This window comes from Bos taurus, chromosome 18 (assembly GCF_002263795.3).
Source record: "Bos taurus isolate L1 Dominette 01449 registration number 42190680 breed Hereford chromosome 18, ARS-UCD2.0, whole genome shotgun sequence".
Classification (NCBI taxonomy): Eukaryota; Metazoa; Chordata; class Mammalia; order Artiodactyla; family Bovidae; genus Bos; species Bos taurus.
In genome coordinates this window covers 47,108,645-47,349,587 of record NC_037345.1, presented here as the reverse complement: position 1 = coordinate 47,349,587, position 240,943 = coordinate 47,108,645, and the positions used below count along the sequence as shown (strand labels likewise).

At 40.5% G+C, this 240,943-nt stretch overlaps 8 protein-coding genes, 2 long non-coding RNA genes, 4 other non-coding genes and 2 pseudogenes across 39 annotated transcripts; 7 read left to right on the top strand and 9 right to left on the bottom strand.

Annotated features, from left to right (window-relative positions):
• Nucleotides 1-5,580: 5,580 nt before the first annotated feature.
• On the bottom strand, nt 5,581-18,640 carry LOC539847 (zinc finger protein 383). 4 transcript variants are annotated; one of them, XM_024978454.2, is made up of 6 exons: nt 18,465-18,640; nt 14,996-15,234; nt 14,669-14,727; nt 10,889-11,015; nt 9,337-9,432; nt 5,581-7,395 (listed from the first exon to the last, which is right to left on the bottom strand). In XM_024978454.2, exons 2-6 carry the CDS (start codon nt 15,042-15,044, stop codon nt 6,641-6,643), a joined length of 1,086 nt encoding a protein of 361 aa, XP_024834222.1. In that variant the 5' UTR covers nt 15,045-15,234; nt 18,465-18,640; the 3' UTR covers nt 5,581-6,640. The 4 variants fall into 4 exon arrangements, with proteins under 4 accessions (XP_024834222.1, XP_024834220.1, XP_024834221.1 ...); XM_024978452.2 differs by having other exon boundaries at nt 5,581-7,611; nt 14,996-15,127; XM_024978453.2 differs by having other exon boundaries at nt 5,870-7,611; nt 9,337-9,429; nt 18,465-18,639.
• TRNAE-UUC (transfer RNA glutamic acid (anticodon UUC)) lies at nt 17,026-17,098 on the top strand. Its single transcript has one exon. It is a non-coding gene; the product is annotated as a tRNA-Glu (tRNA).
• A 3,749-nt stretch (nt 18,641-22,389) lies between the features above and the next one.
• Nucleotides 22,390-22,461, top strand: TRNAE-UUC (transfer RNA glutamic acid (anticodon UUC)). Its single transcript has one exon. It is a non-coding gene; the product is annotated as a tRNA-Glu (tRNA).
• Nucleotides 22,462-25,384: 2,923 nt separating this feature from the next.
• Nucleotides 25,385-41,658, bottom strand: ZNF383 (zinc finger protein 383). The gene is made up of 6 exons (XM_024978717.2): nt 41,600-41,658; nt 40,763-40,827; nt 37,788-37,842; nt 37,099-37,225; nt 36,696-36,791; nt 25,385-27,700 (listed from the first exon to the last, which is right to left on the bottom strand). Exons 3-6 carry the CDS (start codon nt 37,794-37,796, stop codon nt 26,508-26,510), a joined length of 1,425 nt encoding a protein of 474 aa, XP_024834485.1. The 5' UTR covers nt 37,797-37,842; nt 40,763-40,827; nt 41,600-41,658; the 3' UTR covers nt 25,385-26,507.
• Nucleotides 41,659-56,409: 14,751 nt separating this feature from the next.
• LOC112442199 (uncharacterized) lies at nt 56,410-58,111 on the bottom strand. Its single transcript, XR_003030211.2, has 2 exons — nt 57,972-58,111; nt 56,410-56,615 (listed from the first exon to the last, which is right to left on the bottom strand). It is a non-coding gene; the product is annotated as an uncharacterized lncRNA (long non-coding RNA).
• Nucleotides 58,112-58,238: 127 nt separating this feature from the next.
• ZNF585A (zinc finger protein 585A) lies at nt 58,239-76,549 on the top strand. 5 transcript variants are annotated; one of them, XM_059877062.1, is made up of 6 exons: nt 58,239-58,342; nt 59,779-59,834; nt 60,873-61,067; nt 68,767-68,893; nt 72,458-72,550; nt 74,130-76,549. In XM_059877062.1, the coding sequence occupies exons 3-6, from the start codon at nt 60,990-60,992 to the stop codon at nt 76,145-76,147; spliced, it is 2,316 nt and encodes a 771-aa protein (XP_059733045.1). In that variant the 5' UTR covers nt 58,239-58,342; nt 59,779-59,834; nt 60,873-60,989; the 3' UTR covers nt 76,148-76,549. The 5 variants fall into 5 exon arrangements, with proteins under 5 accessions (XP_059733045.1, XP_024834451.1, XP_059733046.1 ...); XM_024978683.2 differs by having other exon boundaries at nt 73,809-76,549; XM_059877063.1 differs by lacking the exon at nt 72,458-72,550.
• LOC101907195 (large ribosomal subunit protein uL24-like) lies at nt 66,101-66,533 on the top strand (annotated as a pseudogene).
• Nucleotides 69,768-87,578, bottom strand: LOC100848226 (uncharacterized). 2 transcript variants are annotated; one of them, XR_001494176.3, is made up of 3 exons: nt 87,489-87,578; nt 76,916-82,552; nt 69,768-71,694 (listed from the first exon to the last, which is right to left on the bottom strand). It is a non-coding gene; the product is annotated as an uncharacterized lncRNA (long non-coding RNA). The 2 variants fall into 2 exon arrangements; XR_009491190.1 differs by having other exon boundaries at nt 69,768-69,879.
• Nucleotides 87,579-89,394: 1,816 nt separating this feature from the next.
• On the top strand, nt 89,395-116,155 carry ZNF793 (zinc finger protein 793). 2 transcript variants are annotated; one of them, XM_010814903.3, is made up of 5 exons: nt 89,395-89,483; nt 95,107-95,152; nt 105,858-105,984; nt 107,238-107,333; nt 110,586-116,155. In XM_010814903.3, exons 2-5 carry the CDS (start codon nt 95,138-95,140, stop codon nt 111,563-111,565), a joined length of 1,218 nt encoding a protein of 405 aa, XP_010813205.1. In that variant the 5' UTR covers nt 89,395-89,483; nt 95,107-95,137; the 3' UTR covers nt 111,566-116,155. The 2 variants fall into 2 exon arrangements, with proteins under 2 accessions (XP_010813205.1, XP_010813200.1); XM_010814898.4 differs by having other exon boundaries at nt 105,855-105,984.
• Nucleotides 116,156-119,832: 3,677 nt separating this feature from the next.
• ZNF829 (zinc finger protein 829) lies at nt 119,833-131,813 on the bottom strand. 9 transcript variants are annotated; one of them, XM_005219093.5, is made up of 5 exons: nt 131,725-131,813; nt 130,641-130,714; nt 127,812-127,938; nt 127,414-127,509; nt 119,833-121,572 (listed from the first exon to the last, which is right to left on the bottom strand). In XM_005219093.5, the coding sequence occupies exons 2-5, from the start codon at nt 130,671-130,673 to the stop codon at nt 120,593-120,595; spliced, it is 1,236 nt and encodes a 411-aa protein (XP_005219150.1). In that variant the 5' UTR covers nt 130,674-130,714; nt 131,725-131,813; the 3' UTR covers nt 119,833-120,592. The 9 variants fall into 9 exon arrangements, with proteins under 9 accessions (XP_005219150.1, XP_005219148.1, XP_024834489.1 ...); XM_005219091.5 differs by lacking the exon at nt 131,725-131,813 and adding an exon at nt 131,304-131,606; XM_024978721.2 differs by lacking the exon at nt 131,725-131,813 and adding an exon at nt 131,371-131,606.
• ZNF568 (zinc finger protein 568) lies at nt 131,663-136,733 on the top strand. Of its 2 annotated transcripts, none has more exons than XM_059877073.1 (4): nt 131,663-132,042; nt 133,326-133,394; nt 135,825-135,904; nt 136,498-136,733. In XM_059877073.1, exons 1-4 carry the CDS (start codon nt 131,663-131,665, stop codon nt 136,590-136,592), a joined length of 624 nt encoding a protein of 207 aa, XP_059733056.1. In that variant the 3' UTR covers nt 136,593-136,733. The 2 variants fall into 2 exon arrangements, with proteins under 2 accessions (XP_059733056.1, XP_059733057.1); XM_059877074.1 differs by having other exon boundaries at nt 131,904-132,178.
• On the bottom strand, nt 136,668-138,466 carry LOC107131425 (large ribosomal subunit protein uL22-like; annotated as a pseudogene).
• Nucleotides 138,467-145,334: 6,868 nt separating this feature from the next.
• Nucleotides 145,335-145,461, bottom strand: LOC112442428 (small nucleolar RNA SNORA25). Its single transcript, XR_003030522.1, has one exon. It is a non-coding gene; the product is annotated as a small nucleolar RNA SNORA25 (small nucleolar RNA).
• Nucleotides 145,462-149,227: 3,766 nt separating this feature from the next.
• Nucleotides 149,228-202,572, top strand: LOC101907883 (uncharacterized). Its single transcript, XM_059877313.1, is given in 12 exon segments — nt 149,228-151,206; nt 153,067-153,193; nt 153,457-153,552; nt 156,790-158,370; nt 161,735-161,874; nt 163,361-163,584; nt 180,855-181,528; nt 182,052-182,223; nt 182,882-182,936; nt 190,787-190,910; nt 191,730-191,825; nt 195,936-202,572. Coding segments are annotated over 12 exon segments (4,836 nt in total). The 5' UTR covers nt 149,228-151,095; the 3' UTR covers nt 197,372-202,572.
• Nucleotides 202,573-207,501: 4,929 nt separating this feature from the next.
• LOC615112 (zinc finger protein 14 homolog) lies at nt 207,502-232,308 on the bottom strand. 8 transcript variants are annotated; one of them, XM_059877069.1, is made up of 7 exons: nt 231,878-232,308; nt 229,477-229,690; nt 227,830-227,914; nt 226,803-226,958; nt 223,657-223,783; nt 221,173-221,271; nt 207,502-213,067 (listed from the first exon to the last, which is right to left on the bottom strand). In XM_059877069.1, the coding sequence occupies exons 3-7, from the start codon at nt 227,836-227,838 to the stop codon at nt 211,701-211,703; spliced, it is 1,758 nt and encodes a 585-aa protein (XP_059733052.1). In that variant the 5' UTR covers nt 227,839-227,914; nt 229,477-229,690; nt 231,878-232,308; the 3' UTR covers nt 207,502-211,700. The 8 variants fall into 8 exon arrangements, with proteins under 8 accessions (XP_059733052.1, XP_059733053.1, XP_024834476.1 ...); XM_059877070.1 differs by lacking the exon at nt 229,477-229,690; XM_024978708.2 differs by lacking the exon at nt 229,477-229,690 and having other exon boundaries at nt 232,269-232,308.
• Nucleotides 220,540-220,644, bottom strand: LOC112442470 (U6 spliceosomal RNA). The gene has a single exon (XR_003030561.1). It is a non-coding gene; the product is annotated as a U6 spliceosomal RNA (small nuclear RNA).
• Nucleotides 232,309-240,943: the final 8,635 nt, after the last annotated feature.

The following is a 240,943-nucleotide window of genomic DNA, read 5'->3' as shown; positions in this document are numbered from 1 at the left end:
CATTGTTCACATAAGAAGGCTTTCTTATCTCTCCTCACTATTCTCTGGAACTCTACATTCAGTTGGATATGTCTTTCCCTTTCTCCTTTGCCTTTCACTTCTCTTCATTTCTCAGCTATTTGAAAGGCCTCCTTAGACAGCCACTCTGCCTTCTTGCATTTCTTTTTTCTTTGGGACGGTATGTGCCTATAAACGTTAACAAAATCTGTGGATCTCTGCACCAAAATTCTTGTGCTGGGCACCCAAGTCTGACTTGACAGTCAACCCTTCACGCTGTTGGTTGCTCCTTCTCTGAAATTTACATTTGACGCTGGAGAACCTCCAGCATTTTCAAGTGCTAAGACCCTGTTAACAATGAGACTCAATTTTGCATACAGCCCGGTCTCATCAATGGGCTAATAAATCAGAAGTAATAAAATGAAGGAAAGGACAGTGGAGATATTAATGCAAGAGATCAAACAGATGCTTTCAGTGAAGGGCCCCTTTGCAAAACCGAACCCAGGGGCAGGTTGCACATTTTCAACCAGCAATTACTACAGAGTGGGCTGGCAGCAGACACTGCATTTAATTCAAGTGACAGCCATTTCAGTGTTCCACAGTTCACCTCAGGTCTGAGCACAACGCTGCATTTTAGGCAACAACAACCGACAGGTTTCATTTCAGTAAACTCCTCTTTGTGTGGGTATTTAAAATTTTTCATTTCAAAGTGGACGTTGGCCTTCCTGCATTTTTTTTTTTGGCCTCCCCAGAGACCCATCGGGCCCCTTGATTTAATCCCTACCCACTGAGTCTAGAACCCCATTCTTCCACTAGGAGACTGTTCCCCAAATAATATTATTATAGTATAGTATTATGCAGAAAATAGGGGTAAAAACCTTGCCGTTCTTCAGTACAGAACCCCACACCAGAAGATGGGGAAAACAGGATTTTAACTAGAATATGCTTTTGTTCTATTTTAATCCATACATTTTTATCTCCTTTACAATTGTTGTGTAGAGTTTCAAAATCAATCAATAAACTTCCTTAGGTTTTCCTTATATACATCTTCCCTGGTGGCTCAGATGGTAAAGAATCCTCCTGCAATGCAGGAGACCCTGGTTCGATCTCTGGGTCAGGAAGATACCCTGGAAAAGGAAATGGCAACCCACTCCAGTATTCTTGCCTAGAGAATCCCATGGACAGAGGAGCCTGGCGGGCTACAGTCTACAGGGTCGAAAAGAGTCAAGACACCACCAAGTGACTAACACTTTCCCTTTGACTTCACAGTGCCCCTTCCACATATGTAAGATGAAATGCAGGCCACATCCCTCCTAGTGACAAGGACTGTGAGACCCACATTCCAGTTTATCCACCTCAGTGCCTTCCAAGGTGCTAAAACCACACTGCTCACCCCAGAAAACAGATGCCTCAAGAAGTAACAGTGACCCAGCAATTCCTCTTTTAGGTATATACTCAGGAGAAATAAAAACATATCCACAATTCATGTGCAAGATTTTGTGGGCATATGTTTTGTCTGGTCTGCAGCAGGGGCCAAGGGGAGGCCTGGTGGGAGGTACCAATGGACAGTAAATGACTGGGTAGGGCAGGGCCTCTCAACAACAAATGAGCCAATTGGAAGCCTGGAGGCTAGACCTCTGCTGTGAGTGACCCGCGCTAGTGGTAAAGAATTCACCTGCCAGTGCAGGAGAGGGGGGTTTGATTCTTGAGGGTTTGATCCTTGAGTTGGGAAGATTCCCCTGGAGAAGGAAATGGCAACCTACTCCAGTATTCTTGCATGAAGAATCCCACGGTCAGTAGAGCCTGGTGATCTACAGTCCGTAACATCACAAAGAATCGGACATGACTGAAGTGACTGAGCACAGGTAGAGGTGTAACTATTTTTTTCCCAGATGGATAAACAATTGTCCAAACACCATTTACTAGAGTCACCTTTTCCCTTTCCCATGTTTGTTAATGTTCCAATACCACTGTGAAGTTCTGCAGACAATCTGACTTCTGGTAGGGCAAGTCCTTCCATTATATAATTATCTTCCAAAATTTTTCTGGCTCTGCAAGCCCATTTTGTCTTCCAAATGAGTATCGGAATGAGCTAGTCAAATTCCACTGAAGTAATGATGCTGGGATTCTGATGGAAATGGCCTAGAATTTATAGATTATTTTAGAAAGAACAGACACTTTTAACATTAAATTCACCTATCAGGAACTATGGTATTTGTTTCCTTTCATTCAGACCTTTTATGTCTTTCAGTAAAATCTTAAACTTTTATTCAAATAGATCTTCCATAATTTTTTTTTAAGACCTATTCTGAGGCTGTATTTTAAGACCTAATCTCAGACCTATTCTAAGTTTTTACTTAGCTTTATAATGACTTATACTGTGATTATTTATTACATTTTCTAAGTAATTGTTACTTGTGTGTACATTTTTTAGTGTTGGTCTTATTTTTGTTTTTTTTTAATGAAGCATATTTGATTTTCCCATGGACAGAGGAGCCTGATGGGCTACAGTCCATGGGGTTGCAAAAGAGTCGGACAAGACTGAGCAACTGAGCCTGCACACATAGTTGATTTACAATGTCATATTTCAAGTGTACAGCACAGTGACTCAGTTATAAATATATATTTGCATTATATGTATTCTTTCTCAGATTCTTTTCCCTTATAGGTCATTACAAAAGAGTATATTCTCTGTTATACAGTAGGTCCTTCTTGGCTATCTATTTTATAAATAATAGTGTGTATATGTTAATACAACAGACTGGTTCCAAATCAGGAAAGGAGTACATCATGGCTGTATATTGTCACCCTGCTTATTTAACTTATATGCAGAGTACATCATGTGAAATGTCAGGCTGGATGAAGCACAAGCTGGAATCAAGACTGCTAGAAGAAAGATCAATAACCTCAGATATGAAGATGACACCACACAGCAGAAAGCAAAGAAGAACTAAACAGCCCCTTGATGAAAGTGAAAGACAGTGAAAAAGTAGGCTTAAAACTCAACATTCAGAAAACTAAGATCATGGCATCTGGTTCTATCACTTCATGGCAAATAGATGGGGAAACAATGGGAACAGTGACAGACTTTATTTTGGGGGGCTCCAAAATCACTGCAGATGGTGACTGCAGCCATGAAATTAAAAGACACTTGCTCCTTGGAAGAAAAGCTATAACCAATCTAGATGGCATATTAAAAAGCAGAGACATCACTTTACCAATAAAGGTCTGTCTAGTTAAAGCTATGGTTTTTCCAGTAGTCATGTACGGACGTGAGACTTGGACTATAAAGAAAGATGAGCCCCGAAGAATTGATGCTTTTGAACTGTGGTGTTGGAGAAGGCTCTTGAGAGTCCCTTGGACTGCAAGGAGATCCAACCAGCCCATCCTAAAGGAAATCAATCCTGAATATTCATTGGAAGGACAGATGCTGAAGCTGAAACTCCAATACTTTGGCCACCTGATGAGAACTGACTCATTGGAAAAGACCCTGATGCTGGGCAAGATTGAAGGCAGGAGAAGGGGATGACAGAGAATGAGATGGTTGGATGGCATTACTGATGCAATGAACATGAGTTTGAGTAGGCTCTCTCTGGGAGTTGGTGATAGACAAGGAAGCCTGGCATGCTGAAGTCCATGGGGTCACAAAGAGTTGGACATGACTGACCAACTGAACTGAAATGTTAATAATCTTACTTAATAGTATACAACATTTATAGAATAGGTAGTTTAATTTTATGTACATAAATTATACATACTGTTTTATACCTGGTTTGATTAGTTAACATTATCTCCTGGGAATTTTCCCATCTTGATACACAAAAATATTACAGATATTTCTGGTTTTGTTTTAAGCCTCATACTGTTTCATAGTAAAAATGAGCCATTATCTATCCACTCCTGTACTGGTGGATATTTAAATTATTTTCAATGCTTTGTTTTCATTGCAACGCTATACTGAGCATTTAAAAAATGTTTACCTTTGTTCATTTATGTGATGTGTGACTATAGTTCTAGGTTGGAAATACTCACCAAAGAGCCTGTGAGTTTCAACTTTTAATGGGCACTGAGACTGTCTGTAAACATCCTATCCCAGAAGCCACCCATGAAGGTGTCTACTTCTACCACAGCTGCCAACACATGACACTCAGGACTGTTTGTGGCCCCTTGGACCATTTGTCTGCAATGCAAAAAACAGACTATGTTTTCCTCCCCTTCTTGTTGGCTGTTCTTTTCTTCTAGAACTTCTGTGAGATGAGAATACAGTAGATCTTCGGATTCCTCCGTGACCTTCAGCTGTTGTTTCACACTTGCCATTTTCACTGTATCCAGCAAATTCCTCAGATCTATCTTCTTGTTCAACAAGTTCAACTTAAACTGTTCACTGTTCCATCCAGCCCACTTACTATACTGTTTTTATTTCAGTGATATCATTTTTTATTTCCAAGTTATTTTGCTGACTGCTTTTAAAGAAGTAATAACCTCTCACATCTCTGTGTAATTAGGCTCATTCTAACAGTCTGCCCTATTTGCTTTACTACCTCTACCCCTTGGTTCTATAAGTAACCAATTTAAAAAAATTTTTATAGAACCTTTATTTATTTTTTGGCTGTGCTGGGTCTTTGATGCTGCATGCAGGCTGTCTCTAATTGCAGCAACCAGGAGCTACCCCCTGGTTGTGGGGTACGGGCTTCTCATTGTGGTAGCTTCTCTTGTTGCAGAGCACAGGCTCTAGCGTGAGGGCTCTATAGCTGTGGCACAGTCTTAGTTGTCCCACAGCCTGTGGAATCTTCCCAGACCAGGAAATGAACCCATGTCCCCTGCATTGGCAGGTGGATTCTTAACCACTGGTCCATCAGGGAAGTCCAGTATTCAAGTTTTTACTACAAGGTACCCTGGATGTTGCAAAAATAGTACAGAGAGTTTCTGTGTGTTGGCATCTTTCCCTAAATGTTAGCATCAGAAATAACCATAGTACAATTATCAAAAACAAAAAATGAACATTATACAACATGAAGTGGTTTTCTCCTAAAGATACTGCATGCCACAACTAAAGATCCCACATGCTGCAAGGAAGACTGAAGATCCTGAGTGCCACAACTGAGACCCAGTGCAGTCAAGTAAAACAAAAAAAAAGAATAGATCTTAAAATATTGTATATTCATACAATGAAATATTGTTTTGCCATAAAAAGGAATGAAGGAGTAATATATGTTGCAATATAAATGAACCTTGAAAACATTATTCTAATAAAATGAAAGAAGCCAAGACATAAAAGGGCACATATTGTCTGATTCCTTTTATATGAAATGCCCAAAACAGGCAAATCTATAGAAACAGAAAGTAGATTAGTGGTTGCCAGATGCGGGGGGAAGGGGAGCATGAAGAATGACTGCTTAATAGTAACCGGGTTTCTTTTTGGCCTGATGAAAATATTCTGGAATCAGATAGTGGTGATGGTTATACAACCCTGTGAATGTATTAAAAATTATTGAATAATATACTTTGAAATGGTTAAAATGGTGACTTTTTTCTTGTTTGAATTTTACCTTAATTTAAAAAAAGTTTTACATAGAGTGAGTCTTTGGAAAAAAATTTAAACAAGTATTTATTTTTTGAAGATATAAAGATGACAAAATATCCTGGAATAGGATTTGCTTGTAAACTACTTCAGGGTGGAAGAGAGGAAACAAAATTCATCAGGACTTGATTACTGAAGCTAGATGATGGGGACATGAGTATTTGTTACTGTTCTACTTCTGTATTTGTTTGAAATTTTCTAAGCCCAGTCTTTTAAAAGTTTTAAAATACCCATCAATTCTATTCCTAAGTATATACCCAGGAGGAATTAAAGTTTATGTCCACACAATGATATGTACCCAAATGCTCACAGCAGCTTTATTCATAACAGTCAAAACCTGGAAAACCTAGAAATAGTCCAAATGTAAATGTCCATCAACAGGTGAATAGACAAACCATGGTTCATTCATATAATGGAATACTACTCGGTAATAATATAAATGAACTTCTAAATACATGCAACAACAGGGATGCAAACACTGAGTGAATCAAGTCCTATATGAAAGATTACATATTGTGTACTTCCAATTATATGATATTCTAGAACTTGCAAAATCAATCTATAGTTTTAGAAGTCAGGATAGTGATTCCCTTTGTGGGGCAGTGAGTGGAAAGGAACACACAGAGATCTTCTGGGAGGGCTGGAGGTGTTCTTTCAATATTTCTCCATCTATCTAAGTGCTGTTGATGTGTCCTCTTTTATATATGAGAGCATGCTCAGTCACTCAGTCGTGTCCAACTTTAGCGAGTCATAGCCCGCCAGGCTCCTCTGTCCATAGGATTGTCTAGGCAAGAATACTACAGTGGGTTGCCATTGCCTACTCCAGGGGATCTTCCCAACCCAGGGAACGAACCCGAGTCTTCCGTGTCTCCTGCACTGGCAGGCAGATTCTTTACCACTGAGCCACCTGGGAAGCCCCTTCTTTTCAGTATAAATACTAACAAATGCCATACATCATTAAGCCTGCTCCATGCTGTGCACCTCAGCACTTACGCTCTGGCATTGGCCCTGCCCATGGAAGACACCTGCGTGTGCAGAGCCCAATCCTGGAAGCCTCTCCCGTCAGTGCACCTTCTGATGCATCTGCAGGTGGACTCTCTGACTGAAGCCCTTCCCACATATAGCACACAGGTAGGGCTTCTCCCCTGTGTGCACCCTCTGGTGCCTCTTGAGGGCTGAGTGATGCCTGAAGTCCCTGCCACAAGCCGCACATCTGTAGGGCCGCTCACCCGTGTGGACTCTCCGGTGGATACCCAGGTCCTTGCTCCAGCTGAAGCACTTCCCACAGGCCTCGCACCGGAACGGCCTCTCTCCCGTGTGAACACGCTGGTGCAGGTAGAGGTTGGCTCTCTGGCTGAAGCCCCGGCCGCAGGTGTCGCACAGATAGGCCTTGTCTCCTGCATGGCCCTGCTGGTGTCGAGCCAGCGCAGAGCGCGAGGTGAACCGCCTGTCACATACCTCACAAGCGTGGGGCTTCCTTCCTGTGTGGACACTCTGGTGGATCTGCAGGGCTGCCCTGCGGCTGAAGTCCTTTCCACACTCGTGGCAGCTGAAGGGTTTCTCACCTGTGTGGATGCGCTGGTGGATGGAGAGGTTGGAGCTGCGGCTGAAGTCCTTTCCGCACACACTGCATCTATAGGGCTTCTCACCTGTGTGCACTCGCCGATGGATGGACAAATTGGAGCTCCGGCTGAAGTCCTTCCCACATTCCTCACACGTATGAGGTTTCTTTCCCATGTGCTCCTTCTTGTGCCTTCTCAGAGCAGATCCTGAGTGGAAGACTCCAGAATACTCCATACATCGGTAGGGCTCATCTCCTGGGAGCAGCACAGGAAGGTTAAGGTCTGCTGTCCTTTCACTGAAGGCTTTTCCACACATGGCATATGGAGAAGGCTTCTCTCCAATATGGGTTTGCTGGTGAATTAGAAGGTTTCTGAGCTGGCTGAAGTCTTGGCCATGCTGGGGACAGTTATAGAGTTTTTCTCCTGGAGATACTGGCCAAGACAGGATCCCATCATTCTCATCCCTGACTCCTGGGACAAAGGAAATTAGATGATGAAAGTGAGCATGGGGGGGCTTCCCTGGTGGTCCAGTGGTTAAGAATTCACCCTGCAGTGTAGGGAACATGGGTTTGATCCCTGGTCTGGGAAGATCCCACGTGCTGCAGAGCAACTACGCCCTTGCACCACAACTACTGAGCCCATACTCTAGAGCTGGCAAGCTGCAACTACTGACCTGCATGCCTAGAGCCTGGGCTCTGCAACAAGAGAAGCAACTGCAGTGAGAAGCTTGTACACCACTACTGCAGAGTAGCCCTCACCTGCCACAACTAGAGAAAGCCGGTGTATAGCAACAAAGATCCCACACAGCCAATAAATAGATAACAAATAAAATATATATATTAAGGAAAAAAAAAAGAAAGTGAGCGGTGGTTTTGTCTAAGGCTGCACGGTGCTCCTGAACACTCTCAGACAGTAGTGGTCAGGCAGAGAAACTTCACTGAATAAAGAAGTGCTGCTGCTGGTCTCTGTCTTTCTTACTTTACACCTTCCATTTCTGCTTCAAAGGTATGGGGAAGATCATTGAGAACCTTTTCCTTAGTAGTTGCTCTTCAGTCACTAAGTTGGGTCCAGCTCTTTGTGACCCCATGACTGGCAATATGCCAGGCTTCCCTGGCCTTCACCATCTCCCACAGTTTGCTCAAACTCATGTACATTGAGCCATCCAACCATTTCATCCTCTATCACCCCCTTCTCCTCTTGCCCTCAATCTTCTCCAGCCTCAGGGTCTTTTCTAATGAGTCAGCTCTTCACATCAGGTGGCCAAAGTATTGGAGCTTCAGCTTCACCATCAACCTTCCCATGAATATTCAGGGTTGATTTCCTTTAGAACTGATTGATCTCCTTGCTGTCCAAGGGACTTTCAAGAGTCTTCTCCAGCACAATTCGAAAGCATCAATTCTTCAGCACTCAGCCTTCTTAATGGTCCAACTCTCACATCTACATATGATTACTGGAAAAACCATAGCTTTGACTATAGGCACCTTTGTCAGCAAAGTGATATCTTTGCTTTTTAATACACTGTCTAGGTTTGTCAGAGCTTTTCCTTAGTTAAAGAAATTAAATGTTACTAGAAACACCAAGTCAAATTCCATGAGCTACAAAGGGGTTAATGCTGTCAAAGCATAGTTATCAAAAAGTTAAAAATAGAACTTTCATACAAATATGGAGTGAACATCTGTCAAAAGTATTTTTTGTTAATATATTTATTTATTTGCAACAGGCCTTAGTTATGGCATGTGAACTCCTAGTTGCGGCATGTGGGATCCAGTTCCCCAACCAGGGACTAGACCTGGCCCCCACCCCTGCACTGAGAGCACAAAGTCTTAGCCACTGGACCACCAGGGAAGTCTCTGTCAAAAGTTATAATGAGGAACCAACAAGATGGTAAGTTTGGTTCCAAAGGCATTTTGGAGTTTAGGCATTTAATGCTTAAAGTATATATATATTTTAATAAATAAATATATATATATTTATGTATTTATTTATTTTTACCTCCACTTTATTTATTATTACCACTTTAATAAATAAATAAATTTATTTATTTATTTTTACCTCCAATCAAGTAAATATTTAATATTTTCAATTAAATTATTGGCATAAAAAGTCAAATAATACATGTTTTTAAAGTTGCTACCCACCCCTTCGTGGATTCATAGGATTATTAATGGCATTTTCTCCTGGCTGACTGGTACTCACCTGAATAAGAGCTTCTTGGTATTGTTTCTTCCATCCACACATCATCTTCTTGTTCAAAATGGAAAATCATTTCTGGTTCAGACAGCAGATGCCCTGCTTGAGAGAAAAGACATGTTGATTAGGGCAATGTGGTATGGACAAGGACCCTCCCACAAGTCAAATCTTATCTTCTGGTATTCGTAAAAGGTGAATACAACATTGGGAAAGGTGAATAAAACTGTTAGGCATCAAAACTACATTTTATATTTATGTATATTATATATATATATATATACACACATGTATACATATATATATATACACACACATATACATATATATACACACACACACACACACACACACACACAGGCATGCAAACTCAGTGGCTCAGACATGGCCAACTCTTTGTGACCTCATGGACTGTATCCCACTAGGCTCCTCTCTCCACTGAATTTTCCCAGGGAGAATATTAGAGCTGGGTGCCATGCCCTTCTCCGGGGTTCTTCCTGACCCAGGGATCGAACCTGAGTCTCTTGTGGCTCCTGCACTGGCTGGCAGATTCTTTATCACTGAGCCACCTGGAAATCCCATATGTATATATACATACACACACACACATATATAAATATATATACACAAAAACCAGAGAAGGCAATGGCACCCCACTCCAGTACTCTTGCCTGGAAAATCCCATGGATGGAGGAGCCTGGAAGGCTGCAGTCCATGGGGTCGCTGAGCGTCGGACACAACTGAGCGACATCACTTTCACTTTTCACTTTCATGCATTGGAGAAGGAAATGGCAACCCACTCCAGTGTTCTTGCCTGGAGAATCCCAGGGACAGGGGAGCCTGGTGGGCTGCCGTCTATGGGGTCACACAGAGTCGGACATGACTGAAGTGACTTAGCAGCAGCATACACAGAAACACACAAATAAACAAATAAATATATATTTTGCTTCTCAAAATAAAAAAATTGTTCTAGGAGTTCCAGGGAACTTCAGCGAAAAGGCCTATTTGCAATTTGTGTGTGTGCTAACTTGCTTCAGTTGTGTCCAACTCTTTGCAACCCTATGGAACCATAGCCCGTCAAGCTCCTCTGTCCATGGGATTATGCCCTCCTCCAGGAGATCTTCCCGACCCAGCAATCGAACCTGCATCTCTTACATCTCCTGCATTGGCAGGTAGGTTCTTTACCACTAGCGCCATGTGGGAAGCCCTATTTGCAATATACAACAGTAATAATTCTCAAGGGGTTGAACAGGCAGTAATGATTCTGTGCCCAAATTCAATATCCAGGTATCAAACCCAGGTCTCCTGCACTGCAGGCAGATTCTTTACCATCTCAGCCACCAGGGAAGTGCTGTCTTATCTCTTTAGTCTCCTTTAATTTGGATAGGAACTGGCATCTCTCACCTTCATCCCAGGTATCTTTATGCTTTCTCAAATCTGATACCCACCACCATAAGGGATCAGGAATATGTGGACCACTAAATGCAAATCCCCTCAGAATTTATTCCATACAACTGAACCAGCAGGAGATCAGGTGGGTTCTAGAAGATGTGATTCTCACCCAAGGAGATGAGATTCCCAAAGTTCTCCAACATCACTTCTCGGTACAGGTGCCTCTGAGAAGGGTCCAGATGCTGCCACTCCTCCTCGGTAAAGTCGACAGCCACATCCTTGAATGTCACTAGCTCCTAAAAGAACAAACATGGTTATCCTCAGGTTTACCTATTCTCACAGAGGAATGCAGCTGATGAGCACCAATGAATTCTGACATCTATATGTGGTCCTGGCAGTCTCCAGGGTCCTGAATCAGGCTCACTTAGGTACACAACTATGCATCTGTTTGTATTATGTAGAATAGGGGGCCCCAACCTCTAGGATCTAATGCCTGATTATCTGAGGTGGAGCTGATGTAGTAATAATAGAAATAAAGTACAATAAATGTAATGTTGCTTGAACCATCTTAAAATCATCCCCCACCCCTACACCACACCGGTCCATGGAAAAACTGTCTTCCATGAAACAGGTCTCTGGTGCCAAAAAGATTGGGGACTGCTTATATAGAACACGGAAAAGATACAAGAGGCAGATTTAACAAAAAGAAAAAACAAAACTCTTCAGCCCTTAAAGTTTCTCTGGTAAGAGTCAATTTCAACCAGAGCACATGAAAGGCTATATAATTCCAGAGGTGCTATCCACACAACAAATCTCAGTTTTGAGATTTACTCAGGGAAGGGTCTGGAGAAAGAATCTAGGGTAGACTGGGGCCATGAGGGCAGGTACCCTGGAGAAAGCCAGGTACTAGCCTTGTGGGATGGTTAAAATGTGAACAGAGGAAAGTGGGGAGTTCCAGCTGGCAAGAAAAAGGAGTGGACAGTCGTGTGGGAAGGAGCAAGTCAGAGATCTAAAATAAGGACTCTGGTTAATGAGACATGTTATCTAGGAAACCTCCCTCTGATGATTATATACTAACAACGTTTATTTTGGACTCCGAATCCCCACTCACACATCCACAGTAGAAAGATATACAAACTCTTGGTACAGTCGCATGAAGGATTAATATTCAGTAGCAGTTCCCAAAGTGTGGTTCAGGGACCCATGAGGATCGCCAAGCTCTTGTCAGTGGTGTCTGTACAGTTAATATTATTTTCAATAATAATTCTAAGATATTATTAGGCTTATCCACTATCATTCTCTTACAGTTAAAGAGACGAAGTTTTCAGAGGCTACATGATGTGCAATCTTGCAACAAAGAAACTGAGGAAGCAGATATAAGATTACAGCTGTTTTCTATTAAGGCAGACATTAAAGATGTTAGCAAAAATACAAAACATTTCCATTCTTTCAATTTTTTTTGGTCTGGAAAATAAGGTTTTTTAAAAAAAATGTGATATTAACTATAATGGATTAATTTTTGAATGGATTAATAAATACTTTAAAGTTTTGTTAGTTTGAACTTCTGATCTGGTAATATTGATAACCCACATAACAAAAGCCACTTTCAAAACTGTAAAGGAGTCCTGATACCAAAAAGCTTTGGAAATTACTGCTCTACAAGAAACAAAAATAAACTATATATGCATGAAATAACACAGATCAATCTCACAACAAACATTGAGAAAAGACAGGCACAGAAGAGTACTGTATGTATCCAGCTTCTATTTTAAAAGTTCAAAATCATACTAATCTACAGTATGAAAAGTCAGAATAGTGGCTATCATTATGGGGAAACACGGGTTCTTTCCTAGGGAGGGGTTTGTTCAGAGCATAAAGAGAAGACACAGAATGGCTATGAGGGGAAATCAAGGATGGTGCAAGGATCAGACAACAGAAGAGTGTCACACCGCAGCAGCCTGGTCTCTGGTCCATTTTTGGCCTAAATGTTAAGCCTGCCAAATAAAGAATAAGGAAAAGAGGATTTGCAAAGGGCTATTAACTCATGAGGTGGGGATGATGGGAGCACACAGGGGCAAGCAGAGTGTCAAGCCAGACTACATGGTCCTTTGCGCAAAGCTGAAGCACTAAAAAACAGGTGATTCTGGGTAAAAAAACCAGAAATCCTTCTTTGAACTGCCTTCTTCTTCTCTGAAATAGTTATCACCTGTATTCCATACAGATTTTTTTTTTTTTTTTTTGAGAGGTGAGTTGTTTGTTGTTTCTGTTCACAAATTATTTCTCATTTAGGTTAAATACCCAGTGAACCAACATGAACCCTAAGTATACCAGCTGCCTGTGTAATTCACATACCAATCATGACATAGATCATTTCCATCACTCCAGAAAGTTCCCTTGTGTTGTTTCCTCCTAGTTGATTCCCTGTCCTGACTCCTTGCTCTCAACAACCAATGATCTGCTGTCACTGTAGATTAATCTAGCCTGTTCTAGAATTTCGTATAAATGGAACTGATACCGACCAGGATTCTTGGCCTTTCCCAATCAACAGAAAATGACAAGAGGTTAGATAAGAAGTTCAAGCAAGGCCTTATTGGCCTCTGCAGCAGCAGAGGAGACTAAAAGCAAGTAAAGCCTTCCCTTGCTCGCTCACTGGCTCCCTCCCCAGAGCTGGTTCCTTATACAGGATGAGAGTAGGGGTGTGTCCAGTGGTTGGGCAGGAGGAATGGCTTAGGTGTTCTGTCTACCCCTTTGTTGATGCTGTGTGCAAGGGGCATGTGTAAGACCTGCTTTTGCTCCCAACACCTTGGTTTTGCTCCGAGCTCTTCAGAGGTGGCAGTTGGGGTTTTTCGCCCTTTATGTATCTTTTGTCCAGAATTTGCCCCAACTGTGTATGCACAGTTATTGCAGTTATTTTTAGTCTCTTATATTTTTTTAGCATTTTGTTGCTCGAGGAGACATTGTCCAGGTGTAAGCCCTGCATCACTGGAGCAAAGGGCCCCAGGTCCCACCCTGAGAAGTACACAGCACATATCTGCCTTATCTTTTACCTTATATTTTATCTGGCATATCTTTCATATCTGGCTTATCTTTCTCAGCCTAATGCTTTTGATATTTATTCAAGTTGTTACATGAATCAGCAGTTTGTTCTTTTTTTTTTTTCAACTGAGTAGTTCTTAATTATATGGAGTAAGACATTTTGTTTATCTACTTATCAGTTGATGGTCATTTCTGGTTTGGGGCTATTATAAACAAAGTTGCTAATAGTCACATACAGTTTTTTTTTTTAATATAATTTTATTTATTTATTTATTTTATTTTTTTATTTTTATTTTTATTTTATTTATTTATTTATTTTATTTATTTATTTTGTGTCTTCGTTGCTGCACGTAGGCTCTTGTCTAGTTGCAGTGCACAGACTGCTCACTGTAGAGGCTTCTCTTGTTGTAGAGCACAGGCTCTAGGGCTCATGGGCTTTAGTAGGTGCAACAGTTGCAGTTCCCAGGCTCTAGAGCACGAGCTCAATAGTTGTGGTGCTCAGCCTCGGTTGCTCCGCGGCACGTAGGATCTTCCCAGACGAGGGGTCGAAGCTGTGTCTCCTGCACTGGCAGGCGGATTCTTTACCACTGTGCCACCCGGGAAGCCCCTAGTCACATACAGATTTTTGTGTGGACATATATTTTCATTTCCTCTGGGTAAATACCATGGGATTTCTGGGTCAATGGTAAGTGTGTGCTTAATTATATAAGAAACTCTAAAACTGTTTTTCAAAGTATATTATACTATTTTACACTCCTACCAGCAATGCTCAGACATTTGGAGAAACTGGAGTAACATAAGTCTAGCCCAGAGCCAGCACAATATACGTGTTGTATTGCTTTCCTCTCCCAACACCCTCAAAATGAGGTATGTGGGTGATATTTTCAGGGAGAGAAGGCAGACTCTAATTTACCTGTAATCTGGGCATTTCCTCCTCTTCCTGAAGAAGGACAGAGTCTTCAGAAGGCAGTGCTGGGTAAAAAGAAAGAAGCTGTGAAAAATGAACTTGGCTCACTGAAATAGACCAGTATCTTAGTTACCAAGAAGGGAGAAGGGGGCATGTTATATTCAGTTGGTGACATTGGTTCTCGTTTACCATTACCTGACACACCTTCCCCTAGAAAGATTTTTCCTCTTTATACTTTCACAGATAGCCTTTCGACCCCGATACTTTGTCCCCAGCCCCCCCAAACACTCACTGAATACCTACTATGTGCTTCAGCAGTGATTTAACTCTCACCTTTTTCCTTAGCCTCTGAGGTCATTCCAGCTTCAATGTGGCCCCACATCCTGCCCGCCCTGTTAGGAAGGGAATCCCCGTAGCCCAGTGGCTCTGCTGGGGGAATCTCTCTTCAGCCTCTCCAAGCTCCACCTGGAACATCCAGAGGGAGTTTCAGGAGGTGTTGTCTCCACGAAAGACGGAACTCCTGCATGTGGGGGGCCTCCTGCGGCCTTCATGCTCAGGTAGCTGTTTTGTTCCTGTAGGCAGGAGAGGAGATGTCCCAGCAGCCCAGACTTCAGGTTAGGGCCTGGACTCTCTATTTAAGTGAGGACGCTGTTAATGAACTGAAGTATAGTTAAGGTGATAAACATTTACTAAGCATCCACTGTGTACAAGGCATGCCCCTACTTCCCAGGGGTACCCGGCTCTGACTTTTTCAAGACTGTAGGTTCACAGGTTGATCCAGTCACATGGCAGCAAATGCTGCCACCTCCGTGAAGATTTCCTGAAAACTTCCCACTGTGGGATGCATGCGTGCATGCTCAGTCATTCAGTCATGTCCAACTCTTTGTGACACTATGGACTGTAGCCCACCAGACTCTTCTGTCCATGGAATTCTCCAGGCAATAATACTGGAGTGGGTGGCCATTTTCTCCCTCAGGGGATCTTTCTGACCCAAGGATCAAACCAGTATCTCCTGCATCTCTTGCATTGGCAGGCGGGTTCTTTACCGCTACACCACCTGGGAAGCCCCACTTTGGGATGTTAGTTGCTCAGTTGTGTCTGACTTCTCAAAACCCCATGGACTGTAGTCCGCCAGGCTCCTCTGTCCATGGGATTTCCCAGATAAAAGTACTGGAGTGGGTTGCCCTTTCCTTCTCAGAGGATCTTCCTGACCCAGGGTTTCCTGCATTGCAGGCAGATTCTTTACCATGTGAGCCACCCGAGAAGCCCTTTGGGATACAGATCTATAATTCTCAAAAGGCAAACTTGTGAAATTCTGGAATTTCTCTTTTTCTTTTTTTTTGCTATCAGATCAATAAATGTTTCAAAATCCGAAAAGCTTCTCGTTAGAGAGGCTGTGGGAAAATGATCAGTCTTTTATGCTTTTAGAATGTAAGTAGGTACAGTCTTCTGGAGGACAGCAATTTGATTGTGTCCATCAAATGGAAGGGGCAGGTAGGGTCAGGAAGCATGGTTATGAAAGTGAACAAGGAAACTTTAGGAGGTGATAAGATATATTGGTCATCTTGACTGAGATGATGGGTTTCATGAGTATATTGAAATGTCAAAATATATAAAATTGAACACTTTAAATACATGTAGTTTATCATGTGTCTGCACTCAGAAGGGCTTTGCAGAGATACAGCCAGGCCAGTGACTTACATGTCATGTGTGATACCCAACTCCCAACTGGGATACCTCCACCTTTTACACCTGGAACTGTAATTTCCACTGAGACAAGAAAGGACTTACAACTCCCCTTCGGTCCTCACTGGTCAAGAGTGTGGAGAATTCTCTTCTGCAGATAACTGGGGAGGTGATTGAGGGCTTCCCCAATGACTCAGTGGGTAAAGAATCTGCCTGCAATGCAGGAGATACAGGAGATGCAGGTTTGATCCTTGGGTTGAGATGATCTGCTGGAGGAGAGCATGACCAGAGCATTTCCAGTAGTTTTGCCTGAAGAATCCTCTGGACTGAGGAGCCTGGTGGGCTACAGTCCATAGGTCCACAAAGAGTCGGACACGACTGATTGACTAAGCACGCATACACATGGCAGTGACCATAGGTGTGACCTTCCTGGCTTCGCTACCCCAGAGGCAAGTACCCAGGGGAAGGTCATTCAACTCCAAAGCATCAGGGAGCTTAGCGAAGCTGCTGACCACTTTGAGCTCAGGAGTTTCTCAGATGCAAAGTGGCAGCAAGCCTTTGGCAATCCATAGAGGGCCTGGCTGGAGAAGAGCCCATCCTGGTGTCCAAGACAATCTGCCCATCCCTCTAATAACACATCCCTAGGCTCACTTATAGAAAAAGCCCACTGAGGGACTTCCCTGGTGGTCCAGTGGCTAAGACTCTGTGCTTTCAACGCAGGGGGCTCAGGTTCGATCCCTGGTCAGGGAACTAGATCCCATATGCCTCAACAAGAGCTCTGATGACGCAACTAAAGATCTCGCATGACACAAGGAAGATCTAAGATCATGTGTGTAGCAACTAAGACCCAACACAGCCAAATTAAAATAATTTTTTTTAAAGAAGTGTTAAAAAAATAAAAGCCCACTGAGTCAGAGATGAAGGTGGTTTCACAGGAGCACCTACAACAAAAGTGAGGATACAAGATTTTGGCCCCGCCTCCTCAAAGTCCAAGTTATCTCCAAAATAAGAGACACCAGAATATATTGTCACCATAAACACCAAACCTCACGACGTCCCTGTTGGCTTAGATAGTAAGAATCTGCCAGGAATGCAGGAGACCCAGGTTCGATCCCTGGGTCAGGAAGATCCCCTGGAGAATGGAATGGCTATCCAGTCCAGTATTCTTACCTGGAGAATTCCATGGACAGAGGAACCTAGTGGACTACAGTCCATGGGGTGGCACAAGTCGAACACGACGAGCGACTAACACTTTCTTGACCCCTACTACATCTCAAACCAAGGGGCACTTCCTAACTCCTCTCTACAGCTCCACACATCTAGCTGCCCTCATAAACACCTAAGAATTTACAGCCCCATAAGCTGCCCCTCTGGACTAAGAATGCTGCCTGCCATATAAGTAAACAAAGGATGTTGTGGCCAGCTAGTCAGCAGCCACTGCAGCCAGCCCCGACTGTGCACCCTGACCGGTATCAAGCCGGAGACAGGCATATTTACCCTAGATAGTTAAGGTGCGTATCAAAGGAATGACTTCAGGAAGCCCAGACTCCTGCACTTCCTCATACAAAGAAAATCGCTTAGTTCATTAACTTTAGCTGTCCGTTTTTTTCTAATTAACAGTAATCGTTTCTTGTTCTAACTACCTGGGCTTTCTCACAAAACCCCTATAATCCTGGCTCCTCCTTAGCTCTTCAGAGCAGTCCCTGAGAGCCATGTGAGAAAGGCCACCAGATAAAACATAAACTTTTAGGTTGTGCGGTTTTTTTCCCAGTCAACACTCCCAAAGCCCTGGACCCTGTTTCACTGTCCCTTCCCCATCAACCTGGGGTTGCAAAGCCCCAGCTGCCTCGCCAACCAAAATGCCCGGCATAGGCTGTCTCCCAAATACAAGGAACCCTGCCCTCCAGTCCCTCAACCCATGGATGCCTGCAGGCCACCAATCTCGGGACCATTGTCGTAGAGATTCACCCCTATTTCAATAAAACCAAGATGCTCCCTGCGTCCCCCATCAGACCCCGCGACTCCCGGACCTTCGGTTTTCGCCTTCCCCTTTCGCACGATCCGGGGACCTTCGGCTATTCTCGTTGCCTTCTGCCAGTAAAACTGGGGGACTCACCTCTCTAGGCCTGGAGATCTTGGGCATGGAGGCCGCCACAGGGCCTTCACCAGCCTTCGTTCCACGCAATGAGCCCGATACACCCGCACCGCCGACCCAGAAGGCCCAGCCGAAGGGGTCTGGGCGCAAGCGGGCGCGGAGGCCTGGCGGCTGGACCACATCTCCCAGAAGCCCCTGCGCAGGCAGGGAAGCTCTCCAAGCCCCGCCCCAAGGCGCGATCCGGTTGTGGCGAGGCCAGAGCAGGTGAGCTCCGGGTCTCACGTGGAAACAGCTAGCTTGCGAGGGCTGGGCGTACAACACAAAACCAGACAAGCGCCTCGTCCTATTGTCTACAACCAGAAATAACAAAACACCTGTAATTTCTCGATTCAGGCATAACTGTGTTTAAGCTTACATGCGTGCAGTGCTGTGTCACTTCAGTCGTGCAGGACTCTTTGCGACCCTATGGACTGTAGCTTGCCAGGTTCCTCTGTCCACGGAATTCTCCAGGCGAGAATACTGGAGTGGGTTGCCATGCCCTCCTCCAGGGGATCTTCCCGATCCAGAAATCGAACCCACCTCTCTTGCCTCTCCTGCGTTGGCAGGAGTGTTCTTTACCACTAGGACCAGCCAGGAGGCTCTTAAGCTTATATCCTTTCATATAAATATTTGTCCTCTTTGTTGTCGCTAAGTCCCAACTGACTCTCTGAGACCGCATGAACTGCAGCATGCCAGGCTTCCCTGTCCTTCACTATTTGTCTTCTTAACCTGCTTTTAAAATCATATATATTGAACATTGTGTTCTTCCACAATGTTTTGTAAATTCTACAGGCCATCTATGTAATTAATGTATTTTTGTAAATTCTACAGGCCATCTATGTAATTAATGTATTATCTCATTTTTGTTAGGTTGCTTCAAATTACTAGTATTGCAGCCACCACTGCTTATGTTTGTCATTGACTCAAAAGCAGGGAACTGGCAGGGAACAGGCAAAGCTTTATACTGAAAAAAAAAAAGGGAAGGCTTCAGGTGTATTTTGATCGGAGGTCATTGTCCAAGAGAAGCTAGAGGTGAGCCAACTACAAAAAGTGCAACTTTTGTGGTTGGTTTGGAGGTGGTGATTTGGTTTTCTCCGGTTTGTTCTGAGTTGGGAGCAGAGGCGAAAGATAGGGAAGCTAGCAGTTATTGACCAAGTCCTGAGAGTTCTGCACTGGTTGCTGCCAAGTTTGTAGTTTGGTTTTCTGGTTTCTGCAGATTTTGTGGGTCAGAGTTCTATTATAATATACAATCTGGCATTGTCTGTTTGTATATCTGTTCTTTCAACTTTAGTGGTTTCAAACAACAGCAATCATTTATTATCTTTCATGGTTTTTCTGGGTCAGGAATTCAGAAACAGCCTAGCTGGACAGTTCTGGCTCAGACTTTTCTTGATGGCTAAACCTGGAACAGTGTGAAATTCCAGGAGCAACTGGAAGCTGGCTGGACATCTATTTCGTGTAATCTCAAGGGTTTGTCCGTCTGGTTTTTCTGTGTGGGCTAGTTTGAGCTTCTTAACAGCATGGTGTTAGTGTCAGTCGGTCAGTCGTGCCCGACTCTTTGTGACCCTGTGGACTGCAGTCCACCAGGCTCCTCTGTCCATGAGATTTTCCAGGCAAGGATACTAGAGTGGGTTGCCATTTCCTTCTCCAAGGGATCTTCCCAATCCAAGGATCGAATCCGGGTCTTCTACATTGCAGGCAGATTCTTTACCGACTGAGCTACACAGACATCTTAAACTGTAGCTCAAAATCCTGAGAAAGATTCAGATGGAAGATGAATCACCTCTTATGGCTAGTCTCAGAATCACAGAGCATCATTTCCCCTGTACTTACAGTTTTAAAAGCCCATCCAGATTCAAAGGGAAAGAACATGCACTCCACTTCCTGATGGGAAAATAACAAGGTTCTGGAAGACCATGTGGAAACAAAAATATAGTTATGGCAATTTTTGGAAAATATAATTTGCCATGAACTGCAAACAGATCAAAGCAGAGAAAGCAGTTTTAATTTCACTCTGCTATGAAGACTGGATATTTATATTGTTGTTCAGTCTCTAAGGCCTGACTCTCTGCGACCCCCATGGACTACAGCACGCCAGGCTTCCGTGTCCTTCACTATCTCCCAGAATTTGCTCAGACTCATGTCCATTGTGTTGATGATGCCATCCAACCATCTCATCCTCTGTTGCCTCCTTCTCCTCCTGCCCTCAATCTTTCCCAGCATCAGCGTCTTTTCCAATGAGTTGGCTCTTCTCATCAGGTGGCCAAAGTATTGGCTCTTCAACATCAGCATCAGTCCTTCCAATGAATATTCAGAGTTGATTTCCTTTAGGATTGACTGGTTTAATCTCCTTGCTGTCCAAGGGATTCTCAAGAGTCTTCTCTAGCACCATAATTGGAAAGCATCAATTCTTCGGTGCCCAGCCTTCTTTATGTCCAACTCTCACATCTGTACATGACTACTGGAAAAACCATAGCTTTGACTATTCAGACCTTTGTCGGCAAAGTGATGTCTCACCTTTTTAATATGCTATCTAGGTTTATCAATGGAGCAGGAAATGGCAACCCACACTAGTATTCTTGCCTGGGGAATTCCATGGACAGAGGAGCCTGGCAGGCTACAGTTCATGGGGTCGCAGACTCAGACACGACTGAGCAACTAACACAAAACACAGGTTTATCATAGCTTTTCTTCCAAAGAGCAAGCTTCTTTTAATTTCATGGCTGCAGTCACTGTCCAGTGATTTTGGAGCCCAAGAAAATAAAATCTGCCACTGTTTCCATTTTGTCCTCATCCATTTGCCATGAAGTGATAGGACCAGATGCCATGATTTTAGTTTTTTGAACATTGAGTTTTAAGCCATATTTTTCACTCTCCTCTTACACCTTCATCAAGAAGATATTTATATTAGTGAGCTGAAATTATCTGTATTAAGTAGGAGTGATCAAAAAAATCATGATCTTTAATTAAAGTTTAAGAGGATCAGAGAAGACCTAGCTCCACTGAGCATGTTTAAGGTGATAATGAGAGTGAATTTCCTGATGGTCCAGTGGTTAGGATGCCACACTCACTGTCAAGAGCTCAGGTTCAGTCCTTCGTAGGGGAACTAATATCCTGCAAGCTGTGTGGTATGGCCAAAACAAACAAACAAACAAAAAATGACAATGTAAGACAAAAATGAAGCTGTCTTCCTTTACCCTCCTTGAGTATTAGGTTCAAAGTGATAATAATTGATCAAGATTATTCTGCACAATTAGAGTATTAGGGCTAACTGAGACTAACTCAGACTGAGAATTTGTCTCAGTGAAAAGAGCAGGACTAACTTAGAGACTTTCTACAGGATCCAATATTACAGACATGGAAAACTCCTAACCCCAAATACTTTAACTACCTACAATAATCTCCTAAAGTTAACTTCTTACTCATGTATTTTAGTTAAGTAAACATTTTCCAGATGTGTTCATTTCTCACAAACATTAATGACAAGTAGGAGGGAAAAGGTTTCATGGTCAAATTACTTTGTGACATGCTAGAATATACAGGATGAGCTCTGGGGTCTGTTGTGGTGAATTTCTGTACTTTTTATTCTACTCCACTGACCTATTTGTCTATCCTTAGACAAATACCACAGTCTTCATTGGTTTATCATAGCTCTATAGCAAGTCTTGAAATCAGAAGTTCTCCAATTTGTTCTTTTTCAATACTGATTTTGGTTGTTCTAGATCTTTGGATTTCTCTATAAATTTTAGAATGCTTTTATCAACTTAAAATTTAAAAAAACATTCTGGTACTTTGGCTAGGAGAGTATTGAATCTATAGGTAAATTTGGGGAAATTTTAGTAAAGACATTGAATTTTCCAATCCATAGCCATGGTATTGCCATCTGTTTAGATCTTTTCTAGGGAATTCTCTGGCGGTCCAGTGGTTAGGACTTTGCACTTTCATTGCCAGGGCCCAGGTTCAATCCCTGGTTGGGGAACTGGGATCTCACAAGTTATGCAGCAGGGCCAAAAAAAAAACCACATATCTTGACTAATTTCCCTTGGCAATGTTTTGCAGTTTTCCATATAAAGATCTTTCATATCTTTTACTAAACTTATTCCTAAGTATGATTTTATCTTGCCCTGGTTTTCTTACTATCATGGGAATGAACACCTTTCATACCATACATTCAAACTGCAGTGAGAGTTGAAATTCTGTGATTGTTTTAACAGCCTCTTTCCCACCTCCCACTACATCCTCGTACTAAATGCATGTCAATGACTGGATTCATTAGCTGTTTTAAAGACTCTTCAAACGAGAAGTAGACAGGGTATAAATGAATGAACACAGTGATATTCCAGCAGGTCAGATAACTCTTGTTTATTTATAAAGTATATCCCATTCTGTCAAGTACTGATAAGAAAGGTGCAACTAGAAGACATTGAGGATTGATAATATATTTTCACTTATAATATTTTAGTTATTTAAATTCTAGAAATTCCATGTGAATTGTCTTCTGTTGTATTCCAAGAACCCCTTGCTATCCAAGTCTATTTGGTTTCCAAGTTCAAATACTAAGGAACACTGTATTAACTAAATTGATTTGATTTCCAAATTTCAAAAAGTGAGTAACAAATTTAAATAAAGATTTTTTAGAAATGTTTTGTTCCAAAATTCAGATTGTGACAAGTATTTATTTCCTTTCAATAGATTACTAGATTTAGCTTGCTAATTTTTAACATTGCATATTTTCATAACTGATTCTGGGCATATTATTTTTTTGTGTCCTTCCAGCAAGTTTTATCATTAGGGTTATGACAGATTCATAAAATCAGATAACTTGCCACCTCAGTCTGTGTCCTGGAAGAGTTCCTAACACATTTCATAGTTTCATCTATAAATATATATATATATGTTTTTAGTGTAGCTGACATTTATTTGTTTAATTTTTTACTTCACCTCATGGTTCGCAGGATCTTAGTTCCCTCATCAGGGATCAAACCTGGACTCCCAGCAATGGGAGCATGGAGTCCTAACCACTGGATTGCCATGGAATTCCCCTGACATTTATGTTTTTGGTTTAAAAAATGTTCCTTCTGGAGAGAATCTATTAAAGATTTTATACTTCTCTAGTCAATTCTGATATCAAGTCAATCCAATTTCTTTCTAAAAATCATACACTTTGTCCAGATTTTTGGATATATTCTAAAAAACATCTATAGTACTTTTAAGTTTGAGATAAAAATCATACACTGTATGTATTTACCCTTTTAAAGTATAGAGTGGTTTTTAGTATATACACTGTCAATCCCAGAATATTTTAATCACCCAAAAAGATAATGTCCTTTTATATTTAAATAGGTAGTAAGTATGAAAATATTAGTCACTCAGTTGTGTCCAACTCTTTTGCGAACCCATGGACTGTAGCCTGCCACGCTCCTCTGTCCATGGGATTCTTCAGGCAAGAATACTGGAGTGAGTTGCCATTCCCTTCTCCAGGGGATCTTCCCAACCCAGGGATCAAACCTGGGTCTCCCGCAATGTAGACAGATTCTTTACTGAAAGTCATTTCAGTTTCTCATTCATGGTACTGTTCAGCTGTCATCTGTACTCCCCAACCTGAATCAGTGGTTTGTCTACTTTCAATCAGATATATTTTCTATTTTAAATTGTTTACTTTTGTCATTTATTTCTGCATTTGAGAACTAACAATGACTTTCTCTGTCCATATTTTAGATATATTTTTGCTTGTTTTAGCTCTTTGGGTTCTGTATTCATTTTAATGATCTTTCTAGTACTTTAATGTATGCATGCATACTGAGTATTAAAACTTCCAATACAATTTTGCCTGCCACTCACAGGTTTTTCAATTGTGTTCTCATACTCAATCACATTTAAATAATGCATTCTAAGGATTTAGTTCCTTAAGCCACGTTAATCAAGAGGAGTACTAAATTAATATTCAGATATTTGTTGGCTATTGTTTTGTTACTGTCGTTCATTCTGGTCAAATAATGTGCCCTGTATATTTTCTACTTTTGAGGAATAATTAGGAAAAATATTCTTATCTCTTCCTACTTATTTGACAGTTATGCTTTCACCAACCCATCATTATATCCATAGGATTTCAAATGGGTATTAATCTTTGTGCAGCATAAAAATGAAGTCTGAATGTAGACTACCCACAAAAACTTTTTTTCCCTTTTAAAATCTCAAGCCAAATAATGGGGATAGGAAAAACCTTCCTATGTTCATTACACTCATTTCTCTCTCTCTTTTTAAAAAATAGAAGTGAGAAAGTGAAGTCTCTCAGTCGTGTCCTACTCTTTGCAACCCCATGGACTGTAGCCTACCAGGCTCCTCCCTCCAAAAATATCTGTTTATTTATTTGGCTGCACCAGGTCTTCATTGCAGCCTGTGAAATCTTTAGTTGCAGCGTGGGAACTCTTAGATGCAGCATGTGGGATCTAGTTCCCCAACCAGGGATCAAACCCAGGCCTCCTTCATCGGGAGCACGGAGTCTTATCTACTAGACAATCAGGGAAGTCTCTCATTTGTCTTTTTTCATTATGAATTTTTTGACTTAGATAAAGGTAAGCAACATGGTTAAAATCCTTTCCACAAATAATTGTTGCTTAAGTCACTCAGTTTTGTCCAACTCTTTGTGACCCCATGGACTGTAGCCTGCCAGGCTCCTCTGAGATTCCAAAGAATCCATGGGATTCTCCAGGCAAGAATACTGGAGTAGGTTGCCATTTCCTTCTCCAGGGGATCTTCCTGACCCATGGATTGAACCCGAGTCTCCTGCATTGGCAGGGGGATTCTTTACCCTGAGCCACCAGGAAAGCCCTCCACAAATAATAATGGCAATTATGAAAATGAGCGTATCAATGATAATAATGAACAACTTTTACTAGATATTTGCCACATGATAGGAAAAGTTCTGAATATTTATTAATTCATTGAATCATACAACAAACCAACACATACACCATGATTATATTTACTAATACATAAAAAAGAAAATGTCACTAACATATATAAGTAAAAAGTTAAAAAAAATCTGGAAAGATAAATAATATTGATAATGGTGGTTAATTACCTTTCTCATATGAGATTGGGGTTAGGCTTGGTGAAAGGAATAAGACAGTTTACAAGGACAAAATATAGATAATTTCACCAACTAAAGCAGATGTTTTAAAAGGAAAAGGCCAAAACATCCAAAGATAAACTTTGGGTCATATTAATCAAGGAAGATTTTATAACCAAAAATAATTAGATGCAACCATAACATGAATAATAAGGTCATTAAAAATGTCATTAAATATATCAATAAAAATAATAAAAATCTCTATATACTGAAATACCAATCATATTTTTGACTATATTATAAAATCAGGTAAAGGTACAACATGTGTACCATGACTACATTTTCTTTAAAAACAAAGTCTGGTAGGATTTACTCTACCAATTGAAAGTCATTATCTATAGATGGCATGATTACAATTAATCCTGGCTTTTTTAGTTTCTAGTTTTCTGATATTCTGTTTTCTAGTAAGAAAATATAAATGTGTGAAATGAAACAAAAGGACTAAAACTTACTTCAAAAACAAGATCATAATTAATTCTACAAAGAATTAAAAAATACAAAGTCACACAGTTTAAACAGTGTGATACTGGTGTAAGCACAAACATATAGATCAGAGAAGAATAGCCTTGAGACTCAAGCAAATATAAACAAGAATATAATATATCACCAACAAGGTAGAACAAAACAGTAGGAAAGGATAAAACTGTTGATGTGACATTAGTACAAGATGGGGTGGGGGAGTAGAGGGGTGGAGACAAACAAATATCAATTTAGAATCCAAATTCCTTAGAGTAAAATATATTTGGATTAAATATATTTTAAGAAATATATTTTTAAAATATATATATATATATTTATAAAATAAACAAAAAATAGTGAGAGAGGCTAACTATCAAACCTGAATTTTTTGTTTGTTTAAAAGATCAGGAAGGTGAAAAGAGCTTTAACTTTTATTATTCATCAGTATGAACTCCCTGATGACGAATGAGATCTGAGCCACTACTAAATGCCTTTCCACATTCCTTACAGTTATAGGGCTTTTCACCAGTATGAATTCTGAGATGTCGAGTAAGGTTTGAGCATTTATTAAAGGCCTTTCCACATTCATTACATTCATATGGTTTTTCATCTGTATGAATTCTTTGATGTTGAAAAAGCTGTGAGTTCTGAGTAAAGGCCTTCCCACATTCAAGACATTCAAAAGGTTTCTCACCAGCATGAATTCTCTGATGTTGACGAAGTTGTGAGCTCTGAGTAAAAGCCTTCCCACATTCCTTACAATCATAGGGTTTCTCTCCCGTGTGAATTCTCTGATGATTAGTAAGTGCGGAGCCACTACTAAAGGCCTTGCCACATTCTTTGCACTCATACGGTTTCTCACCTGTATGAATTCTCTGATGCTGTACAAGCTTTGAGCTCTGAGTGAAAGCTTTGCCACATTCCTTGCATTCATAGGGTTTCTCACCTGTATGAATTCTCACATGTTGAAAAAGTTGTGAGCTCTTAGTAAAGGCTTTTCCACATACTTTACATTCGTACGGTTTTTCACCAGTGTGAATTCTCTGATGGTCAATAAGATTTGAGCAATAACTAAAGGCCTTCCCACATTCCTTACATTCATAGGGTTTCTTACCCGTATGAATTCTCTGATGCTGAGAAAGGTATGAGCTACAGCTGAAGGCCTTTCCACATTCTTTACATTCAAAGGGTTTTTCACCTGTATGAATTTTCAGATGTCGAGTAACATGTGAGCCACAGCTAAAGAATTTCCCACACTCTTTACATTCATAAGATTTTTCGCCAATATGAATTCTCTGATGTTGAAGAAATTGTGAATTCTGACTAAAGACCTTTCCACATTTCTTACATTCATACGGTTTCTCTTCATTGTTAATTTGATGTAAAGTAAAGAATGTCTGTTGAACAAATGTGGGCATGTACTCATGAGTGAGTATTTCTTGGCTGAAATGCCCATTTTGATATCCCAGTTGTTTTTCAAAGTGACTTCTATATTCCAAAACATCTCTGAAACTGGAGTATTCAAAGCCATGTTTTCTAAGTCCCATCATTTCCCTCTGGCATGATTCTATTTCGTAAACTTCCTTCTTTAGCGATAATAACTTGGTTTCACACATTGATTCCAGAGCTGAAAGAAAATAAAAGGTAAATATTCTTCTCCCACCTCATCTGTGAAAAGGTAAATTTCTATAAAAGAAATGGAAAAATTAAAGTAAAAACAATATGTGGTAGTAAATGACATAGAATTTTCAAGTGTATCTGTAGAATCTGAAAACTGGACAAGAAATACCCCAAAATTAATGAGATGTAAAGTGGGAAGCAGCAGGCAGAATCTATGGAAATAGAAAACCACAGTGATTCTCAAATATTGATGTGGACCAGAGTCATTTGGAAAAGTTGGTAAATATACAATGCTTAGGCATAAAAGATGACTAGTTGTATACACATCTATATGAGCTTATATGTATATGTAAAAAACAAAGTATATCATCGTACAATATGTATTATACAAAGTGGCTAATTTTTTTTTTTTTTACCTCCGTTAAAGGTCTCCTAAGAGGAATCAAAGCATACAGGGAAAGATTCTTGGGCTCTCTGGTATAATAAAGTATAAATTTGATTTTTGTCCCTAGTTCCTAACAAAGAGCTTCAAAAACCCTTTGAATTTACTGAGTGATAGCAGTGTTTTCACTGTGCTAATGAGGTGACTCATGGTGGGTCCCCAGATTTAGGATGGGGACTGTTCACTAGAAAGACCCAACATATGATGAGAGGGCTGGGATTTTCAGCTACTTAACCCCTGGGAAAGAGAGGGAGGCCAGAGATTGAGTGGCTGATGGCCTAATCAATTATGCCAATTAATTATGCTTAACTATAATTATGTAATTAAGCTCCAGTAAAAACTCAACACCAAAGTTCAGTGGCGTTTTTTGGTTGGTGCTTCACCAGGAGGCTGACACACTTTGACTTCACAGGGAGAGGGTGTGGAACCTCTGCATCCAAAGCCTACCAACTCATCTGATATCCTTTACAGTAAAACTCCAGTTGTAAGTATAGTGCTTCCCTGAGTCTTCTGAATTGTTTTAGCAAATTATTGAGCCTGCAAGGGGGCATGGAAATACCTGAATTTATAGTCAGTTGATCAGAAGTGTGGGTGGGACTTACAGCTGGGGTCAGGAGTGAAAGCAATCTTGGCTGTTAACCTGTGGGGTTTATGCTGACTCTGGGTTGTTGGGAGTCAGAAGTAAACTGCAGTTCACTCAGCTGGGTATAAAGAAGAATAGGGTCCATAATAAAGGACATATTGGATGTGAGGACATATTGAAAGTGATCAGAGAGTTAGCTACACGGGAGACTAGCCTGAGATAAGTCTAAAGTGAATGCATGCTCAGTCACTCAGATGTGTTCAACTCTTTTTGATCCCATGGACTGTGGCCCACCAGGCTCCTCTGTCCGTGGGATTTCCCAGGCAGGAATGCTGGAGTGGGTTGCCATTCCCTCATCCAGGGGATATTCACGACCCAGAGATCTAACCTGTGTCTCCTGCATCACTGGCATTGGCAGGTGGATTCTTTACCACTGTGGACCGGGGAAGCCCAAAGTCTAAGGTAGTGAACTAATTTGATGTGAGTAGTAGATAGGGAAGACTCAGAATATGTTGTGCTGGAGATTCAGTGAAAATACTATTTGTCTTCAAAGTTTGTGATGCTGATCCTGGGACAAGAGAGAGATTTGCTCATGTACTAATACCACCACAGAGACTGGGAAGGCCACTGAAGTTTAAGGCATACAGAGAGAAAAAAGACACAGTGCAACAGCATAAGAAACAATACACAAAATGAAGAGACAACCTACAGAATGGGAGAAAATATTTGCAAGTGATGCGACTGAAAAGGGCTTAATTTCCAAAATATACAGATAGTTCATATAGCTCAATATCAAACAAACAACCAAACAAACAAAAAAACCAATCAAACAATGGGCAGAAGATCTAAATAGATATTTCTCCAAAGAAGACATTCAGATGGCCAATAGATATATGAAAAGTGCTCAACCTAATCACCAGGGAAATGCAAATCAAAACCACAGTAAGATACCACCTCACACCTGTCAGAATGGCCATCATCCAAAATTTACAAATAATAAATGCTAGAGAGGGTGTAGGAAAAAGAAAACCCTTATACACTATTGGTGGGAACATAAATTGGTACTGTCACTATGGAGAATAGTATGGTGGTTCCTTAAAGAACTAAAAATAGAGTTATTAATACCATAGATCCAACAATCTCATTCCTAAGCATATATTCAGAAAAGATGAAAACTATAATTCAAAAAGATACATACATCTCAATGTTCACAGCAGTACTATTTACAACAGCCAAGACATGGAAGCAACCTAAACGGCCATAAACAGATGAATGGATAAAGGTGATATATACACATACACACCCACACACACTGGAATATTACTCAACCATAAAAAGAATGAAGTGATGCCATCTGCAACAACATGGACAGACTAGAGATTATCATACTAAGTAAATCACACAGAGAAAGACAAATACTGTATGATATCACTTGTATGTGGAATCTAAAAAAAAATTATACAAATGAACTTACTTACAAAACAGAAACTTACAGATCTAGAAAACAAACTTATGGTTACCAAAGGGGAAAAAGTCAGAGAGATAAATCAGGATTTTGGGAATAGCAGATTCACACTATTATATGTAAAATAAACGACAAGTTCCCACCATACAGTACAGGGAACTATATTTAATATCTTACAATAAACCATAATGAAAATGAATCTGATAAAAATATGTGTATATATACATATATATGTATAACTGAATCACTTTGCTCTACACCAGAAACTAACACAACATTGTAAATCATCTATCAGTTCAGTTCAGTTCAGTCGCTCAGTCATGTCTGACACTTTGCAACCCCGTGAATCGCAGCACACCAGGCCTCCCTGTCCACCACCAACTCCTCGAGTTTACCCAAACTCATGTCCATTGAGTTGGTGATGCCATCCAGTCATCTCATCCTATGTCATCCCCTTCTCCTCCTGCCCCCAATCCCTCCCAGTATTGGGATCTTTTCCAATGAGTCAACTCTTTGCATGAGGTGGCCAAAGCACTGGAGTTTCAGCTTCAGCATCAGTCCTTCCAATGAACACCCAGGACTGATCTCTTTTAGGATGGACTGGTTGGATCTCCTTGCAGTCCAAGGGACTCTCAAGAGTCTTCTCCAGCACCACAGTTCAAAAGCATCAATTCTTCGGCACTCAGCCTTCTTCACAGTCCAACTCTCACATCCATACATGACCACTGGAAAAACCATAGCCTTGACTAGACGGACCTTTGTTGGCAAAGTAATGTCTCTGCTTTTGTATATGCTATCTAGGTTGGTCATAACTTTCCTTCCAAGGAGTAAGCGTCTTTTAATTTCATGGCTGCAATCACCATCTGCAGTGATTTTGGAGCCCCCCAAAATAAAGTCTGACACTGTTTCCACTGTTTCCCCATCTATTTCCCATGAAGTGATGGGACCAGATGCCATGATCTCAGTTTTCTGAATGTTGAGCTTTCAGCCAATTTTTTCCACTCTACTCTTTCACTTTCATCAAGAGGCTTTTTAGTTTCTCTTCACTTTCTGCCATAAGGGTGGTGTCATCTGCATATCTGAGGTTATTGATATTTCTCCTGGCAATCTTGATTCCAGCTTCTGCTTCTTCCAGTCCAGCATTTCTCATGATGTGCTCTGCATATAAGTTAAATAAGCAGGGTGACAATATACAGCCTTGACGTACTCCATTTCCTATTTGGAACCAGTCTGTTGTTCCATGTCCAGTTCTAACTGCTGCTTCCTGACCTGCATATAGGTTTCTCAAGAGGCAGGTCAGGTGGTCTGGTATTCCCATCTCTTTCAGAATTTTCCACAGCTTATTGTGATTCACACAGTCAAAGGCTTTGGCATAGTCAGTAAAGCAGAAATAGATGTTTTTCTGGAATTCTCTTGCTTTTTTGATGATCCAGCGGATGTACTTCAATTTTTAAAAAATTCTCAGGAGTTTCACATGAGGATTGTAAATAATAATAAGACAGAGTGCAAGATACTGCCATGGAAGGATGACAGGAGTCAGAAGCAGACTAATGAGAACTGAGTCCCAAAACTGACAGTTACTCACAACAGGTTCCAAGGCAATTATTTAACCTTTTTAGTCCCCAGTTCTTCTTCTATAAAAGGGAGCTAATCCTTAATTTGTAATTACTAGGAGGATGGGGAAAAGTAGAGTAAATGTTGTTGAGTAAAGTGTTCAGTATATGACAGCTAATGGATATTTTAGGCAAATTAAACAGTTTGAAGACATCAAAATGGAGCCTATTAGAATATCTCAAGCCAGAAACAGGGAATTCATTTCAGTATATTCTTTTCCTCCTACCTTCATAGGATCTTTCAGCAATTTCATCCAGTTAACCTCCTCAGAATTTTTTTATCTCCACTGCCAATGCCCTCTTTCAAACCAGAATCATCTCTAACCCAGACCACTCAAGTAGACTCCTAACCCAGATCCCCAACAAGTTCTCATACTCTCTAACCTATTCAAGGGCCAAAATGACATTTGGCCCAGGCTTCCATTGCTCAAAGTCCATCAAAGACTGAATAATGTAGTTCCTACTTGTCTCTCCAATCTCAAGTCACACTCTGCTTTTGCTTGCTCCTGGGGTTGACAACACTGACTTCTTTTAGTTCTTCAAACACACCAACCCTTCCCCTCTTAGAAGGGCCTGCACAGGGGTTCTTCCCTTTGCCTGGAGTTTTCTTCTCTATGAACATATCTAAGACTGGACGTCCCTAGTGGTCTAGTGGTTAAGAATCTGTCTGCCAATGCAGGGAACATGGGTTCCATCCCTGGTCTGGAAAGATCCCAAAAGCCAAGGAGCAACTAAGCCTGTGTGCCAGAACTACCGAAGCTGGTGCGCCCTAAAACTTGTGCTCTATAACAAGAGAAACCACCGCAAAGAGAAACCTGCTCACCACAGAGAGCAGCCCCCACTCACCACAACTAAAGAAAGGAGCACAGCCATAAATAAGTAAGTAAAATTAAGTAGTAAGTCCTAGCAGTGAGCCTGTAATTCTGAAATAGTGATGACTACAAATGATATTTCAGCATGTCTACAATAACAGTAAAATGATATGAAAATATCTGTGATTTCTATTCATGTCAAAGTCACAGGAACTACTAATACTATCATGGTTTGCTGCATACATCATAATAGGAAGACATGCTAAATTTCAATTACAGATTACTAGATATAAAGATGCATTTTTTTGTTTTGTTTTCATCCAAGTTCATGAGTTTCCTCAATTCTATCCAAAGGAATCCAAAATTAGCAAGCTTTGAGTTAGAGGAATCCTTTAAAAACATGAAGTCACTCCCCTGTTCAAATTACCTCACTCAGAATGGAATGGCTTTACATCCCAGAGGAGCCTGGCAGGCAGTCCAGAGGATCGCAAAGAGTCAGACATGCCTGAGTGACTGAGTACAAAATAGAATTCAAAGCCCATACCAAGGCCTATAAGACCTCAAGTTATCTGCAGATACACCCTTCCTCCCACTAGCACGGAGCACACAAACACACATGCATCCTGCTACTTTGCCAATTTCCTTTCACATAATTCCCTCTTGGCTCATTCTGTTCCAATCACAAAGACAGGAGCCAAAAAGCTCCTAACTCAGGAACTTCGTTCTTCCTGATCCTTTTGCCTGAATCTCTTCTACCAGACATCTACATTATTTGTTCCCTCACTTCCTTCCTCATCAGAAGGACCTTTCAGGACTTCCCTGGTGGTCCAGTGGCTAAGACTCTATGCTCCCAATGCAGGGGGCCCAATCAGGGAACTAGATCCCACATGCTGCAACTAAGAATTTCCACACCACAACCAGAAGATGCCACAACAAAGATCGAAGAACCCATGGACTGCAACTAAGACCCAGCACAGCCAAATAAATACATGAAAGTAAGAAAGAGATTTATTAAAGAAAAATAATAATAATTCTAAAAAGGCCTTCTCTACCTTCCTTCATAGCATTTATTGTCATCTGCCATATATATACACACACACACACACACACACATATATATATATATACTTTTTATCTCTCATCCCCTAGAATATAAGCTCCAGGAGAGCAGAATTTTAAATGCTTTGTTCAATATTATAATCGCAGCATCTGAACCAAAGCTTAGTACATAGTACTGTTCCATAAGTATTCTTTTGGTTCTCCTACTTTATACCGAATCTCTTCTTCTCTGCCCCGTTCATTCCCAATTTAGGCAAAGACCTTTTTGTTTTTCCCAACATTGTCTCTTTAGACAGTGACTGCAATCACTTGTGAGGCTCTAACTGCTATTTCAGTATAGATTAAATCCATTTCTGAATATTTATCCTGTGACTTTCTGCTAAGCTCCCCACCATCTGATTCTTTTACCAGGCACTACTTCGTGAAAGTTATTTATGGATATATTTTAACACTACTTTTTAAAAAATTTTATGTTTTTTTTTTTGAAGTAGAGTTGATTTACAAAGTTGTGATGATCTCTGCTATACAGCCAAGTGACTCAATTATACACATAAATTGTTTCTTTTCCACTAGATTTCCCATAGATTTTTTTTCCCACTATGGTTTATCACAGGATAAGGACTATATTCCTTGTGCTATACAGTAGGACCTTGTTGTTTATCTATCCTATATGTAATATTAACGGTTTACAGCTGGTAATCCCAAACTCCCAGTCCTTCCCTCCCCCACCTTCCTACCTCTTAGCAACCACGAGTCTGTTTTCTATGTCTTGTGAGTCCGTTTCTGTTTTGTAGAGAGGTTCATTTGTTTAGCACTACTTTTTGACTCTAAGTTTTTAACAGTTGACACAATTAGAAAATGCATCATATGGCAGACTCCTTTGCACACATTAGGAAATAAAAAATATTAGATAAAGGAAAAATGCACAACAAACAAAAAAAATCAGTCATTGGCGGGCAGCTATAATGAAGACTAGGACTTGAAGCTGGGGCAGGTGCGTGCAGACATGCACAAACGTGCACACACACACAGGTATACTATTTGGGAGTGGTAACAGGAAACATTTAGTTGGAACCAGAGATCAAATTGCCAACATCTGCTGGATCATGGAAAAAGCAAGAGAGTTCCACAAAAACATCTATTTCTGCTTTACTGACTATGCCAAAGCCTTTGACTGTGTGGATCACAATGAACTGTGGAAAATTCTGAAAGAAACGGGAATACCAGACCACCTGACCTGCCTCTTGAGAAATCTGTATGCAGGTCAGGAAGCAACAGTTAGAACTGGACATGGAACAACAGACTGGTTCCAAATAGGAAAAGGAGTACGTCAAGGCTGTATATTATCACCCTGCTTATTTAACTTATATGCAGAGTACATCATGAGAAATGCTGGACTGGAAGAAACACAAGCTGGAATCAAGATTTCCGGGAGAAATATCAATAACCTCAGATATGCAGATGATACCACCTTTATGGCAGAAAGTGAAGAGGAACTAAAAAGCCTCTTGATGAAAGTGAAAGTGGAGAGTGAAAAAGTTGGCTTAAAGCTCAACATTCAGAAAATTAAGATCATGGCATCTGGTCCCATCACTTCATGGGAAATAGATGGGGAAACAGTGGAAACAGTGTCAGACTTTATTTTTCTGGGCTCCAAAATCACTGCAGATGGTGACTGCAGCCATGAAATTAAAAGACGCTTACTCCTTGGAAGGAAAGTTATGACCAACCTAGATAGCATATTCAAAAACAGAGACATTACTTTGCCAACAAAGGTCCGTCTAGTCAAGGCTATGGTTTTTCCAGTGGTCATGTATGGATGTGAGAGTTGGACTGTGAAGAAGGCTGAGTGCCGAAGAATTGATGCTTTTGAACTGTGGTGCTGGAGAAGACTCTTGAGAGTCCCTTGGACTGCAAGGAGATCTAACCAGTCCATTCTGAAGGAGATCAGCCCTGGGATTTCTTTGGAGGGAATGATGATGAAGCTGAAACTCCAGTACTTTGGCCACCTCATGTGAAGAGCTGACTCACTGGAAAAGACTGATGCTGGGAGGGATTGGGGGCAGGAGGAGAAGGGGATGACAGAGGATGAGATGGCTGGATGGCATCACTGACTTGATGGACGTAAGTCTGAGTGAACTCCGAGAGTTGGTGATGGACAGGGAGGCCTGGCGTGCTGCGATTCATGGGGTCTCGAAGAATGGGACACAACTGAGTGACTGAACTGAACTGAAGAAGAAGAAAACCTAGCAAGGAACTGAATCTAAAATATAGGTAGGAGGACTTCCCTGATGGTCCAGCAGTTAAGAATCCACCTGCCAAAACAGGGGACATGGGTTCAATCATGGGTCCAGGAAGATCCTACATGTTGAGGGACAACTAAGCCCGTGCCGTGCTCCATAACCATCGAGCCTGTGCTCCAGAGCCCAGGAATTGCAACTACTGAGCCCATGAGCTGCAACTACTGCGGCCCACGCACCTCGAGTCCATGCTCCCAACAAGAGAACCCACGCAATGGGAATCCTGTGCACTACAATGAAGAGAAAGCCTGCACACAGCAGTGAAGACCCAGCACAGCCAAAATAATAAGTAAATTAATTAAAATTAAAAAAATACACGTAGGGACTTCCCTGGAGGTCCAGTGGTTAAGAAAACATGCTTCCATGGCAAGGGGCATGGGATCAAACCCTGGTCAGGGATTAAGATTCCTCATGCCATGTGGCATGGCCCAAAAATAGGAAACAAAAAAAGTACAGGTAAAAGAGTTTTCTTTGCAGGGGATATGAAGGGCACTCTCTACTTGAAATTAAGAAGGGTATTGGAGAAAGAGTAGCAGAAACAGCAGTAAGTGAGGAAAGGAATGGAACAGGTCATTCGTAAACTCATGCTCAAAGGAGTTAGTTTTTCCCACAGGCCTACTGTTTTGATGGGAGCTTCCAAGACCACATCTCAAGGGTGCTGTTTCTTCATGAATCAACTGGGTTATTACCTACAGTTCCCTGCCTTGGTCCAGTCATTTCTCACTTACCTGAGCACAGGCCTCTTGTCAGCTCTCTGCCAATCATCCATGGCTCTTTCCCTTGTTCCAATAAGGAAATAACTTGAGGCTTGGGAATGTAAAGTCCTGCTCACAAGAAAAGATATGGAACATGGTTAGGCTGTGGGTAAATCAGACCCGAATGTAATACCAGTCCCTTGATGATCAAGGAAGAGATGCTACTGTGGGAACAGTCAAACAAAGAAGAGGCTCAGCCATAGCCAACTAGGAGCTGCTCATTTCCCACTCTTCCTTTCCATTTCAGTTCAAACCATTTATTTGAGAACAGGGAGCAGAAATTCAGCTGGTAACTTGAAAAGTAGCTGAGAAAGTCACTGCAGAAGAAAGAGACATTCCAGGGGAGAACTCAAAATACCAGTATAGATGTCCTTACCCATTGACACCAGATTGCTATAGTTTTCCAACATCACATCTCTGTACAAGTCCCTCTGAGCAGGGTTCAGGAATTCCCACTCCTCTTGAGAGAAGTCTATAGACACATCACTGAACACCACTGATCCCTGAAACAATAAACACATGTATTATTTGTGCAACAAAAAGAAATATTTCACAAATGTTAGTAACCAAAGAGTTGATGAGATATTTTACTTTAAACACAGTATGCTACCTAATCTATGGAAAATGAATGACAGAATTTAAATATCATTTTGCAACCTCTAATGAATTAATGAATCTAGACAATAATCCTCATTGGTAGCTAACATTACAAAAGGAAAGAGTACCAGAAATAATACACCTCCTAATGGAATCACACATCACCACCTAGGAAATATTTCTGACCAAAAAACCCCAACTGAATCTGATCAAGACCTACATACTAATTCCCTGGAAACACTTACATGATACCCCAGAGAAAAAATCAGCAAAATCCAAATAGCAGACAAATGAATCTTTTTTTTTTTTTTTCTTTTCTAACAACAACAAAAATTGCAAAGAAAGGAAAGAGATGGAAGGGCTACCTACAAAGTAAGAAATTGGGCTCAAATATCCTTAAAATTGTGTTTGTTTTTCTTAGAAAGAACTGAATGTCAGGAAGGTAAGAAGGAGCCTCAGCTAACTTACCTGGGCCATGGCTTTCAGTATTACAGGGTGATCAGTCCTCCTTGGGGCTGTTCTCCTGAAAAAGGATAGTGTTCTGAGAAGGCAGGCCTGGGAAATCAAACAAATATCTAGAGACAATTCTGGCCTTACAGCTTTTGGACCCTCCAGGCAAAATTACTTCCATTTCCCTTGGTCTCAGGAAATAACTCTAGTTAGTGAGTGGGAGTCTGGAATAAATCCCCCTCATTCCTCAACTCCAGAAATCCCAGGCTTTTGCTGTAGCAAGATGGATCCCAGCTAGTTGATCCAAAGGAATAAAAAGTCATAATTCCTCTCCTTCATATTGTTACCACTTTGTTCTGTTACAGAAATAATTAGCATATTCTTTTAGGAAACGGAGAGTCCAAGTCCAAGTCCTAAGGCTCTTTTATTCGGGGGTCTGGTTTTCCATTGGTATGCCATTTCTATAGACACCGGGCACAAAGTTCAGAGTCCATTGGGAGGGTGACCATGCGTGTAGCCTAATGTTCGCAGCCTGGCCTAAGATGGAGTCCAGCTCTGTTTCCTCCTTCAGTATAAGCAACCCAGGTTCCTGCCTCAGCCAAGTGATCCAGGTAAGACCTTGCCCCATCTCAGTCCTGCTGTTGCTCTGAACCCAAGACAGAGCTGCTATGACCTGCTCTGAGTGGACCCCTCCTCTGTAGCCCTCAGGTCCCTAAGCCAGCTTTACCTAAATGGTGCCTGTGGCCAGGCTGTGGCCAGGAACACAGTTTATTCTAATTAGGACTAAGTGTGAAGTGAAAGTGTTAGTTGCTCAGTTGCTCCGACTCTTTGTGACCCCATGGACTGTAGCCCACCAGGTTCCTCTGTCCATGAGATATTTTTCCGGCAAGAATACTGGAAGGGGTTGCCATTCCCTTCTCCAGGGGATCTTCCCAACCCAGGGATCGAACTTAGGTTTCCTGCATTGCAGGCGAATTCTTTACCATCTCAATCACTAGGGAAGCCCAATTAGGGCTAAAGACTTCCGTAAGCAATTCTCATTTGCCAAGCCTGAGAAGGTCAACTTCCCCCAACACACAACCACGCTCACATTCACAATGAGGCACTCCTTCCCTTATGCACTAGCTCTGTTTTTTTCTAAAAAACAGCCACCAGGGACTTCCCTGGTGGTCCAGGGGCTAAGACTCAGTGCTCCCAGTGCAGGAGCGTTTGATCCCACATGCTGCAACTAAAGATCAAAGATTCCAAGTGCTGCAACTAAGACCCAGTACAGCCAAATAAATATTTTAAAAAACAAAAACCCCTGCTTATGTGTATTAGCCACACAGAAGTTAAAATGTCAACTCTTCTAGTTCTCAGGTAAGAGCTTTCTTACTCACACATATTTATATCAAAAAAAATTTTCTTTTTTCTACAATTGTAATGCTTTCATTACATTTAAGCCTTTAATCAATTATTATTTTTATTTTGGTATTATTTGGTAAAAGACAATGGCATGAGATTATCAATTATAATTTTACTTCAGTAAAAGATATGAGTTAATAATCCTACTTCATTTTCCTCCAGAGAGGGCTACCCAAATGTAACAAAATCATATATGAATAATATAGTATTCCATGGGACTTAACATGCACCATTATTTTATTGCTACTAAGAAAGGAGGAACTATTTAAGACATAACCTTATTTCATGTATGTAAAATGGGGGGTGGGGTGGAAATGAGCCTTAGAACAGATGACTATGGAATATATTTTCCATACTGATTTAAATGTTACTCTTGGAACGTCCCTGGTGGTCCAGTGGCTAACTTTGAGCTCCCAATGCAAGGGGCCAGGGTTTGATCTCTGGTCAGGGAACTGGATCCCACTTGCCACAACTAAAAGATCCTGCACGTTGCAATGAAGATCTGAGATTCCAAGAGCAACAACTAAGACCCTGCACAGCCAAATAAATAAATATTAAAAAATAAATGCTACCCTTATCATAGAGGATACATTTGGATTTGTGATTCTACTTTCATTCAGTGATGTTTATTATTTTGCCAGTATCACATTCTCTATTTATTATAATTTACAAATATATTTTAATGTCTAAATAAAAGACTCCTCCACCACACACCTATGAGAATGGCCAAAATCCAGGACACTGACAACCAATTCTGGCCAGGGTGTGAAACAACAGGAACTGTCATCCATTGCTGGTGGGAATGCAAAATGGAATGGCCACTCTGGAAGACAGTTTGGCAGCTTCTTACAAAATCAAACATATTCTTACCATACGATCCAGCAAGCACCTTGCTATTTATCCCAAAGAACTGAAAAAGTATGTCACACAAAAACTTGTGCACAGATGTTTATAGCAGCTTTATTCATAATTGCAAAAACTTGAGAAAAACAAGATGTCCCTCAGTAGGTGAATGGTTAAATAAACTGTGGTACATCTAGACAATGTCGTTTTATTCAGCCAAAAAAAAAAAAAAGAAAGAAAGAAAGTGGCCTATGGAATCATGAAAAGACATATACTAAGTGAAAGAAGTCAATATGAAAAGCTCCATCTGCCAACTATATGACACTCTGGAAAAGGCAAAACTATGGAGACTGTAAAAAGATCAATGGTAGCCAGAGGTTAGGAAGAAGGAAGCAAAGAGGGATGAATAGGTAAGGCACAGAAGATATTTAGGGCAGTGAAACTACTATGTAACACACCATAATGTATGTTACACTTTTAAAACCACATGTTATATCATTATATCTGATGAGTCATCAAAAATTAAAACACCAACTGACCAAGTATTAGAATACAGGATGACTATGCTTATAAACTGCTAGTAAGAATTTAACAGATACAACCATATCGGTCCAGCATTATCTAGGAAATTTGAAAATACAGACATATCTTCTGGCCTAGCAACTCTATTGGTATGTTTATACTCTATGAAAGCATGCACATGTGCACCAGGGTACTTATAAAACAAAAAGGAAACCCCAGCGCACCTTGTATTGGGCTTGGTCAACAGCCATTCCTTTCTCCTCAGGGGACCTCTCTGAGAAAGACAGAGCTGGAGGAAGGAGAAAGGAATTATGAAATGCCAGGTCTTTCTGTGGCTCAGACTGATTAGATAAGAGGTTATTCTGGACCCACACCTACTACCCATGGGAAGGAGGGATGGAGAGAGGTCAGAGGAGTGGAGGCTGTCCTGAGCATTCCTGGTTGCAGAAGGCGAAAAGTCTGCTGCTCAAGACCAAAATCTGTCCTGATCTCACATATCAACCACTGGGACACACACACTGTCAGCTTGGCACAATTACAGACACTCTCCAACCGCACACACAGTGCCACAAAAACTTATGCGATCACACTCACATATCCTTACACAGTCATAGACATCCAGTACACTTAGTACTGCTAACGTTCATAAAACCACCATCAGAGGCAGCCCTCAGATAACACAGTCATAGCAGCACAACCACACTCTACACTCCCCACCCCAACACACACGGCACAAACTTGTATGGGTAACCACAATCACTTGTCCCACTACGGGGTCGGAGCCGCACACTGTTACAATTACACACCACAGAGAGGATATCCACAGTCACACCTGCACACAGAGTTTCGCGCGCATGGTCAGTCACAATGACATACGCACACACAACGCCGCACGATCACATAAAGTCACAATCACACACATGGATTCCCACACTTCCCCCTCCCCCGGTCCTAACAAATCATACAGGCCCAAGACTTCGGACCCGCCTGGACTGTCCCTTCAGACCATCAGAGATGCACATCCGGCACCTAGACGAGCCCCCGGGACCTAGGCTGCTCACCTGGCACTTCCCCTTCCCCGGAGGCCGAGGGTCCCGCAGGCGAGTGAAGGGTCGGCCCTATACGCGCCAGGATCTCTGGGAAATGTAGTCCGAAGCCAGATCCGCTAGGACAAGATGGCTTCTCGCTCTCGGATTTTCTGCACCGCCTGGGGCCAAGTTACACCTCTTCTCCCCTCTCGGAATTGCTGCCAAGAATCTTGAGATACAGATACAGTCCCCACATCCCAGAGACAAGCTTCCTCCAAGGGCCAGGCCAATCCCATGGAGTCATATGTCCCCTGAGAAATAGAAAAATGTCGCTAGATTCGCGCCTAAAGTAGGTTAGAGAAGCAAGAACTTCTGGGAAATGTAGTCTAGAACCAGAATGGGTGAGGCGCCCGCCTAAGTAGAAGATTGTCTTGGTTGTTGTTTTTTTTTTTTTCACAGAGTTTGCTGCGGTGGAGGACAGAGTGGCGCCCAAGACTCTTCTAGGAGTTGTAGCTTACTCTGAGAATATTCCAGATCGACTAAAGCACCATTTTTGCCTTCCTCCGTAGATTAACGTGGTGTGTGATCTGTGCTAGTCTGGGAGCTGAAACCTAGGAGTCTCAGATAAGAACACTCAGCAGGAAAGTGAAGGAGAGCAATCAGCGACTCCGGAATGCAGCGGATGGGGACGGATTATCAGGCGCTTGCAGCAGTTTGTTTGTTGTGCATGGTAATGTTGACTTTGATAATGGCCCCAGTGAGTAAAGCCGCAGGTGAAATTGGAGTTACCTCACTTTCTTCATCTGGAAAACAGTGACCATTTAGGGTGCATGGTCTCGTACTATCAGTTTTGACTTTTGGAGAAGCAAAAAGCAAACCAATGTGTCTGATACATAGTTTCAGACTTGTCTTTTATAAATCATAGCTCTGTGTCTTGTATGGCCGTGGATCCCACACCCTTCCATGCCTTAGGATTTTTCATGGGTACAGCTTGTCTCCCAAGAAAGCACAGAAGGCTGCAAAAAAAGTTTATTTGGAAGTTTTAGGAACTGCAATTTGGGAGACTAATTTGGGTAAAACCAAAAGAGTATTCCAGAAGAGAAAGAGTCAGGGACTTCCAAAGGTAAACCCCACGAAGTTAATAACATTGTTTGGAAGGAATTATGATTGACTTTTGAAGGAGGAAACAGAACAGGCTCCATCTTGAAAGCAGGACTCCATCTTGGGCCAGACTATGAACTTTGAGCTATATGCCCAGTATCTATGGAAACGACATACCAACTGGAAAACCAGGCCCCCTGGATGGAAGAGCCCCAGGGCTCGTACCTAGACTCTGTTGCCTAAAAGAATACCCTAATTATCTGTATAACTGAATAGAATCATAAATTCTATTATGCTTATTGGGGTATGACCACGGGCCTATTGATAATTGTCCACTGTTAACTACCTAGGCTTAAGGCATATGAATCATGGGTTAACTTTGATTGGATCTTTATCTTCCTTTGTTCAGACTAGTTTGAGGCAATTGGGCGGGGGGTGGGTTTGGGCAGTATGCTTAGGTATATAAGGTTTTCCGAAAAACTGATCAGGGTCCTTGGCTAAGAGGAGACTCTGCCTTGGGCCCACAGGTGTAATAAACTGTACTCCACTATCTGCATTGTCCTTCTGAGAGAGTTTGTTTCCCAGAACGCGTGGCTACAACATTTGGTGCGTGGGCCGAGAAACTCCTCACTTTGAGGAGACAAGTCCCATTTTGGGACTACTCTGAGGCCTTAAGGCTCGAATCTTCTAGAGGGGGGAAGGTGCCTCGCCCTTCTGGAAGGATTCTGCTTCTCAATGCCCGGACCTTTCACGTTAGCAGGTAGTGGACGGCAGCAGGGGAACTGAGCACTCAGGTGAGGAGGAACCCATCTGGTAAAGTGTAAGAGGGGGCCTGATCACCCCCCTGGGAGGAACTAGAAGGGGCACAGACCCACAGGAGCCTGGAATAGGCAGGTGGCAATGATTGCTTGGTACACAGGTTGACGAGTGTGTTAGGGCTTAGGAAGGAAATTTGTGAAATTCATTTAGGTGGTGGTGTCCACGCCGTCTTGGGGAAAATTATTACCAAGCAATTGCCAGGGGATTTTTAGGAGAAAAAACTTGGTTTTTGTGTGCTCGTATTCTGCCCTCCCCAAAGAGGTGTCCCATCTGCTATGAAATTCTTGACCCCCTCGGAATTGTCAGGCTAGAAGGAGGGGGATACATAAATGAGTACAAATTGGCTTTTCCGGAGACGGCCTGAGATGTGGGATATTTAACCCATCTGTATTTTCATCTGCATCTGATCAAGCCCACCAAAGCTGAATGGACTTTAAAGTTAAGGGAGAAATTGTCTTGGATTACGTGGTATTCTGGTTTGGCTGTGCTGACCAGCAGGTGAAGACACGCCGATCCCCCTTCTCCCTCTGAGATCTGGCAGGTAAGGCTCTTCTCACCCCAGTTAGGAAGGAGGCAGAATGGCAATTTAAGAGTCATTGAGTGGAAATATCAGAAGTACATAGGGTACTGAGAACTTCGTGGACAGAACGAAAAGGAAAAGTAGAAGAAGGTCTGAGAAGGTAAGCAAGATGGAGGGGAAGTGAAACTAAGGCAACTGTATTGGAGTGCGTGATTAAAAATTTAAAGAAGGGATTTGGAGGAGACTATGGGGTGAAGATGAAGCCTAACCGCCTCCACATACTCTGTGAGGTTGAATGGCCCCCTATGGGAATAGGATGGCCGCCAGAGAACACCATGAACTTACAAATAGTGGAAGCAGTCTATATAGTAGTCACAGGAGAGCCAGGACACCTGGATCAACATCCATATATTGACTCATGGCTAGGGTTAACTCAACACCCTCCTACTTGGACAAGCTTCTGTATCCAGAAGGGAAAGGGAAAAATATTAATGGCACAAAAGTTGACTGATGATAAAAAAGGAAATTCTACAGGATTTGGACGGGGATGACCTGACCCCTCCCCCATACTGGATAATGACGCGCCTGCCTCTCAGTGCTCCACCAGGACCAGAGGCCGCCTTACTGCCCAATCTAGGGCCAGGTGAAGTTCCTGCAGCAGCCACTCCTCTTCCACCAGCTTTCCCGGAGTTCATAGAGCTGCCATTTAGGTAGGCTCCAATCCCAGCAATGGAGACCTCTGGTCAATGCCCCCAGAATTCCACCTCATCTGGACCTCCTAGATTGTATCCACCTCTCCCGGTGAGTACTGATAGGAAGGGGGAAGAAAACAGCAATTAGAGGCTGCGCTCTGCCAAGGAACAGGGGAAAGAACCCCACTACAGATGTCCCTCAGAGAGCTACAATAGCCTCCAGTTCAGGACGCATGGGGCAATACCATCAGCCCCCTGTAGCCTATTATCACCAGCCATTTTCCTCTACGGATATATTAAACTGGCAGAGACATGCTCCACTGTACTCGGGGGAGCCACAAGCCATGATTAGGCTAATGGAAACTATTTTTCGAACCCACCGCCCTACATAGGATGACATAATCCAACTACTAGTCTCCCTTTTCAGCACTGAGGAAAGACACAGGATCCTAACTGAGGCCAGGAAATGGTTAAGAGAAATGGCACCTGAGGGTACTGCAAACCCGCAGCAGTGGGCAGAACTAGCCACCCCTGATGAGAGGCTCAATTGGACTGTAACACAGAGGAAGGGAGGGGCCACCTGGAGGGATATCGGGTGACTATTTTACAAGGTCTCAATAGGGGGGCCCAAAAAGCTAACCGTCTGAAGTGATTCAAAGGGAAAGCGAATCACCATCTGAGTTCTGCGAAATACTGTGCGAGGCCTATAGACTTTATACACCAATAGACCCAGCCAGAGGCTGCTGGGTCTCAGATGGTGATAAATGCAGCCTCTGTGTCTCTAGCCTACCCTGAAAATGACAGATAGGGGGACACCAAGTGACTCATGAATTTTTATACATCCCTGAATGCCCAGTACCTTTGTTAGGAAGAGACTTGCTGTCTAAATTGGGGACACAAGTGACCTTTCCCCCAACGAAAGACCCACTGTTCGAGTGGGCTCAACCACCTATTTACTCTTCCTCTCAGTAATCCCTCAAGATGAATGGAGGTTGCACAATCTTCCAGCAAGGAAACGGGACGGGGCTAAACAGTCAAGAGAGAGAGTTAACTCAACAATTCCCTGAGGTCTGGGCGGAAGACAACCCCCCTGGGCTTGCAAAACAAGTCCCACTGGTAATAGCACTCAAACCCGGTACAATTACATCAGCACTGCCTTGGGCCTGCCAGACCTTGCTAAGCCATTTACTCTTTATGTGACTGAAAAGGACAAGGTGGCTATGGGAGTGTTGTCCCAGATTACGGGGACATGGGACAGACCAGTGACTTATCTCTAATCAGGTGGACAATGTTGCCACTGGCTGGCTGGGATGCTTATGAGCAGTTGCCGCAGTTGCCTTACTGGTCTGGGAGGCAACCAAGCTGACTTTGGGCCAAGATTTGTTCGTAAAAGTCTCGCATGAGGTCAACACTCTCTTGCGAGGGGACCCCCAATAAATGGCTGTCAACATCCCAGATTACTCAATACCAGGGACTGTTATGTGAAAACCCCCATGTTACTACTGAGCCTTGTCAGGCCCTGAATCTGGCCACTCTCTTTCTTGTGGGAGAAGGTGGGCCCTCACATGATTACAAGGAAATATACCAGCAGACCTGACTTGAGAGACCAGCCAATCCCGGACCCAGATTTGGTCCTGTACACCAATGGCCCCAGCCTGGTGAAACAAGGACAATGACTGTTGGGATATGCAGTAGTCATGGAAGAAACCATCGTTGAGGCTAACTGTCTGCCATCACACTGGTCCGCTCAACAGGCTGAACTATATGCTCTAATCCAGGCCCTCCAGCTCTCAAAAGGTAAGAAGACAAACATTTACACAGACTCCAGGTATGCTTTTGCCACACTACAGGGCTCTATATAAGGAGAGAGGCCTTTGACAGCTAGTGAAAAAGATACTAAAAATTAGGAAGAAATTAAGACCCTATTAGATGCTGCCTGGGAACCAGAAAGGGTTGCAGTCATACACTGCTGAGGACGTCAAAAAGAGGATACCCCCCGGGCTCAGGGAATAGACTGGCAGATAAGACCGCTAAACAAGCAGCCGAGGGCTTGGGGATGACAAGTGAAACCCCTATTAAAACTCTCATATTGGCGGAGCTACCTGAGCTAACGCTAGACTCTCCAAAATACAGTGAAGCCCAAAACCAACTAGCCAAAGCAGAAGGGGCCATCAAGACTGAGAAGGGATGGTGGGAATTGCCAAGTGGCAAATTATTGGTACCGAGGAGCTGGCACCCACTCTGGTAAGCCAAACACACCTAGCGACCCACCTGGGCCATAATAAACTGGAAGAGCTAATTTGAAAATATTTCTTGGCTCCCCGCCTCTCTTCCCTATGCAGGACAAAATCTCAGAACTGCATTGCCTGCTCACAGGTCAATGCTGACTCTCAGCACAGATAGAAACCTCCATGGATTCAGCTAAAAGGCACGCTGCCCTTTGAACACCTCGAAGTGGACTTCACTGAAATGAAACCTCACCAACAGTACCATTAGCTGCTGGTCATGGTATGTATGTTCTCGGAATGGATAGCAGCTTTTCCTACCTGGACTGAAAGGGCATCAAAAGTAGCCTGGTGCCTGATTAGGGAGAAGTTCCCAGATTTGGATTTCCTACCAGCATTGGATCGGACAATGGCCGGGCTTTTGTAGCTGATTTAGTATAATAAGTAAGCAAAACTTTAAACATCAAGTGGAAATTACATACAGCATATAGGCCCCAGAGTTCTGGGATGGTGGAAGGAACCAACCGGACACTTAAAGAGACACTCTCCAAGTGGATCTTAGAGACTGACTGCTCCTGGGTGGACTTGTTTCCGACGGTTCTGCTCAGACTCAGGATGACCCCACAGTCCCATGGCTCTTCTCTGTACAAAATTGTGTATGGGAGGCCCCCTCCCATAATAAAACAGGTGTCCACAAATTTGCCTCAGGTAAGGGGAGATGAGATTTCACCACAGATGGAACAACTGGGTAAGGTAATAAATCAGGTAACTAAGTTTGTACAAGAAAGGGTGCCATTCCCCCATGGGGAACAGATTCACGAATTTGTGCCTGGGGATCAGGTGTGGTCAAGGACTGGAAACACGACTCCTTGGCCCCACATTGGAAGGGTCCATATGCTGCTGCTGCTAAGTCACTTCAGTCGTGTCTGACTCTGTGTGACCCCATGGATGGCAGCCCACCAGGCTCCCCCGTCCCTGGGATTCTCCAGGCAAGAACACTGGAGTGGGTTGCCATTTCCTTCTCCAACGCATGAAAGTGAAAAGTGAAAGTGATGTCGTTCAGTCATGTCTGACTCTTAGCGACCCCATGGACTGCAGCCTACCAGGTCCCTCCATCCATGGGGTCTCGAAGAGTCAGACACGACTGGGCGACTTGACTTTCATGCATTGGAGAAGGAAATGGCAACCCACTCCAGTGTTCTTGCCTGGAGAATCCCAGGAATGGCAGAGCCTGGTGGGCTGCCATCTATGTGGTTGCATGGAGTCGGGGGACCACAGACGCACGACTGAAGTGACTTAGCAGCAGCAGGAGCAGCAGGTGTTTATCTTGAAGGATAAACTTAAGAGAGGAAACTGCCATGAAGAGAGTAGAGGTCAAGGAGAATAACATACGGAACTCATGCACCAAGATCAGGAGTCATGTTTAAAGAAAAATTTATCCATAAAATAGATATGTCTCAGTTATTGATCCTAGCTAGAAGAAGACTCCAGCATCAGAGAAAAACTTCAGTTGCTTAAGAGAGAGAAATAGGCTAGTGTCAAGTTTCTACTCAATAAAATTTAGCACCAGAAGTCAGTGGAACAAAGCCAAGAGGATAATCAAGAAAATGAATGTCAAATATTTTTGTTAACAATCAAGTTGAAATTCAGGTATAGGTATAATTTAGGATCACCCTAAAATGAAGATGTGAACTAGGGTGACTTGAGAAGCAAGGGCAGTACTATAAAGGATAGGCTTGTTTCTTCTAACAGAATAAACAGGATGGTGATTAAAATGTAAAAATAGCTGAAACTAGAGCAAATGAAAAAAGACACTAAAGTTTTAGCTGAGCCTGGAATAAGTGGAAGAAGATAGAGAAAGGAGAGTAGAATGAGTAGGACTTGATGAAGCAGAATTTGCAGGAGACATTCTTAGGACAAGAAAGCAGGGTATGGATGCACCAGTTACAGAGATGAGGGAAGAAAAGAACTGGGTAACAAAGAAACATGTGCAATAAAATGGCTTGTTAGGAAGACTGTGAACTTCCCTTGTGCCTCAGATGGTAAAGAACCTGCCTGCCAACGCAGGAGACACAAGGACACAGGGTTCAATCCCCATGTCGAGAAGAAGTAGAAAATGGCAATCTCCTGAAGTAGGAAATGGCAACCCATTTCGGTATTCTTGCCTAGAAAATCCCATCGACAGAGAAGCCTGGTAGGCTACAGTCCATGGGGTCACAAAGAGTTGAACACGACTGAGCGACTAAAACTTTCAGGAAGATTGTAGACTTCAGATTATGACAATTCTGAGATTCAAATCCCAGTTCTGAAAATTACTATTTGCAACCTTGAGTAAAGGACTTGTGCTGCATGCACAACGTCATCAAAAATCTTGATAAACGTATCTTCTTCTCAGGAATATCATATGGATCAGGGAAAATGTGTAGATTCACTTATACAAAATAAATGCTCAAAAGCTATTGAAAACATCTCGACTATATTTTTAAGACCAGTATTACCCTGATGCCAAATTTAGATAAAGATATTAGGAGAGAAAAGAACCAGAGGCAAATATTGTTTTTGAAGATAGACACAAAAATTACTAGCAAATGGAATCCAAAAACATATAAGAAAGATGATCACTCACCTAGAGCCAGACATCCTGGAATGTGAAGTCAAGTGGGCCTTAGGAAGCATCACTATGAACAAAGCTAGTGGAGGTGATGGAATTCCAGTGGAGCTATTTCAAATCCTGAAAGATGATGCTATGAAATTGCTGCTCTCAATATGCCAGCAAATATGGAAAACTCAGCAGTGGCCACAGGACTGGAAAAGGTCCGTTTTCATTCCAATCCCAAAGAAAGGCAATGCCAAAGAATGCTCAAACTATTGCACAATTGCACTCATCTCACACGCTAGTAAAGTAATGCTTAAAATTCTCCAAGCCAGGCTTCAGCAATACATGAACCGTGAACTTCCAGATGTTCAAGCTGGTTTTAGAAAAGGCAGGGGAACCAGAGATCAAATTGCCAACATCCGCTGGATCATGGAAAAAGCAAGAGAGTTCCAGAAAAACATCTATTTCTACTTTATTGACTATGCCAAAGCCTTTGACTGTGTGGATCACAATAGGCTGTAGAAAATTCTGAAAGAGATGGGAATACCAGACTACCTGACCTGCCTTTTGAGAAACCTGTATGCAGGTCAGGAAGCAACAGTTAGAACTGGACATGGAACAACAGACTGGTTCCAAATAGGAAAAGGAGTACGTCAAGGTTGTATATTGTCACCCTGCTTATTTAACTTCTATGCAGAGTACATCATGAGAAACGCTGGGCTGGAGGAAGCACAAGCTGGAATCAAGATTGCTGGGAGAAATATCAATAACCTCAGATATGCAGATGACACCACTCTTATGGCAGAAAGTGAAAAAGAAGTAAAAAGCCTGTTGATGAAAGTGAAAGAGGAGAGTGAAAAAGTTGGCTTAAAGCTCAACATTCAGAAAACTAAGATCATGGCATCTGGTCCCATCACTTTATGGCAGATAGATGGGGAAACAGTGGAAACAGTGTAAACAGTGGCTGACTTTATTTTTGGGGGCTCCAAAATCACTGTAGATGGCAATTGCAGCCATGAAATTTAAAGACGTTTACTCCTTGGAAGGAAAGTTATGATCAACTTAGATAGCGTATTAAAAAGTAGAGACATTACATTGTCAACAAAGGTCCATCTAGTCAAGGCTATGGTTTTTCCAGTAATCATGTATGGATGTGAGAGTTGGACTATAAAGAAAGCTGAGCACCAAAGAATTGATGCTTTTGAACTGTGGTGTTGGAGAACACTTGAGAGTCCCTTGGACTGCAAGGAGATCCAACCAGTCCATCCTAAAGGAGATAAGTCCTGGGTGTTCATTGGAAGGACTGATGTTGAGGCTGAAATTCCAATACTTTGGCCACCTGATGTGAAGAGCTGACTCATTGGAAAAGACCCTGATGCTGGGAAAGATTGAGGATAGGAGGAGAAGGGGATGACAGAGGATGAGATGGTTGGATGGCGTCATTGACTTGATGGACATAGGTTTGGGTGGACTCTGGGAGTTGGTGATGGACAGGGAGGCCTGGCGTGCTGCGGTTCATGGGGTCACAAACAGTCGGACATGACTAAGCAACTGAACTGAACTGAATATGATACAAATAACCAAATTTATTCTAGGAATACAAGCGTGGTCCACCATATGTAAACCAATCAAAATAATTCATTCTATTAGCAGAATGAAAACAAAAGCCACATGATCATCTCAATAGATCCAAAAAAGCATTTGATAAAACCCAGTAACAATTCATGGTTTAAAAAACAAAACAAACATTCAAACCAGCAATAGAAGAGAACTCCTTCAACCTGGTAATGACACCTGTGTACTTCAAAGGACACCAAGAAAGTGAAAAGACAACCCAATTTCAAATCATATATCTGATAAGGAATTTGTATTCATGATATATGGAGAATGGTTACAACTCTAGAAAAGGATAAATAACTCAAATTTTCAAATGGCCAAAATATTCGAATAGACATATCTTCAAAGAAAACAAATGTGCAAATAACCAATTAGCACGCTAAAAAATATTCAACACCATTAGGTGTTATTTGTATTAGGAAAATGCAAATCAAAACCAAAATGAGATAGTATTTCACCCACACTAGGATGACTAGTGGCACAGACGGTAAACAATCCACCTACAATGTAGGAGACCAGGGTTCGATCCCTGGATTGGGAAGCTCTCCTAGAGAGGGAAATGGCAACACACTCCAGTATTCTTGCCTGAAAAAATCCCATGGACAGAGGAGCCTGGCAGACAGACTAGAGTCCGAAGGGTTGCAAAGAGTTGGACATAACTGAGTGACTAAGCACGCATGCATGAGGATGTCTAAAAATAAAAAGTTTGTAAAACTTAAAGATTTATCAGCATCAAACTTAATATTTGGAAGACTTTTTTTTGCCGGTCATCATTTTTTTTTTTTTTTAACATTTCCATCATCTTGAATGTTTACACAATGTCCGAAGAGCAAATGAACTCACAATGTCATTTTTTTAGGACACATGGAAAGGACAAACTGTTTTCAACAGCTTTCCCCCACATTGTGGGCCTAACGATTAGGACAGCTCTTAGCCACCTTGAACTTCTTGAAACTCACTAGTGATGCTTGATAATTCTCGGCATTCCTTTTTTTTATTTTTGCCTCCTGTTATACCAAGGGGTGAGGGAGTGAGACTTTGGGTTATCAGGTGGTCATCTGGGAAGCAATAGAGGTAGTCTTGTGCAAAGGATGCTCTGCCAGACCTCAGAATTTATGGGTTTGGAATCTAGCCTTAGAGAAAAGAAACGTTGAAAAATAAATAAAAGCCCAGAGAACACTGGTCAACTGACAAGACTAGAAGAAAAGATAACTGAGAACGAGCAATGACTGCAGCCGTAGCTGTGTTGAAGGCAACCAGGGACCATTAGATTTTTTTTAGCTCCTTCAGAAGTGAAGAAACTGACAACAGTACATAATTTCTGAACATTTTGGAGCCTGATCTTGGTTTTTCAGTTGTTTATAGACAAGAAGAACCCCAAGACCTAAAAAGAGACCAGTAAGTAATAGAGGGCTCTGAAGAAACAGAAGTTCATACTCTGGTGAGACAGCCTTGTATTCTACCAGAGCAGAATAACAGAAAGCAAAGGACATTTACAACTCACACTGAGAGCAAATGCAAATTACAGTGTCTTTTCTCTGAGCCATCACCCCCTTCTCCTTTTACATACACTTCATTTTTATATTAATTTTTTGTATAGTTTAATATGTACATGTGTCCGTATATAATCTGGCCAAACAAAACATGTGTTATTTTAACTTTTTATCTTAAACACTTCTAGACAAACACAAAAGTAGACTGAATAGTACGAACACCCCCTTCTTACCCACCCAACCCATGTACCTTTCAGCTCTAACAGTTATCAACCATTTGCCAATCTTAGTTCATCTAGTCCTCTCTGAATTTTTTTCTGTAGTATTTTATTTAAAAAATTATTTATTTTTGGCTGCTCTGGGTTTTTGTTGCTGCACATGGGCTTTCTCTAGTTGAGGAGAGTGGGGGCTGTTCTCTTATTGTGGTGCACAGACTTCTCATTGGTGTGACTTCTCTTGTCATGGAGCATGGGCTCAGTTGCCCCGCAGCATGTGGAATCTTCCCTGACCAGGAATGGAATGCATGTTTCCTGCACTGGCAGCCAGATTCTTAACCACTGGACCACCAGGGAGATCCCTGACTTACTTTGTTTAAAATGACTTCTTCTTCATAGTCATAAAGGTATATAATTTAAAACTGTTTTTTAATCTTTTTGCTACTTTTTATCTTGAAAAATTCAAACAGAAAACTTGAAAGAAACATCTTCTGACATATATCTACTTCTTAAATGCAACAATTATTGACATTTGGTATAATTATTAGCTTGTGTGTATATTTGTGTGTGTAAATATCTGTGCACAAAATACCAAACAAGAAGTCATTTCCCATTATCTTTTTTTTTTTTTTTTTTGGCCACACTGCGGAGCATGCTGAACTTCCCCAACCAGAGATTGAACCCAAGCCCTCTATAGTAGAAGCATGGAATTTTAACCACTGGACTGCCAGGGAAGTCCTCTCATTATTTTAACTGGATAAAATTTAAATGTTAAAAATAGCCCCAAGTCCCCAAGCAATTTTCTAAAATACAAGTAAAACAGAATAAATACAATGCTTGTAAGTAACAAACTGTCACATTAGGATTTAAAGTGTTTAACATCTTACTTCATAGCAATTAATATGGCTATGCGTCTGTTTTGTTGACCCTTGGCACACTTTTTATGGGTTTTCCAGGTGCCACAGTGGTAAAGAATCCGCTTGCCAGATGGATGGAGGAGACTCAAGAGACTCGGGTTTGATCCCTATGTCCAGAAGATCCTCTGGAGAAGGAAATCACAACCTACTCCAGGATTCTTGCCTGGAAAATCCCATGGACAGAGGAGCCTGGTGGGTTACGGTCATGGGGTCGTGAAGAATCAGACACAACTTATCGACTAAGTAACAACAAAAAACACTTTTTTTAAAAATTTTTTTTAATTTTTATTTTTTTAAGAAACACTTTTTATACTATCTATACCTTATTCTGATGGAGTACCATTTGTATTTACAGTGTACATAGGGGCTTTCCCCATACATCATTTTGTTACTTTTCCCTCCTTATTATTAATTATTGGCTGGAAGATGTTGTATTGGGGATTAAATATATTCTATGAAGTTTTGGTATAAAAAAATAAAAATCAAGAGGAATTCTAATCCTAGAAAACTTTTAACTGGCAGGTTTTCTGTAAGGTGTGCTGACTGACTTGAATAGTTTTAAACATCATTCTTCACCCCTAAATATTTCATTATGTTTTTGCTAAGCATAAGAACATTCTATATAACCAAAAGAATATTACCATGCCACACCTAAGAAAAAGCAGAATAGTTTTGAAGTATCATATAATATTCAATCCATGTTAATAATTTTTTCCATTTGTGCCCCCAAATTACTTTCAGAGTTTTTCTTTATTTTTTGTATGATTATTTAAAAAATTTATTTATTTATATTTTTGGCTGCACTGAGTCTTTGTTGCTGCATGTGGGCTTTCTCTAGTTACAGTGAGCTGGGGCTTTGGGGCTGTTCTCTATTCTCTAAGCTATTCTTATTGTGTCTTATTGTGATGGCTTCTCTTGTTGCAAAACTCGGGCCCTAGTGTGCCTGGGTTTCAGGAGTTGTGGTGCAGGACTTGGCTGCCCCAAGGCATGATCCCAGACCAGGGATCAAACCCATGTCCCCTGCATTGGCAAGTGGATTCCTAACTACTGGACCACCAGGGAAGTCCTCAGTTTTTTTAAAAAAGCGTGCTTGTTTGTTTTTTTTTTTAAAGCCAGGACAGGGAACCCGAAGTCAGTCAAGATACATGCATTGCATTTAGTTGTTCTTTTACTTTATCCCTCTTGATCTAGAACCATTTTTTTTCTGATACAAAATTTTAAGAGTCTGTTCCATTGGTCTTACAGAATATTCCACATTCTGAATTTTTCTGATTCTTTAAACTTAAAGTATTTCTTAATTTGTTCCTTTGTGACCTATATTACCTGGAAGTTAGCTCTAATACCTTGTTTAGATTCAGGTTGAGCACTTTTGGTAAGAATACTTTGAAAGTTATGCTGGGTATTTTATATTGCATCACATTTTCCACCTATAGTAGAAAATACAGGTAAATATCTTTAAGACTTTGAGGTGGAAGGGATTTCTTAAATAAGATGCAAAAATAAGAGGAAAGAGGATAAACAGTTACAGAATTACTGAATTCTCAGGTACACATGATTCTGTTTCTTGTTCTTACATTCTTTTTCTATTTCAGTTGTTATATAAAATACTCTGTTTTTAAAGTTTAGTTTTACAATTTAATATCTTATAATGTGAAGTCCCTTTCTTCTCCTTTCATCAGAATATTCTTTGCTATGCTTCTTACATAAATATACTGGTATACCCATCTTTAATAATCTTGTCAAATAATAAAAAATCCTTTTGAGATTTTCATTGGAATTGCCTTGAATCTATATTAAATATGGCAAGAGTTGACATTTTTCCTATATTAAGCATCCATTCCATAAACGTGGGATATATATCCCTTTATTGAGATCTTTTAGGTCCTTCATTAGGATTTCACAGTTTTATACATGAAAATCTCTGAAATCTCCTCTTAGAGTTATTTCTTAGAACTTTTAAAATTGCTCAAATGGAATATTTTTTCTTTTCTATTTTCTGATGGATTATTGCTAACATACAATTAATTTTTGTTCACAGTTGATTTCTTTTAATCCCTCCATTGTTGGCAAATCAGTTTATTAGTTATATTTCTTTTTCATTTGTTCTTCTGGGGTTTGCAATTTTTGATACCTCCTATTTCCTTTCCTTGTCTTAAGAATGCATGCTCCTTTCTTACCACTCTATTATCTTAACATGGAGCTCTGACAAGGACTTCCTCCCTGACCAAACTCTTGAACGAGAACTCTCTGAGGCCTTGGCATTCTGTCCTTGGCCTGCTGAACCCAGTTCAGCAAGAAGACTGCCAAACAAGTTTAACAAGAATCCCCCCAATTCTTAATATCTATAACCAAGTTCTTCTTAGTAATTTTCCATCCATTGACTTCTTTGACCTGCCTGTTAGCTGTCCTGAGCTGTCCTTATTATTGTATTTAGAACTGAGTTCATTCTCTCTCTCCTATATGAATAGACTTGAGCCCTACTGCAATAGTTTCGATCAGGTCTTCCTTGCCTGTTTAACTTGTCCAATGCAATTTTTCTTTTACATTTCCATCTTCAAGGTTACTTCATGATCTGAAAAGCCTACTGCCACTACAGCAAATATGTCTGCATTCTGGGAAGAAGGAAGAAAGAAAAAGCTGATAGAAGATAAGCAGTGTGGACCTTTCATTTGGGTCATCTCGCTTCAAGCAGCCCTCTCAGGAGATATTACAGAAGGTACTATACAACACTTTTGCCTCCATCTCAGGGATGGAAACTTAATCACATGAACATATCCATGGGAGTCAGGATATACAAGGGAGGCAGGATAATCCTTCAGCTGGGCACATTGCTGCTTCAATTAAAGTCTGGATTCTGTTATCAAGGAGAAAAAAGAAAGGTGATATATTAGGTTGCATGTAGCTGTGAGTAAACCATATAGGGGTTATTATAATTAAGATGAGAGATAATTTATTTTTTTCAGCTGTTGAGATATAACTGTCACATAACATGATGATTTGATACATTGATATATTGAGAAATAACTTCCACAGTAAGGTTAGTTAACACATCCATCACCTCACATAACTACCTTGTGTGTGTGGGGGGTGTGTGTGTGTGTGGGTGTGGGTGTATATGGTAAGAACATTTAGGATCTACTCTATTAGCAATTTTCAAGTATATAATACAGTATTGTTAACTACTGTCTTTGTGGACTTTACACTCACAGCCCTCCCCCCCCACCTCACCCCCCCATAAAAAACAGGGGATGGGGATGGGGAGAGTGTTAGCTGCTCCAGAATTTCCATATAGGAGAAGTTACAGAGGAGTCAGAGATGGGACTTAAGGCTTCATTTATATAGTAAGGACACTGTTATTACTTAGATTTTAATTAAGAAGTAAATAAAAATAATAGTTTTCCTTAAGTACTTTTAGCCACACATTGACCTGGAGGAGGGCATGGCAATCCACTCCAGTGTTCTTGCCTAGAGAATCCCATGAACAGAGGAGCTTAGTGGGTTGCAGTCCATAGGGTCACAAAGAGTTGCACAGGAAAGAAGCGACTTAGCACGTGCACGACCATCTTAAAGACTATTATTATTTTATTGTTGTCGCCTACTATAGTTTTCCTTGCGGTTGTTAAGGTGAAGGCTAGTGAAGATTAATGGGGATTCAAGTCTCCATTCCCCCCACCAGCCCTTCCTGTGTTAGTCACTCAGTCGTGTGCCACTTTTTGCAATCCCAGGGACTGCAGCCCGCTAGGTTCCTCTGTCCATGGAATTCTCCAGGCAGGAACACTGGAGTGGGTTGCCATTCCCTTATCCAGGGGATCTTCCCTACCCAGGAATCGAACTCTAGTCTCCTACATTGCAGGCAGATTCTTTACCATCTGAGCCACCGTAGAGCTCAGGACTATATTCTAACTTCTAATCCTGTTTGCCCCAGTGCTTTCTTGCATTAAAGGCTGTACTACCCTTCCTCAGCGGATTGCCCATTCTAACATTTCTCTGTCAAGTCGTTTCATCCAGGGGTGGACTCCCATTCCGACCTCTCCACACTCCCTGAGTGCTTGTCCCTGCGGCAATCAATCCCTTGCTGTTGTTTAGTCGCTAAGTCGTGACCCACTCTTGCGACCGTATGGATTGTATCCCGCCAGACTCCTTTTCTATGAGATTCTCCAGGCAAGAATACTGGAGGGGTAGTAAGCCTTGCCTTACTCTAAAAACCAACCGAGGGCTTTTTCTCCGGTGTACGGAATGGACACACTTCTAAGATGGCGGCCCGCTCGCAGAAGCACCATTGGGTGCAGCCATGTTCTCTACCCAACAGCGCTCCACGCCCCGCCCCCGGGAAACCGCACAAAGTCTCTTAACGTCTCTTCGCCCTGTTGAACGCGACTGTCAAAGTAATCCGGGGCATGCGCAATGCCAACCATCCGTAAGGGGCGGTGCTAGAGGTCTGACTGGAAGCGGAAGTGCCTCGCGGAGGGTTTTTGGTTTTGTTTTTTTTTTTTTTTGCGGCTGTGTGGGGAGCATTTTCACACTTTATTTCCGAGAGGTCTCTGTGGTGATTTTGGTTGGTCTTGATTAGGAGTTCGTGAGGTCAGTGATGGAAGGCTTGTCCGTGGAGTTAGTGATGATGGTTTTTGGCTTCAGTGGTGGGGGCTCGGGTCTGTGGCGTCCCTTGATTGGTTCACTGATGGGGTTCTGGGCAACGATGAGTATCTTTAAGATGATTTTTGGGCCCAGTGATGGAAGTCTGTGGTCAGTGGTAGGGCTTGGGGCGTCAGCATGGGGTCTGTCATGAGCTTGTTTTCTAAACATTCACAAGCATTTTCCTTATTGCTCACATCTCAGTGTTTGGGTTTTTGTTTTTGTCTTTTTTTTTGAATTTCAATTTTTTCTTTGACCCGTGAATTATTCAGAAGGGCATTCTTATTTCAAATAATGCCTCTGGGTGAGGCTCGAGGGTAAAAATTGCTTATGGCCCAGTTCAGGGTCAGTTTTCATAAATGTCACACATTTTTTACGGAAAAGCAATGTGTGTTCTTTAATAATTATATTGTTTCATAGCGAATGTATTTCCATATTATTTTCTCTGCTCAATTATTTACCGAGACAGGTAAACTCACATTGGAAAAGTTATTTGTCCTCTTGCCCTTCTTTCTGCCAGTTTCTGGTTTGTGTATTTGAAACTATTATTAGGAACAGTTATTTTTATTTTTAGTAATAGTTGTACCTAAATAACTCAAAAGATACTATAGCCATTTAAGTACCCACCACTAATTTATAAAAGAGCTCATTTTCCAAAATGCTTTCCAGCACTTTAAAAAAAGCTTTTACAGTTCTGAGGGAAAAATTATATCTAATTGTTCTAATGCAGTCGGCCATCTAAATTTCCTTTTTTGTGAATTTGCATGTCCTTTGTCACTTTTTAAAAAATCTATTTGATTGCTAGTTTTTTTTTTTTTTTTAACCATTAGGGATAACCTGTCATCACATATTGAAAAATTTTATGTATATATCTTCATTTTTATTTTTAAGGTGTATCTTAATGTATACTCAGAAATATTTGTTTTTTTCTTTTATAGTTTCTGGGTTTTCTCTCATTTTTAAGTTAGATCTCATTTATAAGTTAGATATTTATAAGTAAGATCCCTCCTACTCCACCAGAATGTTACACAAATGTATTCTCCTAAAGTTTATTTTAATATTTTTTGAGGTTTTAAAAATGTATATACTTAAAGTACTTATTCCTGTTGGAAATCAATCTAAAGTATAGTGTGTGATGGGGATCTAGTTTGTTTTGTTCCAGGTAAATGGCCAGTTACATCAACACCACTTACGCAATGAATTTCTTGTGTACATTCAGTTGAATGTCACATACATAAATCATTAAGTAATACATACACACATCATTGTCTGGTCTGTTGTTTTCCTTGCTTTGATTATATTGTTTTTATATTGTTTTAATATCTAATAGTGATGTGTTTTAATATCTAATTGCTGATATTTATTGCATGCTTCTTGTGTTCCAGGGAGGTGTTGAGTACTTTACAAGCACCATCTCATTTAATTTTCGTAATTCTATGAGGTAGGCACTTTGATTCTTATTTATGAAACTAAAGCTAAAATAACTTCATTTTCTCATAGCCAAAAAATAGCTGAGCTGCAATTCACATCTTTAGTACTGTTTCTCTGTATCTCATGTTTTCCCCCATATTTTACCACGAATAACTTATCACAGGATTTGTTAAACTATCTGTCCTTCACAGAGTGCGTGTATGTTCAGTTGCATCTGACTCTGTGACCTCACAGACTGTAGCCCACCAGGCTCCTCTGTCCATGGGATTTCCCAGGCAAGAATACTGGAATGGGTTGCCATTTCCTCCTCCAGGGAATTGTCCTGATGCAAGGATTGAACCTGTGTCTCTTGCATTGGCAGGCGGATTCTTCACCACTGAGCCAACTGGGAAGCCTGTACTCCACAGCGTAGTTCTCAAAATGTGGTTCCTGAAACAGCAATATTAGCATCACCTGGGTACTAGTTAGAAATGCAGATTTTGGGGCCCTGCTATGGTCTGAATATTTGTTCCTCCCAAATTCATATGTTAAAATCCAAACACCCAAAATTATGGTGTTAGAAGATGGGACCTTTGGGGAATGATTAGGTCATAAAAGTAGAACCCTGGTGAATGGGATTAGTGCCCATGCAAAAGAGACACCGCAGAGCTCCCTAGCCCCTCCCACCATGTGAAAACACAGCTAGAAGGTGCTGACTTTAAACCAGGAAGAGTGCCTTCATCAAAACATGTTCGTGCTGGCACCTTGATCTTGGACTTCTCAGCTTCTAGAACTGCGAGCAGTAACTTTCTGTTGTTTATAAGTCACCCAGTCCGTGGTATTTTGTTAGAACAACCTATGGGCTGTATCCTAGACCTGCTGAATTGGAAACTGTTAGAGTGTGCAGATTTTTAACTGTCTTAATATTTTAACAGACCGTCCAGGTGATTCAAATGCACACTCAAGTTTGAGAACCACTGTTCTGTGGTGTCTGGCTCAGGAAACTACACCTTGGAGTTCCTTGGAAACATTGATGTGATGACTGACCATGTGGACATTATCTTTCCAGGAGCCTCTGGACTAGATCTTCCTCCAAATTTCACCTCACCACTCTTCAGAGGCTCTGCTTGAGTTTATATGTGCACCAAACTTTAGTTTGCTTAGAGAATAAAGGTTGAGACCCAACATGACCATGCCAGCTAATTGGACCTCTCCTCAGAAATCCCTGGGCCTGGCTCCAGAGGAACCTGGCGGCTCATGTGAGGTGAGGAGGAGGAATCCCAGCGGGTGGAAATTCATTCTGGGAGTAGTTTGATCTTTACAACAAGGTTTTGGATAAAGATGATACCTAAAGTTATTCCCAACCTTTTTTTTGGTATTTGTTTCATTTTGTTTACTATGTAACCTTGATGTCCCAACCAGTCAATGATAATAAAAGAATTGAAAATTATAAATATAGATTCAGAAGTCAAATGTATTAACTATTCACAGCAAAACGATGCTCAAAAATAACCTGAAAGTGAAAAGTTTAAGTGAAAGTTAGTCACACAGCCGTGTCTGACTTTTTGTGATCCCAAGGACTGTAGCCCATCCGGCTCCTCTGTCCATGGAATTCTCCAGGCAAGAGTACTGGAGTGGGATGCCATTTCCTTTTCCAGGGAAAAATAATCTAGAGAAATAATTTATCTCAAATAAAATGTAAATTGCAGATGAAATGGGTGTATTTCTAGGAATATATTAACTTTTCCCATCAAATCTTTAATTACCATTTACTATATTTTCCCTTGTAGGCATTATGACTTTTATTTAAAAAATTCTACTTTTAATAAGATTGAGATTGGCCAATGCCAATTTTTCACAGAGTGTTTTTATTGCTTTCAGAGAAAACTTAGTTTCTGTTACTTTTTCTTTCTTTACTGAGATCTGCCATTTTTTTTTTTTTAATTAAATAACAATTTCTTAACCTGTTTTTCCAGAATTTATTCCTTGGACTTTTATATCCCTATTTACTTAAGTTGTTGCTTGTTTTAGTGAATTCCTTGAATTCATGGTGAATGTGTTTAATTGTGTGGCAGCTTATTTCTATCATGTTCCTTTAAATCTCCTTTTTCTTTCATTCTTTTTGCTAATAGTGTCTTTGTACATTAGATTTTTATTGTTATCTCTAAGTAAGGAGATTTTTTCCCTGGACAGATTGTTTATAAGAAGCTCGTTTGGTGTGGAGTCAAAGCCACAGATATGACATCTTCTTGATTCCTTATTTAATTATTGATGGCATAGAGTTCAGGGGCCAGGGTTTTGGTGTGAAGTAGGTTGTGCAAATGTATGAAAGAGAAAGATTAGAGCATATATAGTCTTTTCAAGTATATAGGGGGACATTTTCAAAGAAATGATAATGTTTTAAGCCTCCTGCTGCTGCTAAGTCGCTTCAGTCACGTCCGACTCTGTGCGACCCCGTAGACGGCAGCCCACCAGGCTCCCCTGTCCCTGGGATTCTCCAGGCAAGAACACTGGAGTGGGTTGCCATTTCCTTCTCCAATGCATTAAGCCTCCTAAACAGAATAAACATATCGAAAAGAGGCAAACTAGAATCTTTGAAGACAGTTAAATGAAGAAATAAAAAAGATAGCTTTTAAACATCATAATTTTAGACATTAAAAACCAAGAGCATCTTTTAAAAAAATTTTTGTATTTATTTATTTTTGACTGTGCTAGGTCTTCATTGGTGCCAGCGGGCTTTCTCTAGTTGTTGTGATGTATGGCCGTCTCATTGTGGTGGCTTCTCTTGTTGCAGAGCACAGGCCCTAGAGCACACAGGCTTCAGCAGTTGTGGTGCACAAGCTTAGTTGCCCCATGGTATGAAAAAACCACAAGTATCTTTAATACTTTCTCTGTCCTGTCCTCCCTACGTGCTTATTCCCTCCTCTGAATTCAGTGACCTGCTTTATACATACTAGTACAACTGAATCATCATCTCTATACTAGCTCTGTATCCATCTGCCTAGTGTCCCTCCTTGTATATGTTTTATCACCTAAACCTCAATATGTACAAAATTTATTAATTCTTGTCTTCTTCCCCCAGCCTCCACCTCTAGTCCTTAAATTCAGCTGTGACCTTAGAATCTATAACAACACAAAACTGATAACTGAGAGTTACTTGAATTCCATTATCTCATCTTCACACTTGGTATCAATTTTACCTCCTTAATAATTAATATCAATCTGTTCTATAGCCTTACTACAGCCTTACTTTAGGTAAGTAAGAAATTTGTATTCTCCCACATGAATTATGCAGTGGTTTTCATGACTTATTTTTCCAGTTTTGCTCATTTCAGAATGTTCTCTTATGAAAATAATCTTTCTTCAATATAGTTTTTCAACTTTTATTTGTTTTGAAATAATTATAGATTCAAAGAGCATTGCAGAATATAATACAGAGAATTCTTCCATAAATTCCAGTTTATTGTGGTGCATGGTTATTTTTATTCATTGCTGGATCCAGTCTGCCAGTATTTTGTTTAGAATGTTGGCATCTAAATTCATAAAAGCCATACTGGTCTGTAGTTTTCTTTTTGGTACTGTCTTTGTCCTGTTTGGTATCAGGGTAATAATACTGACTTCATAAAATTAGTTGGGCTTAAGTAGAAGGGCTTCCTCCTCCTTTACTTTCTGAATGGGATTATGTAAAAATGAGACTAACGCTTCTTTAAAAACTTAGTAGAACTCTCTAGTAAAACTATCTGGGCCTGGAGATTTTTTTCCGGAGATTTTTTAATTGAATGGTTGTGGGATTATCAATTTATCTATGCCATAATGTAAGTTTTGATAGTTTGTGGTTTTTGAGGAATTGGTCCATTTCTTACAAATTGCTGACTCTTACCAGCATAGAATTTTTGTATTCCCTTATTTTTCTTTTAATGGCTGCCAGATCTGTAATCATAGACCTATTTCATTCTTGATATCAGTGATTTGTATCTTTTTAATCCTTGATTACTAGGTCAGTTAGCAAGATTTAGCAGTTTTATTTTTTCCCCCAAATAATACATTGTGTGTTATTGATTTTTCTCTAGTTTTTTAAAAAAATTGTTTTCAGTTTCATTGATATTTACTTTCTATTATTTTCTTCTTTCTGCTTGCTTTGGGTTTATTTTGCTTCTCTTTTTCTACTTTCTTGAGGTAGGAATTTAGATTATTGACTTGAGAACTTCCCCCTTTCCTTTTTTTTTTTTTAAATTGATGTAATCGACATATCACACATTAGTTTTAGGTATATAACACTATTCAATCTTTGTATATATTGTGAAATGGTCACCGCAATAAATCTAGTTTTAATCACACATAGTTAGATGTTTTTCTTGTATTGAGAACCTTTAAGATATTTATTAACTTTCACAAGACAGTTATGGTTCTAATTTTTTGAGGAACTTCCATAGTATTTTCCATAGTGGTTGTACCAGTTTACATTCTTCCAGTAATGCACAAGGATTCCCTTTTCTCCACATCTTTGCCAACACTTGTTATTTCTTGTGGTATTTTTTGTTTTTGTTTTATATGGTGGGCTTTTTCGGTAATAGCCATTCTAACATGTGTAAGGTGGTATCTTATTGTGAATTTAATTTGTATTTCCCTGATCGTTAGTGATGTTGAGCATGTTTTCATATATCTGTTGGAAATCTGTATATTTTCTTTGGAAAAATGCCTTATTCAGATCCTCTGCCCATTTTTTATTTGGATTGTGTTTCCTCTTTTCTATAAACTTCCCTTTCAGCATCTCACAGATTTTGATATGTTACATAATTTTTACCAGCCAATAAACATAAAAATTTTGATTTAGTTAGTAATCAAATAACTGTAAAGATAATAATGCATTACCATTTTTGCCCAGCATGACAAAGATTTTAAAAGGACAGCACTTAATGGTAATGAGAGATAAGATGAGTTGATACGTAGTATTTCTCATTTTCTTCCAGTTCTGTGTATTTTCTAAATTTCTTTTGAGGATTTCTCTTTGACTTGTAGTTTATTTAGAAGTGTGTTGATTGATTTCAAAATATTTTGTGACTTTTCAGTTTTTGTTATTATTTTCTAACATAATTCCTTTGGAGATTTTTCTGTTGTCTTTCTGTTACTGATTTTTACTTGGATTCCATTATTTTCAGAGAACAACTTTGCATTATTTCAGTTCTTTCCAGTTTGTTGAGATTTGTTTCACAGCCTAGGATATAGTCTGTCTTGGTCATTGTTCTGTGGGTTCTTGAAAAGAATGTGTATTTTTCTTTTGTTGAAGTATCCTATAAATGTTGATTAGATGGTGTTTGCTTTTCTGTAGCATTGATAATACCCTCTCTGTTATTTCTGCAATTTGCTGAGTGTGGGATGTTCAAGTCCCTATAAACACTTTTTTAAGTGTTTATAACTCCAGGTGGAAATAAGTCATTCCTTCAATTATGCATTTCCAGACTAGATTTTTAAAATATAAATGGTCATGTTTTTTTAAAAAAAAAAAAAACAAAACACTTTATTATGAAAAAAATGTAAACATATCCAAAAGTAAAGAGAACAGTATAAGGAACCCTTGTATCTATTATACTGATCACTCAGCTTTAGTAGTCATCAATATTCTGTCATTTTTATATTAACTAAAGTCACCGTCCTCCCCAACTGCCAGATTATTTGAAAGTAAATTCCAAAAACCATTTTATCTGTGAATACTTTGATGTATATCTCTTAAGATATGAGAATTCTTTTTTTCCTTTTTGTTTAATGTAACCATAAAGCCATTATCACACCTATAACATAGTGACAGTAATTTCTAGATATCATCTAATATACAGTTTTTATTTGAATTTCTCTTAAGATCCCCTGGATGAAGAAATGGCAACCCACTCCAGTATTCTTGCCTGGAAAATCCCATGGACAGAGGAGCATGGCGGGCTACAGACCATGGAGTTGCAAAGAGTCAGACACAATTAAGCATGCACAAAGACAAACAAACAAACATGCCATAAGTATCTTTTTAATGTTGGTTTGCTTTAATTAAGAGCCAAACAAGGTCCGTAAGTTGCACTTGGTTAGTATGACTTTGAAGTCTCTTTTTTGGGGCGGGGGGGAGTTGGGGAGCATAGCACAAGGCTTGTGGAATCCTAGATCCCAACCAGGGACTGAACCTGGGATCTCGGCAGTGAAAGCTCCAGCTTCCAACCATTGAACTGCCAGGGACTTCTCTTAGTCTCTTTTAATAAAGAAAAGATCCCCCTCTTCCCTTCTGTGGCCATCACTGAAACGCCAGCAGCCAAAATGAAGTTCAGTCCCTTTGTGACTTCTGACCTAAGCAAGAATCGAAAAAGGCATTTCAGTGTGCCTTCCCACATTTGCAGGAAAATTATGTCTTCTCTTTCTAAAAAGCTAAGACAGAAGTACAAAGTTTGATCCATGCCCATCCGAAAGGATGATGAAGTTCAGGTTGTATGAGGGCACCACAAAGGGCAGCAAATTGGCAAAGTAGTCCAGGTTTACAGGAAGAAATACATCATCTACATTGAATGAGTGCAGCAGGAGAAGGCTAATGGCACAACTGTCCATGTGGGCATTCACCCCAGCAAGGTGTATCACCAGATTAACACTGGACAGAGACCACAAAAAGATCCTCGAAGGTAAAGCCAAATCTCGCCAAGTAGTAAAGGAGAAGGACAAATATAAGGAAGAAACAAATGAGAAGATGCAGGAATAAAGTCATCTTGTCTATAGCTTTCATTAAAAACTGTTAAAAAAGATTCCCCTCCATATTTTTTTCTTTTATGATTAATTTTTTGAAGAAACAGGTCATTTGCTGCCTTCTGGATTTAGCTTATGTTTTAGCCTTGATATTGTTGAACATTTTCCTCTATACTTCACATTGTTGTTGTTTAGTCACTAAGTTGTGTCTGACTCTCTGCGACCCCATGGGTTATAGCCTGTCAGTTTCCTCTGTCTGTGGGATTTCCCTGGCAAGAATACTGGAATGGGTTGACGTTTTCTTCTCCAGGGAATCTTCCCAACCCAGGGAGTGAACCCCCATCTCCTGCACTGCAGGCGGATTCTTTGCCCCTGAGGCACAGAGGAAGCCTTACGTATGAATAATTTGTTGGATCTAGAGGCCTAATGAGTTTCAGGTTGTATTTTTCTTTATATATCATATCAGGAGGGACATAATACCTGGTTATCTCTTTTTATGATGTTAAAATTGTTAATTCATTACAGATGTTCTTAGCTCATTCATTCATTTTAAACTTCTCTTCAGCCTTTCACATGAAACAGTTGAGCAACCTTTAGTGATTATTGTCTAAATCTATTATTTCATTACGAATTATGAAATGATGTTATTCTGGTTCTATCCTAACTTCTTCATTAGCCAGAAAGCATTTTGTAAGAAACTGTTCCTCATCATTTATTTGGTTATTCTGCAATACAAAAAAATTTTAATATAAATCTGATTAGCTTAATTACCTTTACTTAAAGTGGAAAATTCATAGTTCTTCTATGAGCAAACTATTTTCCCCATAACCAGCTTCCTGGCATGTCATGCAGACTTCTCTTCATTTACATAAGCTATTTGCTGTTCTCCAAACTCATCGTGTATTTTCCTATATCCACACCTTTGGTTTTGTCTTTTCTGGGAAATGACCTCCCTCACCCCCCCATTCTGTATTATACCTCTCATCTTCTAACTTAAATTCCTCAATTAATGTAAACTTACACCCCCATGTAGAATGTATTTTTCCTTTTTGGGGACCTCAGTGTTTTCTACATGGAGATTCACTTTTTAACCCTTTAGTGAATCTGTGACTTCGTTTTTTTTTTAAACATAGGTCTTACTTATTTTCTAAGTCTTTTAAGTTGCTAGAAGATTAGAAACATAAGTAATTTATTTTTGTTTCCAGGACTAGCATAATAGGTTGGCCTAAATTGATCAGAAATTATATTTTAGGTTATTCATCCAGTTGCTAGAAAACTACGAGAGAGCCTATTTCAATCTTCAGTTTTGAAAAGTGAGTAATTGACTGATCATAGTATAGAACAATGGAGAAGGCAATGGCACCCCACTCCAGTACTCTTGCCTGGAGAATCCCATGGATGGAGGAGCCTGGAGGGCTGCAGTCCATGGGGTCGCTGAGGGTCGGACATGACTGAGCGACTTCACTTTCACTTTTCACTTTTATGCATTGGAGAAGGAAATGGCAACCCACTCCAGTGTTCTTGCCTGGAGAATCCCAGGGATAGGGGAGCCTGGTGGGCTGCCGTCTTTGGGGTCGCACAGAGTCGGACACGACTGAAGTGACTTAGCAGCAGTAGCAGCAGCAACAGTATAGAACAATAGCAAAAATTCTTTACTGGACTTCTTTCTTCCATAAAATATTATGTAGAACTAGATATTTAATATACACTCTGTATAGACTGAAATGACTTAGCACACACACATGCACACTCTATATGAAATATTATTTTTTAAATGTTCCTGGATTACACAAGTATATGCATTTGTCAAAACTTCAAATGGTACTCTGAGGGTTTGTACATTTCATTGTATGTAAGGCTTATCTTAAAAACAATGAAAACATGTTATACTCTACTTAATGATTTGCATTTTTGAAGTATTTAGAAGGAAGTATACTGGCACCTATAGTTTTTGAAATGCACAGAAAAGTCAGATGGATTGATGGATGGGTAAATATGTGGTAAAAGCAAGTAGAGTAACATGTTAGTGATAGATTATAAGTGGTAGTTTTATAGGTTTTCCCTATATAATTCTTTTACATTTTCTGTATAAAAGTTCATAATAAATTTTTAGGGAAATGAAGGGGGTGAGGTTTTTTAAAAAAAGAGGTAAACTAATAACTACAAAACCCAAGTTCTATATTCCTAAATAAAGTGTCTGCATCTTCCAAATCTAACTATTCATACTGAACAGGAATGTGCCCTTACAGGGATCAGTGTCCTTCAGGGACGTAGCTGTAGATTTCAGCAGAGAGGAGTGGCAGCAATTGGACCTTGATCAGAAAAACCTGTACCGGGATGTGATGCTGGAGACCTGTAGCCACTTGCTCTCAATAGGTAAGCACAGTCACGTGGGTGTCTGAAGGAAGGCCCCACTGAGAGTGTTCTTATTCTCAGGTGCTGAATGCTATGAGACATCTGACTTATATGATGGTTTTGCCCTTATTTGTCCAGAATTCTTTTTCCCTTTTGGGCACTGTGAATATTATAGTTGACTCTTGAACAACACAGGGGTTGGGGTGCAGACCCCCTGCACAGTTGAAAATTTACATATAACTTTTCACTTCCCAAACACTTAACTACTAATAGCCTACTTCTGACTGGAAGACTTACCAATAACATGTGAAAGTGTTAGTCCCTCAGTCATGTCCAACTCTTTGCGACCCCATGGACTATAGCCTGCCAGACTCCTCAGTCCATGGAATTCTCCAGACAAGAATAATGGGGTGGGTATCCATTCCCTTCTCCAGGGGATCTAATGGGGTTGAACCTGGGTCTCCTGCATTGCAGGCAGATTCTTTACAGTCTGAGCCACCTAAGAATCCCTACCTATTGGGCTTATGTTACTATTTTATTTATGTTATTTACCTATTTTATTTGTGTTACCAATAACATAGTCAATGTATATTTTGTATATTGTATGTATTATATATTGTATTCTTATAATAAAGTAAGCTAGAGAAAACAATTACAAAAGAGGCACACTTACAGTAATGCAGTTCTTGCAAAGCAAAGTTATAAAACAGTAAGACAGACATTAATTTTATGTTAAATATTATTCACCTTATGCCTATGTAAGAATAGTCTGTCAACCTCAGTACAGGTCTTATGTATGACGTTCTACATGATGAATACTTAGGCAATGATGATGATGAAACTAAAACTCCTCATACAGTTCTTATCAATAGATTTTCACAGGAAGACACATGCATATACAACAGATAAGTTTATTAACTGTATAGCACAATGAGTATTTACTGCTTTTTAGGTGGAAGTAGATCATCATAAAAGTCTTCATCTTCATCATCTTCACATTAAGTGAGCTGAGGAGGAGGAAGAAGAGAAATTGGTTTTGCTGTCTCAGAGGTGGCAGAGGCAACAGAAGTGGGGGAGGTAGAAGAGTTGAGGCTGGAGAAGCAGGCACACTCAGTGTAACTTTACAGAAATACATCATAATTTCTGTCTTAACTTTTTCACTTTTTTATTTCTCTAAAAATGCTTCTATACCATACCAATCCTTCATCCACCATTTGCTTTAGTTTAAGTGTCCATATCATAGAAAGGTCCATGTGGTAAAAGAAGTCAGAAACAGTCTTAAGCAAGTGGAACCCGTCTGCTAGACTGTCTCATGTCAGTTTGTTCTCTGGCACTGCTTCTTTTATGTCTGTCTCCTACCATCTGGCACTGATTTGGAAGCCCTCATATTTACCAAGCCTGTTGTGTGATGTCTATTAGCTCTTGAACTTCTCCAAGATCCATATCTTCAAATCCTTCACACTTTCACCTCCGCCTTTTTTGCCTTATTCACAATGTCTTTCATGATTTCCCTGATTGGTTCTGCTGTAAATCCTGTAAAGTCACGCACAACATCTGGACAGTTTCTCTGGCAGGAATTTATGGTTTAGGCTTGATGACTTATAGCTTTTTCTATAACAAGAATGGCATCTTCAGTAGTGTAATCTTTCCAGTCTTTCATGATGTTCTGTCAAGGTTCTCTTCCATAGCATTGACATTCCTTTCTGTGGACTATCATGTAAAATAAGCTTTAATGATCCTTGTGATCCCCTGATCTAGGGGCTACATTAAAGATGTGTGTCTGGGGACAAGTAGACCACTTTGTCACCTTTGGTGTTGAACTCATGGGGTTCTGGGTGGCCAGTGGCATTGTCCAATATGAAAAGAACTTTAAAAGGCAGTCTCTTACTGGCTAGGTACATCCTGACTTAAGGGACAAGCATCAGTGGAACCAATACAGAAAGAAGTTTCTTGCTGTTCAGGCCTTCTTGTTTTACAGCCAAAAGACTGGCGGCTGATGATGATTTTCTTAAAGGCATCCAGGAACTCATGTGTTCCCTTTTGGTCAGCAGAAGCTGCTTGTCCTGTTATCTTTTTTAAAAGCCAAACCTCTTTCTAAATTTATCAAACCATCTTTTCCTGGAATTATATCCTCTTTCTTTAGGCCATTCACCTTCCTTCTGCTTTAATTTATCATATAGTATTAGAGTTTCTAGATATACTTCTCTTATAGCAATTCTAAACCCACATAAAAACTACATTTAAAAAAAGTTTATTTTTGGCTGTGCTGGGTCTTCATTGCTGTGCAGGCTTTTCTCTAGTTGCAGTGTGCAGACTTCTCATTGTGGTGGCTTCTCTTGTTGCAGAGGGCATCAGTAGTTGCAGCACATGGGTTCAGTAGTTGTGGCTCCCAGGCTCTAGAGCACAGGCTCAATAGTTTTTGTGGCACACAGGCTTAGTTGCTCCACAGCATGTGGGATCTTCCAGGATCAGCAACTGAACCTGTGTCTCTTGCACTGGCTGGCAAATTCTTTACCATTGAGCCACTTCCTTATGCAGGGAAGCCCAAAACTCCACTTTTAATAGAAGATAAAAAAGTATTTCTTAAAAAGTGCAAGGTTTTTGTATAGTCTGCTTTAGCTACAGCAATGCTTTATGAATTTCTTTTTCTCTTTTTAGAATGGTCCTCATACTGAGTTTGTTTATCTTGAAATGGCTGGCAACCACAGCTTTCGCTTGGAAAATATTTTCAATAAAATCCATGTGAGTGGACCCATGCAGTTCAAAGCTCTTTTGTTCAAGGATTAATTGTACTTTGTTCTCAGAGATACATGGTTAGTTTCCTGAAAAACAAAGCCTCATTGAACAATAAAACTTTATTGATTGGGCTCAGAAACTCAATTCAGTTCAGTTCAGTCGCTCAGTTGTGTCCAACTCTTTGTGACCCCATGGACTGAAACACAATTAGCTGGACTTTAATCAAGCAATTCAACTTTTTCTTATAATGGCACTTAGTATGGGTTCCATGATATTTTTCAAGGTTTATGGTATTGAGTGAACATGAAAAAGTACATGAAAACCCAGGGAGACTACTTTTTAGTGCTATGTGCAATTTATTGGAGAGAGGGATTGCTCATGAAGTGATGATTAGGGTGTTTTAAGTGGATATTCACAGCACTTAAACTTACTGAAATAGCAATAGGAGGTAGCTACAAAATTATTACAGTAGTACAATATGTACTACAGTTTATGTAGTTATAATTTATTATTGCATCTTTACATTTGTCTACATTTCTCTGGACTGTGAATGGTGCCATGTACAGTTATAAGCTTTTGTATGCATAAATTTTGATAAACTTTAACTTTTTAGAATAGATTTGTGTATACTTTATGGTGAATCTGCCTGCAATCAGGAGACCCCGGTTTGATCCCTGGGTCGGGAAGATCTCCTGGAGAAGGGAATGGCAACTCACTCCAGTATTATTGCCTGGAGAATCCCATGGACAGAGGAGTCTAGTGGGCTATAGTCCATGAGGTTGCAAAGGGTCAGACATGACTGAGCGCAGGCAGAAGCAAGCAAGACCTTTTATCATTTCTCATGAACAGGATATCAAGTTCCTGAAACCAAGGTTTTCATGTTGGAACAAGGAAAGGAGCCATGGGCACTGCAAGGTGAGGGCCCATATCAGAGCTGTCCAGGTGAGTGAGAGTGACCCAGACTGATGGGACACAGGGGAGTAAATCTCAGCCATCTTGAGAAAGGCTGGCATCTTTGAATTGCTGTTAGTATGACTCTTCTGAAAGGTTCTGATTTTTTTTTTTTTTTTTCCCTTGAGAGCCCTTGACATTGCCCTTTGAAATAACTAAATGCCTTCTATGTAAATGCCTTTGTCAATTCTAACTATCTTCTTCATTGGCTTTTTGGCCTCTGGCTCACATGCCAATCTGCCTCATTAAGTATTTTCTTTTTATCTTGGTTATGCTCACTTTCTCTAACACTCTTTTCTTTCTGCCTTCCCCATTGTCTGAGATTCACTCTCTATGTATTCAGCTGTTTGTGGATTTGCTTTCTTTAAAACTTACTATGTGTCACACACTCCCATTCCTGCTAGTCCTCTCTCATTTCTTATTGTGAGATGGTTCTAAACTTTATCTCCAGTCATGCTGTCTTCCTGTTTTCTCCATAGTCACGGACTTCAGATTTCTCATTTTCCCATTCCCTATGCCTTTCTTCCAACTGATTACTTAGGGCTCACTGTCACTTAACTGTTACGAGTACCTTTCTGACTTTTCCTTCCAAAATTACTTAAGACTTCGTACTGACTGGGGACTCGCTGCCTGGCTGACAGATTTTTGAAATTGCTTTATTTCTGTACTTTGCAAGATGAGGTTTGAGTTTGATCATGTCTTCATTCAGGATGCACTAATATCATCAGTATGAGCAAGGATTCTCTAGGATTTTTTTTTCTATTTATTCCTTTTTTATTCTTTCCCCCATACTCATCTCACTTCCCATCACAGGCAATTGTTTCTTATGATAGAAAGATACTTTTCAGTTCATATGTGGTCTTTTAAAGTTTAAAATGACTTGGGGTATGTATTATTAATTTATATAAATGTTATTGTGCTGTATATCTTGTTCTTTGCCCTTTTTTCACTTCTGCACATAGTGAATTGAGTTCATAAAGTTTATTCTCTAAATAAACTGAATTCTATCCCAGGTGTTTCCTGTCACCCCTGTCACCAAGTCTACTAAGTCATTAATTCACCCTCATCACTCTTCATTGTGTTCAACTTGGATGAACCATATGAGCCTCTCATCTTGCCTTAGCTAGCTGTTCTTTGAGCTAAAATCATTCTCCTTTGAGAAGGAGACTTTGGGTTTCAACCTCAAAAATTTTCTATGTTGAGAGGGAAGGTGATGCTACAAATGACGTTTTGTTGTATTTTATTTTAGAAGAATTGTGGCAGATTGGTGACCAGATAGAGAGCTATCATCAGAGAGAAAACAGATCTTTAAGAAATGTGGCTTTCATCAAGAAAGTATTGACTATACAGAGGGATTATGCATATAAGGGCATAACAAAAATAATTCGTGTGAGCCAAAACATTCCTTCCCCAAAGAGACCTCATCATCAATGTGACTTATTTGGAAGTGCTTTAAGCTGTAATTTAGATTTATGCAATAATAATAGAAACAGTGGATCAAAGAACATTAATAAGATTACTGAATATGGTAAAATTTCCTCCTATACTAAACAAGAGTGTACTCCAACAGGAGAGAAATTACGGGACCATAATCAATGTGGAAAAATTCTCAACTATAAACAAGTACCCTCTCAACATCAGAAAATTCATACTGGGGTGAAATTTTATGAATGTCCTGAATTTGGAAATATCTTCACTCAGAATTCACAACTCAAGGTACATCTGAAAGTTCATACAGGAGAAAAACTCTATGTATGTATTGACTGTGGGAAGGCTTTTGTACAGAAGCCAGAATTCATCACACATCAGAGAACTCATACTCGAGAGAAGCCCTATAAGTGCAGTGAATGTGGGAAAGCCTTTTTCCAAGTCTCTTCTCTTTTCAGGCATCAGAGAATTCATACTGGAGAAAAACTCTATGAATGCAGTGAATGTGGGAAAGGCTTCTCTTATAACTCAGATCTTAGTATACATCAGAAAATTCATACTGGAGAGAGACACCATGAGTGCAGTGAGTGTGGGAAAGCATTCACGCAGAAGTCCACGCTCAAGATGCATCAGAAAATTCATACAGGTGAGAGATCGTATATATGTATTGAATGTGGACAAGCCTTCATCCAGAAGACCCACTTGATTGCACACCGAAGAATTCACACTGGAGAAAAACCATATAAATGCAGTAATTGTGGAAAGTCCTTCATTTCCAAGTCACAGCTGCAGGTACATCAGCGAACTCACACAAGAATGAAACCGTCTATGTGCAGCGAATATGGAAATGTTTTCAACAATAATTCCAACCTCAATACACATAAGAAGGTTCAAATTAGAGAGAAATCTTCCATATGTACTGAATGTGGTAAGGCGTTTACCTACAGGTCAGAGTTGGTTATACATCAGAGAATTCACACCGGAGAAAAGCCTTATGAATGTAGTGATTGTGGAAAAGCCTTCACTCAGAAGTCTGCACTCACAGTGCATCAGAGAATTCATACAGGAGAAAAATCGTATATATGCATGAAATGTGGTCTAGCCTTCATCCAGAAGGCACACTTGATAGCCCATCAAATAATTCATACAGGAGAGAAACCTTATAAATGTGGTCACTGTGGGAAATCCTTTACTTCCAAGTCACAACTCCATGTGCATAAACGAATTCACACAGGAGAAAAACCCTATACGTGCACTAAATGTGGGAAGGCATTCACTAACAGATCAAATCTCATTACACATCAGAAAACTCATACAGGAGAGAAATCCTATATATGTTCTAAATGTGGCAAGGCCTTCACTCAAAGATCAGATTTGATTACACATCAGAGAATTCATACTGGGGAGAAACCTTATGAATGCAGTACCTGTGGAAAATCCTTCACCCAGAAGTCACACCTCAATATACACCAGAAAATTCACACTGGAGAGAGGCAATATGAATGCCATGAATGTGGGAAAGCCTTCAACCAGAAGTCAATACTCATTGTGCATCAGAAAATTCATACAGGAGAGAAACCCTACGTGTGCACTGAGTGTGGGAGAGCCTTCATCCGGAAGTCAAACTTTATTACTCATCAGAGAATTCATACTGGGGAGAAACCTTATGAATGCAGCGATTGTGGGAAGTCCTTCACCTCCAAATCTCAGCTCCTGGTGCATCAACCAATTCACACAGGAGAAAAACCATATGTGTGTGCTTTATGTGGGAAAGCCTTTAGTGGCAGGTCAAATCTCAGTAAACACCAGAAAACTCATACTGGAGAGAAGCCCTACATCTGTTCTGAATGTGGAAAGACCTTCAGACAAAAGTCAGAACTGATTATACACCATAGGATTCATACTGGAGAGAAACCTTATGAATGCAGTGATTGTGGTAAATCCTTTACTAAGAAATCACAGCTCCAAGTGCATCAGCGCATTCATACAGGAGAGAAGCCTTATGTGTGTGCAGAGTGTGGAAAGGCCTTCACTGACAGGTCAAATTTGAATAAACACCAGACAACACACACCGGAGACAAACCCTATAAGTGTGTCGTCTGTGGGAAAGGCTTCGTTCAGAAGTCAGTGCTCAATGTGCATCAGAGTATTCACACTTAAGAGAAACAGTCTGAGAGAAACCTCAGTGAGATCAGATCTGATTTTATATTATGAAATTCGTGCAGCAGAAATTATGCATATTATTTTAAGTAGAAATGCTCCATCATAATGTCACATATTAGTATACAGAAGAGGATCTCTGAAAGGGCCCTAAGAGAGGGCTCCTTTCCACATTGTCACCAGTGTCAGTAAACCATGAGGCATTTATACTGAGAAAGAACTTTGTCAACTTGGTACATTAGTGGAATTTTTCTCATGAAAACTGTAATGGAACACTGTTACCAAATTCTGCACTGGAAACATTCTGTGAAGTCATGTTAATGATAACCCTGTTTACTGTGGAATAGGTAACATGCCAATAAGCTGAATGGTAGAACAACATAATATATATGATAATGATAAGCCCTGAGTTCTGTGAGGTGTTTGTTGCAGAACACATTGTCTAACAGAATTTTGGGTGACATTCTTCTGCTGAATCTAACATGGTCTTGTCTATACAATTCCCTATTGCATATTTTTATCAAGAAAGGGATGCCACAATAAATGAAAAATTATTTTTGTATACAGTTGACTGCACCCTTATCCTCTAGCACCCCTCGTTAGCTATCAGTGTCTTCAACTCCCACGCAGCACATTGTCTTCTGACTGCTATAATTGCATTATGATTGTCCATTCATGCTAAACACCGTGTCTGCTGACTACCCTTATTTCCCAGATTTATTGACCCTTAATTACCCCGCAGCATAATGTCCTGTGAGTTCCCATTACCTTCAGGAAAGCTTCTGAAGTAAGGATGTTCAGGTCCTCTCAGTCAACTCGTCACCTCAGTCTCCCGTTTGCTGTCATAGTTTTTCCAGCTCATTTGCCTTCCTTAATGACTTGCCCTTTATAATGACAATAACAAATCACTAACTCATAAAAACAAACCTCAACATTACCTTCACTGTCTTCTTTCTATCCATCTTCATTCCATACACTCCACAAGGACCTTCTCCCCCATGTCCCTCAAACACATCAAATTAGGTCCTGCCTCAGGGCCTAATTTGCATTTGCAGTGCCCTCTTCAAAGAGCACAGTTCCTCATATCTGTGTGCTTTACTCCTTCATGTCTTTCGTCCAGCAGCATCTCTTTGCAGAGGCCTTCCCTTCCCTTCCCTACCTATCTGACTTAAAATTCCATCCCTCTCCTCTTCCTCCTCTATCATTCTCCATAACACTTATTACCACAGTACCTTGTATATTTCACTTGTCTATGGTTCCCATTCTAGAATGTTTTTTTCCCATTTTGTTCACCATAGTGAATTTAGACCCATGCCTAACGTACAGCAGTCCTTCCATGAATGCACATTATGGAGTGTTGACCCTGCTCTTCTCACGATTTCCCTTTGATGCTTTCTATGTGTGTGCTGTGCTCACTCAGTCATGTCCAATTCTTTGTGACTCCATGGACTGTAGCCCACCAGATTCCTCTGTCCATGAGATTTTTTTCCGGCAAGAATATTGGAAGGGGTTGCCATTTCCTTCTCCAGGGGATCTTCCCAACCCAGAGATTGAACCCCCATCTCCTGTGTCTCCTGCATTAGCAGGCAGATTCTTTACCACTGAGCCACCTGGGAAGCCCCGTGCTTTCTATATTACAGCATAAGATGCTCTGATGGGGAGAACCAACTTACCTAGTACACAGCAGGCTTTTTCACCCTCAGTCCTTCCTTCCTGTCCCAAAAGTTGTAACATCATTGTAAACCTTTTGGTCTGATGCCAACCAATTGAAGGAAAAGAGAACTGAGGCATAGGAAATCAGTCCCATATAGATACTTGATGTTTCAAGATTCCCTTCAATGATTCCAAAATACCTCAGTCAGCTCCAAAGTGATCACAAAAAAGCATGCTTATTCTGCCCGAGCATTCACAACCCTGCCCTACCCCAATTGCACCTTGACAGGGCCTTGCCTACCTCCTAAGCTGATGTACAGACCTGCTTATCATGCCCTGACAGGTCTGCCCAAAGCTGCTAATTTGGAGAAACCAAGTGCAGAGAGAGGGGTTGCCTTTCCTTGGATGTCAGGTGGGCAGCCTAAGACTGAGGCAGCAGTGGCCTCACATATGCATGCAGAGGAACCAATTGAATGATCAGCTGTTGGGTGGCCAAACTGGTTCCGCCAGGTCAGTCCATTGACAACGCTGAGAGTGGGCAATAGGTGGTACAGAATTGTTCTCACCTTTGTGACTAGCAGCATGGGGATTAAGAATGGGGACAGAACCTGGTGGAGGGAGCAGGACTAAGGATTCTCATATAATCTCCAATAATCAAATTGGGCAGTGATTAGTGGCATGTCCCATTACCTTAATGATATCTAATCCATCATTAGCTCCTCTTTATCTCACTGCTTCACAGTAACTGATGAACCCACTGTCTTAGAACAATATCTGGTGACCCACTACCCCCTTTTACTGCACCCAGTATTGCTTCTGGGGCTTCACTAAATGTTTTATGACACAGCATTATCCCCCAACTGGGGACAGTGTTTGCTAACTCCTCAGGAGAGTGTCTAGAGATCTCGCCATTATCCCCTTCTTAATCCACAATGTCTGGACACCCTCCATTATCCTCCTTTTACCTTATTCCATCACTGTGTCACCTCTTACTAATTCCAGGAAATAATGTCTGGAGAACTTATTCATTACATCTTCCAGTTAACCTCCAGCATAATGTATATTACTTTGCCTCATTTGTGAAACAGTCTGGTAACCTCCATACTCCTGATTTATTCCAGTTTTCACCTAAATCATGACTGATGACCGCTTACAACAATCCTCGTAGTAGGAAACCATAGTATAACCTACCAAATCCAACTTTTAATATTATCTCCTGATTTTTTCATGACATCTCTATCTGAATGGCTTTTGTTTCCCTCCATTAATTGTCTCTTATAGTGATAGTGACAGTCTTCTATTACCCCCACACAGCAGTGTTTGTAACCATCCCCAACACAGTATGTGGTGATGCCCCCAGTACTCTCTGAACATTGGTGTGTTCTGTTCATCTGCTTCCCTATCCCCAGGTAAGGGCAATGACTGATAAGACATCATAGACTTCACATTAGCCATCCCTGTAGGACCCCCATTAACAACTCGTACAAAGTCTTTTGATGACCATTACCCACTAATACAGTATCTATGACTCTTCCATTAAATCCTGGTAATACCTATTTCCCTATTTGCCCCCAATAACATAGTGTCTGCTGGTTCCCTGTTGCTCACATTGCTTCATCAGACCACTTAGTATGGCTCCTGCAAGTCCCCCAGCATTGCTTGTCCAAGTCCCCACTGTTTGCATGGACAGGAACCCTGTGGGGATGGAGAAGGGATAAGGAGAGGGTAATAGCCTCATACACACTGTCCAGGGAATTGTTGGCCTGGAGTAGACTGGGGAGGCTCTGGGGCCCCCAGGAGATCACATCCTGAGATACCGACTTACTACATGAGTGATGCAAGCAAAATAGCTAAAGTTGTCAACATGGATTAAAATCCTGGTGCCAACCCTGATGCCCAGTAACCTCCCCTGAGCCTTGATTGCTTCACCTGTAAAATAGATTTATGGAAGATGAAGGGATTTAATATGGTTCACATGAGGGGAGCAGAGCTAGTGCAGACCAAGGAGAGTGTCCCTATTGTTAATAATATTACCAGTTATAAATTGACACAAGACCAACCTCTGAATGGCTGTACCCAAACCTCACAGAGGGAAATGTATGTTATTTTATAAATTACTTTCAACTATATCTCTCATATTTACTGTAACATAGTATCATAGTGCTGCTGTGCTGTGCATAGTTGCTCAGTCCTGTTGGGTTCTTTGTGACCCCATGGACTATAACCCAGCAGGCTCCTCTGTCCATGGGGATTCTCCAGGCAAGAATACTGGACTGGGTTGCCATGCCCTCCTCCAGGGGATCTTCCTAACCCAGGGATTGAGCCCAGGAGTCCTGCATTGCAGGCAGATTCTTTACTGTCTGAACCACCAGGGAAGCCCAAGAATACTAGAGGGGGTAGCCTATCCCTTCTCCGGGGGATTTTCCTGGCCCAGGAATCGAACTGGTGTCTCCTGCAATGCAGGTCGTTTCTGTACCAGCTGAGCTACTAGGGAAGCCCAATGTTATAGTACTGAGGTATTTTTAAAATTTAGATTTACTGAGGTATCATTTACACACAGTAATAGTTACCCTTAAAAGCGTACATTTCTGAGAGTTTTTGACAAATGCAGCATAAAATCAAGGAGTCAACACTACAATAAAAAAAACAGATTCTTCACTACCCTAAATTCCTTCCTATCTCTTTAAAAAATTATGAGTATTTCTTTCTTAAATGTTCTTTTTTTAAGTGGAGTATAATTGCTTTACAATGTTCTGTTCCTGCTGTACAACAACCTGCATCAGCTGTATGTATACATATATCCCCTCCCTCTCATCACCTCATCCCACCCCTCTAGATCATCACAGAGCACCAGGCTGAGCTCCCTGTGCTATTCAGCAGGTTCCCGCTAGCTATTTTACACATGGTAGAAAGGTCCTATCCCTTTTTGATCAATCTACTCCCAACCCCTCAATATTGCTTATCTGTTTCCTGTTTCTATAGTTTTGCCTTTTTCACATGTCATGAATGTATGTGTATCCATATAAATATGTAAGTATGTATCTCCTTTTGAGTCTGACTTCTTTCATTTAATGTATCTGAGACTCATCCATATGGTTGTATGAGATACAAATGAAAGTATGGTGATGAAAAGACACTGGACATAGTCATCAGGAAAATGCAAATAAAAACCATAATGACATACCATTACATGCTTGTTAGAATGGCAGTGAATAAATAACATAGTGGTAGAGCAATAGACACTTTCATGTATTGCTGTGGGAATGATACCGAGTAGTATATCTACTATGGACAAAAGTTTCACAAGTTCTTATAAAGGTAACTATATACCTATCCTATGACCCAGCAATCCCACTTCTAGGTTTTTACCATAGAGAAATGAGAAATTAGGTATGTACTTGAATGTTCATAGGAACTGCATTCATCATCACCAAAAGATTGGAAATAGCCTAAATGCCCATCAATGGGTGAATAACTAAATACAGTATAGTACATCTATGCAGCTGAGTTATGACACAAGCTCCAACATGGATGAATCTCAGAAGTATTATGTTTTACTGTATGATAAATTATGTTTGATAAAAGATTATTAGAAATTAGATGATAAATATATATAGATTTGTACATTAGTTATAATTTTATATTGCATATCATTATATACTGTAACATTGTATATAATATAGTACACTGCAATATCTATTATTGTATATTCCTATTACAATAAAAACATTTTATATGATATATAATATGTACTATATGATTATATATTAGAATATGTAAGTTTTTCTATTTTGCATATCAGTCTTTCACATACAATTTTGGTTATTTGTATTTTTACAAGTTTACATTTAATGTTTATAGTGTAAAGTTATAATAAAAGGGGACATGGGGTTGGAAAACCCTTTAATTGTAGCTGGTCACCATTTTTATTATCTATCAACATGCCCATTCTGGCTGCTCTTAACATCACAGAAGCTTGTTTCTCTTTGGGCCTTTGCCTGGCTGTGTTCTCTGAGACTCTGCTTCCTCATTCTCCATGAAGCTTGCTGTCCTCTCCTTGTTTGGAGAGTTTACACACACCACTGTGTATGAAGTAACACACTTCTTGGGGTCACTCCCTATTTTGTACTATATTTGTGCTGCAAGTACCACCCTCTGACCTAATATTAAGTGTTTCTTTTTCTGATTTATCATTCTTCCCTCCCCACTGGACCATAACCCTCATGATGTCAGGACTTTGTCTTCCTCCTGCTGTGTCCAAGGCACCCAGCATGGCACCAGCACAAAGTAGAGACTCAGTACAAGTTTGTTAAATGGATGGATGAATGATATCAATAGCACTGAGGTTGACTAAGTGCTCCACACAGATTGAACTAAATTTGTGGGGAGGAAGGAGAGGATAGGAGGGTTGGTTGGATCGAACCTGTGACCCCTGCATTGGCAGATGGATTCTTATCCACTGTGCCACTAGGCAAGTCCCAGAATTATTTTCTGCTTCAATGCAAAATCCTCTTTCAGGATGCCTCACATAGAGTGGGATGAATTCATTCTTGGATCTTCTTGGTCTTTTTATTCCTGTTGTCCAGTGAATATTTCATCCTTAAATATGTCCAATTTTAACTCTTCACTTTTTCTTATTAGCACTTAATCCCATCCTAGGGAGTTCCCTGGCGGTTCAGTGGTTAAGACTCAGTACTTTCACTGCCGTGGTCCCAGGCTCAATTCCCAGTCCCTGGTCAGAGAACTAAGATGCTATGCAAACATACAAAAAAAAAAAAAAGAGAGAGAGAAAAGATTAATCATCAAGTATTCATTACCCAGATCCAATGATTATCAACACTTCCCCAACTTTGTGTTAAGAAAAATTATCAAAAACCCAGAAATAAGGAAACTATACTGTGTCATCCTTTGTGCCTTTTCAAAGTCATACTAGAGCATGGTCTAACAAACCCACCCAAAGTCTAACAAATCATTCTTGAGAAAGTTTTCCTAAACTCAGCACTGTTTGCATTTGGGCCCAAATAATTCTGTTGTACCAGGTTATTCTCTGTGTGGTTGAAAGCATCCATGGCATCCACTCCTCCCCCTAAACTGTCTCCAAAGATTGCTTAATGTTCCCTGGGGATTAAAACTCTACCAGTTTGAGAACTCACTGCTCTGGTAGAATGTACCCTTGTTTGGGTCACTTTTTACTACTAAGTAGGAAGCAGACTACATAGATAAAATTTAACTTGGCAGTTGGTACATTTCATATATTTGTTCTATATAAACTGATTCTCTGAAGAAAAGATAACCTTCAAGCTTATGGTTTTACTGCCCTATAGGACATTAGTTTTATATCTATTTAACTTTGCAGTCTTATTGACACTGCAATATATATTGACACTGACTTATATACCTATTTGTGTGTGTGTGTGTTATGCTGTCATTTCCGACTCTTTGCAACCCCTTGGAGTGTAGCCTGCCAGGCTCCTCTGTCCATGGAATCTTCTAGGCAAGAATACTGGAGTGGGATGCCATTTCCTACTTGAGTGGATCTTCCCAACCTAGGGATTGAAACTACTTTGAACACCTACTTTGCACCAAATCTCCAATCCTGCTAGTTCCCTCATTAATAAGTTAAATGAATATCTGTACAAGTTCTAACTTTTTGAAAATTATACTTTGAGACTTGTATCACCAATTACTGCCACTACCAACACCCCTGACTCAAGACAGGACAGGATGGGGTGTGGTCTTCGCTCATGCCAGGCTACTCTCAAGATCTATCTTGATCCAGGAAACAGATCACATTCCACCTAGATCCAGAACAGTCTTCACTCATGCAAGGGCAAAGACCTATTTCTGCTCAGCCCAAGGCATAGTTCTTTCTGCTCCAGAGTAGGGAAGAGCTATGTCTCCTTTTATGCCAAACTTGGGGCCTGGCATCCCTTTAAATGATGACAGTGTAGAAGGTCACCATATCTGGTTCAACAGGCTGAGACCTATCAGCCTAGGGAATAAATAAGAGCTGATGGTCACTGCAAGCTAGGTTAGCCCAGAGCCTTTAATTTGCCAAACCACGAATCCTTGGAGACTCCTTTCTCTAATGGCTCTGTCTGGGCCTCCAGAGAGGGCACTATCATAAGCCGTAAGTTCTGTGATGGTCTCACCAGGGCCTCATCTTTCCACAAACTAGGGTAAAGTTCTGTCAGTTCTTTCACATCTCTCTCTTTTCCCTACTAACATGATCTCTCAAAACGCTGAACACTCTTTGGCTTCAAAAAATTAAGCTACAATTTACGTATAATAAATGCACAAATCAAAAGTGTTTACTTTGATGAGTCCTGACGATTATACAGACTCTTGAAACCGCCACCCTAAACAAGAACATTTTCATCACCCCAAGAGATTCTCTTCAGAGTCATAGTTACTAGAGTCAACTGCTTTCTGATTTATAACTCAGTAGATTTGTTTTGCCTGTTCTTGAGCTTCACATAAATTGAATCCTACAGTGTATACTCTTTTTTTAAACACTCTTTTTACCCATTTTCTTGTGTATTCCTTTCCCCCACCAGGCCACAACATCTTGAGTATTCTTTATTTTATCGGAGACCTCAGGCCTCTCTTTGTTCGCTAATTCAGTGCCTTAGATATGTTGAAGCAAAATTTAACAGTAACAAAAAAATTTTAACAATAATGGTCATGATCTTTGTTGTTGTTTAGTCACTAAGCCATTGTCTGACTCTTTTGCGACCCCATGGACGTAGCCCACCAGGCTCTTCTGTCTATGGGATTTCCCAGGTGAGAATACTGGAGTGGGTTGCCATTTCCTTCTCCAGGGGATCTTCTCGACCCAGGGATCAAACCTGCATCTCCTGCACTGGCACGTAGATTCTTTACCACTGTGTTACCTGGGAAGCCTGTGATGATCCTTTACCTTTGTATAAAATAGACATACCTGGCTCTGAGTCCTTCTTTTTCACTTATTAACTGAGAGATTATAGACTGGTCACCTCATCTCTATACTGCATTTTCTTTAGGATGGTGATGATAACACTGTTCTCATAGTGTTTGTGGATATCCTGAAGTTTGTGGTAGGTGGTTTAGTCGCTAACTAGTGTTTGACTCTCTGCAATGCCACGGACTGTAGCCTGCCAGGCTCCTCTGTCCATTGGATTTCCCAGGCAAGAATGCTGGAGTGTGTTTCCATTTCCTTCTCCAGGGGATCTTAAATATTTCTAGCTCTCCCCATTCCAAGCTTATGCTAAGATTGTATTTCTGTTTCTATGGTAAGATTGTATTTCATGTGGTTGGGTGACTACTCAATGAGTAGTGAGAGGAAATGACTTGTGTCATTTCTGAGGCAGAGCATTTAATTCCAAGCATAAGACACTCCAAGACTCTCTTTCCTTTTGCCTTTATGACTGGTGCTAGAATGAGGGTAGGCCTTTAAGTGAGAAGGCCAATGACAGGCCAGGCATGTCACAGGCACTCTCTAAATGGTCATTAATTATTTCAAAAGTGTCACATAAACCCACTTGTATTAATTGAAATGAAGCAAGACTCTTAAACTCTTTGTTAAATTTTAAATATCTAGCAGAACCTTAAATTTCTCTATTATGCAAGTGAAGAGGAAATGGCTAAAAATCCCCTCTGATTTGATAGAACAATCACAAGTTTAGGAGCTTGTTCAAGAAATCCAGAGAGATCACTTAGAGCATTTTTACCAAAAGTATCCAAATTAACTACTGCTGAATAACAAATTACTCCCAAACTCAGTGGCTAAAAACAAATATTTATGACAGTCAAGGATATGCAAGCTGCTAGCTGGGTGTTTCAGAGTCCCTCATGTAGTAGCAGTCCGTGTACTGATAGGGGCTGCAGTCATCTCAAGGCTTAATTAGGGTACAGTATTTGTTTCCAAGGTGACCCACTTGATACAAGACGACATCAGTTCCTCCCTGACTGTTAGCAGGATATCTCAGCTCCTTGCTACATGGGCCTGTTCATAGTCTGTCTCAGTGTCCTCAATGACATGGCAACTAACTTCTCTCAGAGTAAGTTATTTGAGAGAAAAAGCATGAACACTTCCAAGTCAGAAGCTGGGGTGTCATTTACAACTTACTTTCACTTCTACTGTATACTATCAACCTGACAGATCTGCCTTGGTACAACATGGAAGGGGGCTACACAGGGTGTAAATACCAGGGGATAGGAATTGTTGGGAGTCATTTTCATTTTATTTTTACTTTATTTTAAATTATTTTTTGTTTGCTGGGTCTTCGTTGCTGCATGCAGGCTTTCTCTAGTTGCAGCAAGCAAAAGCTACTCTCTAGTTGTGGTTCGTAGGCTTCTCATTTGTTCTCGTTACAGAGCATAGGTCCTAGGGTGCATGAACTTCAGTAGTTTGCGGCATGAGGGCTTAGTTGCCCCAAAGCATGTGGAATCTGCCTGGACCAGGGACTGACCGGTGTTCCCTGCTAATGCAGGCAGATTCTTAATCTCTGGGCCACCAGGGAAGTCCAGGAGTCATTTTAGAAGTCAGATGTTACACCACTTGTTTTGACCACCAAATAGAATTATGGGTTTATTTTTTTAAAAGCTATTTTCATAGGACAAACCAATCATTTCGAGAGATGTTCCAAAACAATTTCTGTGATGTGCAGAGCACCGCTTTGGCTGGTATTAGAAACAGGACTCTGGTGAATGCTGTCTGTACCATGCCCATATGCTGAGGGCTGGCTTCTTCCTGAACACACCTACAGACTCTGCCTGAGACCTGCTCCTAAGGCAGGCTGAAAGTGCTACAGCTTTAAGGCCCTTACAGTAGCCCTCAACAATGAGGAACCAGAGATGACATACAACTATCTCATCTTCATCAACCCTTGACTGAGCCCCCATTGCTCAGCGATACTCTACTCATGGATGCACTCTGTGTGGGTTTTCATCCCTCCTCGGTCTCACCCATACCCTACCTGTCAAATAAACAAACTGCTTGCACTCACACCCTTCTGTCTTCTAGAGCATGAAAATAGAGGAAAACCTCACTCAAATAGAGTAGAGAGGCCTGAAGGGGGAGATCTCAGGCAGTACCACCCCATGTCAATTACAGGAAGAAATGTCAATTACAGACCCCAACAGAGGAATCAAGAGGAAATAGTTATCATTCACAGGCCTCAACAAGAGGAGATGTACATTGTACCTCCTACAAGAAATCTACTACCCAGCAACTCAGCCAAAGAGAAACTGTCATCACTCTGAACTTTCACGTTTCTCCAAGGGACTTTCCTTCAAAACCACCGCCCCCCACCCCCGACCCCTCCAAATACCTTCCCTTTTCTTTACAAAATTAAGTTTCTTTTCCTCGTTTGTTGGACTTGCCTATGAGTTTTACTGTAGCTTGCTTGTCTGGAATTGCAGTTCCCTGCAATAAACCCATTGCAGTTTCCAGAATAAACCCATTTTCTGGTAAAATAACTGGGTATTTTATTTTTAGTGTGAATAGAGTAAAGCCACCTATGACAAAGACCCGGCTCTTCACGTATTCTTTCAATAACCGGCTAAGAACCTCGTACTTGCCCTTTCTTGCTGCGCCGCCCCCCTAGTAAAGACTCCTCTTCCTCCCGGGGCCTCAGGCTCCCCAAGAGAAACGCTTCTCTCTTCCGCTGTTCATCAACAAACAAAGCTGGCCCAGACAAAGTTGTACCTTGCTTTACGGACGTTCCTCCTGGGAGATGGCCGCACACACCGCCCTTAAGCTGTATAACACGTACGCGGCCATCTTACCTCACTGCCCTACTGGAGACAACGAAATCTTAATTTCCAAATCAGGGAGCCGCTATATTGACCTCAGGAGGTTTGAGCTTCTGAGATGCTAAAAGCAGCAGTGATATCTGTGTTTAGAGACCCAGAAACACTTGCTTCTTTCCGCCCTAAAATAGCCGAATCGCCTAACAAAGGGTCTAGTCATCCGCTGTACGGTACAGATTCAAACATGGCCGCCCCCTGCAAGCGGTTGGCTAGTGGGCGCAGCCATAATACCTGCCGTTGACATTCAGAAACCCAGAATCCTGTTCTCTGGAAAGATGCCAGGCGGCGGCAGCCAGCCTCAAAGATGCGACTGAGTCTGCGCACGGCCACTCGTTTTGGGAAGAGCTCATACCGTGGAGAGGCAGCGTGGTACGGCAGTCAATTTCAGGTTATGGGCGCGGATGCGGGGAAAATGGGAAAGATCAATGTGAGAAATAGTCGAAATTCAAGACGTGTGTAGGATGGCGATCAGACGACTACGGTGGCCCGACTGGGTCAGTCATGGATACCCGTAAGGGTCAGAGACTGAGGGGACTGAAGGGTTAAGTGATTGGGCGTCTGAGCCTCTTGGGAGAGAGTCTGTGGTGGCGGGTTTATGGGAATCAGCGTTAGTGTCTGTGAAGAAGATGAATTGGGAGTATGTAGAAATCAATAAACTAGCGTTCTTGACTGACAGAATGCGTGGAAGTCAGTTTGTAGTGATCTTCAAGTGTCTTGAGGACAAATGAGTTTCTTTGAAGACGCTGATTTGATCGGCGTTAGGACTCAGTGATCAGAAGCCTGAGGGGTCAGTGACTGGAGGTTCTAAGTTCTGTTTGGGTACCTGAAGCTGGTGATTGTGGAAACTTCGAGGTTCATCCTCACTGAGGGTGGTCAGTGAGGATCAATGTTTGGAGAAACGCTTTAGGCAATCAGTGATGGAGACTCCCTTTAGATCATCGCTGGAGAGGAATCTGAAGATATCAGTGACCCGACTTGTGTAGATCAGAGTATAGGGAATAGCGGGATCAGTGGAGGAGGGGATTAGTGATTTGGGACTGTCAGTAATTGTCGGGGGAGGTGGGACAGTGAGAGTCAGTGATTGGTTCCCAGTCATTGGGATATCACTGGAGATCAGTGTGGGTTTGCCATCAGAGATCTGCCTAATTCACTGTTCCGCAATCGGAGTGGATCAGTGAGTTTTGTAGTCACTGACTAGTGGTCTTTGACAGTCATATTTGGACATTCTGGGGTATCTGTGACCACAAAGGCCACAGAGATTGGAGACACCGGCTACGTCTGTGATTAAGAGGCTTACTGCCGGTTGATGCTGGGGCTTGCCAAATGCAGAAGTTGGGAATGGGAGAGGCAAGGAGTTGAGGCTGCACCTCGCACAGTGACATTCCCCAACTGATTACCAGCCAGTTCCATTAAGTTGTGAAGGCTAAAGCCCACCTCAAACTATTTTTGAAACCTCCCCTCTCCAAGAATTCCCTGGCCTTTCAGTGGTTTGGACTCCCCAAGTTCATTGCTGAGGTCCCAGTTTCAATCCCTGTTTGGGGAACTAAGATCCTGCAAGCCAATCAGAGCAGCCAAACAAACAAGCAAAAAAGAAAAACAAAAATAAACTTCCTCCCCCCCCTTTTTTTTTTGTTCCCTACATAAATGAAAGTACTCTAAAAGGATCTAAAGTAATGTGTTATTTAAGATGTGGCTTCTGTTGCTTTTGCCAAGGATTTAATGCATATTTCTCCTAATATTTCCTTTAAGGTTCTTTCTAGAAAATCTAATGAGATGTCCATCTGTGACAGCATCTTAAGAGTGAACCTGGTTTCTAAAAATCTATTCTGACTCCATGGCAGCTAGGATGGATGTAACTTTGCCTGTGGTTAGAAAACAAAGAATTCACTGAGTAAGTACCTAAGTCTAATGTAAAACATTTTGTGGAAGGAGCAAACCTTGAGAAAATTTGGAAATTATTTTAATCTGGGATTAATTTAAAAATAATGTTCTTACCACACCAAAAAAAAAAAAGAAAGAAAGGAAAAGAAAGGTAATTATGTGAGGTAATTATGAAGATGTTAACTAATCCTACTGTGGTAATCATTTTGCAATGTATACATGTATTAGATCAGGGCATTGTACATCTTAAACTTACACAATATTATCTGCCTATTATATTTTTATAAGGCTGGGGAAAATATGAATTATGGAGGGAAAAGAAACTGGACCTGGAAGTTACTGTGTTCTAAGAATGTTTTTGCCTTGTTCTGTGGGTTTTTTTTAGGCATGGCACATTTGACTTCCATGAATCAGTGCCTTATAAAATCCTGGTAGAACAATTCAGTAAACAGAAAACCACAATAACAACCAATCACAAAGACAAAAGTTAAAGCTACTTGTAGAAACTGTTCTTCACTGAACTTAAAATCAAGCTAATGGTGAATAAGATGGACTGAGACAAAATCACAGATGTAATGGAAATAAGATTTTAACCATTAGCTTGATAAAAGGGTAAAATGCTGAAACAGTACTTGTTTTTATAAATGTTACAATCAATCCTTCTATAGTCTTTAGACAAAACATGAGTATATCATCTTAAGCAACAAAGGAAGTTAAGAGATAAGGCAGATAACATCTTTCAAAAGCCATCAGTATCAAGCTTTCATTTTTAGAGCAGATAGCCCCTGCTTTTTACATGCACAGAATCCAAAACAGGTAGCTTCTGTGACTCAGCACGCATGTGTATGGGTAAGGAGTTGGGACATTTTCTTTTTCTTGTTGCTCTTTTCCTTCACCTATACTATGCCTAGTGCCAGGTTTGGGAGCAAATACTTTTTTTAAGATTTTAACATAATTTTTTAAATTGAAATATAAGATACATATAATAATATACATTCAGCTCAATGAATTGTCACAAAGGGAACAACCTCTGGGTAATGTGCTCAGATCAGAAAACAGAACGTTATAACACCCTGAAAACTCTATGATACCCGTTCCCCATTACTACCCTACCATGGGGAACCATTTTCCAGTTCTTACATAACAGATTAATTTGTCTGTCTTTGAACTCTAATTAAAAGGAATATTCATACCTGATGGGGTGGCAGTAAGTGACTCATGTGAAAATTTTTTTTTAAGTTTGAATCCAGATTGTTTCATTTTATTTAGGCAACAAACATTTTTTCCAGATTATTTCCAGGCATAACACACAGACAGTCAAGTATTCTTATGTTGAAGCTACAGCTCAGTGAATTTTTACATTTCAGAGAACTGTGTAAACACAACCTAGACCAAGATATGCATCACTTCAGGGACTTCCCTCGTAGTCCAGTGGTTAAGACTCCACGCTTCCACTGTAGAGGGCCTGGGTTCAAACCCTGGTTGGGGAATTAAGACACCTGCATGCCCCAAAACACAGCCAAAAAAAAAAAATCTGGAAAGATATCCATCATTTCTAGCACCCTGAAGCCTTCCTTATCAGTCAGTACCCACTGCCACCGTGGGTCTAATTCAATGGATTAGTTTTACCTGTTTTTGAACTTGAGTTAAATGGAATCATGGAAATTATTTGAAGCCAAAACATTCATACAATGTGGAAGTTTTGTCTTGAAATTCTGAAACCAGACACACCAGGACAAAATTTTATTCTCATGCCCTACTTGGCCATTTGAGATTGCTTGTTTTCTGTTATTCCCTTTGGGATCCAAACACATGAACGTTCAAGTGGATCCTCTGGTTCGGAGTAGATTTGGAGTCAGAATCCTGTTAATGAAGTTAACAGGTTAAGGCTGGTTCTTCTTTGTAGGTAATTTGGAGGGGACCTAAGAGCCCCTGGTCAAAATCTCTTAGCCTTTGGAGACTAACCATTGGCTGCAGTGACCTGAATAAGGCTAAGAACTTCCAGGGAATTCCCTGGTGGTCCAGTGGTTAGGACTTGGCACTTTCGCTGCTGTGGCCTGGGTTGGATCCCTGCTTGGGTAACTAAGGTCCCACAAGCCATGGGGCATGGTCAAAAAAAAAAGAACCTCCATGAGGTTGCCTGCCTGCCATTTGATAATAAGTTGTTGACATGATGTCCCTTTACCCCTAATGTAAATTTCCTGAGTACAAGAACATTTTATTCTATGATCACAAGATAATTATCAAGAGCAGGAAAGTTAACATTGAAGCAGCATTATTATTATTTTTATTACAGTAGTATGAAGTGAAGAAAAAAAAAAAACGCACAACATTAAAACTGTGAATTGAGTTTTATTCAGTCTTACCTATAAGCACTATAGCTAAGCACTATAGCCAAGCACTATAGCCCAGGAGACAGCCTCTCAGATAGCTCTGAGGAATTGCTCTGAAGAGGTAGAGGAGAAGCCAATATATATATATATATGATTTGGGGAGGGAGGACTGGGAAATACATGTAGTCAAGCATGAAAAGATGACTGCTAATCACAAAGAAGAGACATCTCATAATTTTAGTGCTTTTCTGTGTTTAGAAGATGGAGCAATCTGGGGTCCTTGAAATTCTTCTTAGATATGCATGTTAGCTATCTAGGTGCCCTTCATCCAAAGCACAGAGTGCCTCCTGTTTTTTCCCTCGGGCATATTGTTGGTAGGCACTGGCAGTGGCTAGTGACTTAATATTTGTAGAACTGAAATGGTGAACAACATTCTTTGTTTACAGCAGTCTCATCCATAGACATTATTTAGATTTCTTTAATTGTCCAATACTGTCCTTTATAACATTTTTTTTTCTGGTCCAGGTATATAATACAGGTATACATGTTGCATTTAATTGTCATATCTCTTTGCTGCTGCTGCTAAGTCACTTCAGTCATGTCCGACTCTGTGTGACCCCATAGACGGCAGCCTACCAGGCTCCCCCGTCCCTGGGATTCTCCAGGCAAGAACACTGGAGTGGGTTTCCATTTCCTTCTCCAATGCATGAAAGTGAAAAGTGAAAGTGAAGTCGCTCAGTCGTGTCTGACTCTTAGCGACCCCATGGATTGCAGCCTACTAGGCTCCTCCATCCATGGGATTTTCCAGGCAAGAGTACTGGAGTGGGGTGCCATTGCCTTCTCCGGTCATATCTCTTTAGACTCCTTTAATTTGGAATATTTTCTCAGTCATTTTTTGCCTCTTTTGACCTTGATGTTTTGAGGAGTACAAGCCAGTTATTTTTATAAGATGCCCATCAATTGAATTTTTCTGATTTTCCTCATGTCTAGAGTCATGTACATTCATGATTGCTACTGGAGCAGTGGTGTGTTCTCAGTGTCCCGTATCAGGAGATGCCTGATGTTGGTTTGTCATATTGGTGGTAATGTTCACCTTGATCATTTGGTTAAGGTTATATGCACCAGGGTTGTCCACTATAAAGTTATGTTAGTAAGTATCTTATGGGGGCATTTTTTGAGACCATGTAAATAACTTCAAACTTTCATTTACTAGTGCTAGTATTTTTTAAAAATATTTATTTATTTGGCTGTACCAGGTTCAGTGCAGCATGAAGGATCTTTGATCTACCTTGTGGCACACAGGATCTTTCAGTTTTTAGTTCTCTGACCAGAGATCGAACCTGGGGCCCCTGCATTGGGAACGAGGAGCCTTAGCCACTGGACCACAGGGAAAGTCCCTCATTCACTAGTGTTAGTATTATTTTAATGACTCTTGCCTGAATCAGTTACCACTGTTATGGTTGCCAAATGATGATTTTTCTAGTTGCTTCTATATTGATTAGTTCCTTCCTTCTACATTGATGAGTCAGAGCTTTCCTTTATCCCCCATGTATTTACTGGTATAAATAAAGTAGTGTGTCCTAGTTATATATAAAACAGAAGCTATGGGACTTCCCGGATGGTCCAGTGGTTAAGAATCCATCTTGCAATGCAGGGGATGCAAGTTCAATCCCTACTCGGGAAACTAAGATCCCACGTGCCTCAGGGCAACTAAGCCCAGGCGCCACAGCTAGCGAGATCCCACATGCCACAACTCAGACCTGATGCAGCCAAACAAATAAATAAATATTTAAAAACAAAAAAAGAGAAGCTACACATTGGAAACTTACAATCTGTTTTAAATGTTGAGTTAGATCATGAGCCAGAGCTCAGATCTTCTAAATCTCAAAGAAAACATCTTGAGAGATTGACCAGTTTACAGAGAAAGAGTTGTCAGATCATGTGACAAATGACCACATAGACAGGAAACCTCTAGGGTCCCACTTTGGTCAGATAGATTTCTAAAGCGCTGTCGTAGAGAGGGATTTGGGAGTAAGAGAAGGAAAAGAAATGGACTGTCAGAAATGTAGCAGAACTGTCAAAACCTGAGGAAATGGTCCATACATGTTGTGAAAGCTAAGTTGTGGTTTTGTTGATTCTGTGACAGTAAATTATATAAATCATATTGTATTTTTTTAAAAATCAAGGTGGAAAAGGTCAGATGAGATTATGTGGGATAGTTTCTTCAGTTGAGTTTTGCCAAACTGTGGGTAGTTTTCTGTGGTTTAATTTTCTGTCTTGATTAAGTATTTAGTCAAATTAGAAAATACACATGAAAAATGGAAGACATCAGTAGATACAAAAGGAGAAATTAATCAGTTAAAAAAGAAAAAAGGGATAACTGATAAATCTGATTTTTTAAAAAAAATCAGTAATGTAGATTAAACCACTAGCAGCTGGTCAAGAGGAAACTGGGACTTTCCTAGTGGTTTAGTGGTTAAGACTCCTTGCTTCCACTGCACGGGGCATAGGTTTGATCCCTGGTCTGGAAACTAAGATCTCACATGCTGGGTGAAGCACCAGAATAAATAAATAAATTTTTTTTTTTAATTTAAAAATTGTGAATTATCCTATTGATAATTTTAATATAGTTCTGACATTATTTAAGCCTTATAGTTATTTCTTTAATTAAACATCTTAATTAAAAGTAACAATTGTTTGCTCTCATCTGTTAAAAATTATTTTTTAGGGAATTTCCTTGCAGTCCAGTGGTTAGGACTTGGTACTTTCATTGTCTGGGTTCAATCCCTGGTCAGAGAACTAAGGTCTTGCAAGCCACACAGAACGGTGGGGAAAAAAAAAATTTTTTTTTTTTTAATGACAGCCCTTAATAATCTGCTGGATGAATAACAAAGTTTAACCTTTCAGTAATTGTTTGCACCACAGTTTAAGTAACCATTAGTTTTATTAATGTTGCACAGTTATTTTACTTTGCTTTAAGTTCCTTTTGTAATATTTTCATAACAGGTATAGAAGCCCCTTTTCCAGAATATACTTGGGGCCAGGTGTTTAAATTTTAAGGAGTTTCTTTTTTAATCCCTTTCAGTTCTTACTTGGTAGCAACTTTTGTTTCCTGGAAAGTCTGTTGTATGTATCCACATTCTAAGTTGAATGGCACCCTTTTTTCCCTCTACCACAATGATGTAAAGCATAGGTTTTTGTCCAAGATTTATATAGGGAATTTGCAAGTTCTGAAACAAGCCTGGTGCCTCACAGCTCTGTTCTCTTTCTCCATTCTCCTCCCCAACCCCATCTTCACAGGCTGCAGATCCTTTCCCAAGAACAACAGAAAATGATCGAGTACCAGGTAAGTGCGACATTAATGAGCCTACTTTCCCTTCCTGGGAAAACTGGAAAATACATGCATTTCAACCACGTATGCTTTGTCATAGGTTGGGTTCTCAGGAAAACACTTGGGGATGAAAATTTGCACACAGGAGGTTTACTAGGAAGGCTCTTGTAAGTCAGTGAATGAGGCCAGGTGGGCAGAGGGAGTTGTTGAACAGAGGCATCAGCCGATCTTATAAGATGCTCTAGAGCTGGTAGTTGTTGTTGTTGTTTTGTTGCTCAGTTGTGTCTGACTCTTGCCACCCCATGGACTGTAGCCCACCAAGCTCCTCTGTCCATGGGATTTCCCAAGCAAGAACACTGGAGTTAGTTGTAATTTCCTTCTCCAGGGGATCTTCCCGATCCAGGGATTGAACCCATGTCTCCTGCTTGGCAGGAGGGTTCTTTACCATTGAGCCACCAGGGATAGTCCTCAGTGTTGTCCTGAGTGGAGGCAAGGAAGCCTTTGTATTCTGAAATCAACCAGTCATTGGTTTAGGCTGCCCCAGGAGGGGACATAACATTGGTTAGAGTAGCTCCCTTTGGCCAAAGGAAATTCCCAATAGGTTTCACACCTGCAATAGCCAGCTGTTTCCTAGCAGCTGGGAGAAGTACCTCAGTACTGCAGGGAGATTTGGGTGGAACATCACAATCTCTCTCTCCACATAATGACCTAATGGCCAGATACTTACTACACATACTGCTCTCCCCTTTTTGCCCAATTCAACTATCCTAGACATTTTACCATTATACCTAGAACCATGCTTTAAAAAAAAAAAAAACAGTGTACATAATGCTCCATCATATGCATGGAATATTTAACCCATCCTCCATATTATGGACATTCGGGTAGTGTCCAGGTTTGATATTTCAAGCAATGATGCAGGAAACATCCTTTGTTGGAATACAGATTTACAAAGGAGCGAGTCCAACGAGAGTCAGTAGACTTCCTGGTAGCCAGCAAACAGGCAGACATGGCCCATGATTTCCATTGGCCAAAAGGAAGAAGCGTATTGTTATTTCCAGGAGAAAACTAGCTTTTCGGGGCACTTGTTTTTAAGAGCGACCTTCTTAGGGCAGCACTGCTGCTATTGGTGTGGTCCCAGGACATAGGCACCTGCTGGAAGCTTCTTAACATCCAGAGTGGCAAACCCCACCCAGACCTTCTGGATCAGGTTAACTGTGGGTGGGGCCTGAGAATCTTTGTTTAACAAGCTCTGGATGATCCATTTGTGCTTGAAAGTGTGAGAAGCACTGAGAGAGAGAACAGAATTTTTAACAATCACTGACAAATACAGAAGCATGTTTTCAACAGTGGTTCAACTCTTCCCTTGGAGTTGAGTGTTAGCACCACAACAAAACTCAGTTCTCCAGGTGGCCAAAACCATCATGTCTTAGCCTCCCAATGATGTAACAATGTTTTCTATCAAAGTTGCAGGAAGTTTGAACTCCTCTGTGCTTTGTGGCCCACATGTAATGACAGGAAAATGCTCAATTTCAGTTATAAGAAAGTCAAAATACAAATATTTCTTTTGGTGGGGCTGGTGAGGGGGCAGGAAGATTCCTCCAAGTTTTACAGAAGTTTTGATTTTGATCCAAGGTATCTACATTGAGGAAATGATGAACTGCTCATTATTTGAATTACTGTCATTCCTCTTTAAGTGTCTCTGCTAGTTTTGCAGCAAACAGTTGAACATCTTATCCCCGGCAAGACTCAGTGTGAGATGTCACCAGTTCCCCCGCCTTCCTCACTGACTTTTAATGGTAAAGGAGATGGTGAAGGTCTCCTTCTCAGCCCCTGAGTTCCTGCATTCCCACCTTTCGGAGTCCTTTCTCAAGCAAGAACATCTCTTTCTGGAAACCTATCCATGCCTGCCTGCTTTCCTAGGTTTTTTTCCTTGTCCCTACAACCATTGTCAGTAACTTCAACCCTAGAAACCATTACTGCTTATAACCCAAAAAGTCCTTTCCTTTCTCTCCTGATCTCCTTCATCTTCTGAATTGATTTCCCTGCTCTTAATGTGTCCACTCCTGCTTCTCATTCTTTCTTGAGTCCAAAATCCTCTCTTCCCACTTAACTGAAACTTTTCTGGCCAAGGTCCCAGGTGACCTTGCTGAGGCTAAAGTTAGAAGATGCTGTTTGATTATTCTACTGAATTAAGACTGTACCTTTTGCCCCCTCCTTGTGTCTGAAAGGCAGCACCATATACTGGGTAGGAGCACAGAACCTGGAGCTGAATTGCTGAGTTTGAATCCCCATCCTTACCATCTGTACAACTTTGGCAAGTCCCTGAACCTCTCTGCCCCAGTTTTCTTTAATATGGGAATAATGGCACTTACTTCAGAGAGTAGAATTAAATGAACTAATATGTGTAAAGTGCTTGAAATAGACATTTGTCCTTATTATGTGTTTGATTATTATTACTAAGTTTAGGCCTCCTTCCTTCATGCCAGGGATAGTGCTTCCCCACAGCTTCCCTACATCTTCTAGGGTTTCTCTTTCCATCTTCTTATGTCTTAGACACTGATGTTCCTGTGGGTTTGAACCTTCTCTGGGGTGCCAGTCTTTTTTTTTTTTTTTTTTTGCTGCTTACATAATCTTAGTTCCCTAACCGGAGATTGAAGAGATCACTGCCTTCAGCAGTGAAAGCTCAGAGTCCTAACTGCTGGACCGCCAGGAAAGTCCCAGTTTCATCCACTCCTAAGGTGGGTGCTGGTGAGTCTGCACGTGGCTCCCTCCTCCATATCTAAGCCCAGGCCTCCTCCAAGAACTTTAGACCCCTTTGTCTAACATCTGTTCCTTTGGCTGCCTTCAGTTTAATGTGTGCAAAGTTGAATTTTTTCTGTCTCTTCTTCCCTGTTTCTCATCTCAGGAGATAATACCAACCCAAACCCGCAGGCAAGCCCAGACCCTGAGACTTACCCTTGACGTCTCCCCACCTTCCATCTCTCACACTCAGTCACCAAGTCTTCCTGATTTTAGGACTTCCCAGGTGGCGTGAGTGGTAAATAACCCACCTGATTTTACAGCCTCAGTGTTTCATCCATCCTTTTCATCCCTGTTTGGTGAAAATGGCATGGCCCTTTAGGTGCAAAATTATGTCTCTTCTACTTTTTTCTCTTCTGTTCTATCCCCCCCATTCTGTTTCATCCCATCCCATCCCACTCCACTCTACTCCATCCTATCTCATCCCATTCCAGTTAGCTCTGTTTGGGGAATACTGACCCAGAGCCTGTCACCCAGAGCTACGCCCTGTGCTCTAAGATGAAGCCTGATTGCTGCTCACCTGCTACCACAGTATGCTGTTCTGGCATCAGTGAGGGGGTCTAGTTGGCACCTTCTCTGTTCCACGGCCTTTGTGTGAGTCTTAGGGTCCCAGGTGCCAGCTTCCATTGCCTCCATCCTGGTTTTGGTCCTGTCTTCACATCTACTTATGCGGGCCACTCCTCAAGTGCCACACTAGCATTCATCAAGGAGACTTGCAGTCTCCTGGGAGTGGAGAGTGGCTGCTCTCAGCCCCTCTGTCTCTGCAGGGCCCTCTCAATGCTTCTTTCCTCTGGCCACTCCCAGAGGTGGTGGGCCGGTGCCACTGCCACTGTGTAGTGTGCTAGGGCTCTCCACCCCATTAACACCCTCCCTTTTTCTGTCCTTTAGAATTGTTTTCCCTTTCTTAACAGATTTTTTAAATATTGACTTACAATCCTTTTTCTCATTAAGTAACATAGGTACATTTAAGTGGCACTGTCTTATTCCAGGCACAGTCTAAAGGCTTGACATATATTAACTCATTTAAACCTCATACTATAATAACTGAGAGACACACATTATTATTGTCTCCATTCAACAGATGAGAAAGCTGAGGCAGAGACATTAAATAGCTTTCCCAGGGTCATGCATTTAGTGGTGTAGCCTGTATTTGAACTCAATAAGTCCAGCCCCAAAGTCCATGCTTTTAGCTGATCTGCCCTATTGCCTCTCATGTCTGTCAGTGACTGTAAAGTTAGACAGCAGTCCACAAAACCACCTTTGCTTCTTTTTTAAAAAATTAATTAATTAATTTTTGGCTCTGCTGGGTCATCATTGCTGTGCACGGGCTTTCTCTAGTTATAGAGAGCAGGGGCTACTCTATTGTTGCGGAGCACAGGTTTCTCATCATAGTCACTTCTCTTGTTGCAGAGCACAGACTCTAGGGCACGCAAGCTTCAGCAGTTACGGCACACAGGTTTAGTTGCACTGCAGTATGTATGATCTTCCCAGACCAGGGCTCAAACCCTTATACCCTGCATTGGCAGGCAGTTCTTAACCACTGGATGACCAGGGAAGTCCCCACACCACCCTCATTCTGGCAGCATTTGTAAGTTTGGAGGTTTCCAACACCACCCTCAGTTTTGATAATTTGCTAGAAAGACCCACAGAATGATGTATTCACAGTTAGGATTCATTACAGCAGATGTACAAAGATTAAAATCAGCCAAGAAAAGAGGTGCTTGGGGCAGAGTCCAGGAGAGTTCCACACACTGAACTTCCATGTGTCCTCTCCCAGTGAGTATGAACAGTGAGAAATTCTCCCAACAACCATGTGTGATGGTACAGAGTATTGCCAACCAGGAAGCTCACCTAAGCCTTGGTGTCCAGAGCTGTATTCGGGGTTGGTCATGTAGACATGACCTGGTAGTGGAGGCTGAGCTAATTGATGCCTGTGAGCCAGAGCTTCTCCCAGAAATCATGTTGTTAGAATATCTGGTGTAGCCCAAGGCCCCAGGTAAACCAAGACACTCTTATCTAGGAGGGCATTCCAGGGGCTTAGAGATTAACTTCTAGGAACTGAGGTCAGACCTTTCCTTGGGCAAGGTTAAATTCTCTATGTCACTTCAAGATATATCTAAAGTACTAAAGGAAAATTTATTTACTCACAAGAGTAGAGGAGGTTTTCCCCCCAAACTAAACAATTCTCCAATTCTGTGCAGACCTTACAAGTTAGGGGCTCTGTCTCACAAGACTGCCCCCTACTACCACTTCAGATGCCAATCGCAAATCCCAGGTTATCATCTGAACTTCTGACCAACTGTAACCACACAGCTCAGACTGGGACTTCAACCCAGCCAAAATCCAGACTGGGACTTGAATCCATTGTCTTTTCATTGAAATCACGTATCCGGTCTCAGGACTTAATGAAGCTCAGGTTCTGTATGTCTCATCACAGGAAGAATTCAGTGAGAGACAAAGTGGTAGGTAAGAAGTGGATTTATTTACAAAGATACACATTCCATAGAATATGGTCCCTCTCTTAAGGTGAGAATGGCCCTGACAGAAACACACACCACAGAGAGAGTAGGGGCCATCTCAGAAGGCAAGAGACACCGAATGTGGGGTGGTTAGTATTTATGGACTAGGTAATTTCATAGGCTAATGAGGGAATGTAGAGTTCCAAAGAATAGCAAGGAAAGATAAGAAAGCCTTTTAAAGTGAATAATGCAGAGAAATAGAGGAAAACAATAGAATGGGAAAGACTAGAGATCTCTTCAAGAAAATTAGAGATACCAAGGCAACATTTCCTGCAAAGATGGGCACAATAAAGGACAGAAGTGGTATGGACCTAACAGAAGCAGAAGACATTAAGAAGAGGAGGCAAGAATACACAGAATAACTATACAAAAAGGATTTTAATGACCCAGATAACTACAAAGGTGTGATCACTCACCTAGAGCCAGACATCCTGGAGTCCGAAGTCAAGTAGGCCTTAGGAAACATCACTATAAAGAAAGCTAGTGGGGGTGATACAGTATCAGCAGAGCTATTTCAAATCCTAAAAGATGATGCTGTTAAAATGCTGCACTCAATATGCCAGCAAATTTGGAAAACTCAGCAGTGGGCACAGGACTGAAAAAGGTCAGTTTTCATTCCGATCCCAGAGAAAGGCAGTGCCAAAGAATGTTTAAACTTCCACACAATTGCACTTGTTTCATATGCCAGCAAAGTAATTCTCAATATTCTCTAAGCTAGGCTTCAGTATATGAACCGAGAACTTCCAGATGTACAAGCTGGATTTAGAAAAGGCAGAAGAATCACAGATCAAATTGCCAACTTCCGCTGGATCATCAAAAAAGCAAGAGAATTCCAGAAAAACATCTACTTCTGCTTCATTGACTATGCTAAAACCTTTGACTGTGTGGATCACAACAAACTGGAAAATTCTTCAAGAGGTAGGAATACCAGACCACCTTACCTGCCTCCTGCGAAACCTGTATGCAGGTCAAGAAGCAACAGTTAGAACCAGACATGGAACAATGCACTGGTTCCAAATTAGGAAAGAAGTGTGTCAAGGCTGTATATTGTCACCCTGCTTATATGCAGAGTATATCGTGCAAAGTGCCAGGTTGGATGAAGCACAAGCTGGAATCACAATTGCCAGGAGAATATCAATAACCTCAGATATGCATATGACACCACCCTTATGGAAGAAATAGAAGAGGAATTAAAGAGCCTCTTGATGAAGGTGAAAGAGGAGAGTGAGAAAGCTGGCTTAAAGCTCAACATTCAAAAAACCAGGATCACGGAATCTAGTCCCATCACTTCATGGCAAATAGATGGGGAAACAGTGGAAACAGTGACAGACTTTATTTTCTTGGGCTCCAAACTCACTGCAGATGGTGACTGAAGCCATGAAATTAAAAGATGCTTGCTCCTTGGAAGAAAAGTTATGACAAACCTAGATAGCATTCACAAGCAGAGACATTACTTTGCCCAAAAAGGTTCATATAGTCAAAGCTATGGTTTTTCCAGTAGTCATGTATGGATGTGAGAGCTGGACAGTAAGAAAGGCTGAGTGCTGAAGAGTTGATGCCTTCAAACTGTGGTACTGGAGAAGACTCTTCAGAGTCCCTTGGACTGCAAGATCAAACCAGTCAGTCCTGAAAGAAATCAACCCTGAACATTCATTGGAAGGACTGAAGCTGAAGCTGAACCTCCAATACTTTGGCCACCTGATGCAAAGAGTCGAATCATTGGAAAAGACCCTGCTGCTGGCAAAGACTGAAGGCAGAAGGAGAAGGTGATGACAGAGGACGAGATGGTTGGAAGGCATCACTGAACTCAATGGACATGAATTTGAGCAAACTGTGGGTGATGGTGAAGGACAGGGAAGCCTGGAGTGTTGCAGTCCATGGGGTTGCAAAGAGTCAGACATGACTGAGTGACTGAACAATGAGTGGGAGGATTATTCCATCTATTTTGGGGAAGGGTAGGGATTTTCAGAAATTGGGCTGCCACTCACCTTTCTGGCCTTTTATGGTTGGCCTTGTAACTGTCATGGCACATGTGGGTATGTCATTTAACATATACTAATGTATTACAGTGAACATATAATGAGGCTCAAGGTCCACTGGAAATTGAATCTTCCGCCATCTCAGACCTCATCAGTTCTGACCAGTTTTTGTCATAGCCTCCATAACTGTGTCATTCTTTTAAAAGTTGTGCCCTGCCCCCTTCCTTCCTGTTTCACAACCAACTATAAATTGGGGTCCCTCCCCATTGATAATTTTCTATTACTCACAGAACTCAGGGAAACACTTTACTTATTATTACAGATTTATTTTAAAGGATATTATAAAGGATATAAAGGAACAGCCATTGGGCTTCCCTGGTGGCTCAGATGGTAAGGAAACTGCCTGCAGTGCAGGAGACCTGGGTTCAGTCACTGGGTCAGGAAGATCCCCTGGAGAAGGGAATGGTAACCCACTCCAGTGTTCTTGCCTGGAGAGAATTCCACGGACAGAGGAGCCTGGCCGCCTACAGCCCGTGGGGTTGCAGAATCAGACACGACTGAATGACTAAAACACACATGAAAGAACAGCCAGATAAAGGGGTATGTATGGCAAGATACAGAAGGGTCCTGAGCACAGGAACTTCTGTCTCCAGAGAATTTGGTGTGCACACCCCAAACTGGATATGTTCATCAAACTGGAAGCTCTCCAAGGTTTTTATGGAAGTTCCATTATATAGGCATACTTAATTACATTGTTGGCCTTTGATGATTAGCTTAATCGCAAATCCCTTTCCTGTCCTCAGAGGCTGGGGGCTATATGGCTGTAGGTCCCAACCAACTAATACCTGGTTGGTTCCTCTGGTAACCAGCCCCCATCCTCAAAGAGTTACATCATTAGTATAAACTCTTTTATGATTGACATGGGCTTGTTACTAATAATAAAAGACCTTCCTATGACTCCTGTTACTCTGGAAGTTACAAGGGTTTAAGAAGCTCTGTGCCCGGAATCAGGCAAGAAGACCAAATATATATATTTCTTAATACATCACAATATTACAACAGATGCCTTCTTAGGTTAGTACCTGTGGAGCTCTCTCAGCAGCTGTCCTGTCCCAGGGCACAGGGCTCTTTGAAGAATTTGTTCTCTGTGCCCTAAATCAGAGGACTGACTGCATGAACATTATCATCTGAGGCTTGCCAGGCTGTGGAGCCTCCTTCCCAAACTATATTCCTTCTCTGGGTCTCTAGCTGAACTCTCCTGCCATTGGCCTCTTACTCATTAGTGTGCCCTGGGGCTCTGGCCTGAGCGCTCTGCTCATCCTGTCTCCTTGCAGAGAGATCCCACGCTGCAGGCTATCATGTCTGTGCTGGCACCTCCTATAACTTTAGCTCTGTTCCTGACCTTGATCTTGACATGGCTCATCTATTCATCCTGGTGCCTGTCAAGTGTCTCCACCTGTGTGTCCCCAACACAGCGTGTCCTCTTCACTTTTGATGTTTTTGTCAACTCCAGTTTGCCACCACCATCCCCCGGTTGCCTTTGAGATACCTGAGTGTCAACCTTAGACCTTCTTCACCCCCCACAACCAGTTAAGGTGCAGGTTCAACTCTTCCTCATAGTGATCCTTCTCTGTCTCACTGTTTCCATCCTGCTTAGGAGCATTATCTTCCATCTGCATTAGTGCAGAGTCTTTCCTTTCTCCTCCCTCCAGGTCACCCACCACATTGCTGTTTCCATCCATTCACCTTCAAACTATCTGTGAGTTCTGTATCTCTTATAGGCAGTATTCCTTTTTTTATCCAGTCTAACTGTCTCTGTGTTTTTGGAGCATTTAATCATGTATTAAATAAACCTTCTAGTTTAATATGTTATTGTTCAGTTGCTAAGTCATATCGGACTCTGTAGCCCACCAGGCCCCTCTGTCCATGGGATTCTCCAGGCAAGAATACTGGAATGGGTTGCCATTTACTTCTCCAATAATTTAATATAGTTTAATATAAATGTAATTATTGGTATGGTTGGATTTATATCTATCTTTGGTATTGGGTTTTCTATTTGTCCCATTTGCTTTTGTTCCTCTGTTTCTTTTCTCTTGTGTGTATTTGTGTAGATTAATGGGATATTTCTTAGAATTCTCTTTGTTTACTTCAGTACACCTCTTTGCACTATGAGTTTAGTAATTACTGTAGGGAAACAATGTATGTCCTCATCTTTTCACAGTCTGCTTAGAGTTAGCATTATACCACTGGGCACAGGATGCAGGAAACTCACATGCCTTCTAGAATGTGCTTTCCACACACACCACTTCCTTGATAGATTTCTTATTGTCTTCCAGTCCACCATCTCATAACTCACAGGCCTGTGTACTCTCCCCTGTAACTGAGTAAGTTGCTGCCTTTACACATCACTGTTTGCCCCATGCCTTTGTTCGCCCTATGCTGTTCCCTCTGCAAGGAATGCAGTTTCTCCATCTCTGCAGAGAACACTCAGCTGCACACACATCCCTTAGCACTGAAGCCTCACTACACTGATAATTTTTTTTAATATTTATTTATTTGGTTGCACTGGGTCTTAGTTGCAGCACATGGAATCTTCTGTCTTCACTGTAGCACGTGGGATCTCTAGTTGCAGCATATGGGATCTAGTTTCCTGATCAGGGATTGAACTCAGGTCCTTGCATTGGGAGTTCAGAGTCATTTCCCTGGACCACCAGGAAAGTACTAGACCCTGATAATTTTAGTGGACAGTTGACTTCTCTGCATACTAGAGCTCAGATACCCTGCTGTTACATCCCTTACCTTCTCACCCTGATGGCCTTACATATTGCTGTCCCAGCCAGGCTATGAGCTCCCTGAGGTCAGGAGCCATCCATGACTGTGTCCCCAGCGACCAGGACTGGGTCAGACACATAGTCTTCAGTCAATATGTGTTGACCCGAAGTATAAATGACAGTGGCTTCCAATCCCACCAGATAGAGCCCAAAGCCAGGAATAGAAAAGGTTAAAAAGATAAATGATCATAATAAGCTCTGACCTGGGACTTCCCTGGTGGTCCAGGGGATAAGAATCCACCTGCCAATGCAGGGGACATGGGTTCGATCCCTGGTTCGGGAAGATCCCACATGCCTCGGGGCAACTAAGCCCATGTGCCACAACTACTGTAGCCTGCTTACCTAGAGCCCATGCTCCACAACAAGAGAAGCCCCCACAATGAGAAGCCCAAGCACTGCATCAAAGAGCAGCTCCTGCTTGCTGCAACTAGAGAAAGCCCACATGCTACAAGGAAGACCCAGCAGAGCCAAAAAATTAAGTAAGTAATTAAAAAATAAGCTGTAGCCTATGAACATTATAGAAAGTCAGGACCATCCACTCCTGCCTGCATTTTCCCCATGTGACCCAGTGTCATTTCATCTTCAGCAGAGACCTGTGTCATTCAAGGATGTGGTAGTGGGCTTCACGCAAGAGGAGTGGCATGGGCTTAATCCTGCACAGAGGGCCCTGTACCGGGATGTGATGCTGGAGACCTATAGCAACCTCGTCTCAGTGGGTAAGAACAGTTCTGCTGCACAGTCTATATCACGCTTGAATGACCACCTTTCTTCTTTCAGTTGCTAAAAGTAACTGAAGTACTGGGACTTCCCTGGTGGTCCAATGGCTGAGACTCCGAGCTCCCCGTACAGAGGGCCCAGGTTCATTTCCTGGTCAGGGAACTAGATCCCACATGCAGCAACTAAGGCTTGGTGCATTAAAATAAATACATTAAATTATTTAATATTTTTTAAAAAGTAACTGCAGAGAAGGCAGTGGCACCCCACTCCCCACCCCACTCTTGCCTGGAAAATCCCATGGACGGAGGAGCCTGGTAGGCTGCAGTCCATGGGGTCGCTAAGAGTCAGACACGACTGAGCAACTTCACTTTCACTTTTCACTTTCATGCATTGGAGAAGGAAATGGAAACCCACTCCAGTGTTCTTGCCTGGAGAATCCCAGGGACGGGGGAGCCTGGTGGGCTGCCGTCTGTGGGGTCGCACAGAGTCGGACACGACTGAAGCGACTTAGCAGCAGCAGCAGCAGCAAAAAGTAACTGAAGTACCAAATATTTTCATGTGCCAGACTTTTAGCCACTTTGTTTATTATGTCTTTTAATATTTATTGATTTGGCTGTGTCAGGTCTTAGTTGTGGCATATGGGATCTCCATCGTGTCATGTGGGACTCTCTAGTTGTGCTGCAGGGGGTCAGTAGTTGGGATGCATGGCTCCAGAGTGCCTGAGCTTCAGTAGTTGCAATGTGCAGACTTAGTTTCTCTGCAGCATATGAGATTTTAGTTCTCTGACCAGGGATCAAACCCATGTCCTCTGCACTGCAGGGAGGATTCTTAACCACTGAACCACCAGGGAAGTCCCTGGCCACTTGAAAAATATTAACTTGTGTAATCTTCATAAGTGCTTTATAAGGTAGGTACTGTTAGTACCACTCTTTTACACGTTTGGGAACTGAGGCAAACAGGTTAAGTCACTTGCCCAGTGTCACCCAACTAGTATATGGCAGAGCCAAAGCAGGATTTGAATGCCAGCAGTCTCCTGCACAGTGTGCATTCCTAACCCTTATACTGTATTGCCTCAGCAAGTGTGGCTTGAGTTTCAATGGTCCTGGATGACTAGTTCCTTTTGAGTTCCAGACAAGGTGTGTGTATAGTCTCCTCCCAAGTACAATGTCTGTTGTGCAGCCTTTAATGTTAACTGAATGGCCCTGAAGATCGTGGAGCTCAGCCCAAGGCCTGGATCATTTCTCTGGAACAGGTTATGAAGGCACCAAACCATACGTGATCCTCCGGCTGGAGCAGGAAGAAGCACCCTGGATTTGTGAGGCAGCTTGCTTAGGCTGCCACTGTTGGGGTAAGTATGATCAATCCAGCAAAAGACGTGCTATGGGAGGCTGGCAGCTTTAGAATTTTGTTCAGGATCCAGCTCTTCAAAGCCTTGGAGCTTTGAAGCACCTGAAGACATTTCTCTGAGAGCTTTATTTAGTCTTCTTGGTGACCTCTCAAGCTCCATGCATCCCATCCATGTGCTTGCTCCATCTCCCTTTCTCCAGAATCCTTGATCTCTCTTTCTCTCTTGAGGTTATCAGTACATTTCTCTTTCGTACTCAGGGATTCTTGCAAATAAGCTTCTGTGAGTCTTCTGTTCTTGCTGCTCCCTTTCTAACCTCTACTCTAACAGTTTTGGGGTAAAAGGCCCCAGACCTGCCTACCATACTTACAGTCTCACTTCTCATCCTTTCTGAATCCCTTAAATTATCCCTGAGTCCCTTAATTTCCTTAAGTCACAGAGGAGGAAGCAGTGAATTCCAGGAAGTGACCAGGAACAGTTGGGTAGTGAAGAAGGCTGAGGTTAGCCTGTCTTAGTGAAGTCACTCAGTCGTGTCCGACTCTTTGCGACCCTGTGGACTGTAGCCCACCAGGCTTAACCCCTTCTATTTAATATTCAGAATAACTGCCCCTCTCCCATCAGCTCTATAAAATTTCTCAACAATAATCCCTGGTACTCTGAGTGTTTGTAGCCTACTCTTTAGGATGCCTCTGGATTTCTGCTTCTTCAGTGAAGTCATGAGTTTAGCATGAAGAGCCAGTGCCATCTGTTTCCAGATCACTTTATGCCATTTATACTTAGTGTTGTAATCACATAGTTGAATTAAATATTAGATAACACCTTCAAACATTCAAGTCATTTTCATGCTTCTCCCCAAAATAATGTCTTTAGGATTACCACTATCCAGCTTTCACTGGTTGTAGTAGTGACCGAAATAGCATTAGAATTCCTGGCCAACACTCAGCGTGTGCTTACTTTGTGCCAGGTCTTTTCTCAATTTTACATATATCAACTCATTCAACCCTTAAAACACTTGTGAGGTGTTTATTACTAGCCTTTATTATCCCATTTACAAATGAGGAAGCATCACAGAAAAGTTAAGAAACTCGTATAAGAACATATAACAAAGTAAGGGATCAAATGAGGATTTGAACTCAGGAGGTCAGGCTCTAGAACTAATATTCTTTTTTTTTTTTTTTGGCCATGCCACATGGCACGTAGGATCTTAGTTCCCTGACAGGGATTGAACCTGTACCCACTACAGTGGAAGCTCTCAGTCTTAACCACTGGACTGCTGGGGAAGTCCCTAGAACCAGTATTCTTCACCATCACGCTCTGGTGCCCTCTGAAGTGTATTTTGCTTCATGAAATTGCTCATCAACCTTCCTGAAACCATTGTAACCTGGCTATCAACTTTTTCTTTCCCATCTTTCAAGAATTTTATATAATTGTAAAAAAGTTATCCAGTCAGCCCTCCTTTCTAAGTGCTCTATATCCTCTCATATTAATACCCTGGTTGCAACCTAGCCTTTTCTGTCTTCTAGACTTGATTCTCTTCTCAATGGTGTAACTCCCTTCAAGAGTTCATCCATTCTGAAACCATAAGATCCTCACAACTAGCCTCTTAGCCATTTTACCAACTTTTATCCCCCTTGGTCCACCTAGGCTCCTCTGCTCACCATTTTACCAGTCTGTGGATCATCTCCATAGTTGTAGCCACTCATCCCTGTTTTTGGGGGACAAAAACTGAAGTCATCCTCTTTTCTACTTGCTATCTCCCCTCCACCCCACATGCACACAAGTGCACACATATACCTACCTCAGCTTACTTCTCATTCCAGTGTTTTGCTACCATGAACTCATTTTGAGTCTTCTCTCTAACTGTTCTATGCATATGTGCTAGTTCTGTTTTCTTTTCCTTTGAAAAATGACTTTAAATCTTCCTGTCTACTTTTCATTTTCCTCTGACTTCTCTTAAAATTGAACCCAAATTATCTCATGCCTGAATGTCTTTAAGTCAGGAATTCTTAATCATTTTTGTGCCATAGAGCTCTTAAGCATTCTGGTGAAGCCTAATAGATTCCTTTTTTATGTATGTAAAAAAAAAATCCTTAGGATTACATGAAAAACAAATTACTAAAATATAGTAATTAACTGAAATAAAGTTGGAAAATGCAATGTCAAAATATTAATGATATTAGTAGATAATAGTAGATATACTTCCTTATTAATATGTTAAATAGTGAGATCTAACAGGTCAGGTAATTGTCATGACCTCAAAATAGAGATGATTGTAAACACATTTTGAGAAATCTTTGACAGCTATAATGTGACATGAAAATACCTTATTCACAAAGTTACAGGAGCTAATACTAGTGTGTTTTGGTGTTCACATTCATAATCAAAGGAAATGTGAAAATAAAGGAAATAGTGAAAACAAAGCTGTAATTTTTTCCCCTATCCAAGTTCACAGCTCCCCAGATTTCTGTATACCAACTTAAGAATTCCTGCTTTAAACTCCAGTTAGTTTGGTTAATTCCCTCTTTTATCTAGTTCATCTTAGAGCCCTGGCCATTTATATTATGTCTAACTAGCTCAACATGATAAGCTCTCTGACTGCTGTATCAATGCTTGTCAAATCATAATATGATAAGCATTGGCAATTTGTTAAAATGCAGAATCTGATTCTTTAGGTATAGGGGTGGGGCCCAAGATTTCACATATCTGTCCCAATATCAGTTCCCAAGTGAGGCAGATGCTGACCATTGAGAACCATGCACTGGTAACAAGGTGCTATATGACATTTAAACCTCTTTCCTCTGTAACAGGGATAAGCAAACTTCAGCCTATAGGTTAGCCACCAAATTTTGTGAATAAAGTTTTTATTGGAACACAGGTGTACCTTATATTTAAATACTGTCTGTGTTCTTGCCATACAGTGGAAAAGTTAAGTAATTGTGACCAAGACCATATGGCCCACAAAGCCTAAAATATTTACTCTGATTCTTTAAGAACATGTTTACCAACTACTGCTCTATAATATCCTCTCTTCTTTAAAATTATCCCTATCTTCTATGACATGGTCCATTCCATTTGTGCCAGTTTCTGAATCTTCTATTCTCATACGACATTCCCTGCATTCGTGCCTTTAGTTATGATCCATGCCCTCTATTCATATACTGTGCACCCTTAAAATTTTTAGGGCAGTTCCCAAATAGTTTTATTCCAGATCATAATCACAGATTAATAAGGAAAATTTTCCTATACTTTCTCCAGAAAACATTTGGCAAGTTAAAGTCCACAGGAAAAGGCGGCAAGACATGCTTTTGAGGCAAGGTCCATTCATCAGCAGGAAAATGTTCCCCAAGGAAAGAAGCCATGAATGTAATAAGTGTGGGAAAATATCACATCTGGGCACTGACCTTTTTCCTTCAACTCAAAACTCCAGTAACTGGGACTCTTGTGGAAAGAGTGTGAACAATAATTTAGACTTAACTGGTTTTAAGAAAAACTACTCAAAAAAGCAAGATGAGTGCTATGGATATGAAAAACTGTTACAACATACAAAGCATGATAGAAGACAAAATGAAGAAAAATTCTGGGAATGCAGTCACTGTGAAAAAGCTTTCAGCCATAGCCCAGCACTTATGTATAAACCCCCAACAACCAATTCTCTTGTGTACAAACGTAAGAGGGTTCCACCTGCAGAGAAACCCCACGTCTGTACTGAATGTGGAAAAGCCTTCTGCTACAAGTCTGAATTCATTAGGCATCAAAGAAGTCACACTGGGGAGAAGCCATATGGATGTACTGACTGTGGAAAAGCCTTTTCACATAAGTCAACCCTTATTAAGCACCAGAGAATACACACTGGTGTTAGACCCTTTGAATGTTTTTTTTGTGGAAAAGCCTTCACCCAGAAGTCACACCGCAGAGAACATCAGAGGACACATACAGGAGAGAGACCCTTTGTGTGCAATGAATGTGGGAAGTCATTTGGTGAGAAGTCATACCTCAATGTACATCAAAAAATACACACAGGAGAAAGACCCTATCGTTGTAGAGAATGTGGAAAATCTTTCAGTCAAAAGTCATGCCTCAATAAACATTGGAGAACTCATACCGGAGAAAAACCCTATGGATGCAATGAATGTGGCAAAGCATTCTATCAGAAGCCAAACCTCAGTAGACATCAGAAAATTCATGCTAGGAAGAATGCTTATAGGAATGACCTAAAAATAGTAGGAAAGCCTTGAGCAAGATATCCTATTTCATTATATGTGGAGGGATTCATCCGTAGGAAAAATCTCATATTTAATTAATTTTGACCAGGTGTTTCATCATAAGGCAAATCATGTTCCAATTGTGATAGAAAATTTTATACAAAAGATTATAGAAAATACTCTATATTTAAAACAAACATGATCACTTTGGCTTATGAAAGTTTAAAATATATTAAATGGAATGATTACAGAACACAAAATATATGTGAAGAAAATTAAAAGTATATTATGGTATGTCTCATAGTGACCCACATAATAAGCACTATTTATATTTTAGAATTATAAATGTGAATTTAAGTTCAATATCAAACACATGTTTAGAATGCCATTCACCAAACTTTTTCACTCTAAATATCACCATTGTCTTTTGGTGTCTTTACATACACGTGTGCGTGCTCAGTTGTGTCCACGTCTTAGTGACTCCATGGACTGTAGCCCACAAGACTCCTCTATCCATGGAATTTTCCACACAAGAATACTGGAGTGGGTTGCCATTTCTTCCTCCAGGGGATCTTCCCAACCCAGCAATTGAACGCACAGCTCCTGCATTGTCAGGCCTATTCTTTACCACTGAGCCACCTGAGAAACCCTTTAACAATACAAGCATCAACAATAATAATAATAGCATACCCAACTATTTTTTTAAAAGCTTTAACATATTAAACCAGTATATTTTCTGTCTTTTTGTAATACACGTAAATGGCCATAACATTTGTTGTTGGCCCCTTTTCTGAATAATAATGTTTTTAATATCTTTTGTTAAATTAGTCAAAAACTTTATTAAATGTTTTTAACTTTAAAAAGGCACTTATTTTGCCTTTATTATTTTAGTATGTAAATATATTATTAAATAAGTAAACATTATTTGTTTTGTCTTTTTCAATGTTGAAAACAAAGCTAAGGAATAGTTTTACAACTTAACATTCAGTGAACAAAATGATGACTCAGCATAGTCATTACTTAACAGAAAGTAGTGTTGGCACTAGTGGTAAAGAATCTGCCTGCCAATGCAGGGGATGTAAGAGGTGAGGGTCTGATTCCTGGGTCAGGAAGATCCCCTGGAGGAGTGCACAGCAACTCACTCCAGTATTCTTGCCTGGATTTGGACAGAGGAACCCAGCAGGCTACAGTCCCTAGGGTTGCAGTCGGACATGACTAAAGCAACTTAGCACATGCACACAGAAAGTAGTGTGGCCCTGATATATTGTGCACTATTCCTGTTTTCTTAGCCTTGCTTAAAATACCTTGCAGCAAATTAGTAGGAGAGATACTTATTTCATGTACAGACCAGTAAAGGAGAATTCCTTTCTTTTTTTTCCCTCCAAATTAATTCAGCAACATTGATTTTTTTCCTTCCCTATAAATTTCCCTGCTAGTGTCCTGGACACTGATATCCAACTTTTTTCATCATTCCAATTCCAGTCCATCTCTTTGAGATGCCATGTCATTTATATAAGAAAACAGATGGTCACATTGTTCAAGATTTGTCTCCCTGTAAGAATGCCTAATCCAGAATGAAAGAGAAAATGTAATCAAAGATAAAGATGTATTTAAAAGAATGATAAGGGGAATTCCCCAGTGGGCCAGTGGTTAGGACTCCACCCTTTCACTGCCAAGGGCCCAGCTTCAATCCCTGGTCAAGGAACTAAGATCCCACAAGCTGGAAGGCATGGCAAGAAAAAAAAAAAAGATAAAATATTTCATGCAACTATAGATCAACATATTTTTGAAACAGGAAATAGATGCTATTCTAGCAAAATGCAAGCTATGAAAATTGCAGTACATAGTGGAAAATGATGGAACAGTTACCATTGGAGAATTTGGAATAGTGAAAGATTCATGATTGAAAGCTGCTCCAGGCCTAGACGATTTCATGATTCATTTTACCTAACTTTTAAAGAAAGAGTAATTCCAGTGTTAGTTAAAATATTTCATCCTATAGACTATGCTCCCCAATTTATTTTATGAAACCAGAACAAGTTTTAACACCAAAACCAAATAAAGATTTGGCTGGAAAACAGGAAACTCCAGACCATCCTTACTCATGAATATAGGAACAAAAACTATAATGAGAATAATAGAAAATAGAATTTACCAGTATACCTAAACAGTAATATATTATAATGACCAAGGAAAAGTCATCATGATATGAAGAGCCAATACAATAGTAATAGGAAACATATCAATAAAACTAACTTAGGAGAGAAGATGCTATCAATAGTTGCTTATAAGGCATTTAATGAAATTTATAAACATTTCTAATAAAATACAAATTAAATTATAAGCGATGATAACTACCTAGAGTTTCTTTACCAAAACCCTATAGTATATGTTATGCTGAAACCATTATTTATTTATTTTGAAACCATTTTTTAAAATCAAGAATTTAATAGTTTAATAGATGTCCACTGTCATCTATTTTTACTAAAGATTATCTTGGAAGTTCCAGTGAAGGTGATAAAAAAGAAAATTGAATAATTGTTATGAATAAGGTTTTTAAAAAGGTAAAACTGTTCCCTTTTGCTGATGATGGGATTGTATATCAATATATGGAGAGACTTATGATTTTTTTGAGTTAAAAAGGTAATTTTCTAAGAAGACAGGGTATAGAAATCAAGAGATTTTCTCCATAAACATCTTAAAATTTGCATGCACTTCTTTTGGAATTACATTAAGTCCCACTGATTTTTCCTCCGCTGCAGCTTATGGGATTTCGGTTCTCTGACCAGGAATTGAAAGCACTGAATCCTTACCATTAGACCACCAAGGAACTCCCTTTTTTTTTTTTTTTTAAACTTATGTGAAATGATCTTAAATTCCATATGGAAAAATAAATGCCTGAGAATCTAGACAAGTATAAAAGGGAAATTTTCATGCCAATGTCAGAATACAAGATGAAGTCATCCTAAGCAAATTAATATAGTATTAGCAAAAGAACTGATAAATACGTCAATGGGACAGAATAGTAAATACTGAATAGACTGCAGTGTATATGAGTTTTATCACATATGGAAAGCGTACAGTTTCAAACCGTAGGGGAAAGGAACTGTTTATCTAAAAAAAAAAAAAAATTCTGGCACAACTGGATTTTAATCAAGAAGAAAGTAAAGTTGAACTAACAGCACAAACCATATGAAAAAAACTCCAGATGAACTTAAGATTTAAAATTTTTAAATAATAATAACATTCTTGAAATAAAAGGAGACTACACATACAATCTAGAAACTGGGGGAGATTAACGTTACCAACACAGGACATTCAAATCTGTTAAATGAATATTTGACTACATGAAAAGCTCAGTCTTTTGCACAGCAAAAGATGCCATCAACAGCCAATAAACAATGACTTGGGGGAAAAATATTTGCAGAGTCAGTTAGAGAAAAAGTGCTCATCATATTGCAAGAAAAAATAGCCCAGTAACGAAACGTGGCCAAGAATATAGTTGAGAGAAGAGCAAATCCAAGTGACTGATGGGCTCATCAAAAAATGTTTAGGCTTAGTAATTGCTGGGGAATGCAGATTAAAGTTATGAGATAATGGTATGCAATCAGGCTGGCAAGAAAGATCAGGAATGCTTTTTGCTGTCAGAAACAAAGAATGAACTTAGCTACTGCTGGTAGAAACATAAATTCTTACAGTTTTTTTGAGAAGCAACCTGATGTCTATTATAACTGAAAGTACATCTGTTATAAGTGAAAGTACTCATTTTAGGGGATCTTTTCTTAGAAATAAAACCCCAATACATAAAGGACATCTACATTTATTGTGATGCTGTTCCTAGTGGCAAAAACATTGAAATCAAAATAAATACTGGAAATTGGAAGAGGGAAGGAGATACGGATATTAGAAGAGGGAAGGAACTATAGTATGTCCACTCCATAGAATATATATATGGCCATTAAGGTGGACAGGTTAAAACTATGCTAGTGAACTTGAATGAAATTCCACAATGTTTTCTTGAGTGAAAAAGGCAAGATAAAAATAAGTGTGTAAAACATAACTCTGTTTTTGTAAATCAGTTACAAAATGCTCCTAGGTGTCTATGAGTGATAAACATGTATCATATGTTTGTGTAAGATTTCATATGCATGGAGAAAAGTATAGAAGAGTATGCATTGGGTTGGGGGGAGGTGGGTGATGTAGGTGGTTTATGGGAGATTTAGGGGGAAAAAGCTCAGAAGAAAAAATATGTAAATATCTGAACCACATATGATATGTCCAATGTATGATTAAGAAATTTGAAGGGTTAGTAGAACTTTCATTTGTGGAGATATTTGTGGTATATTGTTAAGTTTAAAAGAGAAAATTTCAGGATAATGTATATGAATCTATTTTTTAAAATTAAAATACCTATGTGTGTATATATGCATGCATGTGTTTATATGAACAAAGAAAAGTATGGAGGGATATAAAACAAGGTGTTAATTAACTTTGATTGCCCTGGTGGGGAACAGAAATAGTTGTTTAATTTATATACCTTTGTATTAAAGGTTTGACTTGTTACAAACATTAACTTTTTTAATTTGAAAAACAAAATAAAGGGGAAAGAAGTGTTTTGAAATACATGAAGCCTAGGAAATGTTTTCATTTTCTGACAAGATGGCACCCTGGCCTGGTCTATTATCTTTCCCCTAATCCAGTCTTTGGGGTATCACCAGAGTAAAAGAAAACATGTAGATCTAAAGAGCAAAAGGCAATACTTCAAGAAATCCCTCAAGTAGAGAGATTTTTTTGGTTTTATTTTGAAATAATTTGACTTTCAAAAAAATTGCAATATAGTTCCCAGTCTTCACTCAGCTTCCCCTAATGTTAATACTTTATGTAATCATAATACAATGATCAAAACCAGGAAATTAACATTGATATACCATTATAAGCCCTTCCCAGTGATGTTCTTTGTCTAGTCCAAGATCCAGTCCAGATCCCACACTGTTATTTCTCTTCAGTTTCCTTCAGTCTATGATAGTTCCTCAGTCTTTTGTTTTTCATGACTTAGACACTTTTGAACAATACTGGCCAGTTATCTTGTAGACTACCCCTCCATTTGGGTTTGATTCAGTGGGTTATGCATTAATATTACAGAAGAGATGCATCTTCAGTTCATCATATTAGCGGGCACATGATGGTGATAAATCTTACTGGTGATGTTAACCTTGGTCAGGGTGCTCACTGTCAGATTTCCCTACTCTAAAGCTACTAGTTCTGCCTTTGTAGTTAATATCTAGGGCAAGATACTTTGCAGATAATCTGTTTTATTGTTTTTTTATTTTATTTATTTTCAGCTATGCTGGGTCTTCACTGCTGTGCATGGGCTTTCTCTAGTTGCAACGAGTGGGGACTACCTTCTAGCTGTGGTGTAAGAGCTTCTCATTGCAGTGGCTTCTCTTGTTGCGGAGCACAGGGTCTAGAGCACAGACCCAGTAATTGTGGCGCACGGTCTCATTTGCTCTGAGCCATGTGGGATCCTCCTGGACCAAAGATAGAACCCATGTCCCCTCCATTGGCAGGCAGATTCTTAACCACTCGACCACCAGAGAAGCTCGATAATTAAAAAAAAAAAAATTACACATTAGCCCTGAGGAGGGCATGGCAACCCACTCCAGTATTCTTGCCTAGAGAATCCCATGGACAGAGGAGCCTGGCAGGCTACAGTCCATATAGGGTCGCACACGGCTGGAGTTGGACACAACTGAAGTAACTCGGCACGTGTGCACACATTAGCCCCAGAGATTATGTTTGATTAGCTCTGACAGAGGCTTTGAGCATCTTCAGTAATTCTGATGGTCAGACAAGGGTTGACCTCTGATATGGATCACACTCCTAATCATTAGCTCTGATACAAAGCACCTTCTTCATAGTACAGATAATAATGAGAAACAATTATGACATTTGTTAACCCTGGTTTCTAGACAACTAACAGACCTAACTAAGTGTTTCTGTGAGTCCATATATTAGGGGAAGTGTTTCTGTGAGTCCATATGTTAGGGGAAGCACACACTGACTGAAACTGCCTACCCTGGCCAGGCACCATAGTAGCCATTTGCTTGAGTTGTTTCACGACAGGAGATCCTGGTAAGGAACGTGGAACTAATAAGCCACCACCAACCGGAAGAATTCGGGAAAGGTCAAAAAGAGACACCACATGTCCAACCACCTCCCAGAATCCTTCTCACTGATATCCATCTTGGCTGAACAAGACGTGCACCACCAGGAAGGACTCTGAGTCAGCATGATTGGCTAAAAACAACCCGGGAACTATCCCATCACCATAAAACCCGAGACTGTGGGCCACGTGGCAGAGCAGTTCTGGGTTCCCTTACCCTACTGCTCTCTGCCCAGGTGCCCATTCCCAATAAAATCTCTTGGTTTGCCAACCCATGTGTCTCCTCAGACAATTCATTTCCGAGTGTTAGATAAGAGCCCAGTTTTGGGCCCTAGAAAGGGTCCCCCTTCCTGTAATACATACACGACTCAGCTGGGTCCTCGAGTTCAGATCTCACAAGGCTGCAGTCAAGGTGTTGACCACAACAATCCTCAACTAGGGAAGAAGTTGCTTCCAGGATCACATAGTTGTTGGCAGAATTCAATTCCATGTGAACTGCTGGACTGAGGACCTCCATTTTGTGCTGGTTGTGGGCCAAAGTCTACCCACTATTTCTTGCCACATGGGTCTCTCCAATGTACAGCTCACAACAGAGCTGCTGCTGCTGCTGCTGAGTCGCTTCAGTCATGTCCGACTCTGGGCCAAAGATAAAACCCTTTCCCCTGCACTGGCAAGTGGACTCTCAACCACTGGACCACCAGGGAAGTCCCAGTCTATACAGTTTAATCTAAATACAGATCTAGTTGCCTGCCAACCCTCAAAAGTTTTTCTACATAATGTGCTTGTATGCTTCTGTGTGTGTGCTTAGTTGCTTAGTTGCTTAGTTGTGTCTGATCTTTGCTACCTCACGGACTGTAGCCAGCCAGGCTCTTGTGCCCATGGGATTTCCCAGGCAAGAATACTGGAGTGGGTTGCCATTTCCTTCTCTAGGGCATCTTCCCAACCCAGGGATTAAATCCACGTCTCCTGCTTGGCAGGTGGATTCTTTACCACTGAGCCACCAGGGAAGCCCCAACATTTGGAGGAGCATTGTCAATATTTATTGTTATCATATTTTAATTTTTTCCCATTCTGGAAAAGAATATGATGTACAGATTTTCTGAGAAGGAAGTGATTATTAACAATATTTCATGTCTTTCTCTTTTTTGACAATTGGGTTTTCAACTATTCTTGACAAATAGGTTTTTTGCTGGGTATGAGATAATTGTGCAGCATGAAGTACAAGGTGTTAATGTAGGCTTATTCACCCATTCTTTGTCTCTGAGTTTTCTTAGTGTTTTTTTTTTATACTTCATGTTGAATAAGGAATAAGTGTTGCTAAGATGCTTTTTTGCAAACATTACAGCCATAGGTCCTTTTTTCATTATAAATTCTTTGATATAAATTATGATGAAACATGGTAAAAGTCCTTTCCATAAATAATAATGTTGAAAATATTAATGTTAATTTTGGATAACTACCGGCTACATTCTTACTATATGTTAGTAAGACTCCCATTTTTCACTTAACTCAAATGAGTTAAATCCTTGCAACAATCCAACATAACCATCATTAGTAATTATACAAAAAAAAGTATAAAGCAACACTTTTTCTAAACTGTTTACATATTTGGTTGTATGTGCACATGCATGTAAAAAACTTAAAAAAAAAAAGGTTTCAATGGATAAAAATAAATTCATAATAGTGATTATGAGGGAATTGGGGATTATTGGCAATTTTTTACAGAGAGAAAATATTCATTAGTTATTTCAACATTGAAATTAAATGTTTTGAAATTTCAAACAAAAAAAGTACTAAAGTTGCATTTAGAAGGCAACTTCTGTAACTACAAAAGTTTAAACAGGCACCAAAATATTTATCAGTAGTTATTTAGCAAAATGAGAGTCAACCACAGAAAAGATTATGACACCATTAAAAATAATAATACATAAACATCTGTACTTAAATAGTAGCGTGATAAAAGCAGGTTATGGTACAACATGTACCATATGTACAACATGTATATCATGATTACATGAAATAAAGCCTGCAAGGATATACTATGATAATTTGAAAGCAGTCATTTCTGTTTCACAGGCTTATAAATCTTTCTTTGTGCCCTCTGTTTTTTTTTTTTAACAAGAAAATACTAACAAGCTATCTTCAAATACAAATTTATAATTCCACCATGAATTCAAAGATAGCCTATGCAACACAATTTACAGTGTAGGATGATGTAGGCCACAGAAATAGAAGAGATGGTCCTAAAACATAGAATTTTGGGGACAGAATTTTTTGAGGGAAAAGGGGGTTTAATTTAGACCTTGAATTCACATTATTAAATACATTTGATTAATGTTATACATAAAATTACAAACACATTAGAAAAAATAGTGTTAACAGTGTAATGGGTTGAACTATATTGGAAGTCCAACCCCTGGTATGTTAATGTGATAGTACCTGGAAATAAGGTCTCTGTAGATAAAATCAAGTTAAGATGAGGTCCTTATGGTGAGCCCTAATCCAATATGACCTGTGTCTGTATAACAGAACAGATGCAGAGACACACAGAGAACGTAGTATGAAGATGGAGGCAGAGACAGCAGCAATGCTTCTATAAGCCGAGGCATGTCAAAAACTGCTGCTATAAGAAGCTAGAACGGTGTGCAACAGATTCTTCCTGAGTCCCTAGAAGGAATCAAACTTGCCAGCAACTTTGATTTTGGGTTTCAAGTCTCAAAAACTATGAGAGAATAAGTTCTGTTGTTTTAAGCCACCTTGTTTTGTGGTACTTGGTACTTCATTACAGCAACCCTAGGAAACTATTACACAGAAGAACCTTCAGTTTTTTCCCCTTGCATTTTTGCATCACTTGTTTTAAAAATATTACTATCAAGTTTATCAAAAGGAACTATCACTTATCCATTATGAGTTCCTTCATGGCGGATGAGGTCAGAGCGACTACCAAAGGACTTCCCACATTCTTTACAGTCATAAGGTTTCTCACCAGTGTGAATTCTTTGATGACGAGTAAGGTTTGAGCCTTTATTAAAAGCCTTTCCACACTCATTACATTCATATGGTTTTTCACCTGTATGGATTCTCTGATGTTGAATAAGTTCTGAGCTCTGAATAAAGGCCTTTCCACATTCTTTACATCCATAGAGTTTCTTGCCAGTGTGAATTCTGTGATGGTTAGTAAGTGTTGAGGCACTACTAAAGGCCTTCCCACATTCCTTACACTCATAAGGTTTCTCACCAGTGTGCATTCTGTGGTGCTGAATAAGCCTTGAATGTTGAGTAAAGGCTTTCCCACATTCCTTACATTCATAAGGTTTCTCACCGGTATGAATTCTCAGGTGTGGAAAAAGTTGTGAACTCTTAGTAAAGGCTTTTCCACATACTTTACATTCATAGGGTTTTTCACCAGTGTGAATTCTCTGATGATCATTAAGGTTTGAGCAATAATTAAAGGCCTTTCCACATTCCTTACATTCATAGGGTTTCTCACCAGTGTGAATCCTCTGATGTTGAGAAAAATACGAACTACAATTAAAAGCCTTGCCACATTCTTTACATTCATAGGGTTTTTCACCAGTGTGAATCCTCTGATGTCGAGTAACAAGTGAGCCACGACTAAAGGATTTCCCACACTCCTTACATTCATAGTTTTTTTCAGCAGAATGAATTCTTTGATGTTGAATAAACTGTGAGTTTTGATTAAAGGCCTTTCCACATATTTTATATTCACAGGATTTCTCTTCATTAATAGTTTTTTGATGTGGAATGAGAAATGTCGGCTGATAAAAAGTGGGTAGGTCTTCATGGGTAAATATTACTTGACTAAAATGTCTCTTCTTTAGAGATAATAACTTGGTCTCACACATGGATTCCAGATCTGAAAGAAAACAAAAAGGCATATGCTTATTTTTCTTATTCTGGGAAAGGTTAAACTTCTGAAAAATGCAAAGATTAAATTGAAAATAATATTTGGGAAAGTAAACAGTTAGATAGTTCTCAAACATGGCTAAGCAATTTGTAAAATTGTTAAGGAAAGCACAGACATTAAGGAGAGGCAATAGAGGAAGCTGAAGAGAACCTGGTGGGGATCAGAATCACCTGCAACTTCAGCAAGTCCACATTATTCAGGGCTATCCTCCACATTATATAGTGATTCTAAGCATATATACATTTATATAAGCACATACTCACAGAGCACCATACTATGTCTTGTAATTTGTGGATAACTGTCATGCTTTCAGGACTACTGAGGAATAAATGTGTTGAAATGTATAAATGGGTATAGTGGAGGGTTAGTGACTTTAAGCAAAGGGTATATTGTTGGCAAATTCACATTGGGGGACAGCCCACAGCAAGTCTAGGGTGCTGAATGAAACTGGTGAGAATGGTAGACAGGTAAATCACTTCTGTGAATAGAGCCTGGTACATGTTGGGGATGCAGTGAAAATAGTTTGCTTTCGAATTCTGTGATGCTGATGCCAGGACAAAGAAATGGAATCTTCATGCCATGGCAGTCACTAAGAAGGGAGGTAGCTTGAGTGTAAGAAAGAAGAGAATAAGAATGAAACAGTCTCTGTGAGAAAAGAGGATTTTCCATCACTCTGCATTATATCTGTTAATGACCATGAAAACACTGTAAGTACTGATTTGGGATTTACAAATAAATTTCAGTGAGTAAATGAATTCATAAATATAGAATTTGTGACTTAATGAGGGACAACTATATTTTTTTTAAAAGGGGGCATAATTTCTGTTAAAAATGGCAGACTGTAGGTATAAGTTTACCAATGCTTTTCATGAATCCATAAGAAAATTACACTAAAAGCTTAACAAAGGGAAAGGAAAACCCCATGAGGATAAAAGATACTGGAGAAGAAACAGAACTTGGAAACTGGAAAGTCAATGGATGAGTGATAAGTGACTGCAGACCACAGAATACTAAACAAGCTCCAGTGGGTGAATTCCACAGTATTGATTCATGGTGCAAATCCCTTCAAATACATAAGAACTGGAGGCATCAGGCACTTCTAATAGCAGAGTGCAGAGCAGAGTAAAAGCTGAAGGATGAATTCAAAGAGTGTATCTCCTCCCCATCCCACAGGAAAGGATGATTATAGTGTTCCATTCTCAAAGAAAACTAGAAATCTAGAAAAATGGAACCAGAGAAAATCTGGAGTCAGGAACATCCAGCATAGGCAGGGACATTGGTACTGAACTGGGCAGAAAGAATTAACAGAAAATATACATACTTGTGATATTAAAAAAAAATGTATTTGGTCTTTGTTCCCAGCTTCAAAAACCACTGGACTATCTTTCATTATTCACAACAAGGGTCTTTTGATCATATCTGACTTTATGATAAAGAGGTGATTCACAGTGGATCCTTTGTTTCAAGGGATGGGGCTGGTCACACTTGCCTAAATAATGACACTCCAGTAAAATACTTGGAAGGATTGGAGGAAGCTTCCTGGTTGGTGAACTAATCTATGTACCAGATGGGTACAAGGTCAACAGCACAAAGAGTGGATAAGGAGAAGTAAAATTATTTTTGTATGTGACTGTTACCAGCATAAAACATACTGTTACATTTCTGAAAGCCCCATGATAACTACAAAGAAGACACCTTATAGAAGATAAACAAAAGAAAAAGAAAGGAGTCAAAGCATATCAATACAAATAAAGAAAGAAAATGAAGGCAGCAAGGGAGGGAAAGAGGGACAAAAGAACTACAAGGACAGAAAATAATAAAATAGCAATAGTAAGTTGTTACTTATTAACAATAACTGTAAATGTAAATGGATCAAACTCTCAAATAAAAAGAGAATGGCTGAATGGAGAAAACAATACCGTAAGCCCCCTACAGACAAACCTTCAAGTTGCAAACTTTAAAAAATGCAAAAGTACATCTTTCACATGTCCAATCACATAACTCACGTGTCTGGTGTACACTGTCACGTGTGTGCATCCTCTACAAGTGGTTGTGCTTTTGTATATTTTACTGTATAGTACTATAGAGTGCAGTACTACAATATCTTTATTTCAAGCCCAGGATGTCCAGAAGCAAGCATAAAAGCAGATGGTGAAAAAATAAATAAATAAATAAAAAAGCAGATGGTGATACCAGCCACATTAACAGAAAAAAAGGATAAAAATTTTTAAGATAATAGGATAATCCTATTAGATAAGAATAAGATAATAAGATATTATCCTATTCCTTCCAGACTACCTTTTCCACTAGACAAATCATTTGCAATTTACCAATCTTTTTAAACTTAATATCTAATTTTAAGAGAACTTGGTCCCTAATGAATAGCAAATAATAAGTGAAACAAAGATACATTTCCCCAGATAATTAAATAATCCTCAAGTGAACATGAAAAATACACTGGTATGGCACTGGAAAGACATTAAGTATTTACCCTTTTGTATGATTTTCAATTGTAGATATATACTCAAAAATGGGGCATATGTATACCAGTTTAAGTAGTAACAGATGAGAAAGGCAATACCATTTTATACTTTCACCAAGAATGCATAAGAATTTCTAAGTCCCCACTCACAGCTGTCGTTATCCAGCTTCCTACTTTTCCATGATAGTAAGTGAAAAGTGATATTTCATTACTGTCATTATTTGCATTTGTAATTATTAAGTGTCAACATCTGAAAGGCTTATTAATTAGCATTTTAACCTCATTAACCTTTATCAGTATTTTTATTGGGTCACTAACTTCTTCCTATTAATTAGCAACTATCTTCCGATCTACTCTGCATTAAATTTATCTATTGTGTCCTTCATTTAACAGAAATTCTTAATTTTGATGTATTTTCAGTTCATGATTTTGCTTTATGGTTTGTACTTTTGGAGTTTTATTTATTTACTGACTTAAATAGCATTTAAAGGAAAAAGGGGAAAACAAAAGTTTCAAAACTAGAGTGTAATGCCCTGTTGCTACTGCTGCTGCTAAGTTGCTTCACTCGTGTCCGACTCTGTGCGACCCTATAGATGGCAGCCCACCAGGCTCCCCTGTCCCTGGGATTCTCCAGGCAAGAACACTGGAGTGAGTGTCATGCCCTATTAAGTATGTCTAATAAACACTTTCTTTCTAATATACATTAAAAGTACTGGAAAGGAGGCAATTTTACCGAAGGGCAATGTCACTAGGATATGTGGACTATAGTTATAAAAGAAATTTTGAAAAATACAGGTGCTCATGGAAAAGAATAAAGGAAACAATGTCAACACAGAGCAGTGAGCAGGTTTTTTAAAATGCTATAGTACCATTCTAGTATGGTATTCAGACACAGGTAGACAAGCAAATGGAACATAATAAAGTCCAGAGACAGACTTATAGATATGGCAACACATGATTTATGGCAAAGTAGTCTTATATAGAGAGAAAGTCTTTCCAGTAGACCTTGCTGGGTCAACTGCATATTCACATGGGGGAGAAAATGAAATTTGACTCCTACCTCATACTACATCAAATATCACCTCCAAGGAGCTGGAGATCTAAATGTAAGAGGTAAAGCAACAAAGCTACTAGAATATAAAACTGGAAGTATTTTCATGATTTTGGAGTAGGCAGTGAATCCTACACAAAACACAAAAAGCAACAATTATAAAGGAAAAGATAGGTAAGCTTGTCTTCTTAAAATTAATAACATCAAAAGACAACACTAAGAGAATAAAAAGGAAGTGATAGAGGTAGATATTTACAAAGGCTCATATTCTGACTATACAAAGAGCTCCTTCAAATCAGTAAGAGAAAGAAAGACAACCCAATGAACAGAACCAAGAAACTTAAATGGGCAAGTCACAGAACACACACACATGCACATAAACATACCACAGGATGGCTAACATTAAAAGGTCTGGCAATATCAAGAACTGGCAAGAATGCAGAGCAATAGCAACATTCATATTGCTATTGGAAATATAAATTGGCATAACCACTTTGGAAAACTGGCATTATTAAAACTGAACCAACACATATCCTGTTACCTAGTAACTCCATTCCTGTGTATACACCAAAAAGAAATGTGTATATATATGCACCAAAATATATGTACACAGATGTTCACAGCAGCATTATGTAAAACAGCTAAAAACTGGAAAACAACCCAATAGTCAGTAGTAGAAAGGACACTTAATTTATAATAATTAGCAATACAGAATAAATAATGTAAAATATATCCATAGAATGGAATACCACATTGCACTGAGAATGAACCAACATTAGCTATATGCAATAAATGCATGTATATTATCACCCTGCTTATTTAACTTATATGCAGAGTACATCATGAGAAATTCCGGGCTGGATGAAACACAAGCTGGAATCAAGATTTCTGGGAGAAATATCAATAACCTCAGATACATAAATGACACCACCCTTATAGCAGAAAGCGAAGAACTAAAGAGCCTCTTGATGAAAGTGAAAGAAAAGAGAGTGAAAAAGTCGACTTAAAACTCAACATTCAGAAAACTAAGATCATGGCATCTGCTCCCATCACTTCACGGCAAATAGATGGGGAAACAATGGAAACAGTGACAGACTTTATTTTTTTGGGCTCCAAAATCACTGCAGATGGTGACTCTAGCCATGAAATTAAAAGATGCTTGCACCTTGGAAGAAAAGTTATGACCAACTTAGACAGCATATTAAAAAGCAGAGACATTACTTTGTCAACAAAGGTCCGTCTAGTCAAAGCTATGGTTTTTCCAGTAGTCATGTATGGATGTGAGAGTTGGGCTATAAAGAAAGCTGAGCACCAAAGAATTGATGCTTTTGAACTGTGGTGTTGGAGAAGACTCTTGAGAGTCTCTTGGACTGCAAGGAGAGCCAACCAGTCCATTCTAAGGAAATCAGTCCTGAGTATTCATTGGAAGGACTGATGCTGAAGCTGAAACTCCAATACTTTGGCCACGTGATGCGAAGAACTGACTCATCTGAAAAGACCCTAATGCTGGGAAAGATTGAAGGCAACAGAAGGGGACAACAGAGGATGAGATGGTTGGATGGCATCACTGACTTAATGGACAGGCATAAGCAAGCTCCGGGAGTTGGTGATGGACAGAGAAGCCTGGTGTGCTACAATCCATGGGATTGCAAAGAGTCGGACACAACTGAGCAACTGAACTGAACTGATATGCAATAACATGGATGATGTATCCCATGAAGGTGAGAAAGAAAAACAAAAGCATAAGTACTGTATGATTCCACTTACATGCAACTCAGAAACAGGCAAAAATTACTTCATAGAGTTAGAAGTCAAGATAGTGTGTATTTTTCAGGAGGACAAAGAGGGGAGTGATTGGGAAAGGGTTCTGAAAATTACAGCTAAGTAATTTTCTGGAAAGTAGATAAAATGAAAACCAGTAGATAAAATGATAAATTGGAAAAGAAAACACAAATACACACACACACACACACACACACACTTCTTAGGGTGGGAATATCTACTCTTACATAAGTCTAAATGCAGCATATCCAATGAAGGAATGAAATCTAAAAAGTGGGTAGAATAACGGCCTTGGAAATGAAGAAGGAAGGCATTAATACTTGCTACGTTGGACAGAGAAAAAAGTATAAGAGGAAAAAAAACAAGATATATCTTTTATGGAAGAGGCCTTGGGTTTTTGTAGGGAGTTTCCTGATAACATCCTACAGGTAGTATCTCCTCAGGCTCTACTCCTGCACTATCATCTCTTGCTTACCTGAACAAAGGCCTCTGGTCAGTTCTCTGTCAATCATCCAGGGCTCTTTTCCTTGTTCCAAAAGGGAGATCACAGCCGGTTTAGAACTAGAAAGTCCTGATCACAAGAAAAGACACGGGACATGGTTATGCTGTTGGTGTCCCAGAAATCAGATCCAGTCCTTTGGTGATCAAGAGAGATGCCACTACAGGAAGGACGAGAGAAAAAATGAAGATGAAGCTTCAGCCATATCCCAACAGAGCTGCCCATTTCCAGCTATCCCATTCCATTCCAACTCAACCATTCCTTGGAGGACAGAGAGCAGGAATTTAGCTGGTTACCTGGAATGAGTAATTCACAGTGGAGAAAGGAGACATTCCCAAGAGCAGACTCTGAATTGGGGGGACAGTCATCCTTACCCACTGAAACCAGGTTGCTGAAATTCTCCAACATCACTTCTTTGTATAAATTCATCTGACCAGAGTCCAGGCATTCCCATTCCTCCTGAGAGAAGTTTATAGACACGTCCCTGAACATCATTGACCCCTGAAAATAACACACATGCTTTCACAATGGAAGGAGAGAAGAAAATGATGATAGTAAATGAGATGATAGAGAGCTCTACAGAAAAGGACAGATTATTAAGCAAATTGAAGGAGCTGGATCCTATTATATCAGCCAAGCCATATCTGCTATGTACAGAGGGATCTGTCTAGGAGTGTGCAAATAGAGTGGACTTTTCCAATGAGATGAAATAGCAAGCCTGCAGCTCAGTGCCTGGCCACAGTAAAGTCTGCATAAATAAGAGTCCCTTCCCATGTTCCCTTTAAGCCCTAAAAGAGGGGGAAATGTGATAGACTTTAAAAAATACTTTATGTTATATTTTGGAGTAAAATTTCAGAATATCAGGGAAAAACAGAACTTTTTAAAACCTTGTGTGGATCACATTAAAAATTTTCAGAAATCGGAATGGGAATGGATGACTCAACAGCACTATTTAAAATAAGAAAATGAAATGATCCCTTTATTTTTTAATTAATTAATTAACTGCATGTGGGATCTAGTTCCTTGACCAGGGATCAAACCTGGGCCCCCTGTTTTGGGAGTGCAGAGTCTTAGCCACTAGAACACTAGGGAAGTCTCTAATTCCTTTAATATTACAAAGGACAACAAATTTTGGCAGAGAATTCAATACTCAAAGTTAATATGAAGATTATATACCAAGCAATATTAAATACCAAGCTAGTATGAAAACTAGCTCAAGACAATTCTAGATTCATAGAGAATGAATGTTAAATTTTCTCCTGTCCAGCTTTTCTTGGGAAGGTACTGGCTTATGTGTGCCATCAAAACTAGAGAATAAGCAAATGAAAGGTATTATATTCGGAAGCTAGGAAACTAACATAAGAATGGTGAATGAAGTCCAGTATAATTGTAAAAGGCAAGGCCCAGGATAATATATGGGAGCAGATCCAGAGACTAATACCTAGGAATAGGAGGATAAAGGACTATGGGAAAGAAATGGACTACGGAGCAGAGAAAGGAGTTCAGGTTAAGGAAATAAAGCAGCTTAGGACTATATGTCCTCCTTTTCACAATGCAAGCTTCTAGCCTGAAGTAAGCCTAAGATCAGAGAACAGGCTTTAAATAAAATTTGCACATTATTACACTCAACCAGAGAGTGTAATTACTAAAATAAGTCTGATCTTGTGACTGAAAATAACCAAAAAATACTGAAGAGTGATCAAAAAAATTTTAGAGACTGCACAAGCTTTTATCCAGGGCAACAAAAAAATTTGCCATAGAGTTGAGAGTGGAAATTTTGGGAAAAAAATATTCTTTTCCTTGCTTCCTATGAAGTCCTGCTTATTTCAGAGTGTTGGTTATAAGTTGATTTGGTTTTTCAGGTACACAGTCATGTCATCTGCAAAAAGTAATAATCTTACACCCTCTTTTCTAATTTTTAACCTAATTTTTCCTTTTGTTTAAGTGCTTTGGTTAATGCCCACAGAACAATGTTAAATAACATTGGTAATGGTGTGTACCCTTGTCTTTCTCTGATTTTACTGGGAATATTTCAGATATTTCCAGATCAAACATTAGGTTAGCTTCTGAAAACAAATTTCAGTGTATTCCCCACTGCAGTATACTACCTTCCTAGAATATTAATACTGGGCAATATCTTCAATATAGAGCTGGTGAGTATAATTAGAGGTTGATGGGAGAGGGGAACCAGATGCTCTGTTTGGGCTTTGGCACAGGAGAATGGATTGGAAGGACTCAACTCTTTCTGAAGAAATTCAGATAGAAAGGCCTTAAGCTTATTTGAGAAGACTGATTCTCTTTTTGATTTTCTTTGCCTCTGTACCAAACACACATTCTTAAAATTGAGAGTTCTAAACTTAGTTCCATGAGAACTGAATTTCAGCTCCAAATTTATACCTTGTGAAGATAGTATCCCTATTCTGACTCTTCTACCTGGGTACACTCTAATACTCAAATAAAAAAAAAATAACGTGATTGATAGCCTTGTGATTGGTGAGTTCCCCAAGATGAGACATGTTGAAACATAAGTGAATAAAGATATTTTTGTTTCTTCTAGTTAGAAGGAGACTCCAAAATTCTAGCTGCCTGCCAGCCCTCCACCCCCTTCCTGAGATAAAGCAAAGACTTCATGTCTCATACAACTGATTTGAAGAATAAACTATAACTCATTCATGAAAAAAATAATATGTACCTTTGAAAAATTGTATTTACAAAGATCATTTGATGACAGAGGAGAATACTTTTTTGGCCTGGAGAATTCCACAGACAGAGGAGACTGGCAGGCTACAGGCCTTGGGGTCGCAAAGAGTCACACATGACTGAGTGACTATCACTCAAAATGGTAAATGAAGTGTAATTTGATTTTGGAAAAACAACTAAAATACACAAAAATATTAACACTGGTTTTTGAATAGTCCTATTTTACTTTTTTCTTGGTAATTGTTTTGAAACTCTCTAAAATAGTCATGCTTTTAAAGTCATAATAAATATTGCCTTTAAAAAGAAAAAAATTTGACAAACAGAAGTGGAGCCGTTTTCCAAATAAGTAAACATTAGGTATATGGGAGTTACTGTGCTTCAGTAGCAGGCTCAACTATCCTTTTCTCCAGTAGGAAAATCATAGGAACTTATCATCAAATGATATACCTTTATTAAGCATTAACTTTCAGAAGACAGAAAGCAATGAGGAAATCCCAACATACCTTGGACACTGTTTGCAGAAGTTCATCATGCATTCTTTCCTTCTCTTTTGAGCCTCACCTGGAGAAGGGTAGAACTGGGAGAGTAGAAAGTAAGGGTAAGACACTGGTCAGGTCACAAGTCAGCCCCAGCCCAGCCCCATCCTCATCCCCACCCCTCAGTACACACAGGTAAAGGAGATCAGAGGAAAATGGGGTATCCCGTCCATTCCCAGTGTCTCAGAAGAAAGCTGCGGTTACTGCTGTTGAGGACTCCAATCAAACCAAACTTCACAGAGGTTTCCTAAGAACTGAACTCTGGAGTAACAACCGCACAGCTGATCAGACTCGTACATTCCGCACGTGCGTGCATGCTTAAGACGCTTCAATCGTGTCCAACTCTGTGCAATCCTATAGCTTGTAACCTGCCATGCTCCTCTGCCCAGGGCATTCTCCAGGCAAGAATACTGGAGTGGGTTGCCATGCCCTCTTACGATCTTCTTGACCCGCGTCTTAAGGGATCGAACCCGCGTCTCTTAAGTCTCCTGCATTGGCAGGCAGGTTCTTTACCACTAGCGCCACCGGGGAAGCCCATACATTCTGCACAGTCATACTTAAGAGAACACAAACTGCACATCCTCACACACAGAGTCAAACGTGGTAACACAGACACAATCGCTAACTCACCACAGGACGCATAATTACACTCGCACAGTTGCAGGCACCCCACTGTCTTGGTGTTATGAGCACGTACTACCATAGGGACACATAGTCACAATTCCACAATGACAGGCATCCTATATCTGCATACGAGTCGCATAACTTCCCCCCTTCTCACTCCATTCCGCCAGCACAGAAGCTCCGTATAGGTCTCCAGTTTCTTCAATTTAGACCTTTCGGGTCCCCTGAGGTCCGAACCTGCACAGCTGAACCAGGTCCCCAGGGGCCCACGATCTCTGGCCTCACGAATCTAATGGTCCCGCCAGGCGTGATGAAAATTTCGAGTTCCCGCGAGAAGAGTGACAGGCCGCCAGGCCCTCTGGGAAATGTGGTCCAGAGTTGTCCCCACGGCCGAATTGATTCCTCTCAGCGCCCTGCCTGGACCCACCCGAAACGACTGCTCCTTCAATTCAGAGGTTAGCCAGGTCTCGGAGTTGCAATTCGAGGTATCTCAGCACGCTGGGGCTCAGCTACCCGATAGGACCTGGCTCACCCCCTCCTCACACAGGAAGCGCCTGCTCCTTTCTGGCCGGAAGTTGACTCCGGCCGCGGGACCTTCTGGGAGGTGTTGTGTTGTGGAACGTCCGTTGGGAGGCGGGCGCGGAGGGATGGTTCGGAGTTACCCGCACCTGACCTTCCCGAGTGTCGCCTGCACCCGGCGTCCCAGACACTGCGCGCTAGATGCGCACTCGGGTGTTTCCGGCAGGTGACGCTACCGCGTCCTCGGAGCGGGACTTTAAGGAGGCCGTGAAACATTCTTGGCTGAAGCAACGCGCGAGGCTGGCGGGCGGAGCCTTTAAGGAGGCCCCGAGTGGAATAGTGGCAGTGCGGAGTTGCTGCGGGTGGGAGTGCGCCCCTGGAGAGTGGTTGGAGTTCTCAGAACAAGAAACTGGTGGAGAATTAGAGTGTGTGTGTGATTATGATGGTCTGTGGCGTTTCGATGCTCTGTGTGTGTGAGAGAGAGAGAGATTGTGATGTGAGGATGATGAGGGGTGTGGTTATGTGGGTGTGATGGAATGCTTGTGACGGGATGTTTGTGTCATGTGATGTTTGTGATTGTGATTTATGATAACGTGCGGTGTTGTCTGTATGATTATCAGATAGATGTACAGTGTGTGTGAATGTGATGAAATGTTTGTGATTGTGATGTGTAGTGGTTCTTGTCTTACCTCAGTTGACTTCTGTTGTCGCCTTTTGGCATAATTGGCAACCGCTTGAAAGAAATTTCTGTATCTGGTTTCACGTGGTCTTTCCTCCCCGTTGGTCATTCTTTCTTAGTCTGCTTCCCAGCGCTCTTTGCACACCCCCTCCCCCCCCCCAGCCATACTTAGCCCTGTTCTGTTACTTTCCAGTTTCCCTTGGTGATCTTTTTCAGATGTATTATTTCATCTTCCTATGGCTTCTTTTATTATTTGTATTAGTTATTGTGATCATAGTAATGCTGCCTAACAAACCACTTTTAAACTCAGTGGCATGCAACAGTAAGCATTTATTCTCTTATTCACAGGTTTGCAGAATCTCTGTGTTCAGGTTATGTAGGCTGGGCTTGCCTGGGAGGCTGGGCTGCAGAATCCATTCAGACCGGCTCCACATGTGTTCTTTATGCAACTCAGGAAAAAAGGACAGTGGTTACCAGGACATGTTCTTCTCTTGGTGAATCACCAGAGTACAAGATAATCATAAAAACCTCTGCTCCCAAGTATACTAATGTTACAGATGCCTGAGCTTAACATTAATTACACCCACAGTCAGAGGGCAAGGCAAAATTAGATGGCAAAAAGTGTGAATGTCTAATCCTGTTAGAGGTGGGTGAAGAATTGGGACTAAGATTTCAATCTGCATCATTAGGAAACACGCCTCTTTATCCTGGTAAATGTCTTTTAGTCCACGGTTCTCTTTTGTCTGTTAATATTGTTTTTCAGGTTTTGTTACTATATTTTCCAGGCATTTCATTTTACAACCCCTTCCCTTTATGTCTTTATACTTCAGGTCTGTTTCTTATAAAGAGCATTTTGCTGGGCTTTTCCCCCTTTTATCCTGTTTGACTTATTTTAATAGGTGAGTTTAATTCATTTACATTTATTGTGGTTGCTGATAAAAATTTGCTTTATTTTCTATTATGCCTTCTTTTTAATTGAGCAGGTTTACCTTATCCCCTTTTCTCTCTCCACTGCTTTGGTTTCCTATCCTTGAGTTTTTAACATGCATGTTTATCAAAACCCAAACTAAATAAGATTTTAGAACACTTGAACTACAAACTATCCACCCAGTTTTTTTTTTTTTTATCTGATACATTGCTTTCCTCTAATTTTAATTACCTGAAATTAGTAGTATTTCATTTGCCTGTGATATACAGTTGACCTTTCAACAGTATGGGGATGTGAATCCCCTCCCCTTCTTTTGCAGTCAAAAATCCAAGTAGAACTTTACAGTTGGCTCTGTGTATCCTAGATTCTGCAACTGCAGATTCAACCAACCTCAGATTGTGTAGTAGTACTGTAATATGATTGATTGAGAGCAAATCTGTGTATCAGTGGACTCATGCAGTTCAAACCCATGTTGTTCAAGGGCCCACTCTGTGTGTATGTGTGTGTATTTAAAATTATGGGAAAGTAGAGAGAACATAAAAAATGACATAAAATTTGCTGTCATGATATCTTTACTCCCATGTTCATTGAAGCATTATTGAAATAGCCAAGATTTGGAAACATCTTTCCATTAACAGATAAATGGATAAAGAAAATGTGGCATATGCATACATTGGAATATTACTCAGCCTTAAGAAAAAAGTAAATCCTGCCGTTTGTGACAACATGGATGAACCTTTAGGACGTTATGAAATAAAAGAAGCCAGTTTCAGGACAAATACTACACAGTTCTTTTATATGAGCTATCAAAAATAATCAGATTCAAAGAAACAGAGAGTAGAATGGTTATTGCCAGGGGCTGGGAGAGAGGGAAATGGGAAATTGTTTTCCAGTGAGTGCAAAGCTTCGGTTATGTAAGATGAATAAACTTTGGAGACCTGTACGACAGAGTACCTATATTTTAAAAATGGTATTATGCACTTTAAAATATGTTGAGAATAGATCTCATATTCAGTGTTCTTACTGAAAAAACTAAACAGCACAAGGAAATTTTTGGAGATGATGGATATGTTTAGTACCTTGGTCATGGTATTGGTATCATAGATACATATGTCCAGACTCATCAGGATATATACATTAAACGTGCAGTTTTTTGTGAATCAGTTATACCTCAATAAAGGAAAAAAAAAAAACCCTGCAAAAATTTACTGTCTTAACCATTTTCAAGTCTTCTTGAAACCACTTTCAAGTTCAGTGGCATTATATCCACATTGCTATGCCACCATCACCACTGTCCATCCATAGAACTTTTTTATCTTGTGAAACAGAAACTCTGTACCTATTAAATAATAAGTCCCCATTCTTAACAATCCTCCAGTTCCAGGCAACCACGATTCTACTTTCTGTCTCTGTGAATTTGACGTTACCTCATTATGTACTCTGTATACCAGATTATATGGTATTTGTCCATTTGTGACTATTTTAACTTAGCATCTCTTTAAGGTTCATCCATGTTAAAGCATGTGTCAGAATTTCCATCCTTTTTAAGGCTGAATAATATTTCATTGATTGTACATACCATGTTTTGTTTATCCATCTGTTAATGAACAGTTGGATTGTTTCTATCTTTTGACTATTGCAAATAATGCTGCTATGGACATGAGTGTACAAATACCTGTTCAAATGCCTGCTTTCAGTTCTTTTGGATATATATCCACAAGTGGAATTTATGGATTGTATATTAATTCTGTTCTTAATTTTGTGACTGCCATACTGTTTTTCCTAGTGGCTATACCAGTTTATCAACATATTTTCTGAGCACCTACTAACAGGGGCAAAACAGACAAAAATAAATCCCTGTTTTCATGTATTTTATATGAGGAGATAGACAACATGCATGATAAATTACATAATTTGTTAGTGATAATGGACTTTGTAAAAACATAGAAATGGTGTGAGGGATATTAGGAGTATATCCCAGGCATAATGCTTCTCAAAATTTATTATAATTGAATGTTTTCTGTTTTTATTTCTTCTCTGTCATACAGAACAAGGATTAGTCTCCTCTCTTGTGTATGATTTTTTTTTACCATAGATGATAAATTAATATCATGTGACAATGTCACTGTGACATGAGTATAGTTCTCATTTCAAATGAGTATGGGAATCCTAAATTGCAACTCTTATTTACCTCAGTTGTCAAGATAGATAAGAAATGGAATAGCTGGACTTTTAATGCAACTCTCTTTCACTCCAAGTTTGGGGTTGCTGAAAATCTGAATGTTTTTTGACTCATCTTTATATCTGTCACTGCATTAGGCCTATACCTTTATGCTCACAAAAGATATTTGAGGAGGAGATATTATGTGAACCTGACTATTTTTATCCCCTTTGTTTCTAGACTCTTGGTGTTTCTATTGGTTCAACCTGAGTTGCTGAGTCTGAGTTGTCTTCCAAACTCCTGCTATCTCAGTATCTCTGGTCAGTGACTCCAGGAACTGTGAATTACAAGCAAGGAAGTCAGTTGTTTGGGACTATATTAATTATCTATTACTGTGTAATAAGGTAACTCAAAATTTAGTGGCTTAAACAACAATAAACACATTATCTCAACTTTGTGGGAAATGGGGAGGGTATTCTGACTCAGATATTTCATGAAGTTGCAGTCAGTTGTTGGTAGAGCTGCAGTCATCAGAAGGCTAGTGGGGACTGGAGGATTTGCTTCCAAGATGGCTAGCCAATTGGTGTTGGTTGCTGACAGAAGCCTCTCCCTAGGGCTGGTTGAATATCTTCATGTTATGGTAGCTGGCTTCATCCAAAGTACATGATCCAAAAATGTGCAAGACAGAAACAACAGTGTCTTTTATGACCTAACCTTGGAAGTCACACGTTGTCGTTCTGCAATATCCTATTGGTTAGACAGGTCAACTCTATTCAGTATGGGAGGGGTGTATCAGAAACATGAATACCAGAAGATAGTGATCCCTGGGGGTACCTTGAAGGCTAGTTCCCATAGGGATAGGGATGCAGTGAGAAGACATCAGGTAAATTGGATTTATATCATAAACCCACAGGTCCTGGCTCCACAAAGATAAGACAGATCTGTGATGTAAGGAGAAAGAAGCATGAAGAGCAGGTATCTGTTATGGAAGGAGACTTCCTGATCTGAGATCTTCCCCACCAGCTGGGGAGTCCTGAGATACAGTGGACCCTGGAATTTCTAGACCTGCACCCTATCTTAACCCCTCTGTATGGACTGTGGAAGGACTGAAGTACCTCTTAACCTTCAGAGATCAACAGTAGCAGTGTGACAATGAAGCGTTTGACTCGGATGATGGAAAGGACAGGTGAGGTGGCTCAGAGATGAGCAGAATTTAGGAGAGAGGATGTAAAAGGAGAAATTCAGTACTCCTACCAAGAAATTACACAAGTTACTGACTGTTGTCATGTTTTGTTTTATAATTTTGCTGTACCAGGTCTTAGTTGAGGCATTTGGGATCTAGTTCTCTGACCACAGATTAACCCTGGGCCCCCTGCTTTGGAACCATGGAGTCTTAGCCACTTGACCACCAGGGAAGTCCCTTTGTCGATGGTTTTTATTCACTTGACAAGTGCTTTTTAAATAAATTTTTCATGTACTTTATATTTTTCTTAAATACATTTTGATTTTTTTAAGTGCTGTTAAATATATAACTATAAACAAAAGTTTCCTGTTCCATTCCTTCCCATACCCTCTTCCCATTAGCCATCAGCAACTACTTGGAACACTTTTTTTCTGGATATTCTGGTATTCAGCTCTGCTTTCCTGAATAACATCCTCATACTGCTAATGTTTGATTTCTGTTTTAGATATTTCCTATTGACTTTTGACAGTGGAGGTGAGAATTTATCTGTTTTCTGCCTAACCCCTTCCTCATCACCTTCTCCCCATCCTGACTCCCACCCACTGTTCTTTCTCTTCTTTCTAATAGGGTGTTTTGTTGGAGGTTGAAGGTTGACCAGTGTCAGGATCTATATGCATTTTCTTTTGAGCTAGTCAATTTTCCCAGCAAGAAGTCCTAGACAGATTGAGGAGTATAAGCTGGAACGCTGGAAGGCAAACAAAGGAAAAAAGTTGAGGGAAGTACCTCATCTTTCATACCGACAGCTTTCACTTAATTTGCTTATTTTCTCTACATTGCTTCAACCCCACCTTATATTTAGTTCCTTGTTTTTCAGCCCCACCCCAATCTTCTGCTTGCAGAAGTAACTAGTGCCTCTATTCCTGAGGCTTTCAAGTGTTCTGCCATGGTTTCCCCAACATGAAGCTCAGTTAAGCTTCACCCTTCTCTAAGTTAGAAACCAGTCATCTGTCTGCTCTCTAGGTTTCAAACTTTTGTTGACATCTCTCTCTTTTTTTTTTTAACTTTTATTTGCATTTATTTTTTGCGGCATTTATTCCCAGGCCATAAGTTTGTGTTTCTTCGGTTTCTTCTGGGATATCTTTTTCTTCTGTGCAACTTTGTCTTCTGGTTTAGGAACAATCCATTCTTTTTCAGTAAGGATCATCTCAGTGTGGCAGGGAGAGCTCATGTGTGGGTTGATCCAACTATGAGCTCTGTAAGTCCTGCGCTGCATCTTAGGGGCTTTGTTCACCTGGATGTGCTCAATGACCAGAGAATCTACATCTAACCCCTTAAGTTCAGCATTACTCTCTGCATTTTGGGGCATGTGCAGTAAAAATTCAGCACTCTTTTTGGGCCACTGATCCTGCGTCCAGCCCCACTGTTTGGCCTATGCACACCTACCAACTCCACCATTGTAATGAAGGAATGGCACACATTGCTTCTTTAAAGTGACATCCTTCAGATACTTGGTGGCTTTTCTGATATGCATACCCTTTATGGCCTGGGAAGTTTCACAAGTGTTCTTAAAGTGAACACAAAGATTTGAACCTCTTGATGTGCATGATTTTGTGGGGTTTTCTGGGTCGAGTAAATAGCCCACCATTTTTGGAGATCACCTGAGGCTGCTTACTGGAAAACTAAGTGTTGACATCTCTTATCTGTCTTCTATATTCTTTGTCCTTGTGACATTTTTTTCTTTTGTTTCTTTCATTTTGCTTGTGTTTCAGAGAGAACAGAAATAAATACAAGTGTTCAGTTTGATTTCTAACCTGAAGGACCTGAATTTTTTAGGGTAAAAAATGTCAACTAAGTTATTTTAAAATGTGTTTAGAATTATAACTGTATTTCATTTCATCATATGAATATTCCACAGTGCCTATAACCTGTATATGATTAAAGTTTTTCCAAATTCTTTATAGTACTTCATAAATAATTTAATCCTTAGATCTCTGTAGTATTTATTATTATGTACTTAATATGTCTCCTATTAGGAATAGGATCCTTATATCAGGATCCTATGGAAATAGATTCATTGGGCACCCTAGACTTAGCCCTCTAGAAATTCCCATAGAATTCTATAGGATTAAAATTATAAGCCATCTGTGTACAGTTCAGTGTGTCTGTAGCCTGGTGGTGGTTAATATTTCTCAAAGCTCTGAGGGTCGTTACAGGTAATCTTGTAGCTGATGTTGAAGATTTCTGTAGTCCTTTATCTGGAGCTTTAAAATAAATAGGTTTTTATTTCTTTTTCCTCAGCTTGGCATTCTCCAGACTCTGCCCTTTTCCAGGAAGAAGAGGATATGGCCAGTTCTCTTGTATGTTTTAAGCATGTATTTGTTTCCTGTATTATTTTACAACCAGTTGCAATGAGTTACCTTAACCTATCAGTAAGTTGGGAAAAAATGAGTCAAAAATCATGGTGAAGAAAAACACAGCTAGAAGATCAGAACCAGGGGAGATGTGAGATATGGCTATGAATAAACAGGTCCATACAGGGTTATAAAACTTGAGTTCAAATTTGAGTGTGATCTGGAGAAGCAAAAGCAAATTGAAACATAAAGTTCATCCGATAGTTTACACTGTTTTTGAGGAAAAAACTTATAATTCAGGAAAGAAAAAAACTTTTCATTGACACCCAGATCAAAAAGAAATCCAAAACAATTCCATAATTCTAGTGATTTTAAGCTCAGTTTATTAAAAGTCTTTCTTGGTCATAGATTAAAAATTAGAATTATATGGCAGAGTAATTTGAATATTTCTTTAAAATGATCTAATATTTTCTTCAGTTGAGATTTTTAAAGTTGAGCTAAAATATATACTAATATTCTATGACAAAATTTTTTGTAGTTCTGATATCCATAGCTCTTCATGTTTTTTTTTAATGGTCTCAAAAGATAACAGTGTTCTTTATATTTTTACAAAATGACTCATTTTCCTCTGCTGTTGATTCTTTTTGTTTCCAACTCTGGAATCCCTCACGCTGTTATATTTTAAATATTTTCCACTTCACTGGCTCTTTTTTTCTCAGCTCGTATCTTTTCCATCTTGAAACACACATATGCACTTCTATTGACCATATGATCATGTGGCTTATCCAGTTATTTCTCCTTTTGGCAGAGTGATTTTTCTGGGCCTAGACAGACTTGGGTTCAAATCTTGGCTGAGTGACTTACTAAGTGCATGCTGCTAAGTCGCTTTAGTCATGTCCGACTCTGTGTGACCCCATGGACTGCACCCTACCAGGCTTCTCCGTCCATGGGATTCTCCAGGCAAGAACACTGGAGTGGTGCCATTGCCTTCTCCCTACTAAGTGCATGATTATGGGCAATTTTCTTAATCTCTTTGGCCTTAGTTACGTCATCTGTAAATGGAAATAATAATAGTACCTATCCCATAGGAATATTGGGAGGGCTAAATGCACACAGTAAGTGCTCCATAAATGATAAATATTGTTAATAATTATTATCTATATCACTTTCTTTTGTTAACTGTATTCACTGGCCTACTTTTTTAGTTTAGCATATAAAACTGATAGAAGATGCCTTATTCGTGTTCACAAAATTAATCCTTCTCTTCAATAAACCTGCCATAAACACTGTAATAAGGCAAAACTGTAAACAGTTTTTGTAATATAGAAGTATATTGGAACTTTCCAGGTGGTCCAGTAGTTAAGACTCCACCTTTCACTGTGGCAGGTGTAGGTTCAATCCCTGGTTGGGGTACTGAGGTCCCATATGCCTCAGCATGTGGCCAAAAATTAAAAAGAAAACAACAAATAATTCTTAAAAATTAGTAATTAAGAATATAAATAATTGGGTGAAGAACATGAGCAAGCAGTTGGAAAAAATGCAAGTGGCCAGTAAATACTTTAAAATATAAAAATGTCACAAGAAACAGACTGTCAGATTTGTATAGATAGATTTTTTTTTAGATGTATTTTGAATTCATGGGTAATGATTATCTTTTAGAGGATTCCAAATAGTTCTTTGTGAATTTTCTTTAGAAAGTAAAAACCTTGAGGTAATGAGTTACGATCTACATATAGGGTACTCTAAGCTTTCAAAAAATTTATGTAGTTCCTCTCAGATGCCAGAGTCAGACGTTTGGTCTGGATTATCAACTAGAAATGGACTGCCTATGTTTCTGGACATGCAGACCTAAATTCGTTCTCAGTTCAGTTCAGTCGCTCAGTCGTGTCCGACTCTTTGCAACCCCATGAATCGCAGCACACCAGGCCTCCCTGTCCATCACCAACTCCCGGAGTTCACCCAGACTCACGTCCATCGAGTCAGTGATGCCAGCCAGCCACCTCATCCTCTGTCATCCTTTTCTTCTCCTGCCCCCAATCCCTCCCAACATCAGAGTCTTTTCCAATGAGTCAACTCTTCGCATGAGGTGGCCAAAGTACTGGAGTTTCAGCTTTAGCATCATTCCTTCCAAAGAAATCCCAGGGCTGATCTCCTTCAGAATGGACTGGTTGGATCTCCTTGCAGTCCAAGGGACTCTCAAGAGTCTTCTCCAATACCACAGTTCAAAAGCATCAATTCTTTGGCGCTCAGCTTTCTTCATAGTCCAACTCTCACATCCATACATGACCACAGGAAAAACCATAGCCTTGACTAGACGGACCTTTGTTGGCAAAGTAGTGTCTCTGCTTTTGAATATGCTATCTAGGTTGGTCATCACTTTCCTTCCAAGGAGTAAGCGTCTTTTAATTTCATGGCTGCAGTCACCATCTGTAGTGATTTTGGAGCCCCCAAAAATAAACTCTGACACTGTTTCCACTGTTTCCCCATCTATTTCCCATGAAGTGATGGGACCAGATGCCATGATCTTCGTTTTCTGAATGTTGAGCTTTAAGCCAACCTTTTCACTCTCCACTTTCACTTTCATCAAGAGGCTTTTTAGTTCCTCTTCACTTTCTGCCATAAGGGTGGCGTCATCTGCATATCTGAGGTTATTGATATTTCTCCCGGCAATCTTGATTCCAGCTTGTGTTTCCTCCAGTCCAGCGTTTCTCATGATGTACTCTGCATATAAGTTAAATAAGCAGGGTGACAATATACAGCCTTGACGTACTCCTTTTCCTATTTGGAACCAGTCTGTTGTTCCATGTCCAGTTCTAACTGTTGCTTCCTGACCTGCATACAGGTTTCTCAAGAGGCAGGTCAGGTGGTTTGGTATTCCCATCTCTTTCAGAATCTTCCACAGTTTATTGTGATCCACACAGTCAAAGGCTTTGGCATAGTCAAGAAAGCAGAAATAGATGTTTTTCTGGAACTCTCTTGCTTTTTCCATGATCCAGCGGATGTTGGCAATTTGATCTCTGGTTCCTCTGCCTTTTCTAAAACCAGCTTGAACATCAGGAAGTTCACGGTTCACATGTTGCTGAAGCCTGGCTTGGAGAATTTTGAGCATTACTCTACTAGCGTGTGAGATGAGTGCAATTGTGCCGTAGTTTGAGCATTCTTTGGCATTGCCTTTCTTTGGGATTGGAATGAAAACTGACCTTTTCCAGTCCTGTGGCCACTGCTGAGTTTTCCAAATGTGCTGGCATATTGAGTGCAGCACTTTCACAGCATCATCTTTCAGGATTTGGAATAGCTCAACTGGAATTCCATCACCTCCACTAGCTTTGTTCGTAGTGATACTTTCTAAGGCCCACTTGACTTCACAGTCCAGGATGTCTGGCTCTAGGTCAATGATCACACCATCATGATTATCTGGGTCTTGAAGATCTTTTTTGTACAGTTCTTCTGTGTATTCTTGCCATCTCTTCTTAATATCTTCTGCTTCTGTTAGGTCCATACCATTTCTGTCCTTTATCGAGCCCATCTTTGCATGAAATGTTCCCTTGGTATCTCTAATTTTCTTGAAGAGATCTCTAGTCTTTCCCATTCTGTTGTTTTCCTCTATTTCTTTGCATTGATCTCTGAAGAAGGCTTTCTTATCTCTTCTTGCTATTCTATGGAACTCTGCATTCAGATGTTTATATCCTTCCTTTTCTCCTTTGCTTTTTGCTTCACTTCTTTTCACAGCTATTTGTAAGTCCTCCCCAGACAGCCATTTTGCTTTTTTGCATTTCTTTTCCATGGGGATGGTCTTGATCCCTGTGTCCTGTACAATGTCACGAACCTCATTCCATAGTTCATCAGGCACTCTATCTATCAGATCTAGGCCCTTAAATCTATTTCTCACTTCCAGTGTATAATCATAAGGGATTTGTTTTAGGTCATACCTGAATGGTCTAGTGGTTTTCCCTACTTTCTTCAATTTAAGTCTGAATTTGGCAATAAGGAGTTCATGGTCTGAGCCACAGTCAGCTCCTGGTCTTGTTTTTGCTGACTGTATAGAGCTTCTCCATCTTTGGCTGCAAAGAATATAATCAATCTGATTTCGATGTTGACCATCTGGTGATGTCCATGTGTAGAGTCTTCTCCTGTGTTGTTGGAATAGGGTGTTTGCTATGACCAGTGCATTTTCTTGGCAAAACTCTATTAGTCTTTGCCCTGCTTCAGTCTGTATTCCAAGGCCAAATTTTCCTGTTATTCCAGGTGTTTCTTGACTTCCTACTTTTGCATTCCAGTCCCCTATAATGAAAAGGACATCTTTTTTGGGTGTTAGTTCTAAAAGTTCTTGTAGGTCTTCATAGAACTGTTCAACTTCAGCTTCTTCAGCGTTGCTGGTTGGGGCATAGACTTGGATTACTGTGATATTGAATGGTTTGCCTTGGAAACGAACAGAGGTCATTCTGTCATTTTTGAGATTGCATCCAAGTACTGCATTTCAGACTCTTGTTGACCATGATGGCTACTCCATTTCTTCTGAGGGATTCCTGCCCGCAGAAGTAGACATAATGGTCATCTGAGTTAAATTCACCCATTCCAGTCCATTTCAGTTCTCTGATTCCTAGAATGTCGACGTTTACTCTTGCCATCTCTTGTTTGACCACTTCCAATTTGCCTTGAATCATGGACCTGACATTCCAGGTTCCTATGCAATATTGCTCTTTACAGCATCGGACCTTGCTTCTATCACCAGTCACATCCACAACTGGGTATTGTTTTTGCTTTGGCTCCATCCCTTCATTCTTTCTGGAGTTATTTCTCCACTGATCTCCAGTAGCATATTGGGGACCTACTGACCTGGGGAGTTCTTCTTTCAGTATCCTATCATTTTGCCTTTTCATATTGTACATGGGGTTCTCAAGGCAAGAATACTGAAGTGATTTGCCATTCCCTTCTCCAGTGGACCACATTCTGTCAGATCTCTCCACCATGACCTGCCCATCTTGGGTTGCCCCATGGGCATGGCTTAATTTCATTGACGTAGAGAAGGCTGTGGTCCTAGGGTGATTAGATTGACTAGTTTACTGTGATTATGGTTTCAGTGTGTCTGCCCTCTGATGCCCTCTTGCAACACCTACCATCTTACTTGGGTTTCTCTTACCTTGGGCGTGGGGTATCTCTTCACGGCTACTCCAGCAAAGCGCAGCCGCTGCTCCTTACCTTGGACGAGGGGTATCTCCTCATCGCCGCCCTTCCTGACCTTCAACGTGGGATAGCTCCTCTAGGCCCTCCTGTGCCCACGCAGCCATGGCTCCTTGGATGTGGGGTCGGCCTCCCGGCCGCCGCCCCTGGCCTTGGGCGTAGGGGCGTGGGGTAGCTCCTCCCCGCCGCCCCCCCTGACCTTGGACGCGGGGTAGCTCCTCTCACCGTTCCTGCGCCGTCGCAGCCTGGCACTCTCGGCCGCCGCCCCAACCTCGGATGTGGGGTAACTCGTTCTAGAATATGGTTAAAATTATATTCCATGGCAGATTTATTTATATTTGAATAGACTACATAGCAGGTAAAAAAAAATCTTCTACAGCAATAAGTATAATAGTTTTATTGAGTACCTATTATGTACTAGTTATTTTGTGCTATAAATTTTACATAGCTTATTTCCTGTAATCATTACCAGAAGCTTGTGAAGTCGATATTATTTTAATTTTTACAGAAAAAGGAAATGAAGCACAGAGATTAAAAAACTTTCATAACTTCATGCATGAAGTATATAATAAAGAGGATTTAAACCCACTCAGCCTGACTCTAGGACCACACTCTTATGATACTGTACAAATGGAAATCCACTCCTAAGTGAAGAAATGTAAATTTTGCCAATTGACTGTTCATATTATTTGTCCATTTTATTTATTTATTTATTTTTATTTGTCCATTTTATGTTGTTAGTCCTTTTTCCACTTGAAATTAAGGAATTTTAAGAATGCGTGCTTCAGCATTAGGATTTATGCAGGTATCTTCTAATTTCTAATTTGTCTTCTAATTTGTCAGTTACGTATTATCGTGTATCTTTTGTTGTATATAAACTTTAAATTTGAATAGTTATATCTAGCCTATGACAAGTATGGCATTCAATAAGAATTCAATCAAAATTAATATGCAACATTAATTTTTATTGTTGTTAAACTTGGGGGACATTTATTTTTACTTTCGTATATCACCAGTCCTGTATATGAGTGGTTAAATCTTATCTCCTTAGGAAAACATAGCACTTTTGAGTGACCGTAATATTCTATGGAGAACTTCAATCTTTGGTCACAGCATTAAGAGCTCCCGGTTTTGGTCTCATAAGCCCTCTTTGAAATGACCTGTGCAACATTAATGAAATCTTTCATGAGTTGCCAATGTTGTCTTTTCTAAGATATCTTTCTTAATATTACAATATAGAGATAGTTTCTTTTCAAACCTTTGTTTTCCGTATTTAGTCTTTGATCCACCTGGAATTCAATTTTGTAATTGGTCCAAGGTAGGAATTGGCTGCTAATTATATCAGTAAAATTATTTTTGCATGTAGGAGACCAGTTGTTCCAATACTGTTTGTTAAATAAATACTTCCTTTGTGATGCCACTTTTACCATATACATGCTTAATCATTTCTAGGCTATTTATTTTTTATTTTTTTATTTTTTATTTATTTTTTGGCTATTTAGTTTTTAAATGTTTATTTATTTATTTATGGCTGTGCTGGGCCTTCATTGCTGTGTTCGGGCTTCTTAGTTGTGTTTGCTGCTGCTGCTGCTAAGTCACTTCAGTCGTGTCTGACTCTGTGCGACCCCATAGATGGTAGCCCACCAGGCTCCCCCATCCCTGGGATTCTCCAGGCAGGAACATGGAGTGGGTTGCCATTTCCTTCTCCAATGCATGAAAGTGAAAAGTGAAAGTGAAGTCGCTCAGTCGTGTCCGACTCCTAGCGACCCCATGGACTGCAGCCCACCAGGCTCCTCTGTCCATGGGATTTTCCAGGCAAGAGTACTGGAGTGGGGTACCATTGCCTTCTCTGCTTAGTTGTGGCAAGTGGGGGCTATTCTTTGTCTCGGTACCAGGGTTTCTCATTGCAGTGGCTTCTCTTGTTGCTGAGCTCAGGCTCTGGAGCATGCAGGCTTCAGTTGTTGTGGTATGTGGGCTCAGTAGTTGTGCATAGACTTAGTTGCTTCCTAGCATGTAGGATCTTCCCTGGACCAGGGATCAAACGCATGTCCCCTCCGTTGGCAGGTGGATTCTTTACCACTGAGCCACCAGGGAAGCCCATTTCTAGGCTCTTTATTCTGTTTCTTTAATCTGTCTACATCTATACCAGTACTATTGGAGAAGGCAATGGCACCCCACTCCAGTACTCTTGCCTGGAAAATCCCATGGATGGAGGAGCCTGGTAGGCTGCAGTCCATGGGGTTGGGAAGAGTCGGACATGACTGAGCGACTTCACTTTCACTTTCCACTTTCCTGCATTGGAGAAGGAAATGGCAACCCACTCCAGTGTTCTTGCCTGGAGAATCCCAGGGATGGGGGAGCCTGGTGGCTGCCGTCTATAGGGTCACACAGAGTCGGACATGACTGAAGTGACTTAGCAGCAGCAGCAGCATACCAGTACTATACTCTGTGTGTGTATGTGTGTTTACATTGTTTTAATTACTTTATAGTAACCCTGTTTGATTGATAGGGATCTGCACAAACAGTGTTCTAGTTTTTAAGAAATTTCTCAGCTACTTTGGGACCTGTGTGCTTCTCTTTGAATTTTAAAATCAGTTTATTTCCTATCTAAGGAAAAAAACCCGTTGGGATTTTAATTGGAATTGCAAAGAATTATAGACTACAGACCTTCCTGACTTACGTCTGTTAAACCCATCATAATTTGAAAATATTATACATTGAAAATATATTTAATAATATTTAATACATCTAACCTTATGTTTCCACAAGTTCAGCAATGGAAAGTAATCAAGACTTTATGTGAAACCACCCACTATGGATACAAGGCTTTTTGGAAAGCCCTTTGAAATTTATTGCAAAGTTTGTTTGTAAGCAAAGGAATAAAAATGGTGGTGGCTTAGGTTACCAAATCATGTGACACATGTTTACAAAATAATCCTAGAACAGCATCACCCCCTCCTCCACTAGTTAGACCTATTCATCACTGAGGAAGCAACATGGAGGAGAATTGGCAAATTAATTTTAATAAGATGCCCAAGTCCAGAAGATGCAAATATTTATTAGTAATGGAAGACACATTCACTGGATGAATAGAAACTTTTCCCACACAGACAGAACAGGTCTTGAAGGTAACAAAAAACTTGCTTTAGGAGATAATCCCACATTTCGGATTATCTCAATTTATACAAAGTGATACTGAACCTGCCTTTAACTCTAAAATTACTCAACAAGTAGCTGAAAGCTTGGGGATGAAAGATTCCCTTCAAGCAGGAGACCCCAATCCTTTGTGGAAAAAATGAACAATATTTTGAAGCAAATTATAGCCAGATTCCCTCCTCCAGGGAAGTATTTGGCTATAGTTCCAAATTCCACTCCAGTATTCTTGCCTGGAGAATCGGCTACAGTCCATAGGGTCGCAAAGAGTCAGACATGACTAAAGGGACTTAGCCTGCACATCTAACCTACCAAACATCGTAGCTTAGTTTAGCCTACCTTAAGTATGCTCAGAACACTTACATTGGCTTATAGTTGTGGAAAATCATCTAACACAAAGCCTGTTTCATAGTAAAGTGTTGAATATCACATGTGATTTATTGAATACTCTAGTGAAAATGAAAAACAGAATGGCTGAGTGGGTACAGAATAGTTGTAAGAGTTTATTGGTTGTTTACCTTTGTGATCATCGGCTGACTGGGAGCTATGGCTTGTTGCCACTGCCCAGCATCACCAGAGAATATTCTACTACATATAGCTAACATGAGAAAAGATTAAAAATTTGAGGTATCTACATTTTCTTCACTTTCTCTCCATTGTAAAGTGGAAAATTTATAAGTCAAACTATTGTATGTTAGGGACTATCTGTAATCAGAGAATAATTGAAACATTTTTTTTCTATCACAAAGATGTTTCATTTTAAGAAAATCCACTAATATAATTTATCCTATTCAAGAAAAAATATAATCAGCTCCATAGAACTGCTAATTTTTCTTAAATCAGAATGTGAGACTTTTAGGAGGATATATTTATAAAATAGAAGTAAAAGGATACTTCCTTAACACGGTATTTTAAAAAATCATTCTACATACATAATAAGCTAAAAGCCAGAATCATATTTACTGTGGAAAATGAGACATATTCCTACTAAAGTCAGGAATATGACCAGATTGCTCATGCTACCACATTTATTTACTAAAATTCTATATACATAAAGGGCTTCCCTCATAGTTTGGTCAGTAAAGAATCTGCCTGCAATGCAGATCTGGGGTTTGATTCCTGGGTTGGGAAGATCCTCTGGAGAAGGAAATGGTAACCTACTCCAGTATTCTCACCTGGAGAATCCCATGGACAGAGGGTCCTGGCAGGCTACAGTCTGTGGGATTGCAAGAGTTGGACATGACTTAGTGACTACACCACCACCACCACTATATACATATAGAAAAGAGAAAAAAGGTAAAAGTTGGGAAGGTGCATACAAAATTATTATTTCTAGGTGATACATTTATGTGTGTGTGCACCTGAAGATGAAACAAGAGAATTCAAAACAGTATGGACACAAAATTAATATGCAAAAATTAATAACATTTCTATATATTAATACAAACCACAACCAGTTCAGAAATAAAATGGAAGCTGGGAATTCCCTGGCAGTACTGTGGTTAAGACTCAGCACTTTCATGCCATGGTCAGAATTCAAACCCTGGTTGGGGAACTAAGATTCTGAAAACCCTGTGGGGCAGCCAAATAATATATAAACTTTAAAAATGAATAAAGTAAAATGGAAGAAAGATGTTAAGAGTAGAAACAAAATCCTAAAGGAAAAAAAGATGTATATGGGAGAAAGAAACCTTTAAAACATTACTGAGACCTAGAAGAGGATTTGAGTAAATTTTTAATATATACTTTTAAAAAATAAAATTGTCATTATTAATTCAATATGAATTCTCTTTAATCTTCAGATTTATTGAAATCTCAGATATTCTAAATACACCTTTTAGAATAAGGCAGTTCTGTTCAAGCTGAGTGTAGAAGACATTTGGAAAATAAAAATGTATATAATATCCAAGAAAAAAACATGAAAAATACTGTGTATTATGCTCCAAGTTTTAGAAAGAATAACATTTATTTAATATTTGTATAACTTTAAGGAAAAAATATCCTTTTACAAAAAGTTGCCAGTCAGCATACACACCATAGAATTGATACATAATTACCTTTATGCCTTCACTGTAACAGAGAAGGCAATGGCACCCCACTCCAGTACTCTTGCCTGAAAAGTCCCATGGGCGGAGGAGCCTGGTGGGCTGCAGTCCATGGGGTCGCTAAGAGTCGGACACGACTGAGCGACTTCCCTTTCACTTTTCACTTTCATGCACTGGAGAAGGAAATGGCAGCCCACTCCAGTGTTCTTGCCTGGAGAATCCCAGGGATGGGGGAGCCTGATGGGCTGCCGTCTATGGGGTCACACAGAGTCGGACACGACTGAAGTGACTTAGCTTAGTTTAGCTTCACTGTAAACTTTATTTCTAAAAAAGATTTATCATGTTAAGTATCTTAAAAATGAAGGAGAAGGAGACTGCTGTGATTACCAGCAGGACCTCTGGAAATGTTAAGGCTTCCTGTCAGGGCTAGGGTGATTCTCATCTTTTTCTTGGTTCTGTCTGATAGGAAAATAAAACAAAAATTTAATGACACAAATTAAATTTATGTTTTTTGACAATCCCCTTTGTTCCTTGCTCCAAAAATGGAATCCTTGGCATATATACATGTAAAGAGCATCAATATCTTAGGAAAATAGACTGTTATAAAGCACTGATTCATCATTGTATACAGTTAGAAATTAACCCATATTTACTTTTGTTACTTGTTTTACAGTTTCTGTCAAGTCTTTTTGGATATGAAATTTATGCTCATACACTAGTTAGTGGGAAAGATGTTCTAATGGTAATTTACTAGAGGTAGTGAAAAACACGGTTTTTGTTGTTCCCTATTTTTTTAATGGTTCATATTCCATGAAAAGTGAAAGTGTTAGTCACTCAGTCATGTCCGATTCTTTGTGACGTTATGGACCAGACTCCTCTATCCTTGGAATTCTCTAGGCAAGAGTACTGGAGTGGGTAGCCATTCCTTCTCCAGGGGATCTTCCTGGCCCAGGGATCGAGCCCAGATCTCCTGCATTACAGGTGCATTCTTTACTGTCTGAACTGCCAAGAAAGCCCAATAAGGGTTATTTATTCCTGGAACATTTATTAAATGGTTACTGGGTGCCAGGCTCAGTTCTGCTTTTTTCACATTTTTTTGGTCTCATTTAGTCCTCATAACAACCCTTTGAGGAAAATGCCACTTTACAGATGAGGTTCAAATTTGGCTATTTGTTGAGTTTACACAGTTCGTTAAAAAAAGAAAAAAAAATTTTTGGCTATGCTGAGAGGCTTATGGGAATCTTAGTTCCCTGATCAGGGATTGAACCTGGGCCAAGGCAGTGAAAGAACCAAGTCCTAACCACTGGACTTCCAGGGAATTCCCACACAATTAGTAAATTTTGAGGCCAGGATTTGAACTCATGATGTCAGATTCTACAGCCTGTTGACCAATAAAAATATCTAAATCCAGTTTCATTTTGAGAGCTTAGTTCTTTGAAAAATTTTCAATCAACTATGTGTTAAATCAGGTTTCTTTTCAGCTTTTCTGCTTCTTTTCTGAGTAGAACAACAGGTCTTTATTCTTATACAGGTTGACTTTGTGGACTTTGGGCTCTGTTTTGGGCTGCAGATCACCTGGTCTTGACACAGGCTGTGGGATGGGCTCCCAGCTCCTCCAGATTGTGTTCACTCAGGTGAACGGGCGAGCAGCTTCCTGGGGCAAGCTCTTCACTTGCCCGATCACTGGAGTACATGGACCAAGTCAAAGGGTGTGTTAAAATACAAATTCAACTTGAGTACATTTTGAAGATCTTACTGGCTTTATTCCATGATTCATGAGTCAGAGAACTTCCAATCTAGCAGATATACAGGAACTTTGAGGAGCTATATACCAAGTTAATTTTACATGCAGAGGGAAAGGGGCAAGGAAGTTACAGTAGCAAAAAGCAGACTGGTTCTGGCCCGATTACTTTCCCTTAGGGGATGATAGGGTTTATCAGACAGATTACTTCACTAATGATCATCAGGTGATTTCTGCTTGGCTGGTTTAATAGTCCAGTTCTAGGAGAGGCTGAAACTAATTAAGTCTCAGTTTGGTGACATGAGGCTTAGCATAAGTGACTCCATTTTGGGCCTGTTGTCTTGTTTTTAACAGGTGTAAGCATTTTTCTCATGAAAAAGTATTGGGTTTTGTCAAGTGCTTTTTCTGCAGCTGTTGAGATGATCTTATGAATTTATTCTTTATTCTGTCCACATTGTGTATTACATTAGTTTATTTTCAGATGTTAAATCAGTATTGTTAAATCAGCATTCCTGGGATAAAGCCCACTTGATAATGGTTTGTAACTCTTTATATATGTATATTTTTTTGTTTGCTTTTAAAGAGCAGTTTCAAGTTCACAGCAAAGTTGAGAGGAAGGTACAGAGGTTCTCCATATACCCCTTGCCTCCACAGGTGCATAGCCTTGCCCATTATCAACATCCCCCATCAGAGTGGTACAGTTGTTACAATTGATGGTCCTATATTGACATATCATGTTCACCCAATGTCCAATAGTTTACACTCAGACTCACTCTTGGTGTTGTACAATCAATGAATTTGGACAAATGTATGTACATATATATATGTGTGTGTATATATATGGGTGCTTGCCTGGTAGCTCGTTGGTAAAGATTGGTGTGTGTGTGTATATATATATTGTGTGTGTGTGTGTATATATATATATGTGTGTGTGTGTGTGTGTGTATCTGCCTGCAATGCAGGAGACCAGGGTTTGATCCCTCGATCCGGAGGATCTCCTGGAGAGGCGAATGGCAACCCACTCCAGTATTCTTGTCTGGAAAATTCCCTTGACAGAGGAGCCTGGTGTGCTGCAGTTTATGGGTCACCAAGGGTCGGAAATGATTGAGCAACTAACATACACACACACATATATACATGTATCCATCATTATAGTATCATACAGAATATTTTCACTGACCTAAAAATCCTCTGTGCTTTGTCTACTCATTTCTTTCCTCTCCTCCAATGCCTGGTATCCACTAATCTTTTTACTGTTTCTATAGTTTTGCCTTTTTCAGAATGTTGTAGTGGAATCATACCGTAGATAGCCTTTTCAGCTCAGCTTCTTTCACTTAGTTACATGCATTTAAGATTCCTCCATGTCTTTTCATGGCTTGATAGCACATTTCTTTTTAGCACTGAGTAATATTCCTTTATCTGGGTGTACCACCATTTAGTTACCCATTTACCTTCTGTCTTTATTACTTCCCTACTATTCCCATGTCCTCTTTCTTATTAGATCACACAACTGCTTGGACAGGTTCTGAGCCTATGAATCATATCTGTGTCATCTCTGTCACAGCCCAATACAAATCAGTGACAAGTGTTTCCAGCTTCCTGCAAAATAAATGATGAATTAATAAGTTTGCTGATTAAGTAATAACACATTCCTACAGGGTATTTCTATTATGGTATATCTTCTCCCACAGTATAAATACAAAATTAAGTATTTAGAAATTAGAAAACTTGATATATGGTATCTGAACCCTGGATACTAGCTAAATGAGTTCTTGCATGTTTTGACCACAGTGTTTAGCTTTGATGACTTCAAATTGTGTTTTAACAGGAAACAGTGACATTTAAGGATGTGGCTGTGGACCTCACACAGGAGGAATGGCAGCAAATGAAACCTGCTCAGAGGAACTTGTACCGTGATGTGATGCTGGAGAACTACAGCAACCTAGTCACAGTGGGTAAGGATAGCTTTGCAGTCTTACATAGAATTCTGTCTTTGAAATATGTGAAGACTTCAACTTGCCATATGTCTGTAACTAGCATTTCCTGTCTTCATATGATTGTATGTGCTAGTCTTTAGAGTAAATGCTAATTATTTTGTATCACTGTGAAAGTTCCTCCATCATCTTTCGTAGGCCCTCCAGTCCCCAGGACTCAACCCAAGATCTGGATGGTTGTCTCCAGCATTAACATTCAGGTCCTTTGTTGTCTCTCAAAATAGGTTGTCAAGTCACCAAACCAGATGTGATCTTCAAGTTGGAGCACGAAGAGGAGCCATGGGTGGTAGAAGAAGAAATGCTTGGGCGGCACTGTCCAGGTGAATAAGTGAAAAGGCAGGTCTGAATGAGAAAGCCACATAGCAGTTGTTCAGGAGGTTGATACCATTTCACGTTTTCCAAGATTTGCTTAAGTCTTCTAGAATGACAGAAGATATGAATGCCTTGAATTATGGTGACACTTCTAGATACTGTTCTTCTTATGTTGCAGCTCTCTTCCTTTTTTCAAATTTTAAATACTAAAACTTCCTAGCTCATTTACAGCCTTACTTTCAGGATTAGTGTCCCTTTCTATGATCCTTAATCTTTCTTATTCCTTTGCATTCACAGGTTTTCTTTTTTGTGTGTTCAATATTTGAATTAAATTCCCTTTCATTTCTTTTCTTCTTTCTATTTTGAAAAGCTTCAGATTTGTTTTGTAACAATACTCACACTTTCTGTTGTACTTCACAACTCTCACAATCCAATATAGCTTTGAAAGTCTCTGTCTTACAGCTTGTTACCTCCTCCTTGCTTATTCACACCTTTCATTCCTTTAATTTTTTTGAAATATAATATAGGCACCCTTGGTTAAAAAATATTAACAATCCAAAAGGTAACATTAAAAAGTGAGTCTCTCTCTTACCCTTCACATTCAGTCCCTTTCTTTTCCAAGTTAAGTACACTTTTTTTCAGAGTCCTGCTGACCATTCTTGTTTATTTCACCATATGAATTTTATTTTTTTAATTTATTTTTTGTTTATTGGTGTTTTTTATTTTAAGGTGGAACAGTTTATTAAAGGAATTATGGATTTTTTTTTTTTTGGTCTGTGCTGGGTCTTTGTTGTTATGCGGGCTTTCCTCTAATTTCAGCGAACAGGGGCTTGCTACTCTTCTTTGGTGTGCACGGGCTTCTCATTGTGATGGCTTCTCTTGTTGCAGAGCACGGGCTCTAGGGCACTCAGACTTCAGTAGCTGTGGCTCTTGGACTCTAGAGCACAGTCTCAATAGTTGTGACGCACGGGTTTAGTTGCTCAACAGCATGTGGGATTTTCTCAGATCAGGGATCCGACCCATATCTCCTGCATTGGCAGGTGGATTCTTTACCAACTGAGCCACCAGGGAATCCCCGTCACTGTATGATTTTTAAATTTAACTATCTATTTCCAGAGAAAAACCTGTTGGATTTTTTTGCTGGGAATGTGTCAGAAGTATAAATGAACTTTCAGAGATCTGACATCTTTATACTGTCAAGGTTTTCTATCCAAGATCGTGTTCTCTGTCTTTGTTCGGATCTGCCTGTTTTGTATCCTTCAGAAATGCTTTCCAAGGTTTCTGTTTTACCTTTTGTAAATTTCTTACTAAGTTTATACCTAAGTAATAGACAAGAGAAAAAAAATAGTGCTAATGGAATTGGAAAGGACCCTATAAAACCATCTTTATTTACAGATGATAACATGATGTCCCTTAAAACACAAGAGATTCAACTTCAACAAACTTAAAGAGAATTCAGTGATATGGTAAGGTATCAAATTAACAAGTAAAAATCAGTTGTTTTCATGTATACTTCAACAACCAGTAGAAGATATAAGGAAAAGGAAACCGCATTAATAGTTGTAACAATATAGACAAAATACTATTCTGGATATGGGCATAAAACAATAATAAAAAAAAAAAGTCCTGTCTTCAGGGAGCTTATAATTTAGTGGGAACTAGAGTCCCTGAGATTTTGAAATTAAGAAAATATCTTTAAAAAAAAAACACTTTATATTTAGTTGATAGTTGGCTATGTATAAAATTCTTAGGCCACACTGTCTTCTCTAGAGGTTTTTGTAGACAGTTCCCTGAAGACTTTAGATAGTCCTCTACTGCTCCTTGGATTTGAATGTTTTTTGGAAAAATCTGAAGCCTGATTGTTTTCCTTCATACATGACTTGATTTGTTTGTCTGGATGCCCATAGGTTTGTTTTTCTTTAAAGCTTTCGAACTTTATGAGACTTATTGATCAGTCAATATCAGTTTTTCCTTTCAGCTTTTATATTCATATTTTTTGGTTCTTATAGTGTCATATAGATCTGAATAACTGTCATTCCTCATCTTTGAATAAGGATATTTCCTGCTGGACCCATTGTTTACTGAAGAAGTGTTGGAGATTGTCTAGAAAAATACTCTGAGCTAGTAGGAAGCCTCTGTTGCTTGTATCGACTTCCTCTGTCACAGAGTTTTGTGTTAAGAGTTGGTTTGCTCTTCATTTCTTCTGAATCAGAGATTATTAGTTGCATGCTTTCTGTAACACTCAGTTTCTCTTCTACCTTCCTATGTCAATATCCTGCTTATACGAGAATAATAGCTATTTGCATTTCTGCAGATATTTGCATCTATTTAGTTCTGTCTTTCCTACCTTTTGACAGGGTCAGAACAAGATGATTATGTTCCACCAGGCAGTCTTAACACATCCAGATTCCATTGTTGTAAAAAATGACTCATTCATTCTGTCCACAGGGTGTGCCTTCTGTTTGGGAGAACTCTGTTCACCATGCTTTCTGTCTGAGACAAGAAATAACAGCCACTGTCTCTTGGTTTCTTTCCTACCTATTTCTGTCTATCCTGACTTTACTTATACTTTGGAATTGCAGTTTAGCTGCCTTTTAGTATAATTGAACACATATTTCTTTTTCTGTTTTTTCTTCATGTTTGCAGGGAGAGAAGATAGAGATGTTTAATTCCACCATGTTGAAAGAGGAAATTCTCTTCTGTATTTGATCCTATGGATCACCCTTCTTGGAAATGTCTTCTTTACTCTTCTGTAAAGGATTCTGATTTCTCCTCCATTTGTTTATTTTTTCTTATTCCCTTATGAACTGTGTTTTACATAATTCCTCTTCTCCAGCCCTCAAGAACATTATTGAAACTAGTTCTAAATTACATATGGACTCCTTTTTCCTTTATGTACCTTCATGATGTAGATGTGTTCCTGCCTTCAAATCAGTATGTAACTCCGGACTTTAAATTTATCTTCTTTTTTTCCAGCCCCACTCTTCTCCCTGCCTTTCAAGTACCTAAATCCTCCATTTTGTGTGTGTGTGTGTGTGTGTTTGTGTATTTGTTTGTGCTGCATGGCATGCAGGATCTTAGTTCCCTGACCAGGGATCAAACTTGCACCCCCTGCAGTGGAAGTACAGAGTCTTAACCACTGAACTTCCAGGGAAGTCCCCCCACTTTAGCAAATTTATGAAATGTTATCAATAGAGCAGTAGGAGAAATATTCAAAAGTCATAATTTTTGGTCCTCCATTTTAGAAGTTTGGAAAGTTGATGAACAGATCAAGAAGCAACAGGAAACCCTTGTGAGGAATGTCACATCCATCTCCAAGAAAACTCTGATTAAGGAAAATGCCGTTGAATATAAAAATGTTGCAAAAGTATTTCCTCTGGACTCAGACATTGTTACTTCAAGACAAAAGTTTTTCGAATGTGACTCACTTGATAAGGATTTTGAACATAGTTTAGACTTATTTAGTTATGAGAAAGGCTTTATAAAAAAGAAAAGTTATGAATGTAATAAGTATGGGAAACCATTTTACCATTGCTCATCCCATGTCATAACCCCCTTTAAGTGTAATCAGTGTGGACAGGATTTTAGTCATAGATTTGACCTCATCAGACATGAGAGAAGTCATGCTGGAGAGAAACCCTATGAATGTAAGGAATGTGGAAAAGCTTTCAGTAGGAAGGAAAATCTTATTACACATCAAAAAATTCATACTGGGGAAAAACCATATAAGTGTAATGAATGTGGAAAAGCTTTCATTCAGATGTCAAACCTTATTAGACACCAGAGAATTCATACTGGAGAGAAACCTTATGCATGTAAAGATTGTTGGAAGGCCTTCAGCCAGAAATCAAATCTCATTGAACATGAGAGAATTCATACTGGAGAAAAACCCTATGAATGTAAGGAATGTGGAAAAGCCTTCAGCCAGAAGCAAAATCTTATTGAACACGAGAAAATTCATACTGGTGAGAAACCTTATGCATGTAATGAATGTGGTAGAGCTTTTTCTCGGATGTCATCTGTTAATCTACATATGAGAAGTCACACAGGGGAGAAACCCTATAAATGTAATAAATGTGGAAAAGCCTTCTCTCAATGCTCAGTATTTATTATACATATGAGAAGTCATACAGGTGAGAAACCCTATGTATGTAGTGAATGTGGAAAAGCATTCTCTCAAAGTTCATCCCTTACTGTACACATGAGAAATCATACAGCTGAGAAACCCTATGAATGTAATGAATGTGGAAAAGCCTTCAGCAGGAAAGAAAATCTCATTACACATCAGAAAATTCATACTGGAGAAAAACCTTATGAATGTAATGAATGTGGGAAAGCTTTTATTCAGATGTCAAACCTCATCCGACACCAGAGAATTCATACCGGTGAAAAACCCTATGCGTGTACAGTATGTGGAAAAGCCTTTAGTCAGAAATCAAATCTCACGGAACATGAAAAAATTCATACTGGAGAGAAACCCTATCATTGTAATCAATGTGGAAAAGCTTTCAGTCAGAGACAAAACCTCCTTGAACATGAAAAAATTCATACTGGAGAGAAACCATTTAAATGTAATGAGTGCGGTAAAGCTTTTTCTCGAATCTCATCCCTTACTCTTCATGTTAGAAGTCATACAGGGGAGAAACCGTATGAATGTAATAAATGTGGAAAAGCCTTCTCTCAATGCTCATTACTTATTATACATATGAGAATTCACACTGGTGAGAAACCCTATGAATGTAATGAATGTGGAAAAGCATTCTCTCAAAGAGCATCCCTTTCTATACATAAGAGAGGTCATACAGGTGAGAAACGCCGAGTGTACTAAATGAATAAGACTTTCTTTTAAATTCAACCCAAGCTTTACTTAACTTTAAAATATCTTGGCATAATCTCAAAAAATGAACAAGATTCTTTTGAAAAAATTATAAAGCTTTATTGAAGGGCAAAAGATTGGAGTAAAGGAGAGAATGTAGATGGAAAAACCCAGTATTATAAAATGTCTGTTCTTCCCAACTTAATCTCTAGACCTGGTAGAGTTCCAAACATTTAACAGGAATTTTCTAGGATCTTTATAAAATGATTCTAAACCTCATATGAAATAAAAGTCTATGGATTGCTGAGATAATATTGAAAAAGAACAGAGAGGACATATCTTCTACCATATACTGCATGTATAGCAAAGTTATGGTCATTTAATAGTGTTGTAATATTAGTACATTAATAGGTAGATAGAAAAGTTTTACAGAATAGAATGCCTAGAAATAAACCCGTGAATATATGCGAATTTGTTGTGTATTAGGCGTGACATCATAAATCAGTAGGAGGAACAGCCTAGTCAATAAAAATAGTTGGAGTACTTGAATCTCCATACTGGGGAAAATAAAATTACATACAACCTTACAGCATATAAAGAAACAGAATTCCAGAGGATTTGAACACTGAAATGTGAACAGCCAAACTCTGAACTTCTTGGAAGGAAATAACAGGATGCTGTCTGTGACTTTGAGGCAGGGAAACATTTTTTAAAAGGACCCTGTAGTTTCTCTTCTGGATAGACTTCCTAAAGAAATTCACAACTATGCATAAGAAATATATATATCTGAATAGAAAACAACCTATATATTGAAGGGCTAATGAATAAAATGTGATATTAAAATAAGGAATAGTATACAGCAGTTAAAAGTAATGAACTTGGTCTGTATTGTGTAACATGGGTTGTTATCTAAAATAATGTTGAGTGGGAAAAAATTAAGATCTAGCTGAAGCATACTGTAAAATAACATTCATGTAAATTGGAGTGAAGTCATTCACAAAAAATAGAACTATGTTTTTATTACTGAAATATGTATGTAAAACTATTTTAAATGGATTAAAAAGAACACATTAAATTATTGATAGTGTTGTCTCTGGCAGGAGATTAGGATTCAGGGTGTTGATCGAAGGGGGCTTTTAGCTTTACTTGTAATTTTTATGCCTTAAAAAGAGATGAATAGCATATAAAATGAATCTGAAAAGTTAATGATACATGATGGTGATAATGGATGTCTTAATATTGTTTTTGTACTTACTTCACAGAATTTATGGGTTAGGGGATGACAATGCATAGAGGAAAGTGTTATAATAGATTCATGTGCTCTATCAGATGCTGAACTGTTTTGTCAAAAATATTTCCAGAAAATTAGTGATTAAAAGTGATAATCCTGTTTACTAATTAATATGACATTAGCATGTCTCTTCAGTCTTATGCTTTTTTTTTCACATTCTTTATTTAGGACTTAATTTTCAACCAATTATATCTTAGATTCAAGAAGCATGTAATTATTTGCTAAAAATTTGAAAATCAGAGGGCAATGTGACAAATCAAATGTGATTTTTATTTAGAATTTTAGGGTATCATGATCTAATGATCCCTACTCTCTCAGTGTGTCTTGTTTTAGTTGACAACTTGTTGAATTCATAACTAATGAGTTAGTAATATGATTAGAGTCATTATGGAGAGAAAAAAATCTTGAGAAACTAACTCTACAATATTAGTCTTCTTACTCTGTACATTTCCATACAACCAGCATAAGCATTATTATTATTATAATCATTAATTATTACAATATTTTGAAACAAGAAAACCTTTTATTTTCTTGAGATCAGTTCAGTTCAGCCCGGTTGCTCAGTCGTGTCCAACTCTTTGCAACCCCATGAATCACAGCACACCAGGCCTCCCTGTCCATCACCAATTCCCGGAGTTCACTCAGACTCAAGTCCATCAAGTCATTGATGCCATCCAACCATCTCATCCTGTCGTCCCCTTCTCCTCCTGCCCCCAATTCCTCCCAGCATCAGAGTCTTTTCCAATGAGTCAACTCTTCACATGAGATGGCCAAAGTACTGGAGTTTCAGCTTCAGCATCATTCCTTCCAAAGAAATCCCAGGGCTGATCTCCTTCAGAATGGACTGGTTGGATCTCCTTGCAGTCCAAGGGCCTCTCAAGAGTCTTCTCCAAAACCACAGTTCAAAAGCATCAATTCTGCGGCGCTCAGCTTTCTTCACAGTCCAACTCTTACATCCATACATGATCACTGGAAAAACCATAGCCTTGGATAGCCTTAAGCAATTATGTAAAATTGCTTCACTCTTAACCTACAGATCATTTTATTTCTTCTACAACCCTTGATTTATGTACCTATTTGGTTTTGGTTGAAAGCAGTATGTGGTCTAAGACCCTGAGCAGTAATAACCGTTCCTCTGAAAGGATCTCATTCTCTGTTAAACAATAAGTGAATCAGCCCTTCAGGTATTTTTTTATTGTACCATCTCTGCAGTATTACTTGATGCACAGAAAACCATTAGTGTCTTTTTAAAAAGGTGATTATGATTTGGAATGTTGTTCAAAAGGAGTCTTTAGCTTTGAATGTTTGAATGTCAGTTGCATTTATTGGAAGCTAGTTTTACAAAATTAAATCATTCTTAGACTAAATTTATGAAGTACAATCATGACTAAGCTCAGTTTTACTTCAGTTAGTCATTTTTGAAGACTGACAATGACTTAAAATTATAAATAGCAGGCACTGATATTTATGAAATCAGCACTTTCCCAAAACTTAAATATCTAAATGTGTTGTCACTTCATAATCTCTTCTTTCATGGGTTTTGTGGTAAGTCCAATTTTGCAAGCACACTTTTTTGTAGACTTTTTAAAAAGTACTTTTCAAAGTTCATGTTTTATACACACAACAAAATCTGTGTAAATATTTTTAGTTGCAAAATTTGGGGGGGTGATCTAAACTCATTTTTCACTCTGATTTTCTTCATGCTTCTTTATTTGGCTCATATCTCACTTTTTTTCTGTCCCATCCTTTACATAGTTTTGGAGTCAACAGAAAAAATTTAAATTTCCCTTACACTCATAACGACCACCTTATGTGCCTTTTTAGCCTGTCCCACTAAGAGTGGCTGTGCTGATTGGGTGATATATAGTGCCTGAGACTAAACCTGAATCTCAAGTCTAGGAAGGCTATTTTACTGTATGTCAACAAGAAGATGATCTTGTCTCTATAATTTTTTTCCTATCCTGAAGAGTAGAAATAAGGTCTAAGTGACTGAGATAACATAAAAATAATCAATCAAATCATAATAAATCCCTCTCCACTTGGATACACATGAACTGTTACTGCCTGATATTTTCCATTCTAGATTTCAGACTTAATTTGAAGTTTGCTGATATGAAAGATAAGGAAAAGAGAGAGAAAGGAAAACTACACTTTTGTGGAGATCACCAGCTGGATGGTCACCAGTTGCTAAAAATGCAGCAGACTAAGGCGAAACGTTTGGGAGTAAAGATAGGATGGAATTGAGTCATATTGTGGACATTCTTTTACCTGTAATTTGCCAGAGGCAGATCTTGAGATGAGAATTCCCACACAAGTGATTTATTAAGTGCTCCTAGAAAGAGTGGTAAAGGCATGAAGGAAGTGGGACAGGAAAGAAGTTAAGAGCATCATCTCCAGCTGTAGTCCTGCCATCTGTCATTTCAGCCAGATCACTAAGGGAATTCTAGAATGTAAGCTCTGCCTTATACTCCCCTCTCTCTGAGCTAACTGCTGAAAATCTTTGACTGCTACTTACCACCGAGTTCCTCTGTAAGAATTGCCTTCGGATGAAGAGAGCTGCATCATGCATGGCTACACTGCCTCCCCAAGGGCAATTTAGAGAAGTGCGAAGAGCCATCTCAGTCCTAGAGCTCCCTGAGAGTTTGCAACCCTGTCACAGTTCAACTTTACCTTCCACCAATTCTGCTTCATTTCAGGTTCTGTCTCCCAGGGAACCTGACCTAAGATGGGGACATTTTGCAACAGCAAGTCTCAAACTGAAACAAAAATTTTTAATTCATTTATAAATAAACTCATCACATGTTAATAACATTTTATGAAAAGTATATTTGAAAAACAATGACAATTGTATTATTATATAAATTTTCAAATACCTTTAATAGTTTAATGAAAGACAGTTGGATTCTCATCTCTGCATTCATTCTGTAGCAATGTTGCATGTTATGTAGACCAGGAAATTACTCTCAGGAGAGAATGAAAGTGAAAAAGGAAAAAAGGTGTTGAAATTACTATGAAAATAATTTTGACCTAAGAGACCCCTGAGGGTTCTCCAACTACTCTTTAAGAACCGCTATTTGACATCTGGCCTGGTCTCTTCAAAAACTCATTGTTAAAAGACTAAAGGGGTGTGAAGGGAGGAGGACTGAGGAGGGGTATTGGCATGCTATTTAGTAATCTAAGTAGTCCTAGATGGAGGATTTCAGAAACAAGAATAGTGGGCAAAGAAAATGTTAAAATGGGAGTAGATGGAAACAAATACAGTGGAACAGAATAACAGAATTGACTTATGATATTAAAAACAACAATGAAATTACTGGGAAACACCGGTATATAATTCACAGAGTTGATGTGACTTTGATTTAAAGTTTTTCAAGTCCATTTGTTGTTTCAGATAGAGGGACTCTTTGTGACCATGTGGACTGTAGCCTGCCAAGCTCCTTTGTCCATGGGGATTCTCCAGGCAAGAGTACTGAAGTGGATTGCCATACCCTCCTCCAGGGGATCTTCCCAACCCAGGGATCAAACCCAGGTCTTCCTCTTTGCAAAGACAGAGCTAGTGTTTTGAAATACAGATTCAGTAGAATGTAAGAGACCACAAATAACAGTGCCTTAAAAGTTGGTCTTTTTATCCACACATTTAATAATTAGTCTGCAGTTAGGTAGTACAGAACTGGTACAGATTCTCTTTCTTGTTTTCCGTAACTCCTAGGGAGGTCTTATTCACACAGCCCAATATGGCACACTCACATTCACATCCCCAGGAGTCAAGGAGAATAGAGGGCAAAGAGGCACATCAGTTTACTTTAAGGACAGGGATCTAGCATTACACACATTACCTTCTTTCACACACTGCTGGCTAGCACTTAGAAACAGGAACAGAAATAGCCGCAGAGCCAACTGGGAAATCACAAAGATGTATGACATCCAGCAATGGTAATGATGCAAGTAAGTGAATACTGAACATTGCTGGTAAGGATATGAAATGTATGAGTCCTGTGGAAATTACAATTTTAACACCAGTTTTAAAATCCAGGACTTTTGGTTTCAGGTTTGACATTTAAGGACCTTGGAAGTCATCACTTCCATCCTTAAAACAAGGAGAAAAAATTAGGAACAAACTGAAAATGAATGACTCCCCCCCCCCTCAGCTCTAGGAACCTGCAACTGTTAACTATTATTTTTTAAAGTTTTTTTTAAAGTTTTATTTATTTGGCTGCACCAGGTGTTAGTTGTAGCATATGGGACCAGGAATCAAAGCCAGGCGCCCTGCACTGGGAGTGCAGAGTCTTAGCCACTGGACCACCAGGGAGGTCCCTCTGAAGTCTTTTAAAGAGAAGTTTTAACAGCAAAATTGAGGGGAAGGTACAGTGGTTTCCCATATGCCCCCCCACACCTCCTGGCCACCCCATTACCGACATCCCTCACCAGAGCGGTACCTTTGTTACAATGGATGGACCTGCATTGACACATCATAACCAACCAAAGTTCACAGTTCAGCCTCAGAATTCACTTTTGGTTTGTATGTTCATGAAAAGTTAAAATGTTAGTCACTCGGTCATGTCTGACACTTTGTGATGATAGCCTGCCAGGCTTGTCTGTCCGTGGGACTTTCCAGGCAAGAATACTGGAGTGGGTAGCCATTCCCTTCTCCAGGGGTTCTTCCCAACCCTGGGATTGAACCTGGGTCTCCTACATTGCAGGTGAATTCTTTACCTTCTGATTCACCAGGGAAACCCTGTACGTTCATGAGTTTGGACAAATGTGTCCACATGTATCCACAATTATATAATAGTATCATACAGATATGTTCACTCCCCTTAAAATCCTCTCTGCTATGCCTGTTATTCCCTTTTTCACTCCAACCCTTGGCAACCATTGATCTTTTTGTTTCCGTAGTTTTGCCTTTTCCATATAGTTGGAATTATATAGTATATAGCCTTTTCAGATTGGCTTCTTTCATGTAAAAATATGCATGTACGTTTCCTCCATGCTTTCTTATGGCTTAATAGCTCATAGGCTTGCTTACTTTGTGAAAATCAACGACTTTTCTTAAACCTATCAGAGAATTGAGGTAGCAGGGGAAAACACCACCCTGAATTGTGAAGAGATGGAAAATCTAGACAACAGCCAAAATCAGCTTACCTGGAGCTAAAGCCACATGAGTCATAAACTGTTGTGCTGTGCTGTGCTTAGTTGCTCAGTCATGTCCGACTCTGTGACCCCATGGACTGTAGCCCACCAGCCTCTTCTGTCCATGGGGATTCTCCAGGCAAGAATACTGGAGTGGGTTGCCATGTCATCCTCCAGGGGATCTTCCCAACCCAGGGATTGAACCCAGGTCTCCCACATTGCTGGCAGATTCTTTACCAGCTAAGCTACCAAGGAAGCCCTCATAAACTGTTAGGAATACTTAAATGATAATTTTGATGCATTGCTGAAGGGGAGTGTGGATTAACTTGAATGTGAGAAGTTCTAGGGGCCCAGCCTAAGAGAACCCCTGCACTTGCATGTATTTTACCTCCAAGAACCCCACCAGGTTCTCAAGGTGAAGATCTAAGAAACACCCCTGCCCCTCATTTGTAGGCTAGGAATGGGCAAGCTTTTAGAAATACACATAGTGTTCTCCATTACAAAGGCCTGCTCTCCTAGTCGAATTAGATTACAAGAACCTCATCTCCTTGAGGGAAGGGCAACTAGCCAGTGCCAGCCCCCTCTAATCTTCCTGTCTCACTGAAAGGGATAAAGGAAAAAAAGGCAGACAAATACTTCCAAAGTATTCAGATGCATTAAAAAATGAGATTTTAAATATAAGATTATAGAATGCTCCCCATCCCCCTTATCTTAGCACCACCTTGATAGGGCTCCTGTACAATAACAGTGGATTGCAATGGAAAGAGCCACAATATACACTTGATTTAAGGAGGAGATATAGGGAAACCCAAAGACAACGTGGGAGGAGAACAATAACGGTAGAGGAACTTCTCTGGTGGTCTAATGATTAAGAATCCAACACGGGTTTGAGCCCTGGTCCACAAACTAAGATCCCTCATGCCAGGAGGCAACTAAGCCTGCACACGGCAACTTCTGAGCCCATCCGACTACAGCTGTGCTTGGCAGCAAGAGAAGCCAGCATAATAATCTGGAACACTACAACTAGAGAGTAGCCCATGCTCGCCACAACTAGAGAAAGTCTGTATGCTTCCAGGAAAACCCAGCGCAGCCAGAGATAATAAATGAACAAATAAATAATAAAAACAATGACACTAGGGGACAACAGAGGATGAGATGGTTGGATGGCATCACCGATTCGATGGACATGAGTTTGAGCAAGCTCTGGGAGTTGGTAATGGACAGGGAAGCCTGACAGGCTGCAGTTCATGGGGTTGCAAAGAGTCAGACTCAACTGAGCAACTGAACTGAACTAAATGACACTAGAGAAAACTGAAACCTCTGGCACCTATAGACGTAGCAAATATTAAACATGGTCCAGCTACTGGCAAGATTTACATAACGTCTCACACTAAGGTCTAGTTACTTCAGTTTATGTTACCCAGTGTGCTTCCACAGTGACTTGGGGTAAAGGATCCACTTACAATGCAGGAGATGCAGGAGACGCAGGAGACTTGGGTGTGATGCCTGGGTTGGGAAGATCCACTCTAGGAGAAAATGGCAACCCACTCCAGTTTTCTTGTCAGGAAAATCCCATGGAGAAAAGAGTGGGGTCACACAGAGTATGTGACCGAGCAACTGAGCACAGCCACACATATTACCCAATACATCATATACAGCTTTCAACAAACAATTACAATCTATGCTAAAGGCAAGAAAAAGTTGTCTGAAGAGAGGAAGGAAGCATTAGAACCAGGCTCAGATATGAGCTATATTTTGGAGTTATCAGATAGGAAATCCAAAATAACTGTGATTAATATGCTAAAGGACTCTAATGGAAAATGTAGACAATATGCAAGACAGGTAGGGCAAGCAAAGAAATGAAAACTCTAACAAAATATTAAAATACTAGAAATCAACATTTTTGATAGGTTCATCAATGGACTGAACATAGTCAAAGACAATCAATGAGCTTGGAGCTGTGTCAGTAGAAATTTGCCAAGCAAGTGTAAAGAGAGAAAAACAAATGATTAAAAAACAGAGCCACAGCAGAATATCCAAGAACTGTGGGAAAATAACAAAAGATGTTACATATATATAATTGGGATGCCAGAAAGAGAAGAGATAAAGGAGACATATTCTAAATAATGATGGCTGAGAGTTTTCCAAAATTAATAACACCAAATCACAGATCCAGGAAGCTCAGGAAATAACAAGCAAGTGAAATACCAAAAAATCTACACCTATGTATATATGACCATTGAACAATGCAAGGGTTAGGGGTGCCGACCCCTGGAGCAGTCAAAAATCCACATACTGCTATCTCTGCCTCAAAAACAAGGGAATTGATAAATGACTCACCCAAGGGCAGGAGGCTGCAACAGTCTGGATAGAATCAGGACTCAAACCCTACTTCTTTTGGTTACACATATTGTGATCTCTATTTGAACAAAAACCTTTCCCCACACTTAATTTAAAAATTTGTAAAATGAAATAATGGCTGAGAATTTTCCAAAATTAATGAAAAATGAAAATATAGATACTATATTTATTAAGTGCACCCTACCAGTTCAAATCCTTGTTGTTTAAGCAGCAACTGTATATCATATTGAAACTGGAGAAAATTAAGACAAAGAGAAAAATCTTGAAAAATTCAGGGTTGGGGTGAGGAAATCTTAACTATGGGGGAACAAGGATAAAAATTACATTGGGTTTCTCTCCAGAGATCATGTAAGCACAAAGAGAATGGAGTGAAATATCTACAGTATTGGGGAGGGGGGAACCCTAGCATTCTACAAAGCTACAGTAATCAAAATAGTACGGTTGGTACTGGCACAGAAACAGACCACACAGATCAGTGGAACAAAATAGTCCAGAAGTAAACCCACACACATCTGATCAATTAACCTATGACAAAGGAAGCAAGAATATACAGTGGAGAAAAGACAGCCTTTTCAATAAGTGATGCTGGGAAAACTGGACATCTACATGTAAAAGAATGAATGAAATTAGAACAGTTTTTCATTGCCTATACTTAAATAAAATTAATTAAAGACATATTATAAAACGTGAAATCATAATACTCCTAGAAGGAAAACATAGTGCACTCTTGCAGGTCTTAGTAACTTTTTTTTTTTTTTTTTCTTTTTAGATCTGTCTCCTTAGGTAAGGGAAATGAGTAAAAATAAGCAAACAAGACCTAATCAAACTTAAAAGTGTTTGCACAGTAATGAAACCATAAAAAAACAAAAAGGCAACCTACTGAATGGGAGGTTACAAATGATACATCTGATAAGAGGATAATATCCAAAATATAATAAACACTCATACAACTCAGGAGCAAAAACAAATACCTATTGAAAAATGGGCAGAGGACCTGAATAGGCATTTTTCCAAGGAGACATACAGGTGACCAATAGACACACGAAAAGATGTGCAACATTACTGATCAGCAGGAAAATGCAAGTCAGAACCACAGGTTAGATACGACTTCAGACCTATCAGAATGGCTACTGTCAAAAAGACAAGAAATAACAAGTGTCAGCGAAGATGTGGAGAAAAGGGAAGAAGGCAATGGCACCCCACTCCAGTACTCTTGCCTGGAAAATCCCATGGACGGAGGAGCCTGGTAGGCTGCAGTCCATGGGGTCGCTAAGAGTCAGACACGACTGAGCGACTTCACTTTCACTTTTCACTTTCATGCATTGGAGAAGGAAATGGCAACCCACTCCAGTGTTCTTGCCTGGAGAATCCCAGGGACGGGGGAACCTGATGGGCTGCCGTCTGTGGGGTCGCACAGAGTCGGACACGACTGAAGCGACTTAGCAGCAGCAGCAGCAGTACACTATAAGTAGGAATGTAAATTGATACAGCCACTATGGAAAACAGTGTTCTGTTGTTTTTGTTTAGTCACTGAGTTGTGTCCAACTCTTTTGTGACCCCATGGACTGTAGCCCTCCAGGCTCCTTTGTCTGTGGGATTTTCCAGGCAAGAATACTGGAGTGAGTTGCCATTCCCTTCTCCAGAGGATCTTCCCGACCCAGGGATTGAACCTGCATATCCTGCTTGGCAGGTGGATTCTTTATCACTGAGCCACCAGATGATGGAAAATATTATGGATCATTACAATCATTAAAGTATATAGATCTAGGAACAGAGGATCAAAATGCATGAGGCAAAAACTGATTGAACTATATTCACAATAACCAAAAGGTAGAAACAATGAAAATGTTCACTAACAGAAAAAAATGGGTGAACAAAATATGCTATATCCATTCAATAGAATATTATTTGGCCATAAAAAGGAATGAAGCATTGATATATGTTACAGCATAGATGAATCTCAAAAACATTATGCTACATGAATGAAGCTGAAACAAAAGACCACATATTGTATGATTATTCCATCAATGTGAATTATACAGAATAGGCACATCCATAGAAGCAGAAAGCAGATTAATGGTTCCAGGGACACTGGGGAGGAAGGATTGGGGAGTGACTGCTAAATGGACATGGGGTTTCCATTTGGGTTGATGAAACTTTTCTGGAATTAGTGGTGATAATTGTATACCTCTGTGAATGTACTAAATGGACATGGGGTTTCCATTTGGGTTGATGAAACTTTTCTGGAATTAGTGGTGATAATTGTATACCTCTGTGAATGTACTAAATGCCACTTTTTAAATGGATAAAATGTGAATTTTATCATAATAAAAATGACTAATAGAACTGTAAGATACTTCAACATCCCACTCTGAATAATTGACAAATCTATCAGGCAGAAAATCGGTAAGAACATATCATTGAACTGAATAAGAGGATTGATAAGCTGAATTTTTTAAAATGTTTATTTATTTGGCTGTATCGGGTCTTAATTGCAGAGGAGAAGGGGACGACAGAGGATGAGATGGTTGGATGGCATCACTGACTCAATGGACATGAGTTTGAGCAAGCTCCGGGAGTTGGTGATGGATAGGGAAGCCTGGTGTGCTGCAGACCATGGGGTTGCAAAGACATGACTGAGCGACTGAACTGAACTGAGATCATTGCCAAGTGCAAGATCTTTGTTGCAGCATGCTGGGTCTTTTTAGTTGCAGCATGCAGGATCTAGTTCCCTGACCAGGGATCAAACCTGGGCCCCCTGAACTGGGAGCTCAGAGTCTCAACCATTGGGCTACCAGGGAAGTCCCTTGATCAGCTGAATTTACTTGTTGCTTATAGAATACTTCATCCAAAAACAGCTAAGTACACATTCTCAACTCAGTTCAAACATTCACCAAAATAGATGACTTTTTGCCCATAAAACACACCTAACACATTTTAAGACTAGAAATCATATGGAGTATGGCCTCAGACCACAATTCAAATAAACTATAAAACAATAATAGAAAGCTGAAAAAAAGTCACAAAATATTTGGAGATTAAGCAACACACTTAATATTTATTTATTTATTTTTGACAGCACTGGATCTTCGTTGCTGCTCATGGGTTTCCTCTATTTCTGGAGAGCAGGGCTACTCTCTAGGGCAAGGGCTTCTTGTTGACGTGGCCTCTCTTATTAGGAAGCACAAGTTTGGGCTCTATGGTGTGTGGGCTTCAGTAGTTGCAGCACATAGGCTCAGTGGTTGTAGCACATGGACTTAGTTGCCCCACAGCATGTGGGATCTTCCTGGACCATGGATCAATCTGGTGTCCCCTACATTGCAAGGCGGACTCTTAACCACTGGACCACCAGGGAGGCCCTCAGTTCAGTTCAGTTCAGTTCAGTTGTGTCCAACTCTTTGTGACCCCATGGACTGCAGCACACCAGGCCTCCCTGTCCTTCACCAACTCCCGGAGCTTGCTCAAACTTATGTCCATCGAATTGGTGATGCCATCCAACCATCTCATCTTCTGTCATCCCCTTCTCCTCCTGCCTTCAATCTTTCCCAGCATCAGGGTCTTTTCCAATGAGTCAGTTCTTCATATCAGGTGGCCAGGGAAACCCTAAGCAACACATTTATAAATAAAACAATTATTTTCAACCAAATGATACAGTTTATCAAAATTTGTTGAGTGCAGTGAAATGAATACTTGGAGAGAACGTATAGCATTAAAGTTCTATATTAGAAAAGAAGAAATATCTAAAATCAGTAATTTAAGCTCCCACTTTAGCAAATGAAAGAGCAGCAATATAAACCTAAAGCAGGCAGAAAGAAAGCAATAATAAGAACTAGAAATCATTGAAATTAAAAACAGGAAATCAATAGAGAATAATCAGTGGGAACAAAAGCTAATTCTTTGAAAAGATCAATTCATTGATAAAACACTAACTAGTCTAACCAAGCAAAAAAGATGAGAAACCTATAAATCTCTTAGGAAGAAAAATGTAGGGGAAAAGCTGACATTGGATTGGCTGTGGCACCAGAAGCACAGACAGTAGAAGAAAAAATAGATATATTGGACTTAAAATAAAAAACTATACATCAAAATACACTATCATGAGAGTGAAAAGACAACCCACAGAATGGGATATTTAAAACAAATTATTAACACCCAGAATATGTGAAGAATTTCTAACAACTAATAACAATTCAAAAATTGGGAAGTGCATTTTATAGACATTTCTCCGGTGAAGATACACAGATAAGTAACAAGAACATGAAAAGACACTCGACTTTTTTAGTCATTACAGAAATGAAAAATCCAAGCCCGTAATGAGGTACCACTTCACACCCCCTAGGATGACTATTATTTTAAAAGTGGACTAGGATGACTATATAAAAATGGAAAATAAGGTTTGGCAAGGATGTGAAGAAATTGGAACCCTTGTGAATTGTTGGTGGGAATGTAAAATAGTGCAGCTGCTGAGGAAAAGAGTTTGGCAGTTCTTCAAAAAAGTTAAACTTCTAATTTACAGAAAATGTAGAGGAAAAGTTAAGTAATGCCAAAAAGAAGCAATCAGGCAAATCCCAAATGTTGCATATTCTGTTGGACAGTTGATCTATTCAGTTTCAGTAAGTCAATGGCATGAGAACAAAGAGAGGAACAATCTAGATGAAAAGAAACTTGAACCACAAAATTCAGAAAATTTAAATTCAATAAAAGTAAACTACATTTTAAAATTAAGAAATAAACTTGAGAGACTTAATAATCAAACATACAGTGTTGACTCTGTTCGGATCCTTTTTTGATGAAACCAACAACAAAAAGATATTTGAGAGTATGCGTGTGTACATGCTCAGTGCTGTGTGATTCTTATGACCCCCATAGACTGTAGCCCACCAGGCTCCTCTGTCCATGGCATTTCCCAGGCAAGAATGCTGGAACAGGTTGCCATTTCTTTCTCTAGGGCATCTTCCTGACCCAGGGATCGAACCCGTGTCTCCTGCTTTCTCTAGTTGCAGCAAGCAGGGGCCACTCTTCATTGCAGTGCATGGGCTTCTCACTTCAGTGGCTTCTCTTGTTGTAGAGCGTGGGCTCTAGCGCAAGTGGGCTTCAGTAGTTGTGGCTAGCAGGCTCTGGAGCACAGGCTCAGTAGTTGTGGCACACAGGTCTCGTTGCCCTACAGCATGTGGGAGCTTTCTGGAACCAGAGATCAAACCTGAGTCCCCTGCATTGGCAGGCAGATTCTTAACCATTGGATCACCAGGGAAGTCCCAGGAGAAAGTGCTTTACTCTCATAATGAAATACTTATTATATAGCAGTCAAAAGGAATGAACTGCAATGACACACAACAGTACAGAAAGTCTTAGTGATATAATAATATTAGAAGAAAAAGTAAATTCCAATGATGAAATATAATAACTTTAGAAAGTTAAAAAAAACTAAGCAATAATATACTTTTTATCAAAACATATAGATGCAATAAAACTGCATAAAAACAAAGCAAAGGACTGATGAACACAGGGTCCATTACTCTACCTGGAGAGGAAGGAGGATGGTTTATATATATGTATAAACTAAAACTATATATACATATACATATATATATATATAGTTTTGCTAAAGTAAGAAGCATGGGCACACGCTTTATTTAATCATATTACATTGGCTTTTCTCTTTGGATTTAGTGTAAGGCTCAAAGTTTGCCAAAGGCCCTATATTTTGCTTAGTCTTGTTGTGGGAAAATTGGATGCTTTGGGAGCTTGTAGACCAGAGGAAATGGGTTCAAGAAGATCTTTAATAAAAAAGAACCCCATGTCCTATTAATCACCACTGGGCCTAGTTGAAAAGTTCTTTTACCAGGAGTTGAATGGGAACTGGGTATGTTGAACCAAGGTGAAATGTAGAAGGCAGAGGCCAAGATCCCTGGGACAGAAGATTATTTTCAACTCAAAAGTGTGGGATGAGGGAGACAAAACACAGAGGGGAGACAGGAAATGAAGAAAGTCATCGCTACTTTAAGATTAAAATAAACTTTAAGGATGCCTGAAGGCTTCAGCACACTTAAAATCAAATAAATGCAGTACAAAAACACATAGAGCCTACATGAAAATTATTTTTATGTAGCCCCATGGAATTCTGTTGAGTATTAATCCTATCAAATTGAATTTTAGAGACACTGGACTATATAAATGGTATTTTTATATTGTAGTTCTCATGTTTTTAAAGCCTATACACATAGGTCTGAGATATTTGTAAGCTCTTGAGTAGTCCACAGGTATCAGTTTGCTCACCCAGCATTACTTCATCCTTCACTCCATCCCTGACTCATGTCTCTAAAACTTGCCTACCCACTTCCTTAATGACTAAAAGTCTTTTAATTTCTATTTTTTCACTCTTTCTCTTTTTAAAAAATGAGTTATAATTTATATAAAATAAAATAAAAATCTTAAGTATGCATCATATGCACATAAGTGTGTATCCCTCACCCAGATCAAGAAATAGAATATTTTTCATTCCCTCAGAAAGTTCTCTTGGCTCCTTCCCAGACAATAACTATTATTCTCTTCTGAGGTGATCACTCTTCTGACTTCCATCTCCGTAGATTAGTTTTGCTTGTTTTATTTTTTTATAGCTTTATTTTTTAATTACTTATTTATTTTTTGGCTGTGCTGGGTCTTTGTTTCTGTGCAGTGGCTTCTCTTCTCTGTGCAGAGCACAGGCCTTAGACATGTGAGCTTCAGTATTTGCAGCTCATGGGCTCTGGAGCACAGGCTCAGTAGTTACGGCACATGGGCTTAGTTGCCCTGTGGCGTATGGGATCTTCCTGCATCAGGGATCGAACCTGTATCCCCTGCATTGGCAGGTGGATTCTTAACAACTGGGCCACCTGAGAAGTCCTAGTTTTGCTTGTTTTAGAACTCCATATAAGTGGAATCATACATTGTCTTTGGTATCTTGCTTCATTTGCTCAGATATTGTAAGATTTGTCTATATTGTTGTGTGTAGCAGTTTATTTCTTTTCATTGCTGAGTTAGGGTACCACAGTTGTGTATCCAGTCACCTGTTGATGAATAGTTGGGTTGTTTCCAGTTTGGGACTGTTACAGATAAAACTACCATGCGAGTTCCCTGGTGGTCCTGTGACTAAGACTCTGCATTCCCAATGCAGGGGGCCTGGGTTTGATCCCTGGTCAGGGAACTAGATTCCACATGCTGCAACTAAGACCTGGTACAGCCAAATGAATAAATAAATATCTTTTAAAAAAGGAAAAAAAGTACCATGAACATTTGTATACAAGTCTTTGTGTAGATCTCTGTTTTCACTACTCTTGGATAAAGAACTAGAAGTAGGTTGGCTGAGTCCTATAGAATGGGAGCCCCAACCTACCTCTTGGATCTAATGCCTGATGATCTGAGGTGGGACTAATGTGTAATAATAATAGAAACAAAGTGCACAATAAATGTAGTGCACTTGAATCATTCCAGAAACATCTCGCTGCACCCCTGTCTGTGGAAAAACTGTCTTCCACGAAACTGGTCCCTGCTGCCAGAAGGTTGGGGACCACTGATATAGAAGGTATATGCATGAAAGTTCTCAATTTTAGACACTGCTAACTCAGTCTCAGTAGTTTCATTTTCTGAGCTTGGCAACCTATGAAAATATTAGCCACATTTGTATACAAGTGGCAGTTTCGACTGATAACTTCGTGACCAACAAATACAGATGCACGTCAGCTGCACCAGGCTTTGGGCAGAGCTCAGAGTGTCAAAGCCGAGGCAAAGCTTCAGCAGGTGTTTCTGGGGCATAGTTAATGACTGTTTCAGTGGTCCCAGATAACCAGCTGCCATTTCTCCTCTAACTAAATTTGACAACTGAGAGCAACACGAGCAGCCATTTTATGTCATACTCCCAATACAGTCTCTGTTAAATGTACTTGGCAGAGAGCTCTACTATGAGTGCTTCCCCATTTCCGTATTGCTTCAAGTCACATGTTTATATCAGCCTTAACCTTTGTGAAATTTTATTTTCTTGTTGCATCTTGGACAATAACTTTCTAAGATCTCCTAGTATCTAGCAGGCAAGTGTGATTTCTGCTGTCTGGGAAGTTCCTTCAAAGGACAAACACTATAGGCACAGAATAAGTCACAAGTGTTACTTGAAATATGGGACACCAGAACTGCTCTGATCTTTAAATAAAAAGCTCACTCTCAGGAGTGAAGTGAAGGCACTGGTGATGTAGTGGTTGAGAATATACCTTGCAAGGCAGGGAGCATGAGTTCGGTCCCTGCTTCTGGAAGATTCCCTATGCTTCGGGGCAACTAAGCCCATGTGCCACAACTACTGAGCTCAAGTGCAAAAGATCCCACAGGATGCCACAAAGACCCTGGGTGCTGCAACAAAACCTGACACAGCCAAACAAAACTAATGAATTGGGGAAAAAAACAAAACAAAACAATGAAGTGAAGGCAGACATAACGGTGGTGGTGGAGCTTGCAGCAGAAGACAAATAAGGTATGTCCCATGGGCTGACCAACGCCCCTAACATTAGAGGTGGAAGAGGGGTACCTCTGAATAAAGGAATTTATCTTTTACACAATCTTAGGACACTGGTTTGGTCTTTAGTTATCTGGGGAGATACGAATGTTACAAGAGAGAGATTATAGCTGGGCTTGAAATTTTCATTAAGGATAAAAATGTGATCTTATTTTTTTTCTTTGGTTATATTAACTAAAATACAGAAAACTATTAGCTGTTTCTTCAAAGACAACTACGTAAATATCCCATTCCATCTTTTGTCTTTTAAAGTAATGCTTCTCAAATTGTGGTGAAAGACAAGATCTTGTTTCTTTCTTTCAGATTAGCAACCTGTTATGGACCAAGACTTTTGGAAAATATTATTATACATATTTTGTTGTTCTATATATTATATATTTTTATGACATAAATTTCTTGAAAGGTAAAAAAGACACATATAACACATGCTCTAATTTATGTCATTTCTAGATTAACAAGCATAGAATTATATTTTCATAAATATAATCAGAACAAACATAAAAGGGAAAAGAAAATAATATTAAACACTTCACATTCATTGTTCATTCAAGTGTGCATAGGAGTGACACAAAATTACTATTATAACTTTTGTAGTTCCGTAATCATAACAAAGAAAGCATAAAGGAAATTGCAATTCTCCATACCATGTCTATAAAAAACACACTTTGAATGAACACTGTGTATAATGCATTTTTCAGTTTCTATGACTAGTGAGCTCTTTAAGTTGTTGAATAGAAAGTTACCTCTTCTGTGCTACCCAGCTGCCATCTACCTGTCACTCTTACCTCTGTCCACAGGCCCCAGAGTCTACACTCCTAATTCTACCTTGGTAATAACATCCAAACAGCACCAGCCTCTGCCACTTCCAGGAGAGTCTCACCTTGGCCCTTACCTCACAGGTTTTACCAGGGGTTCCTCTCAGGAGTGATTCCTGTTCCTGTTCAGTCGCTCTGTCGTGTCCGACTCTTTGCGACCCCATGAGTCGCAGCACACCAGGCCTTCCTGTCCATCACCAACTCCCGGAGTTCACTCAAACTCACGTCCATTGAGTCAGTGATGCCATCCAGCCATCTCATCCTCTGTCGTCCCCTTCTCCTCCTGCCCCCAATCCCTCCCAGCATCAGGGTCTTTTCCAATGAGTCAGCTCTTCACATGAGGTGGCCAAAGTACTGGAGTTTCAGCTTTAGCATCATTCCTTCCAAAGAACATCCAGGACCGATCTCCATCAGCTCCTATTAGTTGAATGTTCCTAGCCACTTTTGACTTTATGCTGCCTGGTTCAAACTGATGTATGCTCAAGTAAACGCTTAAAAAATTCTGTCTCAGCTTATCTTTTAACACAAAATTGAGTAGTGCTTTTCTTTTGACCTGTCATTATCAGGTTCTATACCAGTTAAAGTTAATTAGAGAGCATTCCTTCTTTTCCTAGGCTCTGAATAAACTGAACAATCGTTATTAGTTCAAAAATTAGGTAAAACTAGGTGTTCTACTTCTTAGTAGAAGTTAGTAATTTAAATTTTACTAGAAAATCTATGAGGCTGGTTCCTGGTGACGCTGTGGTGAAGAATCTGCCTGCCAACGCAGGAGACACAACAGACGCAGGTTCGACCCCTGGGTCAAGAAGATTCCCTAGAACAGGAAATGGCAACCCACTCCAGTATTCTTGCCTGGAAAATTCCATGGACAGATGAGCCAGATGGGCTATAGTCCATGGGGTCACAAAGAGCCAGACTTGACTGAGCAGACACACAAACACACACAGAAAACCCAGTTACCTCTACTGTGGTTATAAATATTTTATTATTTGGCAGCACTGGGTCTTAGTTCGTGGCACATGGGATCTTCTAGTTATAGCACGTGGGATCTAGCTCCCTAATCAGGGATTGAATCCGAGCCCCCTGCTTTAGGAGTGCTGAGTCTTACCTACTGGAACACCAGGGAAGTCCCTCTACTGTGGTTATAAAGTTGCACATAGCCTCAAAATTATTTTTTAAATTTAATCAATCAATTAATTTAGTTTTGGCTGCACTGGGTCTTCAGCTGCTTTGACAGGCTTTCTCCAGTTGAGTTGAGCCAGGCCTACTCTTCCTTGTGGTGTTCAGGCTTCTCACTGAGGTGGCTCTTCTTGTTTCAGAGCACTGGCACTAGGACTGGTGGGCTTCAGTAGTTGCAGTGCATAGGTGTGTTGCTCCTCGGCATGTGGGATCTTTCTGGACCTGCAATCGAATCTGTGTCCCCTGCATTGGCAGGTGGATTCCAACCACTGGACCATCAGGGAAGTCCTCAAGATTATTTTAAACATAATGTCTATGGTTTAACCTTCCACATTTCTCATGTTTTTGTTTTGTTTTGTTCTCATTTATCAATATTGTGTTTCATTTATCTTTTAGAACCAAACTGAATTTTAAAAATCTGGCCCACTATTCATCCATTTCAGAATTTCAGAATCTACACTGACAGAAGAGATTTTCACATATTGAGGTATAGGGAAATTGAAACTGTGTACAAGCTCCTTCAGCCTTGTCTTTTGAACTAAAATGCTGACTCAAGAGTTAATGATTGGGAAATGTGAAGATGTAGAAACAAAGAACAGCTGTCGGGCTATGGAACTGGTAACAGTTTAGACTATAATTCTGTGACACAGCAAAATCAGTGAACTCCGTTTCCTGAAAATATAGATAAAGGCCTGACACACATTCCTAAGTTGTTTTTACAGGAAGCAGATCCCTGCAGATGAAAACTACTAACCATAGATCCTAGACTGATTGAAACCAGAAGGTTGACTTGAAACTATACCTTGATGCCAACCAGCCCAAGAACTGTCCATGAGCTAATCATGCCCTGCTCCTTGAACACTAGAGAACTCTTCACTGCCTCCTCCAGGGTGAGTCAACAGTCTTGAGGGCATTAGCCCACGGTGGCCCCCTTTGCCTGGCAAAGCACTAAAAGTTATTATTTTCTACTTCATCCAAAACTCTCTCCACATTTCTCTTCGGCACCGGTGAACAGAGGCTGAGTTTTGGCAACAAAATCATTCTGGCTTATACATAACTTGGCCTGAACTTTATGTTACTGAAATAGCTTTATTTCCTGTTTTTCATACATTATCAGTTCAGTTCAGTTCAGTCGCTCAGTCATTTCCGACTCTGCGACCCCATGGACTGCAACACACCAGGCCTCCCTGTCCATCACCAACTCCTGGAGTTTACTCAAACTTATGTCCACTGAGTTGGTGATGCCATCCAACCATCTCATCCTCTGTCAACCCCTTCTCCTCCTGCCTTCAATCTTTCCCAGCATCAGGGTCTTTTCAAATGAGTCAGTTCTTCACATCAGGTGACCAAAGTATTGGAGTTTCAGCTTCAGCATCAGTCCTTCCAATGAATATTCAGGACTGATTTCCTTTAGGATGGACTGGTTGGATCTCCTTGCAGTCCAAGGGCCTCTTAAGAGTCTTCTCCAACACCACAGTTCAAAAGCATTAGTTCTTTGGCGCTCTGCTTTCTTTATAGTCTAACTCTCACATCCATACATGACTACTGGAAAAACCATAGCTTTGACTAGACGTACCTAGAAGACCCTTGAGAATCCCTTGGATCTCCCAAGGAGATCCAACCAGTCCATTCTAAAGGAGATCAGTCCTGGGTGTTCTTTGGAAGGAATGATGCTAAAGCTGAAACTCCAGTACTTTGGCCACCTCATGAGAAGAGTTGATTCATTGGAAAAGACTCTGGTGCTGGGAGGGATTGGGGGCAGGAGGAGAAGGGGATGACAGAGGATGAGATGGCTGGATGGCATCATTGACTCAATGGACATGAGTTTGAGTGAACTCCGGGAGTTGGTGATGGACAGGGAGGCCTGGCGTGCTGCAATTCATGGGGTCGCAAAGAGTCGGACACGACTGAGCGACTGAACTGAACTGAACCTTTGCTGGCAAAGTACTGTCTCTGCCTTTTAATATGCTGTCTAAGTTGGTCGTAACTTTTCTTCCAAAGAGCAAGCATCTTTTAATTTCATGGCTGCAGTCACCATCATACATTATTCATCTCCTTTAACCATTAAAGAGAAAAAAATGCATGATCCGGAAGTAAAGACTGTTCACTTTGAAGGTGCAAATAAACAAACACCTCCCCTCCTATAAGCCCATGCCAGTACTCCTTTAGGGCTTCCCTGGTGGCTCAGCTGGTAAAGAATCTGCCTGCAATGTGGGAGACCTGGGTTCAATCCTGGAGTTGGGAAGGTCCCTGGAGAAAGGAAAGGCTATCCACTCCAGTATTCTGGCCTGGAGAATTCCATGTATTGTATGGTCCATGAGGTCACAAAGAGTCAGAGATGACCTAGCGACTTTCACTTTCAGTACTCCTTTAAAGATAAGATTCCTTCCCCAGAAACCAAGGCTATAGTGACTCCCTGTGTACGTGCTAATCTGTCTCTTGAAATTTTGAAGGAATGTTCTCATGTCATGTTTGATGTATGTATTTTGCTCTGACAAAATACAAAATATGCTGAAAGCCATGCTTCCTAGACCAGTTTCTCAGAACTACTGACAAGCTAAATCCTCCACTATGGTTCTTAGTACAGCTGAAGTAAAACCTTCTTCTATTGCTTATTGTAGGTTGTTTATGGATTTTTTGCATCCACAATAGTTGTCCACTCCAGTACTCTTGCCTGGAAAATCCCATGGATGGAGGAGCCTGGAAGGCTGCAGTCCATGAGGTCGATGAGGGTCGGATACCACTGAGCGACTTCACTTTCACGCATTGGAGAAGGAAATGGCAACCCACTCCAGTGTTCTTGCCTGGAGAATCCCAGGGACAGGGGAGCCTGGTGGGCTGCCGTCTATGGGGTCGCACAGAGTTGGACACGACTGAAGTGACTTAGCAGCAATTGTTCATTTTATATTTAACAAAATGTAATAAGTAATATTTTACAAGAAGGACATGAAAATGGCCCAAATATAAGGGAATACGCAAAGTAAAAAGAAAAAACTCACAACCGCACATCCTCGAAATTAACTACTGTTAAATATTTGTGTGACTTTCCGGAGATCTTACTACTAAATGTCTTTTTATCTATATTTAAGTACTTACAAAATGTTTGAAAACAGTATGACATATTTTAACAGTATTACTTATTATTAAGTTTAGTATTGGTAGTCCATCCCGGGACTCAGGGTTGTCCTTCTTGAACCTCCCCGGGCCCTTCTTGGACTTCCCCATCAAGAACTCATTTGCTCCCCTTCAGTCTCTCCCCAACCCGACCTCCAACCCGTTAGCCTGGGACTACATTTCCCAGAAACCTCCAGGGTGGGTCCAACCCCTACCCGGCGTCTCTGGGGCCCCGCCCAAGTCGTTTGGAAAAGCCTTGACTACCGGCTGCAGGGTTCGACGTTCCAGACGGAGAGCTGCGCTGGGGGGCTGCGCCGGGGACCTCTGGGAATGAAACTTGAGCCGAAACTCGAGCACCCCTGTTACCCCGACTGTGGGCTACGTTTCCTAGAAGCCTCCACGGGCCACAACCCTTTCTTATCCATCCACCTGTTGCTACCTCGACTGGTCGGTTCGCCCCGATCCTTGGAGGATGCTCAGGCGTGGCTGGGCGATCGGGATTGGGCTTCGTTGAAGCTTGGAACACGACGCGACTCGGGACGAAAAAGGTTGTGCCTGCCCAGGCCCTGCTTGGATTTTTACTCCCACGGACTACATTTCCCCGAGGGCCCTTCAGTATGTGTGGTTTCCGTACGAAGTTGGCTGGACCGTGTGAGTTGGAGGGAGTTCGAACGCAAAGGATTGAGGCATTTCGAGGTTGCTTCGCTCACTGCTTTGGGGCGGATTCCATCAGACTGGCGTGAGAGGACCCCAGAGAAGTAAACGGTGAGGGGCCCCGGGGCAGGTCTGGGGTTTGTCAAGAGTTTTAAATGTGGGTCGCTGTCGGGCATGTCCAAGCAACGTGCCCGCGCTTGAAAAATAAAGCCTGACGGGGAGGGGGTGGCATCCAGGCTGCCTGTCCACACTTAGGGGTGGGAGGTGTCGGCCGAGCGCCAGCGCGGGTGGGTGTGGCTTCAGGCTGGCTCGGGGTCGAATGTCTGAAGGTCAGGAGTGTTGCAGCTGTGTGGCTGCCTGCCTGGGGAAAGAAAGCCCGTGAGATGCTCCCTGGAAGTGGTTTGTGCGCCAGACGTCCGGTGCTAGGCAGCCAGTATCTAGCGGGGTTGTGGTGGGTATCCTGTCGAAGTTGGACTCTGTGGCTCTGTGTGTGGTTGTGTGGGTAGGTGTGTGGGTGGATGCGCGCGCACCCCCAATATGGCCACGTCGCCGACTCTGCCTTTAGGGCTGGAGCTGGGAATGGCGCCCTTTTTGTACATTTTTGGCAGGTGTTGAATGGGGTCCGCGGGTGGGTGGGTCCTGGGCGCCTGCCTCAGCCCGGGATCGCGCTCCCATTGCACTCTTCGGCCCAATAACTGACACAACTGCAGCCGCTCGCTCTCCAGCGCAGCGAATGGCGTTCTCCTGGGGCCGTTCATGGTGGTGTCGGGGGTTTCTAGGGTGCTTTCCAGGTGGTGCTAGTGATAAAGAGCCCACCTGCCAATGCAGGAGATGTAAGAGACGCGGGTTCGGTCCCTGGGTCGGGAAGATCCCCTGTAGGAGGGCATGGCGGGCCACTCCAGTATTCTTGCCTGGAGAATCCCGTGGACAGAGGATCCTGGTGGGCTACAGCCCATGGAGTCGGAAAGAGTCAGACACGACTGAAGCGACTTAGCACGCTTGCACGGGGTTTCTAGAGCTTTGGCTTGGGACTCTTCCTACTTCCACTTATCTGTTTTTCACCTTGTGGCCGCCAAGGCCCAGTCAACGTGCCCCCAGCCTAGAGGACAGAAACGTGGGACTCCAGCAGGTGGATCCGGTTTCTTTACATCAGAGATCTGGGCTCAATTTGGGTCTGGAAGTACCCAAAGCCAGGCTCTTGTGAAAGAAGGAGGCCACAGTCTGGGAGTCTTTCCCAGGACTCCCATCTGGGCCCCTAAGGTTGTCTGCTCTTCTTTTTTGATGATGAGAGAGGTAGCTGGCCTCTTTGGCTTTGGGCTCCCTCTCAGTGCCTGGGGTGGAGCAGGGATTTGTTCTGCCTTGGCCTCCCCCAGGCTCCAGGTAGGACCTGCAGTCTCATAGTTTCTTAACCATTTTCTATTTTTTTCCTTCTCTAAGGATCCAGAAGAGGAGAAGAAAAGAGTTGCTGTGCATCAAAAGTCATGGTGGAGGAGGTAAGTTGTTTGCTATTCTCTTCTTGGAAAGGGCAACTTGTTGGTTTTCAGGACACTATCATTTCAGGATTCTATGGGAAAATCCCCTGTAGAATGGAAAGGCTACCCACTGCAGTATTCTGGCCTGGAGAATTCCATGGAGTCACAAAGAGTCGGACACAACTGAGCGGCTTTCGCTTTACTTCACTTCATCCAGGGGATTAACAGTAGTGATTTGGAGAAAGGGGAAGAGAGAAGGAAACCACCGATGGTTAAACCTGGGCTATCTGCTGTGCATGTATTCTCATCTGGAATTTCCATTTCCCTGGATTTTGTTCAGTGTTATAACAATCTTGGGGGCTTACCTGATGGCTCAGTGGTAAAGAATTCACCTACCAATGCAGGAAACATGGGTTCAATCCCTGGGTCTGGGATCCTCTGGAGAAGGAAATGCCAACCCACTCCAGTATTCTTGCCTGGGAAATCCCACGGACAGAGGAGCCTGGTGGGCTGCAGTCCATGGAGTCACGAAAGAGTCAGACAAGACTGAGCGACTAAACAGCAACAACATAACAGTCTTGAGAGAATGTGCTTGGTGATTTGGTAGGGAAGTTGGAAGAACAGAATAAGTTACTTAAATCTTACTAATTTCTGTCTTGTGAAAGAAATTTTAGGGGTCCAGGTTCACTGTAGCCTGTTTGCTTCCAAATTTCTAACAGCATGGAATGCCTGCCAGCCCCTTTCAGATCTTGACATTTCTCCATCCCCACCCAAATATAAATAACCTAATTGTGATGATTAAAGTAATACAATAAGTGAAGTCACTTAGCTGTGTCCGACTCTTTGTGACCCCATGGACCTGCCAGGCTCCTCCATCCATGGGATTTTCCAGTCAAGAGTACTGGAGTGGGTTGCCATTTCCTTCTTCAAAAGTAATACAGGTTTCTTGCAAAAATTTCCAAAATTTGATTAAGTTATTAAAGTTTAATGCCCATGGTCCTACCATCTAGATGTAATCATTATTAATATTTTAAAATTATTTTATCTGCACATATGTGTGGGTGTGTAATTTTGTTTTCAGAATGGGATCAAATATTAATAGAAGCAATTTAACTTATTGGGTGTTCACTTTGATCCACTTGTAGCTTAAAGTTCTTGATATGTTATCTTGTTGGATACACATAACAACCCTATCAGTCAGGTATGAATGTAAATTCTGTGAATTTTTTTTTCCCCCTCCACATTTTAACTTCTTTGAAACCAGGATGGGTTTTTCAGTTTCTGGCAAGTTATAGTTTAATTGATGACATTTATTTCTTTCCTGGTATTTAAAGTAATGGGGGCTTTACAAACAGTGGCATATCAGATTTGATGAAATTTGGTATTATTCTAAGTTGACAGATGAGAAAATAGATTCTGTTGAGTCAGTTGCTCCAGAATTACAGTTAATAAATGGTACAGTTGGAATTTCTAAATTGCCTACTGATTTCTCTTGCCCATTTGTCAGTTTATACATTAAGCATATTAAGCATACATTAAGCAAAGTTCTTTTCAGAACTACTCTGTCATTTATAGATTATTTTAGAAGTATTTTTTCACAGTTAATCTATTTTTGTGTGTTTTCAAAAAGTGTTTTTATGTCATGCCAGAAGCTCTTCTCTAATATAAAAATATAAAAGTCACTCATTTTTCTAAAGTGCTTTTTGTCTAAACAGTTTAATCTTTAAGGTATCTGATTTGAGATATAACTACAGAACATTGGCTGTAAAATTCTTGTGTGTGTATGTGCTCAGGCATGTCTGACTCTTTGGGAGTTTTTCCCCCTCAATGTTTCTGAGTTACAACTATTTTTTTAATGATTATTATTAATTTTGTCCAGTTGCTTTTCAGAACTACATATTTCTTTAGTATTGAAATATTTAAGCTAAATATTCTTTAGAAATATTCTTTTCTTTTCTAAAGAGTAAATAGCAAAAAAGAAAGGAAGAAGAAATACTCTTTTTTTTTCCCTTGGATAAATCTGTTTCTTCCTTTGTCTTTGACTTTTCTTCTGAATCCTGTGGAAACTTACTGAGTTTGTCTTCATATTTCCATTCTGGTCAGAACCTTCCTAAGGTCTGAGAAAGGGACCATATCTTCCCCCTCAGTTCTCAGCACATTTTGGTGAGGAAGGAACTCCAGCTTCCCTTTGCCCTTCAACCTTTGACTGTCCATTTCTCCCTCTATTTCCTCCTCTTAGAGTTCTTGTTGTCCTTTCTCTGTATTAACGATAATTGCAATGCATAAAAGGGTAGAGCCTACCTTCGTTTCTGCCATTTCTTAGCTCTCTGACCATGAACTTCCTCAAAACTTCTGTATAATGTAGTCTGCAGGCTTTGGGGAATATGCTGATAATGGAAATTCACCTGAATGTGCCATTACACTGGCAATCTGGAGGTCCCCTACTCTTACTTCCTGGTCTCCCCAACATCAGTGAGGTGGCAGAGCCCATTGAATCTGTCTCTTTTCCTGGTCCTTGCTCTCACGCCCTGCGACCCCACCCCACTGTCTGTGTGCCAGGTAAAACTTTTGTGGGAACGGGTAGTGCATTTACCTAATTGAACTCCCTGAAAGTGTTAGTCGCTCAGTTGTTCCGACTTTTGTTGACCTCATGGACTGTAGCCCGCCACGCTCTGACCTGTCTGACTACAGCTCTGACCATAGCATTCTTCAGGCAAGAAAAAATACTGGAGTGGATAGCCATTCCCTTCTCTAGGGGATTTTCCCCACCCAGGGATTAAATCCACGTCTTCTGTATTGCAGGCAGATTCTTTACCACTGAGCCACCAGGGGAACTTCGATTGGACTCCCTGCTGCTGCTGCTGCTAAGTCGCTTCAGTCGTGTCCGACTCTGTGCGACCCCATAGACGGCAGCCCACTAGACTTCCCCACCCCTGGGATTCTCCAGGCAAGAACACTGGAGTGGGTTGCCATTTCCTTCTCCAATGCATGAAAGTGAAAAGTGAAAGTGAAGTCGCTCAGTCGTATCCGACTCTTAGCGACCCCATGGACTGCAGCCTACCAGGCTCCTCTGTCCATGGATTTTCCAGGCAAGAGTACTGGAGTGGGGTGCATTGGACTCCCTAATTCTAGTTTATTCCTCCAAAATAAAATAGTCCAACTGTATCACTTCCTTTATTCAGTGAATCCCTTTTACTTTCAGGATAAAACCCCAGCTCTTTCACACTATTGTTTATTTATTATAGTAAATATCTATATTTAGTCCTGGCAAAGATGACCATCATCCTTGGCCTTTCTTTTCTGGCCCCTTTGGATTTCTCCACCATCATGGCTGTCTACTTCTTTCCCAGAATCCCTCACCAGTTATCACCATTAACTTATCTGTTCCTCAGACACGCAGGATGCAATTTATCTCCCTCTCTACCTCCAACTTAGCACATTCACTGTTCTTGGAATGCTGCTCAGTCTGTTTTCATTTGTTGGAGTTCTGTTCTTTTTCTGGGTCCCAGTTAATCTTTTACATGTTCTGTGAAATTTTCCACATACCCCTCAACTTAAATAAGTCACTGTTAGTTCATTTCAAAGGAATTCTGTTTACAGAACTGCTTCTTTCCTCCCTTACCTTTCTACTTTGATTTCCCCTCATAGTGTTGTGCTCTGCAGTGAAAAACAGAGCAAACCAAGTGTTTTCTGCTTCCCTAGGTGCAGAGTCCAGCTCAGGTTCTTGTAAAGGATCAGGAAATCCCTGGCTGCATGTGCAAGGGTCAGAAGTGGAAGGGCATCATCTGGAGGGCTGGAGAAATCTAAATTTAAAGCCCAGCGGTGCCACTGCTTACTGCAAACTTGAGTACATTACTAACTTCACTAACCTAAAGATTCACGGGCTTTTCCTGAAGATTAATACATATAAGACACCAGGACTAAACGTGCTGAATGCACAGCAATTGTGCTTCAGATGCAGTGAGCACTGCCTGTCAGCAGTAGGGCTGGGGGTAGGAATGAAAAGCAAGAAAGCCATGGATGATCTTGGCTGGGGACCAGGATGTACAGACCGTGAGGATTCGGAAAATTATGGTTTCATGTAAAGCTGTCATTGGAAAAGACCCTGATTGAAGGCAAAAGGAGAATGGGATGGCAGAAGATGAGATGGTTGGATAGCAGTACTTAATGGACATGAATTTGAGCAAACTCCAGGAGACAGTGAAAGACAAGGGAGCCTGCTGCAGTCCATAGGGTCACAGAGAGTTGGACATGGTGACTGAATAACCAGAACAACAACAAAAGCCATGGAAGCCTGCATCCAGGTAGTTGAGCTTGGCTGAGGCTGAGGCGTATTGGTTGTTTGGCCCAGTATTGGTGATTCTGGACAGGGTCTTTGTGGAAAGAGGTTCTAGATTGAGTTCTCAGGGCCCTAGTTATGGGATATGGGCACAAAGCCAAGGAAGTACTTGAGTCTTAGGCATGGAGGAGGCTGGAGACCTCTGTTGTGGAATCCGTCCAGGGCTGGGCCTGCCTAAGTGTCCTGTGCTCTGGGCCTGAGGATGTCCTCATGTCTCTAAGATGCTCCTCACCTGAGGAGCTTAGCATCTTCCTGATAGATGAAGGGTCTACCCGGGGCAGATCAGAGTAGGCTCTTCTGGGTTCAGATGAGCTCCTCATGGTGGAAAAGTTATTTCTTCTGAACACATTATGTACAGTTGGAACACACTATGTACAGTTGGATTCCCTGGAATTCAGGGAAAGCCAAGGTTTGTTACTGTCCCTCAGATGGAGAAAGAGAAAGGGACTCTGTGTCTGTGTGTGAACACACTGGGTTGCCAAAAGCAGGAAGATAGGAACAGGGAAGGAGAGAGGAAACTTCATTTGTGGACTCTGAGGTCAGTCTGGTGACTCAGGGCTGTTCTTGCCTCTTCCTCCTTTGCCTTCTTAACTTGTATTTCTCTTGGGTGAACCCAGGATATAAATGATCTGGTTTATAACCCTAAAAGCCATTGCTTATGTGAATTGATGTTTCTTCTCTCTCTTACATCAAGAACACTTTTTTATTTTAGAAGATTTGAACTGTGGATTTCTTTTTCCTGGAACTGCTTGCTTCTCTGAGCCTCTCCGAAGAACTTGTTCCCCAGTTCTTCCAATTCCAATGAGTGATGCTCCTGTCCCCTAAGTGTCTCTCTCTTCTCCAACAAACGTTTAACTGTTTATTCAGAAACCATTTAGCATTCCATAAGTGTATATCCTTCCACCAGGAGTACTGATGGAATGGGAAAACCAACCCTTGCTGGAAATGTTGTCCCTCTCTTGTTAGAGCTGTGCTTTGATGAAGTGGAGGTGAGTGGTTATGTGCGACTCCATGTTGCAGACTTGGGTTTTCCAATTATAGTGGATGCATTTCCAGTCACTCATTCATCTCTGACTCTTTGTGACCCCATGGACTGTAGCCCACCAGGCTTCTCTTCCATGGGAGTTTCCCCACAAGAATACTGGAGTGTGTTGCCATTTCTTCTTCCAGGGGTTTCCAATTAGACAAGAAGGTAATTGATACTGATTTTTTGGATTCTTAGTATTTGCTCATATTTTTGGCTCTGAGATTTTTTGGGGGACTGAGAATATGATAGACATATGATAGATTCTGTGTATGCAGTTATGTGATAGTCCACACGGAACCTGTGGGTCCATTTTGAACTTGTGTAGTGTTTGCTCATCGTGGGTCTCATCTTGTGAGTCTGCATCTTACTCCATTAGTTCTGGGAGTTCTGGAACAAAGAGAGTATAGTTGGGGACAGTTTACTGTAACAGGAACAATTCAACCAGATGTATAAATTATTAAGAAGTAATGACCCTTGCAACTGCAACAGAATTTTAGAGAACTGTCTAAGCTAGTGCTGCAAAATACAGCACTGAATACATAAGACGGGGGGTTGTACACCCAGTAAAAATGATGTGTATTTGTGGACATGGAGAACAACTAGGATTAAATATTCTGGTATATTTATGAGCCTGAGTTCTTAAGAAATTATTAAATCACATAAGCGATATTCAAATCCTATATTCAGAGAGAGAGGTTTTTAAAGATACCTTTGAATGATTCAGACTTTTAAACAAATTTCTTAAATGGGTAAATTCAAGGAGATGGTCACAGTGTTGTGTGCTGAACGTAGCATGTGTTATGTACTTGCATGTACAGTTTTATTTAATTGGGAAACACCGATTATCTAGACTTTGTTTATTCCCAGACCTGGCTGGGAATAATAGATAATGCCAGAGAGGTTTTATCTGTAGTTGCAGGCATGTTTAAGAATGATTTGAACGACACAGGTACTATAACCAATATTTTATAATAATTGTAAATGGAAAATAATTTTAAAAATTGTGAATCAGCATGTTATATACCTGAAACATACAGTATTATACATCAACTATATCTCAGTTTTTTTAACAAATGGTGTGTACACCAAGAATGTGTACTGTGATTACCCTTGTTTCCACACTGAACTGTCCATGTTTTTTTTCTTTTTTTGCTAATTGAAGTATAGTCAATTTACAATGTTGTTAGTTTCAAGTGTACAGCAAAGTTATTCAGTTATACATATACGTATCTTTTCAGATTCTTTTCCTTAAAAGTTATTACAAAATGTTGTGTATAGTTCCCTGTGCTATCCTTATTGGTTATATGTTATATATAGTAGTAGTATGTATGTGTGTTAATAGCTTAGTCGTGTCCAGCTCTTTGCGACCCCATGGACTGTAGCTCACCAGGATCCTCTGTCCATGGAATTCTCCAGGCAAGAATACTGGAGTGGGCTGCCATTCCCTTCTCCAGGAGATCTTCCCAACCCAGGGATCAAACCTAGGTCTCCCTCATTGCAGGCAGATTCTTTACCGCCTGAGCCACCAGAGAAGCCCTATATAGTAGTATATATATATATATATATATATATATATATATATATGTTAATCCCAAACTTCTAATTTATCCCCCCTCCCACCTTTCCCCTTTGGTAAGCATAAGTTTATTTTCTATGTCTGTGGGTCTATTTCTGTTTTGTATATAAGTTCATTTGTATAATTTTTTTTTTTTTTAGATTCCACATATAAGCAATAACATCTTCTTTGTTGTTCTCTGTCTGGCTTACTTCACTTAGTATGATAATCTCTGGGTCCATCCATGTTGGATGAATGTCCAAAACATGCACATGGCATTGTTTCATTCCTTTTTATGGCTGAGTGATATCCCATTGTATAAATACACCACATCTTCTTTATCCATTCGTCTGTTGATGGACATTTAGGTTGCTTCTCTGTCTTAGCTATTGTCAGTAGTGCTGCAGTGAATATTGTGGTATATGTATCTTGTTGAATTATGGTTTTCTCCAAACATATACTCAGGAGTGGGATTGCAGGATCATATGGTAGCTCTGTTTTTAGTTTTTTAAGGAACCTCCAAACTGTTTTCCATAGTGGCTGTACCAATTTACATTCCTACCAGTAGTGTAGGAAGGTTCATTTTTCTCCACACCCTCTGTAGCATTTATTATTGATAGACTTTTTAATGATGGCCATTCTGACTGGTGTGAGGTGATATCTCACTGTAGTTTTGATTTGCATTTCTCTAATAATTAATGATGTTGAAGCATCTTTTCATGTGCTTTTTGCACATCTGTATGTCTTCTTTGAAGAAATGTGTGTTTAGGTCTTTTGCCCATTTTTTGATTAAGCTGTTTGGTTTTGATATGGAGCTGACTTACCATTTTGTAAGGTCCAGCGTGTCCTTTTTTTCCAAACAGCTACTGAATTGCTCTCTTAATTTTCTTTTATTTTCTTGTAAAGATTTTGGCCCATTAATTTCTGTGTATTTTTATCTGTGGTTTCAGGATTTCAGGTTCAAAGATGTGGTCATTTACTTCTCTTGGAAAGAGTGGGAATGCTTGCACTCTGCTCAGAAGGATTTGTACCAAGATGTAATGCTGGAGAATTATAACAACCTGATCTCACTGGGTAAGTTGATTTGTCCTCCAAAATTCAGAATTGGTCTTAAATTTTTATATTTATTATAATAATTTCTTGTGAAGTGAAGAAGTGAAAATCACTCAGTCGTGTTCGACTCTTTGCGACCCCATGGACTATATATCCATGGAATTCTCCAGGCCAGAATACTGGAGTGGGTAGCCTTTCCCTTCTCAGGGGATCTTCCCAACCCAGGAATCGAACCCAGGTCTCCCACATTGCAGGCAGATTCTTTACCAGCTGAGCCACAAGGGAATCCCAATTTCTTGTGAGTCCTTCCTAAGTGCTTAGCTGAATTAACAATTCTTCCTAAGTGCTTACCAAAGAATGCTTTGTCTCTTGTGAAGTTAGAAATTGGCTGCTCCTATATACATTATCATGTGTAAAACAGATAACTAGTGGAAAGCTATATAACACAGGGACCTCAGCCTGGTGCTCTGTGACAACCTAGTGGGGTGGTATGGGGAGAGCAGGGAGGCTCAAGAGAGAGGGGATATATGTATATAATTATGACTGATTCTTGTTGTTATACAGCAAAAAACAACACAACATTGTGAAGCAATTATCATCCAATTAAAAAACACATTAATAAAATAATGCATGCAGCCTAGAAAAAACAAACTTAAAAAACAAATATTCAGGACCTGAAATAAAAAGAAAAAGAAATCAGCTGCTCCATTGAACTTTTATCTTCATCCCCCTTTCCTCATACCCTTAATTTTCTTACTCCTCTTTCGTGATAATCGTGGACTGATTTTAATTCTGGGACACCCACAACATAACTTGATCCTTTTTTTCTTTCTTGAGCAGGATTCACCAACTTTAAGCCAGATGTGATCTCTTTATTGGAGCAGAGGAAGGAGCCCTGGATGGTTAAGGGCAAGGAGACAGAAGAATGGTGCCCAGGTGAGTAATAGAGACTCACATGGGAAACGCCATGGCAGATGTCACTCTCCTGACCTGTGAGAAGGCAGGCAGCACATCTGAGATGTTGTTAGGAAAGCTCCCCAAGAAGCCTGAGATCTGGACAAGAGAGTAATGTGTAATGTGAGACTGGTTTTTCACATGTCTTCCAATTTCTTGCTACTGTTCCTCATATTCCCTCTGATTTCAGGAAGGAAATGCCTTTCTGCTTTCCTCCGTTCCTCCTTTCCATGAGATAACAATTTTCACCATACTTTGGGTCCAGTTTTGTTCTGATTTTTTTTTTTAAATAACTTTTATTTATTTTTATTCTTGACTGTGCTGGGTCTTCACTGCTGCATGGGCTTTCTTTAGTTGTGGCAAGCTGGGCTTCAGCTAAGGCTACCCTCTACTTGTGGTGTGTGGGCTTCTCATTGCAGTGGCTTCTCTTGCAGAAGTTGTGGTGCACGGGTTCAGTCACTCCTTGGCATGTGGGATCTTCCCAGACCATTAGGTGGATTCCTTACCAGTGAGCCTCCAGGGAAGCCTTGGGAGAAATTATACCAGTAGATAAACTGATGAACAAATCAGATCAGTCGCTCAGTTGTGTCTGACTCTTTGTGACCCCATGAATCGCAGCACACCGGGCCTCCCTGTCCATCACTAACTCCTGGAGTTCACTGAGACTCACGTCCATCAAGTCAGTGATGCCATCCAGCCATCTCATCCTTTGTCGTCCCCTTCTCCTCCTGCCCCCAATCCCTCCCAGCATCAGAGTCTTTTCCAATGAGTCAACTCTTCGCATGAGGTGGCCAAAGTACTGCAGTTTCAGCTTTAGCATCATTCCTTCCAAAGAAATCCCAAGGCTGATCTCCTTCAGAATGGACTGGTTGGATCTCCTTGCAGTCCAAGGGACTCTCAAGAGTCTTCTCCAACACCACAGTTCAAAAGCATCAATTCTTGGGCGCTCAGCCTTCTTCACAGTCCAACTCTCACATCCATACATGACCACTGGAAAAACCATAGCCTTGACTAGACAGACCTTTGTTGGCGAAGTAATGTCTCTGCTTTTCAATATGCTATCTAGGTTGGTCATAACTTTCCTTCCAAGGAGTAAGCGTCTTTTAATTTCATGGCTGCAGTCGCCATCTGTAGTGATTTTGGAGCCCAGAAAAATAAAGTCTGACACTGTTTCCACTGTTACCCCATCTATTTCCCACGAAGTGATGGGACCGGATGCCATGATCTTCGTTTTCTCAATGGTGAGCTTTAAGCCAACTTTTTCACTCTCCTCTTTCACTTTCATCAACATGCTTTTTAGTTCCTCTTCACTTTCTGCCATAAGGGTGGTATCATCTGCATATCTGAGGTTATTGATATTTCTCCCGGCAGTCTTGATTCCAGCTTGTGTTTCTTCCAGTCCAGCATTTCTCATGATGTACTCTGCATATAAGTTAAATAAGCAGGCTGACAATATACAGCCTTGACGTACTCCTTTTCCTATTTGGAACCAGTCTGTTGTTCCATGTCCAGTTCTAACTGTTGCTTCCTGACCTACATACAAATTTCTCAAGAGGCAGATCAGGTGGTCTGGTATTCCCATCTCTTTCAGAATTTTCCACAGTTTATTGTGATCCACACAGTCAAAGGCTTTGGCATAGTCAAGAAAGCAGAAATAGATGTTTTTCTGGAACTCTCTTGCTTTTTCCATGACCCAGCGGATGTTGGCAATTTGATCTCTGGTTCCTCTGCGTTTTCTAAAACCAGCTTGAACATCAGGAAGTTCACGGTTCACATATTGCTGAAGCCTGGCTTGGAGAATTTTGAGCATTACTTTACTAGCGTGTGAGATGAGTGCAATTGTGCCGTAGTTTGAGCATTCTTTGGCATTGCCTTTCTTTGGGATTGGAATGAAAACTGACCTTTTCCAGTCCTGTGGCCACTGCTGAGTTTTCCACATTTGCTGGCATATTGAGTGCAGCACTTTCACAGCATCATCTTTCAGCATTTGGAATAGCTCAACTGGAATTCCATCACCTCCACTAGCTTTGTTCGTAGTGATGCTTTCTAAGGCCCACTTGACTTCACATTCCAGGATGTCTGGCTCTAGGTCAGTGATCACACCATCGTGATTATCTGGGACATGAAGATCTTTTTTGTACAGTTCTTCTGTGTATTCTTGCAAATACGTAATTATAAAATTGAGAAAAAGATTATGAAGGCAAAGAAAAGGATATAGGATAAAAAGATGTTTAGAATGAAAGAAGCTGGCCATGGCAGATATCCTGGAACAGAGAGCATGCAAAGGAGCCAAAAACGTTTCCTGAAAGATGAGAACGTAATTGGCATGACATGCAAGTTGAATGGAGGCCAGTGTGGTGAACTCATGGTGAGTGAAGGTGACAGTACCTCAAAATTAAGTTGAAGAGGGAAGCGGGGGCCAGATGCTGCAGAACTTTGCAGGTCTCATAGTGAATTTCGTATTTTAGGTGCAGGGGGAAGGCACTGCATTTAAACGGTGAGTCCCACATTTTGAGTTGCCTCAGAAATCAGTGAGGGAGATAGAAAAACATACCAATAGCCATACTTTCGGCAGACAACTATTATTTATTTTGTGCAGGTATAGTGAAGGGTGGACAGCCAGTACAGAAATAAACAAGTTAAAATATAATCTGTTGAGTTTAGAGGTGAAGTATACTGATGTCTACAAGGTGACTTGATGTTTGGAGGGGTAGATAGATGTATAATAAGGCAAGTAGATCCAAACATTTATTGTAGAATCTAGGTGATGAGATTATGGGAGTTCACTGTCTAGTTCTTTTCATTCTTCTGTGTCATGAAAACTTTCAAGCATAATGTTGGGGGAAAAGATAAAATAACATATGATAAGTACACTGCAAAAAAGTACAGTAAGTAGACTGATGAAGGTCCTGTTTTGTAAAGAGTGGTCTCTTAAGTTGGCATCTAAATAGAGGTTAGAATGAGGTAATTGAAAGAGCCATGTTGATATCTTAGGGAAGATATTTGTAGGCAGAGATTCTGAAGGAAGGGTGTGCGTGGCAAATGTGAACATCTGGTTGGTCAGGGAGCTAGAATAGTCAGCTCATGGGAAGGGATAAAGCAGTAAGGTCATAGAGGTAGTGCAGGACAAGTTCTGGAAAGGCCCTGTGGATCATGAGGGATTTTGACTTTTACTCTGGGTGAGAAGAAAATCCAGTGGAGGATTTTGAGCAGAAGAATGACATGATCGAACTTATTTTAATAAGAGCACTCTGGCTACTGTGTTGGGGATGGAATATTTCCATAGGAAGCATAGTATTTCCATAGGGAGATACTGTGCTAGGATAATGTTTTGTTAATCTTGGTGAGGGATGGCTCTGGACAAGGTAATTACTGCTAGAGATACTAGTAGAAGTAATCAAAATCTGGGGCTAGAGATGAGAGGACTTGCTGTTAGATAATGTCCTACTCCTTTAGATTCTTATTTAGTTGGTTGGTTCCTGGACATGACATATTTTTAAAAAATATATTTATAATTTATTTATTTGGTTATGTTGGATCTTAGTTGTGGCACATAAGATCTTCAGTCTTTAGTTACCAACTGCTGGATGTGGCATGTGGGATCTAGTTCCCCAATGAGGGATCTAACCCAGACACCCTGGGTTGGGAGTGCTGAGTCTTAACTGGTAGACCACCTGGGAGGTCCTGGACATTGTATTTTTAACAAGTTCCCCAGCTGATTCCACCAGAAGTGAAAAGTCACTTCCTTGGGACTTCCCTGATGGTGCAGGACTAAGACTCCGGTGCTTCCAATGCAGGGGGCCTGGGTTCAATCACTGGTCAGGGAACTTGATCCCACATGCCGCAACGAAAGAGTTCACATGCTACTACTAAGACCTGGCATAGCCAAATAAACATTTAAAAAATCACTTCCTTCATAAGCTGCCCTCATTTTCTCTATTCTTATTCCCCTCCCATCATTTTTTTTTTTCAAATTGTAACGCAGTGTTAAGAGCAGTTTTAACTATTCACTATTTTTAGTTTGTTGTTTCTGCCTTAGAACTTTCCTTTCTCCTGCAACAAGAAAATACTCTTTTCTTTGTTATCTTACAGACTGGAAATCTAGAAGAGAAGCCAAGACTTTATCTTTAAAGGAGGACAGTTATGAAATTAAGTCATTGCAACTGGAGATAACAAAGAGACTTATAAGCTCTAATCTTGAGTGTCCTAGAGTCAGATATACCAGAGAAGTCAGATGCCACTTGGAAAGGCTACCAAAAGAACATTTCAGACAAGCCATAATAACTTTTGAAGAAAGATCCACTTCCATTCAGCACACAGATCCTAGAGCACCTCAGACAGCTCCTACTGGAGCAAAATCCTGTGAATCCAAGGAATGTAGGACTTCCAGGTCCTAGCCACACCAGAGTCAACATGAAAGAAGTCATAATAAGGAGAAAGACTCTAAATGTGGAGAATGTGAGAAAGCCTTTAATAGTAGGTCAGACTTGATGAAGCATCAGAGAATTCATGAAAGCCAAAAAAGTAATGAAAATAAGGAAGGTGACTTTATTCATGACTCTCAGATGATGAGATCTCAGAGCATTAATACTGCTGAGAAACCTCATAAATGTAAGGAATGTGGGAAAGCCTTTCATTCTACCTCACAACTTAGTAAACACCAAAAGATTCACATAGGTGAGAAACCCTTTACGTGTACGGAATGTGGAAAGGCCTTTCCATCTACCTCACAGCTGAATTTACATCAGAGGATTCATACCAATGAGAAATACTACGAATGTAAGGAGTGTGGGAAAGCCTTTACCCGTCCCTCACACCTTCTTCGACATCAGAGAATCCATACTGGTGAGAAACCCCATAAGTGTAAGGACTGTGGGAAAGCTTTTCGCTATGACATACAACTTAGTCTTCATCAGATAATTCATACTGGGGAAAGACGCTATGAATGTAAGGAATGTGGGAAGGTGTACAGTTGTGCCTCACAACTGAACCTACATCAAAGAATTCATACTGGCGAGAAACCTCATAAATGTAGGGAATGGGGGAAAGGTTTTATCTCCGATTCACATCTTGTCCGACATCAGAGTGTTCATACAGGGGAGAAACCATACAAGTGTAAGCAATGTGGGAAAGACATCAGAGAGCTTACCAGACATCAGAGAGCTCACATGGGTGAGAAACCTTATAAATGCAAGGAATGTGAAATGGCCTTTACTTGTAGCACAGAACTTATCCGGCATCAAAAAATTCACGCTGGTGAGAGACCCCATAAATGTAAGGAATGTGGGAAGGCTTTTATTCAACGATCAGAACTTACTCATCATGAGAGAAATCATAGTGGTGAAAAACCCTATGAATGTAAGGAATGTGGGAAGGCCTTTGGCCGTGGCTCAGAGCTTAGTCGACACCAGAAAATTCATACTGGTGAGAAACCCTATGAATGTGAGCAATGTGGGAAGGCCTTTATTCGTGGCTCACACCTGCAGGACAGAGGAGTGAGTGAAGACATGGGAAACCTCAAAATTTGACATCTGGGAGAAGGAAATGGCAACCCACTCCAGTATTCTTCCTTGGAAAATTCTATGGACAGAAGAGCCTAGTGGGCTGCAGTCCATGGTGTCACATGACCAGAGCATGCACGCATGAGGGGTTGGAGGGAGATGCTATGCTATGCTAAGTCACTTCAGTCATGTCCGACTCTGTGTGACCCCAGAGACGGCAGCCCACCAGGCTCCCCTGTCCCTGGGATTCTCCAGGCAAGAACACTGGAGTGGGTTGCCATTTCCTTCTCCAATGCATGAAAGTGAAAAGAGAAAGTGAAGTCGCTCAGTCGTGTCCGACCCTCAGCAACCCCCATGGACTGCAGCCCTCCAGGCTCCTCCATACATGGGATTTTCCAGGCAAGAGTACTGGAGTGGGGTGCCATTGCCTAGCAATAAACAGGTAGAACTAAAAAAAAAAAAAAATTGACATCTGGAAATTTGTGTGCTAATAAAACAAAAGCCTATGTAATTGTCAGGAATGTGGAAAAGCATTTAAGGACAACAGCTTAATATCACACTACTGTGGATATGAGGCCTTCAATTAAGGGCCAGAATTTGATATGTATTCAGTTCAGTTCAGTTGCTCAGTCGTGTCTGACTCTGTGACCCCATGAGTCGCAGCATGCCAGGCCTCCCTGTCTATCACCAACTCCCGGAGTTTACCCAAGCTCATGTCCATCAAGTTGGTGCCACAACTGGGTATTGTTTTTGCTTTGGCTCCATCCCTTCATTCTTTCTGGAGTTACTTCTCCACTGATCTCCAGTAGCATATTGGGAACTTACCGACCTGGGGAGTTCCTCTTTCAGTATCCTATCATTTTGCCTTTTCATACTGTTCATGGGGTTCTCAAGGCAAGAATACTGAAGGGCTTTGCCATTCCCCTCTCCAGTGGACCACATTCTGTCAGACCTCTCCACCATGACCCATCCATCTTGAGTGGCCCCACACGGCATGGCTTAGTTTCATTGAATTAGACAAGGCTGTGGTCAATGTGATCAGATTGACTAGTTTACTGTGATTATGGTTTCAATGTGTCTGCCCTCTGATGCCCTCTTGCAACACCTACTGTCTTGGGTTTCTTTTACTTTGGATGTGGGATATCTCTTCACCACTGCTCCAGCAAAGCACAGCTGCTGCTCCTACCTTGGACGAGGTTGCCCCTCCTGACCTTGAACGTGGAGTAGCTCCTCTCGGCCCTCCTGCACCTGCGCAGCCACCACTCCTTGGACATGGGGTTGCTCCTCTCAGCCGCCGCCCCTGACCTCGGACATGGGATAACTCTTCTCGGCTGCTCCTGCGCCGTCACAGCCTGGTGCTCTCATTCGCCGCCCCTTGACATGTATTACTGATGAGAAATCTTATAAATGTTAGGAATTGGGAGGGGTGTATCTGTATTTCAAAATTTATTAGACATCAGAGTTCATTTAAAAAGTGAAAAATTCCATGAAGATAAGCCAAGTGGGCAGACTTAGGAAGGTAGTGAAAATGTTAGACACAGAAATCATTCTAACTTTTCTGAACATGAAGGGTTATTAGCCTTAATGAGAAATCAAGTGTCACAATACAAATATCATATAGATGAAACATCTATCTGCTAAAATTAACCTGAACCAAATCAGAGTGGGAAAGGATTTAACCAACATTTACTGTTTGCTGCTGCTGCTGCTGCTAAGTCGCTTCAGTCGTGTCCGACCCTGTGCGACCCCAGAGACCGCAGCCCATGAGGCCCCCACCCCCGTCCCTGGGATTCTCCAGTCAAGAACACTGGAGTGGGTTGCCATTTCCTTCTCCAATGCATGAAAGTGAAAAGTGAAAGGGAAGTCGCTCAGTTGTGTCCCGACTCTGCGACCCCATGGACTGCAGCCTACCAGGCTCCTCAGTCCATGGGATTTTCCAGGCAAGAGTACTGGAGTGGGGTGCCATTGCCTTCTCCGCATTTACTGTTTACTTCACCATTATTTCTCATTTCTTATAGGGCTAATTACTTAACCAATTAGAAATATTAGGATCATATTTCTTAGCATTGTATACATTGTATCCCTTATCTGACTCATATTGAAAGTGTGCCTAATGAGAGCTGCATTATATTCTTTTTTGTTTTCCTAGTTTTGTATTGGAAATCCTGTAAGAGGAAGGCCTTACAGTGTACAGTGACTATATGAACATCTTACATCATCTTTCTTTCTAGAGTGTTAGATAATTCCTTCTGGAGAAAAATTTTAAAACTGAAGCTTTTCATAGCTTGCCTTTTTCCCCACTAGGGGATTCATAATGTAAGAAACTCCAATATAATAAAAGTGAGCTGCTGTAAGGTCAGAGAGAATATTTAGATGATTTTTTAAGGTCTTCCAAGAAACAAGAGACATATGCCACAATCTTTGACCTCTATTCTAGTGAATTAGAAAATAAAGCCTCAGACAAAATCCATTTCTCTACAAGGAGATTTAAGATACCTATATAAGTTTCACATTAAAAAGGAAGTCAAATTATCATTCGGCAAATGAATGACAAAGAGACAATGTTAAAATTCGTAGGATGCAACCAAAGCTTTATTCAGGGAATTTAACTTCTTTCAATGTATGTATAGAAAATGGGGACAATTAAAAGCCAGGATTCATTCTCACTTTATTATACTTAGTCCACTGCTAAGAGGTTCTCAGTAAACGTTTGTTGACCAGAGGAATGAGCGAGTGCATTCACTTGCTCAACAAGCATCCAGCTGTAGTCTCTTGAGGTGCTCTAGCAAAATAAGTGCAAAACCCAAAAGACAACTTTGAAAACTTTGAAGTGAAAGAAATTGCACCCTGGACAGAAAAAATTCAAGCATCATAAGTGAGAAAGTAGGTATAACTGCAGAAATGAAGACCAAAGGGACCTCACCTGGTGGTCCAGTGGTTGAGACTTAGCCTTCCAACACAGAGGGTGCCAGTCCAATCCCTGGTCGGTGAGCTAAGATCCCACATGCCTCATGGCCAAAAAATCAACATAAAAAACATTAAAAAAAAAAACATAAAACAGAAGCAGTATTGTAACAAATTTAATAGACTTTTTAAATGGTTCACACCAAAAAAGAAGCAATTAAAGAGATCAAGAAATAAGGCAGTATTTTGGCAGACACTGTTGGTTGCCTACCCACTGGTATTAACCAGTCTCCCTTTTCTAGATGCCTGCTGCCCACCTAAATCTAAATGCCAGACGCTTGCTCTCCTAATTGCTTGCAACTGAGCATATGCGTAGTGGGCTTCCCAGGCGGTGCTAGTGGTAAAGAACCTGCCTGAAGACCCCCTGGGTAGGGCATGGCAGCCCACTCCAGTATTCTTGCCTGGAGAATCCCATGGACAGAAGAGCTTGGCGGGCTACAGTCCATGGGGTTGCAAAGAGTCAGGACTGAAGTGACAGTACAGTACACATACGTGTAGCAGTGCTGACCACCGAAGGTCTAAGCAAAAGACTGCAAGTGAGCTTCAGTTAAATATTCTTTACTTAACAAAATAGGAGGAAATGGTCTTCCCTTACACAGGACACATCTCTGTGTGATATCTGGGATTGTGGCTGCTTTACAACCAGACAACGCAAGAAGCCAAGACTGGCACAGGCGATAGAATTGCTTGTGTGTTTGACACTGTAGAGCTGATGAACCAGAGAACGCAAGAAGCCGAGACTGGCACAGGCGATAGAATTGCTTGTGTGTTTGACACTGTAGAGCTGATGAAACAATTCAGAACTGCTCTATGCTTGGTTGTATGTGAAATAAATTCCATGCCTCTCTGTTAAACATTTATATTCAACTTTGTATATCTGAGTACTGGGAAAAGTATTTTCACATATAGTATATATACATACACATGTTTATTCAACTTTAATTAGTAAAAAAAAGTATCAGTTCAGTCGCTCACTCAGTCGTGTCCACCTCTTTGCAACCCCATGGACTGCAGCACACCAGGCTTCCCTGTCCATCACCAAGCCCCACAGCTTGCTCAAACTCATATCCATCCAGTTGGTGATGCCATCCAACCTCTGTCATCCCATCCTCTGTCATCCCCTTCTCCTGCCCTCAATCTTTCCCAGCATCAGGGTCTTTTCCAATAAGTCAGTTCTCTGCGTCAGGTGGCCAAGGTATTGGAGCTTTAGCACTGGTCCTTCCAAGGAATATTCAGGACTGATTTCAGATTTTTTTCAGATATTCAAATATTCAGAATGCTTCATATAAATGTTCAGAAAATGTTTACATTTAGCTTTTTATAGTATATGTGAAATTATGGGGAAAACATTATTTTCCTAAGTATTTTCTTAAACATATGTATGTGTATATGTATACAACTTTGACAAGATGTAGGAAATGCTTGTTTACATTCAGCATTTACAGTGTATGCATATATTCAGTTTTTTTATAGTATGTCTGAAGTCCAGGAAAAGTCGTATTTTCCTGAATATAGGAAGAACCAAGAAAAAAACTGATGAAAGCGCTACAGCATTTTATTCCTCTAGTACTAGAGTAACTTACAGATAAAATCTAACTCTTCAAGATTTTATAAAGAGTATCAGCTATGAGGCTAGCATAACCCCTGTACCAAATTTGGAAAAGGGCAGCATCCAGGTCCAATCAGCTACAAAAATAATCCAGTGTACTCATGGTATATGAATGTTCCAATTAAAATAGCAAATCAAATCTAGCAGCCCATTAAAAGAAAACAGGGTGGTGGTGTTTGTTTTTTTTCTTTTAATCTGAAATAAAATGGTTCATGACCTGGCCTGTCAGATTGTAGAAACTGTAATGTGTAAATGTAGTGTTTGCACATTGAAAACTAGACACTTAACTTATCCATCAAAAATAGTAAACTGTTAACAGCAAATGATACTCAATTGCTATGAGATTGTCCATTAATTGTGCATCTGTAGACATTCACAGCATTTGGAATAATCACCACCATCAGATTCCACCTTTGCCCATGCTTCAGAAATACATACTTTGATGTACACATATATTATGCAACAAATTAAATCGGTCATAACTAAACCAGTCAACCCGTAGGAGGACAATGTACAACAAAAATTTAAGCATTTTTTAAAAGAGGGAAATGAAAAAAAATAAAAGAGGGAAATGATTACTAAATTTTATCTATACTTTCTCTACAATTTCTTATATTGAGTTATAATAAAAGTTGTAATAAATGTTAAGAAATGATTGTAGACTGGTGGTTGCCCAGGGGGAGAGAGGTGAGAGTGGGTTGGATTGGGAGTTTGGGATTAGCGGATACAAACTGGTATATACAGAATGGATAAACAACAAGGTCCTACTGTGTAACACAGGGTCCTACTGTGTAGCACAGGATATTCAATATCCTATGATAAACCATAATGGAAAAGAATATTAAAAAGTATGAATCACTGCTGTACAGAAATAAACATTGTAAATCAACTATACCTCAATAAAAAATAATTCTGATATTTTGCTCATAGCTCAGATGGTAGAGAATCTGCCTGCAAGGTGGGAGACCTGGGTTTGATCTCTGAGTCGGGAAGATCCCCTGGAGAAAGGAATGGCTATCCACTCCAGTATTCTTGCCTGGAGAGTTCCATGGACAGAGGAGCCTGGCAGGCTACAGCCCATGGCGTCGCAAAGAATCAGACATGACTGAGCAACTAACACTTTCACTTTTTTTCTGTGATAACCACAGCAGTTAGAGTCTCAAGAGTCCACGAGGTGCACAAACTTTGTAGCCAGATGCTTAGAGGGTCAGTTTTTCACAGAAGTCCAGAGGTGGTTGCTGACAGCGTCTGGCTGTAGATCCAGCAGTCAGTTTTACTTCACAATGAGGCCGCCATCGCTGCCCAGTCCACAAACACCCTCCCCTCAGACTAGGGATAAAGTGTAAGGCATTTAACAGGCACCACCCAGGGACGATTATGACCATTAAGCAAAATCCAGCAGAAAGAACATTCATTGTGAGGTAACATCACCCCTGCCTGTGGCTTTTGTCCGGCCTTGCATTACCATTCCACTAGTCCACCCCTCGGCTCCATTGCCAGTGCCCAATACAGGCTGTGTACGAACCAACCACAAGGTTAATAAGATGATGCAGTCTCCAGTAAGACAGTGCATTCTCCTGGGTAACTACTTTAATAGTTTTAGGTGGGCCGGCAGGAGACCGGTAAAATCTGTCAGTCCCTTTCTTATCTTTTAAAAAATACTTGACTGTGTTATGTCTTAGTTGCGGCATATGGGATCTAGTTCCCTGACCAGGGGTTGAACCCTGGCATGGGAGCATGGAGTCTTAGCCACTGGACCACCAAAGAAGTCCCATTCAGTTCCTTTCTAATCCTATCCCCCACAAGACGGCAAACCCTAACCACCCAGGCCTTACCTGCCAGTCCCAGGGCCATTTTATAACATGTTCCCCTGGAGGTAGATCCAGTGGTAAGGGCAAAAGTGAATTAGTGTCCTGATCAATAGTTGCTACTGTCTTCCGGTGAGCAACAGTTGAATTCAGATTGTGTTGACTAGTTGTCTCAGTGTTCAAATGGCTTGGGCTCAGTGATGATAGTTCCTGGGATGTTGAAGTTATAGTTTGTAGGGCTTGAGTTAGTTTCTGGTCCACACGTTGAGAGCATGGGCTTCCATCTCAATTGTTAAGGAGTCCCTTTATCCTTTCCATGAGCCCAGCAGCAATGGCATGGTAAGGTAGGTGGAAATGCCAACGAAAGTCATTTTTTATCAGCCCATTTCTGAACAGCATGCCTGGTGAAGTGGATTCCTTGGTTGTTATTGATGTCTGTGGTGGGGGAGAGTCCTATATGTTGCACACAGCCATTCTAGACCCCAAATAATGGTGGTTGTTCACACTGCTAGACAGTTCTGGTAGGCCTTTTGTAATGCCTTCCACCTGTTGCAACACATTGTAGACTGCATATAGATGAGATGAGATCAGATCAGTCGCTCAGTCGTGTCCGACTCTTTGTGACCCCATGAATTGCAGCACGCCAGGCCTCCCTGTCCAACTCCCAGAGTTCACTGAGACTCACATCCATCGAGTCAGTGATGCCATCCAGCCATCTCATCTTCTGTCGTCCCCTTCTCCTCCTGCCCCCAATCCCTCCCAGCATCAGAGTCTTTTCCAATGAGTCAACTGTTTGCATGAGGTGGCCAAAGTACTGGAGTTTCAGCTTTAGCATCATTCCTTCCAAAGAAATCCCAGGGCTGATCTCCTTCAGAATGTTACATTAAGGGAAATAGTGGATTTTGAAAAAGAATAAAGGACCGATTTGTGCAGCCTAATCCTAAAGAAAATCAACCCTGAATATTCAGTGGAAGGACTGATGCTGAAGCTCCAATATACTGGCCACCTGCTGCAAAGAGTGGACTCATTGGAAAAGACCCTGATGCTGGGAAAGATTGAAGGCAAAAAGATAAGGGGGTGGCAGAGGATGAAATGGTTACATAGAATTACCAACTCAATGGACAAGAGCTTGAGCAAACTCTGGAAGATACTGAAGGACAGGGAAGCCTGGGACGCTGCAATCCATGGGGTTACAAAGAGTCAGACAGGACTTGGTCACTGAACAACAACAAAATATCCTGTTAATGGCAGATGTATCAGCAAAGCTGAGAATTAACTATATCCTGTTTTAATTGATTGAAAAAATTGTTACAGATGAAAAAAAACTGTTACAGATGATCTTAAGGCTCTGATTAAATAAATAAATATTCTCTGGTGGCTCAGATGGTAAAGAATCTGCCTGCAATGTGGAAGACCTGGGTTGTTTGATCCTTGGGTTGGGAAGATCCCCTGGGGAATGGAATGGCTACCCACTCCACTATTCAGGCCTGGAGAATTCCATGGACAGAGGAACCTGGTGGGCTACAGTCCATGGGGGTCGCAAAGAGTCAGATATGACTGAGTGACTTTCACTTCACAACTTCCTTAGTGTTGCAGTTAACTTAGCTTCTGATCAGTCAGTTGAAAAACTGAACCCTAAAAAAATATTTTTATTGTTAAGATTCATATACTTGTACAGGTGGACGTCCTCCAGCCAAACACCACCACCAGGAACATTCCTGTAAAAGAACAAGTTGGGTTTACTGTTCGTTGCAGCAAAGAACACATCATTGGGAACCATGGGGGTGTGTCCACAAGAAGGTGCTAGAAGGCTTGTTCTCGTGTTTATTGATTTAGAGAAGGTTTAAGAAGTGAGGCTTTGTTCTGGGTTGGATGTAGTCAGGAATTAGGGCTAACTTTTTTTAAAGAATTGAAGTATAGTTGATTTACAATGTTATGTTAGTTTCTGGTGCACAGCAAAGTGAGTCAGATATATATATACACACACATACACATATGTGTTCTTTTTCATATTCTTTTCCATTGTGGTTTACTACAGGATATTGAATATAGTTCCCTGTGCCATACAATCGGACCTTGTTGTTTATGCCTAAATATATTAATAAATCTTATCTCTGGGGGTGGGGGCAGAATAAAGCAAGGTTAAAATTGCAATTGGTAAAGAAATAGTAGTCATTCCTATTATCCAGGAACATGTTTGGCATTTTGTAGTTTGAAAAATGTTCCTGTTTTATCTGTTTCAGTATTATTACAGATGATCTTGTTTTTGTCTTGACCCATTGGAGTCACAGAGTTGCCTGCTGTTGCTAAGTCACTTCAGTCATGTCTGACTCTTTGCAATCCTATGGACTGTAGCCTGCCAGGCTCCTCTGTCCACGGGATTCTCCAGGCAAGACTACTGAAGTGAAGTGGATTGTCATGTCCTTCTCCAGGAGGTCTTCCCAACCCAGGGATCAAACCCAGGTCTCCCACATTGCAAGCAGATTCTTTACCATCTGAGCCACCAGGGGAAGTGAGGTCACTGAAACTCAACAGGAAAACACCAAGATGTAGCTGAAGGGACCTGAGCAGCTCCAGCACATCAGGGGCTGCCTGTCTGTTTCTATGGTACATAAAGAGCATAAATCTTAAGTGTACAGCTTGATGTCATTTTATCTACTGAGAAATATAAATAAAATTAATAACATATTGGGGGAATTTATTTCTATTTGCAGATGCATGGCAGAAAACATATTTTAAAAGGAGTAAATCATAAGAGGTCCTGCCGGGGTCCAGCCCCAGTGGAGTCAGGGATTGCGAAGGGGAGACGGCTTCGGCGATCAGGATACGACAGAATTAGAGATATAAAGAGTGGTTAAATAAGGATAGCTCAGTGAGAAAATTCAGTGGAGAAAAGAGGCTGAATAACTTGGTTTACGTGGAAAACTAATAAAATTCCAAAATAAGGAATTTACATCACCTACATAGTTCGCAGGCGTCCTCCCGTTCTCCTGAAGGAGAGGAGACACTAAGGCCTCCCCAGTCAGATCTTAGAAGCCCAGGCATAATTAGTAGGCTTGACGAGCCTCCACGCTCAAGAATTCAGCCGGAAGGTGAGAGAAAGAACGACATGGGGAGACCAAGTTTCGGTGAACAAGGCCCACACTTTATTTTCCAAAGTAGTTTTTATACCTTAAGTTATGCATAGAGGATAATGGGGGAAGGGGTAGAGTCATGCAGTAAGCCAGGCTTTCTTCCTGCAAACTTATCATATGCAAAACATATGGCATGTGCAAAACAGATGGCATGTGTTGTAACTGTGTTACAGTGTTCATTTATAAATGTGTAATACCTGGCATCATCGACTCAATGGACATGAGTCTGAGCAAACTCCAGGAGATAGTGAAGGACAGGGAAGGCTGCCATGCTGCAGTCCATGGTGTCGTAAAGAGAGTCAGACATGACCGAGCAACTGAACAACAATACCTGGAATTATCAATACCTAGATTACTTTAAGGATCCTAAAAAAAATCAATGAGAAAACCCAAAAAGAAACAGAGAAAGTACGTGAATAAAAAAGTACTTTTAGGAAAATGTGATTGGTCAATAAACACATATGAAAAAATGTGCTCAATTTGCTTGTAATCAGGGAAATACACTCATCTTTAACAACTGAAGGGATTCAAAATTGGTGCAAGGATGGGGCAACAATCTGGCAATATGTGAAGCAAAGTCTATACAGCACTTCTAGATATGCACCTTTGAGAAAATCTTTATAAAGAAAGAAAATACACAAATGATATTTAATATAGCATTTTTATTTCAATGAAAAATCATTTATGTCCTAATCACTGTTTAATAGAGTATTTCAGCATGTTTACTATATACACTACCAAGGACCAGGCTGAAATCGTTTCCACTCTGTAGAAAAGCACTGGCCCAGTATTCAAGCTGGAAGCTGCTTTCAGAGTATGATGTGAGCTGCGGAGAAGGGTCCTTCCTCACCCTTCCACAACACACTCACTCACCATAATGTCTGAAATAACATCTTGCAAGACATTCACCGAGGTTATGGTAACATCTACCAGAATGGTTCACACTCTAAAGGTGTTAAGGGATATTTGGAGTGAGAGAATTGCACAGCGAAGTAAATTTGAGATATACTGTGTTAAATGAAAATATATCTTGAATACATCTTTTAACAAGCTGGTAACAGGTACTTGGATTTTCCCCCCCAAAATATATATTTTATCCTTGGTTTCATTCATGATTTTCCCCACGATACCTTTTTTTCAAATATCCTCATGGATTAGTATCCCTGAAACAAACTTGTGGAGAATGTTGGGTTAAGGTCTTGTGCTAGGTTCAACACAGGCCTTCTGGAGATATTTTGTGCTTGGAAAAGGCAAAACACTAACCTATTAATGAAGGCTGATTTTGTAATAAATTCTAAATACCACTATTTAGAATTAACAGAATCGTCATAAATGAAGCTGGTCTAGATTTTGCTCTTTAGGAGTTATCCACGTCTAGTTTTATATCAGGACTATTTTACCTGTGCAAAATTAATTGCTAAAATCCTGTTAAGGATTATCTGTTTCTTAAGACTTTCACCTATGCAACTATCAGATTTTTTCCCTTCAACAGGAACTTCACACACATTTATTTGCTGATCTGTTTGGGTTCTAGAGCAATCAGTTGTGATAACATTCTTAGAGAAGAAAATGTAATCCATGTTTTGACATATATTGGAATACATATTGTACATACAAATAGTGTTATCTTAGAATTAAAAGAAAAATTTGATAATCTGTAGTTATGTCCCTTCTATCATCGTTAATGCTGTTTCATATTTCTTTTCATTGATTAGACTTGCCAAGATATAGTCATTAACATTGGATTAAGTCTACTAGTATCTAACCCCTTAATTAATTTCTAATTTTAATTTTACTCTGCTTCTCCTCTGTTGGTTTTACTTTGTTCTTTTTCTGGTTTCTTGACATAAAGGTTCACTCATTCCTTTAACACATTTATCCATGTGACAGGCCCAGCTTTGATGGCTGTGGAAAAGTGAAGATGAAACCTAGGCCTACAAACAAGATTTTCTTAATGCATTCAGGGGCATAAGTTCCTCACTGAATAGAACTTTGGTGACATCCAACAAGTTCATATATGCAGGCATCTTATTAACAATGATTTCTGAAGCAGTGTATAATTTGATTTTAAATATTTTATTATGGAAACTTCCAAACACATAAAAAAGTAAAAATATTAGAACAATGAACCCCCCATAAACAACCATTCTACTTCAGTAATTATTAACATTTTACCAATCTATTGATATTTTCTAGCTCTCTTTGCCAATTTTCTTTTGTGGAATATTTTAATACAATCTGGGTATCTTACTATTTCCTATATATTTATTTCTAATCATAAAATATTTTATTTTTTAATAACCACACTGATATTATTATCGAGCTTCCCGGGTGGCACCAGTGGTAAATAATCCACCTGCCATTGCAGGAGACCCAAGAGATTCAGGTTCGATCCCTAGGTTGGGAAGATACCCTGGAAAAGGAAATGACAACTCACTCCATTATTCTTGCCTGGGAAATCCCATGGACAGAAGAGCCTGGTGGGCTACAATCCATGGATATAACTTAGTAACTAAACAACAAAACTAGTATTTCTAAAAATCAACTAATACTCAGTGCATGTCCACATTTTCCCCAGTCTCCAAAATGTCTTTTTACGCTTTGTTCAATCTGGGTCCAAATAATGCCCACATATTGAATTTAGTTGATATGCCTCAAGTCTTTTTTTAAAAATCTGTTAACAGTGCCCTTCTTTTTTCATGCCACTCAATAGTTGAAGAAGTCAGCTCATTTTGGGGAATTGTTTTGGGAATTTTATACATTCTGGATCGGCTTGGCTGCTTCCTGTGGTAACATTTACTTTGTTCATCCATTTCTCAAGTTCTCGGGTTTAAAAAAATTTTTTGATTTAAAAGTTTGATTCATTCTGTTCATTATTTTGACAAGAAAACTTCATAGGTAGTGACATGTACTTCCTAACTTCATTATACCAGGAGGTGCATAATGTCTGACAGTTTCACTTTTATAGATGTTAAAATCAACCAAAGGGCTTAGAAATGGTCAGCTTGATAAATCCAATATAAAGTTCTCACTATAAACTCTTTCCCCAAATAGTTTTAATATCCCTTGAAGACCACTTTCTGGACATTATTCTTTAAATTAGGAAATAGAAAATGATTTTTCTAATCCAAATATCTTTTTTTTCTGCATTTACTGGTAAGATTCATTAAATTAAAAAAAAAAACTTAAATTTGATGAGCTTTGGGTGACCCTGAGACCTGATTCACATGGAAAAAAAAATACTTTCCCCTTTATTTATTAGTTTTCAGAATGATGAGCTGGTACCCAAGCATCTTCCCAAGCTGACCAAGTTAGGCAGCCATAACCAAGTAAACTATTAAACTGCTACCGGTGTCATGTCAAAAAACCCAGCTCCTACTGGTTGAAGATGGGATACTATGAGCATCAAAAAGTTTACTAGTTGCAATGGAATGTCTTCTTTCTTTCTACAAGAGTAACATACACACACGGGTGCACACACATACACAATTATATTTCCAAGTGGTTAGTTTTTTTTTTTTTTTTGCCATCTTTTTCATAGTTTCTAATCAATTTTGAGTGGTGGTCAGAGAATACAGACTATAAAACATTTACCTTGTTATTATGGGAAAACAATTTCATATTTCTCTTTGCTTCTTCAACCACTACATTCTTAACCTCATATTCATGAAATTCATCAGGTTTTTTTTTTGGCATGAAATTTCTGATGCAGCTCAAGTGATGAAGAACTTCTCACATTCAAAATAACCTCCTAGATTTTATCTTAGGTTTAATAAGTGCTGAGCAGTGACAGAAGGCATTTCTAGTTATTACTTCTATAGGATCTTCCTTTCATATGAATTCACTAACACTAATGATGTTAATAACAACTATAGATAATATTTACAGAAAACATGCTATATGGCTGCTGTTTTTCCAAGTATTAACTACTCAATCCTCACAATGATACAGCAGGCTGACTCTGAATTGGCCCCAGTGATCCCTTCCTCCTGGGATTCATACTCTTCTATAAGCCTGTTCCCTTGAGTGTACGGCAGCCTAGTTCCTTGCTTCCAAGCAACAGAAGGTAGCAAAGGTAATGAAATGTCATTTCAATGATTAGAAACACAAGATGATAGCTTCTTCGATGCTAGCAGACTCTTGCTTTCTTGGATTGCATTCTCTGACGAAGCAAGCAGTTATGCTGAAGGGGCTCCTGTAGCAAGGAACTGACTGAAGTCAGCCTTCAGCCAACAGCCAGATAGAATCTGAAGACCTCAGTGCAATAGCCCTCAGGAAATTAATTTGGACAGCAACCACAGGAGGTTAGAAGTGGATCTCTTCCCCAGTTGAACCTTCAGATGAGACTCAGTCATGGTCGACACCTTGATTTTAGCCTTGTGAGAGGCCCTGAAGCAGAAGACCCAACTAAGTTATGCCTAGTTAGTTGACCTGACCTATAGAAACTGAGATAATAAATGTGTATTATTTTAAGCTACTAAGTTTGTGATATTTTATTATGCAGCAATAAATAGCTAATATTCACAGATACTACTATCACCATTTTACAAGTGAGCAAAATGAGGCACAGAAATTTAAGTACCTATCCAATAATACACTGGTAATACAGTGGTGAAATGGTGATAAAAGATAGATAAGGCTAAAGATTTTCCTGCATTCATTATATTACTTTCTCATATGAATATGCTGAAGACAATGCTTGAATGGTGATGGAAGCAACCATTAAAGCAACATTTTTTTCTGTAATACAAATTTTTTATGCTTAATGAGCATCAAACAAATTCTCTCAAAAATGAATTTTCTGATGTTCTGTAACATAATGTGCATTTGAAAGCCTTGTATTAAATTACATTATGAATTTTCTGATGTTGAGTAAGGTGTGAATGTTGTCTAAAAGCCTTCTTACATTCCTTACATTTGTAGGGTTTCTCACCAGTATGAATTCTCTGGTGTTGAGTAAGAAAAGAATAAAGTCTAAAAGCTTTACCACATTCCTTACATTCATAAGGTTTCTCTCCAGTATGAATACTCTGATGTTGAGTAAGTTGTGAGAGAAGTCGAAAAGGTTTTCTACATTCCTTACATTCATAAGGTTTCTCACCAGTATGAATACTCTGATGTTGAGTAAGTTGTGACAGCAGTCTAAAGGCCTTCCCACATTCTTCACATTCATAAGGTCTCTCACCAATATGAATGCTCTGATGGGAAATAAGTTGTGAGTAACTACTAAAGGTCTTCCAACACTCCATACATTCATAGGGTTTCTCACGAGTATGAATTCTCTGATGGCGAACAAGTTGTTGCCTTAATCTAAAAGTCTTCCCACAATCTTTACATTCATAGGGTTTCTCACCAGTATGAATACTCTGATGGACAGTAAGCTGTTGACATATCCTAAAAGCCTTTCCACATTCCTTACATTCATAGGGTTTCTCCCCAAAATGTATTTTCTGATGTATTCTAAGGTCTGGACCACATACGAAGGCTTTCCCACATTCCTTACATTCATAGAGCTTCTCTGAAGTATGAAGTCTTTGATGTCGAGTAAGGTGTGTACACTGCCTAAAGGTTTTCCCACATGCCTTACATTCATAGGGCTTCTCTCCAGTGTGAATTCTCTGATGTCGAGCGAGTTGCTGATGTACTCTAAAGGCCTTTCCACATTCCTTACATTCATAGGGCTTTTCACCAGTATGAAGTCTCTGATGCTGAGTCAATTCTTGGAGGACTGTAAAGGCCTTCCCACATTCCTTGCATTCATAGGGTTTCTCACCAGTATGAAGTTTGTGATGTCTGATAAGGTGTGCACGCTGTCTAAAGGCCTGCCCACATTCCTTACATTTGTATGGTTTCTCACCAGTATGAATTCTCAGGTGTTGACTAAGTGTTGAGCGACGAATAAAGGTCTTCCTACATTCCTTACATTCATACAACTTTTCTCCATTATGAACTCTCTGATATTCAGCAAGAAGATTATGCTTTTTGTAAGTGGTCCTTTTTTCAGAAGCAATTTTCACTTGCCCAAAATATCCCTCTTGTGGTTCCTTTTGCCCCTCAATTTTGCTTTTGCATTCCCAATCATTTCTAAAAATGGAGTCCTGAAGGCTACAGCTTTTAATTCTTTCCATTATCTCCCACTGGAACGAATATATTTCGTAAATGTCCTTTTCTGAAGATAAAATATTGGCACTGTATCTGGACTCCAAGTCTGAAAGAAAACAAGAAAGCAAACACACAATGTTTTCCTGTTCCAGAAGAAAGAAAACTATACAGAAATAAAAAGCACCTAAAATAATGCCTATTACTGAAACCTAGTAGGACCCTTTGGGGCTCTTGGGCATGGAAGCCTTTCTGTGGCCCCTGTTTCTTTGCAGAGAATAGACTCCAGCCTCCATGGACCTTCCCTAGATTCCAAAGGGAAAATCTGAACAGGTGCTAATCAGGGAAGGGAGAGGATGCAGAAACAAGAAAGGGGCAGTCAAGAAACAATACTGCAACCTTGGGTCAGAGTCCTGGTTGCACCACAAGGGATACACGTAACAGTATCTTTGAGCTCTTCTGCAGAACTAAAACCCCCAGCAACTGGAAGATGTTCCAGAGAGGTGACAGTTTGATAACCCTGAGAAGCTCAACAAGACACCACCTGAGGCCAGATTAAAGGAACCAGTGAAGCTCTTCAGGAGACCACCAGAGGCCAGATTAAATTAAAGGAATACAGGCCCTGCACACCCCCTGATCCTTATCAGTAACCCTGATCTTAAACTATTGCTATAAAACTCTCACCAACTCCTCCCAGGTTGGGACACACAATTTTTAAAGCACAAGCCCACTGTGTCCCCCTTTGCCTGGCAAAGAAATAAAGCTATTCTTTTCTACTTCACCCCAAACTCTGTCTCTGAGATTTGATTCACCACCAGCATGCAGAGGCTGAGTTTTCAATATCATTACCAGTGAATGGATTAGATATCTCTAGAAGACATTGCATTTCTGCTAATAACACATATGTGTACCTAAAAAAACCTATCTTCTGTAAAATTACACACCAAATATTAACGTTTATGGGGAAAATAGGAAAAATCTCTCCAAAACAATACCTCCAACAGAATTACAATATGACTGACAAACTGCTACTCAATGAAAATGACAGAAGCCAGAAAAACAAGAAGACAGCTGCTAAGAGAAAATAACAGCCAATCCAGAGTTCTATACTCCAAAGAACGAAGACAAAGTTCTGTACCCTTTAAAAATGAAGACAAAATGAAGATAGTTTCAAATAAAACCTAAGAGAATTCATTGCCAACAGGCACAATAAAAGAAATACTAAAGGAAGTTCTTCAGGAACAGAGAAAATGATTCTAAGCAGAAGCACTACAGTACAGAAAAGAAAAAGGAGCACTGTAAAAGGTACCTGTGTAGGTAAATCTAAATCAGTATTAATAGTAGTATTTAAATTAATACTCTGTAGGGATCTAAATGTATATAGAGTTAAGATACCTAACAACAGTAGACAAAATAGAGGATACCTAAAAAGAATTTAAATGTTATTAATGTCTCTACAATATTAAGATATAAAGGAACTAATTTAAGGTAGAATGCAGTAACTGAAGAATGCATGTGCTAACCTCTAGAGCAACTATTAAAAATTAAAGTGTGTATAACTAACACACTCAAGAGGCAAAAGCTAAAATAAAATATTTTGATTAATCCAAAATAGGCATGAGAGGGAAAAAAGAGAATGCTGAAGAGACAGAAAAAAGAAAGTGGATTTAAACCTAAATATATAAGGTTTATATATTTCCTTGGTGACTCAGACAGTAAAGAATTCACTTGCAATGCAGGAGACCTGGGTTCAAATCCTGGGTCGGGAAGATCCCCTGGAGGAGGGCATGGTAACCCACTCCAGTATTCTTGCCTGGAGAATCCCCATGGACAGAGCAGCCTGGCGGGCCAACAGTCCATGGGGTGGCATGCCCGGCAACAGTGCATGGGGTTGCAAAGAGTAGGACATGACTAAGCAACTAAGCACAGCACATATAAGAAAATTACTTAACTGCAAATGGATAAAATGCACCAACTAAAAGACAAAGACCCTTCTTATCCACATAGGGAGAAGCAGGCTGTATGAGGAGTTCAATCTGGGTAAAGAAAACATCCACTTGTGGGAGCAGCCTCAAGTGTGGAGGATTCAGACCGAGGAGCAGCCCAGCAGTATATTCTGGGCAAACCCACCATGAATCTAACATCTGTCTATTTCCCACCAGCAACATTCAAATCAAAGCCACTACCATATTCCACTGGGACAAATGAAATAGCCTCCTAATTGGTCTTCCTACTATTCATCTTGCCCCTATTTGATCTGTTCTCTATAGAGTGATACTTATAAGGCAAATCAGCTCATGACATTCCCCTGCTTAGAAATCTCCAATGGCTTTCTATCACAATGACTTCCCCTATGATACTCAAATTTCACATGACCTAGCCCTTACCTAACTTTCTGACTTCATCTTGTTACTCTACTTCTCACTTACCTTTTGAATAATCATCCTGGCCTTCCTCCTCCTCTTCTTTTTAAAATTTTTATTGGAGTATAGTTGCTTTATAATGTATGAGTTTCTGCTGTACAGCAATGTCAATGGGCTATATATGTTTACATATATCCTGTCTTTTTTGGATTTCCTTCCCATTTAAGTTATCACAGAGCACTGAGTAGAGTTCCCTGTGCTATACAGTAGACTATCATTATTTGTCTATTTTATTATAGTATCAATAGTGTAAATATGTCAGTCCCAATCTCCCAATTCATTCTATCTGAACTTCCCCCTTGGTAGCCACACGTTTGTTCTCTACACTACTGTGTTTCTATTTCTGCTTTGCAAGTAAGATCATCTAGAAAACAGGTAAGGATGATAATAAAAATTTGCATGCTGGCCTTTTTGCTGTTCCTCAAACATCAAAGTCTTTGCCCTCTGACCCAAGGTCTCTGCATTTACTGTTTCATTAGGACTGTTTTTGCTTCTTGCTTTAGATATTCAAGTGGTCTGAGCTCTTTTTTTCATGTCTCCACTCAAAAATCATCTCTTCAAAAAGCCCCAAACGCCCAAAAATCTGTCTACATCTCCCAGTTTCTATCTCTGGTTCTCCTCACTTTTCTTAATAACACTTGTCCCTACATAATACCATTCATTTACTTGTTAACTTAATGTCCTCACCCTTATTAAAATTAAACAAGAAGCCTGCTGGAACTGCCACTCTTGCTCACAGCTGTCCCACTGGTGTGTAGCACAGCGCTTGGTTCAGGTTGGGCATACAAGTACTGCTGAATAAATGAGCGTATTTTTAGGCAAACAAGGGTATGTATACTAGTGAGATTGGAAGAAGCTGGACCCTATATAGACATTGCTATGGAATGAATTTTGTCCCTCCAAAATACACTTAAGCCCTAAACACACAATATGCCTATATTTGGAGACAGTGCTTTTAGGAGGCAATTAAGGTTAAATGAAGTAATAAGGGTGGGATCCTAATTCACAGGACTGCTGGACAGAATAGGACAGGACGGTGGCCTTACAGGAGGAAGAGAGAGATCTTTCTCTTTTTATCATGTGAAGACAGTGTGAGAACGGGGCCATCTGCAAGCCAGAAGAGAGCCCGCATCAGGCCCCAAAATCCTAACCTTGAACTTCTGGCCACCAGAATTGTGGGACAATACATTTCTATTGTTTAAGTCCCTAATCTATGGTATTTTGTTATGGCAGCTGGAGCTGCCTAGTACAGGTTAAGATCATGATGAATTATAATCATTGATCAAGAAAGAGAGTAACTCCTCTCTTGGCTCAAATCTTTTACCTACCACCCCCAACAGGACATTTTTATTTACTTTTTGTTTTGAAATAACTGCAGATTCACAGGATGCTGCAAAGAAAAGTATAGGGAAGTCTCACAACCCCTTCACCCTCCCTCTCAATGTGAACATCTTACAAACTATAGTACAATATTCAAACCAAGAAATTACCCTTGGAATAATCCATAGGGCTGATGTAGATTTCATCATGCCCTCATATATGTGTTTGTATACAGGTCTATGCAATTTTACCAAATGTATAGCCTTATATGCAGAGTACATCATGAGAAATACTGGGCTGGAGGAAGCACAAGCTGGAATCAAGATTTCTGGGAGAAATATCAATAAACTCAGATATGCAGATGACACCACCCTTATGGCAGAAAGTGAAGAAGAACTAAACAGCCTCCTGATGAACGCGAAAGAGGAGAGTGAAAAAGTTGGCTTAAAGCTCAACATTCAGAAAACTAAGATCATGGCATCCAGTCCCATCACTTCATGGCAAATAGATGGGAAAACAGTGGAAACAGTGGCTGACTTTATTTTTCTGGGCTCCAAAATCACTGCAGATGGTGATTGCAGCCATGAAATTAAAAGACACTTACTCCTTGGAAGGAAAGTTATGATCAACCTAGACAGCATATTAAAAAGCAGAGACATTACTTTGCCAACAAAGGTCCATCTAGTCAAAGCTATGGTTTTTCCAGTAGTCATGTATGGATGTGAGAGTTGGACTATAAAGAAAGCTGAGTGCAGAAGAATTGATGCTTTTGAACTGTGGTTTTGGAGAAGACTCTTGAGAGTCCTTTGGACTGCAAGGAGATCCAACCTGTCCATTCTAAAGGAGATCAGTCCTGGGTGTTCATTGGAAGGACTGATGAAGCTGAAACTGCAATCCTCTGGCCACCTGATGTGAAGAGCTGACTCACTGGAAAAGACCCTGATGCTGGGGAAGATTGAGGACAGGAGGAGAAGGAGACGACAGAGGATGAGATGGCTGGATGGCATCACTGACTCAATGGACATGGGTTTAGGTGGACTCTGGGAGTTGGTAACGGGCAAGGAGGCCTGGCATGCTATGGTTCATGGGGTCACAAAGAGTCAGACACAACTGAGCGACTGAACTGAACTGAACTGATAGCCTTGCCTGAGGACATCCTTGTAGCTCAAACAGTAAAGAATCTGCCTGCAATGCAGGAGACCAGGGTTCAATCCCTGGGTCAGGAAGATTCTCTGGAGAAAGGAATGGCAATCCACTCCACTATTCTTGCCTGGAGAATCCCATAGACAGAGAAGTCTGGCGAGCTATAGTCTGTAGGGTCGCAAAGAGTTGCACACGACTGAGCCACTAACACATCACACATAGCCTTGCCTAACCCTCACCACAATCAAGACTCAACTGTATCATAACCACAATGTTTTATTCCTTTGTAGCTTCAACCATCTTTCCCCCTCCCTACATTCCTAACCTCAGGTAACTACTAATCCAATTTCCATCTCTATAATTTTATTATTTCATAAATATTAATTAGAGTCATATGGTATAACCTTTTATGATTATTTTTTTCACTCAACATAATTTCTTCCAGGTTCACCCAAATTATCACATGTATTAAGAATATATTCCTTTTTGTTGCCGAGTGTTATTCCATCGTATGGATGTACTTTTTACCCATTTTTAATTGAGCTGCCTATCATTGTAGTGTTGAGTTGTAGTGTATCAACTGGATGTTGGTCCTTTGTTTACTACTATTTTCTCTCAGTCTATGACTTGCTTATTCATTTTTTATTAGTGTATTTTGATGAGATAAAGTTTTTCATTTGGATAAATTATGACATCAATTTTTATGGTTACTGCTTTCTCCTAAGAAACTTTTACCTAATATCAAGTCATTCCCCTATGTTTTCCTCTAAAAGATTTGCATCCATGCTAAGTCACTTCAGTCCTGTTGACTCTGCAACCCTACGGACTGCAGCCCGCCAGGCTCCTCTGACCATGGGATTCTCCAGGCAAGAATACTGGAGTGGGTTGCCATGCCTTCCTCCAGGGGATTGTCCCAAGCCAGGGATCAAACCTGTGTCTTAAGTCTTCTGCGCTGGCAGGCAGGTTCTTTGCCACTAGCACCACCCTGGGAAGCCCATTTACTTTTTGCTTTTATATTTTTTACATATAAAATGTATACCTAGTTTTTAAATTTTTATTTTATTTTTTACATTTGACTTTTAAGATTTTTTAATGTTTAGTTTTTATATTTAGGTCTAAAGTCTATCTCAAATTAATTGTGATATGAGGTGAAGATTTTTTCCCCCAATTATTCCAGTATCACTTGTTGAAATACTTTCCTTTTCCCATTGGAAGGCTCTGACACCTTCGTCAGGAAGTAAATGACACCAAGTGCATGTGAGGTCTGCATCTAGGGTCTCTGTTCTGTTTGCTGATCCTTAGCCAATACCACAATGTCTTGAGTAATTTAGTTTTATAATATATCTCAAAGTATCTTGAAGTCATGTAGTCTAAGTTCTATAACATGTTCGTCCTTTTTTGAGATTGTTTTAGACATGCTAAGTCCACTGCTTTTCCATATAAATCTTAAAATCAGTTTGTCAGTATCTACAAAATTTTCAAAAAAGGTTCCTAGGATTGTGCCTGGAACTGTGTTGCATCCCATCCCCAAAATGGCATCTTTCTATTCATCGGATCATCTTGGCAATGTTCCATGGCTTTTATTGTAGAGGTTTTGCACATTTTGTCAAATTTATTCCTCAGGATTTTGTTTTCTGACACTACTGTAAACTGACTTAATTTACTTTAATTTTTCTTAATTGACTTAACTTTAATTTTCCAATTTTTTTCATATATAAAAACACAACTCATTTTTGTAGCTTAACTTTGTATCCTGTGATCTTCACTTACTAGTTTGAGTAGATATTGCTTTGATTCCTTAGGATTTTCTAAGTATATAATTATACCATCTCCGAATAGTTTTACTTCTTCCTTTTTGATCTTTATATCTCTTATTTCTTTTTCTTGCCTGATTGCAATGCTTGGACCTTCAATTTAATGTTAAGTAGATACGGGGAGACTGGGCATCCTTGCCTTGTTCAGTCTTAGGAGGGAACTCTTCAATCAAGTATGATAAAGTTAATGATGTAGTATTTTTTCAGCAGATGCCCTTTATCACACTGAGGAAGCTCCTTTCAATTTCTAGTTTCCTGAGAGTTTTTATCATGAATGGATATTGAATTTTGTCATATGCTATTTTTACATTCATGGAGATAATCAAATGATTTCTCACATTTCTGTTAATATGGTAAATTATACTGATTAATTTTTAAATGTTAAACCAAGCATAATTTCCTGGGGTAAACTCTATTTAGTCATCATTACTATACATTGCTGGATTTAATTTTCTGATATTTTGTTAAGCATTTTACATCTATGTTCAAGAAGGACAGAAATTACCAAGGCGGTGGGGAGGGGGGTGGTGGTGGGTGGGGCAGAATTATAAACTTACATCCTTCATGAACATAGTGTAAGAATTAAAGTAGCCTCATAAAATGAGTTGGAAGGAGTTCTTTTTCTGAAGGAATATGTGTAATACTGTACTATTACTTCCTTAAATATTTAATAGAATTCACCAGTGAAACTACCTGGGTCTAGCATTTTCTTTCTGGAAAGACTTCTGATAATGAACTTAATTACTTTAGTAGATATTAGATTATGCATATTTTCTTTTTACTCTTGTGTCAGATCTGGTAAGTTTGTATTTTTCAAGGAATTTTTCCATTTAAGTTGTCAAATTTACTGGCATAAAGTTATTCATGATATTCGCTCTTTTTTTAATATGGAACATGTCATGAATTTGCATGTCAACCCTGCGCAGGGGCCATGTTAATCTTCTCTGTACTGTTCCAATTGGAGTGTATGTGCTGCTGAAGTGAACTCTTATTCTTTTAATGGATATAACATGTTAAGCGAAAACCTCTCTTTCTTTCCTGGTATTAGTAATTTATGTTGTCTCTCTTTTTTTCTTGATTAGTCGAGTTGGTGTTCATTATTTTTTTTTTGATTTATTTTTATTTTTTTATTTTTTTGGTGTGTATTAATTTTGTTGATCTTATCGAGAGATCAACTCTAAGCTCTGTTAAGTTTCTCTGCTTCTTTTCTTTTTCTATTCTGTTGATTTTAACTCTTACATTATCATTTGTTTTCCTTCTACTGAGAACAGCTTTTTTCTTTGAAGTGGGAGAGAAATATGATGTGAGAAATAGAGAGTTGTAATCAAGGCCAGTAGGAAATTCCCTTGTTAGCCCAGGTTTAAAAGATTTTAATTTGCTTCCTAGGTCTTAGGCCTTTCCTCTATAGGCTTTTGAAGAGTGATCTGTAAATATCAAGGGAATGTCTCTACCCTGATGTACTTGGCTATTACCTACAGTAATGATTTTCCCATGCCTACTCAGCCCTCACTCACCAGGGTGATGTTTTCCTGTTCCTTCTCTCACAACCATCCAGGGTTCCTTCCCTTCATCCAATAAGGTAATCACATCTGGCTTAGACATGGAAGGACCTGCTTAAAATATAATGTGACATGAAATTATAAACCCCAAAGTCTTTAGGTTCACATGTGGTTAAATTTATAATAAACTAGTAGTTCAAAATGGTATTTTATAAAGTCTAAGCACAAAGAAATGCTAGAAAGTTGAAAAACACTCACACTAGGGTAACCTCAGGACCACTAAGGACAGACACCAGATAGTTAAGAACAGGCTTTAAAACAATTTAAACTCATATAAGCTCTGCTGAGAGGCAGTCTTATTTAATAGCTGAGAACACAAATTATGGATCCAGATAGTACGGGTTCATCCTGCCTTTGTTGCTATGTTGCCTCAGCAAATTATTAACCTTTGTGCCTAAGTTTTCTCATCTGAAATAAGGATAATAATAGTACATTTCCCATAGAGTTGTTGTGAGGATTAATTAGTAATATACAATGTTCAGAATAGTACATAAGTACAGTCCAGTTCAGTTCAGTCGCTCAGTCGTGTCCGACTTTTTGCAACCCCATGAATCGCAGTACACCAGGCCTCCCTGTCCATCACCAACTCCCAGAGTTCACTCAGACTCATGTCCATCGAGCCAGTGATGCCATCCAGCCATCTCATCCTCTGTCGTCCCCTTCTCCTCCTGCCCCCAATCCCTCCCAGCATCAGAGTCTTTTCCAATGAGTCAACTCTTCACATGAGGTGGCCAAAGTACTGCAGTTTCAGCTTTAGCTTCATTCCTTCCAAAGAAATCCCAGGGCTGATCTCCTTGCAGTCTAAGGGACTCTCAAGAGTCTTCTCCAACACCACAGTGCAAAAGCATCAATTCTTCGGCGCTCAGCCTTCTTCACAGTCCAACTCTCACATCCATACATGACCATAGGAAAAACCATAGCCTTGACTAGACGGACCTTTGTTGGCAAAGTAATGTCTCTGCTTTTGAATATGCCATCTAGGTTGGTCATAACTTTCCTTCCAAGGAGTAAGCGTCTTTTAATCTCATGGCTGCAGTCACCATCTGCAGTGATTTTGGAGCCCCCCAAAATAAAGTCTGACACTGTTTCCCCATCTATTTCCCATGAAGTGATGGGACCAGATGCCATGATCTTCATTTTCTCAATGTTGACCTTTAAGCCAACTTTTTCACTCTCCTCTTTCACTTTCATCAACAGGCTTTTTAGTTCCTCTTCACTTTCTGCCATAAGGGTGGTGTCAACTGCATATCTGAGGTTATTGATATTTCTCCCCGCAATCTTGATTCCAGCTTGTGCTTCTTCCAGCCCAGCGTTTCTCATGATGTATTCTGCATATAAATTAAATAAGCAGGGTGACAATATACAGCCTTGACATACTCCTTTTCCTATTTGGAACCAGGCTGTTGTTCCATGTCCAGTTCTAACTGTTGCTTCCTGACCTGCATACAGATTTCTCAAGAGGCAGATCAGGTGGTCTGGTATTCCCATCTCTTTCAGAATTTTCCACAGTTTATTGTGATCCACACAGTCAAAGGCTTTGGCCTTTGTACATAAGTACAAATATATGCATTTATATATATGAAAGTGAAAGTGTTAGTCACTCAGTCGTGTCCAACTCTTTGTGACCCTATGGACTGTAGCCTGCCAGTCCATGGCTCCTCAGTCAATGGAATTCTTTGGGCAAGAATCCTGGAGTGGGTAGTCATTCCTTTCTTCAGTGGATCTTCCTGACCCAGGGACTGAACCTAGGTCTCGTGCACTGCAGGCAGATTCCTTACCATCTGAGCTACCATATACCATAATATGTGTGTATATTAGCAGTTGATTTCTATTATTATCAATTGGCTGAGAGAAGAATAAGAGGCTTCCTGAGACATCCTCAGATACTTACTAGGATATTTGTTTAACATTAAATGTAAAGTTCTTAGATTTTTAACCTTCAACCACAAAGCAAGTAGAACTGAATATGTCTGTTATACAAAACAGAATGCATTTACTTGAGTTTTAGACGAACTACATGGATTCATCTCCTACTATGTAAATTCTACAGGCTCCTCTTATTTTTAAAGAGGTTCAGAATCCCTGTGTCTAGGTATTCTCTTCACAGATGGATTAGAAAGACGCGCCATCAATTCTTAGCTCAAATACATAGTGAATTCTGGTTTCTTGAACAATGTTTCTGTCAAAAAAAATCCAGAATTCAAACCCAGCCCCTGTGTACTAAGAAAACATGGAAACAACAGAGCCTGAAGAAAGTCTGAAGGACCTAGCCTGCTGAGCCTGAGAATGACAAGTGTTAAAAGGAGGGTCCTATTTCCAACCTAACAAAGCTTACACCATTCCTTTGGAACAGAGAGAAAAATTTCATTTAGTTTCTCAAACACAGTCCTCTAATTGACAGAAGAGAAAGTCGGTATAATTTGAGACAAACTGCCTTACCTAGTGAGATGAAGTTGCTGTAATTCTCCCACATCACATCCCTATATAAGTCCCTCTGTGCTGAGTCCAAGAATTCCCATTCTTCCTGTGAGAAGTCAATGGCCACATCTCTGAAAGTCACTGAACCCTGAAAAAAATAAAACTCATGTATTACTTGTGAAAATACATGAAATATTTTTTTATAAATAGAAAGAGAGGGGATCAATGACTGCATTGCAGAGACGGAGGGAGCACAGAGCAAGCACATTTACTTATTTGTTTGTTATTTACTTCTGGCTGTGCTGGGTCTTCACTGCTGCGCTCTGGCTTTCTCTAGTTACGGTGACTGGGGCTGCTCTCGAGTTGTGGCGCACGCGCTTCTCATTGCAGTGGCTTCTCTTGTTGCCGGCACATGTTGTAGGGCTTGCAGGCTTGGTAGTTGTGGCACATGGGCTTAGTTGCCCAGATGCCCTGTGGCATCTTCCCAGACCAGGGATCAAACCCATGTCCCCTGCATTGGCAGGTAGATTCTTAACCACTGGACCAGCAGAGGAAGCCCAGAGCAAGCAAATTTATGCCATGTGAATGAGACAGTAAGAAAACTAGCATCCCTGAAACACAGCGCTACATGTTATGAACCATCTTGTGACTGCAGATAAGATTAAATTTTTACCCAAAAATATCTGGAAAGGAATAAATTAACCAAAAGAAGTCCCAAAGAAATGAAACAGTGCACACAAGCCTTCAGCAAGCTGTTTCTCCACCACAAATTCTTAAGAAGTATGAGATCTTCTATCTTCTTTTTCCTTCACTGATAATGAAAAAATATTGATAAAATTTTCTCCCAAATGTACTACAAAATCTCTAAGAAAATGACTCAAGTTCGTCATAAAGTCAGATTTTATTATAAGCACTTTGCCTATTATGACCAATTCTTTATTTTTTAAAATCTGCTACATGGCAGTCCACATTTCGAATGCATTAAATTCAATCTTTTTTCACTCTCTCTTTAGATTTCTGGATTCAATACAATCTCAAAAATCTTCCTCAACCCTCACATTCTACACTATTACTTACACTCATGGACGGAGGAACCTGGCAGGCTACAGTCCATGGGGTCACAAAGAGTCGGACACGACTGAGCAACTGAGTTATATGCATAAATAACACATTATTTATGCATCTGTATGATCTTCTTAGCTCTTTATCATTCATCATCCCTCACTGAACACCTTTCCTCACTTCTGAGTTAGAGAGTGTGTGCGTGTTTAGTCGCTCAGTCGTGTCCGATTCTTTGCAATCCCCACAGACTGCAACTCACCAGGCTCCTCTGTCCACAGTATTTCCCAGGCAAGAATACTGGAATGGATTGCCATTTCCTCCTCCAGGGGATCTTCCTGACCCAGGGAGACCCAGATTGAACCCGAGTCTCCTGCATTGCAGATTCTTTACCGTCTTAGCCACCAGCGAAGCCCCAAGTGTTAAAAATAGTACTCTGGATCATGATTATCAACGAGGAGTGATTTTACTTCCAAGAAGACATCCGGCCACGTCCAGAGACAATTCTTATTGGCACAACTGGGGAGAGGGGGTGTGAGTGTTAGAAGCATCTAATAAATGTCTAACATGGATACTGTTGACATCCAACAATGCAGAGGACACTCCGCCAGAGTAAACGATTCTCCGGCTTAAAATATTAGTACAGTTGACACTTGAACAACAAGGATTTGAAATGCATGGTACCAGTTCTATGTGTATTTTTCTCAGTCATAAATACTACAGTATGATGCAATTCTAGGTTCACTGAATCTATGGATGTGGAACTGCAGATAATGAGGAATTCCAGATATGAAGGGATGGCATACACAGAGGGTCAGATTTTCAACTGCCCAGAGGGTCAGTGCCCCTAATTCCTGCACTGTTCAAAGATCAACTGTAGTTCCAAAATTGAGAAACCCTGCTCAAAACCAGCACATCTGGTAAAACTGTACAGTGGTCTCTGCTCCTAGTATTCTTCTCTCAGAGCTTCCTGGAGATAATTCTTGACCTATTTGCTGTCCGGTTCTGATCACCTCCTACTCAACCCGCTCGTGAGGGAGGGATCCTAAACAGTATGAGATGACTGAATATCTGACACCTGATAGATGCGACTGATGGCAGTTTATTAGTCACATTTACTCACAGCCCAGGAAAGGAAGATATTACACGTCATACAGGGCCACACAGGGGATGTACTCAGGAATAGGGTGAACAAACAGAATCTGCGGGAGGCAGGCTTTATAGTGAAAAGAGGATGATGGATTCCGTGGCCAATGCAGGATGATGTGATGGCTTGTTTGAATAATTCTGTGGGCTGCCAAGGAGGTGACTTACTAGGTTAAGGACCAGGAGAGGTTCAGCTGGTCTGGCGAATAGAGGAACTAGCCAGGTAAATGGGGGCCCCATCTGGGGAGAGCAGGGAAACTCTTAGTTAGGTCTCTGGAGCCTTGACAAGATATCAAGGCAGCATATGAAATTTTAAGCCTCACAAAACGAGCCCTCAATCAAATCCCTACCTCTTCCACCCTCTACAAAGCCTTACATACCATAATATTTCAATGCACTAATATTTCAACCAACACTAAATCTTGTTACGTATTTTAAAAACTCAGGTTTGTGGAGAAGTTTGGCGGTTTCCCTATCAGCAGTCAAACAAGACGAAATTCTCTCTTTCATCAAACCACAGGATTTTCAAGGAAAGTTCAAAGAGGGATCTCCCACTTAGTATCAATAATCCATTGCTGAAAATCAAGACATTCCAACACTACATAGTTTCCCCACCATTTTGGGTGGGTGCCTATTTTCCTACCGTTTTAAAGCAAAGCATTCTATTGCATTCTACATTAATTCCAACCCTCCCGCTAGCTTCGCATTTCCCCCAGGACAGAACTCCAGTACACACGGGTCATGCACGTATGGTATCTTTGGTTTTCGTATTTTCTTTCAGCTTTGCTATTTCTTTTACCAAATGTTTTTTTCTCACTTGCTTTGTTTCTCCACAATTTTCTTCAATACTTTTCCAACTTTTTAGGAACTCACTTTACAAAATGACAAAAGCAGGGGCTACGTGGGAAATGCACCATGAAAGTGCGTTTCTAATAAGAACGTAACGGAGGAATGACTCTTACTCTGTACGATGCTCTTATGCCTTCCCTTCTGCCAGCAACACCAATTATACACATCCCCTTTGATGATATTTGCAAGCATTTCAAAACATCCGCAGATGGTTCTGATGGTTCAGCAATTGTATTTGGAATACAACAAGACTTCGTGTATATTGTTTTCTGTTTTTTAAATAAAAAAAGTTACATTGAACTATATGATTTCACTTATATAAAGTCCTCAAAATAAGCAAAATTATTATAGGGTATTCCAAGTCAGGATTACATTTGGATACATTTGGACGGGGTGGGTAGAAAGTAACTGAAAGGGGGGTATCTGAATGCCAGTAACATTCTTTCTTCTCCTGAGGGCTAATATGACAGAAATACTCAATTTATGAAAATTCATTTAGATGCACACTTAGGATTTGAGCACTATTCTCTATGTATGTTTTGCATCAATAAAAAGTTCTAAAAATCTTTTAAAAGATGTTAAATTCTATATTGGGGATGTAAATTTTTGTTGCTGCTGTCTGTTTGTTTTTGGCCATGCCACATGGCACGTGGGATCTTATTTCCCCGACTAGGAATTGAACCCATGTCCCCTGTAGTTAGAAGTGCAGAGTCTTAACCACTGGACCACCAAGGAAGTCCCTGCGGATGTAAATTGTTTCCATATAGAACCAGACCAAAAATCACTGTTTTCAGGGAAATATGCTTTCGTTGAAGTTTAGGTATTAAAATAAAAAACTAAGATAAAAAATGTTAACGGGGGAACATTTGGCAGAAATTACCTGCTTTTTTCTTAAGGCAATTTACTTTTGCACCCTCATGGCTCTTGACAGAAGATGGTCCACATTAGTGGAAAAAAAGAGAAGGGCACACAAAAGGGACACTGGGCTATTTGTCTCCAACTCTCACAGGAATGAGAGGGACTAAAGTAGGTTATTGAATGGAGTTCCATTAAACAGAAGTTTCAGAATAAGGAAAGAGTATGTATACATGGTCTAGAAATAGGTAATATTTCAAAAAGGAAGAAGAAACATCAACTTACATGGGCCATTGTTTTGAACTGCAAGCACTGGTCAGTCCTTTTCAAGATTTCTGTTAGAGATCTGCAGAGTTCAGATAAGCCAGATCTGGAAGAAGACAAAGCAGTGATAAAACCAGAGGTGCCTCAGAGCTCCTCCAAATGACTTATGTTAGTTTTATGAGTTTTCCTCTTCCATTCCTGCTTCCAAAATACTCCTCACCACTCTCATATTCAACTGGAGGAGAGCACAGGGAGTCTAAAGAAATCCAAGCTCTGATGTGTGCACATGCTCTGTTTCTTCCCACTCTCTGTGACTCCCTGGGCCTTAGCCCGCCAGGCTCCTCTGTCCAAGGGATTTCCCAGGCAAGAATACTGAGGGGGGTTGCCATTTCCTATTCCAGGGGATTTTCCCAACCCAGGGATCAAACTTGCATCTGCTTGGCAGGCGGATTCACCACCCAGACACCTGCGAAGCCCATGTCTTAAGAATACTACCTAGAAAAGAAAGACAGAAAGTCCCTGACTCATGTCTTTTAGGCACTGATAGCAGTCTCATGACTGCTTCCTTTCACAGCATCCTGGCAAATGCATTTATTTTGCTTCTGAACCAATACTTTGAGCCAAGGTGCCTATGAAGTCCTCCAACTGCTACTAGATCTTCTTGTCCTATTAGTCTAACTTTGCAGGTAACATCATCAAAATAAAAACTGTAAAGCATAAATCTTACTGTATGAAATCCACGCACCTCCATAGAGACCTCACAGCTATACTCTGGATGTAACTTGACAGTGTTTGCTATCATTAGATCAACATCTTCCCCCTCATGATGGACTGGGCTTCCCAAGTGGCGCAATGGTAAAGAACCCGCCTGCTGATGCAGGAGACACAGGAGACATAGGTTTGATTCCTGGGTTGGGAAGATTCCCTGGAAGACGAAATGGTAGCCTTCTCCAGTATACTTGCCTGGAAAATCCCATGGACAGAGGAGCCTGGCAGGCTACAGTCCATGGGGTCGCAGAGTTGGACATGACTGACTACGCATTACTACTACTGATGATGGATTACTAAGTAAAGAGGGAAAGATTTAAGTATACATAATGATGAGATCCGGAGAAGGCAATGGCACCCCACTCCAGTACTCTTGCCTGGAAAATCCCATGGACGGAGGAGCCTGGTAGGCTGCAGTCCATGGGGTCACTAAGAGTCAGACGCGACTGAGAGACCTCACTTTCACTTTCCACTTTCATGCATTTGAGAAGGAAATGGCAACCCACTCCAGTGTTCTTGCCTGGATAATCCCAGGGACGGGGGAGCCTGGTGGGCTGCCGTCTATGGGGTCACACAGAGTCGGACACGACTGAAGTGACTTAGCAGCAGCAGCAGCAGCAATGATGAGATTTGGTATACTGTTGCAATTACTAACATAGGCTTTGCTGTCAAACTTCCAGGATATAAATCTAAGCTCTCATAGTTATCAAACTGTGTTACCTTAGACATGTTACTTTGCAGCCTTAGAGTCCTCCTATAAAAAATGGTGATAACTATAGATTCTATCCCAAAGCATTGTTATGAGTATTAAATAAGACTCTACATATATATGCACTAAAGTTGCAAATAAACGTTTAATAAAAGTCAGCTATATCACTGAAAATGAAGGATACTACATACTTCTTCCCACAATTATTAAAGAAAATTCTCTTCTGCTCTTTATTCTTCCACAAAAAAATTTGAGCTTCTCAGCCCCACTCTTCCTCATAATGCTAATAAATTTCAAAACTTCAGGTTGGTAGGCAATTCCTCTTGAATAACAATAATTTACAAAAGGACAGACAGTGTGAGGATGGATGAAGCACACATGGCAAAATCCTCATAATTTTTGGATCTGGGTGATGAGGAAAAACATGCAATTACAATTTAATAATAACAACTAAATCTATTGAGCATTTATGTGTCAAGCATTATCTGAGGACTTTACACATATTAATTCACCTATTCACAGCAATCCTATACAGTAGGTTCTATTATTACCCTCCTTTTACAGATGAAGAAAGAGTGGTGCAAAGAGACGAAATGAACTGCCCCAACTTCACCGAGTTCTAAGTGGCAAGTTAGGATTAGAATCCAGGTAATTCAGCTCATAACTCATCCTATTGCCACTATACTAAACTCCCTTTCATAAGATCACATAAATACATGATCTGAAACACACATACGCTGTCAAAAACTTCAAGTCACTTGTCAAATTTCTATACTGTTTTCCTCCCTTCCTACTAATATTTCCCTTCTCTTGTTAACACAGATTTCTCTGTTAAAAATCTATCACCTTGAAACTCCTAAAGGCTAAGACTGAAAAGCTAAGACTTTGTCACCAATCAAACATCTTTTCCTGCTTTTGACCTCAGGGCAGTGGAAAAGATCAAGGATACCTAGGGTATGATTTCAACTAAACTGTAATCTTCTCACTAAATGACAGCCTAAAATAATGCTATGCAGTTAGCCTCCCTGTATGACCTGCAGATCATTTAAACTATTAGAAAGCAGCAGCTCACAGGCGGAATTAAATGACTGCCAAGTGTTCATCTGAATAGTCAATGGAGAGGAAGAACAAAATACCAGGCCATAAGGCAGTTCTATTTCCAGTTTTTTGATCCAGCAATCCCACTGCTAGGCATACACACTGAGGAAACCGGAAGGGAAAGAGACACGTGTACCCCAATGTTCATCGCAGCACTGTTTATAATAGCCAGGACATGGAAGCAACCTAGATGTCCATCAGCAGATGAATGGATAAGAAAGCTATGGTACATATACACAATGGAGTATTACTCCGCCATTAAAAAGAATGCATTTGAATCAGTTCTAATGAGGTGGATGAAACTGGAGCCTATTATACAGAGTGAAGTAAGCCAGAAGGAAAAACATCAATACAGCATACTAACGCATATATATGGAATTTAGAAAGATGGTAACAATAACCCGGTGTACGAGACAGCAAAAGAGACACTGATGTATAGAACAGTCTTATGGACTCTGTGGGAGAGGGAGAGGGTGGGAAGATTTGGGAGAATGACATTGAAACATGTAAAATATCATGTAAGAAACGAATTGCCAGTCCAGGTTCGATGCACGATACTGGATGCTTGGGGCTAGTGCACTGGGAGACCCAGAGGGATGGTATGGAGAGGGAGGAGGGAGGAGGGTTCAGGATGGGGAACACATGTATACCTGTGGCAGATTCATTTTGATATTTGGCAAAACTAATACAATTATGTAAAGTTTAAAAATAAAAAAAAAAACAAAAAACAGGCCAATGGGTAGGATATTTCAGCTGTTTAGTTAAAGCCTAACTAGCTAAAGACTACCTGGAATAAGCCTGCAGAGTCCAACAAAATAGGACTGACTCAAGAGAGGGAGGAAATTCTTTGGAATGTGACAGAGGACAGGGATAAAAAAAGCCCCTCTGTAAACAGCTGTGCTCCAGCTGAAGGATTCTGAGGCTGTGGGGAACCATTCTGGAATGACTGCTGCTACTGAAGTGAGAGAACAAGATAGGCAGGGACTAACTGGCGATTGAGTGCTATTAGTAAAGTGAGGGTAATTTAGCAAGCGGGTATCTCCAGAAATAAAATAAAAACAGCAAGGCAGGTCTGGAGCAACCCTGGTAAGAAAGCTGGTAAGAAACCCTGGTAAGAGACCTTATAGCTCTCAAAAAGGGAGTCTTTATGGCATTTTACAACTGCGGCGTGACCTGTGCAGTAGTAACGTTTTCTATTAACTGTGTAGTTGGTTTTCTGTCTTTTCTCTCTCAACAAGATTAACGGCAGGATTACTTTTTGTCTTAGTCTGACCTATTTTTCACTTCTTACAAGTATCCCCGGGTCTAGAAAAAGAATTGAAATTACACTTTATGGGACAAAGAGGAAACATCATGTAGATTTCCTTCTTTCTAAAGATTGGCGGACGATGACGGGAATCGACGCAGTGAGCCTTTTTCCCCAGCTCAGCCGGGCCAGACTAAGGACACACCCCCGCTACGACCCTCGCTCCCACCATCCATCACACACACTACCCGATGGAAATAAGAGGGAGCCGGGGTGAAGCTGTGCCTTCCCGGCATCGGACAGAACGGCCAGAGTACAATGGCCAGGGCTGGAAGCTGTCTCCGAGTTCAAGAGCGCTGCCTTGGGAGGGAGCTCTGGTTAAGCTGTGGTTCTGAGAGCTGTTGTTCTGCGTCTTTTTGTTACAGGCCTTCACTGTGGGGTTCGTAAATCTAACTCGGAGCCATTCTGGGCCGCTGCATCTGCGCGGCCCTGAAGCAGGAGGACAGAGGACGCATCAGAGCACCCAGTGTCCGGGCAGCGTCACAAACTACACAGTCACTGCAGCCGGGTGCACACAGCGACCGCGCCGCCCCCGCGCCGCCCCCGCGCCCATTTCCTCAGTGCACGAGACCAACTCACCTTTCCGAGCCGAAACCCGCAAGGAAGCCGGAAGGAAACTAGGCGCAGAGGCATGTGGGAAATGTAGTCCCGGATAGGGAGGGCCTGGTCCTCGCCTTAACGGGTTTCGTGGGATGCGCAAGCGCGGGCGCGAGTGGGCAGGGCGGGAGCGCGCCGTGGACCTCCCGGCTTGGGGTTCAGCTGAAGCGGCACCGGCTTCGAGGCTTCACGGGGATGAATGAGGCACCCACTGCCAGCTGGGGTTTGAGGTGTCTCTGCGGAACTGCTAACTGGGGTTTAGAGAGACCGTCTTGGCACTGCTGCTGCTGCTGCTAAGTCGCTTCAGTGCTGCTGCTACTGCTGCCAAGTCGCTTCAGTCGTGTCCGACCCTGTGCGACCCCATACACGGCAGCCCACCAGGCTCCCCCGTCCCTGGGATTCTCCAGGCAAGAACACTGGAGTGGGTTGCCATTTCCTTCTCCAATGCATGAAAGTGAAAAGTGAAAGTGAAGTCGCTAAGTCGTGTCCGACTCCTAGCGACCCCATGGACTGCAGCCCACCAGGCCCCTCCGTCCATGGGATTTTCCAGGCAAGAGTACTGGAGTGGGGTGGCGCCTAATACATGCACTAGACATACGGCAGGTGCTCTCTATACATACCCAAGCAGGACGTAGGTACATCAAGTCTCAATATCCCCAAACTCTTAGCAGAATCTGGACACACAGAGGTTGCTCGCGCTCTAACTCTTTACCTCCCCCGCTTCCTCCTCTCTTTAGATTTTTTTCCTCTTTCCCTCCTGCACTTGTGAAAGTATAATTCTATAAAAGCCTAGTAGGTGAAGGGGGTTGATATTGTCATTTAGATATTCTTTGTCCTTACCGATTAAAAAAAAATTCTAGTAATTACTGAGATAGGGTGTCTACTTCTATTAGCACCACCAGGTTTTGCTTCAAGTATTTTCAAGCCCTGTTAAGTACATACATTTATGACTGTTTTCCTGATGATGAGGTCTGAAAAGTAAAGATTAGGAAGGGTGTCCTCAGATGAGTAATAATTGAATTTGTCCTGTGCTGAGTTCATTCAGGAAAGAAACTGGATAAGCCTGCTGGGGACCACACTGCAGCATCCTTCTCATCTTAAAATTTTTATGTATTGGTTCATAGATAGAAGAGTTTTTCGTCTCTCAAAAAACTTCAGGAAACATCTGAAAGTATCTAGGCTTATCTTAAATCTCAATTTTTCTAACAGTTAAATATATAAGGGGTAGAAGATACATGAAAATTATGGCAGTGGATTTGTCTTTTTCTACTTTTAGTTCATTTTGTTTTTGCTTCATGTAACAATATGTTAAAGCTGTTAGTACAGTATATGCACATTTATGATTGTGTGTCTTCCTAATGAATTGACCCTTCTATGATGAAACATTTCTCTGTCTCTTGTCTTGACATCTGTTTTATTTAGTACAGTCACTCTGGGCTTGCCAGGCTGTGATGGTGGTAAAGAACCCACATGCCAATGCAGATGTTAAGAGACTCGGGTTGGATCCCTGGGTCGGGAAGATCCCCTGGAGAAGGGGATGGCAACCCACTCCAGAAATCTTGCCTGGGAAATCCCATAGACAGGGGAAACTTGTGGGCTACAGCCCACAGGGTCATGAAGAGTCAGACACGACTGAGTGATTGGTACACATGCAGGTACCCATTGCATTAAAAATATATGATAAACTTCACTGGAGTATGGGTGGAAAAGAAGCTAATCTAAGTAACTCTGGAAATGAATAGAAACTGTAAGTCTAGAGACAAATGTACATATATGGTGTCTGGGTAAACAGTTCTGAAACCACTACATGTATACTGGTATTAAACAAACAAATAGATGGATGAAAGACAATGAAAGCCAGGTTTTTCAATCTTGGAGTGGGAGGTTCCAGACCACCAAGCAGGGAAGGTAAGAGCGTTCTGGTCACCAATTACAATGTGTGTGAAGGGTTTTCCAGACACTACCAAGCAATTTTTGGACACCAGCTGGATGTCCTACAATTCAGCCCAATTCAGACACCGTTTACTCAGAGATAGCATCAGATTGCACAGGTTGAGGGCTCAGTCCTATAAGATTGCTCACCCCCATCACTTTAGATGCGAGTTGTAAGCCTAGATTGTTACCTGTGTTTCTGACCAACTGGTTATGTTCTCACAACCCCTCCTTCAGGTTTGATTAATTTGCTGCAATGGCTCACAGAACTAAGGAAAACTGTTTACTTACTAGATTACCAATTTAGTATGAAGGATATTAAAGGATATGAATGAACAGCCAAGTGAGATAAGGAGGGGAAAGTTATCATGGAGTTTGGGGCCTGCAGGGTACAGTGACACATGGATGCATTCTGATTCCCTAACCTAGAAGCTCTCTGAACCCCCTCCTCTTGGGTTTTTATGGAGGCTTCATTACATAGCCCAATTTCTAGCCCCTCTCCACCCCCAGAGGTGGGATGGTGACAAAGTTGAGAAAAAGGGGGTCTGAAAGTTTCAACCTCTAGTCACATGGTGGACTCCACTGGCTACCAGATCCCATCCTTGGGTGCTTTCCAAAAGTCACTCCTTGAGCTTCTCTGGTGCTCCAGTGGTTAAGAATCCATGTGTCAATGCAGGGGACATGGGTCTGATCCCTTATCCAGGAGCATCCCACATGCCACCAGGCAACTAAGCCCATGAGCCACAACTACTGAGTCCGCATACAGCAACTGCTGAAGCCAGTATGCCTAGAGCTTGTGCGTCGCAACAAAAGCCACTGCAGTGAGAAGCCCGTGTACCACAACGAAGAGGAGCCCCTGCTCGCCGCAACTAGAAAAAGCCTATGCAGCAGTGAATTCCCAGCACAACCAAAAGTAAATAATTTTTTAAAGGCTGATATCAGTGATATGTTGATAGCATGTACCTCTAATATGATGTTGTAAGAATGACAGTTAGTGTGACCTTCTTCCCCCAGATTTAAACCCCTAGTCTAACTAGGAAAAGAACTTTAGACAATTACAACTTTGGGGACATTTTATAAAACTAGCCAGTGCTTCTCAAAACTGTCAAGGACATCAAAAACAAGGAAACTGGGACTTCCCTGATGGTCCAGTAGTAAACAATCCTCATGCCAATGCAGGGCACACGGGTTTCATCCCGGGTCCTGGAATATCCCATATGCCACAGAGCAACTAAGCTCGTAGGACACAACTACTGAAGCCCAAGCACTCTAGAGCCCTTGTCTGCAACAAGAGAAGCCATTATGGGAAGCCCGTGCACCACAAGGAAAAGTAGCCCCCGCTGGCTGCAACTGAAGAAAGCCTGAGCACAGAAACGAAGACCCAAAGCAACCAAAACTAAATTTTAAAAAAACCAAGGAAATCCTGAGAAACTGTCACAGTCTTGAGCAGCATAAGGATCACATCAGATCAGATCAGTCGCTCAGTCGTGTCCGACTCTTTGTGACCCCATGAATCACAGCACGCCAGGCCTCCCTGTCCATCACCAACTCCCAGAGTTCACTCAGACTCACGTCCATTGAGTCAGTGATGCCATCCAGCCATCTCATCCTCTGTCGTCCCCTTCTCCTCTTGCCCCCAATCCCTCCCAGCATCAGAGTCTTTTCCAATGAGTCAACTCTTCGCATGAGGTGGCCAAAGTACTGCAGTTTCAGCTTTAGCATCATTCCTTCCAAAGAAACCCCAGGGCTGATCTCTTTCAGAATGGACTGGTTGGATCTCCTTGCAGTCCAAGGGACTCTCAAGAGTCTTCTCCAACACCACAGTTCAAAAGCATCAGTTCTTCGGCGCTCAGCCTTCTTCACAGTCCAACTCTCACATCCATACATGACCACAGGAAAAACCATAGCCTTGACTAGATGAACCTTTGTTGGCAAAGTAATGTCTCTGCTTTTGAATATGCTATCTAGGTTGGTCATAACTTTCCTTCCAAGGAGTAAGCGTCTTTTAATTTCATGGCTGCAGTCACCATCTGCAGTGATTTTGGAGCCCCCCAAAATAAAGTCTGACACTGTTTCCACTGTTTCCCCATCTATTTCCCATGAAGTGATGGGACCGGATGCCATGATCTTTGTTTTCTGAATGGTGAGCTTTAAGCCAACTTTTCACTCTCCACTTGCACTTTCATCAAGAGGCTTTTTAGTTCCTCTTTACTTTCTGCTATAAGGGTGGTATCATTTGCATATCTGAGGTTATTGATATTTCTCCCGGCAATCTTGATTCCAGCTTGTGTTTTCTTCCAGTCCATGTTTCTCATGATGTATTCTGCATATAAGTTAAATAAACAGGATACAGAGGACTAAATATAATGTATCCTGGATAGGATCCTGGAGCAGAAGGATATTAGGTAAAAACTAAGGACATTTGACTTGAGTATTGTTGTTCAGTCACTCAGTCGTGTCCGACTCTTTGCGACCTCATGGACTGCAGCATGCCAGGCTTCCCTGTCCTTCACCATCTTCTGGAGCTTGCTCAAACTCATGACCATTGAGTTGGTGATGGTGTCTAACCATCTCATCCTCTGTCATCCCCTTCTCCTCCTACGTTCAATCTTTCTCAGGATCAGGGCCTTTTCTAATAAGTCAGCTCTTCGTATCAGGTGGCCAAAGTATTGGAACTTCAGCCTCAGTGTCAGTCCTTCCAGTGAATATTCAGGGCTGATTTCCTTTAGGATTGACTGGTTTGATCTCCTTGCTGTCCAAGGATGGACTATGGGCTTTAGTTAATAAGAATATGATAATGCAAACGTACCATATTAATGTAGGATGTTAACAAAAGGAAAAACTGAATTCTCATTATTTGGGAACTCAACTATTTTTGCAACTTTTCTGTAGATCTAAAACCGTTCTAAAAGAAAAAGCTTATTTAAAATAAAGTATGAGGCTATGGGGACTACAAAGAGTCGGACACTTACTGAGTGACTTCACTTTCACTTTCGTGCATTGGAGAAGGAAATGGCAACCCACTCCAGTGTTCTTGCCTGGAGAATCCCAGGGACGGTGGAGCCTGGTGGGCTGCCATCTGTGGGGTCACACAGAGTCAGACACGACTGAAGCGACTTAGCAGCAGCAGCAGCATGAGGCTATAGACAGGGAAGCCTGGTGTGATGTAATCCATGGGGTTGCAAAGAGCTGGACACAACTTAGCAGGACCAACCCCACACCGTGGCTGTGCTGGCACAGGAGGGCCTAGAGGAGCGATCCCATGTTGAAGGTCAGGAAAGGCTGCGGTGAGGAGATACCCCTCATCCAAGGTAAGGAGCATTGGATGCGCTTTGCTGGAGCAGCCATGAAGAGATACCCCACGCCCAAAGTAAGAGAAACCCAAGTAAGATAGTAGGTGTTGCAAGAGGGCATCAGAGAGCAAACACACTGAAACCATACTCACAGAAAACTAGTCAATCTAATCACCCTAGGACCACAGCCTTGTCTAACTCAATGAAACTAAGCCATGCCCATGGGGCAACCCAAGACGGGCGGGTCATGGTGGAGAGATCTGACAGAATGTGGTCCACTGGAGAAGGGACTGGCAAGCCACTTCAGTATTCTTGCCTTGAGAACCCCATGAACAGTATGAAAAGGCAAAATGATAGGATACTGAAAGAGAAACTCCCCAGGTCAGTAGGTGCCCAATATGCTACTGGAGATCAGTGGAGAAATAACTCCAGAAAGAATGAAGGGATGGAGCCAAAGGAAAAAGAATACACAACTGTGGATGTGACTGGTGATAGAAGCAAGGTCCGATGCTGTAAAGAGCAATATTGCATAGGAACCTGGAATGTCAGGTCCATGAATCAAGGCAAATTGGAAGTGGTCAAACAAGAGATGGCAAGAGTGAATGTCGACATTCTAGGAATCAGCGAACTGAAATGGACTGGAATGGGTGAATTTAACTCAGATGACCATTATATCTACTACTGCGGGCAGGAATCCCTCAGAAGAAATGGAGTAGCCATCATGGTCAACAAAAGAGTCCGAAATGCAGTACTTGGATACAATCTCAAAAACGACAGGATGATCTCTGTTCGTTTCCAAGGCAAACCATTCAGTATCACAGTAATCCAAGTCTATGCCCCAACCAGTAACGCTGAAGAAGCTGAAGTTGAACGGTTCTATGAAAACCTAAAAGACCTTTTAGAACTAACACCCAAAAAAGATGTCCTTTTCATTATAGTGGACTGGAATGCAAAAGTAGGAAGTCAAGAAACACCTGAAGTAACAGGCAAAATTTGGCCTTGGAATACGGAATGAAGCAGAGCAAAGACTAATAGAGTTTTGCCAAGAAAATGCACTGGTCATAGCAAACACCCTCTTCCAACAACATAGGAGAAGACTCTACACGTGGACATCACCAGATGGTCAACACCGAAATCAGATTGATTATATTCTTTGCAGCCAAAGATGGAGAAGCTCTATACAGTCAGCAAAAACAAGACCAGGAGCTGACTGTGGCTCAGACCATGAACTCCTTATTGCCAAATTCAGACTTACATTGAAGAAAGTAGGGAAAACCACTAGACCATTCAGGTATGACCTAAATCAAATCCCTTATGATTATACAGTGGAAGTGAGAAATAGATTTAAGGGCCTAGATCTGATAGATAGAGTGCCTGATGAGCTATGGAATGAGGTTCGTGACATTGTACAGGACACAGGGATCAAGACCATCCCCATGGAAAAGAAATGCAAAAAAGCAAAATGGCTGTCTGGGGAGGCCTTACAAATAGCTGTGGAAAGAAGAGAAGCGAAAAGCAAAGGAGAAAAGGAAAGATATAAACATCTGAATGCAGAGTTTCAAAGAATAGCAAGAAGAGATAAGAAAGCCTTCTTCAGCGATCAATGCAAAGAAATAGAGGAAAACAACAGAATGGAAAAGACTAAAGATCGCTTCAAGAAAATCAGAGATACCAAAGGAACATTTCATGCAAAGATGGGCTCAATAAAGGACAGGAATGGTATGGACCTAACAGAAGCAGAAGATATTAAGAAGAGATGACAAGAATACACAGAAGAACTGTACAAAAAAGATCTTCACGACCCAGATAATCACAGTGGTATCATCACTCACCTAGAGCCAGACATCCTGGAATGTGAAGTCAAGTGGGGCTTAGAAAGCATCACTACGAACAAAGCTAGTGGAGGTGATAGAATTCCAGTTGAGCTTTCCAAATCCTGAAAGATGATGCTGTGAAAGTGCTGCACTCAATATGCCAGCAAATGTGGAAAACTCAGCAGTGGCCACAGGACTGGAAAAGGTCAGTTTTCATTCCAATCCCAAAGAAAGGCAATGCCAAAGAATGCTCAAATTACCGCACAATTGTAGTCATCTCACACGCTAGTAAAGTAATGCTCAAAATTCTCCAAGCCAGGCCTCCGCAATATGTCAACCATGAACTTCCTGATGTTCAAGCTGGTTTTAGAAAAGGCAGAGGAACCAGAGATCAAATTGCCAACATCCGCTGGATCATGGAAAAAGCAAGAGAGTTCCAGAAAAACATCTATTTCTGCTTTCTTGACTATGCCAAAGCCTTTGACTGTGTGGCTCACAATAAACTGTGGAAAATTCTGAAAGAGATGGGAATACCAGACCACCTGATCTGCCTCTTGAGAAATTTGTATGCAGGTCAGGAAGCAACAATTAGAACTGGACATGGAACAACAGACTGGTTCCAAATAGGAAAAGGAGTATGTCAAGGCTGTATATTGTCACCCTGTTTATTTAATTTATATGCAGAGTACATCATGAGAAACGCTGGACTGGAAGAAACACAAGCTGGAATCAAGATTGCCGGGAGAAATATCAATAACCTCAGATATGCAGATGACACCACCCTTATGGCAGAAAGTGAAGAGGAACTCAAAAGCCTCTTGATGAAGGTGAAAGTGGAGAGTGAAAAAGTTGGCTTAAAGCTCAACATTCAGAAAACGAAGATCATGGCATCCGGTCCCATCACTTCATGGGAAATAGATGGGGAAACAGTGGAAACAGTGTCAGACTTTATTTTGGGGGGCTCCAAAATCACTGCAGATGGTGACTGCAGCCATGAAATTAAAAGACGCTTACTCCTTGGAAGGAAAGTTATGACCAACCTAGATAGCATATTCAAAAGCAGAGACATTACTTTGCCAACAAAGGTTCATCTAGTCAAGGCTATGGTTTTTCCTGTGGTCATATATGGATGTGAGAGTTGGACTGTGAAGAAGGCTGAGTGCTGAAGAATTGATGCTTTTGAACTGTGGTGTTGGAGAAGACTCTTGAGAGTCCCTTGGACTGCAAGGAGATCCAATCAGTCCATTTCTGAAGGAGATCAGCCCTGGGGTTTCTTTGGAAGGAATGATGCTAAAGCTGAAACTGCAGTACTTTGGCCACCTCATGCGAAGAGTTGACTCATTGGAAAAGACTCTGATGCTGGGAGGGATTGGGGGCAGGAGGAGAAGGGGACGACAGAGGATGAGATGGCTGGATGGCATCACTGACTCGATGGACATGAGTCTGGGTGAACTCCAGGAGTTGGTGATGGACAGGGAGGCCTGGCGTGCTGCGATTCATGGGGTCGCAAAGAGTCAGATAGGACTGAGCGACTGATCTGATCTGGTCTGATAGCAGCTGAACAACAGCAATTTAAAAAAATAATAAAAATGGAAAATATGGAAGAAAATGTGAAAGG

Bases quoted from the DNA above. Each gene is read 5' to 3' on its own strand.
- LOC539847 (XM_024978452.2), bottom strand. From the start codon at position 15,044: ATGTGGGGCCACATTGAAGCTGGAATGACCTCAGAGGCTAAGGAAAAA. The intron at 14,728-14,995 runs GTGAGAGTTAAA...CTTTTTACCCAG, and splicing joins CTCAGAGGCTAAGGAAAAAG to CACTGCCTTCTGAAGACTCT. The intron at 11,016-14,668 runs GTAAATTAGAGT...TTGTTCTTTTAG, and splicing joins AGGAAATGCCCAGATTACAG to GAGCTAGTGACATTCAAGGA.
- ZNF383 (XM_024978717.2), bottom strand. The intron at 36,792-37,098 runs GTAAGGACATCT...TCTTGTGAGCAG, and splicing joins TAGCAATCTGGTGTCAATGG to GACTTTACATTCCCAAGCCT. The intron at 27,701-36,695 runs GTAAGTGAGAAA...ATTTTCTTTCAG, and splicing joins GACAAGAGGCCTGTGCTCAG to CTCTGGAATCAATGTGTGAA.
- ZNF585A (XM_024978683.2), top strand. From the start codon at position 60,990: ATGACCATGCCAGCTAATTGGACCTCTCCTCAGAAATCCCTGGGCCTG. The intron at 61,068-68,766 runs GTGAGGAGGAGG...GTGCCCTTACAG, and splicing joins AACCTGGCGGCTCATGTGAG to GGATCAGTGTCCTTCAGGGA. The intron at 72,551-73,808 runs GTGAGTGAGAGT...ATTTTATTTTAG, and splicing joins CCCATATCAGAGCTGTCCAG to AAGAATTGTGGCAGATTGGT.
- ZNF793 (XM_010814898.4), top strand. The intron at 105,985-107,237 runs GTAAGAACAGTT...TCTCTGGAACAG, and splicing joins TAGCAACCTCGTCTCAGTGG to GTTATGAAGGCACCAAACCA. The intron at 107,334-110,585 runs GTAAGTATGATC...TACTTTCTCCAG, and splicing joins CTTAGGCTGCCACTGTTGGG to AAAACATTTGGCAAGTTAAA.
- ZNF829 (XM_005219093.5), bottom strand. From the start codon at position 130,673: ATGCATGATGAACTTCTGCAAACAGTGTCCAAG. The intron at 127,510-127,811 runs GTAAGGATGACT...TCTTGTGATCAG, and splicing joins CAGCAACCTGGTTTCAGTGG to GACTTTCTAGTTCTAAACCG. The intron at 121,573-127,413 runs GTAAGCAAGAGA...GTTTTCTTTCAG, and splicing joins GACCAGAGGCCTTTGTTCAG to ATCTGGAATCCATGTGTGAG.
- ZNF568 (XM_059877073.1), top strand. From the start codon at position 131,663: ATGTGGTCCAGAGTTGTCCCCACGGCCGAATTGATTCCTCTCAGCGCC. The intron at 132,043-133,325 runs GTGACGCTACCG...TTTATACTTCAG, and splicing joins CACTCGGGTGTTTCCGGCAG to GTCTGTTTCTTATAAAGAGC. The intron at 135,905-136,497 runs GTCAGTGACTCC...ATAAACCCACAG, and splicing joins CTGCTATCTCAGTATCTCTG to GTCCTGGCTCCACAAAGATA.
- LOC615112 (XM_059877069.1), bottom strand. The intron at 221,272-223,656 runs GTAAGGCAGTTT...TTATATTTTAAG, and splicing joins CAGCAACTTCATCTCACTAG to CAGGTCCTTCCATGTCTAAG. The intron at 213,068-221,172 runs GTGAGTGAGGGC...GTTTTCTTTCAG, and splicing joins AACAGGAAAACATCACCCTG to ACTTGGAGTCCAGATACAGT.